Here is a 258,856-nt window from a genome sequence, read left to right as displayed (position 1 = left end):
GTTGGCAGGCATGGTTTATAGCTGTCGTGTGTTGTCAGCTACACAGCAGAAAAGATACGCCCACCATATAAATCCACACTGGCACTTTTTTTGTGATAGCTATGACTATATGTACCAGATCAAAAAAGTTTTCTTATGTTGTGATATTTGAATGTCTACATTCTGGTACGGGAAGCAAGCCAATTACTGGTCAGCTATCTTTTTAACTTAATGAGTCGGCTGTGCTTGAAATTAAAATTCTAACCAGTTTTTTACGTTAACTCTTTAACAAAGGAGTTACACCTACTTTTTTAATGTCTTATTTATTAGCTAAGCCAAATCTTGCTCTGAAGAGATCTACTGTTGCCATTGGTGGTGTTGTTTACAAAGTTCCTTAAGGAAATAAAGTATGCTTCCATTTGAATTTGTTTACTGATGCGCTCTTTACAGTCTTCATATTTATTGATGTCATCGTAAATTAAATATGAAGTTTGTGGAATTTAATAATTTGCCAGTGAGAAACTGCAATATAGCATCCATTTCAGTAAGTTAACAGTAAAACCAGAATTAGGATTCATGGGTTATTTCCACATGCTGTCCCTGAACAGCCATCTTCACCTGGGGCAGAAGTGCAGAAAGTAAATTTTCTCCGAGATGGAAGAGAATAGCAAAGTGAGGGAATTAGCCGTTCCAGAGTCATATAAAGCTCTCTTTACTTCCATTCATTTTATGCTAGGATTATTTAGTTCATTTGGGCTAGGATTACTAGGTTTTACTAGTACTTGGTTTTGTGCTAGGATTACTTAGTTAATTTCTACTACAAGCCCCTTCATCCCTTTCCTTTCCTGACTTGTTACTGTCATTCCAAGATTTCCAGGCTTAGAAAAAAGTTTTAAACTTTTCCATCATCCTTTCCGAGCCATGAAGACATGACACAATAATTTCTTGTAGAAACTGTAATCGCTATTTAATATGCAGGTTTTGGATAACATATCATTAATACACCCATTAGATGAATGAAGAGAGAGCATCTGAAAGTCTGTCTCAGTATTATTGTTATTATTTGAATAGGGGTGATGTAGGTGCCAGAGCGTAGAAAAGCTACTTTTAGCTCTTGTGTGGGTGCGAAATTTTAAAGATTCCAGCATCCCCTCTTATTCTCAAATAAAGAACATTTCAAGGGATGCGTAATGATATGACAAATGATGTTTAGTATAATTGTATCATCATTTTCCTGAAGGCTGCCAATGACTAATCCACTATCTCGGAAATACTTCCAGTATGTATCAGTTAAATTGGGAAGGAAAGCAGCTAGTTTTACCTCCCACCACATTCTTAACTTTTCTCTCTTCTTTTGTTATTTCATAAAGGCATTGCATACAATTTATGATAAAGGAGAAAAGTATGACAGTGTGCAACTCGCAGGGACAGAGATACTACAATTAATTTGTGGTAGAGACTCCAAGTACCAAGGACCTTCAAAAATGTAGATGGTATTGGACAAACTAAGGTGCCAGTACTGATATGTTATTTTGAGTATCTTGCCTTCCTAAAATGACACCTCCATCAAAGTATCACATGACTGGCAAAATTTTGGAAGAAAAAGTCTGTGTTGGCTGCTTTCGGTAAATGTTAAAAACAATGAACAAACAGTTAATAAATAGAAGTTCAAGGCAGAAAAGGGTATGTTCCTAATACTGACATCGTACTGAATGCTTTTATTTTGTTTTCTTTTGGGAATGGAATTGAATACATGAATAAAGGTAGAAGAGTTTTTGTCCCTGGTTCCAACCCTGAACGTTGAAGTCAGTGACTGAATGTTGCTGATTTCTGTGATTAACTGTCAGTCACTGCAAGACGTGCCTAACACCAAAGGTGTAAATAATCTTTTGACTAAGAATGCTTAGTCATGCTTAGTATCAGTAAGTAGCTTAAAAAAGCCTTGGCCGAAGTGAACAAGGTAAAGAACTTTGCAAATTCCTCAAGTGTTGGGTCTTGGAACCCGACCACAAAATTATAATGCCATTGTTTTGTGATTATGTTAAAATATGATTTTATATGTATGATATAAATGTACATCTTGACATAAAAAAATGAATTTTAAAAATAATCATTCACTGGAACAAACTCCCCAGGGACATAGTGGAGTGCCTGTCACTGGTGGTTTTCAAGATATAATTGGACAGGGTACTAGTCTCATCTGGGCTCCTCTTCCCATGAAAGGTTAGACCAGATTATCTCTGGAGCTCTTTTCCAACCTGGGCTGTTCCATGATTCTATGTTATGTATTATAAGATCTATAGTGAGTGTATGTAAAATGTAGACCTGCACTATGAAAATGGACCGGTCTAAACCCTGTTTTGAACATATATAATGTTAAAATGTTGCAGAATTGTCACCTGAAGTATATAGACTGCTGTTTTACATCAAAGATACGCTGAGCATAGAGAAATGAGGAGGAAGAGAGGCAGGGAAGGAGGAGGCTTCAGCTCTCTCATGCTTGAGCTTCCATGCCTAAACAAATCATAGCATAAAGGAGCTGCTTATGACATCCTGCCTCCGTGCCCCAGGTAATTGAAAAAAAGGCCATGGGTTTCCACCTTCTCCTCCTGCTCACGATGACAGTGAGGAAAGCTCTCAAAACAGGACTTAATAATTTTGAATTCGTCTGAAATTTTCTTCTGGGCTCTTGAATAGTTACCTGGCTAATTGGAGTTCAGTGATATCCCAGGCAGCACAAAAGTAGCAAAACTGAAACTGAGATAACTGCTTACATCTGATTCGGCAGACTCTTACCCAGCATTCAGGGACTATCAACTTATTTCCATCAAGAGCGGAAACAGATGGTAGAGTTGTTTATTTCTTTGATAATGCACTTATTACAACAAAGTACAAAAGCCTCCCTTTTTTAAGAGGAGAGGGTTCAAGCAACAGCACAGTGTATTGGTTTGTGGATCCGTGAAAGTGGTCATAGGGCTGGAACACCTCTCATGAAGAAAGGCTGAGAGAGCTGGGTTTTTTGAGCCTGGAGAAGAGAAAGGTCTGAGATGCCTTATTTCAGCCTTTCAATATATAAAAGGGACTTGGAAGAAAGATGGAGAGAGACCTTTACACCAAGGCCTGTAGTGATAGGACAAGGAGCGACAGTTTTAAATGGAAAGAGGGTTGATTTAGATTGGATGTAAGGATGAAAATTTTTACTATGAGGATGGTGAGATATAGGAACAGGTTGCCCAGAGAAGTGGATGCTCCACCATTGGAAGCTTTCAAGGTCAGGCTGGATGGGGCTTTGGGCAACCTGATCTAGTGAAAGATGTCCCTGCCCATGGCAAGAGAGTTGGACTAGATGATCTTTAAAGGTCCCTTCCAACTTAAATCATTCTTTAGTTCTGGAGTTCTGTGATGCTATGACTGTCCAGAAGATCACTCAGTTGCTTTTCTTTCTTTCTCTATTAGTTTTTCAGCTTGTGTTACTCCATCAGACACATACCTCCCTGGAGGACTACCTAGTGAAACCCTTATGTGTATCTGGTTTATATTTCTCAGTGGTTTCACATGTTTGTTTGTTTGTTTATTTTGCATTGTGATCTGTATCTGTGTTTTGTTTGGAGATGGCATGGTTTCAGCCACTTGGTTTCTTAAGGAAGCTCTGTCATTTCTTACAGTTATCACAAAGGAAAGATAACAGTTGCATGTTGCAAGTTCAGCGAGGTTTAATCAAATCCACAGTAAGAATGTGTTCTGGAAGAACTAGGAAACATTTTTTTTGCCTTTCTTCTTTTTCTAGTAACTATCTATTAGTGAAAAAGATAGAAGTTTAGGTGTCCCTTGACAATAGGGATTATGCATTTTTAGCATTTGCATTGGTAGCCACTGGATGTCACTAATGGCTCACAGAAGCACAGAAATCTGTGCACTTTTTCCGAACATTAAAAAAAGCCTTAAAGAGCACAAGGTTTGGAGGAGAAACATTCTCTGTGAAATGGGAGCAAATTTTATCACTGTGTGGTAAGCATAGATCTGGTTGGGATTGCCGAGTTGTGTTGAACTTGATGATTGTAGCAAATAGATCCTCTGTTACAAGACTCCAGGGAACAAAGCCTGCAAAGTTTCTTGCACAGCTCAGTTAAGAGGCATGAGCATAACCAAGCTGGAAGAGAAACTCTGCATGAGAAAATATGTGTGAGCTGTGATGGATATTGCACATAAGTGTGCACTCACCTCCACAGAGTCCATCTAATAACACCACAAAAGAGGAAATAATGGAAAAGATTCAGATGTGCCATTATTGTGTAAACCAGTTAAGAGGAAGTATACACGTCTGAGTATTTTAATAAATGTACTTTAAGATGGTGAAGCATCTTCTGGCCAACATCACCATATAGATGCCACTACTGTTGTGCCTTTTGCATTGCGAGGCTCGAGAAGACAACGTACCAAATGACTTAATGCTGCCATGATTTTTACCTCAAATTAGCAACCACTAGAATACCTGTTAAAAGATGTGCATAGGACTTCCATACTTTTGTTCAAGAGATCCTAGAGAGACATTTCTATTTATGGAGCACACATACCAGATATCAGACATACCACAGCTGCTTCAGATTTGCTGTGAATGTACAGATCAACTGTGCAGCCGCCAGGCAAGGGACAGCTGTTTACTATGGTTCAGGCAGGTGTTTTGGTCAGGTCTACTGGCCTCAGACACATTCCCGTTGCCTGGAATACCATGAATTTCCAGACATACTCTGCTCACGTCTGCTCATGCACCACCAGCCATCTGCCAGGGGCTTCCTGATTTCTAGAAATTCAGAAAAATAGTCAGACTCTGCTTTTTCTCCTAGGATGTAAACGGCAGGAAGGAAAAAAAAGGGTATGCCAATCAAAAAATGAATCTATAAGCAAGCATACAGAGAGCAGAAGTAAAGATACGCTATAAATACAGTGTAACCATTGCAGTCTGGGGACTGGCCCACATGTTAAGGCAAGTTGCCCTTACACATGAACACTCATGTGATCAAATTATTATTTCATTCTTTGTTCTTCTGTTATCTCTGTTTTGAATACTAGTATTTTTTGCTTTGTCCACTATCATTTCCTTCCGTTTCCATTTTAAAGTTTGTCCTTGTTTCTAAGTTGTAGTCATGTTAATGTTTGTGTGCAAATTAAAGCCCAGGCACAACTGAAAGTGATAGTGACAGTGGTATATGCAAAGTGTGAATTTTGCAGTATGGGATACTGGCAGTAGCACCAGCCAGACTATGATGAGGCTCAGTGTACTAATCACCTTGGTATGACTCCTAGGACTTCAGGTGGATTATACCAATATATATATAAAAAACTTGTTTCTTAATATGTACAAAAAGATGTGCTGAGCCATGAGGCAACATCGGTCAATGGGTGCCAAATGTAAGGGAGACATCTGTGGTTTTAAGGGACTGATCATTCATGGACGGCATACCCACAGCTCTCTTTTATCAGTGCTTGGGCCAAGGACAGATGCTTACAAGATGTGCTATCTGTTCTTTTGTGGGACTGCATCCTGGTCAAAGACTTGGGAGAGCTGAAATTTTAATCTCAGCTCTGATATTAAGTTCCTTTTTGATCAGAGGCAATGTGCTTAACCTTTACTTGACTCCATTAATGTACATTTTAAAAAATGACTCTGCACAGCTAGAAATCTAGAGTGATATTATTTTTTTAAAAAATCCTAAACTCTATTTAAGTTTACCCAAACGTTCAGAAAAACCTGTCTTTTATGAGAAAAGCTGTATGTGATTGGAATTAATTTTGCCCCTTCCTACTAGGATGCTGTCAGTCTGCATCGTTTTCTTCTAAGAAGAATTCTTAATCCTCATGCAGATGGGAAGTAACAATAAACACCATCTGCTGCAAATTAGGTTACTCTCTTAGCAACGAGTGAGATCAGACTCCGTCTCAGCCTCCCATTTTCTGTGCTGATGTACGCACTGGTACTTTACCCTGTAACAGAAAAACTGATCAGAAACAAAGCAAAAATGAGAAATGAAAAAACTTTCTTACTCCCCTCCTGATAATATCCTTTCCGTCCCTGCCAAGCCTGCTTTTTATTGCTGTATGCCAAAGAGGCCAAGCTCTGCTCCTCACCCCACCTTCCTCCAGCTCCCAGCTCCTCTCGGGGGAGTGGGAACTGCATCATCAAACACTGGCAACCTCTTGCAACTGCTAGGTGCTGGGAGCCGGCCCAAAAAGTCAATAGGATCATCAGGAGAGGGCTATGTACCAGCTGAGAGGTGATCTAAAGCTGTCTGCTGCTGGCAGAGCTCACAGGGAAGACAGCCAGTGAGGCACTCCACTGCTAGCTGGCCTCCCCCAACAGGACCTGTCCCCTGACCCGCAGCTGCCCCATAGGTGCCATTGGCCTCCCCAGCCAGCCATCTGCCTTCTCCTCCCCAGCTCCACCCCAGAACTCCTCAACGATTACAGCGTGTCAAGTTGTTTAGGACAGCAGGTGTCTGAGCAGACACTTGTTATTAACTTGTCATGGCACCTCTCCATGTAAAGCTCTCCTGCACCGCAACAAGGTCACTTTAAAAGAGAATGGTCTGGTTTTTCCATTATTTTATACGGTGCCTGACTGGTTGGTACTCTGTTGGTAATGTCCACAAGGTCTTGACCAGATTCGGGCAGCTGTTAATTCAAGTAATGTGCGCATCACAGATTCACATGCACACTCAGAAGACAGAATTCTTCAGAAGTCATTTAAAGCATCTTTCTGATGCAGCTATATAAGGAAATGTTATCTGTGCCCTGAAATCACCAAAAATACACTTGTAGACAAAGGACTTGAAGTTGACTCACTGCCAGGGGAAAGGTCTCTCTGCTTTTTATTCAAATATGTGTGAAAAAATAGGCACATCTTGACAGTTTCGAGAACTCCTGATAGAAATGTTGTATGTGTCATTCCTTTTTCATATTTGTCATGCTACAGTTTCCAGTTTATGCACTGGTAGGGGAGCATTGGCATGATTAGTCACTGGAAACCAACCTTTTCAATCTGCTCAGGAAATGTTACTGCCTCTGTATTGAATTTGTTAAATTAACACGTGATGCTCCATAAGTGAGACTCAGCTAATTGCAGTGAGCTGTATAGAGTATGCTTCTAGGATATGTCGCACTCAACTGTGTACACACGTGCTAATCAGCTGATGCTCCTGAGAAGGGTAGGGTTTATGAGCACATGTGCTAAATCATCCACGTGTTCATGTGTTGGTCCTGCAGGTCAAGCACTGTACATCTGATCTATTAATGCTCAGAGGAAATATTCCAGCTTTCCAGACATACAATAGCCTGGTCGGAGCTAGTGAGAAATAATGCCAGCTGCCCAGAAATGATAGGCAAATGTGGAAGATCCTCTTATTCTGCCCAGGCAAAATTTTTGAGTGGAAAGAGATTATATTTGAGACATACGTTTGCCTGAACTACACATAAGGTTGTGAGTCACTGTCATTGTCTAGTACAATTAGAGCTGGAGAAAAAACACAAAGCTATGATTTGCAATCCTCATTCTGTCCTTAGGCTAGCTTTGTCAGATTCTCACTTAGGCTACCAGTTAATTTACACGTGGCAGTAAGCGATTGTGTAAATGGCAAGATGGCAGTAAGTGATGAGCTTATATTTTCTGTTGATTCCACTATTTTCTGCTTGTCCTCTGCCTTGTAAACTTAATGAATGGCTCTTGTCAGGACACTTGTGCAGCCAAGTGCCTTTGTTAAAAAAAAATCTCCCCGACCTCAGCTACAGTATGGGAATATACTATAATTGCAGATGAAATTTTCAGTCAACTAGTTTTATGGTGCTTTTGGTTTAGATATAGTTTATAACACTTCAAAGGGACCACATATTCAACAGTCATGTTTGAGGATTCTTAAGAATCAGATCCCTACAAGGTGGATCACATTTAGCATCTGAAAAGCAAGGCAAGCAAAATCATGTGTCGTTTATTAAAAAAGTAGAATGTATCTGTGCTTTACCAGTGGTGTAATTATGTGCACTAGGTTAAGAAAGCTCTTTTTATTAAAAAGAATTTTTAGCATGCACTCTCCTAGGATATAAGCAAAGAAATTAGCAATAGAAATTACCTATTCGGTCATTAAGTACATCCCTTCACAGCAGGATAATTGCTGCGCAATAAAGAACACAAATAGCTCAGATAAGCTTAAATTTCTCATGGAGAAGACTGAAGGCAAGATAAGACTTTTTTATACAGATTAAAAGGACTTGCCTTGATGAAGTGGTCAGCGTTTGTTATAAAAAGAAAAGAATCATTGTTTGTTATAAAAATAAAAGAATCATTGTGCCAAGAAGACAATATCCAGCCTGACCCAGTTTCTGAAAAGCAAAAACAGTCTTTTCTGCCGTCTTTTGAGTATATGGTTCCTGTGAGATATGGGAAAGATGTGCTATGGAGGCTGATTAGAAACAGGAGTGCTAAATATCATTTGCTGTTAGGAACTTCTCCTGTTTCTCCCTTACTGATTGATCGGAGTGACTGGCTGTTCTCCACTTTCTGAGCAAATAGACGTGGACCTGTTCTGTAAACCTTGCATGAATGGCATTGGATATATGGTGTACTCTGCTGGGGTTCCCCACACCCATGTTAAATGTAAAGGTGGAAGGCAGGGTGCTGGGGTACACACAACATTACTTGTGGCCCTACTTGCTAAACTACCGGAGCTGACTACCCCTGAGTCACTCTGCTGTGGGGGATCCACCAGTACGAGGGAGGCATTTATGTCAGCTGCTCCCAGTGCTCCCACACGTGCTGCTCGCTGGTAATTTTTATTGCAAGTCTCACAATACAGCACTTGTTTCCTTCAGTTCCTATCGCACTTCTCTTTGCCCTAGCCAAACAGCAGAATGGACAACAGCTGTTCTTCAGTAGCTGGATGAATCCTTGAGGGCACATACAGGGGACAAGGCATAGACATCTGATGGACAATTAGAGAAGTTAGGAGCACTTCCCAGCCTGAGGTCAGAGTCTTACACCTCCCAGATATGAGTGCAGCCGAGAGTTGGGCTGATAGGTGTTTTTGAGAGTGCTGCTGGATGGCTTTCTTTAAAGGATTGTGGCACTGGAGAAGCCTCAGAGCGTACTGTGAACTGCATTCTAGCATGTTTGCATCAGTTAAGAAGAGCAAGAGAGGAAAAACAGAGGAAGAAAGATAATGAAGAAGTCAGAGCAGTCTGAACTTACCCAGTAAATCTATATACAGGTGCTGCGAAGATGCCCAAGAATGCCATGTGAAGCATTTGAAGTAAAAGAAACCACAGGAAAATTAACCTGGAAGAGTTACAGGTCATCCAGGAATGCTGAAGAAAGTGGACGGAATTCAAGTGAAGGTGTCTGAGTCATGGGAGAGACTCACAAGAACACTGAGGCTGTAATACTCTTAAGCCTTTCTGAAGCCCACCTCTAAGTTGTTGCCTTTGAAATTCTTGGCAGTTCTGAGTCATCTGGTGCTCTGCGATTACTATGTCCCTTGCTGTTCACAGCTTGATTCCACTTGACCAGGTACCTCTAGATCTATCTCCATTGCCTGATTGGTTTTATATCCATCTGAAGTTTCATAAGCTGTATTTCACATGGCTATAATAAGTGATTTGCAACTGGATATGTTGTCATCCACAACAATGACATTGTTTGGAAAAGAGAGAATAGAGCCTGGGAGAATTTTCAAGGTTGAGGTACATTTTGGGTAGATATAAATAGACTAAAACTATCATCACACCTGCTTCTCTTCTCTAACAGTCCTCCAGATCACAGGCTTTAAGTGTCACACTCAGCAAGGACAGGAGAATACAAAAGAAAGAAAGAAGTACTGCTGGCAGTGTAAAAAATACAAGGTTTAAATTTATTTCTGGCTCACAGGCCCTAAACCATGACAATTTTGGGCAAGTTGTGAGTTCAACCGTGAAAGCACTGTGGGTCACCTTGCTACCAATATAACTCACTGCTATTTTCTCTCATTGTCTTATAAAGCATGGCAGGTGAGGTTTCATTTCTGCTTTACTGTTCCAGCTCTCTGCAGTTCTGCAACATCCCTCTCCTAAATTTTTTTTTTCTAGTCCCCTCTGTAAATTAAAAATGTTTCCAATTCAGCTTTTGGGTTCTTCTGTTTTTTTTAAGAAGATAGCAGTTGCTACAGAAAGTCTGACTGACAGCTCAGCTTGGCCCCACATTCTGTCCTTGGTTTCTAAAAACAAGGAAATTTACTGAATCCCTGAAAGATACTCTGCTAGCTCCCTAGCTAATAGTCAAAAGGACTCGGATGCCTCAAAGCAAATTAATAAGCTGAGATGTCAAAAAAAATCTCTTCTTATCCCAAACAGTGATTGCAACGTCCCCATTAATAAAACAAAAGGCCAAGAGTTAGGCTTACAATTAGATCCAGCTTCAGGCGCAAATACTCCAGTGACTGCTGTCACCATGCACTTACAAGGACCTCGCCATGTGCCACCCTGCCTGGACCTGCATCGCATTAAGCCAGCCCTCTGCAGCAACTGCAGACATGGAGGCTTTAATTCAAGAAAATTGAAGTCCTCTTTCCCTTTGCAGGCAAGGCAGCTTGATGTGCACTGTGGCACAGGATAGTAGTGATGCTGGAGTGACAGATGCGGTGTTGTGGGAGGTGCTGGATTTGCAGCTCCCAGATCTCTTCTGCAGCACCCTGTGCAAAGACTGAGCCCTGCCCTGTAAAAGCACTGGTGAGGCTTGGGAAGCAGGGTATGGCATGGGGTGAAGCACGGGAGGTGAGCAGGTAGAACATGGGAGAGGTGGAAAGGATGAAGACAGCCATGGGATGGGCTTTCAGCCTGTGGGGAAAGGTAGATGTGCTTATTTCAGAACAACTTCGAGCCCTGAATCCAAGTTTGGCAGGTGGCCTGGTTTTATTTCAAGCCAGTCTTTATAGTACACGTTCACTCCTCACCAGAGAAGGGGGAGAATTTTCTTCACAACATCTGAGCTGACAGGACCAGCTGGAAGCAGACAGTGTGGGAAAAAGAAGGGAGACTTTGAATAGGTCTTCAACCAGCCTGGTGGATGGCAACAATTTAATTTGTTCCTTCAGCTCAGAGGCTCTGCAGAGAGCAGTGTCTCATCAGCATCCCAATTTGTCTTTATGACCCTAAGGCAGGAATCTCTGTTCACATTTTTTGCATTGACCCCTCAGATTTTTATTTTTTAATTATTTTTTTTTTTAAGAGAGGGCACAGGAAGTTCCACGTGCTCTAACATTTGCTGTTTGTTATCCTCCATCTCATTCAGATTATGGCTTGCAACTTCTGCAGGCTGGGAAGTCTGCATGATAGTTTCAGTTCACTTGTTAACAGTAATTATTTTTTCCAGCCTCTCTTCTGATGTAAGCTGAATAGCTTGGCCTCTAAGAGATGTAATTAGTGATTCCTGCAGTTTGCTATGGAATGGGGCAATTGCGTCATTAAATTCAAGATAAGTCTTAACTTGGTGTTTCAAGCACTCTTGTAATGTGTTATGCAACAAGGGAATAAATGCTACACAATCCTGTCCTTAAGAACTTTGCCCCAGTTTTTTTCTGCCTCTCCACAGCTTTAATGCAAAGAAAGAAAACACGATTGATTTACCATTGCAGATGAAGGGATTTCAGCTGCCCAGACAGCGTCAGCTGGCATGTAGTTGGCTTGTGTGACATGGGATGAAGCAGCGTAGCTCCCCCTGCTCCCCTCACCCTTTTGGCTATGCAGCAAACAGTATGGACATCATGTGTGCAGCAGCAAAGACGAGGCATGATACTCACTCAAGAGAAACAAAAAAAAAAACGCAGTCCCAACTTGCTTGGAAGAAATTGTATCTGGGGAAGTCAGGTCAATCATTCAAGGGTGTTAAGATTTACGGTTTTCTCTCCGCTTGTTTATTGTCTTCTGTGGAAACCCAGTTAGTGCAATAGCAACCCTTGAAAATTTTTAGCATTTACTATCAGTGGATCTGAAATCTCCTAATGTTATTTAAGCCTCATGACACTCCTGTAAAGTAATCATGATGTTATTAATAGGAATACCCATTCCCTACCTCATAGGGAAACCAAGGCACAGAAACTGTAGTGTTATCTGTGTATGGCTGTGCATAGCATAGGTGGTAGAGTGAAGAACTGATCGCTAGTATCATGCAGCTTTACCAGTTCCCTACCTTCCCATTTTATCCCAGGAACAAACTAATTAAAAAAAAATAATAACCAATCACAGGGAGGGAAAAAGAATTTAGTAATATTGAAATTACTGTTTCAAATATTTACTATTTTCATGTTATTAATTCCTCTTCTTTGCAGATAACTAGGGTTGATTTTAAGGTAACAGTTCTTGAAGTTTATGTACAATCCCCTTAAAAATGTCCCTGCTTTGGGACTGTCCTTTCCTCAAAGTCATATGGCAACCCTGTGACAAGGCAGTTGTACCTGCACACAGAAATCCTAACACTGCCGCGATGATTGATAGGACACTGCCACACTGGAGACAGGAGCACATTTTTAACAAATTGCAGTCCCATCTTAGGGGCAGAACTGCATGACACTCAGAAGAAGTGGCAACTACACCAAAACTCATCACTTTTATTTCTGTCTCCTCTGACCTGCAGGCTAATACATAGCTGGATGGGTGTCTCCAGTATTTCTTATCAAACCGTCAGTTGTTCAAACCATATGTTTGCATAACCAGCAAAACACATATAGTCATTCTTGGACTATTCTTTGAAGTGCACTAACATACTTCCATTTTACAGCCCTAAGAATGTTTTACTAGGGCTAGTGCTTTGTCCCTCTGACGTTATCAGAAAGCAGAGAGAGGTGAAAAGAAATTTTCTCTTCTTTCATTAGGTTGCCTTTTCCCACTTACTTTTGTGTAGTGTATCTCTTGCCTACGTACATATTCTGAGGTTGCCTAATTGTCTCTTTTTCCACCCTCTCTTACCTGTTTTCCAACAGTTTTTGCTCCCTTTTCTCCCCGCTCTGCTATTCCAACTCTTCATTTTAACATTCCAAGAAGAATATGCCAAATATCACAATGGATCCTGTGAATACTGGGCCAGATTTAAAATCCATTTTAACCAAGGGAAATCTGTTAATTTCAGCTATAGACAAAAATAACATAGCAGGAACTGGAGTTTGGCATTTCTGGTGTGTCCTTCCAAAGCACAGATCACACATCGGAATTTGGCAGCTCTGTCCCATATGTTGTTTTTTAACTTTACAGGGATATAGTCCATTAGTAGGGCTTGTGCATGTTTCCCCATTTCTGAATTAGCCAGAATTATTTTAATTTTAACATCCAGACTCTCTCAGGAATGTGTCTTATTACGGCAGTATCAGTATTGCCTTGAAGGTAATATCCATTGCATTTTTGGCTTTCTTGGACAAGCTACGTCTTGCCTAAAACCTGGAATCAATTTTTGAAGATGTCCTTTTACACTCCATTAATTTGTTTATCACATTTCATGTATCAGGCATTTAATTCCTCGTTCTTGCTGTGGCCAATAGGCAAGAGAAACACATCATTCCTCTAAAAATTGCTACCATGGGGACCAAGCCCAGCTTCTTACTATGATTTATGGGATATGCATGACTGTACTCAGGTGGCTGATCCTTTGTTTCTCTTCCCCACCACTGCCTGTCCTATTGATGGATGCACATTCTTGGGATCTGTGATGTGAGAAGGACTGTGTGGTGTATCTTTTACCAGCTTTGGTTCACATGATCCTTCTATTCCATCAAGGTTTGCCAAAGAGAAGAAAACAACAGGTGGAAATCTCTGATTGAGCTGGGAGCAGAGGCTGTCCTAGTGACAGCCATGCGAAGAGCAGCTCCTTTTGCATTCCCAGGAAGCTCAGCTACCAGTAAATGTAAATTAGTTCATTAGCATCCCCATTAGTGTTTGACAGTGTGTGATAAAGCTGCACAGAGCACAATTGGGAAGTCAGTCAACAAGCTGGGAGAAATTCAAGTCACTCTGAATAAGTCTTCCAACAACAGAGCATTGGAGGATACTGCTCCATGGTGTCAACACAAGTTAGTACAACTTTTGCAGGAATGAAAGCGAATGGAGGTCCTACCATGTGTGAAGGAACATGAGGCAAGTATTGCTTGCTTTGGAAAGGTTAGTTGGGGTGCTTTCTTCTTTCTCAATCTCTTCTTTCACCATGTTCCTCAAAGCCACAAACCTCTCATTGATTCCCAACATGAGGCAGTTCCATGGAGAGCACTGATAAAGGCCATGGCCCATCTCTGGCCTTTCCCTCTCTCTTCTTCTTAAGCTAAGGCTTAAGTGAGCAGAGTAGAGTGGTGAGGCATGAATGCAGAGAGATGGTCAGCAGAGCTGGCCCACAGCAGAGCTGGCCCAAGAAGAGTATCACAGGGAATGGAAGCATGACTGCCCTGTTTTGGTGGGTTTTGGTCCTGTGGCTGTTGTAAGTTGTCATTTTTCCCTAGGATCAGACATCACTCAGCACAGGTTTCTATGTTCTTATAAAGTCTTCTGTAAAACGACTGGGTAGGGAGTTTTTGAAAGCACAGCTGTAGGGATTATTCAACCATTCATTGCTAATACAGCACTTTCTTACACCTGTATCTTTTATTGCATTAGCATAATTTTGTTACTACAGTAAGTCACTACCCAGTAATATTTCTTCTATTTTTTGTTCTCTTTTATGTGATGGACTGTGTTGCTGATGGAAAAAGCATGTCTCCTTATCTACAATACATAATCTGTGGATTAGCGATCATTCCTTACAGGCGATATCCTTGACCACCAGACTAGAAAACAGTCTGGACTTCATTCTTTTCCACAGGGAGGGAAAAGTGTATGATTGCCTTATAGTTCCTCTGTTTCCTAGTACCTGCAAGGCTCCTCTTCTTGCATGGGAGGTGGGCAGGAGCATCGCTTTTGCGTGTGCAGGTGGTTCCACCTTGGACAGATGCTCCATGCCCAGGACGTGGCAGTGAAGATGTGCAGAGGTTGCAGATGACGCCAGCCACTGGCTGGACAGAGCCAGCTTGCACAGGCACTTACAGAAGCCACGCGCCGCCCTCTCTAGTCCAGTAATTCCTCACAAAGCCACCAGGAAAAAGAGCTTAAGAAATACCTGAACCCCGTTCTGGTTGTCACCATTTCCCACTCCTCAAAGGCAGAGGGCATCCCCTTCCAGGTCTTTGCACACATAAACCCAAATCCAAAGGGTGGCGTGCCAAAATCCAGAACTCTTTGGTGTCCCTTTAGGAAAATACAGCTGCTAAAAACACCTCCTCCACAATAGCTACAGATTATTTTGTAGAAGTTATTTTACAGTCATCTAGGGAAATAACTTCTCCATTCATTGACTATTCCAATGACTTTGCAGTTTGTGAGAAGCCTAGGCTGTACTGATTTGAATGATTTGTTACAGTATCCTCACCTCTTTACTTTTAATGAAGTGGCTTGAGAAATTTCTGGTAGGTGTGTTATGGCCATTTTTCCCCAGCGTGGCTTAGGCACTATTTTTCCTGCAGTTTCCTTACTCTGATGAGGAGCATAAATCAACAGCTGGATAGTACTGCACTGGGGATACATCCTTCAAAAATGTGAGAAAGAAGCCAATTACTGTAGAAATTATTTTGGAGAGCCAAAGAAAGCTGCGTTCACATGCCAGGCTTAGCTGTCTTGACAAGTCATTAATATTATGTTGGCAAACCCCTTCTTTTTCTTTTTAATCTATATTTTTTAGTTCAGTGTTCCCATTGATTTTACAGAAGACTAATCTTGGACTAATACAACCTGTGTAAAATCAGGGCACAAAGTGACACAGAAGAAACAATAAAAAGGAGAAGAAACATGAAAGAGCATATTGTGGTAGGGACTGGGTTCCTCTCACTGCCTGTAAGTAAGCCTGCCTGACACTTCCCAGCTAAGACTGCTTTCTGTTGACTGTGATTATAGAACTCTTTAGCTGTTTAGGATGAAACTTGCCTTGCTGGGTGTCTGCCACAAATAGACATCCTCATTATTTTTTTTTTTCATTGTTTAATGCCAGCTAAATACTTAATGACAGAAAAGAAACCCTGAGGAAGATTTCCCTGATATTCACCATCTGGAACAGAAAAATCCAGAGTGGCATCCTATGAACAAGGACTGTCTAGAAAAGCCTCCTTAATGGATTATGATATATGTGGCTATTGGCATAAGCAAATAGAAAAGCTGTTTCTTTAACCTAAGTAGCAATGCCCTGGCCTTGGAAACCTCAGCCTCATTTAGTCACCCATCCATTTTAAGAGACCTTTTTTTCTCTGATAGCATGTGAGAACTTCTCAGTTTCATAAGGCAGTGCAGTACATCAAATCTATTTTTCTGAAACTGAGGAGAGCAAAGGTGAGCAGCTTTGCCAGTCACGAGGACGAAAGGCTAAACCTCTATATGTATTTTGACCCTTGCAAGAGACGGCTGTAGTCAATGTTAGGAGCTGCAAATGCAGCAACATATTTGATTGAGGAGGCAGCCAGTCTTTGCATGCTAACTTTACAAGGTGACTGTTTCTTTGTGCTTTGAGACCAGTGCTCTAAAAGTGCTTTCTGACTTCACCTGTTGATGGTTCAGACCCCATCTCTCCTGTGCAGAAAGATGAATTCCATGAAGACTGCCACCCTAGCCTGAGCCTCTCCATCCCTTTCCTCAGCTGTCACCCCCACTTATGCTTAAGTTCATTAAGGCTCCTGCTCACCCTTCAGTTCAGTCATGTCCACTCTTGGTTCATTGTGAAGGATGAATCCTTCCTGCTTCTGTAAATGCTGCCCACATCTCTTAGCTTTGGCTTCCTCCGTGGAAAGCAAATAACAAAAATTCTTGACCCAGGGATCTGTGATTCAAGACCTGCTTTGGCAAAGTGCCTTCAGCTCTGCAACATATGAGAGACCCAGACCTCATTTCCAGTGAGCAGAGAGTAGCTGACGGACCGGTCTGAGGCATGCAACCCAGAAGTAAGCCACAGCCGCTTTAGGGACTGGCCCTCACTTGTCTGAAGTGTTTATGGGTTATAGAAGTGCATAAAGGACATGCTGCTGTAGGAAAAGACGCTCACATCTCAATTTTATTAAAAGCTGAGGAAATTAGCCATGACACAAACAAACTCACTAAAGCACTCATTTTTCTAAGCATGACTTCTGAAGCTGAAGAGATGCTGAGCTTTTCTCTCTTTTTGCATCCTCAAGGAATTCTTCTGCAACAATTGGAAGTCAAAAAACATCAGGTTTGTCCTTGTATGATGTAGAAAACATTTCCTTTTTGAGTTCTGACGTCCTGGTCAAAGTCACATTTTTCATATGACATACAGTGAGGTAACTTTGCTTGTTTACATACCATTGCCAGTTCTACCAAATCAGCTAAGTAAAGCTGAAAAATCAGTCAGTCATAGCTGGATTCAGAATGCTGGTCTATAAATACACCCTGAGCTGAAATTTCTGTTACTGATAGGAGTGGTAAGAGTTGCCAGATCTTGAATAATTCTATAGCTCTTGCCTTCAAATCTTGATTTGCTATTGAACTTTGGGAAATAAAATCTTTGGAATAGATGGCTTAAAAATATCCATCTGTTACTTTGATTATCTGAATTTACATGTCACCTACTTTTGCATTTTCTTAGGTTTTTTTTGTATTATGGGGTGCCTAGAAGCCTCATCAATTTCCAAGCTTCTGATAGCATTGCTTCCAGAAATAGCTGTGGCTTCTTAACGATTTGGGTGAATGGAAGTGAACTGAATGTTGTTTTCATAACAGGGTAGTTGATGAAATTTCCAGACTTCGCAGTACTTCAGAGAGATTGTTCAGCAATTCAGTGATTCAGTAGCAAAGGGGAAGATTAACTTTTCCATCCGATATGACCTGCTCCACCATTCAAAGTCTCATTTCATGATCTTTCACTGCACCCTTTCAAAACACGCTGTACCAGATAGCTTTGGAAAGTAGAGCCAATGCCTTCACACAGACAGTTCCTCTCATTGGATTAAAGATGTGCCTGCCTGATGCTGTGACTAACACTTCCCACCTTATGTTCTGAAATGTAGCATCCTGTTTGGATAATTTCTTGCTTCCTTTTTCTTTCCCCTGTAGTTATGTAAACAGCTTTTGGCCTGTCTCTTACAGTGCTTTTGGCTTGTTGCATTCAGAGCATACCCGTGGCAACAAATACATGTAGCTCATATTTCCTTCTGGTGCCGTCTGCTTTCTACACCGGACACAAAGCCTGGCCTATTAGCAAATTCGTCATTGGGCACGCTCTATTTTTCCTCCATGAGAAGTTGTTGTTCCTCCTAATAGCTAATCTCAATCACATCCATCATGTGACTTGTTTATTTAATGTCTTTCAGTTTATTTATAGCTCATTTGAAATCACCATCAGCTCCTCCCTCATGCCGCAGAAGTGGGTTCACAAAATCACCCTGAGCAGGATGGCTTGCACAGGTGCATATGTTAACCCTGTGTCTAAATATCTGGGCAACGCAAGACCTGAACAAGACTTTTCCTTGGTTAGAATTTGCCTTGGATGGCTCTGCACTGGAAATGCACTTTTTACACTTCCAAATATCATTGCTGTCCGTGTCATCTCTTTGGAGGCTGTACTGATTGCATATTGGAAGTACCTGAGCTGGATGTTGTGTTTACTTCTCTTCATTCAATGTATAAAGGTGCTTTTGGTCAACAGTTTCTGTATATAGCCTTTTTTCCTTAATTCCAGGAGGCTGCCCATACTGAATCAGAACAATGACTCCTCTAACTCGGCACTGTGTCTCTGATACTGGCCAATAGCAGATGCTTAGAAGAAAAAACAAAAAAGGGGCAAATATAAAACAATCTTCCTTCTGTTTCTTGATGCCTCAGCCATTGAAGCATCAACAGCTGGAGTTTTTTTGATCAGGAGGTTTTCTTCACCTCAGAGACTTAACTGGAATGTATGTTAAATAACCCTTGGTCAAATTCTGATTCAATGAATATGCCTAGCATGTTTTCTAAGTCATTCATGTTTTAGTCTCCTCAACACCTGTGGCAAAGAGTTCCATGGTTTAACCACCTGCTAGGGGAAAAAGCACTTCTTTTTGTTTTATTTATATTTGCTGCCCCCTGTTTTGTTTTGGTGCACTTTCATTCTTCCAGTATGAGAAACAGTGAAGATCTATTGGCCTCTTCCAAACCATTATAATTTCATAAACCTTAATCATATTTTTGCTCAGTCATCTCTTTTCCAAGTTAAAATTTCTAGGCTATTTCCATAGCTTTGAATGGACTTACTTCCTTTGTCCGTATCTTTTCTGAAAAATAAAAAGAAAGAAAATGTTTTTCTCTGAAAAAATAGGGTCACACAGTGTTTTTATCTAATTAATGATGGTTTCTATTTGTGATTCCTGTTCTTTTTTCTCCCAATGTTAATAGCTAAATTAGGCCCCATTCACTTTTATGTCTATTTAGAAGTGTTTTTCCTGTATCTGATACAATGATCTTAACTTTACGTTTCATCTGCCATTTTGCCATGCAGCTATTCAGTATTGTGAAATCCCTCAGCCACTTTTTGCAGTTAGCTTTTGAACTGATTTTACTAAATAATTTTCTATCATCACAAAAAGTTTGTCACCTATGCATGCACCTACTTTTCCTATAATCTCTAACTGTTTCACAAGTTCCAGCACATAACTTTTGGGATTCTTGGTGGTAATTTCTCTTCATTATGAAAAGTAGCCATTTGTTCCTACCCTCTTTCCCCTGCGTCATAAGCAGATTTTAATGACAAGAGCTCCTTCTTTTCCATGTCATGATAACTATATTCCTTTAAGATCTTCCTGTGAGAGCTTACTGCAAGCTCAGAAAGGAGAAGCAGAGCAGGGGTGACCTCTGAGAGCTGGGGATTCAGATTACAGCACCAAAGCATCTGGGTCAACTGGAGGGAGCTAGAGCTGCTGAAGGTCATGACAAAACAGCTGGAGAAAATATTAAGGAAACCTAAAATTAGGTCTGGCTGAGAAAAAAAGGTTAGAGAGGCTAAATGATCAGCTTGCACAGCAAGTTAATTCAGATTAAGCCATGCTATGTGAATGCAAAGGATTATACTAAAATCATGTCACAGAAAAAGCATTAGATGGCTTGAGGGAGAGGCTGTATGTCTTATTCCTATTTGACTGTCAGTTTAAATCCAGATCAGGGCTTTGTTGCTCGAGACCTATTGGCATCTCGTGGCCCATCTGAGTGCAGTATGAATCTATTTGCAAGTGCTAGTCATTCAAACGGGGACAACGCAGAATTTCCTGTGGATGCCTGCTCCATCCCTGGGCCAGTTCTCACGACCAAGCCTGTTAGTGTGTACAGATGGCACTTTGTCCTAAAATGCAATATTAGAAACTGTTCCTCTTTGGGTGGCAATTAATTTAGAGGGGGAATAGCTCTTCAGAGAGATAATGGAGGTGGGTATTTAGTTTGTCCCACAATAAATATTGAAGAGTCAGAGCCCAAAGCTGGTTTTCTCCTCAGTTCGTTACAATGAAGGGTGCCAGCAGAGAAGCCAAAGACTGATTCGGTGGGAGGAAAAAGCTCGTTCCCAGCCCACCAGCAAATCCGTTGCCAATGGCCTTGTACTGGTGACTGAAGATACACAATTTTTAGTTGGTGAGATCTTTCACTCAGCCTACTCTATTTTCTCTTTATGCCATGGCTTACTTCTGACCCAGTCAATTTATACATGTTGTGTCATTTTGAGAGAGGTTGAAAACTGGTTTTGGAAAATATTTGGAGTTGCCTTTTCATTCCCCAATCCTGGCTTTTTGGATGTGCTGTGTGCCCAATCCATCTTTGTAAGGCTGCATGGAGCCTGCTGCCACCAAATTGTCCTTATCAGTAATAAAAGTGTGGTATCTAATCAAATGTATTGTTATTCCCCAGACTTCCATTCACTCAAACTGCTGCTTCTGCAGTGTTTATATATATTTCAAAAAGGCAAGGAAACTAAAATACCACTTGATCTATTTGAAGCAAAGTAATAGCTGACAGGGAACTGGAGTTTATTATAAAAATATGTTTTAGTTGCCTGAGACAGGGCTTTAACCACATATCAGAAAATTCCTTCTTTGCGTGTTGTTATGTGACCAACAGAATTACAGAAAAAAGAGCTAGCATTTGTTTGTAGGGTCTTCTCATGTTTCATCACAGACGTACACCTGGTTCATCACTGAAGGAATGTTTTTGCTGCATGGAAAGACAGAGTTCATTACAGTATGTTGCTGTGCTAGTGTTGACTTTTGTAATGCTGTGCGCACAACCGAAAACTCTTCCAGTTTGGATTATTTTAATTTAAATTTCAGATAACAATGAAAGAAGAAGACTTCCATGTCAGAGGGGGGAGAGAGAGAGAGAGAGAGAGAGTTATTAGCTTGAAAAGTTAAACACACAGAGCCATGAATCTCAGCAGTTGTCTCCATTGCCTGTGTCTAAGTTAACAATTTGGACAAGTAGTGAGGTTTTTAAGAGAATTCTGTGATTGTCTCCACTTGGTGGTTTGCTTCACCAAGTGGCATCTGTGGACAGGAACTGGATGTCTTTCAGTGAAAGCAAAATGGGAAGCTCTGCTCCAGCTGTGCACCAAATGGCCTCCCATCATTACTGGGAAACATAAAGGTCTGGAACAGTTATTGGTCCTTGAAACAGCTTTGAACCACACACATGATAGGATCATTGAGTCCAAGATTCCATTGAGTAAAGGTAATTCAAAGTAAACCCTCTCATTTGGGTATAGTGTAGATACAGGAACCTCATCTGATCTGCTCCAATCAGGGCATGAATGAAGTCGGCTGTGGTGCCAATTAGTTTCTGAGGGCTTATAACTTGTCCTCATTTTTCACTGCATTTTTCCTCTTGTCTCAGCTGCGGTTTCATTTCATGAGCACAGCTGTAAGTCTCTTCTGCCTTAGTGGAGTTCTGGGAGCTGTGACCTGCCATGCCACCAGTGTCTCACTGAACATGCATGGAAAGCCACAGGACCGACGAAAGCAGGACAGACGGTGACTGTTTTAGAGCTTCTTCAGCACCTGTGCGTGTTCCTCGGTTTAAAAACCAAACTGGTCAGAGTCTGGCTTCATCCTTGCAACTGCTGACAGGTTCTCAAATGGCAGTACTGCAGTCTGGGGCTTCAGAAATTATTAATCTGAGGGATTGTTTGTTCTTGCTGTCCGGCCCTTTAAGATGGAAATATACTATTTTTCAGAGGAGTAATGCTTTCTGTATCACTTTAGAATTCTGGGGAAGGCGTCATTTTTCACTGAAAGTTTTGGGCATTTTAAGATGAATTTCAGTTGAACTCCATTTTGACTCCTGAGCACTCTGTTGTTGCTAGAGGTCACTCAGAGGAGAGGTCTTTGTAAAGCCACAGGATGTTGTTCAGAAGGACAACAGGAGCAGCAGTTCTGAAAACATTTTTTGGCATGAGGAATAAACCCAAAGTTTTAATGAAAGGAAAGTGAAATCTCTCACATTTCCAGCTGCACAGAGCATAATGGCCCATGTCCAGAGCTCCCTGAGAGAAGCAGCGAGCTTTACTTTGACTCAGTGTGTGCCGCGGTGCTCTCAGCTCTCCTTTTAATCTGAAAGTAAGGTACCCTATGACTAATAAGTTTAGCATTGCAAAACACCTTAATTCCTCCTATGCTGTAAAACATAGACATATGTGGTGGGACAACAGTGCAAGAAGTTTTGTTAAAAAAAAAATAAAAATTGGACAAAAGTGTAGTAGTTTCTTTGTGCATGAATGCTCCAGCAAGAAACTAACTGGAGAGAATTTTCTTTAACAACAACAGTAGTAATAGTAATACTAATGATGATGGCAAAAACTAAGAAATAGATTTTGCATTTATACAAAGGAAAACTTTATCTAGAAATTTGCTTCCAAAAGTGATATTCTTCCAGTCCAGGGACATGCACTTACTATGTTATATGTATATCTAATTAAATCTAGGCAACAATCATCTAGTTTCAGGTATCTCACATTTTTAATAAACTGTACAAGAATAAAATCCATCTGATAATAGCATAAAGATCTTTCAGGGGCAGGCTTTATTAATCTTTATTCCGTTCAATGAACACTTAGTCACATGAAGAACCCTACTTAAATGAATGAGAGAATAGTGTGGAACTTCTATACCTCCATAGATCATTACGCATAACCAGGAACACATTTTACCAATGTTGTCTCTGTCCCTTCTCTAACCAAAGGCGATGGCTGACTAAGACATTTATAAGGCACACATCCAGATTTGTAAACAATGTCCGAAATGAAGATTTTAAAGTCATTTTCTATTGTTTTTGATCCAATTTTGGAGTGTGCATGGTGAACATGCCTGTTAATTTAAACTTTGTGTTGGTTCCAGCTCTAACACGGAATGCATTCTGCTTATCAATAATGAAATGCTTTCCCTTGCATTAGTGGGAAACTGCCATGTAGTATCAGATTTGCATGGTATAATCCCGAGTCTGTATTTTCTCTCTGACTTTAAGCCCCTCAGAGTTCCCTTAATGACTCAAATGGTCAATATACATTATAGGTTCTGCATTCCTTCATTTAAATAAAAAAAAATATTGTCATTGTTATTGTTATTACATACCATGCTTCCTTCTTCAATATGTTTCCTCATTGACAAGAAGAATGGATGAGGCAGGTTTAACAGAAAATTTCTATAGTCCACAGTTATACAATTATTTGCATCTCTGTTCACTCCCTGTTGCCCTTGGTATTTTAGATTCAGGGAAGGTAAATGATTAATCATTATGTTGATTACCAAAAAAACCTCAAAAACATAAAAATCCTTTGATTATTTTTAGCATGTCGTAAATTCTTATATTTTGATATTTTTTTCAGCGGAAGTCAAATTCTGCTCAGTACTAACTGCCAATTTCTTTTTTGATTGTAACCATGCAGTTGTTACACTAGTTGTTTGGGGTTTCTTTTTTTGATTCTGGAGAAGTTTATTTACCTGCCTTTTCCTTCATTGATTTGCCTCTGGCATTTCAGGTACTTATCTCAGCAGAATTATTGACTTAAGCTAAGTCAACCACAACAAATATACACAAGGCTGCATACCCACACAGCTATTTCTGCCTGGCATCATACAGAAATGACAAATACTTTTGCCTACTTATGCCAATCACCTGAATTATTCTCACCAATTTGAAGGCTATCATAATTTTTCCTTTCATCAGGTAACTCTAACAACCTCTCCATTGCTGCAACCACAATTTAAACAAGCACACTCACCCTTCTGTGCTCAGACTCAGTTTGAGTGGGTGCTTCTGCTCAGGTGGAGATGTGGGTGGGTGTAAGACTCAAAGATGATTTTTCTGGTAGTCAGTTCTCCTATGTGAGTCAGATTCTACATGGGCCTTGAGAACACAGATTGAAAGGGCCTCCTCTAAATTGATTCTGTACATTTTCTCTACTTTTCCAGCCTGAGGTTGTAGGCAGGTATCTGCAGTGTCTGAGGATGTCATCACTCCAAATGATGCAAAAGTCAGTAGTTAGGAAGGACATTTGAAAGTCTGTGAACTATTATCTCTAAAGAGAGGATTCAAATTTTGTGGCATCCACTCATCAGCACCTACAAAGGACTGCAAATTAATATTAGATATTAATTTTAAAAACTAGCTCAAAATTTGCCCCGAATATCTGTTCCTTAACCATATTTGTGTGCTTTTTTTTTAAATATCCCTGGCAAGAAAAGGAAATCTGATGAAAATGATGATTTTGCCTTCTTGTTTGACTAGCCCATTACCCGTGTTCAAGCCTGGGGGCTGTTCACCATCCGAATTCTGTTGCTCAAAGCCATCTTGATTTTGTGTTCGAAAAACATTTGCAGATGGAGCAAAGAAGCACTTTTCCTGCAGCGAACACCCTTCTCTCTATGCCACTGTCTTGTTTTCTTCACAGTGATTTTTCCTTTTTTTCAGGGACAGACAACATTTAGTGCTGAGCATTACCGTAATGTTTTCTAATAGCACTTTCCATGATTGAAGAGACCGCTGCTGGATTCCTCACAGGCCTGCTTGGTAGCCTTGCAACAAGCTAAAAAAACCCCCTAAATGTAGGGTAAGGAGAGAAATCTGCAAATTGACATAATTCCCCACATTAATAAATATTTCAAGTCATCCCACTAATGCTGTGATTTTCTAAGAATACCCAGAACCTTTCATTAATGACCTCTGCTAATGCCTTTTACTAGCTAGAGTCGTTCCTCTCAGTCACACTAATAGCAACGTGACAGACAGGCCAGTAATGGCGTCGCGGGGACTGCAGCGGCCACAGCCCAGCCGCGGCCTGGCACTGGGGAAAGCGGGCTGGGGAAGCTGCGCCCTTCGCCTTGCAGTGGCCGGGGGGTTGCCGTCAGCCTGGGATGCCTCTGCCAGGGTCGGTCGGCGAGGGAGCGGTGCCCACGGGAGAACAGGGGTAACCCAAGGAAATGGGAAGGCAGGGCAGCCCATCAGCTGCTCTGAATTGTGTGGGGGACCGAGCTCACCCACCGCTGCTTCAGCAGCCAGGAAACTGTGGGAGAAGGTTGTGAAAGCTTCTTTTTCCCCACCTTAGCTGCTGCACTCAGGAATATCATCTGACATTTATACCCAGTGTTTACCTTTGATGCTAATATTTCTGCAGCAACATTTCCCAACAGTACAAGGAACTAGGAGCAAATGTTACCTATGTAACAAAGGTAGAAAACCATCCAGATTTCGGTAATTATCATGCATTCATAATTTCATTCTCTATATACAGACAAGTGTTCTAAACTCTTCTCGTGGAATATTTCTCATACATTTTTCTGGTATCTGTTGAAAATTAAGTAGAACTCCAGGGAGGAAAACACTGCTGCTCTGTTGGATGCTCTGGGACATGTTCATGTGGAGCAGAGAGGGTGGAAGAGGCTGAGGGCTACAACAGCACCCTGAATAGGTTCGTGCAGGGGGCCCTTTGGGACCCCTTTTACTCTTGAGGAGCTCACGCTGCCACTGGCACAGAACTCGCTGCTGGACCCAGCCTCCTCTGTGCACCTGGGAACACAACTCACCCTCATTTCTTTTGGAAGTGCCCCATTTTCAATAGCAAACTGACCAGGGGAGACTTGGGGACCGGTGCTGACACCAGGACCAACAGGTCCACCAACAAGCACACCTATTATCAGCCATTCCCCAAACTACTGTTCCCTCAAGAGAGGCTCTCAGTTAGGTTGTATGCTGTATTCCCCATGCGTGGCCGTTACAGGAGGGTGCTGGTTATTTACTGTCCTTGAGCTGATCCCAAGCGTAATCATATTAGGTCAGCAGTCTGACGGGGACCAACAGTGATCGCCAAGTCCTTGCTTGCAGCAGAAACGTCTCAGCTGCCTGTGCATGCAGAAGACAAACATGATGCTGCTTCTAACATTTTCCAGTACTATCTCTGTCATGCAGGAAAACATTGACAAACAGCTCCAAGTTATGCAATACAAATGCACCTGGTGTGCACCTCATGCTGTAATGCCTTTCATCCATTCACCATACCAGTATCTTTTCAGACGGATGCCAAACAGTGGTTGCAGGGGTGTTTTTTCAAAGAGGATTCTGGTGTGAACATCTTTTCTTGGTTCTCCAAATGAAAAAACATAGATCTATAGCGCAGCATGATCGATTTCCTTCCCCAGCTTACAGTCCTCCAAATAGCTTAGAAGCAAAGAACTTAAAAAACCTAGTAAACTGAGTTTTTCCTCAAACATGCAGTGTTAAGAGAGAAGCTGAAGGAGCAAAGTTTAGTCAAAAGTAATGCAGTACGACAGGTGCTTTTGACAGAGATGTCAGGAATGCCTAACATCAAACCAAGGTGAAGTCAGCTTTGCCTCTGTGTTGCATCTTAAAGGGAGAAAGAGATTTCTAATAGTAAACTGACTGAAGGACATATTTTTCTGCTTTCTCCATACTGAAAAACTTTGGTGCTTTAACGTGTTTTGGGTATAGGCAGGACAGCAGCCAACTCCAGCAAATGACAAGGAACATTAAGGAAGGGTGAGCAATCAGAAACACGGAGCTCACTCTCTTTACTAGCCTGTGGTTCAAAACAGTGGGCCACATCTGCAGCTGATAAAACTAATTTCATTGTAACCCAAGGACAACAGTGGTCCATTTGCATACAGAATATGCCCAGCACTCCCTCCCAAACATTCTTGAGCAATGCACTAGAGAGTACCACAGACCATCACGTTCATTGCGGCTTTGACTTAATACTTTGTAGTATGCAACATGGACCTCTCAGGCAACAAAAAAGCCAATACAGGACAAATTTTAGAGTTTCAAATGTTCCACTTTCAGTTATATAATCTGACAAAGGTTCTACCTGGAAAACCCACCAAGGTACTAAACGAAAGCAATTTTCTTCTTGATTTTGGGATCAAAAATATTAATGAATTGTTTTTCTTTAAATACTGCCCTTGTTGAAGATTATGTTACCTTGCAGCAGCCTTAATCTGGAGGCTTTATAAAACATTGAGCTGTAGTAGTCCCTCCACTGGGTGAACTCTAAATGTTTAATAAATGTTCATAAACAAACCTCAGCACTTACTCAAGGAACAGAAAAATCATGCTGCTTTCCCAGTTTTACAAACAAGTATGGGATCCTGGATGTGCCAGAGTCAGTGGAAGGACCAGCTCTGGCTGTGAGTCCTGACTGCCTCCACCCCTGCCAGAGGCCAGGTTCCTTACCATTCGTCTTCCTTCATGCTGCTGTGAACCCAGGGGCATTTTGCATCAAAAGAGGGAATCATTTTCACGTGTAGCATTTCACAGAGCAGCGTGCATGATCAGTCCAAATTTGGGTCAGCCTAAACCCATCAACAAACAGTTCTTCACGAATAGGAACATTTCCACTGAAAACTACTGGTATTTTCAAAAAGCTGATCTAATTCCCCTCCAAGTAGATTTAGTGCTTTAGCCCTTGAAAGAGATATTTGCACTCAACCAAGTACAAAAAAGAAAGTTCTTTGCTAGCCACTGCTGAGTAATCCATGCATCTAATTTCTAAAATGATTTATCTTAAATTACACATAGCTGAAGGACTCAGACAGCCGAAAAAATTGTGTTTAAGCTTAAAAACAGAAAGTCAAATTGGGCTGAGACTGAGAAATCAGTTTTCAAAACCCCTCAAAATTAGTCGACCAAAATTGTGCTTGCATGAATTAAATAAGAAAAATAATTTCCTACCGTATAATGGAGTTCCTTGGAGAGTTTCTGATTGGTCAAAATTCATATATTTAGGAAAGGGATTACGTGGAAGTAAACTCTCCTGAAGAGTTCTCAGGCCAAATTTACTCTTGGTAAAATATGATACAACTCTTTTGCATCAAGGATTTACAGTGGAATGCACCTGTGATGCGTTTGGCCCTTTGAATGAAGCTTTGGACCACCGAGGTAATTTTAAGCAAGCTGATTTCCTATGGAATAATGCTGATTCATTCAAGCTGAAACTGCTTGCAGAAAAGTGCCGGTTCTGACAATTTTTTTGTCATCAAAAATATTTAAAAGTGACTGAAAAAAATTTCAACATAACTAATTTTCTGGTTTCAGCCTATTTCCGTGGTGTTTAGAGTGTTTCCCTATGTTGAAATACAATATATCATTCTTTGAGATAATTGTAAACATTGGGTGGAACTATTTCAAACTTTTTGAAACAAAAAAATTTACACAAATCAAGTTTATCTCTTAATTTGCTCAAAAAAACCTCCCCAAATCCCAGGATTTCACCTCTTCATCTATAGAAAAAAAATGATATTTTTTATTTGCTATGTTTTTCCTAAGAAATGTCTGGGTGAATGTATGTACATCTAGTAACTAAGTTAGCCAGAAACAACAGTTTCAAAACACCAACTAATATATTCATTTATATCTTTCTTTTCTTCCCGAAAGAGCCTGATTAAGTTATGAAAGAAACCAATGTCTTAAAGTTCAGCACCATAAGGAAATTACAGATGGTGAATCAAACCCATGAGAGACTCTCTAACAGAAGGGAATGGGCCTGTAGCTTATAAAAACACAATAAAGGTTAAAAATTCCAGTGTGAATTCTATAAGCTGTTCTCAGCCCTCCAGCAAAAATTAGCAACATGGAAGTTTCTGCAGTTGAAAGCTTCAAGAACAGTCTCAATTTCCACTATTAAATATTAGTATCTGTGGTCATACTGTTCGGTAGCTCCAAAAGGCCTCTCACTGATTAAACATGACCCGTTAATAACAAGTTATTTTTAATGTTGACATGCATCCTCATCTTGGCAATCAGATCGGTTTGTGTCATTCAGCCATCTTCTGTTCCAGGTAGCATCAGGTCACTTCCACCCCCTCATGCACATTGGTGCATTAACCCCCGCTTAAGAACTAGTTATCATAGTTTGCATCTGTCTTCTAGAGGGAAACGGCAGCCTGGAGCGTGTTCTTGCGTTGCAGGTTCAGCATCAATCGGTCCTGAGAACACTAGCTCTAAAATACAGACACCTATATGACAGGCATGTATGACAGTCACGTGTGTGTTCCTGCCATGGCCCACAAGGCAGTACTCATTTCTCTTGACTTAAAAACTAATTTTAGTCACAACTGAGCAACTCCACTAGTATCGCAGAGGTAAGAAAGGAAAGGCATGAATTAATTTCCATTTGTAGTTGCCTTCTCACCCTGGCACCTTATGCTACTATATTTTGTATTATGAGTCCATTTGTATACTTGCATTCTCAGCACCTTTAACAAACAGTGACTGCATTCAGCTGTTTGCCTTGTTAGAAACAGCAAGAGGGCAAACAGACAGCACGAGACCATCCCTGCAGGTGGAAAGGACTCCTTCCTGAAGGACCTTGATCCAGCTCCAGTATCCTGTTAAACGTATTGATCAGTGAGCTGCTACCTGAGTTTCAATGCGATCAGATACGATCCTTCCACGGCAGCCTTGTGCCAAGGCTTGATTTGGTTTCCTGAGAGTACAGGTATTTCCCCACCTCCCTGGACTGTCCTCAGCAAGACGGACGATCAGTACTTGCACACTGACAACGCAGTGACAAAATGGCCTCTCGACTCCCTCACTTTCCTTTCCGTAATTTGTTACTGTCCTTGTCTGTTTAGCGATGCATTTTATAGTGGCAGCTGATTCATTCGAGCTTAATAATGCAGCCAAGCTGCCTTCTGGCATTATCCCAGTATAATCACTATAATTCCTTCAGTTTCCAATATAGGTCAAGTTATGCTCGATTCAATAAAATATCATTTTTAAGTAAGCATCATTCATCGTAGGGTGCATTAGTCAGTTTCATTTTGGTAATTGGTCTCTATCATTATTGTTTGGGTTTTTTTCAGATTTTCTTTGCTCTTTAATTCTCTAATCACACAATGGATTATTAAAAAGCTGAATCCCTGTGAAGTAAGATGACCATATACAGCAATTTCTTTGCAGTTCAATTTCCATGCTTTCAGGCTTTAGCATTCATGCTGTCTTGGAGCTGAGCAAAGAAGTGAGGGGTTCCAATTTTCAATTATAGATGGAAAAGGAGCAAGAAAGGGTCTGATTGTAGTCAAATCTGAAATTGAATAGAAGTGGAAATAATTTTAAAAGTACCTGGACTAGCTGAGAAGGTTTAGGGGGTCGAGGGACTGGAAAAATGATATTTTCTTCTGTGGTGTATGATAACTTTTGGAATGTGGCCAACATCACAGATGTTGAAGATGGAGAGAGATAGCTGTAGGTGTATGGGATTATACTTCTCTTATTATTAGATGCGTCTGAGCCCAGACTCCAAAATGACAGACACGCAAGTCAAAGAGATCAGTAATCAACGCATTAAAAAGAAACACTAACAGCTTTTGTTCTTATAAAAGCCTTCATCCTAAAAGGGGCAGCTCTGCCACAGGCAGAGGCTCCTCAGCTGGTGAGGGTCCTAAATGTAAAGACTTCTATTCAGAGGAAGAAGTTTTTCAGAAAGTTCCCAACATCCATAAAACGGATGCATGATAAAAATTGGCTAGAACTTCAGTTTCTTTTGGCACACAATATAAAGTTACAAAAAGAGGTTATATTTTGTATAAAAATTACATTTAATTAAAATAATAAAAACTTAAATTCAGAATTTAAATGAATTTAAATGCTAAGTACTTTATTCTGATATTACTGAAACACTTCAATAATCTGGAAACATTACAAAATATAAATATATTTAGTACATATACTGATAAATGTAATATTCTATGTAGCATAGTATTAATATAAGTGAATGAAAACAAGGCAATCTGAATGACATTATGAAAACAAGACAAACCCAAGCTATTTATGACTGTTCCCTCTTGAACATGTGAAAGAAATTGGCATATTTATATGCAATTTTTAAGGGGGAAATCACATTTTTAGGGGAAATGGTTATATGGATGTTTTTTCAACTAGCTGTGTTTCCAGCAGGCATTTTTAAATAACACTTTGCTCTCTGATGACAGTTGAGAGTTTAGCTTATTCTAAGCAAAGAAATGATTGCTGAAAGTAATTGCGAGTAATTATTACGTATCTTTTATTCTTACTCGTATGTCTGGTGCTCTTTCAGCTCCATAGAGCCAGCAGAAGGAGCGGTGCCTTCCCAGGACAGCAGGTGAAAGATTTTGATCTATGACAACCTTCCTGCTCCTTCCAATAAAATGAACGTTGAGGGGAGGTATCCCTCCTTCTTATGTTCTGCAGGGAAACAACAGTGCATTCTGCCTGTTTTAAAAGTCTCAATCCAAATTGCCATTAATAGGCACAAAAGAAGAAGAAAAAATGAACACATCACAGGTACTCTGCAGCTAAACCTTCACTGTCTTGGGTGCACTGCAGCTGTGGGGCCGAGGTGATCTGAATGACACCAAACCCACCACAAGCACAGATGGAGAATATAGATTAGGCAGTCTTTTATATATGTGTATGTATATATAGGACATCACTGGTATGCTTGGTGAAGCAGACTGATAGTGGTTAGGAGAATATTTTCAGCAGACCAGTTCCATAATTATCTTTTGTAGCTACCTCTTGTCCTGGGCACCATCTCTGGTTAGGTGGAACCCAGTGAGCAGGGAGTGTGCGTGCCTGGGGAGCTCAGAGCCGCGAGCAGTGGTCCCCCCTGACACCAGCACCACTGCTCAGCCTGCCTTTGGCTGTAACGCTTGCCAGGAAGGGAGACATCCTTGCTGTGCCCAGAGGCACATTACATGGTGCAGCAAGACCATGGTCTTCGCTGAGCCAAGGAGGTGCTGGATGGTGTTGGTGACCATCATATACCTGAGACTGGCTCAGTGGAGTACTGGATCCCACCTGGTAGTGGCTGGGTCTGCAGCCCAACTCTCAAGCAGCTTGCTGAGTTGCCGCTCTTAATCTATGGTGGCCAAAATATGGCTGATGGCTGGCTGTAGCTTCACCTCAATTGGCACAGCATGGCAAGGTGAGAGTGACCAGGACCAGACCAGCAGGCAGGGGGGAAGCAGAACTGAATGGTGGGGTGGGAAATGGAGAGCCCAGCTCTGTGGCTGTACGCTGCACCGCTGGCAGAACTGTGCCTGCTGAGAGCAGGGTCTGCTCAGTACAGAGGTGTTTTAGCCAAGCGTGAATTACTGGCCCCTTGGCTCCCAGCATCTCTTCTCCAGATCTGCAGAAGGGACAGGGCTTGTCCGGGTGACCTGGGGGTCTGCAGGGCACTGCTACACTCCGAAGCTGCCTGGTCATCTGAGGGAGGGGAGCGCAGTTCAGCAGGGCTGCTTTCCGAGGAGCAGTGTAACCCTACAGATGTGTAAGGCAAAGTGTACAATAAAGGAACGTATGCTGCCCTGGCTGGGAGGGAGCAAGAAGGGGCTGGCATATCATATCCCCTTCCCACTGACCCCTTCCTCCTCCCTTTACAAGCCAAGGCTGTTTACTGACGTCTTACATGAAAGGAGCAGAGTCCTTCTTCCAAGTCCTACCAATATCTAGGGCAGTAGAAAGAGCTGTCAAGTACAATCGCTCTCCTGAGCCACCACGTCTTCTTGCCTGTATCTGAAAAATAACCCAGCCTGTCAGCATGGCTAGCAAGCCTGCGGATCCGAGCCCTTCCTCCCTTCCCGTGGTGCTCCTGCGGCTCCTGCCTGCCTGCTCTGCATTGCTATCAACAGCTAAGGAGGAAAGGAGTGCGGTGGCAGTGAGGGGGACAAGAAGGAATGGGGACAGAGCAAAGAAGTCATGCAAAGAAATGGGGGTGGATATTTCTGAGCATTAATGATCTCACCCAGCTCCTGCAGGGGTCTCCTCATAGTATTCTGTCCTTTTTTTTATGGGTATTTCTCACAGTTAGGAAAGAAAGGGTAGTTGGTCATATAAGACATGTGGAGGGCTTTGAACTCTCACAATTCTTCACAAGGAGCAAGGATATAGGCTTTTTCTTAGGACAGGACATGTAACATATCTGGGAGTTGATCTCTTTCAGACTGAAGACGCTGTAGTAAACGCAAGTTGTCTCAGCTCAGCCACCTGCTGAGCTCAAGTCTCCTGCTCTAAGAGAGCTCTTGCAATTTTTCAGGTAAGACTTAGGTTAAGAAGGGGCTGCCTGTTTTTACAGTGGATCACCTCTTCCTTTGTGGGTAGGGCAAGGAGACTAAGGTAGGACAAGTCCTGCATTATGCAGCTGTCTCTGTGCTTGATCCTGTCCCTCTGAGCACAGGAACCCCTGAACAGAGCTGCAGACCTTGTCCTTTTGGCTTTGCTGTTGGGAAAGCATCATTCCTGGCAGTAAAAAGACTGCCAGCATCACCAGGCTGGCACAGAATATGGAGGCTGCCTAGGAGCCTTTGGCACCCATTCTCTAGGGCTTGCACATTGTAAACCCAGGGACCTATTGGTTAGCAATTGAAATCCCAGGGCAGACTGCTTCTCTAACTCTTCCCTATGTTACCCAGGTTATAATTTTCACCATACTTGGATGCTCCTTTGATCCTTTTGTTCAGCCAAATAAGCCTAATAAGATTCTGGGTTCATAGGCCAGAAACATTTGTGTTCATTTCTATGGCGTCACTTGAAATCACTGCTCAGATTTTCTCCAGAAGTCATCCTGTCCCCTAAAATCCCAAAAGACTGTCCACGGTATATTGATCATTGCAAAAAAATGGATGAGAAAAATATTTTAAATTAATGAATTGTCAGACTGTCATAGATGATTCATCCTGGTTTAATTCCATTTACTTCAGTGGACTAACATCAGTGATCATTTGGCCCATACCTTTTGGATCTGTGAAGTAAATAGCTATTAAATTCCATATATGAAGCCAGAGCTGTCAGTGTGCCAAATAAAATTAATACATCTCTTGTCTGATTTGACGTTTTTTCCTGGGTTAGTTTAGAAGACACTTTTGCCACACTGAAGACCAATTCAAGATGATGTGATTTCTTACACTGTTTAAGTCTTTGACATGACTTGAGAGATCTACTCTTCTGGAGTTAATAACTGTTTTATGTAAGTGTGCTGTGATTTCCAAGTGCATCCATGTGGAAGGAAAAAAAAAAAAGCAAATTCCTCTCTTATCAGAGACAGCAATTAGGGTTGTGAGCTCCTGAACCAGCAGCCACTAGCTTTTAGTTACCTCAGAGGATGACTGAAATCAGAATATGAGAAGGGGTTGCTGTGCAAGAGGTGATTTTAGAAGTAGTCAGGGCATGATTCAAATAAGTGATGTGGAAACAGAGCTGTCTTAAGGAAAAGAAAGCCTTGAACTTCAGACTTGCCCTAGCATTTTATTTTATGCACTCCAATTCATGGAGGCCCAAGAGACTTCATAATTTCTCCAGTATTGTGTAGTGGAGCTTCTGTAAGGGGCAACAGCTTGTTCTGGACTCAGTCAGAGTCCAGGCAGTGCAGGAGATGAAGGCAGAGGTTTTTTGGCTGTTTCACTGCCATTCGTAATAGTATGCATGAGACTAGTACTCCAAGGTATCAGAAAGTTTGTCTATATATATATATGGTGAAAATGCCTCCTCTGGCAGGGTGACAGGGCACTCCGAAAGGGAAGGAGAAATACCCAGGCTTGCTGGATGCTTTAGCCTGTACCCAACATTTCTTTTGGGTGGACCGTGTGGCCTCAGCACTGTTGCACACTGAGCACACGCCAGCCAGTCCACCCACCCTGAGCAGAGTTCTGCTGAAGCCTGAGGAGCTCCTAGCCACAGCCAGCCACGGGGGCTGCTACACTGGTGCAGTGCTAGTGTTTCTCAGTGCTTAGGGGCAACAAGATCCACCACGTTGCCTTTGTTGTTTCACCAGAGGGAAAGAGGGAAAACTGCTAGCGAGGCACAACAGGTTTTTCTCTTCTGAGGTTTTCTGTCCCTGGTTCTCAGGGGATGCCACCAGCAGACTACAAGGGCCATTCATTATCTCTGTGTGAGACCTCAAGTGAGGTAGTGGGACAAGTCAGATACTCTCCAAACCCTGGGGAAACCTGCTCTAATTCTGCATCATTTCTGGATAACAGCAGGGTGTTTGTTTTTGTATGGAAGAAGCTGCCTCTTTCCACTCTGACCTGTTTATATAAAGGGACAGAATAAACCAGTTTCCAAAGACGCTATTACTACCTAGATTTCTTCAGTGCTGGCTTCTTTTCTCCATTGAAGTCTGCCTTTAATATGCTTTTAAAATCTGCTAACGAGTACATTAATCACAATTCCCAAATATTTTTTTTTTTTTTTTGTAATTCACTGAGTTGACCATTCTGGAAATTGCTGCATTATGCTAAACAATTATTTTAAAGCAAAGATAGATGGAAAAAAAAAAGATTCATTTCCATAAACCTGTCCATTTTTCTTCAGCCTTTCCAGATATTTTTTTTTTCTTTAGACTTCAAAGTAACCAAGGGTAACTAACTGAATCCAAATCAGTTAGTCAGTGAAAAATAATAAATGAGACAAAGTCAGATCTATAACTAAATTGGGAGAAACTGTCTGGTCTCCATCCTGTTCCTAGTCTAGTAACACTTTTTACTAGTGTAATTGGGAGAAAAACAGGTTAATATAGTCATTTAGGCATTCGTGGGGTCAACAGAGAAGTATAAAAATCACTTTGACTGATGGACATCTCCTTGCAAGGGACTGAAATGATTAAACTATTCCGATAGTATAAAGCCAACAGACGTGCACCATAATCCCCTAGGTGCAATAAAGAGTAATAACACTTGGAGCACAGGAATTTTCATATGAAATATTCTAAGACAGAACTGCTGGAAGACTCTTAAGGCAATAATGGCTGTAAATTCATACGTCATTCATTAACAGAGCCAATATATTACATGTAAAGAACCTTGCTGTCACTAAACGTAGAAAAAAATTATTCTTTTCATTCATTTCATCTTTTCACAATTAAAAAAATAACAGGAAAAGGAACTTGGGATTAGTCTTCTAGTTTTGCATTTATTGTTAGCGGTACTCTGTGCTTCGTACAGGCAGCAGTGCAATAATTGAAATGAGGCTGTTTATTCTACCAGCTGCTGACATTCACCCCCTTGCTTCCCCTGCTTCCGAGACTGCACCTGGGCCCCTCTGACAAGTGGTCCCTGGTGCAGCTGTGTGCTGAATAGCTACATCATTTCTTCTTTCACCTTTCCATCTCCTCCTGTCTCCACTGAAATGCCACCATTTGATTATTTTCTGTCCTCATCAGGAATTACACTAAATGCTGTTATTTCTTGTTGATAATGTCTACTTCATCCAAATGTGAAAAGAGAGGTTGTATGGTCCACGTCTTGGTCATCTCTTACCTCTCACACTGCAACTGGCTTCTCTGCAGCTTCCTGTCGTCCAGCTACCTGTTCTGAAGATGGGCTGAGGGAAAAAAAGTCTGTATCATTTATCTTCATATGAATTTATGCATCCTTTTGCCCCTGTTTTTACATTAGATCAAAGCACCTTGGTTCTGAAGTTCTGCATCTCATTATGTTCTAATCAGCAACTATTATTCATCAAAGAGAAATTGGATTTTTTTTCTGGGTAATTCCTGAAGACATCAGTTCAATATTCAGCATCCATGAAAAAGGAAAATAGAAAATAGGAAATTTAAAAAATAATTGGAAATAAAGCCTACCAAGGCCATTAGAGAGATATAGCTACATCCATCTCTGAAAGTTCCTAAGCAGGTGAGAGCTCAAGGCTGGTAGCATGGACAACACTGTCCCTTTAGGTTTTCCTCTAAACTTCTGCTACTAGCCCTCGACAGAGAGAGAATGTAGGCAAGAGACCTTCGATCTGCCCCATCATTATCATTCTTATTTTCTTTCCTTCCCTCTTGCTAGGACCCTGTGTCTTTTGGTCTTCCCCTCCAGCCAGTCACCCTTCCTACCATAAACCTCCCACAGTCTCCACCTCTTTCACAGGAATTCCTGCGTATTCAGTCATCCTGAAAACACACCATGATTAGCCTTATATCTTTAGTGTATGTGTCATAACCTGAACTGAAACATCAACTAATTTTGGAAGGTGTCATCCTTTTCTAACATTTGCAGATTGCTGAGAATGCCATCAGGGATGAAGAATTGTCACTGTATCTCCCAGCTGCATAATGTCATGCCCACATCTCACAGACTTTCTTGTGGCAGCACAGATCAATAGGAAAACAGAAATAGGAGAAAGAAAGAAGAGATGGATGGGTGCACTCTGCATTCAGCATTGATCAAGGGAATGAGTTTTGCTTCTAAGTTAATGCAGAAAAACTTAATACAGCGCTGGAGACATCTGAAATCCTGCCCAGCAGAGCCTTCATGGAAAGGAGGCTCCGTGCTCAGGCCAGAGAGTGATGCTCCCGAATGAGGGCATGCCAGTGTGGCCCATCTCCTGTCCTGTGACAGGACATTCATGTGGCATCTGAGCATAAGCACCCTGACACATACCCATCACCCAGTGACAGCACCAATCTCTTAATTAATGTGATGGGCATACATCCAGTCACTGGGAGCCGACTGTCACTGCTGGAACAACTCGTCCAGCCAGCAGCCGGCTCTCCGCTGTGTCTGGAGCCTTTCCGAAAGAACATGGCAGAGCCTTTGTGAAGGAGAAAGTGGCACAGATGAAGTGGATCTTGTCAGTGTCTCACAGGGTCCAGGCTGTGAGCCTGGCAAGCCTGCATTTCTGCGCTGCTCCCCGTGCCGCGCACAAGGTGGAGGAGGGGAAAAACTGCAAACACAAGCACTGACAAATAGGAGCTCCCTCAACACGATCAGCATACATCTCACAGCCTGATAAGGCTAATAGGGCCAGATATTATTGAATCAGTTAGTTACAGCCCCAGATTATCTGACCTAACCTATTGATTGATCTCACTTAGCACCTGCTAAGAGCACATATCCGCCTGAACAAGCCCCCATTCACTGATACGGCAAATGATAAATACAGGATGTTTATGTGATGAAGGAGTAGACAGACTTTCCTTAAAACATGAGCACATTTTCCACAACGATGTAAGCACAAGTATATGCCCTTATTCCTCAAGAAGTGCAGATACACAGCCAGCTGTTTTGTCAGTAGCCTTTACTTGCCGTTTTCTCTCAGTGGAATCAATGTCTCTTTACTTAAACCACCAGCCACCAGGTGCCCAGTACTGAGCAGATCTGTTTAACAAGCTTTGCAAAATAAACCTTGCAGAATATATATTTGGAAATACATTTCCAAGACAGCTAAATGCTCAGGTTTTTCTTTTAGCTTTCTGTGTGCATTTGTGTATTTCAAGATCAAGGAGATTTATGGGCTTTGAGCTCACTGAACTAGGAGAAAGGCGACAGTGTTAAAGCCAACAACTGATGATTTGACCTCTGCTCATCTTTGTCGAGTCTGCTTGGAAAAGGGAGTTGAAATTAAACAAAGCTGACTTAAAAGTATAAATCCAGCTACATTCATCATACAGTGCATTTAAGGCTGTGAAATGACTGAACATTCAAAAATAACCCTAGTGAGTGTCCTTGGAAAATAATTGTATCAAATTATTAATCTACACTAAATAAATTGGTTTGACTTGTACTGCAGCTGCCTGCAGCAAATGTCTATTTCACTAAGAAGTTCAAGACTCCAGAGAAATGTGATTTACATACTGATCTTTAAGTACTGCTAAGACTAATTGTCTTTGGGAGGGGGTTATAATTCTGGTGGCATGTTTCTGAGGTACCACCTTGCCAGTAAGTGTTGAAGCTGTTGAAAATGTCTGGGATGCAAAAGTGGTTGAGAAGTTTTCCTGGAGAAGACAGAGGTCCGAGAAGTTACCTAGCAGCAGTACCTGAGGATGGGAAGAAATCATGAACTAGATTTTGCCTTCTGTCTGGAAGGCAAGGACATCATGGGTTATGTAGGGAAACAGAGCCCCAGGAAAGGCAAATTTACCCAGGGGTGGAAAAAGAAGAGAGAAGCTACAAGGACTATAGCCACAGCATAGCCATGGCATTTCTTGATGGCCTGGTGGTTATTCAGTCCATCTCTGCAAGAAGGGTAAGCTATTACACAGTACAGCTTGTGGAGGAAGGCTGCGTCTACAGAGCAGCGTGACTTCCCCTTTTTAATGGGTAAGGAACTGTAGTCAGAAAAGAATGTCCCTTCTGTAATTGTAGCAATCCACTAATAAGGATGATCAGGGTGAAAATCAGGCCATGCAATCTTTTCTTAAGAGTAATGACTATAAATCAAAAAAAACCCCACGAGGTATTTTTTATGTCTGTCAAGTCAGTTAAACATAATGCACTGATTCCTCATTGCTGCCCAAATAGATACCAGGCTGTGATATTAATTTGTAATTTCTTTTCTATATCTTGAGCAGGAAATTAAGCAGACTGGGACATAACACATGAAGCACTGTCAGATTTACAGCGGTAGCTGGATTTCTGTGAACATTCTGCTAAAAGAGCATGAAAAAGAGTTGGGTTTTCTTTGTCCCTTTTTTGAGAAGGCAGAGAAGGCTGATACCCTGCTGTCAGAGAAGGTACCTGTTCAAATCCAGGCCAATGTGCTGGTGCCTGATCATTGTAGTGTTCTGGCAGCCAGTCGATGCTCTGACCAAAACACAGTGGTGGTACTCCAGACAAACTACAAGTCAAGTGTCTGACCAGGGACAGAATGAGTACGAAGACTGAAGTGATACCTACAAGCAGTCTCTGCCAATTTAAGAAAAGTAATCCCCGAGCAAAGCCACTAGGAAATGTTCCGAGGTCTGAGGACAGGACTGCTCTGCCACAAAGACCCAGTGAGTAGCGAGTAGCTCCATACCATGGGACAACGCGCTGCAATAAACTGAGATACAAGAAGAAGCGGCTTGTAACTCATATATGTTGGATTTAATGCATAGGTTGGTACTGTCAGGAAGAAGACATGCGATAGCTGGGGCGCTGCTGGCAGCTATGTGCAATGGCGATTTATTCAGTGATTCGCTGTGCGGCGGTGATACGGCACAGATGGGAGAGCGGGGTTCTGGTTTGAGTTAGCTGCAGCTGGTCACCAGCACCGCTTTAATGCCTCTTAGGCCACATCACCTCCATGCAAAAAAAGGTCGGAGCAGGATTCTATCACGTAAGAATGTTTTCACATGTTTTCTTAAGCTAGTGGGGATAGGCTTTTTAAAGAAAATTTTAAGCTTCTCTTGAAAGGTAATCAACCCAGCAAACAACAAGGTTGCCAAACTGTGAAAAAGCAGGGGAGTTTGTTAGGGCATGCCCATCTGAATGAAAGTAACAGGCATTAGCCAAATTACCTAAGCTACATAAAAGCAAAAAGCCAAAGGGAGAATGTAAATCTGACATAAAAGCTGATTTGTATTATTTTTTCATTTTCATAAAATTATTTTCAGCATCACATAGAAGGAACTTCTAAAAATGCATTTCAGTTAATAGTTTTCTCCATCTTGCAGTACCAAGAAATTTGATTTTTATCTTGACAATGCTTTTTGGAAATGTTCCTCTTTCGAATCCTGACTGCATATCTGGAGAAGAACTGGCATGCAATAAACCATTTCTGACAGAGGATCGCAAACATTTCTTCCACATGTCTCTTAAATACCCTATTTCTAACAACATTACAAGTTATTTAGAGACTACAGCTTCTGGAATTGATAGCTTCCAGTGGTGCATCTCAGAACAGAAATTCAGAGCGTGCCGAGCCAGCAGTCGCTGATGTGCCCTGAAAAGCCCACTTGATGGGCCAAATCCTGAGAGCTGGGAAGTGTTTGTATGTTTCATTCACTGCTGCAGATGTTCAATTACCCTCAAGAGCAAAGCCCACTTATTTTGTGATATTTGAATTTTCAGCCTTTGCTTGGAAAAAGAAATTATCTCCTACGGGGTAACAGATGTCAAACACAAGGTATTTTTGAGATTAACAATTATTTTTGTTAATGAAAATAGTCTCTCTGGCTTTCTTCTTCCTTGTCCCCTCACACATTTTCAATATTGCTCCCTTTTATGATCAGATTTTGACTTCTGAAGACTTCTTTTGCAGGAGCTAATCAGGAACTGGTCTCTCTCATGGCTGTTATGATTGAACAGAGTGGGTAAACTCCCTGAATTCAATGGTGACTAACAGCCATCTGCCATGCTCTAGGACTAACATTATTCTGTTTTTGTGGGAAGATGTGATTCCAATTCAGATCCTTCAGCAATTCAAATCACCCTATACAGAAGACACTTTTTCTTTTCAGCCTTTTTTTTTTTCTCCTCTGGAGAGAAGTTGAATCACCTAAAAAACGCCATCGAGGGGGCTGCTTTTGACCAAAACATGAATGAATCTGTCTAGTGTCTGATGAAATGCAACAGTGTCAGCCTAAACTTACTTAGTTAACCTGTATGGCTTTGCAAAGACCGACCATCTCAATAGGACTGTAATTGTCTGACAAGTTACTAGCACAAAAAATAGAGGTAAACTCTGATGAGAAGGTTTATCATAGGTTGTTGATGGATTGGAACCTATTTAGATAACACTAATCAATGCATCTTGTCAATTGCCAGATGGGATTCTGTATATCCTGGTGGCTTCAAAGGGCATTTTGGGAAAAGATGCTAAAAACCATTTCAGCATAGAAAAGGAATGTGGTGGTAGATGACAGGGATAAACAACTTGAGGAACTGATTTTGGGCATTGTGGCTCTTCTACCCACTTATGGGCTATGTTTTCTGTCCCCAAGAAGAGGTATTCATAATGTTAGTTTATCTCTGGGGCTGCTTTTCAATAGCATCTTATTTTATGATACTATTATTCTGAAGTTTAATGATTTATTGATAATATTGATAAGGTAATTATTAACTAATCATTAATTACCCAATATTTATTATCAATTATTAATGTTGGTAATATTTAATGATATTACCACTGTACCTCCGTGTTGGAAAGGTGAATTTACAAGCTGATACACAAAAATAATGAGCAAATTCTGCAGCTGAAGAACCCTCTAGTTTGAGCTGCAGTGGGAAGAACGGGAAGACACTGTCGCAGCCTGTAAAACAAATAGCCAGAATATGGCTCTGCCCATGCACCCAGGCAGGCAGGCAGGCGGGTACCTGACTCGGCAGGTGAAGCATCCTTCTAGGAAGGTCTCAAGAATGTGAACTTGGAAATCTGCAGACCAGTGGTAATAAACCAAGGATAGCCATGGCAAAGCAAATGCTATGCAAGACAGCAAACTAGAGGCCAGCCTGGATGGGATCCTGTTCCCTAGTCACCTCCTTCATGTGTTGCCACAACATGGCTTTCTCTGAAAAGGCTTTTATGTTTTTACTGAGCTAATGAACAAATAGGTTAAGACCTGAAACTGTCGGTTACAGCAAACAGGGTTGTAGATGATAGAAATGTGTTTCAATTTTTCATGTTTCAGTGTGTTATTTGCATAGTAAGGCATAAACGTTCTCACAGACCTAACTGTAAGTTGTAGGTCCTGAGGAGCAAAGTTCGTATCACTAGCTTTGGGCAGCATGCCCTGCAAACTTAATGATCCTATAGTGTGTTTTAACAGAATAACTGGCTAAACAAAGAGCCTCCAGATGCTACCACACTCCCAACCAATGCCAGGGACTTTCTACGTTCTACTCTGACGTTTATCAAAAGCTGAACATGGTTTACACTGTGGGGGGCATGGGCTGTTGCAGAGCATTGGCTTAATGACCACAGCCTTTACCAGTGCTCCCACGAGGCTCTGCCTTACTGGATCAGATCTTACTGTGAAGTGTGTGCATGGGGTCAGCCTTTCAAAAAATGCATTTCGAAACCGCGTGGTTTTCAATGGAAAAATAAGTGTAGCATTAGAGCACTCTGATTTTTAAGAGACAGCACAGTTCCGTGCTTTTGACCTACTGCACACAGCTTCTGCTCCATGCATGCACCAGAAAGGAAGACGGGGCTTTTGCAGACCATTGCAGCATACTCTAAGGACCCGCCATAAATTATTGATGAAGTAGTTAATCTTCCATGCATGCATGAGCAACACACCTTATCTTTCCCTTTGGAGCTTAGGTGAGACTTGTTCATAATACAGCTTTTGCTAAAAATGTACCATGCATGCACAAAACATGGTTTTCAAAGGCTCTGAAGCCAAGCAAATCAAAAGTCTTCGTCACTGAAACACTCAATTTTTTCTGCTAAATTTTAAATTTCAGCCCACAGCTGTTTCAGCGTTAAAAGTGTCAAAAATCACCTCTTCCATTTATATTATGAGAAAAATATATTTTTTCCCTTTCACTTGAAAACAGCAACTTGCTTTTTCCTTTGAGCTTTGAGTTAACATGATATTTAGGCAATGAAAAATATCAATCCAAGAAATAGAGGGTTCAAACACTATGAAGAAGGTGAAAACAAGAAAGCAAAAAGGAGATATCTAGACAAACGTTGTTATTACTGCCCATGTCCCATGTGATGTAAATATCTGATGAGATTAAAAAGAACCCAGACACACACATATTATCAATGTTACTTCCAACAGGAGAATGATAGTGAAGAGGAGAAAAAGTTCACAACTCCCTGCGTGGAGGGAGTGTATTATGCAGGGCAGTACAGTGACAAATCCAGCCCTACAGAGCTGCTTTTTCCTGTGCTATGCAGCCAGGCACATATAGAAGCCTTTATTGTAAAGCGTGGAGAGCAACGATACATGACTGATTGTGGTTGCATGGAATTCTTCCCTGCAAGGCAGGGACATCACATGGTGATGTGCTGAGAAACAGCCGGTTCTGCAATTTCTCCCAGGGATGGGACAGCCCCTCCCCGCCTCTTCCCAGGGGCTTGGGAGGAAACCATACACTGGCTCCAAGTCATCGCTGTTTTCAGTCTTGGTGAAGCCTTTTTTCCCAAGTTTTGCTGTTCATCTGAGGCAGCACGATAATGGAAGAGGGAACTGGTGCCTATTGACCTCATGCTAGATGAACAAAATGACTCTGACTCTACAGACTCCTTATAGGAGGGCGTGGAGATGGAAGACAGTTTGAAATTCAGATTGCAGAACAGGGGATTAGAAAATAATAATTTTGTAACCTGATTAAATATTATTCTATCTCGAGGTATTTGTGCTGCGAAAAGACCAGGCGCACACCAGGGTTTAGACTGACAAACTCTGCGAAATCGATAGGAAGCGAGGAAGCTGAGGTAGGGGACAGAAATGCCAATATTCTGTTGGATCTGGGCCAGGGTTTGACAGTGTAAATACTGTGCAAAGGTGGCACAAGACCCTTCCTCAAAGAGCGCGATGCCTGACTATGAAGGGTAAGTTACTGAGAAGTGAGAAATACTGGACTTCCCACTACAGGCACAAGGCTTCACTTTTCTTATGCCATTAAATATTCAGCCCCACGGTGTTACAGGGAGGTTCAGCAGACCTGCTCAAACCAGCCCACAATGTTGTGGAGTGGCTGGAAGACAACGGACATGTTATGAGCAATCCAGACCAAGTAACTTTGTTGTAATAGCAGGCCGAGCAGGCCAAAGCTGTAACAAGCTGCAGCTGTTGTGAAGGGAATATGCAGGGCCAAGGGAGACAAAGAAACTGTGTACTGGCAGAGAGGTAAGAGAGTTGGACTATTAAGGAACTGTACATGGGAAAGAGATAAAGGAGTTGGGCTGAAAAATAAGAAAATAGAATGTCGACACAGAATGTAGGTGAGGAGCATGGTTACCACGCTGTGACCAATGAGGGAGTGCAGGAGAGTGAATAGACAAGCAGCTTTAGCCTATTAGCAATCTAGAAACAATGTGTGTGCTTTGTGCTAGTGTATAAATAGCTGCGTATCCCTTAATAAAGTGGCAACAACTTGATCACATTGGTCATATAAGTTGTGTCCAAACCTTCCGCGTCAACACAATGTAGCACGTGTGTCTTCAGTGAGAGGTAACCACCTTCAGAAACACATGGAAGAGCTGCACTAGAAAACCCTGGATACATTGCTAGCTATCTTTAAACACTGTAAAGGGAAGCAGTGAGAGGAGGAAAGTTAGAAACCTATGATTTGCCATCTTTCCATGGTTCGGTTTCTCAGGCAGAGCCCCTTAGACCATCCCCAGTCAATTTATGGGAGCTACAGAACCACCAAAGCAGGCAAACGTGAAACTGGAGCAGTCTTCCTCAGCAGCCTAACCCAGAAATGAAGCAAGGTCCAGTCGGGCGCCCAGCAGAGGCCACGCTGATCAGGCAGGATCAGGATCAGGGTGCCTTTGGCTGCAGCAGAAGCAGGATGAGGGTTGAAACTGTGCAAAGTGACAACAAAGGACCATCTGACCACTAGTGCTGACACTGCTCAGCATGCTCTGCTGTGCATGATGTGATCGAAAATGCACCTTCCTCAAAATATTTTATCACTTGGTTGAAAAATAATTAAGGAATTGGCCATTGACAGTTGGCCATTGGGGCTGCAAGGGAAGTGTTAAGGACTTTAATTACCTCTCACACAGGATGAGAAGCTGAAGCCTATCATGCTCTTAATCTTGAAGGTTGGCAGGGTCAGAAGGAGCATACAGAAGTGTGGTGAAAATTTATTAAATTGATTACTGTTTATGAAAAAGTCTTTGTTTTTAATTAGGTATCGTTTAACTTGGACAAGTAGCTCTGGGAGCTCAAGGACAACTTTAATGAGGAGGTAGGGTTTGTCCTGAGTCCCCTGAACAAGCAAGATAGGAGCAGGACCATCCAGGCAATGAACACTGTCTGCAGCCGTGTCATGACGGTAACTCCACTGCGCTCGGGCATCTGGCCAATGTCCCTGGCATGTGTTGGCATGTGTGAACCTTACAAATCACAAGATAGTGCACACCTGCTCTTAGCCTGAAAATAAATGTTTACATACACTAGGTGAGTAAACTATTTTTGTTTTTCACCGAGTATAAAGGTGGGCAAGCTGCGGGACTGGCCCAGAAGCCTCACCTACAGGTGGATGCACCACATAGGAATTTTCCCAGTTACCGAGAGATTCCTGGCACTGGCTGCAATGGTGCTTCCCAGCTGAAGTGTGGGCCTGGATGATGTTAAGGTGGTAATTGGCGATGTATCTTTTCTTGTCTCTGTAGCACTTTGCAGTAATGATTTTATGCTTCGCTCCCATTGCTCTTTTATCATATTGTGCATAATAACAAATACTGTTTCCTTTTATCGTATTGCATGGTATTTTCCTTTATTATATTGTAATATAATAAACTGCATTTATTCTTATATTTGATTTGGAATTCATTTTTGTTTGGCATCCAGTCAATCAGCAAAACAAGAAGGCACCATTGCTATTGCAATAAAACCAGAAAACTTCAAGGAAAAATAACCCCAAACATTTTATCTGTAGGCAAATTAAAAGTGGATCCACAGATTGCCATGGATACAAAAGTCTGTTTACTCTAGTAGTGTTTTCTAGCAGCTAAACACAAGTATAAGTGATTAAGGAGAAAAACCATCTATGTTTACCTTCTTCCATTAGGTTTATATAATTAGTTCTTTAAGCTGCAAACCACCACTGGTGACCTTTTTCTCAACTGTTCATAAAACCCCAGTGGGCTGATGAGACCATTTTTAGAACCACTTGTTCTGTCTCTGCCTCTCCACAATCATTTGGGATCAAATGACTGCTAGCATGTCATACAGGGCAATTTTCACAACCCAGAACCCTCATTTTGGGTTACAGTAATCCAACCGGTAGTTTGTATGGCTGGTCTGAGAGGAACACATGAACAGCTACATCTTAGACCATAAGGCAAGCCAAAACTGTTGGCACACAGCCCTGTGTGGGACCCTCTATGGTCTTGTCTCAGAAAAGTGATCTTATCTTCCCATGCACGCATGAGAGACTAAAGCAGCCTCTCTGCTTGTGGGACAGGCAGAAGAGCAACTTGTCTTTGATTAGACTAGGCTGAAAGAGGTGAAATTCCATCAACAAAAGGTGTATGGCAGGAGACTCCATCTATAAAATGTCACATTGGATTGGTAACTGCAAGCGTCAGTCCTGCCTCTCTCTCAGTGTAGTGGTGTCTTCCCAGAGCTCTTGTGTCCAACATTCTCTTCCAAAAAGGAAAGCTGAAGCTCTGACATCTGGCATGCCATTAGGAAGGAAGGTCCTGGCAGTGTGCCTTGGCCAGCTGTGATGGGAGCCTGTTTCTGGAGCGAAGCACGCAAGTGTGGGGAGAAAATGTTCTTGATGCAACCAGCAGTAGAGAGGGCTGTATGGGTTTCTTCAGACTCTGAGCTGTTCCCATTTTTACCAGGCACCCATTCTGATAAACCTTTTTCTGTCCTGGACTTCAGAGAAGTCCTTCCTGCTGTGGGTTTTATTGAAAATTAGCAAATTTAAAGACATCTGAGTGTCCATGGACACTTTCATAGAACCTGGATGCTGAGGTGAATTCTGTATCACCTGGACAGACACCTCCATTCATCCACAAATCAAGTTTATTTCAATGTTTCTAGTACAAAGAACCTGTCAACATCTTTAAAGTTTTGGGGTTTTTTTTCAGTCTTAAAAATCATTGTGTGAGAAAGTTGTCACAGAGCATGGCTATTTTTTGTTTCATGGGAACAGCATATAAAACAGACAACATTTGAGAAGAATAATCTGTGGGTTTCTACATGCCAATCCAGCAAACAGGACTCACGAAGTTCAAGCTGGTTGCTCATCGTTACCAGCAAGAAAAATTCTGCAACTCCAGTTATGTCTTCCTGTCAGAATATTCTGAAGACACAGGGTGGCATGGATGTGATTAAAGGGATAGCTTGGCATACAGAGCTATGATTTCTGGTGACCAGTGAGGTGAAATGAACTTAGTGTGATGCCCAAGTTACAGGCTACGTTGGCAGAGCTTGCAGTAAAAAATAAAATAAATTTGTACATAAACAGTAATTTTTTAATATAATCAATAAGACACTTAAAAGATTTTTCAAAGTAGAAATACAGCCTAGATCTCACCCCTCAAATTATGCTGAGCTTTTCTGTTTGCTTAAGGATGCACAGGAGATGGATCCTTTTCTCTGGAGCTGGCTGTATGCACTACACAGAACTTGAAAGTTTTAAGGAAGCCATTGCAATTTGAAAATATCTGAATAGAACATAAGATTGGTCTTTTAAATACCTACACGGTCTAGCCTTTATCATATTCCAAGCTGTGGAGTCTTTGAGAATCATCAGAAGGACGTTAATCTTGATTTTTCAAAGACAGAAACATTCAGTATTATAAGATTTGTAAAATCTGTAGCACTAACAAATCTTCAGATCGACCTACACTGAAAGTTTGCATCAAAAAATGCAAATAATATGCCCCCACACCATTGCAATCGAAATTACCGTTTACTTTGAAAGCAGCGCTGTGAAAGGGTAGGCTCGATAGCTGGTATCACTGTCAGCAAGGAGGGAGGCAGGGACTGTCTCCCTAATGAGTGTTTGTACAGTAACCAGCACAGCGGGATGCCAATAGCAATATTAATAAACCTTGATCAGAGATTTCAAACATTCCTGTAACATCAGACAGACCATTCTGACGGCAGCACAATCAGGGGCTTCCGCTGCTCTATGAAATCCTTAGATTACTCCCGGGACACTTCTGAATCACGTTTAACTAACCCAGTCAGGGCACCGCTATTTTCACTTCCCTCATTTTCCTTGTGCCACCATATTGCTTTTAAACCAGCGGCGATTTTGCAGGAACAGTTACTTCACACCACCCTCACCCGAGAAACCCACACACGGCAGGAACTCAGCCCCACAAGCTGCAGGGAGCTCAGCACCGGGTCCAGCGGTGGGACTGAGCCCCACATGCTGCAGGGCGCTCAGCACCGGGTCCAGCGACGGGCAGGGGCACCACGTCACCCCAGGCCCACGCAAAGCCTCCTTGAAACCCGAGCCTTTGCTTCGGGGGCCGCCCCAGCGCTGGAGCTCGGTGTCCCGCTTTGGGGCAGCGACACCCGGGCTCGCACTGCCGTGCCCCTGCTCACGCTCCCCCACCAGCCGCACGCCACCACGGGCTGCGGTGGCCCTGGCCGCGCCGTCGAGGCGCTGATCCACCCGGCCCCTGCCCCGGCGCTTCTCCTCCCTGGGGAGGCTCGGGGCGGGGGGGCTGCAGCGGGAGCCTGTCCCCCCGTGCTCGGGCGCTGCCGGCGGGCTCGCAAGCACCGAGGTCAGCGCTCCAGCCGCTGCCGCGCTCCAGCGCCGCGGGCGGGGGACCGGGACCCCCCTTCCAGCAGCGGCGCGCAGCGCGCCCCCGCCGCAGCCGGCCGCTGTGGTTTTAAATGGGCGGGGCGGCGGCGGGCGGCGGCGGGCGGCGGGGCGGGCGGTGGGCGGCCCGCGCTGCCCATATAACCCCACCTCCCGGGCGCGGGCCGCCGCCGTAATTGGCTGGATGTGGTACTTGGAGATGTTGAGCTGGCTCCTTCCCCCCATGTCCCTGCACACACACAGGGGCGGGTGGTGCGGGCGGGAGCGGGAGGCAGGGTTCAGCCCCGGCGCTGGCGGGGGTCCCCCCGCTGCCTGCCTGCCCGCCGCCGTGCCCGAGCCGCTCCTGCTGCTGGGCTGCTGTCTGCGGCCGCAGGACCCGGCCGAGCCGGCCCGAGGGGAGCGCGGGCGGCTGCTGGCGGCGGCCGAGATGATGGCGGAGGGCGGCGGCGGGCCGGCGCGGAGGAAGGCGCTGTCGCTGCTGGAGGCGGCCCGCTCCCGCTACGAGAGCCTGCAGATCTCCGACGACGTCTTCGGGGAGTCGGGCCAGGACAGCAGCGGGAACCCCTTCTACAGCACCTCGGCCGACTCCCGCTCCGCCGCCTCTTCCCAGGACGAGGAGGACGACGAGGAGGACGAGGGGCCGGGCCCGCGGGGCAGGGCGGCCCGGCGCCGCGCCCCCAGGGCGGCGGCCACCCCGGCGGAGCGGCGGCGGCAGCGGCAGGGCAGCGGCGGCGGCAGCGCCGTCCCGGGCGGCCCCGGCCCTATGGAGGAGGAGGAGGAGGAGGAAGCGGAGAAGGGGGGCTGGACCCGGTCGCTGCGAGACGTCCCACCCCCTCACTTCAAGGATGGCAGCGGTACGCGGCGGGCGGGCTGCCGGGGCAGGGGCGGCGGGGCCGGCCGGCCCCCGGGAGCGGGGGTGCCCGGAGCGCGGCGCCGAGGCCTGGGTCGCGGCGTGGCCGTGCCCAGCGGCGCCAGGGTGGGCAGCCGCTGCGGGCCCGGCTTCGGGCTGGGCTGGCGCCCGGCCCCTGGCCTCGGGGCGGGAGGCACCACCCGCCCGGCGCCCTCCCGGGGCGGCCCTGCTGTCGGGCCGCCGGTGCCCAGGGCCGGGCGCGCCGGGGCGGTGAGCGGAGGGCGAGGGGAGGCCGCGCCTGCTTAGTCACAGGCGTCCCCTCCCCGGCGCCGCAGCCGTGCCCCGAGCGCCCGCGGCTACGGGCATCCCTGCGGGAAGCGGGCAGGCGCGCCCCGGAGCGGGGGGTGCTGCTCGGGCCCCCTCTCTGGCTGAGCTCAGGTGTGGTGGGGGGCTCCTCTTCCCTGCTCACAGGTGGGGAAAGCCGCCTGCACTGTGCTGGAGAGCCCTGGGATTCCCTCTGGCTGCAAGGCTTGCAGTGCAGCTGTCCCGAACCTTAACCCTTCTTGCGCGGCTTTTGGCCAGGGTGAATGCCAAGAGCGGTGAGATGCTGTGATGTGACGTACAGCAGCACTGAGACATCCGTGGACTGGCTTGTGTAGCCAGGTGCACCTCTGGTTTGCCTAGGGAGCCATTACACCGTATCTGTCTGCAGGCCTCCGCAACCAAGTTGACTGTACAGCAGGCAAGGCTTTGCAAAAAAAATTAAAAAAAAATAATTAATAGTTATGAAGAGCTGGGATGTGAAATAAAACACTTGCATCGCAGAACAGGGTGTGATGACTGCTGTCATCCTCAACTGAGCTGACAGCTTGCCTGTCATAAGGTTGCTTGTCTTCACTGTTTTGTTCTGGTTTTTGTTAGTGTTTAATTACTTCGTTTTGCTGTTAAAATGTAAATGTAGAAGAGTGCTGCTACACTTGGTGTAGTGTGCTGAAATCTGTACAGTGGGACAGGCAGAAACCTATCTAAGGAAGCAGCTTGGGATTGAGGGAATAAAGGTGGAGCTAGCACTGGAGCCCAGAGAAAGTTCTGTCATGCCTTTGACAGATGTGCAAATAGAACTTGCATCTATCTCTAGAAATAGCTAGACGCTGTAAAATGTTTAAATATCAAGCTGATGTGCCTCTTTAAAGGACTCTTAAGTTTTATTCATGATTCTTATTCATAAGCATATCTAAGATCAGTTTCTGGATCATAGGCTTCATGATGTGATGCTATTTCGGCATCAATTATCACTTAATTTCTCTGCTGACTTATTTCTTCGTGTCATTACTTTATAGTAATATCCATTTTAATGTCGACAGAGCTGGGATTAGTGTTTTAATTCTGGTTTGGAAAAGAATTAAGTTGATGACCTATTAATTCAGGGAATTCATATTTCTTTTGAAATAAAGGAGTCTCTTTAATGGTTGTCAGTCATAGATGCAGGTGTCTCATGAGGAAGGTATATGGGTATTCTTGTGAATATTTCCCCCTAGTAATAGATGGGGAAGAGGCTGCTGCTGCCCTTTCGTTCTGTTGATCATGATAATAGATGCTGCATGCTGTTCATAGCATGCTGATTTGGCTTGGCGGAGGTTCAGTTGGTATCATGATTTGATATGTGTGAAACGTGTACCCTCTGTGATATTTTTATTTTCATGACTCAAATTCCAAGCTATGGAAACTACTGCACTGTATATAACTAAGCTCTTATAATTCTAGTTTGTAGAATCAACTGGTTTTAGACCATGCATATACTGTACAAGTATACTTGTACAGGCACCATTGTCACTTCATTGGATGCTGTTCTGACCCAAGAGTTTGATCCATACCTGCTAAGTACCTTCACTGAGGTGAAGACAGCTGTCCCTTGCAGTGACAGCACATGTCTCAGTCACTAATGGAGCACAAGCAAGAGATGCAGGGTCAGACACAGAGCACTAACAAAACTGTATTCTCTGTTCCAGTGTCTTGGATGTAGGAATCCTTTCTTCCTAGGTTCTGAGCTTAACATGAAGAGGTTTTCATGAGACTGAGATGAAACTTATCTCTGGTTAGCATCAAAACTTCAGAGTTCAGCCTTTTGCTCAAAATCTCAAGAGAAGAATCCTAGTGGCAAGTACTTGACATCATCTGATGCCAGAAGACAAATGTCCTTGTGGACTGAGTCTCATGAGACGTCAATGCTAGAAATACATTCTTGAGTCAGACTGGGATCAAACCTAGTGTCAGGCGGTTTGGTCTGGGAGACTGCCCCTTTATGAAAAGGAAGGTGAGGAGGAGGAAAAGGTTTAGGTCAGTTAATGAGCTAAAGCTCCCAAAAAGGGAATGAAGAGCCACTTAAACTCTTGTGGTCTTTTTAACTACAAGTAGAAAATACTATGTCTTCCTTTTTTATTTTTTTTTTAGTAGATTACTTAATACTGCCTTTCCCTCCCCAGCCTCAATATTCAACTGATGTCTTCAAGTACTGTATCCATCCCTAACTGAAGCTAACTGATACTTCATCTCAAAAAAACACACTGGAGGCCCAGATATGCTGGGAGCTGCTGGCAGTGTTGGATGGTTCAGTATGTCCTCAATCTGCAGTCAGTCACTGTGTGTGTTTGTGGTGACACCTGCCTTGCATGTACGGCAGGTTCTGACAAACTGGGAAAGATCTGGATTGAATTCTGTGTCAGGAGAGAAGTGACAGGATGGCATCACTATGCAACACTGCTGTTTGTGTCACTGCTTTTTATTTTCTGCCCCATCTTCAGGGATCTCCAGTTACTGTTGTTCTTATTCCGTTTAATAAAAATAGTGGGTGCTTAGATTCCCTGGGGGAAAAAAACCCAGGTTAATAGCTTTAGCTAACTTCCTTTGTGAAAATCCAAAATAGGTGTTAACTTTAACACAGAGGTTAGAACATACGGCTTGCTGGCACTTCGTGTTATTTCCAGTTAAGCTACCCTGCAAAATCATTCTCTTTAGTTGCTGAGAAAAATCCCACCCACATTGTGATGCCCTGATTTTTAAGCTGCTAACTAATGGTGCTGTGTAGTTCTGATTAAAACAGGTTGAGGAAACGAGTGACTGTTGCAAATATCAAAGCAGTAACGCGAGTTCTGAGGTACTGGGATATAAGTAGTGGATGGGAGGTTTTGAAGGCAGTTGCTGAAATGCCTTCCCTTCACAAACCGTGCCTGGCTACAGCAGGTCCATGGGTAGGTCAACATGCATGTTTAAAAGGATGATGGCATCCATGATCAAATGTTGGATCCAGGCATGTTTTGGCATCTCTCTTCTCATGCTCCCCAAACCTCACTGTGAAGGTGAAGCACAACTCATTTGTTGGGAAGTGAACTTACAAATAGATAGGCTTTCTAGGAAAGGGGGTCTGACCTCTGCCCAAACAGTACTTTAATTCTGAAAGGAGGGACAGCTGGGGCTCCTCTGGCTTCCCTTCCTCTGAGGGCAGGACAGAGCTAGCTTTGGAAGTGCAGAAAGAATAGGAGAACACACTGCTGCTAGGGTAGGGAAAGCATAACTGAAATGGAGAGAGAGAGTGAGCAACTATTATTAATTCAGTGACAAGATAGTTACGAGTCATAACTCAATGTAAAGCCTTCATTTCTGGTGGCTCCTGCCTCAGACTTAATTGGTATGCTTTTCTTCCATCAAGAGTGGGGTGGCTCTTTCCCTCGTTAGGTCAGCAATTTGGCCAGGAAATGTTCTGTAACAGAAGCCCTGTTGGTTCTGGTCTTTCTTCATGGAGGATCTTAGAAGGTGCAAATACCCTGGTATCGCTGCAGCTTGATGTTCCTGAACTGGGGTAGCTGGTGTTCCCTTCCTAGAGTTCAGTGCTTCCTGTGCCCATACAGTTTAGTGACCAGAAAATTGGATCTTGGATGTAAGATCACTTCTTATTGTTAGGGATAATGTTTTAGGGTGGCAGCAATAGCAGGGAAGCCTGAACAAAAGTAATGCTGAAGTTCTCAAAGTTACAGACAGTCGGTGCTACTGTTGTCTCTATTTTCTGTGCCCTCCAAACCCTGTTCTTCAGCCTAGACACAAGGACAAGATGTTGAGTGTTCTTTGCTTGAAAGAGCATAGCAGCTCTTAAAGTTGCATTTAGAGAGTGTAACTAGCTTTTTATGGATTTCCAGAGTATTTCTCTGAAACACTAAATGTGCTGTAAGTTACCATCTTTGAAGGTAGAACAGCATGCTCTCAGGGAGAAGTTGCATGACCATGTCTAGCAATCAGGCTCTCCTTGTCACCTTGAAAAGGTTTAAATGAATATTTAAATAGGGTTTTTTGGGTGGTTTTCTTTTTAATGAGAATGTTCTTTTCCAGAAAGATGAGGTTATGGGAAACAGTCATTTCTTCTGTCATGACTGCCACATGAGAGATGGTCTGCACAAGGCAGGGTATGTTATGAGAGATGAAATGAGCCTGCATGTTCCAGCTAAAGTCAAGGAAGCAAGGCACAGCTTTTTACATTCCAGGTTGTGACCACCCTCACAGTAAAAAAGGTTTTTCTTATATTTCATCAGAAGTGTCTGTTTGCATGTCATCTGATAAGACTTCACTCTTGACTGGATTTTTTTCAGTAGTATTGTTTTGTTTGTGAATGTTAAATAAGGAAAATGAGTTAATTCCTTCAAATTCGTATGTAGTGAATCATACAATACAATATATATTGATAAAACATGGAGTTGTTCATTTGACCAGTGTTCTAAATAGTTTTAGCAGAGCTAAACAATGCAGTTAAATAGTCAAAGGAGAGGAAAGTGATAAAGATAAGGGGAGAAAGGCTTTTAGCTGTTATTTGAATGGCTGTAATTGTAACTGGGCAGAAAGTTTTGGAAAGTCTTTGCAGGTTGTAGGGGGAGATCCAATGCACATACTGTTCCCAAGAGTGTGGACAGGCAGGTGTGAAGGCAGCATCCCAGCAGCAAGGACCCTGAGGAAGAGCTCTTGGGTTGGCCTGGGCCATGAGAGAGGGCCATAAACATGCCACCATCTAACAGCAGTGGTGATCTTGGTTCAGGTCCTGAACAGAATCTGAAGGCATTAATCATATTACATTGAGATAAGTACTTAAAGATTCCAGAGGTGGAAGAAAAGCTATGAAAGCTACTGAATTGCTTATGGCAGATTCTGCTTCAGAAATATGTTGGCCGAGTTCACTGACTCTGATCAGTGCCACTGATGTGAGTTGTTCTTTCTTAGTTACGTCATCAAAGAACTTAGCTGCTTTTGACTTGCATAACCATGGAAAATACTGGAGGGTGGGGGAGGGAATGCGTATCTATATAATCTGTTCTTGCATTCCAAGCAGACATTACTTACAATGACAGTATCGCTACACTTCTAAGATAGATAAATACATCACAAATGTGTACACTACTACTTTGCAGAGCCTTTATAGGATGACTTTAAGGTTCGAAGCTTTGCTAAATAAGTGAATTATGCAAAGGCTTAATATCTCATACATATTACGAAATCTAAATGTGCTTTTCAGGTGGTCTTACTGGGTTTAGAGCACACTGTCCTGCTTCCGTCATCACTGCAGTGGCTCAAGTGCATCACATGACAACCTTATTGTTTCTAACATGTAGTGCAACTTGGCTATCTTCTTTCTTCGGTTGCCCATACCTCTGCTATTAAACATGTGTTTGGGGAATAACCTAGTGTTAATAAGCCTCATGGAAAAAGCTGTTCTTTGCTTTTATACAGAGAACCAGTTTTGGTCAGTACTGGGGACACGGAAGTCTGTAAGCACTGCAGATCAAGGTCTTCTCCATAGACGCTATCTAACCTTTTCAGAGAAAAAGCATACTTGCTCCTAGGTCTGTTGCTCCATAAAATTAGTCTTTTCCTCTTGCTTTGATGGGTTATTTAAAAGAAGTAGATTAGCTCCTACAGCTACTCATGTCCTTTTTGTCAACATCACAGAAAGAGTACAGCAGTTTCTATGTCTGCACACCTTTAAGTCAACCTGGAGAGGAAATTAATCTCTCAGCTGAGTCTAATGAGGATGCTAATAGTGGAGTTGACTTGCTGATTCTCTATAGACTTCTAGGTCACAGGAAACTGTCCTGGATGCCATAGACTTAAATTGGAAATTTCTCTTAGGTGTGCTTGTTCATGCAGGTGTTTTGTTTTCCTCCCATGCTCAAGCTTCCCAAATTTTGGAGTAGATGGATTTAGCAGTTTGGAAGTGCAAGGTGCTTCCCAAAGGGAAGGTAGTCATGGATACAGCTAGACATTTTATCTAGAGATCAGTGGAATATAATCCCTAAAATACCTTATTCTTCTGAATACTGCCAGAATTTGGCCATGTTATTAGAAAACAGGACAGATGGATTCAAAAGGAATGCATGGCTAAGACAAATGCATGAGAATACTAGCATTTGACATTACATTTCCTTATGGCAAGGCATCCTTCCTAGGAGCTTATCCAAGCTCCCACTTCATATTCCTTAAAGAACAGGGTGTTAATTGGTCCCTGGTTCCGTCTGAAAATGAATGGACATGTAACTGAATAGGTCTTCTAAAAATGAAACCAGAGCTCCTTGATTGAGGAAGTGCAGGGAAGTAGGCTAGGAAGGCTCCTTAGCTTATTTTGACTTTTTATAAATTACTGCTAGATTATCTCGTGATTTTCTGTAATGACAACTGGTATTAATGGCACATAATAGAAAACATGCTTTCGATTCTGCTTTCTTGGACAGCATGAGGGATTTATATGGCCTGTATTGACAAACTATAATTGCCATTAAGAAGGACAAAGAACAAAACCAAGCAGCTTCTATTCAGCAAGCAACACAAAGCTGTAGCTGCTTAGTTGAAAACTGGGCAAACTGAAGTGTAGTTGATGAGGCACACTGTAAGGATGCAAAAATATGTCAGAGGGATACAGAGGAGAGACAGAAGCAAAGAATATCGTGTATGTCTGTATGGATGGGGGGAATTAGCTGTGCATTGGACAGGAAGATTACCTAACTGAGATAAAAGCAAGTCCATCAGTAGGCACAAATGGAAGTGTTATTTCTAGTGAAGAAAAAGCAGCAGAAAGATTTAAAGCAGCTGCTGCTATAACTAAATCATTTCTGATTACGTATGGCAGAGAGGTGGGTGTGTATGAAAGATGAAACTGGAGCAAAAAATGAGAGTATCTTTCTTTTTTTAAGCTACTTATGAAATTCACTGTTGTGGAAAGTCTGACTATCCAGTGTGTATAGTCATCTCTCCTTTTTTGAAAGGTAGATACTGGCTAACTTCCCAGTGGGTAGCACTTGTAGGTGTGCAGTCTGGGGTCAGCATGTAGCTGTGGGCATGTGGCTGTTCCCATTGATGTCATGGTGCTGTCTGCTGCTGGATGTACCCTGCTAATACATGGCTTGGGCAGTGGTCATCTTGTCAGTTCATGCCCAGAAAAACTACTTTGAAGAGGTTATATGTGTTAAAACTCATCCATGTATGCACTTAATGCTTATGGCTTTTGGGAGGGGGATCTAGTTTTACTTTGCTCCAGTAGAGGGAAAACAGTTCAACTGGACTGCAAGGCAAGAGGTGGCCAGCCTTCCCCAGAGGGCAGTGGGGGAGTTCATAAACCTTCACGTGCTGCGGTGGCCTAGCAAAAACCAAGGACCTTTGGTTTGGGATGAGAGATTCCCAGGATGATCTTGAAAAATGTTAAGATGCTCTTATATTTGCCATGCTGTATATATTGCATTATGGATATTAATACATATGTGCATATACATTCTTATCTGGCCTTTCAAAGGGCTTCTTGCTTGCTGGACTGTGTTCCTGAATGGGATCACTACATGAGAAGACCTCCTAAACCCGAAGACTTTTCCTTATCTCTTAGCCATCATAGTTATTCCACACTTAGAAACTTGTCCTCTTATGTAGTTATTGGTTGGTTTGAGATGAAATAAAATACAGTGTCTGAAGGTTTATACCTGTGAGATCTGCATTAATTTCTTCTTGTCTTTGGCTTTGAGATTAAAAGAACTTAAGCACTAAGACCTGGAGTGCATCTGAGTGATCTGTAGCTATTTGTATGGTGCTAACACTGCTGCAGCCGGTCTCAGCCCCTTCTTTTAACGGTAGGGAAAGGAGGCAGCTTTGAGCATGTCACGAATCTCCCCCATTGAGAAATGAAGAATGATGGATTTTGGAGTAAATGACATCCTGCTTTTTCCACTTGACAGGGTTGTGCTTGGTAAATAAGGAATGACCTTCTCAAAAAAGACCTTTCTTCATCTGCTTCTGTACTACTGGGTAATGACTCACACTTAAACTGACATCAGAGATGGTCTAAAGCAGCTTGTCAAACCTGTGCCCTGTGGGGTCCGGGGCTCCCTGTGGGCTGGGTGTCATGGGGACTCCCCGTGGGGGTCTGTCAGAGCCAGGCTTGGCAGCCAGGGCCTGTCCAACCACCAGAGCCAGGACAGTTGTGGCCGAGGGTGGTGAGGCAACCCTGGTCACCGCACACCTCCTGAGGGACAGGCTGAGGCCAGGTCAGGATGCGGCCCGCAGCTGGGCAGGGCCTGGCAGTCAGCTAGCCAGCCATGGTGGTGCCCCTGGGGCACTGGCAGCAGGTCCTTGACACAAACTCTCTGGCAAAGGCCATGACTTTCTGTAATGTCTTTTCCACAAAAAAAAAAAAGGTGTTGAGAAGGAATTTGGCAGTGCTCAATGGGGCTGCTTTTCGGGCCCACTTCCCAGTGGCTCTTGTCTCTCTTTACCCTGTCCCTACAGCCTGGGCTGTTGGTAGCCAGCCCTCTCGTCAGCCATGGAGAGCCTGACTGCCTCCGGGAGTGACTGGGAGAGGGTGCTGTCATCTTGATACCTTTCTTTCTCTAGTACCTAAAGGAGGCCTGCAAGAAGGCTGGAGAGGTGCTTTTTGCAATGGTGTGTAGCGATGGGACAAAGGGTAATGTCTTTAAACTGTAAGAGGGTAGATTAAGATTGGGCATTAGGAAGAAGTTCTTCACTGTGAGGGTGGTGAGGCGCTGGAACAGGCTGCCCAGAGCAGCTGTGGATGATGCCCCATCCCTGGAAGTGTCCAAAGCCAGGTTGGACAGGGCTTTGAGCAACCTGCTGGAGTTGCCATGGGAGGGTAGTTGGAAGTAGATGGTCTTTAAGGTACCTTCCAACCCGAACCATTCTATGATCCTATTTCATAGGTGCCCTGCAAGTTCTTTTCGGTTCAAATTACTTTGGCTGTTTATTTCGTGTGTATGAAACAAGGTACCAGCTTGTGGTGGTTTTGGTCCCTGGAGTGGTTATGCATAGTAAGGAGCTATCTGAGCCTTGCGGCAGCCAGCCATGGTCCAGGTGTTGCCTGTCAGGCTTATCTCATTGCTTTCTATTCTGAATTGGAAACAAATTCTTGAGGCAGGAACCATCCCTGCATTACTAGCTCTGAGTTTCACGTGCTTTGCATTACACTACTTTTGCAACAAACAATGCAGAGGTTAAAATATATAGGGGGGAGAAGCAGCCAGATGCAGAAACATCTGACTGAATAAATGCCATCTAGTCCCTGTCAGGTATTATCACTAAAATCATCATTATGGCAAATGTCTATTTCTGGTCTCTGTTTGAATTCAATAAAACCTGGCCCAGTATCTCCAAAAACATGTTGCATAAAGATCTGGCAAAAGCTTAAATGTTCTGATGGAAGAATTTTACTTTTTTTTAATTTAATGAGAATTTGAAACCGCCTTCCTAAATGGAGGTGGACTTACTGAATTTGTTTAAGTTTTAGATAACATCAAGTTCAGAGTGACTTTATGTACACTGGAGGACAGCTGAGAATTTGCAAGGTTCTTGACAGCCTGAAATAGCCCAAGGCAGAAAAACAGCATGGTGCAAGAGAAATGCTTAGTGTGAAGGCAGCAGTGACTAACAGCAGAAGTGGAAAATGGAGGGGAAAGGGAAGAACTTGTTTAGGTGGAAAGGGAACTGGAGGTTGAAGCTGAACACCAGACAAATGTGACTCAGTACCGTGTTCTTCTGAAAAGGCAAATATCCTCTGCAGATATTTAAACAGAGTGTACTAGACTTGCAATGAGACTGGCTCACCATTTAGGAGAGACACTCTGGGTCACCAATCCAGGTGAGAAGCAAATAGTCAAATGTGAAGAGAAAGACTGAGAAACAGAAAACCTACTAGTTGGACCACCTTTCAGTACTCTGTTTTTAAGCTAAGTGGCCATATGAATGTGTGGGCTATTACAGGCAAGTGTATTGTCTGCCGTACCTGCTCTGAAAACTGAATATAAGAAATAGCAGGTATACATTGATGGCTAATTAAATCAAACAGAAAAAAAAAAGAAACTCAGTGCAGTGCTACAGAAGACATGAGGTATGTTACTGGAAACCTAAGAACAAGTGGCACTAACCTATTGTAATGGACTGACACGCAGTATGCATGCTGAATGGGGGGGGATAGAGGCCTGGACTAAAGGACTTCCTGAGGTCCCTTCCAGCACTTTTCTCCTCTGTTTTAGATTGGTTAAGATAAACGCTAGGGAAGCTGCTTAGTGGCAAGTTGTGTATTGGAGCGTTATGCAAAAGACTGGCTACTTGCATCTCCTGGGTTGGTTTTGGGAGCAGGGAGAAAGCTGTGTTAGCTTGTGGGGAAGAGCTGTGTGCTTGTAGAAGGCCTCTTAATCCATTAAGGTGAAGCTCCCTGCTTCCCTTTGCCCCATTAAAGTGGCCTAGGCACACCTGACAGTCACTTAGGGTATCCTTCTCACCCTCACTTCTATGATAATGAGTTGTGTGTCCATGAATCTTGTATCTCTACTGAAACAACTCATTCTGAGGCTTCTTCTGTATGTTAAAAATCTTATGCCAGGGATGCCTGATACAATGCTGCCCAAATACTTGTGAGATTAGCAATGCCACACTTTGGAGGCACTTAGTTACTGCATCATCCAGTGGTGCCTAGGGTCATACTTGCCTTTGTCCATGATTCTTTTTGAGGTATGAAGAGCCTCCTTGCAGCTGAATCTCAACACAAATATCTGTAGACCATGAGGATAGATACATGGAGGAAGACCAGTGCAGGTCTGGAATAGGCCCAGCTAAGTCATAGTCCAGGCTATCTCCACTAAAGATAACTAAACCCCATCCTAATGCTACCTAGAAAACCACTGGCTTAGAGGTCTGTTGTGTGTCACTGTTCTGCAGAATAAAGAGACTGTCTCTGATTTGAGCAGATAATTGGAGGAAAAAAACTTCTGTTATTGATCTGTAAGATTTATTTTGGCCAACAAATCCAGCTACTATCTAGTAGGATGATCAGTCCAGCATTGCCCAGTGTCTTGATAATACACTCAGTTCTAGTCAAAAATGAAACAATCTCTTCCCTAAAGTCTCCTACTTTCATCCAGACAACTCCTCTCTCAGTCAAGGATCTGGCTAAAGAGGAGACATTAGTACTCTTACTCATCCCTGTTGCTACCAATTAACAAGTACCTAGCTAGAAAAATAACAGATAAATTCAGTGAGCCTGCAAGTAGTATCTTAGAAGCTTACCCAGTAAAAATGATTCTAAGGTCACCTGTCTGTGATACAAATGCTCTACATTTGTCTTGATGTCCTTGGTTAGTCCTTTCTCCAAAATCTGTTCAGTCTTTGAGGAGTGCTGAGATCAGAGTAACAAGTTTAAAGTTGCCAAGCCTGTTATTTCTCTTTGAAAGTCTTTGTTTTCTCAGCTTAACATGTTACCTTGAACTTGGATTCACATAGATTCTTGTTATGGGACTCCTAGTATACGAGGATTAGAAACGGAAATATAAACCGCAAGATTTGAAGTTTTTGTTGTCTTTGCCACAGGTATTGCAGCTTCTGGTGTTCTGCCCTCAGACTCATGAAACTTATTCCCTTATGAATCCCACTAGTGGCCTTGAAAATGAAGGCAAAATCCTTGCCCTGGCAGCTGAAGCGTGCCTAGGTCATGAGTCTGTGTCCTGAAAATTTCACTTGCCTCGCTTCCTTCTCCTTCCCCTTCATCCCCGTTGTATTTGCTTAAAGAGCATTTTGGGTGTTTCTGGACAAGGCGCAGCTGTTTCTGGTTAAGAGGAGTGGGAGTATAGCCAGAAGTACCCAATCCTACAATCCCACTAGACTGGGGTATATACAAACCGTGCTGAGCTCTATTAAGTGCAAATTATAATCCAAGCACCTACTTTCTTTTTGGGACAGATGGTGGGTGTAAAATATTCAGCTATGGGTATTTTTGAATTGATACTGTCAAAGTGGGTACTGAATATGAAATTGTTCTGGGAATATGAAATGGACTTGACACTGTTCATGTGTTGTTGAGATTGTACCAGTTCTTTTCTTTTTGGCTGTTGGCTATCACTCTCTGAATCAATGAAAAGATACTAAGTGAGCATTAGTTTCTTTGTAAAAGCACCCATTTGTATGCTGAAGCAGAAACATTTGATGGGCAGATACTGCAGTTGAGTGAGTGAAATGTTAAAATACAAACTGTGTCTTTTCAGGTCTTTTGCGGAAAGGTTGACTCAAAAAGGGGTCTGAATATTGACCTGGAGCGGCTTGACATTGAGCAGCGCACTACCAATTGTTCTAATGTCAGCTTTCTTCCTTAAGATAAAAGGGAGATGGGATTCTTTCTTTTTAAGTTGAAATGGGCAGCTAAAGGGAGAATGCTTCAGCAGAATACTTTCATCAGGAAAGGAGCAAGAAACAAGTATAACAAAAGCTGTTCAAAACTACTTTGAAGCTTTCCATTTCTGCTGAATCCTTTTAATCTGTACTATAACCTTTTCCTAACCTGCTCTTCTCTGCTTCAGCATTTAGTTTCTCTAATTGTATTTTGCTTCCTAGAATTCTTTGCTGTCATAAAAATGAATGTTTCTCTAATGTCTTAATATAGATCCTACCGATACTTCACATTTTAACGTCATGTTCTCAGTCATTATGAAACTTCCTTTTTTGATTCTTCTGGGCTCTGCTGGACACCATGTATCCACTGTCCTGTTAAAATTGCAGGTAGTCTCGGGCAGGGGTTCATTGTTCAAATGTTGCTGCTTAGTAAGCCAGGCTTTTTACAATTTTGCTCTGCCCCGTGTGCTCAGGTTTGTTCCTGTGGGAGGAGAAGGTAAAGGTCTTACAGGTATTGAGTTCTCACCTACCTTATGCAAAAATAGCTGGTGGGGGTGACAGCTTTTTGAATTGCCCTTGCTGAAACATGGTTTGCTTGAGTTCAGTCCTTTTTAGACAGCACACTTGTAGTGAGAAGAGCCTGCAGGCTCTAACAGCACCTCCTGCAATGAAAAAGCTAGTTGATTTTGAAAGGCAGGATCACATGAAGCCATAATCTGCCTGTTGTTGCATTCGTGGTGTCACATAAAGATGACAGCTGGTACTTCCAACATACCAAAATGATGGCCAGATGCCCCTGACCATGCTGCTCACCCACACCCGCTACGGTTGATGTTCCAGATCTGCTTGTGTGGGAGATGCAATATGTGAACAACTGTCACACCCGCCACAACATCAAACTTGGCATTAAAAAGGTGGAAGGAATGCAGTGTGCAGCTCAACAAAATTTGTTTCAGATCTAATAGGAGTGGTGCGTATCTATGGGTTTGGTTGCCCATGGTTAATCAACCTTCTGTTTGGATGAAGGTTGCACTTCAGGGGTATCAGCTGCGCCTGCATAGAGTTTTGAGGTTTTTACTTAATTTTTACCATTTTATGGGACTGAGGTGTGAATGCATCTGTGGTCCTGTTGCCTAGTAGAAGAGAGCAGTGGAAGTTTAGAGGCTAATGGACTGAGTAATCGGCCCAATTATTTGTGGCAAGCATTTAAGGAATATTGTCCCTTCTCCTCCCCGACCTTTATTGATGGAGGTAGGGATTTGGTCTCCTATGTCTGGTTCTTCCCTCAATTGCAGAGTGTACCCTGGAGCCCCATATTCCCCAGACATTGGTTCTAGAGGCAGAAATCTGGCCAAAATCGGGTGATGGTCTCTATTAAAGAAAACAAAATGTTACATTTGTTTAGGCAGTTTTGGTCTGGCTGTTGCTTTTCTTTGAGAATAGCTGAACTCTGTTCTTCATACAGGTGGAGCTTGAATGCTTCCTAAAGCAAGGAGACACATACACAGATTTCAAGTATTGCTTTCTGTGACTGTTGCTGTAGACAGCCACTGTAAATTGCCTTGTCTGTAATTTAGAATGTGGAAAAGGAAATAAGCAAGATTTTAAACTTTTTAAATGTTTCTTTTTTATTTATTTAACTTTACTTCTAAAAAGTAAGAAAAGTTAGGGTTTTTTTCTAAGCAGAGTATTTAAGCACCTCTTTTGCTGTGTCTATACTTTTCCCTACTCATTCTTTTCCAGTTATTCCTGTATTTTTTACAGCCTGCATCACTTGACCACAAAGTCATTTGTTTGGAGCAGCCCTGGACTATAAGAAACATGCGTAATGTCGCTTCAGAAGCACTCATTTCAGCGTAGTGTTGCACTGGTACCTAAGAATAATTTGATCACTGTAGCTTAAGATTAAGCATCTGTCTCATGCTTTCTGTTGGACTGGAGCCTAAGATACCCTAAGAAGAGATTACTGTTGTCAGCTAACTCCTAGACTGTAGCCTCAAAAATTTCTTAAGAGATCCCTTTTGATGTTTATTGAAAGCACAACCTGTTTGCTTTGACTATACAAGTAACTTAAATACCTGACATTGTTAAATACCTAAAATTCAATGGCAAGTTCTGGACTGGATTGCTTCCTAAAACATTTTATATACTTACATCTGTTGGAAGTTTGGTATCAGGTCTGATTATAAGTGGTAGAAACTAACATTAAGACCTGTGATGAAAAGGAAAAACCTATGTTCCCCGAAGAACCCACTGGTTTCAATTTGCTTGCCAAGTTTTGAGAAGAGCAACCAGATCTATGGAGCAGTGGTCATAAGGCCCTGGAGGGAGGACAGCAGGGCTGCAGGATAGACTGTAAAGCATTTTTATAGTAAAAAGACATTTTCATCCTTTCCTGCCCCTATGCATATTGCAGTCCCAGTCTTTCTTATAGAATTAATGATTTGCATGGCTGACTGCACAATGAGTGTGCACTCTGGAAACTTCCACTAGAGAACACAAGGCTGTTAAACCACCTTTTGATTTGTGAGTGATGCAAATTAAAATTCAAAGGTGAATGTCGAGGCATGTTAATATAGTACATTATCCTTTGAATCTAGAGAAGCATATAAGCACATAATTAAACAAATGCATATGTGGTACTACTTTAATGCTACAGTATAGCAATATGCTAAAAGCAGAGTGACATGAAAACTGTTATACCAATGCCAAAATACCTCTGATTGATACCACCACTCCTCTGTTCTTACAAGAACAGTTTTCTAAGGGAGCAAAGAAATGACAGCTTTTCAAAGCAAACTGTTTATACTGGTATAAAACCTGTACAGATAGATCAGCTGAATCTTACAGGATTTGAGTGTGTACTCGGCTCTCTGCTAAAGTGAGGGTGAACTGTCTGTTGAGCTGCTTTAGTCCTGAATGCAATTACTGAAAAACTTTAGGGCAGCCTTCTCCAAACATTTTTGGTCATGCACACCTAACAATAGTTGTTTGAGCAGCTACCCCTATCTGTGTATATTTATTTATAAATTATATACATGCACTACTGTATTAATATGCTACATACATTATAAAGCATACACAAAAATAGAAATTAAACCAGGATGACATAAAGATGAAATAAACACTATTTAAGTTTTTTATATTTGTTAACAATCAAATATTTTCTTCCAGCACTGCAATGGTTTGTCTTGTACATTCCCCTGGCAGCCCGTGTTGGAAACCACTGTGCTAAGGCCTGTGAAAGTATCTTGCTATGCAGCTCCTATATGGGCAAGCAGGCAGTGCCGGGCAAGCAGGAACTGTGGTCATTTGTATCCAGCTCTGCTAGACTGCATCAGTCCAGGCCCAGAGATAGAATTTCTGTAAAGTGCCTTGGCTTTTTCTGCCAGGAGTACTACCAGACCCTGATCAAATATTTAGCTATGATGAAAAGCAGTATGTTCACCTGCTTTCTCAGTCTTCTCTTTCCTCCCCAAATAAATAACATTCTAGCTTGCCTGGCAGGCTTGAGGTTTTGATCACACAAGGTTATAAAAACTCCAGGCCCAGCCTTGCTAATGATCTGAAGGTTGCTTTTTTTTCCTCCCACTAAAACATCGATGGAGGTTATAGCGCTTAGGACCTAGTAGAATCTGGCCCTAAGGGAGGAATCTTATCAATTCTTGATGTGGAAGGGAAAATGCTACCTATTCAGGTCCATTCACAGTTAGTGAGGAGGAAAGGAGCTGCATCAGAGATGATGGAAGAAGCTGATGGTGTTGAATGAGACTCAGTAGGTCTCTTTTCTTAATTTTATTTTATGAGGCAGTCAACATAAATAAAGAATGAATGGAGAGAAATGTTGCTTAAATAAGACCTTTGTGAACATAGCAACAAGCAGCTGAGGAAGTGGAAGGGCAATGCAAGAGAGCAAATCCGTCTACAATATAAAACCAGCTTTAGAAGTTAAGTCTGGAAGGCTTAGGAAGCAGGAGGCTCCCTGTGGAGATATATCTTCTTCTGTATTTGCCTTGCTGTTTCCACACACAGAGCCAAGAGAGGTGGGGGGAGGCTTACCAATCAGAACTTGAGGTTCTCGGATAATCCTTTTCCTGGGGGATTCTGTATTCAAAAAGCACTTAAAAAACAAGTTGGAAAATGAAAGAAGGTTTGGAAACAGATGAGCATTCTTGACGCCAGAGCTGCGGTACTTTATCCTGACTGGAGCAGTAGCATAGGTTGATCTTTCCTGGAGAGCAAGTTGACACTGGGCTTTCTGATAAATGAACACTGACTGATGCAGTGGCTCAGTGAGGGCACGAAGAGAGAGATGTCTCAGCTTCCTAGAAGACACAGTGGTAAAGAGGCAGAGATGCTTTGATGTCAATAGCAATAAAAGGCAGAAGAGTTTTGTCATGTGAGAGTAGTGGCTTACTTAAATAACCCTCAAATGTTATTTAAGTGGAGGCTATGAGGCATCTAGAGAATTGAGTTTTTCTTGTGGAAAATATGGTGCTAGATAAACACTGATGTGCTCAACACAGATGTTGGGCACTTGCTTGCCAGCAGGGACTGGCCAAGGCAAGAAAGGGACTCGCAACAGCAGCTCTATGTGAGTTGTTTCACATCTGCTATGAAATTAGATTGATTTTGGTGGGCTGGCTGGGCTCTACAGAAGAATACATTTCTGCCTTTGCTCACTTGCAGAAATATGTATGTCACCTTTTTGGTGTTTTAAGCCCCCAAGAATCTGAATCCACACTTGAAGGTTTTTAACTCGTCTTCCTTTATGCTGAGAATGATTGACGAGGGTGTAGATGTGGCACGCTCATACCTGTGGATTGTAGGAAAAGAGGCAGAGAATACAATTTTCAACACTTTCAAGTAACATTACACTTGTCTTTGAAACAAAAGAGAAAAGTCTTCAGTAGCAGACCTCTTTCACCAGTAATTATGGTGTTTGGTCTGTGCTTACTGGCTAATTAGATATTCCTTGCCAGAAAGAGTTTAATGGAAAAATGGTGTATGAAAGTATGACTTCAGACATCAATACTGTGTTAATTCACATGGGCCAGTGCTTGGGAGCAAGGGAGAGAAGTGGAACAGGAACCAGAGAGGGTCGGGACATCTGAGCAGCCACAGACTGGTCAGGCCCAGATGCAGATCTTTATTCTATGGCTTATGACTGAATACCGTCCAGTTGGACGTGCCCCTAACCGGTGCTGACCCAGCTGACCACCTTTAACACCTGACAGCAAATCCTTGTCTCAAAGCAGGTAACCTTAGAAACAGCAGTTTTAGACTTGAAGAATTCATAAGCCTCGTCTCATCGCTGAAGTGAAATACCAAGAGAACGGGAAAGTTGGAGATATGGCAGCATCTCAGAAACGCAGGAGGAAGGGTGGGCAGAACAGCAGAGAAGTGGAGCCTGGGGAAGCTCAGGGTCAGATAACAGCAAGCAACCAGGGAAGGCTGAGAATGTGCGGAGTGGAGCAAAGGAAAACAGGACATAGGTCCCAGTGCCAGCCTGAGACATGGATAAGCTAGAAGCACAGATGGTGTGATTCACCTAAGAGAGCAGAGCATAGCAGTCATGGAGTAGAACATGCAGGGAGGCTGACTCCTGGTTCCTGAACTCAGGAAATATTTGCTCTTGCTCAATGGGCAGGCACTTTGGAAGGGAAGCACCACTTCAGTCCTTGAGCAGCCGTCAAAATTCACAGTCTTTATTTAAATGGGAACTTTTCCAGTTATTTGCCACTGAGTAAATATATTTATTCATCATATCATGAACTCATAAGCCAGCCTGATATGAAAACAGTAGCTTACATATTTCCCCTTTAAGAAAACTGATCTGTGAGTAGATAAGAGCATGCAGGACAGGGCATGGGGCCAGCCCATGTTTACAGCGCAAAAACATACTGAGAAGCATCCTTATTACTATTAGTTAAAACATTACCTTAAGCATGCTATTGACTCTGCTTATAGCCTCTAATCAGTCACAGGCTGATTATCCTGGCCAGATTTTTGCAGATCGTGGAGGATTTAGCTCTGGCATAGTAATCCGAAGATCTGTTATGAACCCTAATATGAAGACTGCAGCTTCTATAAGAGGAAGAATATAACTAGGAAACGTGAAGCTGCAGTCACTGAGGTCTTGAGCTATAAATGTCCTAATCTGTGGTTACAGAATGGGAAGCTATTATTTCTGTTGTGATAATGCCCAGAAGCCTCTGTTGGAATCCTTAATGTTGAAGTGCTTGGCGCTTTGCAAATGGGACACACTTTGCAGTGGTTACTAATGTGAATTTACCTTGCAGGTGCATCCTGTATAAATTATACCTGCAGATTCAAGGAACTGTTGTTTGGGCCTGGGTTTTATATAGCAGAAATATTTATTTGCTTTGCCTTCCATTCCATTACTTAATATGACCCAGATTTCATCAGCAACAACTTTTTTTTATATTTTATTTTTAGTGAGCACACTATGAAATTCTTTGAAAATCTCTGCTGAATGAAATCTGTGTTGAATCTCTGTTGCTGCTAGGTCCAAAATGAGAAGTACAAGGTACTTTCTCCTTTTTTAAGCTGAGGGTATGTTCTTACAGTGATTAAATCCCATGAGGTCTTTCAGCTTTTATTGGTTCATCTGTTAGCAACCCCCAAGAAGCATGAAGATGATGACCTCCAGGTGTAGCTGTGATCTGGTGTGATGGATGGCTACCAGTAAGCAGCGCCTGTCTAGTCACCTTAAATCTTTTACCTGCCAGATCTCAGACTACAGTATACTAAGACTGTGAGGAGGTGGACTTTGGCTCCAAAGTAACAAAGCGTCTCTCCCGAAAGGCCATGGGGGAAGACATATGATGGTGTTCTTTGCAAACTTAGTTCCCTGGCCCAGTCCCCGCTCTGCTTGCGCCCCGGCAGCGGTGCAGCATGGTGCAGTTGTGAGGGCAATTGGGCATGGAGCTGGGCAGAGGCTGCAGGGTCAGTGCTGTGTTGCTGAGGGATTCCTGAGGGGCTGCTATTGCTGAGGATGAGCGGTGCTGTGTTGCTGAGGATCCTGCTTATGCACTGTTTAGCTCCAAGTTGTGCTTCTGGCTCGCTCTGCAGATACAACTCCCCGAAAGCCTTCCCTGGGGGTACAGAGGTTTGGAAACACATCTGCATCACTCTGGAGTTAACCCAGGTGGTACAAGTAATAAATCCACCTTTTTGCACAGATGACTGCTTTTTTTTTTTTACACTTCATTGTTGAAGGAAGGCTGTGGTTTCTTAAAACTGAGTAGTTGTGGGTTTATAAGTTATTAGGAAGCCTAAGCTGTTGAAGTGCTGTGGAATGTGTCATGTATCCTGCATGTGGCAAGAGGATTAGGGATGTTGTTCGTGGTATATAGAAGTAATTTATTGAACTTTCCAGTCACTTGACTATTTTGAATTCAGATGTTCATACAGCCTGTGGCACTGGTCATTTCCAAGGGCAGGCAGAACAAGGATGGAAAAAGGCAGTCTAACAACAGGGGCAGGCATAAAAGAGGAAAAATCAAACTGTGCACAAAGTGATAGTGTGCTTGTGTAAAGGAGCCCAGGCCCTAGCAAGGATTGCAAATACATGACCCACACTTGCATCTCAGGTGTCCTAAGAAAATGTTTAGACTTTCATCTGCCTCTAAGCCTAATGCACCAACGAGGAATGTGTGGCTTGTAACTGCTTGTCCCAAGGTTTTTGAGGATTTTGGGGAGGAACATGGAGAATATAAAGTAGGGAAATTACAAGTTTAAAAGCAGCTGTGTAAATGCAGATGCATCATGAGCTTCTCTGATAGAGGTGGTGTAACTTTCAAACAAGGGTATCTGTGCCTGAAGTGTTGATATATTTTATTATTACAATCTCTAAAGTGATGAGAGCTCCTTTGCCTCCCAGTCTGGGGTGATCACAGCAGAGAAACTTTTGTCTTACTGGGCAGTTTGTGAAGCTCACCTGAAAGCATATGTGCATGCTTTCCTACAGAGAGCAGTAAAAGTCAAAGGGGGCTGATACAACCCAAAGGAAGGATATTTGGAAAAAGAGCCTGAATATCATCCCATGGAGCACCCGGTACCAACCTTCTTGGGCAGATTCTGTTTTTTGAGCTCTGCTAGCTGGCCTGCAGCAAGAGCACCCTGCTCATCACCCTCTCCCAAGTGGGTGCAGCAGTAGGTGCTTAGTTATGTTCACGGGAAGTAGCATCAAATGTTTCGGGGACTATGTGCTTATCCTAACAACTATTCTCTGCCTTCTTCAGGAAGAGGCGGTAGCTCTTGGGAAGCAATTGTAGAGACCAGTACTGTAGCAATGTTAGCTCATGTGGGATGGAGATGAATCATGAGGAGGTTCTGTACTGAAATGAATGTACTTGTATGAAAAGGTTGTCTCTAATGCTTTACTGAACTGTCTGGATTTCCAGTTGATGTATTCTTTCTTTTTTTTAATAATTTTTGAACAAAGCGGAAAACCATTTCCTCATGAGACTTGCTCAAAACAAAGAGGTTCATTTTTCAGTGGCATATGTGTGTTGCATGTAAATGCAGAAGTTGGTGTGAAGGCTTTCAGCATCTCATTAGTTGGGTCACTTGCTTATTGACTTTTATTTACAAAAGATAAATTAAATGTCATGATGATTTGCCTGGAAAACATACTAGGCTATTTTCCCTTCTTCAAATGCAGAATCCCTCCTTTTGGAGGCAGGTTCCTGTCATCAAATATTGCTATTGCTTGTACAGATGAATTTTTATTTTAAATTGCTGGAAAGGAGCAAGTTGCATGCAGGTCATGGTATTTGTGAACAGTGTGCACTAGAACAGACCAGGGACCCGGGAGAGAAAGATGTGATGGTGGATTGCATCTGCAAGAGTTGCCGGTGCAGCGGGGTGTCCTCCCATGGGTACATCCCAAAGCAGCCTTCTGGGATTTAGTTATCAGGGTCACCTTGCCTAGTAATGGAAGTTGTGCTGACATAAAACTGTCCATGCTGCTTCATAGGGTTATTTCATAAATGTGCACAGCTGTGCCTACAGCCAGATGTGTAACTGCTCTGTGATCTACAAAAAGCTGTATTACTGATGATATATGAAGTCAGAATGTTGATGGTTGTCTCTAACCTGCTAGATATGCTCAGTGTCAGCTGGGCTGCCAGGAACAGCCAATCTGCTCTGATGGTTGAGTGCAGTAAAATGTTAATAGAAAACTGCAGTGGCAAAAGAAAGTGCAGTTGACTATTGCTGTGGAAGCTGCTGCAGCAGGAATTCCTCCAAAGAGGGACAAGTGTATTCAGTCCCACAGCCAGATGAGTAATATGCAAAGGATTATGTAAACTGACACAATATGGTACTGTTCCAGCATTGACTCTGCTGTTTTAAGGTGTTTGGCTTTTTAAAATTATTTTAACCATAAGACCTTGCACCAGTGTTCGGGAGGTTCCTTTGGATTGGGAGGATCTCTTGGATGTTGATAACGGTGATCGGTAGGTTGTAAGATCTCACCACAGAAATGAAGTAAGTATATAATTAAAGGTGTAAACATTATCCGCAGTGGGCTTTTCATTCTTTCTACTTCACTTGTCGCAGCTTGAAGGCTTTGTAGCTTTAAACATGATGGTAAACACAAAGAATTACTCTCTTAATTAAATGGTTTTTTGACTGTGGCTTAAATCTACAAGCTGCACTTCAACAGAAGGCTGCCACAGCGTCGCTCCTGTGCTCATTCCCAGACCAGTGCTGTTGGTGGCAGAGCGTACATTTGGTCAGTGGGAAAGGCATAAGACCTGCCTGCTTGGTCCTCTGAAAATGGCCAGAAATTTAACTATTTTTCATACAGTGTCTTGTCACACATAGTAACCTGCTGAGTGACAGCAGCACGGGGCAGGACGCATGGGCAGGGCGCCTTGGTTATCACCCAGGGCCTCTCGTCACACTGGGTGGGAAGGCTGTCTGGTGTTGGGTGGGAATGGGTGCATTACTCGTCTCTGACCTATGCCAGGTTGATGTGCTAGACCTGACTCTCAAGGGTTTTGCTATAACGCTGAAGAAAATGAGATGAGAATCTGTATCCAATGCAGAGCAGTGAAAAAAGCTGAATTGCAGGAAGTTCCTTAGTTTACTAGATACTTTACTAAATTTTACCATTTAATATAAATTTTACTGTTTGGTTCACTAAATAAGTTCTTTATTTAACTTGTCATAACTCAGCGCTGTCTGGTGTGGAGGCCAGGGACTCTTGACCAGGCAGCAAGGAGTGGATGTGCACTGGGTTTTAGTCCTTTTTAATTTGTCCTTGGATTGCTTTTAGACCCAGCTCTTAATCTCTCTATGGATAGAAGTCAGACTGCAATGTGTGGATCACTTTATTGCTGACACTGTGAGAAAAACAATCCTTTTTAGTGCTGGGGAGGGAAGAGAAAGTACCCTTTCATGGAAAGTGAAACAATTTTTGTGACTACAGTTATGTGCAATCCTGGAGGCATTGTCAAAGGCATGCTTATAGAGGTTGGAAAAGTGCAGTCAAATCACACTTTGCTAAATAGCTCAGAATAAACTTAACGGAAACCAAATGTAGAGCAGAAATGTGTGCAACTGAGTGCCCAGGCAAGGGTGCAAAGTAAGTTTCTGGGGGAAGGGTCCTGTTAAATCCTACCCAGAAGCCTGGACTGCTGAGAGCGCCCTTGTGCTCTAAGAAAAGAACCATCTTTGGAAGAAGGACAATATCTAGTTTCTTCTTTCTCACTTAAGAAAGCCAATATAGTGTCTGTTCGGGAGTTGTTGGGGTTTTTTATTGCATCCTCGTAGGTTGCCTCTGAGCTCCCAGCAACTCCACGGTACAGATCATGTTTTGATCATTTATATATAGAATTCTTGTGTCGGGCAGTCCTAAGGGAAACCAGAATTCATCTGTCAGAATAACAAATGCTAACATCTACTTGCCCTCAAATATTGGTCAGAACCACAGCTGGTATAAATTAGGATGACTCCTTTAATTTAAAGTAGACTTGTCCCTGAAACTTTGGTTGCTTTTTTTAATGAAGGTGAGCGAAATACATGCAGCGTAATATCCTGCATTAAAGACCTGGATACTTGCTGCCCAGTTGCTACAGGAGAGCAGTATCTGAAATAAACTGGAATAAAACTCGGAAGAGAACTGTTACATGCACTTACTTCAAGCTGTCTTGACAGGCTGCTCATAAGGCTGTCAAACTGGCTATGGTTTGAGAGTGGTCTGATGGACATTTCTTCCAGACCATTAAGAATAGGGCCGATATGAAAACTGATTTTCTGGCAAGCCAGATAAGGTCCAGTGCTTCCAAAGCTTTACATGCGGGAACTTTATGTGAAATGGAAGTTCTGAAAAATCTCACTTGGGAAATATTAAAACATCGGTTTTTATTTTGTTGCTGTTTTGTCAGCTCTTAGTATTGGTCTCTACTCATTGAGAAAGATGAATTGTTTAAACTGTCTGTCATATTTTATCAGTTGACACTTTCCACGAAAACATCATGATTTTTTTGATGAATCTATGTTTTCTGACAGAAATCTTCTGTCAGCATTTTTTTTATGTTCTCTGAATAAGACCCCAAAATCATGTTGTGTACTTTTGGAAAGTGTATAATTGCTTACACTTAAGAAGAAGGAATTAATTGTCTTTTCAAACCCTAGTCTTTGAAAGCTGTGCCATATGTCAGAGGAGAAAATACTTGCAAATTGACCAAAAATAACAGGTTCTGCATAGACTTTTCTTAGGTATGTATCTGTGTATAATACACCTAAATGTGCTATCGTCATGCATGACTATAAATTGTTAGATTTTTGCTCAAAGAGGACAATGAAATGGCCTCTAAATTCTTAAACAGATGCTTCTATCACTCCTGTATCTGATTCAGGAGTATTTGGGTCTGCCCAGTTGCCAGTAAAGTTAAATTAATTTCAAAGTCAACCCTGGCTTAGCTTTGCACAAGGTTTGGTTCCAGCCCGTGCAATTTGGATTGGCATACATATGGTAATACCTGGGCCTATTAATGTAATGACATGTTTTATCATGAACCTCAGTTAAACTTTGAATGAGAGCACTAGGTCTTTTGCACAGCAGAGCAAAAGGAGAATTTTCTTCTTCTTACATCTTGCATTTTCTTCTTACACATCTGATTTATCCTGCCCATAATGACAATGCTTTTGACCTCATTAAGATTTGTATGTTATGTGCGAGCACTGATAGATTACAGTAGGCTTTTAAACTTTCCATCTTTTAGTCTGAGTCTGTGAAGGTTGGTAATTGGAACTGGAAAAATGGAAAAGGGTAAATTAACTTATAAAAATGTGCTCAGATTACTTAGTTCTGCAAACCAGTGAAGTAAGGAAAAAGCAGTTAATTCACTTGGAGTTCTTACTTTTTTCTGAATGTGCTGCTCAGTAAGGAAGACTAGAAACACTGGTGGGATCAAAGCAGGGGGAAGAATGACTGGTTGGGACCCAGCGACAGAGAAGACCGGAGATTGCAGGAGGATGCACAGGGGCTGCCAGAGGGATGGTGACATAGAAGTTTCACATGACCTTTTTCTTAAATCTTTCTGTTTTTTCTGTAATGTTTGTATTTGCTGAGAAGTTGAGCGTGCAGCCTGCTCTCTAGCTAGGCGTTGGACCTAGTGAGGCTGCTGCAGTTTGCTCTGAGCTGAGTTGAGCCAAAACAGGCTCTGCAATGTGCGCAGTCTGAGGGCGAGGTGCCAGCCTCCTCTGCACAGTCATATATCCAGTATGGAAACACAAATGGCTTTCCCTGCTTATCTTCTTCATTTATTTTGAATCTATTCTTATAGAATCTATACCTATAGCTCTGGGGGAGATATTCCTTCTGAGTGCAAAACAGAAAATAGAACCAACCTGGTCAAAATAGGATCTAGTCGCAGTAATGACTTGCAAGGTGATTGCTGCTAATTGCACATGCAAATTTTTGCTGGTAGACAAGGCAAGAAGGAAGAAGAGTTTGCGTGTGCATGTTGTGTGATAACAGAGAAAGTTTATGTTCATTTCCATGTTCTGCAAAGTCACTTAAAGCAAGCCCCAAATGCTTGTGCTGGTGCATGTGCTGCCCAGCCAGAGGTTACTCCTTAGAGCCCTGTCCCTGCCACGGGTGTGCAGAGAACACTGGGTCTAGCTGCATGTTTGGGAACTCCTAGAGTGCTTTTGTTCTCTGACTCTAACTTATATTGGAAATCCTGATTGGTTCTTAAAGCAAAAAACCCTATGTAAATAAATACATTCTCCATGCACACGCTTCAGCGCAGAGGAGAGAGATAATTGTGTATTCATTTTGAGAACGGAAGACTAGGCAAATCCAGTATTTTATTTGACTGAGTAAAGCTTTGAAAGGTAAATGGTGCGTGTATGGAACACTGAACTCTTTTCATATCAGTATTTTCTGGGTAAGTGCTATTTAAGTCAATGTAAAAATCTTTAAAGAGCACAAATTCACTATTTAAGTCTTATGCAGTTGGCTTTATATACGGGATATATTTGTGTACTTGGAAAGTCATATTTAAATAATGTATTTTAGACCAGTAATTAACTATGCAAAACCCAATTCATGTTAAAAATTCAGTTTTCTACCTACAGAAATTCAGTATCATTCTTGTTTTATTGCATATCAGTGAATTATGAATCAGTTGTACTCACTGCCAATAAAGGCTGTTTTTTAAGAAAATGAGATTATACAGGGCTTTTCAGAATTATATTTAGTCAACAATTAGGTTGATGTTTGAGTCAGAAAGTGATTCAGTTCACTTTTTTTAGAGCTGTGTGGGTTCTGCATAGCCAATGGGATATAAATCTTGGAATATTTATTTCAGGAAGGAGAGCAAATAGGAGATTCTGTGCAGCTGGTGCAGGACTGCTGGGTAAAAAGGAATTGTCTTATCCAGTATACCTGGCAGTCTTCCATATTCGCTTTTCAAGTTAAACTTGTGCAGCTACTGAAAACTTATTTATACATCAAAGGTACCTTTTTGTGCTTCTTACTGCTCTTGACTTCCTAAAGATGGAGTCCAGCACATACCTATTGTCCATACCCACCTGTCTCAAGACGAATATTTTTCACTTCATAAGACTTAATGCGTTATGAATGCATCTTGTTTGCTGTAGGCAAGATTTAAAAAATTACCCCCACTCCCAGCATCTGCTTCTAAAGGCAAGAGTTTAAAAAATATCTCTATGCTGTACCTGGGAGGTTGCCTGGGCACTGGAGTTCAATAGCTACTTAAGACTTCGTGTATAACTAGGAATACACTCTGTGCAGTGTGTTTTTATAATGAAGCCATATCTACTGTAGAATGTAAAAACTTAAGATTAAGTTGTGGGGAAGAAGAAAGTGATGTACTCTAAGTCATTCGTACAGAATCATTTGTAGAGCGTTTTATGTCAGCTATAACAGTCTAGCGGGTGCTACTAGAATATAAATCTCCTGATCAAAAGAAGAGACTTCTTTGTTAAGAGGCTTTATTATTGCAATAGCAGCTAAGGTTAAGTAAGTATATCTCTTCTAGCCCCATAGTTTTCACTTGATAATGAAAATCTTTTATCGTTTAAGCTGCAATGTTCTGCTCTGTTCTTACCAGAACATGGTCTGTGTGGAGCTCTTTGCTCTGGTCTTGCTGTATAGAGGAATGTGCTTTCAACTGAACTGTTTCACTTCCAGTTTCTCAGTCTCACAAATTAAAATTGGAAAGTAATCTTCAAATATATGTTTATTTCCCCATGACACTTGGGAAAAGAAATACTCACTTTTGCTTGCTTTTTTTGGCATTCTTTGCAGTCTGAAGGTTCACTGGTTCAGTGTCTTGGTGCTGTTTTTACTGTCCTTCTAATTGCCCGAGTGCACCCAAACGTTAAGGCTGAAGTCCAGTCACAGTATTTGTGTAGTTCCTCATAGCACTGTTTCATGCAAAATTTCTGCAAGCTATAGTTGTTGCTGTAACTAAGGATGTGAGCTGAGATACAGGGGTACTGGAGAACGTCACCTGACCAGCATGGTAGTGGATCTTTGCAGAGCCAGATTGTAGAAGGGCAGATCTCGTGCTCAGATTCAGCTGTGAGAGCCGATGCTGAGACCCCCAGCAGCCACGTAGTGCAAGGAAGACTCATTCTTGTTAGGCAGAACTTCAAATGAGCAGCTGTGTGCTGCCTGCTTTTGTTCAGGAAGTTTCCAACAGTCCCAAGGCTGAAGGCTGTTAAACTAAGGTGCAGTATTTATTGGATCCAACTCTGAGTTTGGGGTTATAAGCATGACACTATTTTTGCCCAGGGATGTAGAACTACTCTTAAGCACTGCCCTGTCCACTGGCTTTGTCCATGCTGCTCCTCTCAGGTGTATTGATTTTCACGGCTTCTGTAGGAGAATAGAGAATGTCCCTGGCTCCATAGCCTTTACCTGGTGGCTAAAGCACTGCCATGGGGTGGGAGCATGAAAAGCACTACTTTTAAAATGGATCTTAATCAGCTTATGGAAGGGATCAGAGGAGAAAGGGCTGTATGCATCCCTGGTATTGCAGGCTTGATGTTCCTAATTCGGCTTAATGTAATCTGGTGTCTGACTGGATAACCTTGTTATACTGATACAGTGCTGCCAACCCTTAGAGCTTCCTTCCCCGCCCCCCCCCCCCCCCCCTCCTTCCCCTCTGCTTCTTATGGAATAGTTGAAATGGGCAGAGAAGGTGCAGGAACAGTGAAAAGCTGGAGTAATGACAGCATGGGACTGTAAGGCTTATTACATTTTGGGAGGAAGACCACCAACGTATGCCTTGTAATGCTAAAAATATTTGCTGTGACATAGGACCGCAACACTAGCTACGTGGTGTCTTTGACTTGTTCTGGTAACCTGCTCTCTTGGGGATGTCACAGTGCAGGATAAGGCTCCAATGTGGCGGCAGAGGCACATAGCTCGGTAGTGTGTGGACATGATCTACATGGCTCTATGTGTGGAGCAGAGGCAGATTTGAAAGTCACAGGATTAATGACAATGAACTGGGCAGGAATTTGAGGTGCAAAAGGAAAGGTAGGATTGGGTTCTAGTGCCCAGGAGTCATGTCATCTGGGATGGGGACAGTGTGCAGTCTCTGGAGGGCTTGGACACCTTCCTGCTGGGCTGTTCTGAGGAAGGCACTGCTTTGACACGCGTATGGACAAATCAAAGATTATCCAGAAAAAGGCCAAAACAGCTGCTGAGGGTAAAAGTTACAGATAGTCTGTAGATGGAAAAAATAGATGCATGCTGCTTCACAGACCTGCATGCTACAACCTAATGACTGTGCAGACCAGAGGAAGAGACTGTTCAGAGTGTGTTGTATTCATATCATATAGGAGGAAGACAGAGAGTATAGGGGGGAAGTTTCCTGATGAGATCTGTCAGACAGCAGGTCTGTTTTCAAAGGAATTAACTGACGTGCCATCACTTTGGCCCTGTTTTCCTGCTATAGGAAAGTTAACCTTGCTTTAGATTGCTGGCGTTGGACATACCTTGTGATGATCAGGGATGAGCTTATCTTCCCTCTTGCTTTTGCCCTAGGTCCAACACGAAAAATGCCCCTGACTGCCAGTGCCATGGACTTTTTTCAGCTCTTTGTCCCTGACAATGTACTAAAGAATATGGTGGTCCAAACCAACATGTATGCCAAGAAGTACCAGGAGAGGTTCGGTAGTGATGATGCCTGGATTGACGTCACCCTGACGGAAATGAAGGCCTTCTTAGGCTACATGATATCAACCAGCATCCACCACTGTGAGTCCGTTCTCAGCATCTGGAGCAGCGGCTTCTACAGCAACAAGAGCATTGCACTTATCATGACACAATCACGGTTTGAGAAGATCCTGAAGTACTTCCACATTGTGGCCTTCCGCTCGAGCCAGACAACGCATGGCCTCTACAAAATCCAGCCTTTTCTGGACTCTCTGCAGAATGGCTTTGACTCTGCTTTTAAACCTTCACAAGCCCAGGTAAGAGTTAACCTGTTGGCAGGGAACATCTAACCTATGTGCTCCAGGTTGTCCCACTGTGACGGAAAGTGCAGAGCACAGCTACCTGAAGAAAGAGCTGGGGCTTCACAGTGTGAAGCCACGCTGCGATGCCTCCATGAAACATGAGAGAAAGCAGCACTGTCCTGTACAACTTCTCAGCAATGTCTGACCTGGAGCTCTGCAGTGCAGGTATCTGGCATGTTTCAATAGGAATGATGCTCTCTGAGCTGGGGCTGTCCGCTCTTGTGGTTGAAACAAGCCAGGAGACTTCTCAGTGAGGTTGGCACTGGTAGGTTTTGCTATCCTGATGATGAGAGGTTGCAGGCCGCTCCTGTGAGGGGGAGCGGAGGGAGCAGATCTGGTACAGCTGGGCTGGAGGGAAAACCTTTAGCTGCCTCTGCTACAGCAGTAGGAGCTTGCTGTATGGTCCAGCAGCACAGCTGCCTCCTCATGACTGAGCAAAGGGAAAATAGGCAGGGGGACAGGTGCCTTTGCTTGCTGTGCGGTTGTCAGCTGCCCTCAACAGCACCGCCTGTGCCTTGTGCCAGTCCTGGTTTTTAATGATGGGTGATGCGCCTATGGAAAAATATATTGATGTGTGGATTTGCAACCAAAGTGAACTTGAAATAGTTCTAGACTACCAGGAATAAAAGTAAACAGGTTCCAATGAATTTTCATTTCCAGATACAATTATGGGTAGAGCAGAATGCCATTCTGTAGGGAAACTGCTCTGTAGACTGGGACAGACACTGGAAGCAACTAAATATAGAAACTTATGTAGCTGATGGTTGTCTGACTACAGCTGTACATGTGAACTTTTTTTTAAAGTGCAAAGAAATCTTTTCTTAATATTCATCATGCACTGTTTAAACTTTGTTCCAGTGTAAGTGATCTCCTTTTGGACCTGTTTCTATCAGAAATCGGGAAAGAAAAAAAAAAAAGCATGAAATATGTTACTGCTTGAAATGACTTCTCAATCAACTCTGTGTTTTCAGAGTATAAAGATTTCACCTATACATTTGGAAAGGGTGTTGTGTCCATCGTCCTCTTTTTCTTCCTGTTTCCCCTCTGAAGTATCACATTTTTGCCCACTGCACAAAATTAGTGGAAGTCATAGATGCATCACATCCATTGAAGTGTGCCTACAATACATTGGGAGTGATTACAGGGTTTTTCTATTTTATAGACAACAAAAATCATACCTGTATAATTCAGGACAACACTGCTGTCTAACAAGCTGTTGCGGTAGAAGAGGGAGGAGTGTTCTCCCTAAGCCATGCCAGCAAGGTGCATTTCCATCAGGAGAAAAGAGGCAGTGAGAGACATGGTATTGTTGGGACCGAGCTCTCATTAAGATATGAAATCTAATCCTTATGACCACTGACTTAAATGGGCAGAAGATAAAGGCTTCAGAAATGTGATCACTGTGTCTAATGTAAAATGCTTATAATGGTGTGCTGTGGGACATGCTGTGAGTGCAAATGCATTAAAAGATAAAATTTGATTTGCATGTATATCCCTTCTCCCTGCCCCCCTCCCGAGCAAGGTTTGAGAACTGAACTGGCAAAATCACAGCATCCTGTTTGCAGTGGCAAAACATTTAAACTCCACAAGCAAAGTCTAGGCTTGTGCTGAGCTTGGTAAAGGACATGCTACTTGGAAAAAAAATAAAGAGGGGAAGAAGCAGTGAAAGCCCAGTTCCATTCCTTCTCCCTCCTCTTCTCTGCTTCCTCGTCTGTGTTTGTCAGTGATTTCTATACAGCATGTTTCAGTGGTATTGAGTGGAACAAAAACCATTAAATACAGCTTCAGAAATAACTCCGTGAGAAAGAAAAAGGTTTTGAATCTGTTGTTTAAAATATGCTAGTGTAGTGCTGGTAGCCTACTGGGGGATGTTCCAGGCCTCCTCCTGAAAGGAGCCTTCTGCCTAATGTCCTCCTGGGTGCCATCAGGCAGGGCTGCACACTATGTGTCTCAAGAGACGTGAACCCCATCTGCTCAAAACAGCAGGAAAGACCTCTCCTTGGAAATTGCCTTGAGTGCAGATTAGCAGACTGCAATAATCATCAAACGCAGAATGTCAGGCCCAGTGAGAAATAATAGGAATAATTAAAAATAATGACCCAGTTGCACAGAAACAAGGGAAAAATCAAGGGGAAAGATCCATTCAGATGGGTTTGGGGACGTGCTGCCTCATGAAAATGTTTTGGGAAGAAAGGCCCAAGTTTCTGCTATCAGTGATATCTGGTGCTATTTCTGTGATCAGTGATAAGTTCAAAATGGATTTTTTTGCTTAAGGTACACCTCAAGGTGCATCTTAAACGTGAGATTTGTGGTATTGGGGTGGCTTGTGCCTGAGCAGCGATCTATGCTCAAGCTTTAGGCTAACATTTTGTAAGTGGCATCAAGCAGAGGAATGACTTGCTTGGGCTCCTTGCTGTTGAGTGCAGCAGCGCCGCTGGGGCTTGTAGGTAGACTTCTGACTGACTTTCTTCCTCTGGCAGGTGGACTTACAGAACATGGGTTAGAAAGATGACATATTTAACTCAACCCTATAGACAGAGCAGGCAGTCTGCATCCAGCAGGCAGTGCAACATCTGCTTTCACTGTTACTACTTCTATAGACTTGATCTTTTCTTTTTGGAGAGCTAGAGAATATTCTTCAAATGGAATTTCTGACAGAAGATATTTAGAGGTTTTTTTTCTCATGCGTAACTCCCCCCAAAAATGTGCATGCAACACATGACAACATGCAACACCACAGTTTCTATGAAAGGCAACAGAGGGAGAGAGAGAGAACTATGCCAATATACTGAAACGAAGAAAACAATCTGGTGAATTATAATTATTTTGCTAAATATACTGAGCAAACAAAAGGAAATAATTACTCTCCAGCTTATGAAGGTATTGAAAGCCCAGAACATTATAATTGTGATCAGCATTGCTAGCTTCTATTTCCGAAGTAAAAATAAAATGGTGTTCTGACCTTGATTGGGTAGGAATGACAGGAATATTCTCTGTGTTCTATCCCTCCCAAAGATCTTCTGCATAAATAACTGCTGCCTCTGCCTGAGCAACAAGAGGTGGAGTTTTGGGTCTGTTCCTGGACTCAGTGTTGTCTGTTTGCTGCTTAGCTTTGTAGCTGTGCTACTGTCTACAAGTGGAAGCCTGAAGACAGGGGGGATGCCCTGCCTGAGCTCAGAAGGTACACTGCAACAAATTCAAGGGTACTTACCTGCCAAGGATATAACGCTGAATTCCAGAAACCAGAGGAGCTCAGGAAAATAACATCACTGCTCAAATATCCTTCTGTGCCTGCTGTGTGTTTATATGCTTATCAGCAGGATGCGGCTAGACAGGATTGCTGTCTTTGGCTGCCCCTGACTAGCATGGCAGAGGTCAGGAGCACAACTCCAGGCACTCTCCTCTTCCATTTCCCTCCAAAGTACCTTCTCTTTGGCATCTTGGAACCAAACAGTTCTGTGTCTGCCCAGTGAAATGTCAGCTGGGAACAGTCAGATTAAGTCCATAGCTCAGGCAGGAGTGAACTCCCTGTCAAAAAAGAGAGACCTAACTCCAACCTCTTGCTTCAAGGGCGGGGTGCTAAAGTTTGGCCAGTTAATAGGAGGTTTGTTTGTGTTTTGATCTTGGTGGTATCACAGGGTGCAGCTAAGTGGTTTCAGAATAGTTCTTCCAAACCGACTCACAGCATCAGACAACAGCTTCTCTGACAGTACAGAGGGGCAAAACCAGGCTGATCAACTCATAGCTCTTTTGAGTCCTCATAATTAAATGTTGATTTGATATTGGGCATTTCCAAATTATAAGATGTTGCTCAAGTCACACCTCTATATCTCAGTTTTCCTGTTTTCAGAGTGATTCTGTGTGAGTAAGGGTGCTGATCCTAACCAGGACCGTTCTGTCTTAGGGCTTGTATGAGTGTAATGCAAAGACATAAGTATTCAGAGGATGTTGGCCAACTATAAGACACAGAGCAAGAGAAAGACAAGAGGAGCGGTAAGGATGTTGAATAGCAAGGTAAATTTCTGATGTCCTGTAGCTCTTGGCCAGTTGATCCTCTGGTGAAGCCAGATTTTAGGGAGAGTTTGACAGCGGAAAATGATGAACCTTTATGGCTACTTTTAAGTTACCTCATGGTAATGCAGCGCTGTAAGAGCTGACAGGATTTATTCTTTAACGAGTCAATTGAAGACTGAACAAATGGGCAGAGGAGCATGAAATCATGGTTCCATCGGAGGTGGGAGTTGACCTTTGAATGATAGCAGAGAGGATCAGTAAAACGTGGTTAGGCCAAATAGGACTTTGAATGTGACGGAATCTGTCTGATATATTGGAGAAGAGCAGCTATCAGAGAGAAATGATGTGGCCAGTGTGATGGACTAAGAGTTTTCCAGCAGCAATTGCATGATTGCCTTATGCTGAGGCCAAAAAGAAAACTGTTGCAGTATGACTGTGGGCTTGCATGAAAACTTGACTGGGTGGGTTGTTACTCTAAAATGAGTAACATTTTAGAGCTCTTTACTCAGAAAGCATGGAAAATGCAGGCAGTGCCTGGCTCAGAAGTCCTTGCAAAGAGTTGGTGAAGACTGATGTTCAGATTTACTGGCCAGTGAGGAGGACCAACAGGAGGAGACTGATGTCTGCAGTTACCAAAAAGGGAGAGAGTAAGATGTTATCTTAAGGGAAGGGAGATGCTCTCAGATGCAGCGTAATAAAATTGGAGCCGACAACTAGATATTCAAGCAGAGATGTCAGACACCAGCAGAGAATTTAATTTAGACAGGAGGAGTTTTGGAGCAAAGAAGCAGAAGCACAAGCTACTGTTGCAGAAGCTATGGCTGAATCCGTCCATACAGCTGAAGTTAACCAAGCAACTCTGCAACTGGATGGTACCCAGCAAAAGCCAGAGACAAGGTGAGATGAGGCAGTTTCTGCAGGAGACAGCCTGTGTTGGGAATGACTATAGAGCTAAGAGAAAATGAGCTGTCTCAAGGACATGTTAGTTCACTGTCTAAGTCAACAGAGTCCAGGAAGTCCCAAGTACAAAAACATTAGTGGCTCTGGGCTTTTCCTACAAGCCTGTTTGGGCTGTGGTGAAAGCAGGATGGGTGGAACTGTGGAATGGAAAGAGCTTTGGAAAGAAGCTAAAATGGAGAAGAAAGAAGGGCACTTCTGAGAGTAGCTAGCTGTTTTGTTCAGTGAATGAAAGATGTTGTGAGATGGAGCAATTGCTGGAGTCCTGTTTTGCAGTCTTGCCTCTGCAACACTTGGAGTACAGGTACATATTGAGGGGGAAACAAAGTGAAAGCTTGGCAAGAAGATCTAGCAGGGATGAGGATGGCTATAAAGAAGGGGGGGGGGGGGGGAACCCCCACCAACTAATGGAATAGCTGTGAGTGAAGCAACTACATAAGATGCTTCTTAGACCTGAAAAAAACCTGAGGATTTGAGAGAAGAAAATAAGGACAATTTCTATGAAGAAATCCAAGATGCCTTGCATCAAAGGAAGTCAGAATAGGAAGAAGGGAGGAATTGGGGAGTGAGTCAAAGATGGTGAAGAGGCGGCCAAGAATATGTGTAGGAGTCAATTAAGCCTGAAAGTAGAGTTTTCTCTAGGAAGATGAGAAGCAGGAAAGAATATTCTATGGGGGCAGGAAGCTCACTCCTGGAAAAGCGGGTATTGCAGCGACAGCAAGAATGGGGAATGGGGAAGGAGCGAATACCACTTTGCATGGGGATTTGGCAAAGAGATGGATTACAGGAGGAGCAAAGGGACTGACAATGGAGGAGGGTGAACAAACTAATAGGACTGGCCAGTGACAAAGGGGCTAACTTTTGTCATAAGAAAGCCATGTCAGTGCCAGAAGCAACAGATTGCCCACTTTGAAAATCGGATGGGGATCAGCTGTTCTAGCAGCAGGCAGAGCCCGTACAGTGCCTTGCTTACAAAGTCCTTTACAGTTGTTGAAGCAGTGGTTGCATATGGAGAGGTGACAACACTTGTCTCCCCACCCTCTCTGAAGGAAGCAAGAAGAGCAAGCTCCAGGGTTTTAATTTCAGCCTCCCTGCCTGTCCACGTTCCCTCTTTGCAACAACAGCAGATCTTGCCCTACTCGTTTCCACTTTTGTTCCCACTTCCCAGCAGTGCAGCAGGGACTACAGTGGAGCCATAGTCGTCTTATGGAGAAATGGGAATGATTTAAACATTCTGGATCAGGGAGAGGGGAAGCTCTGGATCCTAGGGGAAGGCAGGGCTGAGCATGGACCAGGAGAAGAGGAAGATGATGAGAGGTTTTCAAAATTCAGATTTGCTTTCTAAATTTAAGGCTGACAGGCCTTGCTGTGTCTTAGAAGGCAGAAAGAGCACAAAGGATAAGCAGGACGTAGGAGAGCTGATGCTGTGCTGCAGAAGAGGGATCTAAGCTAATATCCAAGGGTAAAAAAGTGTCCTGAAGTGATGCTTAATACAACCTTTTCTTTCTGCTGCTCTCCATCCTACAGTGCGGCAGTTGAACCACGCCACTCAGTGGGATCTGGCAGGTAAAGAAGGCCTTTCCAGAAGCTGAGGAATTCTTAATGGTGTATCCAACCCCATCCCAAGGGATGTGGTGCTCCCCTCTGCATGGAGGAGGCAGAAAGGCAAAAGCAAATGAGAGCACATTTAATATTTGCAAAAAGCTGTCAGAATTCCCCGAGATGGAAGTGTGAAATGCCCCAGGTGGCCTTAGGAAAGGAAGAGTGCTGTTTCATGTAGATCTTGAGAGAAGAGGAGGATTTGGCTCCAGCAGGGAAATGGGACAGCTGCAGCTTTAAGAACAAATAGCTTTGTGTACAGCTCTCCTTGCTCGCATCTGCATTTTGGTGTATAATTTGAACATTTCACAAGAGTGCTTTCAGATGGTCCTGTGAATGTTTTATGAGCCGTTAAGAAGTGGAGTGCCTATAAATGAAAGTGTGCAGCCGCCACTATGTGGGGAGGGCATGGGTGCCTATTTTGGGCTGACAGAGTGATGTTCAACAAACATCTTGTATTCAGGAGGCCAGCAGCTGCTCATCACTGGCGCTTAACTGCTTACCCACCACATGTCTCCTATGAGCATCGCTCCCAGGTTTAATGCAGTTTTGTTCTCATTTCCACCACTGGCTGTATGCAGAAGTGCACAAAAGTAGCACGCATGCAGATGTGGAAAGGCTGGTCTGAGGGTGAGAGCCTCTGCATTGTGGATACCTGTGTCTAAGTCTGTCTCCTGGGGTGACAGTCATTTGAAAATAACAGCCTGCTTTAGGTCATAACCCATCTGACATATTTTACACATCTTCAAAAGGTTTTGTAGGCTGCTGGGACTGTTTTCCCCTTGTGTACTTAGGAGGGGAACCTGCAGTGACTTGCTCTGAATTTAGATGCAGATGTCAGAATTTGGTCAGCATTCATCAGCTGAGACCTTTCAGCAGTTTCCAAGTATTTGTGCTCTCACAAGTGACTTGCTAGCCAACTCACACCCCATGCGATCAGGGATGTGTATATTGGGCACAGCTACCTATGAGCTTGTCATGGTTTGACCCTGGCTGGTAATTAAGCACCACACAACCGCTCCCTCACTCCTCCCTCACCCAGAAGCGTGGGGAGGAGAGTTAAAAAGGAATGTAAAACTCAGAAGTTGAGATAAGAACAATTTATTAGTTGAAATAGAATAAAAATGAAAGAACAATAGTCACAATGATGACCATAAGTAATAATGAAAAGAGGGAAGGGAAAGAATAACATCCAGAGGGAAAGGAAGAAAGGAAGACGAGGTGCACAGGGTAACTGCTCACCACCCACTGACTGATGCCCAGCTAGTCCCTGAGCGACAACCTGCCCACCCAGCCAACCCCCCAGGTGTATATACCAGGCATGAAATCCCATGGTATGGAATACCACTCTGGCTAGTTTGGGTCAGCTGCCCTGGATGTGTCCTGGCTTGTGCCCCTCCAGCCTTTTTGCTAGCAAGGCCTGAGGAACTGAAGTGTCTCACATAGCCAAAACACAGCACTGTACTCGCTCCTAAGAAGATAATTAACTCCATCCCAGCTGACACCAGAACAGAGCTGCAAGGTGGTAGTAGTGCTTTTCTATAGGTGGGTTCTGTAGTATAAAACCTAACAACTTTGCTGCAGAATCAGCGGAGACACGTGTAACAAAACAGCTGTAAGGAACAGGAAAACACTTACATCATCTGGATGAGGAATGCAGAAATTTCTTCACTTGCACAGATTTTCATTACTTGCTCCAGTCTGCCTTGTCTTTTTCTATTTCTGCCTCTGGTCATGTATCTTTCTGTTTCCTTTTGTCAAATTTTTCAGCTCCTGAGGCAGGAGAGTCTTCCCTGAAGCTGCTGCCACCACGAAAAATGCTTTCTGTCTCCTCACCACCTCCTGAAGTGGCAGCATTGTGCTGCCTTCTCTCCTTCTTTCCTGTCTGTTTTCCTTTGCTGTGACCAAGGAGTGTACCTTGCAGCATATCGTAGGGGATGTTTACATGGAAAGCATTCTGCCAAACAATGAAGGTGTTGATGACGCTTGGAGAAGCATGCTGCTAACAATCCCCACCACCCCCATCCCCACCTCATTTTGGAGGGATGTTGAACTGTAGCTGAGAGTGAGAAGTGAAAGCCGTGCCTTGCAACATTTGCAAACCACATGTAGATGGAATGTGCTTGGCCAGGCTTCGTTTTTTGTTGGATGATAGCATTGAACAAAAGTGGGTTTGCTCCTTTGTGTGAAGGGATGCACACAAGCACAATGCAAGGATTGTATTTCCTTGGAAGAAGTTAAAGCACCAATTTTTTCAGCGATCATATACTCTTCTGTTTCTTACCTGCACCCCCTCTTTTCTGGCCAACTGCAGGTACTACATGAGCCCCTGATTGATGAGGATCCTGTTTTCATTGCCACATGCACAGAGAGGGAGCTGCGCAAGAGGAAAAAGAGGAAATTCAGTCTCTGGGTTCGGCAGTGCTCATCCACTGGTTTCATCTGCCAGGTGGGTTTTACTACTTCAGATGTCTTGATTCAGTTCCAGTGGGCCCTTAAACGTATTGCAGGACCAAAGGTGACAGTTACTTCTCTTCATTGCCTTGCTGGGAGCTACAATCTGAATGTAGCAGGCCTCTGACTCCCACATACTAGATCTGATGGGCAGTGATGACGAGTTCCTGATGCTCTGTTTGCTGTATGATTTAATCAAGGGTGTCTGTCTCTGATACTGTCTATCTGGCTGCCAGCCCAAAGCTAATTAAATTGAAACGGAGTTAAAAGTCTGTCTGTTTGTACATGCTAAGTTTATCTGTATGTCTAGGTATTGTGACTTCTGTAATTTTTAACGAATCAGCTTCTCTCCCTTAAATATAACACTGCATCTGTGATAGCTAGCGTTGTCCAGTAGACTAAATCAATACGGTATCAAGATGTCCATTTTTCTGTGAGAAATGTATCAACGGGGTTTCCTATTACATCTCTTTTCACACCTCTACTTCTCTACCAAAGAAATAAAATCTGATGTGACTTCAAGGTGAGATATGAGCTTCAGTGGGAGATGTGTTAAAGGGTTTGTTTTTACTGCTGTAAAGCATTAGGGACGACTTTTCAAATTCTCTGATTCCCCAATTGCTGATGTATTTTGAGAGCTCTTGAAAAATCTGGCCATTTATTTTGATACCTAGAGGTGAGGGGGCAGATATTTTCTGGCATTCCTTTTTCCCAAGAGCTTCTGTGAAAATGTGGTGTCCTGCATGTTCCAGAGCAGTGGTTCAGAGGTGCAGGTAGGACGTGCACACTGCCTGCTCAGGCTGAATGTATATCAAAACCACAGGGCAGGAACTGCTGCAGTTGAACATTTGTTCACAGTAAAATTTGATCCGTGAATCACTACAGATGTTTGAGTAGCTATGCAAGAAAAGAGGCTTCACTGCAAACAGCGGTTTGCGTTTTCAGCAATGCTGTTCACTCCAAGAAGAAAATTAGGATCATATATCTTCCATCCAGGTTTTAAAGCAGTTATTTTGTCTGATACAAAATAGATTCACCTTGTGAAGCATCCTTGGAAGTTTCTGCTCTCAAGGCTTTTGGAAAGTCATTTGCTACACAGAGGCAGTGTCCTTAATCTCCAAGGTGAATTCCACCAGCCCCGCACACAGCTTATTACTGAAGTGTAATGGGTACAATGAGCACAAAGTCTGCTGATCTCTCGTGCCGTGCTCCCCCCCGCCAACTGCTGCCAAACTAATATGTCTTCAGACATGCCAGAGGTTTCAGATTCTGAGCTATAATTAGTTGCACCTCCTGTCCTGTCCATTGAGAGAGTAAATTAATGGAATGTCAAATTAAACAGAATAGATGCTCAGTACCACCCTAATCCTCCTGCTCCCTTAATGAAGATACTCATGCTTCACTTGCATCCAGATGACGTCCAGGATCATCTTACCAGATCTTACCAGCTGCCTTCTATTTTCATTCCATGACTTGGCTGCAATTATCATCATGCTAAAATGACTGGGTAAGAGGGACCTTAGGGAAGGGTGAAAAAGAATATACAGGAACATGAACATTTATACTAAAATGGAAAAACCTAGTCTGGGGATGATGGGGATCTTCAACTGTGGTATGCTTGAAATGCTACATTCAGTTATGTGTCACACTTAGGAGGAATCTTGCAGCATCTAAAGCAATTAGTTGGTGGCTGTCTGGTTATTACTATAGAATATATTAGAGGGGCTTTTTTTCCTGTGTTTAACATATAGAGATAATTGATCTAAACAAGAAGGAAATCTTTTCCCCCTTCATATGCACACCTTCCCCTCCATCTCTGCCATCATTAAGGAAAAACGTACTGCCTGATAGTTAAGGGCTGACTGGTCTTTCACCTGTCTGCTGTCCGAAAAACCTTACAGCACCCACTCAGAAATATGTAGAAATTCTGTAATCCTGCCTGGATGAATTCCCTCACTCTTTCCACATGTTGACACTTAAGGTCACTTTATTCAGGATAAAATATGACTATAAACACTCCATAAACCAGGATAATTCAGTTTCAAAAGTCTGAATAACTTATGTCTATAAAAAGGTGAGGCAGCCCAGGCAGAAGAGGGAAGCGAGCAATGTGTCTCTGGTTCTCAGGAGTGGAAGGAACATCAAGAGGTCTGTGATGCTCCTGGCCAAAAGGAAGGTCCTCTAATGAATTATGAGCCTGGTATTAAAAAACATGCATTTGAGGACATCCCAGTTTTCCCAGTGATCTGCTTTTTCAGCAATGAAAAAGGGTTGGTTGGTTTGTTTTCCTAATGTAAAACTGGTATCAGTGTTTTGAAGCCACATGCTGAGCTGCTCTGTGAACAGTTCCTGGCTGGCAGCTCACAGGGCAGTTAACGTTAGGAGTTTTAGCTGTTTGACTCCCCAGATTTCTCTTGCTGCTTGTTCTCATAAACAAAATTGAATCCTGTTTTTTGGGTGTGAGTAAATACTTCTGTTTGATGTCTCATTGTCAGCTTTTTTAAGCAAATGGAGTTTGGTTAAAAATCCAACCCAATAAGCCATTCATGGAACAGAAATGGCACAAAACCTAAATGTTGCTTGTGGATGTAAGAAGGTACATAGGCTTGTTAGTACCTGATACAATGTCTATATATTAGACTACTTTTCTGTCTTCTGTAATTTAGATAATCTGACTCCGCCCTGACAGTTAAATCTGTGTTTTAAGATGGATGCACAATATCAGCTCATATGTCTGCCTCAGAATTTCTCAAGTAAAACACTTTGTTGCAGTGAATATCTTTTCATGGTCAGCTGGCCAAGTGGGAACATGCAGGAAGGACACACATCATTCAAACAAAGTAAATACACATCTACAGCAGCTGGGATCACGAACAGAACCTTTCAGAGGGTTAGAAGGGCTCCAGGAGAGCTGACTTTTTGCCAAAGTAGGTGGCAAAACTGCCTTGATACTCTTGCCTTTTTCACCCATCCTTGATGCTGGACATCAAGGAGGCAGTAGCTGCTGCTGCAGGAGAGGGCTTGGGCTTTCTTGTTTCTTTCTGTCTAATTCAGTGAGAACAGCAAACTCAGCTTGCAGGACCTCAGGTGTCCTCTCTACTCCATCTTCACTAGACACTTTTCAAAGCAGTATTTTAATATCTTGATTGTGGTTAAAATAATCACAGTAGCTTAGAAGTGTTTCTTAGAATATTTGCTGAGTAAGTCAGCCCATTTAAATCAAAACTCTAGTTGTGTCTATTTATTTCTCTTTCTTTCTCAAAAAGCCTGGAACACTTGTAAAAGATGTTCATACATACGATTGGTATGACTCTTCATTTTAGATACAGCAGTAGAGCTCATGAAAAACTGCTGAGAGTTCCCAAATATCTGATCAAGGCTGGTTATTTTGTCCTGGTATGACACTCATGCTCTCTCTTTTCTTTTCTTGTGTGGCTCATAAGGAATGAACGTGGTCATGAGTAACTGTTACTAAGTGATGCATGTTCCTTGCATAGCTCCTCCTCCATAAGAAGGTTTTCTGGTCATTTTTCAGAAGAAGGAAGCCCAGGAAGCTGATGCCATGCACTAAACCCCAGGCAGGATGAGCTTATTCCCATAGTGCCTTGTCCTGAACCACAGGCCCATGGCACAAACATAACCCTAAAGACAGTCCCTGATCCAAAGAGCCATCAATCAACAAAATGGAAGGCAGTAGATGTAGATGGTAGAGGGTCCTGCAAAGGGACGGTCAGGCAGTATTAATCATTATGATAGGTGGTAATGGAATTAGCTCATCAGCCTAATTATTCGCTTAAAAACCCTGTGATATCATGGTGGAGAAGAGATGGTTTTTATGGATGTGTGTATCGTTTTGTATTCCTTGGGATTATATTTGTTCTCTGAGGCTATTCTAGACACTCTTCCCTTCCCACACACCCTCCCCGCCCCCAACTATGAGCTCTGCACTTGCTTTTGTTCACTGGCAGAAAGTTCTTGCAATAAAGCACTTCATTTTCACTAATATCCCTGTGAAATGTGTTGCTCAGATTTATGAAGCTCTTCAGATCCTTGTGCTGGGACTGACTTTGAATTTCCACCTTCCACTGCTTACCCTGAAGAAGTGATGAGTCAGAACAGATTAAGGAAAAGGACTGTGTCTCTGCAGCTTGAGTCTTCCCACACTGAGTGGTCAATGACTTGCACTAGAGCAGCATTCAAAGAGTGCAACCTGGATCAGGGTGGCTGCTGCATGGGAGGGTAAGAAATGGCTCTCTCCCCGTAGAGCAACAGTCTCGGTGAAGGGAGGGATGTCTGAGTCGCCTCAGAGATCAGTGACAGAGCTCTCAGTTGCAGCAAAAACCCCCAAACAATTTATAAACAATACGCTTTCATAGTAAATGCTGTAGTTCATTCTTGATTTCAAATGTAAGTACACTCAGCTGCAACACTTCATAACCCTGTTGGTTTTGCAGAGTAAGAACTTACTTCCAGAATTTAGGGAAACTGAGATGGTGCCCCAAAGAATTTATAATCTCACAACACACCACATAAGTGCATTTGGTCACTGGGAAAGGGAGGGGTAAATAAGCCTGGAGTGAGTTTTGTTTTCAAGGTCAGAGTTGCAGGAGAGTTTGCCATCTGTGCATTTGTTTAATAAAGCTGCTTGGAAATGTTGGTGTTTCAGCCGGTTTTAAGTTCTGTTTAGAGATTAGTTTGAGCCCTTGGGTTTCTTTAACCAGTGCCCTGATAATTTCTCAGTTGCTGGAACAGTTGCATCTGGAATGCACAGATGTAGCGGCTGCTTTGAGGAGGTTCTCAAGGTCAGGCTTTGGCTGGGAGGGGATCCCAGGAAATCTGATCCCCTTCATTTCTCAGTCACTGGCAGCTGGAAAATCCTATCTGCTTTCTTCCTCTGGCTCCCACCAGGCTCTGGCTTCTTAATGCATGCAGTTCTGTACTGTCAGCATCTGAGAACCTCAGATCTCAATTAAAAGTCAATTATCCTCTTGCTCACTGGTATTAAGTGGGAAGGTAGTTTTGCAGATGTGCGATGGGCCAGCCGCATTCATTTCTATGGAGTTTACTGTCTTACCGTGTTTCTAGATGAATGGGGAAAGCAAACATGTAAATGTGGCCTAATGCAGAGATGTCTCCTAGAGTTTACATGCAGTCCTAGTGTCTATTTTTGGGTGGGAATTAAGGTTATTTTTTAGTTCTTGTCTGCAGTGTTCAGAGTTTCTGATGATAAAACTACCAGTGTAGTGGTGTCCTTTCTGCAGCTGTTCTCGCTCAGTGCAGCGCTGCCTGGGGAAGGAGGCTAAAAGCACCAGAGGCTCCTCTCTTCCTCACTTTATAGTTTTGCTATGGCAAGGGAATCTCTGCTTCAGCACCTCCTGCCCCTCTTTCTCCACTGACCTTGGTGTCTACACAGTTGTTGCTGTCACATATTCTCACTCCTCTCTTCTGCTGGCACAGAAGCTTTTTTTCCTCACTTCTTAATATGTTATCCCAGAGGCGCTACCACTGTCACTGATTAGCTTGGCCTTGGCCAGCAGCGGTTCCATCTTGGTGGTGGTTGGCTCCATCGGACATGGGAGAAGCTTCTGACATCTTACAGAAGCCACCCCTGTTTACGGCCCCCCCCCCCCCCCCCCCCCCAACCCTTGCCATGCAATCCCACTACGCAGTTACACAGAGGGAGCCTGGCGAAGCAGCATTGAGAGGCAGCAGCACCAATGTATAGATTAGAGTTGCATTATGGGGGTTGTATCCTTTCTAAGAAAGGTATTGAAGAGCAAAATGAAAGAGCTTTGCAGAGGTTAGCAGTGGTTTCCAATCAGGCAGGAGAAGGGCAACGTGGAAAGAAGCAAATGTGGCCTTGTTTTGACTTCAGTGGTTAGATACCTGGCTTCTCAGGGCAAATACAGGCAGGAATCAGTATACTGAAAAAGTATGGGAAGAACTCAATAGGGAAGGCTAAACTACAAAGGTCTGTCTCCGTTTTCCAGCCCTACTTCCATTTGGTGCTGCAAAGAAGAGGGAACTGGCAGAAGGCTGACACGGTCAAAGCAAAGGGTTAGGCAAGCGATCTCTGGGGCAGAGCACTGTCTGGCTGTCAAGATACATTTAAGTAAGGCCAAAGGAAAGAAGGATGATAGCAGTAATTGGGAGCAGAGCCAGGAAGTTCTTAGGTATTTGGAAGAATAAGAAATTCTTTATCATGGAGGTGATACAGGTAATGAATCTGTGGCTGGCCTGGAAGAAGCTACAGAGAGAGATCTGCATTTGGCAATCCACAGGTTGTTGGTCTGCCATAGAGTTAAGATGTCGTAGTGCCCTCAGTGATAAAAAAGTCACATGGGGGAGGGATATCATGGAAAGGAAAACAAAGAGCTTTATTTTAGGCCATATGGGCTTGCATTGTCAACTTTACCAGCATCTTTCGGCCAGTCTCACAAAGATCTTGTTAGAAACTTTGAAGAACATACACAGGCAAAACAGGCATTTACCGGTGTTTAGCACAAAGATATTGGCTGCATCTGTATGTTAATGCAGATTGAAATCACTCAGAATAGGAGGCAGAAGAAAAAGAGAGGGGGACCAAGGAAAGAGCTTTGTAGAGAACCCCAAGAGCTAGCTGGCAACAGATTGGGAAAGCTGCATGTCCCTTGCATGCTATTTTGAAAGTAGCCTTTAAAGGACTAGGAGGAGAATGAAGAAAGGCTTAGACAAATGAAAAGATCTGGCCTTGGTAGGAGCACCATCAGTGATGCCAACAGCTGCTGAGGAAGAGCTAGACCTAAGAACTGGCTGGAAAGAGGGCATTAAAGAAGGGGGGAATATAAGCTGCAGCAGGTTTAGGGTGAGACTGGAGGTGGATCTCTCAACAGCATTGGTAATGACAGGAGCTAGAGATGAGGTTTAGGATGAGAAGGGAAGACAGAGTGAGGCAGGATCTAGCAAGTGGTGCTAGGATGAGCACTTGGGTATATGACTGTGAAGCCTATAGAAAAATTAAGTTATTTTTTCAATAGCTATTTAGGATCCAAAAAGTATGACAGTACCTTTCTTTGTTCTTTTGCTTTTATAACTGTGTCATCTAAAAACTTGGTTTCTGTTTTGTGGTTGTTTAGGGTCTGCCCTTTGTGAGATATTTTGCACAATGTAGCTCTCAAAATCTTCCTCCTGTTTATTACTACCTCCCCCTTTACTACTTTATTTTTTTCCTTCCAAATGTCATCTGTTTCATTTAAATTTGCACCCTGGGGTGCTTCAATTATGTATGAATGTGGAGTATTTGGGATGTGCTATTCACAGGCACTTTCAGTTTGCCATCTGAGCTTTGAATATGAGCAGAATCACCAATATTTTAGTTTCTAGGACACTCTTCAATGTGCAGTCAAGATGCAGGTTTTGTTCTGAAGAGCTCAGGTTTTTTACTCAGTTTCTAGGGAGACATTATGAACCTTCCATTTTCCATAGAATAATTTGCCACCATAGAGCAAGGAAAAAAAATTCTGTTGGCTTGTAGCATAGACATCTACTTGGAGACCTTCCTTCCTCTGGTAGCACTCTCTTCAGCAGTCTGCCTCTGTAGCCAAACATACTTGGTTTGAGTTTCTGAACAACGGGTGATTGACTTACCTCTCATCTGTCAACACGTGAAATCTCCCACTCAGAAATGTGATGTCTTTTCTGATTGCTTCTGTGCAGGCGAACAGTCCTTCCAGAACAGTTTTCACTCTTGTTGTTGATTTGGAAGAGCTCAGCACAGTCTTCACCCATACCTTGTCGCTCAGGCATTCAGGTATTTTGATTGATACCTACTTCTGCCTTTGTGATGGGAGCAGGCAGAAGCGGTTGTAGGTGGAAGGAAAGATAAGCCAGAGGCTGTGAAGGTCTTTTCTTACTGTCAGACTTCTAAAGGGAAGGGACTGTTAGCAAGCTGCATGGAGACTGAAGGCAGAAGAGAGGAGGGTTTGAGGGATGAGTCAAACAGTGTGAGAAGAGAGAGCTGGTGTTGTGCACCAGGATTAAGGCATGTTGGATTGAAAGTATCTGGTGCAGTAGGGGCTGCAGTAGATAGAGAGATGGTGGAACTGAATGTATTTCTGATAAGAAACAAATAATTGAGGGATGATTAGAGAAAGCTCCATTTCTGTCCCAGCACTGCAGGATAAAGAGCCTCAGCCCGTAGTTGCCTCCCAAGGCATGGTATCTGCTAAGATGGTGTCACATCTGTAGAAGTTATCCCATTTGGTTCTGTAGGTCGAATGGATCAGTAGCCACTAGAAAAAGATACACAGCAGATGTGATGTCTGCAGATATTCAAGAAGCATTGCTTTTTCTGTCACCTGCAGAAGCAGAGGATGTTGCTGTCAACATCTCCATCTGTTGTCCAGCAACAGTTGTCGAGCCTGTACTTCAGGTGACAGTTTACTGTTGGAGCACATGGAAGGGACACAAAGCTTTGAAGCTGTCACAGGGCAACCCAGCAGCTCTGGTGAATGGTTTAACAAGTGTTTTGGGTGGCTCTGCTTCTGACTATGCCTGTGAAGGTCTTGCAGCCAGTTTCTGACAGTTCTGTTCTTTTTCTACAGACTGCTAACTGTTAAATACCACTTCTAACGCATTACAGAATGGGAGGGAATGCTCTGGGCTTCAGTAGGGCAGGATCTTAATGATTTGAGGTAGAATGAAATAAGCTGGATGAGAGGATGTGGAGCAGGAAAATAAAGTCCATATGGGATCCTAGGCACCTGAAAGATATTTGAAGCTATGCCTTTGCCTGTTGTCTGTACCAGCCACTGTTTCACAGCAGCCTTTATGCCTTCTAACATTATGCTGCCATCACCCATCTTCCCAACAGAGCTGAGCATGCTAAAGCTTTGAATGTTGCTTTTCCAAAACAAGAAAAATTGCGCCAAGAACAAAGGCTGTGCTTGGATAGGCAAGGAAATGCCCCAGGAGAAAAAAGGGGGATAAATTTGACATTGGAGGAGGAGGAAAAGTTCAGCAGTGGGTATGGATGTTTGATTAAAGGGCGCTGCGGAGGTGAACAGAGCAAGGGGGGGTGAGAATCACAAGGTGGCCATTACAAAGACCCTCAAAATAAGGGAGGGTGCAAAGGAAGGCTGCCAGGTGCACAGGGAACTCTGCTAACAAAACCTATAGAATATGTAGCATCCCAGCGTGAAAATAGTGGTACCTCAGTGGACAGTTGCATGGTGGGCCTGCTCTTCAAAGTAACTGCTTGCAGACCCAAACCAACCCACAGTGAGGGATCAATTTGCACACCAGCAGTGACCCCAGACTGTCTCATCCCTTGGAAGGTTGGTACTCTACAAGGAACACGAAATGAGCATGGGGCAGGAGAGACTTGGTTGGCTAAGGCTTACCGCAATAGGGGAGGGAAGGTGTGGGACATTTGTATAGACGTAGAGATTCCTGCTTTGTTTTCATCTCAACTGTTAATCCAAGGTCAAAACTAATCTGTCTGCATCTTCTGTCTCCACTGCTTTGTCTGTAGATTTTAAGAGCTTGATGTGTGGTCTCTGTGCTGGCATACTAGTAACCTAATCTTAATTTTGATGCCAATAATCATAAAATGGCTTTACTGTAAATTTGGAACAGTCTGCCCTTTGTAGGCATTTCACTGTTAAGCTGTTCTCTGGAGCCCTGATTAATAACCTAAATGACTTATCTTAATTAGCTAGTCCTCAGCCTTAGCATTGGGGAAAGCACAAATCTGACAGCTTTTAGAAGTGAGTGGAGCATGATCAGGGAGTCTGCAAACATTCCTGCCTTTGTTCTCATTTAGAAACCGTTTCTACCAAAAGAGGGATTTATTTATTTTTTAAAAAAACTTAAATAATGGATATTGAAGACTGCCTTTTAATATATGCTGTGCTTCTTGTTGAAATTAGTGCGCATTTGTCCTTGCGCCAGCTTTGTGCTTTAGCACGTCAATTACTTCAAAATACAAATTAAGTCTCATTTCTCAGAGATTTTATACATAACACACTCCTCTGGGGGCTGTTCCACGGTGCATGAATTGCTAGGGAATATTACGTCAGTATGTCTAGAATACCAGTGCTGGGAGATACGCCATCTAAAATAGGGAGAAGCGGTTTAATCGAATTTTGTTCCTTTCTAAGATCATTGAGATATAAGCTACTGGGAGCACTACTGCAAGTGTGATCATTTTTGTTCTCTGAGCATTGTAATGAATTTTCCTTCATGAAGGAGTGTGGTGGTAAGAGAAACAGATGCATATACAGGAAAGCAATGCTGCGTGTTCTGGATGGTTGAAGTCTCAAGCAAGTTTAACAAAAGCTTGTTGTGGATACATCACTCCAATAAAGAAGGCAAAATTCCTTTTCCCTGCCCCTAAATACTGAGCAGTTTTCAGCTTTTTCCCTGATGGGTAAATTTTTCTGGAATTCCAACAAGATTTGAGTATTCCAGAACCAAAGTCACAAAGACAGGCCTGGGCAAATTTTTCAGAAAATTTGCATTTGTGTGTGCTTCTAAATCTTTGCAAGCTCCGTGGTGTTACAGTACTGTTTGAGTGACTGAGCACAGTGTCTGCTGCTTCTCATTTCTCTTTCCAGCAGGTTATTTCTGCTGACTTTTAGAACAAGATGAAGGTCAGATGCCTAGTTGGTTTTAAGAGGTGTTCAACTGTGGTGGAAGTTATGCTTGTAACATACTGTCAGTGAAATAAAATCGAAGGCTTGTGTACAAAAGGAAGGGTTATGTGTTTTGCCTTCTGCGTGACAATGCAGAAGACTCCTTTTCTAGAGGGATCACTTGTAGGAAGGAAGCAGTAGCTTTACTTCAGTGCTCTTTCAGTTGGTGGGACTGTGTTCTGTTAATTATAGTCACCTTACTAAGGGATAAAAGTTCCTGCACTCTTAACACAAACATGTATGTACACCTACAGATGATGGTGACAGCTCTCTTGAAATGCATGGCGATGTGGACTGCACTGTAGCAAGATAATACGCTAAAGCTACTGCAGCCTGCTACAAATGCGCCAGGCATTTCCCCGTTTGCAGCAGCATGTTCCTGGGTCGGTCTGTTTTGTTGGGTTGTCTCCAATTCATGATCTAAGTAAAGGATCTAAGAATTAGTGCTGTGCCTGGGGAGTTTGATGAGGATGTTCTGACTGGTTGGGTGTGTGTATTGCTGGCTCCTCTCATTTATGGGGGTGCACGCACACTTGCATTGCAGCCTAATGGTTGCTGCCAGCAGAAATAAATCAGAATGTTGCTGCAGTGAAGCTACTGGGCCGTTTCCTTCTGGTCGTCTTGTAGTAGCCTTTCTTGAAACTGAAGTTCCCATGCTCTCCTTTTGCTGGCAGCACTGAAGCCTATGCAGATTCAGTAGGACACGCAATCTCAGTTATGACTAGAGTCTTTTCCTGCCAAGCAAACAATCTTCAAACTGCACAACAGTGACAAGAACCTCAGGAAGCCCTTAAGCTGAGGCAAAGGACGCTGTATTTATCAGTAGCTGTGCCAGCTAACCTGAGGTGGTTTTAAAGCAACAGCCTCTTGAAAGGGACTTGAGATTAATTAGCAGTTTATAAAAGGTATCTGCTGCCTTGATTCTCAGCTTGTCTCCAGTTGAGCTGAGCAGGTATGTTAGCAATTGCATCTGCTCCCGCTGGATTCCTTATAACCTGACTTTCTTACCATTTCTCATTTAAGATTTATGTCCATCTCAAAGAAGGGAGTGGTGCTGACGGGCTGGATGCTTTGAAGAACAAACCGCAGCTTCACAGTATGGTGGCCAAAAGCCTTTGTCAGAACGCTTCTGGGAAGAACTACATCATCTTCACTGGCCCAAGCATTACCAGCCTGAATCTCTTTGAAGAATTTGAGAAGCAAGGTCTGTATTGGGTGACTCACTGGGTTTTAATGATGACCTAGGGGCCTTCTGTCACTGAATTTAAAAAAAAAACTCCCAAAAGGCTACACTGATATTTCAGTTCCTTGTATAGATAAGTTGGTCATCTCTAAGAAAAGTTCTTATTCATTAAAAGGTACTATACGGAGAGGACTTTCTAAGTTGCTCTTTAAATCTTCCTCTTTAAATCTTCTTAAAGTTCAAAATAAGGATGTAAAAGCATCATAAATAAGGTCATTTAAAGCCCTTGCTTGTGTTCTTTGCCTTAGAAATGTGAGGACTACTCTCCTATATGGCCTGGGGACTTACCAAGGGATTTCCTAGCTGCCTGTGGTTTTTCTGTTCCTGTTATGAAAGACCAGAAAGGGGATGATTCCTTAAAAGTGTGCCTTGGAAGTCCTTGCAGGTTTAATATCTGTTAAAGATAAGACTTCTCTAGATGACTTTTTATGACATTGCAAAAGCCCTAGCACAGTTTCAGGGGTTTTCGCTGGTATCAACGTGCCTTGGCAGGACAGTTCTTACTTTTGAAAGCATAATCAACTCTACATTAGCAAAAGCACTCCTGCCAGCAGAATGTCTGTCAGTATGGCTCTCCCAGCCAGTTTCTTGCTAGTGCAGAGGGTAATCCCAGGTCGTCCTCTCTCTCAAACTCCCCCTCACGTTGGGTGTGGAAAAGCCACGTGTTACGTTGCTTTCAGAAATGCTGGAGGCTTGTGACTCCCCGTAACTTACAGGCTCCTGCACTCCTGACAGCCAGTTTTAAGTCATCTCAATGTAACTCTTGGCTCATCCTTCAGTCAGCCTGGCCTTTCAGAGTCGGGGTGGTGCACAGAATGGATCCTTCCCATTAATAAGGCTGGAGGCTGCCACTGTGTGTCACGTATGGGGAGGCTATAGGGCCGTTTCCCTTTTCAGCACACCACCGATGACTGAGTTTTGCTTTTGGCATGTTTTCTGGCATTGCAGAAAATTAAACCCGCTTAGAGCTTTATATTGATGAAACTTGACCCAAAGCAGGGGGAAAACCTGGGAATTGAGACAATGTGTTGATTCTCATTTAAAATGAGAATGCCAGTGAGCTGTAGCTGAGTGCTTCAGACTGCGCTGGCACTGAGGGCTGTCTCTGTTGAGCTCCGTGCAGGACTTTGCTCCTGCATTATTCCAGGTAAGCTGGAAGCTCACAGAGCACAGTGCAATAGCAGCATATTCTCACAAAAGAGTCACGGTTTCCCAAACACTGCGAATAACCAAATGGGAAAGAAGTCAAGCATATTTATAGTGCACTGGAATTTTTCCTCTGAGCAGACTGGTCTTTAGTGAATTCACAGCTGATTATAAGCATTACATTTTTAAGACTTCCAAAGCAATGAGGAAAATGTGGGTTCAAAAAAAAATGTAGAGAACTCACATGTATTTGAGTTAAAAAAAAAAAAGTAGAGAACAGTACCTGAGGTGTGTTAGGTTTAAATGTGTCCACTGACAGACAAAAGCTTGACTGCTGAGTCATACCCTTTATGCTCTACTAGGGAAGGATAAAGACAATATGGCATGACACAGCTGGTCCGTAACCCTGGTGAAAAAAATGCATGGCTACTAAACCAGTTGAGTGTTTATTGCTTAAAGATAATTCAGATTGTTCACAGGGGTGAATTATTCATGGGCTTTACACTGAAGAGATCATTTAAATTAAGAGTTTCTAGCAGGTAGCAAATTCGCTAATGTCTTTTTAAAGCATGTAATTTTGACTTACTATCTGATCAAATATGCTAATGCTATACTGAGATTTCAGTTTGTTTCGTGATTTGTTATTTGGCTTCATGAGACATTTTATGATATTTGACAGCTGCTTCCAGAATTAAATTTCAGATCTGGTACATGCTGTCAGCTTCCTAGGGGTGAAGCTGTGGGGTGGGTGGGTGGGGTGGACACTAAGATAGCAGGTTTATTGGCTTTGCAAAATAGTGTGCCATCCTGTATAGAGAAGATCATGGGGAGAATGTGAAAATATTTCTGTTTAGTAAGGTCATGGCATTGTCTGCATTTGCCATGAGTTACTAGGGGCTAGCTTAAAGGTTTTTCAGGGGGATGTTGAACTGGAAGGACTGTGAGAGACTGGCAGAGGTAAGATTCTAGAGGTGTCAAGCAGTGGTGAAGTCAGTAGGAGCCCGGGAGGAGGTGGTGTTTACTGACTCTACTGCAAAGCAGCTAATGTATTGCCAGCACCTGCTGGGATCCTACTGCATCAGCAGTACATTTGGGGAGAGGCAGGCAGAGGAGCCTGAACTCGGCAGAGACATCTCTCCTAATGTATCACACAATCACCCTCAGCAATGACCTTAATGCTTTTTGTGGTATGTGGCTTAGCCAGCTAAATCCAAACAGGCCCACACCATGACCAAGAAGTTTCATGAGAGCCTGCTGAAAAGCATCTATACTTTGATGCTTATGACAGTTCAAGACCCGTTCTTAAACTGATGAATTTATTTTTCTTGTTCAAGACAACTGAGTTTCTGAGCTAGAGCAGGATCAGTGGTAGAAAGATCCCACTGAGAACTGAAAATAAAAAATTGGTACTGATCTTAACTGCTTTACATTGGTTGGGGGGGGGGGGGGTGGCTGGTGTGTGACTATCAACAGAGAAGTGGGGAAGATTTCAATAAGCTGATGTTTAGAAACTAAACATTTTGGGAACCTAAACTGGCATTTAAGGGAACTAAAGAGATTTCTGGAAAATCTAGAAAGAGGCACCCAGTAAAAATGTATTATTTCCTTTCAAAATTCTTGATGAAAAGCACCTGGGGTCTTGGTAGCCAGCGAGTTGGGCATGAGTCAGCACCATGCCCTGGCTGAGCAAAGGTGGTCAGCACTATCCCGGGCGGCGTTAACAGGAGTGTAGCCTGAGGGAGGTGATTGTTGCCTCCTACTCAGTGCAGTTTTGGGCAGCATGCCCCCCAGTACAAGAAGGGCATTGCTAAACGGGAGTAAGTTCATCAGAGGGCCACCAACCTGAACAGAGCTGGACCACATGCTTCGCTATGGTGAGGCAGCTGTGCTTGTTCAGCCTGAGAAGAGAAGGCTTCGGGGGGAGGACCCAACAGTAGCCTTATGCTACCCTAAGGAGGTTATTGAGAGAATGGAGCTGGCTTTTCATAGTGGTGCATCGTGGAAGGATGAAAAACAACAGACACAAGCTGAAACAAAAGAAGTAGTTCAGACTAGAGGTAAGGTTTTTCCTGAGGGCAGTGGAGCAGGATGCCCAGACAGGTTGTGCAGTCTCTGTCCTTGGAGGTTTTCAAGCCCAAACAAGATAAAGCCCTGAGCAGTGCTGTCTGATCTCAGTGCTGACCCTGCTCTGAGCAGGGGATGGATGGGACTAGAGACCTCCCAAGTTGCCTTCCAACCTGAATTATCCTTTAATCCATAGGACCCCGTGATCCTATGAAGATCCTTAACAGTCATTTGCTTTTCCTAACCCAAACCCACACATGCATCACTGCAAAACCGACAGTGTTTATTGAAAGCCTGCTGTGTAGCGCTTTCACTGTATCACAGTAGATATGTGACTAGTAATATAAAGGGATGCCGGCAAACATAATTCTAAGATCTATGAAGATACCAGGAGCTGAGAAAACTTCAGAAAATAACACAGGGCACTTTGATCTTCTGCAAAATCAAAACCCTGAATAGACCTCTTTTTTTTATTTTTCAGGGGACATGCAAAGCATTTCTTTCTCTGGCCTCTGAATAAAGGTGGAAACCCTGCACTGAAATGCCCCAAATTCTCTGTTCTGCGAGCAGACAGCTGTCATTATTTGCTGTGACATTCATTCATATTGCACATCCCTTTGTCCCCCTCTAAGCATTAGTGTTATCCGTTGCAGAGGACAGAATCTCCTAAAGCCCTTTGTCCCACGCTTCCCTTAAACGTATGATCCCTGAAGGTCTCTTTTGCCCTTTGTGAACCAGCAGGAGCAGCTGGCTCTGCCCCACAGAGTGGCTGGGGTTGGCAAAGCTGCAGGAGTTGCCAGCCTGGGTGACCATGGCACTCCCACAAGCTTTGCAGGATCCTGCAGCTCCAGCACATGGACTAAAGCAAGCTCTCAGCTCCTTCCCACAACAGGCCCCCCAGCTGCTCTAGCTCTGATTTGACCCAGCATTGCGTGCAAGGATAAATGATTGCAGAATGTGTATTTTTACCTGAACTAGCTTGAGCCTGGCTGCCTTTGCAAATGATACTAATGAAGGTTGTGGTGAAACAGGCTTCAGCACGAGCTCTCCAGGGCCTGGAGACCCTGGGAATAAATCTTGGGTGACTACATCACATTTCCTCCTCTTCGCTAAGCTAGCTTAGGTATATGCATTTATCTTGCAGTTACAGTTTAAGATGACCAGGGGAGGACGGCCTGTCTCCACTGACTCCCGTGTATGTGGCAAACACTTGTGATTCTGATTTAATTATACACAAAAACTTCATTGAGCCAGATGGGCATAATTTTTATTGCTTCTATTGCTATAGTAACTGGGCGGTTTTAAAAAACTCTACAGATTAAAGGTGTCATCCATGATGAGAGATGCTAGTAAATCTGCAGAAGTGCTGCACTTTTCTAGGCTACGTCGCAGGAAGGTTACACAGCGTGTTCCTGAGAGAAGAAATGGTTCCCATTATTCTGTGTAAGGAATGAAACATCTGCTGGAAGCTTTCTGCAGGCTTACTGCCTGAGCTGAAGAAAAGGCTGCAATTAATTATTATGGGAACTCAGAGATGGCTGTTGCTATTTTGAAGCTCTAGCAGAATAATGTAGTTATTAGCTTGGTTTTACACCGTTGCAGTCTCCTGGAGAGAGTATCACCCTTCAGTGAGTCATAAACTTTTGGCAGCTAAGGAAATTCTTCTCAGGCTTGTTTGTTATCAGGGCAGAAAGATCTTAATATTGGCTAGAAGAAAGAAGAAAGCTTTCTAAAAGTTTCCTACGTTAATGTCAGTTTGCAGGTACATGACTTGTGTACCTCTTAGCAAGACAAGAAATTAAAAAAAAATAAATAAAGCCTTCCACTGGAGGTGCAGTTCCTCCTATATTGTTTGTAAGCCTGTTGCCACCAGGCTTTTCTTGTTGTCTTTTGTGGAAGGAACTTACAGATTTCCAGGGACTGATTTACTTGTTAGGAATAATCAATGGAGCGCAGGTTTCCACTTTTAGAATGAAGTTGCCCTGTTGCTGTGTTGGTTGACTTTCTTCTGACATGAGTGCCTTACATTTCTGATGGAAGAGCCTTCGCTCCTTGTAGACCTGCCCACAGCAACCGAACCAATTCATGAGTATTACCAATTATTATATTAGTGTTCCTATAGTATCTGGGAGCTGTCGAGGGAATGCTCAGCACGCCGGGCACTATATGAACCATGGACAAAGGCTGCACCTGCACTCAGGGGTTAGGTCATTCCAGACAGAGGCAGAAAGGCCACATAAATGGAAGCCCAGGAACAGAGGAAACGTGCTCAGGGGAAGCCAGGCGCTGTAGTTCTGACTTAGCATTTCCCCTGTAAGAGTAGCCAGTTATCCAACTTGCAAAATTCAGCACAATGAAAACTTTGATCAAGCAGACTTAGCTGACAGATGAGCTTTAAACTACTACAAGCCTCTGCTGCCATATGAAAGATGTGCGCAGACGTCACCTGCTTCCATGCCCGTTGTTTTTTTTCCACTGAGGTGGGTTAATAGAAAACCTAGGGACGCTGAGGAAATTTCCATCCAAGTTTTCCTTGGATTCAATTAATTTGATCAAGAAGATCTGCTTCTCTTGGAGTAATAGAAACAAACTGTTATTATTTCACAGCCTTATGACATATTCAAGCATTGTTATTAATGTTGTTTCCAAATCTTGTTTGTGGCTGCATTGAGATGTGTTTTGTGGTGTTCGATTTTAGTCACTGCTTCTTTCACATCTCAAAAGGCCAAGAGGCTGTGAGCAGCAGAATGTCACCTGTGGAGCGTCTGATGTCTGTGCAGGACAAGATCAGTGCTTACTCAGCTGGGGCACTCTTTGCTTTATCTCCTTACTCTAAATGCAGTTTTCATTGAACTTGTATTTCCATCTTCTCCATTCTTCTGGCACATGCATTTTTATAAATCAACCAGTGATTTCAGTGGTTCTTAATTGCTTAAGCAGCATTTCCTTAATAAGCCAGATGATGCATATGCAAAGAGTAGTCAGCTAAAAATGAAGAACTGGGCAGCACAGTGAAGTAGTAGATTAAGCCAGTTTGTCAGCTATGTATATTGTGATTAAAAGTGTGTTGGGAGTCAAGTAGGAGAATTTATTTCAGTTAACATCTAAGATGCTATGGCTTTCCCTATCTCCCTGCTCCCTCCACAATTTATTCTCTTACTTAAACATCAAAGACTATCTTGGATCGTAAATTCTGATTTTTTTTCCATAATGCATATCACCACTGGGGCTTTTTTCAGTCCAATTTTAAACGTGTTGTGAAGACTATTGCACAGATTATAGATGTTATTGTGGGGAAGATACCCTGAATTCTTCTCCTTGTCATTTCATCATGCCTGTGCAGGAGGTGTCAATACATTTCATCAGACTTTCTGCACTTGCCTCAGTTTCCAGAGACACGTACAACACAAATCTTTAGTATTACAGGAGAAAGCCAGTTGGCTAACAGATCTGTTGGACTAAAAAGTTCTAGGACACGCTTTTTCTCTGGTCAGGTCATTTAGACTTACTCCACTGCTCTTGCTTTTTGGGTTCATGCAATGGTTTGCTGATAAGAAGTGGTTTTGTTCACATGCAGAGATTTACTGCTGTGGGTTGCTGAGCACGAGGAAGAGTGACTGCACAGGCCTACCTCCGTCCATGCTGAACAACCCTGAAACTCCCCAGTCCAGAGGACAGTACAGAATAAGAATGAAGGGAAATATGTCCTTGATCTGCTGGTACAATAAAGGGCACTTTCGTTTTTTGACCAACGCCTATTCACCGGTTCAACAAGGTAAGCAATATTCCTACTGCTCTTCTCAAAACTTCACATGCTTTTTGTGACAAGGCAAAGTGAGTCACTGAGTTTGATAATAAGCCTAGACGAAGAGCTTGATCATCATAACATCCCAGATAAACGGTAGCAGTCATGATTATTTCCCTTCTGCGTCTTGCTACAGCTATTCTTTTTCCCGAAAGGTTAAAAACCTACTGCTAATGTAGCCTCCTTTGCCTGAGCTGGTGGAGGCAGTATCCTTTTAGACATAAAGATTGTATCTTTGCTGATGGTCAGAGAAGGGAAGATGTTTGTTTCATAGCACTATACTAGCCCCATTTGCAAAGCATCTTGTAGGATTGCTACTACAGAAAAAATAATAAATGTCATAATGTACTTAGATCTCTGAGCATATCCTACAATTGATTTATTTTATCCAGTAAAAACTTAGTCATAAACAAATGTCTTTTTGCCAGAAGTAAATATGATTAAGACTTCCTGTTGTATGTTGAATTGATTTTAGCAGTTGATGAAAAGACACCAAAACAGATAACTTGGATAGTTCAAATAATTGCAAAGGGTTTCTTGATACTGAAATGTTGGGGGGGTTTTGTAAGTATACAGATGGTTTTAAGAAGGTTTGGAAACTTCTGTAAGATGCAATATGATACCAGCTTTTGAAATCTGTCTTTGAGTGAAAATATTGTTTCAGTTTCTTTTCATTTTTATTATTCAGGTTTATGTATAACTGCCTAAGACAAATAAGAATAACATAAACCTTTAAATGTAAAGCCACCAAATCGAAGGCATCTTGTATACTCATGTTCTGAATCCTGAGTGACTGAATACTGAGTGTGTACAGGCTACAGAAGCAAAGTTAAGGCCCTGAGCTACTGTATGGTATGCTGAGAAGTTGACTTAGTGTGTTGGTCAGTGCCTTGCCAGAGGACTCATTACCTTAGCAAAGCATGGCTGACGCCAAGGAATTCTGCTGGGCACCCCTGCGGAGGACTTGGTGACTCAAATGGACTGTTGTCTCAGCACAGATGCTGAAAATATATACATGAAGGAAATAATACGGTTTGGGGACCCTGCTGAAGTGCAGTGTTGATCCTCACGAGGGGCTTTCACCATTAGGATTTGTGCTGTTTCTCTTGTGCGCTTTGCTGTCTGGAGATTATTCAGCTGCACTAACCTGACAAGAGTTATCACTGCGTGTCACCTGGTTTTCACAGGCTAGCACAGAGCATTTGGTTATAATTCATAAATATTACTAGAAAAATACTCTGTTTGTAAACATCAGTGTTAACCGCCTTATTAAAAGAGGGAGCAAAAGCAGACTCTGCGCTGGCAGCATCCTTTAGAAGCAGCACATGGGAGTGCGAGCTGTTGTGCTTGTGACTGACCTTGGGTCTGTTTTGGCAAAGATGGGATTGTAGGTTGTGTGTGTGAGGTAGTTTAACATCCACTGGTTCGGACTTGCACGTGTGATGGGCAAGACCTACCCGGCACATTGCTCACCAAATGCTGGCTGGGACAGTTGACATAGTTCACAGTGAATCAGAGCAGAAAACAAAGGCTGGCTTTTTAAAGAGTGGTGCTGGGAGGAAGAGAGTCTCTAGTGCAGAGCTGGGAACAGATGGAGACTCGGTAGGAAGGCAGGAGACCAGATTGCCTGCCTCTAATTTGGCATCTCTCAAGTCAGTGCAGCAAAGCTAGTTTAAACCAACTTGGAGCCCGACCACCGAAGTCTCCTCTAAGGCGTGTAAATATAGAGGAGGAGGAAGAAGAGGAATCCATGCTCCTTGAGGCAAACCTGTAGCACAGACCTGCTGAGCACGTGTGTTCGACGGGAGAGGAAGTAAGGACAAAAGGAAATAAAACCTACGCAGGGTAGTTGGACAGAGACTGATGCCAGTGGGATCGCCGGCCACATGGTGCGTGTTTGCGCTTGGTTGAGTGTAAATGTTGGCAGGGGTGGAGGAGGCCCTGAAGAGAACCTTAAAAACAGAAGGCAAGAGATGGTCAAAACAAAATTTAGGATGAAAAAAGAGGTGGGTGTAGCTAATAATGAGCTATTTATTGCAATTTAAAGGCAAGTCGAGAAGGTAAATCTTGCCTGTACTTGGAATGGAAATCCCAACCAAGCCAGAGGCACCAGGAGGGCAGTACACTTGTCAGAGCTGATCTATGAATACTATTCTTAGATGCAGCAGGTTATTTCTTATGGATGTTTTGAACCAATGTGTCATAATACATCATCTCAGATGTAAAGGATGAGTCCTCTTCCTTTAGTCTTGCAAAAATTATTCTGCTTACTCTTACTATCAAGTATGAAGCTTCTGCCTAGAACAAACTTCAGTGGGGTTTTTAATTTCTGTTAAGCTTTAACTTAAGTTTAATTTTTCCTTGTGCCTGTATTACAGAAAAACTGAGATGCCAAAAGAGATTGAGACCCCCAGAGACTAAAGTAACCTTTATTCTGAAGCAGATGAAGTATGTGCTGGCCCAGACCTCCCCGTCTGTGGGACAAGGCTGCATTTTTGTTTTTTCCACTCTAGATCTGGTGCCCAGTTTTTCCCAGCATCTCCGTTACTGTATTCTAGAAATAACTACAATGTTTTCTGTGTTTCATATGAAGCAGAATGGAGCAGGCAGCAACCTCACTTGCTGCACAGCAGGGTGACTAGAATGACATCTTTAGCAAAAGCTTGTTGAACCCAAGATGAATTAGCTTTTTTTCAAGAAGAGCTTTCACAGCTGCTCTTCACCAACCAGCTCTACTTAAAAGCTAAACAGATAATAGCTAAGGATAGAAAACAAAGCTCAGGACACATACACAAGGACTAAAGAGCTGCAAATGTCATGCTGACATCTCACAAGTGACTTGTGAGAAGTGGAAGATGGTGTGGTGGCATTGCAATTGCATGAAGCAGTTGTGTAAGACCCTGTGTGGCTCTTAGCTCAGGAGAAGCTGGAGTGAGGAATCTGGTGACTATCTAGTTTCCTGAAATTCCTGAATCCTGAGAAAAAGCTTGCAAGACCTCATTCAGGGACTTGTGTTCAAGTATGGTGAGAGTGAGGATGGGACCAGAGGACTCCAATGGGAAGACCTTGAACATTAGACCTTGTAGAATGCTGAGTGCCTGCAGTTCTCATTAAAACTGTAACCAATCTAAGTCCTGATAAAAGACCATATAGCACCCGGTACATGCAGTGCACCCTCTGTTACGTTATGCCATCTCAGTGTTTGCCAGGGTGGGTGCAAGTGGTAGTATTACTGAGCCTCTGTTTTTTATGAACATGGTTCTAGCTCCTAAAATCACAGGCTGACTGAGAATAAGTGCTTTGAGGAAGCAACATATGTACACCTTTGTCTTTCTGCTTGTTTCGTTTGGGGCAGTATTTTCCAGGCTTCGCTTGATGAGCTTACAGCTTAAAAACTTTAAATTAAAAATAAAAAAAAGATTAAAAAAAAAAACAACCCCAAACCCGTAAGCTGATGCCTGTCTGCGGTAGCAGCCGGGAGCCCGGCAGCCTGCACCCCATCCAGCACGCTGGCAAAGGCAGGCTGCGGCTGCAGCGCAGGTGGTGTGTTCCCTGGAGGGATGGGAACACGGCGCTGCTGGGGGAGGACCAGGAGGGGAAATATCTCATCAGATGCGCGGGTGAGTCAGCTGGCTTGGGACCGCTTGCCACGGAGACCTGCAGCTAGGAGCAACCAAGCTCCGGCGGTTGTCTTCCCTGGAGAGGTGGCCTGTGGCTATGAAACGAACCGAGGAAAGGCTATAAAAGTAATGTGCCTATGAAGCTATTTATATTCTCAAAACAGAAACGTTACATGGAACATAATAAAAAAGTGAGAGGGTGTATATGGTACCCCTATAGCTGCCACGGCAATGCATTTGTTTAAGAATTGTGAATACGAAGCAAATTACAAAGGAAATATAAATCATCCAAACTAAGAGAGGGAGAGGAAAGCGAAGAGGCAAGCAAGAGGAGAAAGGAGAGGGGGTTTTGTAAAACACTGGCACCAGGAACATACTTAACCTTTCCTGACCTGCCTAGATGGGATGGCAAGTGACTCTGCAGCACTGATGGCTCATGCTGGTGGTATATCCTCCCTTTTACCTCACACTGGCCAGATTTTTGTAGGACTCCATAAAAGGACCAAAAAAAGCAGCATAATAAATATGTGAATGTAACAAAGGATTTATTTATTAGATTGTGGGGTTTTGTCCTCTCTTTGGGGTAATTTTACGCCCAGCTTGGTGGGGCAGAGGTGAAAGGAGAGGGTGTTGAACAATTTAGAGGTGATATCATTTTGGATTCTTGAAAAATCAGACTTTAAAGACACCAAATAAATTGCTGCATGGCTCAGCTGTAACATGACATTTAGTATGTGTCATAAGTCTTGCTTCAAAATAGAGTGTGCCAGCTAGGACAGCACAGGGGGCTTGACAGAGATAATGGATGGAGTGAGACTTCCAGCTGAAGGAATGGAATGGTGAAGTCTGTAATGAAAACGTGAGGAGCATTTTAGGGATGATTGTAAAAGAGTTGATAGAAGGAAAGCAATGTGAGTTTGAAGGCTTGAGAAATGAGAAAACCCAGGATTGCACCTGTACTGAAACAATGCTGCGAAGGGATGCAACCAAGCCTGTGCTTCTCTAGACCTGGAGAAATAGTGTTGTGCCTGGGAAAGAGAAGGGGTGTCTGCCACAGACATGGAGCAGGAGGTGGTCTGTACCCTGGAAAGGTGACCTTCACACTCTGTGGGGACATAAAGTCTCCAAGTTAGGGAACATACTCCTGTACTGTAAGTTTATTTTACTCATTCTTCCCTCCTAGAAGGAGCTTCCCATAGACAGGGAAAACACTGAGGACAGGAGAAATAAGTCAAAGAAGAGCTGGAGGAGTTTCTTGGAAGAGCGTTTGACTCATAAATACACCTTAGTGGTGGAGAAGGCCAGGTCAAAGATGCACCATGTGAGGGAACAGGGCCTGTTGGTGGAGTAACCTGCTCTAGGCACCACATCTTTGTCTAAGCGCAGCGGCTGGCAGGTAGCTGTAGGGGCCCAGGACTCGTCGCCTTGCCACAGGTCTGTGCAATGGGCAGGATAATCCTCCCTGTGATGAGCTGAATTGCCTAGTCAGCTGACCAGGCAGCGCAGGAAGCATTGCTCACAGGCAGAGTAACGTGTGCTTAGCTCCACCGAGCAACCTAAGCGTATGTCTGAGCTCTGGCTCCCCACAGCAGCGAATCGGGCTGCTTCTCATTTCAGTTACTGTGGTTGTGGCTCCTTCAACTCACCCATCAGCATCACCTCTTACGTGGACTGAGTTTAGCCCCTTGGCTCCTTCTTACTGTATTTTCTTTTGTCAGTTAGCACCCAGTGGAGTGGAGATAATGTCGTTCTTGGGCCCCAGGGCTGGAGATAAGCAAAGGATTTATCAAATGACTCATCTGGGTCCTTCAGAACTCAAAGCACAAAATAGCAAGTCACAGCTCTGGAGGTGACCACAACTAATTGTGACCCAACAGAAGAGGGACTAATACTGTCTGTAGGGGGCTGCTGTGGGACTATGGCAATGTGTGTTTTTTTCCTGAGCATATGTTAAAAGTGTTTGTGTCTAACATCTTTTGATTTCCAACTGAAAACTGATCCCTTTTCTTCCCCTTTCACTCACTCGGTGTGCTTCCAATGGAAAAAAGAATTCAAATTAGCATCTCTGTTACAGATAACTTTCCAGTTTTAGGGCAGAAACTGTCAATAAGGTTTATTTGACAATAAACTGTATAAGAAACCATATCTTTTAATTGCTAGACCTGTGATACGGATTTAAAATGGTTATGTTTCTAATTGATGCAGGAGTTATAATCAAGAGAAAAAGCGGAGAAATTCCATGCCCGTTGGCAGTTGAAGCCTTTGCTGCTCACCTTAGCTATATCTGCAAATATGACGACAAATACAGCAAGTAAGAATATGTGCATGTGTGTGTTTTTATGTCTTTCACTCCTTTTCTGTTGCTGCAATGTTTGAGCTGCAGCTGGGGGTTTGATTCTGCTTTCATGGAATTAATCTCTGACAAAACTCCGGTCAGAAGCTGGCTCTGCCCAAGGGCAAGAGCTGCATTGCTAGTGTTGTTTTGGCTCTATCTACCCATCCACTAGTCAAAAAAAAATTGGAGACTTACATTCTTAGCATCTTGTAAATGACTTTTAAGAAGTGCTATGAGCCAGCAGGCTGATGATTTTTGCCACATCAAATTGAAAGCTAAATAGAGAATTCAATCAGGGTCTACCAGCCCTACAAGTGTCTCTGGCTACCTCAGCTCTCCACCGCTATCAGCAGATGGTGTTTAGGTGATTATCTGGTGATAATTTGTGTCACCTGGAGCCAGAAGAAAAGGATGTTCAGTTGTGGCTGTAAAGGTGATCTAGATGATCTGGGAAAGCAGAATGCAGATGTTTTGGCTTCTAGATTTGGGCTCCTCAGTGTTAGCTCTTAATGTAGCAGGGAGAAACAGAGATGAGTAAGAATAGCAGTGGTGAAGCTTGGCTGTGGGAATAGCGATGAGGTGCAGAAGATTTCAAGAGCTAAAAATTGAGGAGAGTGAAAAAGCAGCAGGGGTTTTCCAAACCAGTTCTGGGCAAGGCAGCAAGAATTCAGCAGAGGAGATAAGAGGAGAGGAGGTGGTTGCTGGAGACCGATGCTGTGATCGGATCTCTGGAAATCAATACAAAAAAGAGGTGAATTAGTAGATTTAAATGGTTAATGAAAAAATGAAGGTAGGAAAGTGGGAAATCTTATGACCAAAGAGTGAATATTCTGGCAGTCCTAGAATTAGTCAGAACCTAAATATAAGGATGTCAGTCTTTTCTAGTTCTGCCTTATGGAGAGGTGTTCCACATACCAGCACTGCATGCTCCGGCTCTACCCCCACATCCTCCCACCTACTGTTGACAGCAGCAGCAATCACTCTTTGCTAGCAATAGAGATAAACAAGAGGAGAAGCACCAGTAGTCTTCCCTACACTGTAATGTAATGTGCCTGAGGCTTTTTTTCTTCTTAGTATCAAATTAAAGGGATTCAGACCCACAGCTCCCATCACATGGGTGTTTGTCACGGTAAGGTCGAGGAGTCCGTATCTGTACTTTTGCTTACACGGAGTGGTGCAGAGGTGAGTGTTGCTGAGGTTTGGCTTCTGAGAGCGAGGAAGTCTGTTTGTTTAAAGACCACTAGATATTTCCAAAATTGTGCAACTTAACTGTAAATGACTGTCAAATACATTGTACAAAATTTCTTTAGATGATACTTGCACTAGGTGTTAAGTCCTGGGCCTGGTTCCCCTTTGGGACTGCAGAGTTGTGGGGGTTATTTCTTGCATCCCAGCTGCAAGTGTTTGGCTGAACGGTGTTTTTCCCTCCCCTTCTCTCTTGGCTTTTTAGGTATTTCATTTCCCACAAACCAAACAAGACCTGGCAACAAGTATTCTGGTTTGCCATCAGCATCGCTATAAACAATGCCTACATCCTCTACAAAATGTCGGAGGCCTACCATGTGTCAAGGTATAGCCGCGCACAGTTTGGTGAGAGACTTGTAAAGGAGCTTCTGGGCTTGGAAGACACCTCACCGTCCCATTGATGCATTGTTCTTGGTGGCACAGGCAGGGGGTGGAGGGTAAGCAGAAGAAGATACCACACCTGGAACGGCAAAGCAAGGAACTTGTGACACCACCAGTGCTGTCATCCAAAAATGCCAAGGGATGCCACTAGAGAGGTGGAAACTTTGTTCCTAGTAGCAGCTGGATGTAAACATGTCCCGCAGAAAGTGCCACTGGAAAAGCTGAAACAAAATTGCGTATGTGAATGCCCTGTGGGAATCTGTACACCAGAAACAGACTTATATTAGTCGTCATCTCAGTACTATTTGTTGAACAGGGTCATCTTGTAAAGTTCCTCTTGGGCTAAGAGCTTGTCATAAGCTGACACAGCTCAGCAGTCCTAGGCGGGTATTACAGAAAACTCTGTACCTTACTTGGAGTTACTCAATTCTGGGACAAGCAACGTGAGTCTGCACCATGGGCTGTGGCTGGGAGTGCCTGCCATCCTGTACGGCATCGCTGCTGTCCTCCCGGTGTGCTAAATGAAGCAGTTCAGATACACAAACACTGAAGCAAATGTATTGACAAACAAAACCTTCACAGGCACGCAGCCAGGGATCGAGGACCAGTTCAGACTTTTTCTTTCTGTCCTTTTTTTTTTTCTTTTTCTTTCTTTGTTTTTATTAATGTAAGGCAATTTGATTTCAGTTAGTACACAGCAAAATTAGGAGAAACCAAATATGCTAGTGAATTTAAAATGGAAATACATTACATTGATTTTCTTTTTTAACGAGGATGAAACATTTTATACACAAACAAACAGTGAGTAATACTGTGAGTATTAACAGTGAGTAAACCAGTAAGTATACTGCCTCACATCTTAACTGCCACGGTTGGTGTATAGGTGAGAAGTCAGAATATAACAATTCTAGTTTTTTCTTGATTTCAACTGTATCTTAAATGTTGCTTAAAAATCTAGTGTAATGGACTGTTAAGTTTTTAGGAACAACAGTATCTTTCTTTTCTTTTTGTAACTGTCAAGACTTTTTTGGCACACGGTTGGCAGGAAAAAAATAAGTCACTAATAGCAGTGTGTTTCCCATTATCACTGCAGGGTGTTCGGTAGGAATTCTTCTTGTTGGAATTCAGGGCTTGTCACAGTAGTTGTAGTTAAGCAGATTACATGTTTAGCAAAATAACATAGCGTTGTGTTTTACAAAAGGAAAGAAGTCCAGTTGCAACCAGACCTTAAACCTCACTAAAATAGAGCAAGCCCAAAGCGTTCTGTTCTGAGTAACACTGTAGAGGACAAGCATTGTCATGAATTGGTGTCCAAGGCTGAAATGCCACATTTTGGTGCTCGTGGAATCTGAAGGCTGCTGAAGCTTTGGAAAACAGTGCTGAGAGAGAGAGGAGTCTGATTGAAATGGGAAGAATTGATGCTGAGGTGAAATACTGCCCTGTCCTCTACACATTATTGATTTCAGCCCACAACTCAATCAGCAAAAAACTCTGTATTCTAAAGGTTAGCAGTGATGGACACAAAGAGAATTGCATTAACTTACAGGGCAGAAACATGTTGCTCAGAGGACCAGCTGGTTTTAGGTCCCCGAGCCTGAAAACTTTTACCAAAGAGTGACTTGGGTTGATTCAAGAGGGATGGAGTGAGTGGGTGAGTTACTTCTTTATCAGTGTAAACTTCACCAGGTTCTGGTGTATCTATCTGGCGAGAGACGGTAGAAGGGTAGGTAGCTAACATGAATTTGAGGACTCCCCAAGTTTCATCATTATGTGATGTGCAAACGCATAGCATGTAAATTGTAACAGAAGAAGGATCCAGCAGGGGTTAGTAAATTACTGACTAGCCCAAGGAGCATCCTCGCACTGACATCTTTCTATTTCCACCAAAGTCTTATTTTTTTGGAGTAGACTTAGAGGCAGATCTCACCTGGTTGCAGGGAGAGCAAGGGGTGGTGACCTCCATGGTGGTTCTGCTTGCAATACAGCCTGGCTGCTGTCCCACCCGTCCTGCTCTGCCTGCCAGCTGCACGATGTACAGCAGTGGGCTTCCCAAGCATCCCTTGTCACTTCTCAGTCCACAAGGTCTCCACCCAGGAAATGTGGGAGAAAGGACAAAGCCTTGTGCACCGAGGCCTCCTAGCCTCAAAAGGAAGGGAGGAGGTTTGTGCCACTCCAGTCCTTGGCAATGCAAAGCTGTGTAGGAGCCCAAAAATGAGGTCAAAACTTCTTGGCCCTGCAGAGAACTGAGACCACCCCTCTTCAGATGGAGTGTGTGTGGTAGCTGGTTCTTGTTAGTCTTGTAAGTATTCAAAGGGGAGAGGAGCTAGTGTGAGTCAGGAAAAACAAATGCTCAGCAATATAAGCCCACAGTGTCCTTTTATTTGAGAATTCCACAGGGGTACCTAAAGGCAAATGGTGTTCTCGTTGCTCCCTGTCTCAGGCAATGCCAGCCTCTATTGCAACAGGAAGAGCAGCTACAAGTTCATGATGTCCTGTAAATTTATGCGGCAGTCAAAATTGAGGCAGCAAGGAAACGTCTAGGCTGGAACTTTGCTGATGGGACAGCTCGAATGAACAGTAGCTCCTGGGAGCCCGGGTTCCTGGCAGTCCCCTGCAATGTCAGAGCACTGGCAAGGTGCGCAGGCCCTGAGCAGAGACGGGGAGGTTTGCAGGACTGCCTGGGACTCACCTGGCACGTCTGAGGAGCAAGCACAGCGCTCTCCAGCTCTGTCAGAGCACCCTGAGATAGATCTGGAGCCCTTGGCCAATTGTTACGTTACTCTACGTATGCTTAAAGGCTTAGATCTAGGCCATCCCATACAGAAAATGCCTTTTCTTTTTTCAGGTGACAGTCCAAGAACTTGGAATGTTTAATTTTCCACTGATATATGCTGTTAATGATATAGATTACTTGAGCTAAAATGATGAGGTCCTAGCTTTTTGCCTCAGGGACTGGGTCCTGAGTAGTTTTCCCTAGAATTGGTGTTGATGGGGGATTACGCAGTGGCTGACTATTACAGGGAAGATGCTTTAGTCTCCTACTTGTAGAGGAGAAAAATGAAGAGAAAATTATAGCTTTGCAATTAATTTCATTTTCTTAGCCTTAACCATCCCTCATCATTTTGAACTGGTGCCCTAAACATGCACAAACATTCCATAAATAAGCAAAAATATTTATATATATTTATATGTACGAAATGCCTGAATTTTGGCTCTTGAAGCCAACAAGCAAAAGCCACCAAAGCATAGTCTATATCCACAGATGACTATTCCACCTCACCTTCTCCATTTATTGGCTGGGAGGGGATAGGGTTGGGGAAAGTTAAGATTTCTCCTTGTTGGAAAAGCATCTTGCACTTTCTCTATGTTAGTACAAATGAGGCAAAGTAACTAAGGAAGAAACTGAATCGTTTTTAAAAAGGCAAAAGTTTTTTAACTGCAGCTCAGCTTCTGTAGCGTTTCCTTTACTGCAGACTGGCTTACTCAGATTTGGTTCCCCACCTGCTTGTAACATTAAAACTTCTCCCTAGTTAAAGGGGGGGAAAAAAAGAGGGGGTTAATCTCAAAGTAGTGCAAGGATGCTAGTTTTAGTGTGCATGTGTGTGTTAATTGTGCAATGGCTTGTGAAATGATAGCAAGTTTGGGTTGTTTGGGGTGGGGTGTAGCCTTGAGACAATCTGGTAAGAGATCCTAAAGCTTAGCAGTAGCTAAGATGCAGTGGAAGTGCTCATGTCACAGAGGACCGTCTCTAAATTTTTCCAGGGATAAAAAAAGTTTGAAGCTGAAGTAGACAAGGGAGCAGCAGGGCACCTTTCTTTTCTGCTGAATTGAGTTTTCATTCACATGTACTTCTGAAAACTGAAAATTACTTACTTATGGTATGCAAACATTTTTTCAAAGAACTGAGACCATCAGTAAGACATATTGACCACCTTCTATGCACAATACTTCTTTCAAGAAATACCTGCTATGCCACAATCCTTTCTTGGAAAACACTTCCCAGTGTGTAATGTAACACTGACTGCGAAGTGGTTTCCACTGCTGTTATCTCCGTTGAAAAACGCTTCAAGGGCTTGCAGAAACTCTGCCACTTTTTTACTTCAGCCCGTTTGTGCACTTGATACTAGTGCGCAATGTAAAGGAATCTCATCTCCCTTTTCCATTTCTGTTCTCTAGCCCCAGCCCTTCTGCATTTACAAGGTGGTCCGGGAATCCCCACTTAGAGCAGTCTCAGTGTCCCTAATAGGTACAACTTTATTTTTTCTCTAGGAACTGTCTGAAGAAAACAATTTAGCTGCTTCCAGACTTACATTAAGGACGACAACTCAAAACAGCATTCCCATTCTTTACCTCCAGCTACACTTCTGTGGCTTTATTTTTATGTCTGTCTTTATTGGCTGAAGAGGTTTGTTTCCTTCTAACATTCATTTAGTAGTGTGTCTTGAGCTGGTGAATAGTGAAAGAGGCCTCCAGCATCTCCATTCTCAGTCTTACATGTCTTAGTTCCCTAGTCCTGGAACTGATTTTAGTAATGAGCAGGGAATTACGCTGCAGTGATAATTCTGCGCATCTGTGCTACCTTCCACACAAGGATTGCAAAGTGCTATAACAACCTCAGCACTCATGAGACATCATTAGCTTCTCAAACACGAGCTTACCCTTCCCTGATCAGACACTGAGGCACAGCACAGGTAAGGGGGTGATGAAACTATAGTGGAGTTCACACTCCTGCTGAGTAAAGTCCATGTTCTGCATTTTCAGTGACTTGGTTCTTGTTCAAATGCTCTTTTCCAAATTAGAAACAAGAGCATGTGGAACATCACTCAACCCTAAAGTAAGGACCGTGGGGCTTTGTCAGCACAGAGTCCTTACACCATATAGGCCAGTATGAGTCAAAACCAAGTTGGCACTGAAGGTAAGAGAGAACTGAACAAAACATAGCAGCCCAGCCTGCCTTGAGGAGCTTAGAGGAGATAAATGAAGAATCTGAAGCCCTGCTATAGTCCCGTAATCAATGTGAAATGCAGACAAACAGTTACTAAGACTGACTTGAGAAAAGTCACTGAGGTTTAAATGGAATATGAAGTCTTCCATCCATCTCTGTTGTGGAGTTTGCCTTGGCGCTTTCTTGTTGCTATGACTGATGTAAGATCAGTTGTTTGTAAAAAAAGAGCTCATCTCAATCTGGTTGAGAAAACCATTCAAGTGTCAAAGGACTGTTAGCAACATTTTACAAAGGCGAGGAACTCCTGAGCTCAAAACATGTATATATTTGGCCTGTCATTAACTAGGATATCTTGCACAGATAGATCACGTCATTGTCTGCCCAAATGCAAGCCTGTCACCAGTGCTGCTTGACATATATTCCTTCTTGTAACTGTTCTTCCCTAACCTACCTTTGTTTCCAGAAGCATTATGAACTGGAACTGGAAAAGCCCCTGCGTCATCATCTCACTGCTGGGGAGCAGTTGAGAATGTCTGTGCTTTGTATAAAAAGATTCTCTTCCTCTTTTTTTTGAGAGACAGCTCTGTGTCTTCAGAAATCTAGCCCTGGAGAAGTTTCCTGCCCTACGCTTTCCTTTGCTTCCCTTGTTCCATGCATTTAGCGCACATCCAAATCATCCCACAGGTTCTTGATCAGTCTTGGAAGAGGTGACAACACAGAGTTGGCCTTTCAGCTTACCTTTATCCTATGATTTTGCTGGTCCTTTCTGCTATTTTGCAGCTCTCCAATGAAACAGGGTATTGTTTCTGAAGCCCATACTGATTGCAATCACTGTGAAGGTGTTGCCTGTTTGCCGCAGTAGTGCTGTCCTGTCAGGTTCGGAGGGACCCAAACCAGGGATCAGCATCACCACGCTCACTGTTCTGCTCCCATTGGAATGGCTGTGACATTCCTCAGCTCGAGCTTGCTGTCAAAGAGGGGCCTTTGACATGGTCTGGGGAGTTCTTTGGTGTGTTTGGGGGATTATTTTTGTTTGTTTGTTTGTTTTTGAACTCTTCCACACTGATGGGTCTGGTGAACAGGTGTTAGGTATCACAAAAAGGCCTTAAGTGGTGAATCCCTTTTGTATCGCTCTTCTGAAGTAATAATTGCTTGCATTAGATGTCAAGGTGGTCCACATGATGTGTAGTGCAAAAATCTTACCCATGAAAACATCACTCTGCAAAAGTGCTCGTTTGATTTAACTGCAACATCCCTCGAATGCATGGGGGACCTGGATGGAGAACCTAGTGGGAAAGGACTGTAATGCCATGTTTTAGGCCCGATTGGGTAAACAAAGAGGGGAGAGACGAGGGCAATTTGGGATCCAGGCTCTTTGGGTCAAGCTAGTCTTGTATGTTTTGCTAGGGAAGGGAAAATGCCAGGCCCATACAGTTTGCTCCCAGCCCTGGCGACTCAATCTCTAAAATAAAGCAGCTGGCAAATGCTTTCACTCTTCAAGTATTCACAGTGAGATTTGGATTTCAAAGAGAGCATTTTGTCCCAATTTCACTAGTTACCAAAAAAAACCCCACCATTTTTGCACCAAAAAGCAAGGCCAAATACACTAGGTTCATCTGTCCAGAACCCCAACCCACTTGGTGTCAAACTGACTTTGTGGTCTTGTTCTCCGGTTAATCTGTGTATGCAAAACATGAGTGCTGAACGACTCGCACCTCTCTATGAAACAGTTACTCATTTGATGGAAAAAAAATTGCAGGTCTCTTGGACTTACTTTTGCCACCGGGATTTTTGTAATAGTTATAAGCCAAATTTTTGCCTGGCATTTCAGTACTGAAATTAAAAATAACTTGACCCCCGCGGTCTGGGGTGAGATTAGAGATAGCAAAACTCACGTTTATGCCAGAGATTAATCTGATCCGTGTAGGTGAGGCTAATCGGCTCAGTCTGACACAAGGAGGAGTTTAAGGAGAACAGCAGGTTTGAGGAGGCAGAGGGGAGCTCAGAGGTTGGGCATGCAGAGGGAGAGGAGCCAGGTGCTCCCTTCCAACTTTCATCTTTCCAGCATGTGGACACCCCCATCCCCTGATGCCTTTGTATTAAAAAGGCTGACGTTTAATACAACCAGTCCACATAGCTGCTTTAGCAACATAACCCCTGCTTTAGCTGCATGGCTGGCCTCACTCCATGCCTTTCCTTATGCTCTACGCGTTCAGTAGTCGCCAACCTTGGAGTCAAAGCACTGCTGCCTGTCCGCACGGCGGGGGAGCGACAGTCAGGGGAAGCGCCACAGTAGAAACGGGAATTATGGGAATTCTCAAGAAGGAATCTCCCCCTCTACGTCTCATTTTCATTTCAGTATGTGCAACATGCATTCCATCAAATGCAGTGACGGTTCCAAACACGAAGATGGGCTTTAGCTGGCTCAGTACTTTCAAGACGACTCCATCGGGCTGTGCTCACAGCATCAGCGACTGCAGTTCTGTTGCAAAGTTCCATATTCTTTAGAATTAAAAAAAAATTTCCATTGAAAGTGTAAATTCCAGAGGTAAAGCATACACTGCAATTGCTTTTTTTTTTTTTTTTTTTTAACTTCTCAGAGCAATTTTGTAACAGCCAAGTCTTTCAAGAAACGCAGGTGTGTGACCCTCTTTGTGGCAAGAGATACACAACTGTGTTTCTGCATGGGATAGGGAACTACTTTTGTGACACCGGTTTTGTTCTACACAAAGGCACGCTTGCAATAAATTTTTACAAGTTTTGTACACCATGAGCTAAATTCTGAGTTCCAAAAAATGTGAAGTGTGGCAACAATAACAAAATGGATTTATAGTATCACTCTGATATCTTGTCATGTGATTTTATTTCTTCAACAAAGTTTGTTTACAATCAACAACTTTGAAATACAGTCAGATATATTACCGATTGCTTTTCTGTCTCGTTCTTTTCTGGAATAAGCGGGGAAGATGTTTGGTAGTCCCCTGGGTGTGTAGCTGAAAGGATATGGAGGAAATACTGCTAGAGAAATTACAGGTGCTCACTGTAATACCATTAGAGGCAAAAGCCTGACATCTTAATCTAGCCATTGAGCACAAAGGCATTTTCTTTAGGAAGAACTGAGTTTATAAAAAGTGTTTCAACATGGTCAACACAGTTATAGGAAGGGGGACTGCTCCCCTCCCTTGCCCTCCCAACACCCAAAGTGATGCTTCCCAGCCACCTCAGGGCAGTGTGGGGTGGACACAGGCAGCTGCAAAGGGTTCCAGCCCTGTGTCCTTAATGCTCTGACCCTTCCTGGCAAGGTTCGTCTGTACCACCAGCGGTACCCACCAAACCCTGCGCGCCAAGTAAACAGCATTTGCAGGCAAAACCAGACATGCGTCATCTGTGGGCAACCGCTGTTTCGCAGCTCCGAGTCAACAACGACTACGACCTGGTTTAAACCTTGATCCACAAAGGGAGCAGAAACCTTGCAAAAGAACACGTAAGTGGGGTTACAGTGGGTCTTTGCCAACAACCACAATGAAGATGCTCCACACACCTTGCGGCCACAGGGCCACCTCCGAGGACCAGGCTGCAGAGCATCCTCCAGGTAGGTGCTCGTGTGGCTCAACACTGACCTCGTGCTGTGATCTGCCAAGTGGCTGCCGTGTCTAATGTGCTCAGGATCTTTCTTCACAGTAACTTGTGTTTTCCACAGGAAGAAATTGAGTTGGCATCTTAGCTGTCCAAAGAAAAAACATTCAGATTTTCAGGGAAAATCAAACATTAACAGAAGCAACCAGCGGTGAGCCCCTTGACCTATTTAATATCTCTATGGACCCAGTCTCTAAGGGGGTGACTTTTTCTTGGAGGGCAGGAGCCACTGGCATGTTTGACAAAGCCAAGCTCTCAAAAATCTTTTCAACATACAGGTGGCTGAATTGACAACCCTTAATGTGCTGGTCTGAAAGGCAGCCTGGACCTTTCACACAACTTGCTCCTCCAACAAACAGGTTCCTTTTCTCCCTTGCCTTGTATTTTTTGCACCACAATGGTCACTGCCGAGTAACTGGGGAGGAACCCACAGGTTTCTACTTTGAGACATCACGTGCAAGATGAAGGAATTAACTGCACCATGCGTGCCTGCAGCATGCAGTGGGGGCTGGAAACATGCAGGTGCATCATCAGCATGATGGATTGGCACAAACACAGCCCGACGGGTGGCAGGGCTCCCCGAGGTGCAAACAGCCATGCACAGCATGGCACCTGCACCCACAGGTGGTTCCGTACATCGCTCCATAGGCATGCAGCGGCAGGAGGGACCTAAGGAGACTGATGATGAGCCCTTGCAGTGAGACCAGCCACGCACCAGTCAGGATGCTCAGCTGTGTGATAAACCGAATGAGAATTTCTCTGAGTTCACTGTCACGGTCGGGGGGCCACCCCCAGCAGCACATCGCTTTGCTCTCTGCTCCCTGGACGTGCCACGAGCAGAGCTAATGCTGTGTGTAATCAGGCTGTATGATCAGAGTTGCGAGAAGCAATGTGATTCATCTTTAACACACTAATTGAATAAAACAAGGGATTTAATTTGTGAAATTATGAAATCCAGGATCTGATCAACACAGAGACATACACACACACGCATAACCTCAGCGCTGTCATTTAAAACAATGCCAGCCTTTCAGATCAGGCCAGGCCTGCAGTAACTCAATCTCCCATGAAATTATTCTCCAGAAAATTTGCAACTAATAATTCTAACAACGTAGTCTTTCTTAAGCAAGCCAAACTTAACGATCCGTTTTGCAGTGCTTTCTAATATCCTCTTCCACTTGCCCCTCCGTCCCCAGAGAGGAGCAGAGAGGAAAGTACCAGGTCAGAGATGCGGAGGAGGAGGAGGAGGAGGACACCCGCAGCCATCGCTAAGTCAAAGCACAGGCACTCTTAAAGCACCTTCATCCAAGACTCAAAAAAGTGCTTTACATGCAGTAACGAACGGCATCTCATTAGATCCCAGCAAAGCAAAGCCACCTCAACACTCTCCAGAAAGTCTCCCCACACTCCAGTTTCCTTAGATGACAGCACAGGTCAGATGCGCAGCCAGCCACTGTTCTGTCTGGGAACGAGAGTTTAGGAAAACAAAAGGCAGAAGCTGATGAGAACCGAGGAGCCAGAGACCTTCCCTCTTCTGCTGTTCCCACTTCCCCAGGCGAGGGCTTGGACCCGATTCCCCCCAGCAACACCTGCACCAGGGATACTAGCACAGGATTTGGGTACTTTATCAGCTTGATTTTTTTTTTGGTTTTTTTTTCAGAAGCTGTTTTCCATTACAGGTTTTGCCTGTGAACCTGCAGTCCTCCCCTCATCCAAGAAGCAAGAGCAGCAGCAAAGCAGGTTCTCAGGCTCACGGGGAATTCGCGATCCACAAACCTGGATGAGAATAACCTCCCCCAGCAGCCAGGCTCGCCCACCGCAGCGCAGCCCGGACCCCGCACTGGCCCGGGGGCAGCGGGTACCAACCACGACGTGACCATGACAAGATGCAACAAGCCAAAACATGCTCTTTCTTCTGTGACTCAGGGCTGGATTGCAATCTTAAAATAAGGGTTAGCTATCCCTTCTGCCAGATCCAGACACGCCAGGAACAAGGCGGGATTTAAGATCGCAGCACTGTCTCGTGCCCTTTGGGGAAAGAGCAAAGCAAACCACTTCAATCTCTCCTGGACAGACACAAAATTTAAAAACAAGCAGCCAGGTACAATGATGCCAAATAATAATCTACAAAAATGGAAGGTTGTGAGGGGAAGGGGGGGATGGGAGAGATTTCTTTAATTTGCTGTGAATAAGATTAGCATCTGCAGCCAGCCACACCAGAATGAATTGCAAATCACTCCCAGGAACCGGAAAAGTTCATTGCCTGTTAGTCTATCTGTATCCCAAAGCCTTTTAACATTTAAGCTAAAGACACATATATGAATTAATGTACATGTGTATCTCTTGAACATTTGAAAAATGAAAAAGCTGGTCTCCAAATATAAGCAACTCTATCTCCACCCAGCCACAGCAGAAAGTCCCCATACAACACTCACAAAGAAAAAAAATGTAATTCAGTACCTGTCAGCTTTCCTGCAGTTCGTGTATCCTGTCCTTCTTCTTGTCGTCTCTCCAATTCATCTTTTTTTCAGTCCTCCCCATTACTGTCCCCAATAACCCACCACCACCTGGTACAGAGCTGCTTCTGTTTGTGTTCAGATAATCACTCTTTTTTTTTGTTCCCATCCCACGATTAATACAGAGCGAGTAGAGCACTCCTCTGTTCAGAAAAACTCTGCCACTGCGGAGTTCCACCGTTTCTATCTTTTCAGACACCAGACAACATCAAGTATTCACTAACGTGAGCACAGCTGATGGCCCGTGCAGCCTGCAGCCAGGCCGAGCAATGGGTGCTGTTACATCCTGCAGGTAAGGTTTGGGGAGATACCGGCACTCTTCATGTAAGAAAAAATTGTCACTGCAGCCAGGAGCTTGGGGTGTGTGACCCCAGACTAGAGGAGCTCTGATGTGTCTGAAAGGTACTTCAGTAAGACTCAGACCAGCTGCTGAGCATCTGTATTCCTTACAGGGGTCTTAGCCAATGCAATAAACAGACATTAGATGGTTTTAAACAAATCATCCATAGTCAACAGCACCCTTGCTGGGGATGACAGCAGCCAATTTCAAGGCTTGTGCGCTACAGTGATTTCAGAAGCTGCTTTTACATTGCATAAAATATATCTGCCTTCTGCCTGGCCTGGGGCGGGTGCACACACCCCAAGTGCAGGCACTCGAGTGGATTCCGTGGGTGCCAGTAACAGCTTTCTGTTGCTCACGCAATAAGCAAAAGAGGTTCCTGAGCTTTTGTTCCCACAGGCCACCACAAACAATTTGTTTCCTAGGATTTTTCTAGTAACATCACCAAATTTCAGCGGAAACATGTACAGAGGCAGGGTGGATCAGCAGACCGGTTGTAAATCACACCTCATGAGCAGCTTGCAAGGCACTGGGATGAACGTTTCTCCCATTACTTCCCAGAAGAGCAGCCTGCAGGCGTGATGGCCGGGCACCCTCTGAGCCAGGGGGACCAGGTACCTGACAAAACCGGGCTGCAAGGAGCTTCCCGCTGCAGCCTGACTCAGTGGCGCTGGAAATCCCGTCCCCATGCCGTGTAGGTGAGCACCCAACCTCACGCCTGTGCGTCAGGTTTAACCACCAGCTACACCAGTCCCTGCTCCCCCTCCACGTGCTCGCCCTACCTGCTGTCTCCCTGCTCGCCACCGGCTCTGCTTTCACAATCGCTTTGACGCTACCCAAAAGGGATAAAACTAGAACAGAAAGAGAGAAGGAAAGGTTTGCCTCTTACTGTTTCTTTCGGAGCAACGGAGAGTTATTTATAACACGGTTAGGTTCCTCGTTGCACGGCAGCAGCGCCCTTTCCCAGCGGACAGAGCCTCGCAGCAGCCTGCAGGATTTTTTTGCCTGAGGTAGCTTAACCCAGTTTCTCATGTGGTTAATGAAGATCAGCACTGGATGATGAGACTTGCTGTTGCTGCTCTTCTTCGGGACTCTACGCAAAGGCTGAAGCACCCGGTAACCCATGAGCAGCTCTCTCTTCTCAAGACAGATTTACTTTAAAATGGGTGGCTGCCAAGTTATCTTCCCCTGTCGAAAACACAGCGTAACACCTCAGCTGGAGCCTGGGGGATTTACAGTCCACTTCAAAAGTTGCTGTTCCCTCCTGCCAGCACCTCAGGGCTGTGTGACAGAGGTGCCCAGCACCCGGCACACCCCTCCCTAGGCAGGGGACCTAAATCCTGCATCGCCCATCGATGCTGCAGGGCAGTGAAGGGGGTTGTGTGCTGCCTCCCACCCCTCCCCCACTGTTAGATGCTCTGGGATGCTTTCACCCCTGGAAGGACAACCTGGGGGCATCCTCTCAGTCTGGACCAACACAACCGCCCCATAGTCCTCAGGGCTGAGAAGTGTCCCCCGCAGAGGGACAGCCTTCAGAGGTACCGGGGCCAGCATCACCCAGGCCAGCCCTTATCCACACGGGTGCAGGTCAGCACAGCACGGCACGCATCCAGCAGGAGCAACTCTGGCCGAACAGCACTTGGGCATCCCAAAAAAGTGGCAAGAACAGCAGATTTGTAGGTCTCTGAGCTGTTCAGAGCGGTGGAGAGAAAACAGAGCAGGAGGATTTTAGGAAAGGTGATAAAGGGTCACTATCATGGGTTGTTCTGCACCTTTGGCACCTTCACACAGGCCTTTGAGTTTCAGCAGGTGCTCCCTGGGTGGACCCCGGCTTCCTGAGTAGAGCTATGGCCACCAAAGAGCTTCGTTGCAATTTTGCAGCAGCGGTTGGAAAAAGGCGCGGGATTTGTGCTTGGCATGACTGCCAAAAGTTAATTAAAACAACAGAAACAAACTCAAGAGAGGGCTCTGCATATGACAGGGTTCATCAGGCAAATCAGGTAGAGCTTGTGCTTATCACACGTACCAGACCAACTCCCCGCAGCGAGCTTTCTCTGCCTTCCCACCTCCCCAGGGCTAATTTAAGAGCTGTTCTTCGCAGCCCATAATAACAGTGAGGGGAAAAAAAAAATCAAATTCTCTTCTGCTAAAAGGAGGAAACTGGAACACGGGCACCAGCAGGAAAGTTGTGTTCCAGGGCAGCCAGCTGAAGAGAACAGAGCTGCCAGTGGGATGCAGGGCTCAAGCCCTCCCCACGACAGATGCCGGGCTCAGCCGCTGGGAAAGGGAAGGCTGCGTCCCACAGGTAAAGAAGCAGGGGCTGCCATGTATAGGGGAACACAGAAACAGCCATACTGTACAGAGCAGCAGACAATCGTTCTCTCTGCGGATACTTTACGCTCAGACAGCCCCTTTTGTACACCACCCCCCCCCCCAGTTTTTTCCTGTGAGGGGCAAGAGTGGTAAGCCCCTTGCCCTGAAAGGCAGTCCCTGCTGAAACAGAAAACACCATCTCACTAACAGAGCTCTTCCCACACAACAACCCCACCTCAACAAAATGCTTAAAACATGTTTGTGGCTACTCTTGCTCCAGCCTTTGCAGGTGCAAGGAATGAGGCTGACGTGGCTGCCACCTCCAGCACAAATATTCAGGCACAGCCAGCATGGAGTGAGCAGGCTCGAATGTCACGTTCAGCTTTTCCTTTCAATGGTAAAGTGAATGTTTGGGGGTTGGGGTTTTTTTTGGGTGGTTGGTTTGGTGTTTGGGTTTTTTTGTTGTTTGGTTGGTTGGGTTGGGTTTGGGTTTTTTGTGTGGTTTGGGGTAGGGGGTGAGGTTTTTGTTTGTTCTTTTTTTCCTCAGTCTTTTCGGAAAGTCACTCCCAGATCCTTGCTTCAAGAGCATCGCTCACTCCTGCCAGGTTCCATTCTGCTCCACACGGGCTGGACGTGTCTTCAGCCTCATTGCCAGAAGTTGTTTTCATCCATATGAAATGGATCTCAAAAGTATCGTACTGGTGCTAAGAAAAACAGGGGGGCTGGTTCCCACCAATGGATCCCACAGCACGGGAGTTCCCAGCTGCAAAAGCCACTTGGCCTTTTTGTCATCATTTCTCAAGCAACGGAGCCCAGGGTGCCCCGTCTTGGACCAGGACCCCCATCGTGCCAACTGAGGATATTCAGAAGCTCACACAAGCCCTTCTCCAAGCACTGCTAATAAAGGTCCAAATTCAGATGCAGCACCAAGGACCTTGCATCCAGGCTAACTGAAAATCCTATGGCGCGTTTTCAGGAGTCTGTAAAAACTTCTTTTCTTCAGAAGCTTTCAAAGGCTGTCCTTGGGGACTGCGATAGAGAGACACCAGAATATCAGAGATGCCATCTTCTACCTAAGAGGCTATTGATAATGCTGATTCTTATGGGTTTATATCTGTAGCAGATTTGGATTTAAAGGAAATTCTTAAAAATGGCACGTAGACTTTGATCCCTGAAGGTGCTAGACTTCTGCTATTCACAATAAAGTAAAAAAAATAATTTCCCGATCTCTTCTCATTTTTTCATAAGTGAAAGTCTGAAATTTAAAACTTTGTGCAGCCGTTTGCCATTGTAATATCAAAATCAACCAAAAACCTTTTTGCATGTTATGCAAGAGGTTAAGGAGGCCACTTTGTAAGTAAGCTGTAGCAAAAAGAACAGGTAGTTTGAAATGACAGCTGGAGATGGGATTCTCCACCTAGCATATTAAATATCAGCTGCCTGGTCATTGCTCCTGGGTGTGCTCAGTCGGCAGCGCCGCCTCGCGCACTCCTGGCGATGCCGGGGTGCTCACCCAGCCTGCTGCTCTCCGAGATGCTCTGTGCATCGCACGCTTGTCCGGCCTCAGGTATCAGCTACCAGGGGCACTTCAGCTGGAAACTGTTAGCCAACATGGACCAAGGGACAAGATAACCCGGTAGCCAAGTGCCTAAGAGACGATCAAAGGAATGAGATTAACACCGAGTAATATTTCCTCCACCTGCCCTCCAAGCTCCCCTCAATCTCTGACTTAGAGACTTCCTACATTTCACATGTTTTCACGTTTTACAGCCCTTTTTTTCACTAAAAGGGATTTCACATCCATGGAGTATTTTTTAACAGTGTTAAGTACTTTTGTCTTAAACTTGGCACCTGAAAACCTCCTTTTTTGCCTTCTCACTCGTTGTTTGTGAAGAACAACCAAGAGTTAACTCCCTATCCATATTCTCCTTACTGTTCATGATTTAACCTCTTCTTGTACCGTCACTGTGCCTTTCCAGCTCAAAGCAGATGGAGCAAGACAATTCCTACTCCTTGCTGATAAAGGACTTCAAATTACAGGGGAAGAAAGTGGGCCACAGCATGTGCTCCATGCTGCTCAGCTTGTAGTTGAGTTATGTCTGCTTCCCTTACTCCACTTTCCCTGTGTGTCTCAAGACTTTCCAGCATGCTGCGTGAACACTCTGATCTATTCCAGCATATAACCCTGTCCTGAGAAATCAGAACCACAGCAGGTCAGGGATCCCATGTGGACAACCAATTTTTGGGGTGTTCCCTGAGCAAATCAACAGACCGTCAAGCGTATCAGTTCAGATCAGCAGCCTGCACCGCCCGTGGACGTGTGGCAACGTTTTGTTTATTGTTTTCATAAAAAAACCCCAAATCCTGTCTTATAACCTGCAAGTGACATATCAAATAATCAAACCCATTGATTTATCTCGGTATGCTGGGTTTGCTGGATGCCAGGGAGGATGCACCACCCCTCGGAGCACTGCCTAAGAGCTGGCTGGCTGTATTACTGTCCTGGTTTAACCCCGGCCGGGGGCCCAGCCCCACGCAGCCACTCGCTCACTCCCCCTCACCCAGAGGGATGGGGAGAAGAATCAGAAAAGAATGTGAAACTCAAGGGGGAGATCAGAACAATTTAATAGGTAAAGCAAAACCCACACACGCAAGCAAAGCAAAGCAAGGGATTCATTCACCACTTCCCATGGGCAGGCTGGTGCTTGGCCATCCCCGGGGAAGCCGGGCTCCATCACGCATAACGCTTACTCATAAAGACGAACACCATAATGCCAAATGTCCCCCCTTTGTTCTTCTTCCCCCAGCTTATATACTCAGCATGACGTCCCATGGTATGGAATACCTCTTTGGCTAGCTTGGGTCACCTGTCCTGGCTGTGTCCCTTCCCCATTTCAAGTGCCCCTCCAGCCCTCTCCCTGGCAGGGCCCAGGAAACCCAGAAGTCCTTGATTTAGCATCAACATCACCCAGCAACAGCTAAAAACATCAGCATCCTGTCAACATTGTTCTCACATCAGAGCCAAAACACAGCACTGCACCAACTGCTAAGAAGAAAATTAACTCCATCCCAGCTGAAACCAGGACAAATACAAAGCCCAAAGTACGACGTGAACGGTAAGCGCCAGTGGGAATCTTACACCAGGAACAGCCCTAAGGGCCCCATCCATTGTTTCACTGGAGTTGGGAAGAGGACCTTCACCCCTCACCATCCCTCTGCCTGGAGAGCTGCTCACAGAGCGGCTGGAGCAAAGGGTGGTCTGAGAAAAAATCCTGCTTCTCAGCCAGGTTAAGAGGCACAGTCCGTAAGGGCAAAAGTTGAGACGACAGAATCTCTGTATCGGCAGCTCTGATATGAAGAAGCATGTTTTGAGGAACGAAACTTAACAGAGCCAACGGCTGGGAGTCGGAGCTGGACGTTCAGTCTGGAACCACTTAATAAAATGAAAGCTTACATTGGAATAGCTGACACGAAGAGGATTAGATCAGCTGAAGATTTCCAAATTCTCAAACTCATACGTTTCCCGAGATGTTTAACTGCCTAAATTTTACTTTTAAAAACACTGTCCTAAACGCTTCTGCACATTGTATCCAGTCTGAACGCTCTCGTCAGAGGTCACATCCAGACAGAAGCTGAGGGCTTGGCCCAGGCAGCGCTGGTGAAGATGTTGCAGCTTGTGCTGTGAGCACAGGACAGCCAGATCCTGTTTTACCTGAAACTATGAATTTACTGACTTCAACGTACATTCTAAGCTGCAGCTCTGCAGCTGCTTCTCCACTGTCCTCTCACTCGGTGCCTCTTTCTCTTCGATTTCACTTTTTTTTTGCCCCCCCCTTCCATCTTTTCTACCTAGACATCAAGATATGAGTAAGTGTGCCATCTTCTTTTGTAGCTCCTACCATGACAGAAGCCCTGACCCTCACCAGCGACCTGAAGATGCCACCCTCTCTCAAATAACTTGTTCAACAAGGAAAGTAAAAGCAAAGGCTTCGTATGTGCCTGGAACCAGCCGGCAGAGCCCAACATCAGCACCGTCTGCACCGCACCAAGCACAGCCTGCGCGCGAGCTGGAGCGCTTTCCTTCCCAAGGTTGTCTAAACCGAAGCGTTACGTCCCTTCCAAGTAGGAAGGTCCCCATCAAACATTAGCTTGATATTGAAACCAAGATCTTGATGCAGCTTCAAAATTTTTTCTCTGTCTCACTCCTCCTTCCTCCTCTTTTGCCACTACAGGTGTTGCTGGCTTGAGACTCAGATAGCAGGAAGGCTGTTTTGGTATAAGTATTTATAATAATAATTACTTTTATTTTTACTACAGGAAACTGGAAAAGCAGAACAGAACACCCCTTAGCTCAGGCTCTCTCATGAAAACAAGGTTTGATTTTACAGTCTAGTTAAGCCAAGCTTGAACGGCTTTTGGCTACCGAAAACAACTTTTTCCATATATTTTTTTTTTTTTTCCTCCCAGCCTTCCTTACGCCCCACACTGGCTCACCCCCAGGCATTCCTAATGCTCCTTTCAACGGCTGCTAGCTCACAGATCAGCCCAGGGCAGTGACAACACTACCCAAAGTCTCACGCCGAGGAGCAGAGAACAGCAATACCTTACGCAGGCACTGGGTCCCACCGCTCCCCAGGCGGGGCAAGCTGCTTTTGTGTTTCGCTGATGCTGGAAGGGTGGGGAAGTTCCACATCTTCCCCCCTCGCTTGCCCCTGGTTATGACCCCTTCGTGCCAACTCCAGCTCTCTAGAGCCTTCTGGAGGCCAACTCAACTCTCCCAAGATAGACAGAAAAAACTAAGAAAAACCAAGTTAACCTTGTTTTATTCACTTACTTGTCCCATGGAAGGGCACCACGGCTAGCACACAGGAGGGGAGGCAGGACCAGCATCCCTCTCCCCCTCAGCAGCAACCGGCTGGCTCAGCTGAGCATGGAGCTGCTACCTGGGAATCCACCTCACGCTCACTTCAAAACCAACTTGCTGGACAGGAGGAAAGGTGGCACCAAAGCCAAGAGAAAAGTGTTCTGCAGAAGCGGCGCTCACCACGCAACCAGCAGACAACTAACTTGGTGGTAATTTTCTAACCCTCTTTTTACCACGATGGCCAGGTCACCAGAAGGCGAGGGTTATTTGACACAAGTATGGCAGAAAACGTATCTATTTGCTACTTCCAGACCCTTTTTAATTAAAAAAAAAAAAAAACCACCCACCAAACCCCCCCCCCCCCCAAAAAAATCTTTGATTAAAAACATCTGCTGCGTAGAAATAGAGACTTGAAATCCAACAGGTCGCTCTTCCTGCACACAGAGCAACAACACGCTGCTGTGCTGCAAGAAATCAAGTCAAATCAAAAGGGTATTTTGCACCCATTCAGACAGCCTCTTGGAGGGCTGTACAGAGAGAACATCTGTGGACCGACGTTATTCCCAGTTTTTAAGCCTGATTACTAGCAAATCTTAATATAGCTACTGGATGTGAAGTTGTAAATAAAGTGTGTGGTCTAACAAAAGATGGAACCCTGACATTTGTGCTCATTCTGCAATCACAGCTTATTATACTAGACTATTTTTTCAGCGGTTTCTGTTAATTTGAAATCATTCTGTACAGGAACAAGCCTCTTGCTAGAGTGTTCTATAACAAGTTATTGCTATGAAATCATTCATTGTATGTCAGGTGGAAGGAGGACCCAGGTGCTGGATGCATGCCTGCAACTGAGGACCACACAAATTTTATAGACCATCTATGTTTAATATGCATCTAAGTAAGGCAAAGTAGACACTGGTATTTGTATACAAAAATATAACATTTTGAAATAATTAAGGTTGTGCAGTAACACCCCAGACAGAAACTGGACAATGCTCCATAGGACCCATGTTAAACAAGACCCCAGCCCTTACCTCAAGCGGATCACAGCCTTTTAATCTCTCCTAATATTCACCCTCCTTTCCAAACGCACGCAGGCATCTTCTTGAAAATTCAAGATTTAAAATATGTTTGTTAGTCCACAAAGAGGAAAGACTAACTATTCCCTTACAAAGAGGTTAAAATATATCTGGTTTTATGCAGTGACAGGCAAGCAGAGTAAAACCAGGCACAGAAACTGGCTAAAAAGCATGGCCTGAAAATTAATGACTCTGAATAAGAACATTTTTTTCCATATATATACACTTGGGTATAAGGCAATGGAAACAATGGAGTTCTGGTCAGAAGTAGCGCAAAATTTGCTGGATGGTTCATTCCAGCAGAACACACTTAGACTAAGAAGTTTACTGAGAACAGTTACGCGCAGAAGACGTAAGAGACTCTAGACAGAGACATAGGAGAGAATTCTACATTTAGCATTAGATTACATTAAAGGCCACTGCCAGAAGCCTGTTGCAATTGTCTTTTAGTATCTCCGAGCAGCTCACAGGTGTCAAAGGGCATTTAAGGCAGAGAATCCTCACCCGAGTTCTCAGACATAATCTGCAAATGCAAGGCTGTTTCTTTTGCTCATTGCAGTTTGACAGGGCCTTTTGATTTTCAGCAACCATAAATATTAAATTTAGATCTATTTCCTTCATTCAACTTAGACTTTTTTGAAAGGTGCCAACTAGTCGCTGATTTCTGGCACGGAGGGCAAGTAAGTCTGTACCCAAAAACTCTCCTTTCCTGCAGCCTGACAGGTAAAAACCTTCCTGTCAGTACAATTAAAAGAGTGGAATTGTTTAAACCTTTCCTATAAATGCCTCTGCAGGCTGTGCCAGCTGATCGAGTCCTTGGGGCTAACTAGCACAGCTGAGTTTCTCAGACCAGGACCAGAGATCCTAGCCCTGGATGCAACAAAGTTAAGAAAGAACGATGTGCCCAGAGAACTGACTTGAAGCTGGACAAAGCATCACAGATGAGATTATTTTTTTTTATTTATTTCATTCTCCAGCTTCCCATTTACCCTCCCAGAGCAAATCATACAGTCCCCTAACCCACGTGGCTTGCAGCCCAGCTCTGCCAAGGTGATGCTGTGATGGAGCACCATGCCCTGACTGCAGCCCCACGTTAACTCTGACAGCAGTAGGAGAACCTCACACTTCCACAGCTGTCCATCACCTACCAGAGGGTTTGTTCCCTCCCCAGCTGTGCTAGTGCAAGTTCATTTGCGAGCTCTGTAAACTACACTTGTGACACGTTTGTGTCCCCCCACTAAAAAGCCTTTCATTTAAAAAGTGTCCTTTTTTGTTTTAAACATGAAGTATCCAATCATTGATGAATCTGATCTACCTTCAGGTGCACCACAAATATCTTGAGTTACTACCCTACACAACAGAGAGCAAGCAGAAAGACCACAGGAGCAGATGAGGAGAGGTACCCCAACCCGCTGTGAGAGCTGCTGCTGCGGCCACCCTGCAGGCTGCAGGAGGTCCTGCCATGCCTGGCACGGAGACGTCCCTGGCAGCAAAGAGAGGGACCAGTGGAAGTCTTGAGAAGATAAGGCCAAATGGGGCAGGACGGCCAGTGCCTTAACAATATATTTTCAGGCGACTACAGTCACTCCTCAATGTGAAGCACCCTGAACTCCCTGCTCAAGGTAAAGCAGCTTCTGTGATAAGACAATTTCCTCAACGCTATCATATTGGTTTAAATACAAACACATTCTCTTTTCATAAATGCAAATATAAACCCACATATACACACTTTAAGAACAGGAATGACCAAGTGAACCAAAGCATTTGGAAACTACTTCAATCTACAAGCTCCAGGCAGACTTCCTGGGTTTACTCAGTTATATTAACCATCACACATTTATCTATAAAGCATTCTTCTTTATTTAAGTTAAACAATTTTTCAAGGATGGTTTCCATCTATAAAATGAACAAAGTACAAGCTCTGTACAGCAGACTTTTCAAACCAACTGAAAAAACAGTTTCCAAACTATGTTTTGAAAATCTGCAAAACAAACATTATCACCATTCTTGCTCTGAAGACAGTAAGAAGAGTTCTCAGGAGACTCCATCGCAATTTGCTTCAAGGGCTCTTAACTTACCTTTCAAATGGGCAAATTTCTTCAACATTAAAAACCCCTAAAATCACAGTAAGTAACTTTGGCACACTGTCATGTAAACATAACGAAAGGATACCACTTCTTGTCCGTTCTCTCAAAGAAAAGTGACATACAGCTCCTATATTAAAACCCCTATGCACAGCATCCATGGGGAATTAGTGAAAACATTCCTATTTTATGATAGCAGTTGAGATTAGATTTAAGAGGTGGAATACAGATTTTTTTACTAGCAATTCTGATTTAGATATAAGTGGCAGGTCAATATTCAGAGTTGCAACTGCTGATTTCAGTTAGTACTACCCTTGCTATGATTGTAGTTGCAAATGGAAACACCTCCACGGTAGAAGCTAAGTGGTTGGGGTTGCTGGTTTTTTTTCTTTTCAAGTCTGTTTTTCAAAACCTCAAACAATTTATTTGCTACTGAGCCCATGTTTCAGCATTTATTTTTCCAGAACATGAAGAAAACTACTGCTATGTTTATGAATCATGTTCTTCAAGTTCTCAGCTAGGTTAAAAGGCTACAGATAGGGAGAAACTAAAAGCTGAAAAACAGTTTATCCACCGTATAGCCTCTAAAACAGGCAAGTTCTGGAGAAAGTGGATTGTGAAGAAGCAAGAAGTATTATTCATTAAACAAAAAGATGATGGATGGAAGAAGCTGGATTTAACGTCCCCATCCAAAAAGGTACACAGGTACTTGCAAGTCAACTTCAGACACACAAGGTATTTATGGGCACAGACTAGCACAGTTAAAGCCACCTTGCCCAGGAAAGTACCACCCCTGCACCTCCTGTATAGGTGCAGCCAAAGAAAATGGGGGGTGGGGTCAGGAATAAGTTGGGAACTACTCTACTTCCAGGAACAAAGAAAGAGGGGAACTGTACCAGCATACTACAGTACAGCAGATGTTTTTTATCTCCTTATATCAACCATTATATTTCTCTGAGATCCATCACCTTACTAAAACCACTTCCTGGCACCACACGTCTTCATGAATTTTTGTCAGTGCTGACTTGCTTACTAGTACTTATTTACCTTTGCTTCTCAGTTTAAAAGCTCATTGAAGCATTTGCTTTTAATAAAAAAAAGGATATAGTCTATGCAAACATAAGAAAGGACAGGTCAAAGTTGGGGTTAACTTTGACATTATTTTAATATAAAAATGACATCAGCTGGACTGAAGCTGCAAAAAACGCACAGGTTCTATGGTTAAAAACACATAGGATCTGCTGGTATCCAGGCTGATTCCCAGAGCCAAGCCTGAATCCATTCAAAAAGCTCCATTTACAGAAACAAAACAGAAGAAAATTCCCCAGTAGTAGGTCTATAAATTAAGCAAGTGCAATTCAGAGATATTACATAGCTGCTCATCATTGCAAATTAAAATTCAGATCTTGTGCTGTCAACAGTGACGTTACTATTCTATCTTATTTCTACAACTCAAAAGGGGAGCTTGAGAGAAAGAAATTTCTCATTAGGGCCCAGAATAAAACTGTGCTGAACCCACATGGCTGCATGATAGATCTGCACTGTTTATATAATTTTTTTTTAACAAAGGAAGAAGTATTGTAAAGACAAAGTACTACAGAAATGATCAACACAAATATCAAGTACAAGTTTAACGTTATCCAGAGCACATGTAATGAATTTCCAAGTAGGAATAAACAATCCGAGCAATCATCTGTGCCGATGCATTGGCTTATTTTGCTATTTTCTTTCTCCTCCTGAGTTTCGTGATCTCCAGTGAGGGCGAAGTGTTAAGAAGTAGATCCAGTTTGCAAAGCAAAAGCATCCAGTGTTAGCACGGACATCACACTCAGCAGCACAAAATCTGCACCTTCATAAAGTTTCACTCTCATAGCATTCCAATCTGATTTCTGGTTATACGTATGTCAATCACTTTGTTGATAATTATAGGATGATGAAAACTGATATAAATCATTGGGAACTGACAATATATATACTTTTTTATATTTATATTTAGAGTCCATCATAGAAAAGTTCATATTCAAATTACCAAGTACACACAGGAGAAAAAAAACCCCTTCAAAATGACACTTCTGTTTCTGGAAACGACAAACCATGATTTCTATGCAAATGGAGTTTTAAAATGACCTTTTCCTAGTAATTTTCCCCACCCTCCCTCCCACACCCTGTTCCCCACAGGTGTTTCTTCAGATCCTTTTTTAAAATCATACATCAGTTGTTCCTAGAGTTAATTATCTGCTGTGCACGTACATAACTGAAGACAGAAAGGAATCATTGAAGTCTTCACACCAAGAAGGAATTCTGCTGCAGTCATATCCAGTGACATCTTTGCAGTGCTCCAAGTCCCCTGGATCCCTGGTGTCTGCTTCAGCACTCTCCTACTTTCAGATAAAGGTGGAATACTGAGGTATATAAGTTCCGTGGAAAGTTTTAAGAAATACATCAGTAATTCAATCAAAACTTTGCCCAACGTCTATGAATCAAAACAGCGTTTTGCTCGTAAGTCCTTCTCTACTGCTGCAGATTAAGTGTGAATTTCCACTGTTGTGACAAAGAAGGACTGCAGATCTCAACGGTGAGACCACCATTTTTGGCATTTCGGCTGTCTAGACAGAGGTTGCTGCCAACGTGCCTCAGTTTAGAATTGCTTTCAATTTGTTCCCATTTCTGGAAGAGAAAATACAGTTATTGAGTTATTGAGTGGAAAAAGCAGGAAAAAGATGAGTCCTACATCCTGTCCTTTGAAGTCTTCATAAGCTTCCCTGGCTCATGCTTGGGAAAGCTGTGAAAACTGCAACAACAGTATGTAGTTTAGATGAACCTTGGAAAAGGGTAAGTTATGGCAAGCCTTGCCAAAACAACTGTTCACTCAGCTAATACACTGCAATAGATGCAGAAAACACCAAATCATTTTCCTGTACTTTCACATGTCTCAAATATAGTCAACACCACATTCCCTGTGTGAAACCTTTGGCCTGAAGGGAAAAATAAAAATCAGAGCCACATAACACTGCGGCTCTGAACATAGAGAAGTAAGAAGCACAATCACCAAAGACAACTTTACAGAAATCTGTTAAGACACCCTTCAGTTTTACAGAAGAAAACCAATCTAGAGTAAACCCCAAATACAGGCTGTTAAAAAAAAAAGTTTTCTGTTGCATTTCTAACATACTGTGCTTTTAAACCTTATTAAGAAAATCTTGCTTCCTTAGTTTTCTTTTCTGAAAAGTGGCAAGAATATTCTTCCTTTATCAAGTAATAGCATTTCAGTTTTCTGACTGCAAAAACTGAGATACAGAAGCAAAGCAGGCAGACAATCAGAACTGATGACTTAGCAGAAAGAGATGAATTGTTACACAACCAGATCAAAAAGATGGTATGACTCTGCAAATGCGATTTTCCTCAGGCATGGGAAATAGATGAAGTTACAATGCCGCATTAATAAAAATAAAGGAGTCTAGTGCTGTTATAAACAGCTCATAGCTGAAAAGAAGAAAGGAAAGCCAAACCACACTGAGACACAGACTACATACCCTTCAAACTTCACTGAACGATAGCTTTCAAAAATACACTGTAGAATATATATTCTATTTCAGAAAATGGACATGGCAGTTTGAAGACTGTTACCCATCAGTGCTGTTGGGTGAAACCTTTATATAAGGCCACCGTTGGGATAAAACCTCTACGTGTCCATAAAAAGATTGTCACTGGCCTACGAAAAGCACAGTACACAAGCTTATTCTGGCTGCTCTGCCAAGGTGTCAACTCATCCCAACTTCACACACACAGCAGTGAGACAGAGAGGAGTAGAATGGACAGAAGATATGATTACCAGTGCGTGTTCTTGCATTCTCATTCACAACCCTTGTTTTCTCCACTGTCTGCAGAGTGTCTTCACGACATACTAACCTGTCTGCTGTCATTTTCCCTACAGCCCTGAAGTTTTATTAGTGAACCAGGTGCTCTGTCCACAACAGTAAGGCACAAATCCATATGTTTCACTGACTTGTCCTTTGTTAAGGCCCATTCCTAGAAAAAGAAAGAAAGAAAAAAAAAAAGTGTACCAAATTGTCTATACTAACATTTACACATAAGGTGCTTGTGCTATCTCTGCATATATAGCACAGGTTAAAATCCTGTAAATAGCATGAGCGTTAAATAGTATGAGCATTAGAACGATGTATTGCTTCCCATAGAGCAGGAGAGGGAAAAAAGGTGGGTTTCAAGCACAGTAATTCCAGTTGCTTCACTGTCCCCAGGTCTGCTCAGGGCTGGCCTGGTGGTTTGCTCCCTCTCCTGGGTTTACAGCAGTACAACAGCCAAGCACACACCACGGATTTAAAATACTTGCCCAAATATTTGTCCAGCTATATTTGTATCCATATCTCTCTCTGCATAACACCCCCCCCCCCCCATCATCTTTGTAGGGGAGATTTGTATATACATAATTATATATATATATGAAACCCCTACCAGCTTGGTCTGCAGCATCACCGGCCATCCTACCCACACACCAGAAGCATGTGTACCACACTGAGCAAACAGTTCTTAATCGGATAGAGACCACCAGAAGGCAATACACAAGAGGGCCACACCAAAGGGCAGAGGGAGAACGTCACTTCCTATCCAAGGCACGATGTACAACAGAATTTCTCTCAAATGCATTTAAATACACAACTCGGAGCAAAGAAAAGCTATTCTGTATGTACTGTTGCCCAGCTTGGTTGATCACAGCATCCTCCTGTGCAGGGCCTGCTGATCAGACTCTCTCCATGCCTTTCTCCCCAGTGTTTGGTCTCGGGGTTCCAGACTGGTCTTCACATGTCAAATTATCCTTTGAGGAAAGAAGCTGATCTATCAACAGAAGACATGCTAATTACCCAAATCATGCTCACTGCTACTTAAAAGTGGCACGATTAGCTTTTCTCCAGCAACTAAAGAGGATTCAGTGTTGTATAATACAAAACCCTAGATACACAGGGCCAAGCCTGGCTACATATAAATGTTATTTTGCAAGCAATCAGCATTTCAGCAAAGAATTAAATGACTAGTCCCATTCCATATTTTTTACTAATTTTCTGATACCATAACTGATTTTTTGGCTTGCGTAACCACTTTTAAACTCAGCAGATTTAACAACGATTAAATTCCTTTGAGAACAGATGCTCAGGAAACAATCAGAACCTCTAACCAATGTCACAAGTAACTGCCACTGTACAGGTAGCAAGCAGTTAGAAGGGTACCCCATTATGTAAGCACCAAAATAATGACAACTATGCAAAATAAAGCAAAGCTAGGAGAACTCTGTGTGTCCCTTTTTCTTCCAAACCCGGAAGCTAAAAACTTTTCCTTTTGTTCTCAACATGTTAATCTCGGATGACGGCAAAATTACTTGTCTTCTCAGTTCTGTTAAATTCATAAGATATCAACAAGAATCATTAACAGCCACTTTTAACTTAAGGAATTAAGCAAATTATTTTTCAGAGCTTATCAGGAATCACAAATGCCCCTGAAATAGATGGCTCCCTTATAAGATGTATACTGATTAATGACAGTTGAAAATACTATCAGGAAGTGGTAGAACTTATGTTTGAGAACCCTGCAAGAAAAGAAAATCAGAGCCTCAAAAATACTGTTTTATACATCTTCACTCTTCCATCAAAAGGCTGAAAGTGCCCCAGACACGACAGAAATCATGCAAGAAACTAACACATTTAAAAGCCAAAGATACTGCTCTGCAAAAGCTCCAAGCTCTGCTCCTGGAGACATCTACGTGATGGTCCTTCATGGTACAAAACACAGCGTAGAGAAGCCTTCCTCCAGCAATCAGGAGCTATGATTAGCTATAATGGAGATTAGATTCAGCAAATTCCACTACATCAGAAAAGAAAAATTGCAAGAAGCGTATGCGCTCAGGGCACAGGCTGGAAACAGGATAGCTCTAGGTAAAAATTTGAAAGTCAGGACATTTGGAAAAACCTGTGTCATAAATCACAAATATAAAATTAGTAGACCACCACTAACCTGAGAACTTCCCCTTGTGCCTAAGCGCATTCAGCTTTACATTTAGTTCTTTACCATAACCCTACATATTTGTACATAATTGTCAAACATCACAGTTTCTTCAGCCCTTTAGGAGGCGTGCATCTGCCTTTTTAATCACCAAATTCTACCAACCTGTTGGGGGAGGGCAATTCCCATTTTCACTTACATCTTGCATTTTAAGTTGTGTTGAGCATAAGCCAGAGCAGCCTCTTCAAATTACAGGAGGAGGTCTCCACAGTCTTTAATATCTGAGTGCTCTTAATCCCAGCCCTGCTCCCCAAACGCTCTCGACAAGAACAGGTACAACACCGCATAGTACAGATCTAAAGGCTGGTTTATTCCCTATCCTCTTCTCCCATGCTGTTCATTCCCTCCAATCCAGTACGAATTCTCTTTTAACATACAACCTGGTTTTGACCCATTCTGTCCCTTAACCTGTCTGAACGTCCTCTCACAGGGACGTGTTCAGAGCAAGTGTATATTGGTTTGTCAAGGTCAACTTCAGAGAAGAAACTGTACATAAAGGGGGGTCAGGTTCAGGGGAGGGGAGTCTGAAAGAAGAAAACAACTGTGTTTCTACAGAGAACACACAACATCACCAGAAACTCGAAGAGTTCTGCACCAATTCTGATACATTCATCCTTTCTCCTAAAAAAACCCCAAACCACTGTGGTGTTCTGAAAAGATGAGTGTACTTTCATAAAGGTAAAAGAAAAAGCTTCCCCAGATATATCCTCTTTAATGATGGGGAAGAGGCATATCTCAGATATATGATGGCAATGCGTTCAAATCAACACAACGTATCTTCCAGGAAATAACTTCTTTCAGGATTCATCTGATTTTAGGGGTTTCCCCTTTAATTTAAATCATTTAATTTAAATACTGATATTCACTCCATAGTAAATTACAAAAAAATTGTAATTGGTCAGCCTTCTATTTTAACAGATGTACTTGAAGTATTAATCTTACCTTTTACTTATGATCAGCTTGATTACAAAAAGAATTAACGACAAAAGCAGCACACAAAACAGTGAGCACAAATGTATTTCATGAACGGTAACCAAGTCACAACTGCATAAATAGTCTTTGAAATAATTAGTACTCTCATTTACAAATTTGACACATTTGCAATTAGTTTAAGAGTAGGATTAGAAAGGATTTGTTGAAACACTCCCTTTTACTGTGGGTGAACGAGATATGACATTTAGGCACCTCTGTTTTCTAGAAGAGCCAAATGGGGATCTAAGACAGATTTCTTTTTTATGCCCTGCTACAGCAAATTGGAAATGACTAATAGGGCACCACAGTAAAGCATTCTTCTATTTTGCTGACCTTAGGCCATATGCTTAACACAACCCAAATCTTCTCTTAAGCAAAAATCCCCCCTAAAAAAAGCAAACACCAATACGCTGAAAAAAGCTTTATATACAAGCATAAAACTCCTGGGAAAGAAATTATTGGCCTCTAGTGTAAAAGCAAGTATTTATAAAGGCAAAGGAAAGGGATAATCTGATGCACACTTAATGAATCTCTGGGCTCAGGTTCTAATCCTGAAAATGCAAAATTATATTTTAAGAAGTTATTTAGCTAATCTGTTATAACAAGTGATCTGCTGATTTGGGTTCATCTTCCTATCACCAGCACATAGTACCTGCTTGAGTTGAAAAGTTTCATTTTCTTTTTTTTTTTTTTTTTAAAGATCGCATATTGTGAGGGGAAAAAAAAAATGAATGGCATACAGACCTGGTTTCCCCCGGCGTTATGACATTCATAAACTCCAACAACACCATCTGCAAAATGGCCCAAAGTGTCAAGGCAATTGGTACCCTGCTGCAAAGCCCCAAAAGCTATATCTTGATGATCAGGTACCCTAAAATAAAACCAGAAATATCTGCTTAATTCAGTTTCTTTAATTATTTTTTCAACTCCTTGTCTTCACTCAGAATATTTTTAAGATGACAGGTTAAAGATGAGTGATTATTACTATCTGGAAATCTCAATCATCTTCTGAGGAGGGAAGGCAACTACCTGATCATGAACCGATCAAACATGAATAAAGTTGCAAGCTTAGGACAGAATACAAAGAGACTTAGACCAGAGAATGAGGATGAACATAGAAACTCAGCACAAAAAGCAAGCTGAAGATGACTTAACATCATCATGTAAGGTCACTCAAGCTATCAGTTAAGGTCATCAAGCCCTCTTTTTTTTTTCCCCAGCCAAGCTAGTTTGTGGCAAAAATATGACATTCTATATTCTTCCCAGACTATTTTTACTGAAGTGTTAGAAAAGGGGTTAAGAATTAAAGAAGCAACCCAAACCAATCAATGTTTTGCTAATATCTGTTTTCTAATGGTTGCACATGAAGTGCACTCATTTAGGATGGAAATATCTAGGCAAAGCCATTCAACAAAGTTCAGTTGTGGAGTAGAGTCTGTGAGTTCATGTCAAGCAGTAAAGCAAGGGCGTATTTGCTCCTTTTAAGATTTCAGATGTACTATACTATGTAGTTTATATACTATATACATATATATGTGTGTGTGTATATACACTATATACAAATATACTATACTATGAGTATAGTTATTCAGGCCAGCAGAATGAGCACAAGAGATGACACAGAGTAAGACAACGTTACACTTAAGGAATGCTTATGGCAGCACATTTTCCAGGACAGCTCGCAAGACACTTTTCCTAACAAATTAAACAAAAGTAACTTACTTCCTCAGCATCATCCTGGTTTACGAGACACTTCAGTAAGCGTGGCTGTGTACATGGTTCACTAGGGCTGTAATGGCTGGTGCTTTTGCATTCCAAGCCTGTATGCCACTAGCAGTTACCTGACTCCACCGACATGAAGTGCCCCCAGGAAAAAACAACAAGTATTCTTATAAACCACACACAGCATCTTGCCGTTACACTACCAGCGTTAGGCTGACAGCAGACAAAATAGTTTATAGACTCAGATCTGACTGATGCACTTACTAATGGGTTACTGAACATGAAACATTTTATTCTTTCAAAAGTGCTCCTCCTCAAGGATTTTTCATGAGTTAGGATTAATTCATGTTACAGAAATTGTTAGCAGCGTGACCCCTCATTCCCCTCTTCTCATCTCCCCCCTGCTCTGCTGAGTTAATGGTTATGCAGTGACAGAGAACACGCGGCAGGAAGAGCAGAAAACAGCTAGAGTCTGCCAAGCATCCCCGGCCCTCTTGCCTGCTGACTCCCATTACTGAGAACGTCTCCTCGCTCAGCCGGGTCTGCGCTTAGGCAAAGGCAAAAGCTTTAAAGGGATGGCAACAGGATACAGAACAGTGCACTCCTGAGCAAACGGCTCCTGTAGGAGACTAACTTCAGGCACTGCTCTCTAACACACCTGTTAGTGCAACCGTAGTTGCAGTAAGTAGAAAAAGCACCTTACTAGGGAAAAACGGCTCTTTAGGAATGGAACTAAGAAAAATCAAAAGCAAAAAAGCCCACGTGAGGCATTACTTTCACAAATAAATTAAAAACCAACCACCCTCGACAACCAAGGAAGGAGAAACTGATGATTTCTGGGGAAAGGGGCGGGGGGAGCAGGGGGAAGAGAGAGCATTCCATACTATCTCTGATTCAGCCAAAACTTACCGTAACTCAGGATAAACATTTTCAAGATACCACTTGAAGGGTTTGCAGCTAAGTCTCTTTCTGAGTTCCGTTCGGCTTTGAATACTAGAGGGGGAAAAAAGGAGCAGTTTTCAAAGTCAGGCTGCTGTCTTTATGTACATTAAAGAATAGAGAACACTCAAGAACAGTAGAACTGTATCTTAAGGAGATAATACATGACAGCTAGCACTGCTTTCACCTCAGAAGGTGCTGTCTCCTGAAGAGTAAACGAACAGGGCACAGAAGTACTTGTGACTTACTTGCCATAAGGTACATTCCTGGCTGAAGGCACTGCTGCATAATAGAAATTTTTATACTCATCCATCCAGACTTCTGCTGCCCTGCGTGTATTTCTAGGGACAATCATATGAAACACATAGGTTATATTTTCTTCAGCTGTAATTAAATCATGTCATTTATCTTTGGGTTCATTTTAATTCTTCCTAGTACTACATATTCAGCTGCCTCAAGCCAGGCAGAAGATTCCCTATTAAAGACCCAAGTAATAGAAAAACCATTAGAGTGTAACATAACTGAAATCAATGCATTCAGAATTAAATTTATGTCTTTTCCACACTCATCACTGCTTCAGGTTTTCATGCAGAATATACATCTTGGAGTTCTTTCTGCAAACTTAATGGAAGAAGTTGGTAAGTGGTGGTTTGGTTTTTGGTTTTTTCCTTTTTATAAGAATAACTTGACAGAAAGCAAATTCAGTGAGTGTTCACCTGGATAAGCAAGCTAATTGAAAACTTAAACTCAACAACTGGCAATATTCAATAATTTCTAAAACCAGATGTGCTAACACGGGCAAGACATTTTCAGTCTTCATCCTATTCCTACCACCAGAGCACTCAAAGTTCCAAAAAGATATAATCTGTCATGACCAAGCAAGTCTGCTGTAGCCGAGGTAACAGAGGAGAACCAGTAATTAGAAAATATTTTTAATGCTTTAAAATTCAAGAGAGATTAATTACTGCAATAAATGTGAAAAACAGTAATCCAAGTTCTTTACTTCTAATCAAACACATCTCTAACTAAAATTCCTGTATTTATGTAACTAGTGTCTTTAAATCTCCTTTTGGGTTGCAAAGGGTAATGCCTTTTTCCATTCCCTGGCTTCCATATAAAACTCATTTACTTCCATTGTTCATAACTTTATACTTAGAAGATTAAGCATTATTTCACTTGCAACTGCCATGCTCTGAAGCTTATTTTACATTTGGCAGTAAGTTCATCTAAAGCAACTGGAGTAAACTCAGTCAGCCAATAACTTCTTTAATATGATTTTCCAATCCAAAAGACAAAAAATAGTCAGTGAGCTCTTCTTGCGGGTTGCTAAGAAGGAAGGACATGGGGAAGAAAAGAAAGGTCACACAAAAGACTTCAATCAATTTTTTGAGGACTGTTTTTTTCCTTGCAAAGCTTCCTTTAATTTTTTTGTGAGCAAAATCCTATTCAATCCAGATTAGAGAGCTATTTCAGTTTACCTTCACTCGCAGTCTCTCAGGCCTGTGTGAGCATCACCCAGTCACTCAGCACCTGCCCCTGTTGCTTGCTCAGCAATCGGCTTGGCTGCCCACAGGCCAAACGGATTTTGGTGGTGGGAGAGGAATTGTTCAGTTTGCCAGGGTTTAACAACTCCAAAGACACATTCAAAGCCAGAACACATGCCTGCGTCACACGTCCCCATACCTGGGGACAAACAGCTCAGGCTTAGTGTGCCACGAATACAGGAACTGCGTAGATCCTGAGAAGTGCCTAAACTAGTGAGAGCCCAAAGGCGGCAGGGTACCAAGGAACACAGCACAGGGAGCACCCAGCACTGCTGGGTTAGGTTAATAAGTGGTAGGTTAATACAACCTAGCACCGAGCAATCAGAGGTAGCTTTGTATGGAGCAGACTGGGGTCTGCAAGGTTTATGAGCTCATCTGAAGTGGTGCAGAAGTGTCCACTGGCCTAAATCCTGCCAGACGCAAGCTGTATCTGCCCACACCACAAAGCCAGGATGTGGGCTTCCTCCTTGTGAAACAGGACTCCCAGCCTCTCGTCCAGAATCACCAGTTTTGGCCACCAAAAGGCAGCGCATACTGACTAGTCCACTAAAAATAGGATGCTTACTAAACGCATCCAGAATAAACTGACCACAGTCAAGGGACAGATGATGGTTTAAGCTAACAAGTCCCAACTGCAGGACCAACACAGACTCCATGCGCCGAGTTCCTTGGCACCATGGTCCTACACATACCTGATAATACCTGTATTACAAGGGTATCCCATTACCTTAGGTTTCTCATTCTCTCATCACTAAAATTGATTTTAAGGCATTCTGTTGCATTGGTTTGACACCCAAGAAAGCTGAAAGGAAACCTTCAAATATGGAGCAAACTGTCAACCCTGCTTTTAAGTGATATACAACTTTTCTACGTCAATTCAAAAATAATCCCAATAAAACAAGGAATTTTAACAGCATTTCAGAATTTGAAACAGCTGGACAGCTAAGGACACAGGTAATAGAACACCTGCAGAGAAATACAGATCTGAAAAGGGGTGTAAGCTTCCAAGACACTGATTTGCAAGCTTCAGCTGTCCTCACCATTCAGGTACATGTGGGAGCTCTTTTCAAACTCATTTGGAACACAACAACTGGAAAACACAATGAGACTTCAGAAAACCCCGTCATAGTAATTGTCAGGACATTCAAGTGATCAAATCACAATGATTTGACTCCATAACAAAATCTAAAAGCTTTAATCCCAGTATGAACGCAGAGTCTTCAACCCTTGCTAACATGATGCATTTCTGCTGTCTGCTGTATCCTTGCACGCATACAGCCACACCTTCTTCCTACTTTTCATGAGGTATCTTTAAATACCTCCTCATATCACAAGGAAAGCAGCATCTTGGCAACAGCCCAAAGATGGAAAAGCTACAGAGGAGCAGGAATACTGCACAATTTATGTGCTACTAACCATGCTCCTTGTTACGACACTGTCATTTTAAAACCTACTGTGAAACTTAAACATTTACATCCTAAGCCTATGTAACACAGTTTAATTGGTAGATATTTCTACCCTCTGGATGCACACTATAAATCCTGGAATAGAGATGTGATGTATTAAGCGAGGATAATTCATTGCTAGATTTTGTTTTCCCCTAGGTATATTATTCATTTTTCACTGCGGCATAAAATACAGATCTCAAAGAACAGGGGGCCAGAAAAATCCCTGCTATAACTACTGGAAGAAATAGGACAGTGACTTTATTGTAGCAGACTTTTAAATTCATTAGAATCATCTTGGTGGCATAACCAGCATGGAAGTGAAGAATTACACCCTAAGGAGGTTCCTCAGTTTAGGTGAAAAATGAGTCCAAATACACCAGCAGCTTAGAACGTTCTTATGAATTTAAATGTGTCCATGATTACTGTGTTTCTTCACATTAAACAGTTTGGGCTCCGTACCCCTTCAAGGATAAACAAAATTTTAATTTCTAGCTTTTAACCCACAGAATCTTCAGCTGAGACTTGTACTTCCTCAGTCCTCTGTGCATCAGTCCAATTCTCTAAACCAGAACCTACAGTGATTTTTCAGCTACAACTGAGAGCGCCTTGGTCAAAACAGCCAACATATGCTCACACAATACATTTCATCCACATTAAACTCTGTGAACCTGAATCAGAATTGCTATTCTCATTCTATAGAGGAGAAACTGAGGAAATAGCTCGGTATTTCAGCTACTACTGTACACTATCAATTACAATCAAAGCAAAATTAACAGGCATATTAATCTAAACCCTTAATACTGAATTTTCTTAGCTCTGTAGAAAAATAATTTTTAAACACTAGAAAGGAAAATATGGCATAGAATGAAGCTGCCAACAGACTGGCACCAATGCCAGGATCAGTCTACATGATCATTTGCATATCACATACTGATCATTTATTGACAAAAAGCAAGGAAAACATACCCGTAACAGTGTATTCTGGCTTTTAGTGAATGATGAAACTGTTTCTATAAAATGAAGATTTACGAGACAGTTCTGAATCTTCTTTAAAGCCAAATAAACAAAGTTCTCATAACTGATAGAATACCAAGCTAAGCATTTCCTTCTTTTCCAGCTCAGGCTGTGCCTAATAGAAGTTTTCCCTTTTTTAACTCTCAGGCTCTTCTCTCGTTTGTGTAGTTGCCTTAAAGTCTTTAACTTCCTTTTAATTAGTATTTTCCCAAGCTAGGTAATATTGCAAGTATTTCTAAAGATCCTTAAAATGAAATTGCTGCCATCTGCTGATCATCTGAAGAAATTCAAAACATTGCTATTTAGCCGAAGACTGAACAGCTACCTTGCAAACACAGTACCACTCCCACCGGGAAACGTGTAAGGATGCTGTTTGCGGAATACGTGACCCACTCTGCTGCAAGGGATGATTTCTAGGCTCCCACCACATTGCCAAACTCTGAATGAGATCTCTGAAAAACATGAAAGACCAATATCACAAAGTACTGTAATTTCGTAGTATACTATTTACAGAGAAGGCTTTCGGTGATTAATGCCGAGGAGATCAATAAGATAGTTTTCTGAGAAATTCTAAGATAAACAAAGGCATATCTGAGCATTTCTTATTCTCCAAGCTCAGGAGAAATAATCATATTAACCTGGAAGCAAACCTGTATGTCTTCTCTTACCTGAGGTTACCAGCATTCCCCAAATTCATAAACCACGCTGTGATTTGTCAAAGTTAGGTCTATATGTGCTATTACTGTGCTTTATCTAAAGGGTAAGCAACAGCAGATACACTTAACAGATAAATTAATGATCTAGGTTATAACACATTTTTTTTCAGCTAAAGATGGAATAACACTGTGGACAAAAATCAAGGCATGATAAAACAATAGATGCAAGCTGCTGATTTATTATAGCAGACAACAAAACACTCCCAAATACTGGCCATGGAAGAAGCCATATCAAGTCAATCTTGATTTGAAGACAGACTGAATAAAGATGCAACTTCTGTAAACTGAAGTTTGTGGACAGTACACTTCTAAGCCAATCTAGTGAGCTAACCCAACTAGGGGGGACAAGAAGGTCTAGAAATATTTACACACCTTTCTCAGCTTAGACCTTTCATAGCAGAAGTCACCTAGTGCTGACTGAGAATTTTCCCTCATTCATTTCAAATAAGCACAGTAAGACAGGTGCTGCCAGGAGTGCTCTTCCCGTTTTGATGATGACCCCTTTAGTCCAGCACCTGCAATGAGTTACTGAGCGCCACCCTTACTTTCAAGCCTCTTCATAATCATTCAGTATCTTTCCACAGATTAAAAAGAAAATAAATAAGCTGCTCCAAGGTTAGCATCTACCTTTTATGACGTGCAGTAAGTGCCACTCCTTCCCCCAGAAGGCTTCTTCCCACACACAAAAATAAGTCATAAAAATAGCATTACTTAAAAAATTAAATTGGGGTGGGGTGAGGGGGTGTGTGTGATGGACCCCAACCAAAACCAAACTAAACAACCCCAAATAAACAAGAAACCATACCAAAAGAACACCAAACAAAAAAACCCAAAGGTTAGAGAGCATGTCATTTTGATGGTCTATCCAGGAGGAAGAGAAAAGAAATGCTGTGATTTCAGCTTTGACAGTGCAAGTTAACCGTGTTTCTGCTGAGTGCTCTTTGCTTTTACAAGGTTATTTTCCTATTTGTTCTCCTTCAGTGATAAATTCCATTGCAACAGGGCCAATTAGGCATATTCATGAATCCTAGACAGTCAACAGCCCAATCTATAGGCAGATCATCCTCCAAAAATATTAATGGCAATATTGTCTTTGCCAGTAACTTAGGTCTTGATTTTCCAGTCGACTTAACATGGGACAACAAACAAAAGTGATTTTTAAGTCAACTGAACATGACATTCTCCCTGTACATTTTTCATGGCACTGACTTCAGTCTTACACCTCTTATTTTGAGCTTATAATGAAAAAAAAATTGAGAATCACAGTAAATGACTGGTCACTGCTATTAAACAGGTTAGTAACAAAAGCACTTCTGTGTTTCTACCACAGTAAATTACACACAGATGACTTCAGGCTTTCCCATATATAGCTCAAATCTGGTCCCATACTGCTCAAATTGTTGAAGCACAAGAGCAATAGTCTTCTTGTACCACTCTGAAACATTATTTATGTAGCTTTGCTATGAAGATCATACAGATACTAGCCCAGCATGAGGGGATGCTGCACTCAGTACGGACAGCCTGGTGAAAGACAACTGGGAGATCTGATCAAAGATAAAGGCTCTTGCATTAGGCAGGCAAATGCAAACTAAATGCTTGAAAACTCGTATTAGATTTATTTAAGTGTTAGGAAATACATGCCTCATGAGGTAAAGTGAGATTCTGGTTAAAAATAAAGGCCAATGTAGTATGGCTAAAGCTCTTTTTTAAAAAAAAAATAATTCATTTGAAGGTTTAATCCATTTTAATGGTTTAATCCATCTATTGAATGTATGCAGGCATTGAAAAAGTATTTTTGTTTTAGAAGTAATTTAGAAATATTGTGTCAACTTTTTTCATTATTCACAGCTGCCTTAGTGTGTACATCAACTTAATTCTCCCTCCATAAATTCCCAGAAATGTAAAACTACATGTATACTTCCCAGCACCTTAGATTCTGAAGAATCTTAAAAAAAAAAAAAAAAAAAGTGGAAATGATGAAAAATAGCTCTATGGGAAAGAACATAGGACTACTGAATAGGAAGAAGCAAACTAATACTTATTTGCACCAACATGGCTTCTAAAGCCTGCACGGAATTTTAAAGAAAAGGGAATGTACAGCAACAAAAACAAACAAAAAACCTCACTCCAAGAACATCCTTAAGGCATCTTTTTTGTTATACCTGAACAGTGTGAGACATAATGTTACTATTTTTTTACAATTTCAATGGACACAGTTCTTCATTAAAAAGGCATGAACAGCATGTTGAACTTTCTTGCATGAGATTATTTTACACCTCTCGATAACAGATTTGCCCTTTTTATTGTAGTGTGCCATCAATATAGAAGACGGGGAATGTCTTACTCCCTGATTTTAGCAAAATTAAGACAAATCTAGGTTTTCAAATTTGACCCAAACCTTTCAACGGCCTATCCAGTTCTTCAGCACACTCCAATCCTCCCATGCTTATCAAAAAGCATGGTAAAGATTCTAAGAATTAGAGTTTATGAATTCAAGACAAGACTGAGCAAACCTTGTTCCATGTTTTGTACAGCAAGCTCATGTTATCCGTGACATTTAGCAACAATCTGAAAATGCACTGCATCTTCACGGTAAGAGCTGCCTCTTTGCATATGTAGGCAAAACACTGCAGGCCCATCTTGAAATTTGTAAAGTTGAGTCTATACTAATATGTGAACAAAATCTCACGTAACAGCTGCTCTGTACATGCTTGAAGCAAAAATGCTAGGTTTCATAAAGGATAAATATAATGTATACAACTATTTTGCAAGTCCATCTAACAGGTTATCTGCATGTAACATCATCCACTGATCCAGAGAAATGCTCGAGAGCAAAGAGGCCTGACGAGCGTGCATGTTGAATTTTAAACTGCACATCACAGATTTCTGATATCTGGTGCACGTGCCATTTACTGCCCATTAAATCATATGCCATATGACTTCTACTTGTCTGCAGGTAGTCTGGCAGCTATGAACAAATCATGACCTGTTGGATGTACTGACAGACCTTGCCTGTTCAGGGAGCAGAGAAAAGGCACCCCAAAGTCTCCACCTCCTCCTTCCCATGGAGGAGGGGGAACAGAATGCAGCAGGAGCAACATAAACAGCTTTTCGTCTGCAGTCTTCTCACCTTGAGTGAGGAGCTGTTTCTTGTGCCCTTTCTTGCTATCAAGACCTCAATTATCAAAGCATAAAAGCAGCTGCTAAGTTTTCAGAAAAAAATTGGTCGCTCAAGTACATGCTTGCAGCTAATCAAATACTTAAGTGCTCTAGTGGCAAAAGAGGTTTTCAGAGCAAATGCAAGTATTGCTATAGTAAATCTATACAACGAATTTCCAGGACATTAAAAAATGAAAAATTACGATATTTATATGAATACAATTCAGCAATTTACAGCCAAAATAGTGAGAAAGCAGAAACACAGAAAGGAATTGTTCAAAATACCAAAGAGGTTTCTTTGAGTATTGCATGGGAAGGTCAGAGACTGGACTGTAAGAATGCCTCTTCAAGCCTTCAAGTTTCTTACAGGACTGGTAAATACTTGGTTACCATGTCTCCATCCTTAGTGCGCTGTATACAGCAGACATTTCCTTGTAGGCCAAGCATATGCTCAAATGCATATTTCAATAACTCAAAATACTTATGGGTTTTCACAAGTCCAAGGTATTTTAGGATTTTCAGCTAGCATGTGCAGTAGTAGAGAAGTTTCTATCCCTAGAGCTGGTCCCAAAACACACTACTTAGGGTAGAGATGCATCTCAGATATTCTAAAAAACTAAATAAATGACAGACTGCAAGTCTTCAGAAGTTGTAGAGTTCTGCTCCTCCCAAATCTTTCTTTGTTTTAATACAAGTACACCAGTCTTAACTGGAAAAAAAAACTTTGTACAATATGGTAATGCCAAAGAGAGCCAAAAAATACCTACCAAAGCCAGATCTAACCACCAGGTCAAAAGAGAAATGGCTAAAGCACAAGTTCTCTCAGCCCCTCCTCCTTCTTCCCTAAATCCCACTCAAACACCTGAAAATGAGTAATTACAGCAAAAATGCCTTCTCACCAATAATTATCTCATAGGGCTAAAGTAGGGGTATAAAGTTCAAAAACTCACTAAGTATAGATGCCGTATTATTGATGTTAAGAAACAGATTACTCTTCAGTCAGCTAAGATAACTGATTTCTTAAGGTATATGTAAGAGTATTAAACTCATGAACTCCTGTGCTCTACTTTTCATGATTACATTTTAGCAACATCTTAACACATGTCTTTTATTGCCAGCATTTAAACAATTTAATCAGTAACTTTAGATGAGGATGTGACTTTCAAACAAGACAGCATTTCTGAAAGTAATTGCCTATCTATATCCTGTCATTTTTTTATCAGCCAACTTCCATTACAAAAAAATATCACTGCTTAATGAAATACTTTTATTCTCTCCTAACTAGCATATAATTCCTACCTTGTTTTAATTCCTTCATTGTAATAAACCTTTTGGATTTTGCCAACAATGCAATGAAATTTTAACGCTGGTTTTAACCCTCTTTGCAGAAAATCAGGAAGACCATGACTGACAGCAAAGGCAATGATGAAACCTGCTTTCTTTCAAGACTGATCCGAAGGTAAGTAATATACATACCTAAGTTTTCTCCACCCCAAACATCCATCATCATGTCATACTTCCCTAGTTCTTCAAAATAGGATTTGTCCATCACAAATAACCCACCAGCTATCATGGGTGTCCTAAACAGAGGAGAAAAATGAAATTAAATACAGAACCATGAAGTGGGAGGTAAGTATTATTTGCACCTCAAGGTTAATACCTCCTTGAAAAAATCTGCAATGCTTTCGAATGCAACTTATTTTGCAGCTATCACTTCAAATGCTGTCTCCATACATTTCTATGACATATATAGTGCTGTGACCACCCTCTAAAGCAGTTGCCAAATCTCCAGCTGGCCTACATGTTCCTTAAAGGGTGGCAATCTGTGCCAGCAAGAAAACATTAAAACCGATTTATTTTTATCCCTCAAAACATACCAACTTTAAACAAAGTGACATCTACATTTTGTTAAGGGTAAAGCATCTACTGGTGTGCTTTAAAGTATTCTTTTAAATACTATTAATTTCTGAGAGTCTCATAATGTGTCCTGATCACTATATGCTACATAAACACAAATGAAATCTCAATTCTAATGAAAGCTATAGCAAAGATGCCCTTTCAGACTCAGAAAAGATGATTTCTAAGTTGTTTAGTTGCAAATTACAATCTATTAAAGGGAGAAGTGGTGGTACAGACATACTTTATGGGAGCAACTGGATTTCCTTGCCGTGCTCTTCTTTGCTCTGGTGTCATGTAATCCCACTTGAACACCAGGTTCCAATCAAAGCCTTCAAGAAGAAGATATTAGAGTAGGATGTTAAAAAAAGGCTGTGATCATCATTCAACTTGTAGTAACTGAAATCACTGGGAACTAATTTAAATTAAAAATGTAAACTTGTTCAAACTTCTGGGTAAAAAACAAAGTAGGAGTCCAGATGACAGGTAAAGAAGTTGACAAGATGGTAAAAAAAACCCTGAAATACAAAATAACTTTTATTTCTTTTGTTGTCATCTATTACTCCAGGAAACCCAGTCAAGAACTGACAAAGCAAAAGCCTTCTATATGAATCCAGCATCTTGTATCCTTACATTAAATAAAACATTATATGAAGATCTTCCAGCCATTACAAATGCTCCCAACGGTCCTTTCAGTACAATTGCATTTCAGTTCTTATCAAAAAATCACATATTTATGTTTACACAGGCTTTATGCAGTACACTCACTACTCTGTCAACAGGAGCTATCATAAAGGTCACAACAGGTTAGCTGTAATAAAATAGGCTGCCACTTACTTTATTAACATTCATTTAGCTTCCTGCTTTCCCACTGCATGCTTCTAAGTGCATCACTTTTTAAACTTAAGGCAAGCACTAGAGCACCAACATCTTACTTCCCATATACATAATGTACATAAATGTGCATACACACAGCAACAGCTGGTCTGGTCCTTTCTTGAATTAAAGACAGAAGAACATAAAGATCACTAGAATAGACAAGACCAGTAGGTCACCTACAGCAGTTTTCTACCTGACAATCATTTGAATTACCGCCTTTAGGCAATGATACACAGCTGCTAAGACAAACTTCCTACAGGAAACACTTTCATTACAGTTTTTGAGCATGAACGTCTATTAAAAAAACTACACAAGGTCCATAACCCTCTCCCAGTACACCTAAGCAAATCCTCCTTGTACAGCCTGCCTGCTGCCAAACACATTTAGATCCTATGAGGTCATGTAATGAATGATTTCCAGACTTCTGGTCCACAGATGTCAATAGTTTTCTTCCTCCAGCATAAAGATAAAGCAACTGCTTTGTGGGGAAATGGGGAAAAAGCTAAGGTAAACGGACATCCGTAAATGTGCGTAGTAATGATTGATGCAGAAAGTTAAAAACGAAACAGTTTTCGTTTTAACTCACAAGTTATTTATCTCACACACCCACTACAGAAATTATCCTGAACAGTCTTTACAGCATGCATGCCAACTCTTTCTCTCCATGTTTGAGTATTTCATGAAGTGTTGCACTGTAAAAATGAAAGACTGTCTAACTACTCCCAAACTCCAAGTAGCAACACAGTGAAATGGCTACAATCTATAGTACTGCAAAGCCTCCAGCATGAAAAATAAAATGAGCTCCAATATTTCCATGCAGTTAAAAAGTCGCATTTCATCACACATAGCCAGCAAAATTACTAGCATCTGGGAGAACTTGAAAAGCCCTACTGTTCCCCGGCAGAAGCGATAGAGTTACATACACTGCAGTGAACACAAGGGGTCTCTTTTGGAACGCAACACACTGCTACAAAAGACGAACAAGTGCATAAATTGTTTACCCATAAAAACTGGTTTTCCATCTCCATTTTCACTGACTCTGGGAAAAATCTGCACTCAGTGAGATAATATCAGTAACTCTGTAAAAGGAGTATTTTTAAATACAAGTGCATATCCAATATGAAATTCTATGCAGTGTAAACTGCATCATAGGCATACTCTAAATTATTAGATCTCAGTTAACTACAGTTTATTCCAGTAATTAAAGTGTTTGTCAGGGCCCCTTAAGCACTTCTGCACCCCCCACCCCCCACCCCCCCCCCGCAAAAAAAAAAAAAACCAAACCCCACCATTTGTAACCTGAAGTGCTTGGATTTAGTATTGGCCAAACTTGGGAATTGTTTCAGCCCTGTCCACTTTAAAAAGTTTGTAGCCCTTGCTAAATTGCTTGTCTTGGGTTACTAAATCCTTTCAAAACACACCAAGCACAAATGCTGTCCCAGCTGTCTCAGCCACACAGATATTGTATCTAACATTGAAAGCATAGTTTTGGTTTCCATGTTTAGACTTGGCCCCAGTGAAAATGTCCCGTGATGCCAAATGCTGTAGTGCCTCTAACATGGTAATCTGTCCTCTGGGAACTGAGAAGAAATATATTATTCATGTTTCAACAGATCTCCAAATAGCTTTAAACATTGGTATGTGCAAAATTCCTATTATTATTAAAAAAAGACAGCTTCTCACTCAATCCAGAAGTACAGAGGCTTCATGCACTTCAAAGATAGTAATAAAGAAATACCTATTTCTATTGTGCACAGGGGGAGAAAATTAGCATTAAAAAGTAAAAAAAAAAAAATATAAAAAATTGGGAAACGTAATTCCAAAGATGAAGCATGAAAAGCAGTAATAAGCGAAAAGATCTCTCAATCTTTTCCCACTTCACTTGGGAAGAATTAAAGAGCATGAACCCTGCAGGAACCAATCAAGGGTTTCAATGAAAGAATTTCTCCTCCTACTGCAGACAACAATAAAAGCCACATAATGGTATGGGGATTTTCATACTTGAGATATAATGAACAGATTGGGTAAAAGCCTTAAGGTTTTAATAAAGCTGGCACACAGATAATAGCACAGAACCATACATTAGCATACTGTGAATATACGCCCTGTAGGTGTTATTTCGAAACATTAATTGAAAGGATATAGAACCTCTCACCTCCAGATCACTGACAAACTTGAAGCAAATAAAAGCAATATTTGCATAATGTTGTATTTTAGTTTACCCGAACAATGCTTGGTGGCCAGTTAAAGACTAGTAACTGAAAAGACAGACTTGAAATTGTTTTTTCCTTCCTCACTCAAGAAAGTCCATTCAGAAAAAGCTGGAACACTGTGGGAACAGCACTGAGTAATTTCTATATCATGGCTCATATGTTTGTGCAGACATTTCAGTTTCCAGGGTTATAGGAACAACTATTAAAAAAGGGGGGGAAGGGGGCACAGAGAACAGCTCTTTTAAATGTTAGATTCTTGCTAACAGCGAAAGTTTTAAAAATTCGTAATGAGTAAGAATTCTAGTGTGTGGTTGCCCTCCCCCTCTGGTAAAGGAGAAGGGAGGATTTTTATTTTTATTGAGGGCTTCACAAGTCTTTTTGCTGTTTGCTGCCAACAGTTTACACCAGCTAGATATAGTGAGACTGTAGTACTTCTAAACTCAATTTAACAGCAAATTTTGTAACAGAAAAGGTATAAACACAACAACTTTTCATGGTCACATGTTACTCGTCACAATTACAGATCATGGCTAACAAAAACATTTATTTTTTAAAGACATTCCAAAGCTTTCTGCTTATTAAGTAGTGTAATTTTTTAAGCAAACCAGCATCTTGAAAAAAACTCATAGGCACTGCATTGCTGATGGGCTTCTAAGCTAGCAATTAAAGTCTGTCTTATCTATAAAGAGAATCATAAGCTCTGGCCATAAGCCGCTTCTGACATTTACACAATCCTACAAACATTGGAGTGAGTCTTGCATATTGGTGAAAGGCAGCATAAACTTAAAAGAATTAGTATAATAAAGATTAACTGTTTTAAAGCAGAGGACAATAAGGCCAATTCAAATCCAAGCCTAAGAAACAAGTGACCTACAGAACTTAAAACCAGAATGAAAGAAGAACAGTATGTTAACTGCCCAATTCCACAATTGCAGTGATTATGAGCTTTGATTCTTGATACTTTTGGTTTTTTAAAATCTGTATTCCAGTACAGGTACATACCGCCTTTTAAATCAGCTGACGCCCCAACGTACTGGAAGTTGTCCATATTAATTACATCAATAATAGGAGACACAACTCTGGTCTTGTCCTAGAATAAATATTAGAAAGTAATATTGAAATAATGAGATCAATATATAAAGATTCAGGCAGGATGAGATGTTGAACAGTTCAGAGGGATTTCATTAGCACATCTCCCCCAGCTCTCCCCCTACTCCAACGTGTGGCTCTGAACAGCCAGTGCTGTGAACAGCATTGCTCAGCACTGCTTCAGAAAGCAAAAAACCACATGATACAGCTGGGAATCCTCTTTCTATTCTAGGCTACTTATATTCAAGCAATCCCCCTCTTCTGACTGGCTCTTGAAGGCGGCAGCAAACTTGCAGTTCTAAAGACAGTTGAGCAAACAACGCTTCCATCCTTACTTTTAAACCCAGCTCAAAGAAAAGAAGCATCCAGGTAATTCCTATTTTCCACGGCAAATCTCTAGCCACACAAGGGTACTAGTGTCTTATTTCAACCTTTAAGGAACACTTAGGCCTTTCTGCAATCAGAAAAGTCTTAGGTTAATGCTAACCCATTTCACACTAGAAGAATCACGCTTCACAATCAGATAGAAAAGAGATTCTAACACCACTTCAAACTAATGAATGCTATTAATCTCTAGCAGCCAGGATTCCAGTGGTACAGATACCACATTCCTCTGTCCAGCCACAGTCTCATATACTGCTCTGAGCAATCTTAATTACTTTAGCTGATGTTTTTATCAAAATAGTTTATGAAAAAAACCATAAATCTTTCCAACAACCCCACACACATCAGCCAGTAGGATCACAAGATATCAGTAACAAAAAAAAAAAAAAAAAAAGACTAATCTAATATTAGAAATGCAGTATCACTGTTAAGCCAGTTTATGTCCATGGCTTGGGGGGGGGCAGGGCGCGCGGGGAGTTACATTTACACAGTGAAGTGTAACTTCTATGGTAGCTTGATGGAACATTTTGCTTGAGTTCAAAATAATAGTTTGAGTTCCACAATTTAACACCATGCAGAGAGCACAGATAACTTCAGAAGATTTTATCACCAAATCTGTGAATATAAGAAAAATGTATTTTGAAAGAACAGGAGGTAGCTTGGTAACTGTTACAGACAAACTGTTCTCATCGTTTAGAAAGAATTTATCAACCTAAATCCTTAAAATGGAGATGTTTATTTCATAAGTATGCCTTCAAACAACAATACATATATTCTATATAGTGATTCAGCAATACACCCCCCTTGATAATTAGTATTATACAGAACAAGTTGGAACCAAACTAGTACAAGAATAGCTTGAGCTCATAACAAGAGACTTAAAAGCAACTCTTAGTCAAATGCTTTGCTTGGTCCAATAAAGGCATTAAACACCCATTTTCATTTACTGAATTGTAACTATTCAATCTGTGCTGATTTTAATAAGCCTGATTTTAATAAGCCCTAATTACACAGTTGGCATTTACTAGGGTCATTTTGCCTGAGTGAGCAAAAGGCCACTAACTTCTGTCTCAGCCAAAAGGAGAATCCAAGCGAACCCAAGGGAATCCAAGCTGAAGACTAAGCTAAAAACTGAAGACTCACTGACTTCTACGTTCCTTTTAAGTATCACTGCAGCTATACCACCCAGGCCAAATACCTGCTTTTATGAGGGATGTAATATAACATCTAATCAGGTCTGCTACTATGTAGCAAGTAGCTTGGTGTAAAGCAAAACAAGAAAAGACCAACCACACATCAGTCACATCTTTAGCTGCTGTTTCTGGTAGCTGTCGTGCCAAGTCCATGCTTACAGCAGCAAGCATACAGTCTTGCTAACTGTGTTGTACTTGGAATTATGATTTACTGCACCTTCATAGCAAACATTAAAGCACTTCAGGTGCACCCATGACCTTATTTTAGGCATTCTATAAATAGCGATAGAATTAGGAAACTCCTTTATTTAAAGGCTGATGGGACAGAAGACATCCAGCTTATCTGCTTATTCACAATACACCCAGAAGCATGAAATAGAAAAATGAAACCACCTTTCCTTAGCTGAAACTGAGACAGTTTATACATCTATGTCCACTTCTCAACAACTTTTCTGACAACAATCTGCATTCTCTTAATGTTTCTACACAGCACAGTTAACCTGGTGGTAAAAGTTGCTCAAGCTATCAGGTATTGCATTAGTCAGAGCTTCAATTAGGCTTCAACTTTTCTCCACTGTGCTGAGTAAGCAGGTACCACACCATCTCTACGCATTTGGTTTTCCCCAGGCTAAATTTTACTGCTGGCCTGATTAGTTTTATCAGTATCAGTGCAACACCACGCTAAAACCACTTGCTACACTTAACTTGTTATTTAAACAACTTACAGCTGTTTCTCCAACAAACAAATACCCAGATTGTGAGCATCCAGTTTGATGTACAACCCCCACTTTGTTGGCTTGGAAAGATGCTGCTCCTTCCAGGATTTGAAATTATAGATTTGCTCAGCAGCAAAGCAGACAAGAGATTCATGTTCTTAAAGTGATGCTTTGCAGGGCACTACAAAGTTGTTGATGCAGAGGCTGCAAAAAGAACTTGCGGGTCTCCAAAGTCCAGGGAGTTCATCCACTTAAAAACACTACGAAGCAGCTGCTCCCTTTAAATTACCCTAAAGCACGATAGATACTTTATCCATAGCGTGATTTAAGCAGAAATCTTTCTGAAGGGTTGACACCATAACTTATAATGGAACACACAATTGGAAAACCATGTGCTTTTTGGTGAGGATAATGGAAAGAAATAGCTTGTGAATACTGCAGATCTCTAGTGCCTGGAAATCTGAAGCAGACTATTTCATCTTAATATTTCATAAGGAAGTTATGTATGCTCTAGAGAATTAGACTATTATATATTATTCTCTTAAACCATCAGAAATTACCCTCAAGATTCTACATACATTGCCTCCCCCCCCTCCAAAAAAACAAATCTCAAGACACTTCAAAGATTAAGCTTCACGACACACTGAAGAGAAAATACAAATATTTTCCTTTTAGCACTGTGCCACTCAAAAGTTGACTCGTTCAAGGTCACAAAAATCTGAGACAGATATGAAAAAGGAATCCGTATCTCATTTCTTAATCTTAGTTCTTTCTTTCTTTTAGAGATCTTCCTTGTTTAAAAATACCTTCCTAAAAGCGATGTAAGATTTACAGCTATGCTAAGAAAACAGGTTAGCTCAGTTCTGCACCAGAAACTTTCAATTTTTATTTTTCTCTGCTAACTGATGTATTATAAGAATAGAATGTCAAAGTGATTAGAAATTTGAAATGGAAAAAGCCAAGTAGACAAGTATTCATGAAATAGCTAGTAGTTATCAGTCTTTAAGACCGTGTATACTTATTACTATGTTCACATTTTGGGGAAATCAAAAGGTTAATCTCCACTGTCTCCTCCTTCAATCTCCCCGAAAGGCACACAGAAAAAAAATCTAGAGGGCATAAAAGGGAGCCTTAGGTAGCCAGGAGGGAGCAAAGGGGAAGAAGACACACTAGCTCCAGGTTACACTAGTGTCTGTACGCGTTCTGTACTCCAAAATATTCATCTTTTATGTACATTGCTTCTGCTTTAAGCCTTTGCTCAAATTGCTGAAGAAAAATCCCTAGCAGTGTCAGACCCCTCTAAGAATGCTAAAGCAGCACAGTAATAGACAAAGATACTCTAATCCAGAAACCATCTCAAAGAAGAAAACTGTGGGATGGATCATCCTTCAATTGAAGAGGAGAGCTTGATGTCTCAGCTGCTCCTAACACAAGCAAGACGTCAGAGACAGCTTTCTAAACTGGTTACAGCACATGGGATAGAGTATTGTAGAACTGATCCAATTCAGAATGTTTCTTGGAAGCTATAAATTTTTAAATTCTAACACACACAACTAATCCTCCAAAACTGACAGAATGAAATGCTGGTGGGCAATTCTGGAACAAAAAGGGGGAAAAAAAATCCGACCCCCTGCTTTGCAGCAGATACAGAATAGATGTAACAGTACATCAGAAAATACTGTATTAATGCATAATAGCCCTGACCTGAAAAAGTTACCTTTGAGGCCAGAGCAGAAATGAGTTCACGTCTATTCAGCTTCTTGTCACAGAGACTATCAAGAAAATGCTGCCAATTAACATCAAGTAACATACTGTGTGCACTGTGAGCAAACTCAATCGATTTAAAATAACAAAGAACTATCATACACTATATGTAAACACTATCCATACCTTAATTATTTGAACAAGCAGAAAGCTTAGAAGCTACTTTATGAATACACATGCCTGTTGGTTGGGAATCTTCCCACATGAAAATAAACTGGAAATACACATCAATTATTTAACAGTACATCAAGTTTTTAAGAATGGAAAACTGTATTCATACAGCTGCAAACTATTCAATGGCACACACGATTAGTGCGTATCACGGTGACAATTGTGGGGAGCACATTTCGAATTCATGAGCTGCTAAATAGTAGCTGCTGCACAAAGCAAAATATGCACCAGTTCCTCCCACCAAATACACTGCATGTGATGCTGGATCGTCACAAAATTGTCAGCAATTTAGTAAGAGGTTTACATTCCATTATGATTAAAAAGTAACGTTCATATTCCGTATCAGTTTCAGAAATTTAAATGCCCTGAAAAAAGTCATAGACAAGAAAAACTGTAAATGGCAAAATACCTGCCTTACTAAAAGCAGAGTTTTGTTGACCAAAGCTACCATTTCTCTTCTAATTTCATGAATAGGTAGATGTTTCAAACCATTTACACTAAAAGGTCTGAAAGCAGTTCCCATGTCCCAGAATCTATTCATGCTTTAGCCACAAGCATTCTCCACTTCCTTTTGAGATATACTTAACGTCTTCAAGGTTATTCTCCTAGTTAATCATTGTAGAAAAATTCTGCCAATCCTTCTAAGCCTGCAACACTTTAAACGGGCATAAAAAAAAACCAGAAGGAAGTGCTATGTCAGTCATGCTCAAAGGCTCTGTAGGCTCTAGGTACATTAATAGTGTCCAGGTTTAGGCTGATTACAATTATTTCTACTCCAGGACGGGATTTTAATGGCCGATACGCTTAGGCAATTTACAGCATTTCTGGACTACACAGTAAATACAATGGGCCGAGGCCAACTGTATGAGAGGTTCAACAAGGCTCAGTGCCAGGTCCTGCACTTGGGCCACAGCAACCCCAGGCAGCGCTACAGGCTGGGGCAGAGCGGCTGGGAAGCTGCCTGGTGGGAAAGGGCCTGGGGGGTGCTGGTTGATGGACATCTGAACAGGAGCCAGCAGTGGGCCCAGGTGGCCAAGGTGGCCAACAGCACCCTGGCTTGTAGCAGACACAGCGTGGCCAGCAGGACCAGGGCAGTGCCCGTCCCCCTGCGCTGGGCACCGGTGAGGCCGCCCCTGGACCCCTGTGTTCAGCTTTGGGCCCCTCACTGCAGGGGGACGTGGAGGGGCTGGAGCGTGTCCAGAGCCGGGCAGGGGGCTGGGGCAGGGGCTGGGGCACCAGCCTTGTGAGGGGCGGCTGAGGGACCTGGGGGGTTGGCCTGGAGAGGAGGGGGCTCAGGGGGGACCTGATCGCTCTCCGCAGCCACCTGACAGGGGCCGTAGGCAGCGGGGGTCGGTCTCTTCTCCCGGATAACGAGCGACAGGACGAGAGGGAACGGCCTCACGTTGCGCCGGGGGAGGTTTAGACTGGATATTAGGCAAAATTTCTTCACCAAAAGCTTTGTCAAGCATTGGAGCAGGCTGCCCAGGGAAGTGGTTGAGTCCCCATCCCTGAGGGTATTTAAAATATGTGTAGACATGGTGCTGAGGGACATGGTTTAGTGATGGACTTGGAAGTACTGGGTTAACAGTTGGACCTGATGATCTTAAACGTCCTTTCCAGCCAAAATGATTCTACGATTCTAAAAGGTATCACAGAACTAAACAGAATAATGAAAAAAAATCAGTCATGAGTTGATAGCTTCTCCACTGGCATTTTGAATATATGGGGTTTACTCCCACCGCTGCCCCCCTCCCCCTTTTGGGAGGAGATGCAAAGAAAAGCATAGGGAGGATAAGCAAAGAACTGGGCATTAACAAGACAGAGCAGCTTAACAAAACCATTTTGACCAGAAGCATTTTAAAAGAAAGCCTTTCCAGAAAAGGGAGTTTAACCGAAAGGGAATGCAATTAAGAAAGATGAAAAACCCTGCTGTCTTGAGTGTTTCCCAGTGCTTTTTGGGATCACACTTGATTCACATTCCAATTCCACCGAGTTCCTCCAGAGCAAGTTAACAAGTATAACAAACCCCTGGAGAAAATATTATACTTTCACTCTCAATCCTCTCAATTGCTTTTCCAGGACACAGACTAAACATCATTTTCATCGAAGCTGAGAGCCCATAGTCCCTGCTAATTTCTGCAGGAATTTTGTTTCACAGCTTAACCTCTCTCCTATTATCACACTGAATCTTAATGAGGCATAAATACTCAGGTAAACTGAATTACATTGATATGATACTGGTTGAGGAGAATGATAGTTTGCCCTAAAGATTTTCAACACTTACTGAGGATGTCTCTAAAGAACCAAAGAAGCATATATTTGAATTGCTTGTAAAAATAATAATAAATATTCAGATTTTATGTAGTTGTGTTCAGATTAAATGAACAAAAAGCATGTTTTAATCACAGAACACTCCGATCATCTCCATCTCATTTCAGAGAAAAAGCTTCCTTAGAAAAATGCATAAAATTAATGTAGTATAAAACAGATGGCTTTAAAATTTAAAGGCTACTCCTTTGGGAAATTACTTTAGAACTCTCTACTAACCTCAGCTACTCTTTCCAAAAGTGGTTCCAGCCAGTGCTCATTGCATTCACAGTGACTATCCAGAAAGGTCAGCACTTTTGCTTGTGCTGCATCTGCCCCTCTGACACGGGAGCGCATCAAGCCTGAAAAAGTAAAGATAAAAAGTTTTAAGTACTTACCAAGGAAGACAATCAACAGTAGTGAGAAACTGTTGCATTCCAAGTTAGCCATGAATTAAATTACTCTACAGGACAAACACACAAGTTCCATTAGCAAAATGAGATGCTAGTTAACAAGTCAGTGAAACGACCTTATATCAAACAGCCTGCAAGCTTCCAACCTACTGCACTCTGGTCTACAGGTTTCAATCTGATTTAAGTTGAAGAATTAAAACATCTTTTTTTTAAAAAAGTGATATGCAAGTACAGCTGGATCTGCATTACAGCAAGTGTTATATATACTGATAAAGTTACTCAAGACCAGTCCTGAAAACACACTTTTCCTATAGTTTCACAATGGGCTTGATGAAAGCACCATCATTAACTTATCCTTCCCACCTTTTTGCCAACTCCTGATCTCACGACAGTCTGTCCATTCTTCTATCAGCTTCTTCCAGAAATAACCATGCTTCATTAATTCACATCTGAGAGCCTTCCCCCAACCCCCTTCAATTGTCTTTCCCCTGTGTTTCTTGCAATTCTTTTATTTTGTAGGTTTTTCTTTTAATCTTATTTTAATTTTTTTCTTTAGGAAGAAACTTCTGGTAAAGCCAAAAGATTCTTCTCTACACCTCAATTACACAGATCCTCTCACTGTGTTCCTCTCCTTCCTTTTTAATATTTGTTCATTGAACGACCTCACCATTCCTTAAAGTCCCAAAGTCCCTTGCTATATATACATACATACCCCAGAACATCCCATAACATACTTCAATACAGAAAAATAGCAAGCTTCCACCCATTCCTTTGCAAATTTCCTCCCTACTTTTCTTTACTACTATTCAAAATTCATTGATTTCATTGTCACTCAAGACCAAAGCCAAGTAATTACTTTTTTCATTTTTCTTTCTGTATTGTCTCCCACCAAATCTGGTGTTTTTGTTTTAATTTGTATGTGTCTGAGATAACAGCATCAGCCTACACTTGAAAATTAAAAGCAAAGTGAGTATCAAACTCAAGCATAGCAAGCCAGCAATCAAATTTTACAGTATTTTAATTTAAAAAATTATCACCTGATTGCACATATGGATGCCTAGGCAAAATTTCATGAACAGTACAGTAGATCCCATGGGTAATAAACTTAGTCTCACAAAAATACCAAGTAAACTAGTACTGTGCCTTCCATCTGCAAATAGTTGTTCTTTTCTGACATAGCAAAAGATTTGTCAAATCGTATTTCATTTTCAGATATAAATATTAACTTTGTACTACATTTACAGATTTGTACTTAAAAATATGCATCAGTGTATATATAATTACTAAAAAATAAAAATAGTGTTAATTCATTCTTTTTTCCATTATTATTATTATCTCCATCTTTAAGTGCTGTACTGATGAGAAAAATGATATTAACTTATTCAGAACCCTGCAACCACAGCAAGTTATAAAAGGCCTGTTTTCCTAACAAGCCTTTGTTCACAAGTATATTCCAAACAAAAATATTTAAATACTAAGGACCCGTCAGTTTGCAGTAACTTTAATTACAGGACAACACAGGTTTTGTGCATGTCATTTCCAGTTTCTGGCAATCTAATGATTCTAGCTGCTCCTCAGGCCAGACTAGCAGCCTCGAAGATACAGTGCTTATAAAAACAAACAAGTACATATCTGCTAATTCAGTCAACTATTTCAACTGTCAACTCTCAGTTACCATTTCAAAGAGCTGGAGAATAACAGTTGCCTATATCTAATACTTTAAGATCCATAGCCAGGAAACAGCTGACTGAAGGTCTCAGTGATATGAGACCGTAATTTACAAAGCAACAAAGAAGAACACAAAAGTGTAAGACAAGTCTGTTACATGGCACACTGGCTTCAGCAAAACTGGCATAACCAGCCCGCCTGGCTGCTCAAACCTTCTCAAGCCTGCCAAAACAAACTGTTTGCTGGCTGTCCATCAACTAGATCCTTAACATGATCCCTAGTAAGGGATGGGGGGGGGGGGGGGGAAGAAAGGGGGGGCACTATTTTTTAAAAGCTGGATCATTTCAAACATTCATACAGTTTACAGTGAGACCTTACGCACAATGGCAGCAGCTTAACTAACAATTCAGTACAGTAACAGAAAGAGAGGCTGAGGGTAAAATGCAATTTCTCAAGTCAGCTTTCACTGTGAAAGCCAGCAATGGGCAATTGTGCACACAGCAATACAGAATTAATCACAGTTACTGTTTTCACTTGCACAAGTACATTTGGTTTTATTCCTTCCACTAATAAATTGATTTATAAAGCGAAAATCCCCCCTCCAATACAGAACGTATAGCAGAATGTTCCTTCAAATGGCTTGATGAATGTTAACAGATAAGGCAGCAACAGTGGAATTTTTATCTTCCTTCCCCCAGATTACGCCTACCTTCTCGGCGATCATTTCGAAGAACCCGCACTTTTTCAATTTTTCCCAAGAGAGCACCATCCTCAGCTTTAAAAAGAATTAAAAAATAAGTTAATAAATAAATCAAGTGATGAGAACCAGTTTGACATGCAACACTGTATACCTTAAGAGAGGCTGCCTTCAAACAAATACTTTATTTCTGGTGAGATAAGTAATCAATTTTTTTAAGAATATCTCTTATATTTAACTATTTATGACCATAAACATTTTCTACTATGAAGCTAAGTTACCAGCTAAGAAATTACTACCCTCATGTTATTTAAAGCCATTTTAATTTTACGCCCTTGAAATATTTTTATTTAATGATATTCACTTCGCTTACTTCAGACAGATTCTACACCGCATAAGAAAAAAAAAAAAGGGATTAAATAAACTCTTTTCTTTGCATATAAGAAACCTCACATTTTAACCAACATGAAGGCTTAAACCTTTCTTAAACTAGCTGTAAACTAGCAATGCAAGTATGGACATTAGCATCCTTTAAGAAATGTTACTCAGAGGTCCATTTCAGTTGTTCAAGTTTGTGTCATAATACCCTTGCACTTATAAAACCTTGACGTATTTTAGATTCAGTAAGAATTTTTTTGAAGAGAATGATTGAGACCAGCATTCATTTAAAGCAGTACTACAAAAATTTGATGCAAGCACCATGGGCTTTATTTTTACATCAGACAACATCCTATGCAAAGGTTGTTTTCAACTATACACTCTGCTCCTTCAGCTAACAGGAATTAATAAAATATACCTGAAGTAGTTATCAGAACCCTTCACACTTCCACAGTGACAGATATGGAAGAATTAAGCCCTGGTTTTGGATCAGTCTCTGCAAACTCCTAATCACGTGACACATCCTCAAACAAGTCACCTGCTAGCATCTACAGAAAGTCTTACCAGTAGAAACAAAATAAAGCTAGGACCCTGTAAAAGTACTTACAATCATTACTATAATCATCCACCAGTATGATTTCCTTAATAAGATGCGATGGGCTTTTTTTAAGGACACTGAAACAGATAGTAAAAAATGTTCAATACTAAGCAGTCTTAATTTTCCATAATAATGTCATAAAAGCAGTTACTTTGTTAAGCCACAGTAGAATCTAGCACAGGATGCCATCTTCAACAACAGCTATTGGCTTATTCTTCCAGAAAGCATCTTCTGGAAAAGGCACATGTAGAATTCTGCCCCCCGTCCAAAATTCCAGCCTCCCAAAATCAGTCCCTCAGACAACTTGCAACACAGAAGTTTTGCAGATGTCTTTAGGTCAAATATCCCCTGACAACCCATCTTCCCTGACTTTTTCTTGAAACCAGTTTTACAGCCAACCTTCAAACATCATCTGGTAATCAGTTCCATACTTTCACGCATTTGTAGTTAAAGGGAGCAATTTTGTTTAACATCACTATTTCAGAATGTAAGAACTGGAGGCATCAATGAGATTAAGACTCATCTTTCCCTCTGCAAATTCTTCCAAAAATCATAACAGATTGTTACTTTTCTTCCTTATCATAAGCCATTATCTGACACAAATAAATGGTCTTTAGGGAAAAATCAAGGTCTCGGGTATACCTGACGACAGTTCGTAGCAAAGCAGATCTTGCCTCATTATGAAAGGTGATCACCACGCTAGTGGCTGGCAAATCTATCCGCCATTGTTTCCGCTGACACCTGAAAGACACAATGCCCCGTATTTGAACATAGCATTTACATCCCAGGTTTAGCCGATGGTCTCCATCGTGAAGCGGTTATCTATAAAACTCACGTACACACTACATCTACCTAGAAAGAATGAAATACTTCATTTTCAGGTGAGATTTCAATCAATTCCTCTTTTGCCACTCTTGGTAGTTGTCTTAGTATGCAACAGACTAAGAAAGAACTCAGTGTCAGATATAAGCAGGCTCAGAAAAGTCACCGGACTATCACCACTGTAGTACACCATACACACCTCTCATGCAACCCGGTATGAAACCAGAGTGCTTATTTTACATTAAAAGCGTTCAATAAATCTTGGGTAAATGAGAATATTTTCCAAAGAAAGTGCACAGGTTCACAGGCTGCCATATGCCTCTTCTTTAGAGTGGCATGTGTCCACTTCTCCCTTTATTTTTAAAGCTCCTGCAACACCCTGGTCTTGCTCACAGATAAAAACCAGATTTCTGTTCTAATGTGGAAAGTTGTAAGGATTGTAACATTAAGAATTCGAAAAACAAAGCTAGCTGTGACTATGCTGTACCAACTAGACACAGAACCACATACTTCCAAACCATAAAAATAATCAAATATTCTATCTATGTCAAATCATTTTTCATCACATCTAGTAGCCTGAAATTAATACAATAAGCAAAAAAGCAAATCCCAAAATGCTTCCTGCAGGACTACATCAAGTTAAGCTGTTGAAATCCACCGACAATAAACCTAAAAAGACACTGCTCTCATTGGACTGAAACTAGCAGTGCTAGAAAACACTGAAGGCATTACAGTATGACAGGTCACATTCATGCTGGAACATACACACATCATGTATGTCTTCACATATCCTTTATTTAATATTAGGGGTAGAGTTTTAAACAAGCCTTGTTGTCTTCAGAGGGGATAAAGCTAGCTAGCGTACACCTGTAGCAAATTCAGCAAGCAATCCTCTGCTCGGTATTAACCAAACAAGCTTTTAAGGGAAGGGAGGCAATTTACATTGCTACCTAAACTTTTAAAACTAGGCTGCTGACTACATAAAAGGCCTCTCCACAGCCGATTAGACACCTGCAACATGCACCATAAGCCACAGAACCTTCAGCTTCTTGGAATCAGAGAAGAGGCACCGCACTTCTTGCCCTTGTCCGCCAAAACCCCAGGGACCTGCAACGCTTTGAACGCAACACACCCACAGCGTCACACATCAGTTGGAGCCCTCACTTGCTCCGATGCTAAACAAAGCCCATGCCAACCCTAGGATCGCTGTGTCAGATCAGCAAGGCCTTGCCCAACTTCGTTTCTTACACTGTGAGCGTACGAGATGGCTTCATCGCTAGTGCCCAGCGCTGAAGCAATAAATCAGACCTGTATGTGTCCTGGAAAGTAAAGAATTAAGACCTTCTCTATTGTGAACTTCTGGCTATTCATCCAGACCGCTACAAAACATTCAGGTATTATATGCCAAAGCCTATGGTGCCTAAAAAAAAATAAAAAATATTCTTTTTTCTGTTAACTTTCAAATTGCCTACAGAGAACAAGCCTGCTGTGCATGCAATTATCACACGAAGCACTCGCATTAGAGTAATTAAAGTCACCTTAAACTTATACTGATCTCTGCAGAAGGAGAGCACTTGAGCCAGAGTACATCTTAGGGTGGAATTACTCAAGGCAATGAAGCCTCTCAATTTTAAGAAAACTCAAGAGAAGAGCACTAACCTGTATTTCTGTAGGAGAAATTAAGATTTTCAGACTTCCACATAAAATTGGAGGAATGTTTCACTGAGTGTTTCTGCTCTCAGCTTTTCAAAAATCCCTGCTTTAACTTGACTTGGTAGCGGTCCTCCTCCTATTCTGCTGTGTCAGTAGTGCCACAGTTAAAACTCAAACCAAAGAAACAATGTCATTGCTTTTAGCATGGAGATTAGACTTTCTTTACTCAAGTTACAGCACTTATTTTACATACAGAACGAGGAATTACATTTGCATAAAATAGAATTTGAAACAAGAGCTTCTAGACCTTCCATGCTTATTGTAGGTCATTAAAATCAGTTAAAACATGAGAACTACATTCTTTCCCCCAGAAATCTGAGTCATTGGACTAGTTCATGTCATTAACAAGTTTTCTGAAACTTCTGTGGTTTGTTGGAACTGGTTTTTGACAGAAATATTCACTTCAACCAGTGCAGGGAGAACATTCCCCTCGACAGATATCTGGGTACCAAAGAGACAGGAAAGTTTGTTTCTTCTCTACTTAAGAAAAAACCTTGTGTGAGGTCAGAAACTTCTAATAGTTGCTGAATGAGAAAGTAAACACAGCTCAGTCCAGCTAAAGTACTTAACAGTAATTCTCAAGAATCAAGCCAACACATCAGGCAAGAGGCGTGATCAGAAAACACTGGTCCAAACTAAGCATGGTGGACACTGGCTCACAAAAACCATCAAGTATTTCACCCTTCATCCCACTTGGGAGACTGTTTTACACTGACAGGGGGACCACTCTAAGTTTCCTATTACAGCTCTGACACTTGCCTTCTGGATCTCCAAAATCAACCACGACAGGAATAGCACTCAGTCACACGTTGTAAACAGACTGCAACAGAAGGAAACCCAGAGGTTTCTCAAAGCTGCTGGAAGTGGCAGTCGTGAGCATCAGCTGCAGTAAGAATCTTCATTCCCACTCAGACCTCCTCTCTGCTTCCTTTCTTATGTTGTATCTGCCTGTTTCTCACTTCTCCCTTTTGCTTAAAATAAAGGCAAGCAACTTAAACAGGAGAATCAAAGTGTTTCTTACTACTGCTGGCAGGCTTTCACAAAAAGCAAATAGAAAACTTTTGTCTTAACCTGACACTTGTAAAAGTTTTAGTCTTTTCTGCATCAGAAAATGTAGTATTGAAAGAGATGCATAACTACAAACACATTTACATATCTAATGTAGGATTCTGATAAATTGCTTCTAAACAGACTAGACAATTTCAGCAATTAAACGTATTATTATGTAAAGTCAAACAGCCTCTTAGACACATCAGCACAATTAATAAAAAGTTGCTTAAGCAGAAACAAGTATTTCCTCATCCAGGTTTCTTTCCCTAAAAAAAAAAAAAAAAAAGATAAGATTGTACTAGCTCCATAAGAGATCTTAACCTAAACCCAGTTGCCTCCGGTTTTATTGAAAATAACATGCTTTCAAGTGTCACGTGCTCAAATCTGTAACATATTCTTCTTCCTATGACTACTGCTCTTTCTCTTTCCATTGGACAATTGCCAAACATATTTTACACCACTTTTTCAGCTTCTGCAGTGAACGCCCTTGCCAAAAAGGAAGGAAAATTAATGGTAGCATGGCAAGGGAAGCATCGTGGACAATTTGCAGGAATGGTTGCTTTGGTTTGGGAAAGGTCAGGTTGGCTGGGTTTTTTTCCTTTAAAGAGATGGCCACTTACAGACTGAATGAACTTAGATCTGCTCCATCTAAGAGAGATGAGAAAGATGGAAAGGCAAAGTCTAAGTAATAATCAAAACAGATACAGCCTTTCCTCAGAAGCATGTCTCTCTCTCTTCACTGCAGGGTTCTTTTCCAGCTCCATTTAGTTAAAAAAAACCAAGCAGGTCAGCATATAATCACAACACTGACAGTTGAAACAAACATAGCCACTGTAATACAGTTTGTCTCCTGTCATCTCTCTCAGTTAAGTTCTTCCCAAAAGACAGCATTTGCCTGTTAGACCCCCCCTCAGAAGTTATTTAATATCTAGAAAAAAAAAATCCAGATTCAGCATATCTGAATCACAGAAGCTTCTAGAAGTTGGTGGCTGAGCTTTTATCTTGTGGGAAAAGAACATCTGGTCTGAAAAGTTAGAATGTATTTCTTGTGAAAAAGAAGTTACATGATGAAGAAAATTCAAAAGCCATTTTACTCCTCATTATACCATGGGCACTGAGCTTTTCACCGCTTTCATGGCAACAAGTGAAACACCAGATTCTTCCTACTTTTCTGTTCAATTAATAGCAAATTATACAAGACTTGCTTTAGTCTATATACAGATCATCTGCTTAAAGGCACCTAAAACCATGCCATTATACGAGGGATTTAAAAATGACAGTAAGTGTCTGAGTTTTTATACAGATCTCCTTCGCTATGTCATTCTTGATTAAAGAGCTTTATGGACTAAAAACAGGCACTTTTCTCTCTCCCTCTGGTGTCTCCTCAGGCTTGTTCCACCTATAAAGCTGTGAATTCATCCTTACTGCAGAATTAGGCAAATTAGCTATACACAGTTAGCTAATTTTATGCTTTGAGGCTATCTTGCCTAGTTTTTCAGTTGAACCTACTTTTGTTATTTTTAAGTTATGGAAGTCATAATGAGCAATTGTTGGGGTTTTTTTTTTTTCATATTAATCACTTCTACTTAAACAAGATTAGTGCAAGTCATTCAAAGCCTTTAAGTGAAAGTCTTTCTTACCCACAAGAAAATAGTATTTTTCCTTACTTTGAAGTATACTATTTCCTGAATCTGTACAAGCAGCTGACATAGCAGAAGTTCTTAAGTGTCTGAAGTGTAACTCTGTCTTATGTTCACCAGGGTGTGCATAAATGGATTCCTTACATCTGGAGTTGACAATCATCACATACTTAGAATCTCAGAGCAACTGAGATCAAAAGGGGCCCCTGAAAAACTTTTAGTCCGAACTCGCTGCTCAAAGCAGGGCCAGCTACAGCAGGCTATGCATCAGGCTTTGACTATCCCTAAGCCTGGGGACTTCACACCCTCTCTGGGCAACCTGCTCTACTGATCATTCTCCCAGTGAGAGACTTTCAAACGTAAAAACCAAGAAAAGCCATCAGATAAACAGGAACAAAAAGAGACTGAAATGCAGCACCAGTTTGGATATAGAATACACACCGATGGAAGTCATGGAAACAGAAAAACTTGAATAAGATGCACTGTTCTTTAACTCGCTGCTCAAGGATCACACCAGAGTTTACTGTTCCTGCCATTTCAAAAGCTGGAGAGCTCCTGCTTTAGAAAAACCACCTGCTGCTCAAAAGCCATAAATACAGAAAGGTGAATCCAAGTCAAATATGGCTCAGTTTGGCACTTACTGATCATGCCTCGTGTCAGGAATGCTTCGGTCCATTCGCAGTTTGTCACTCTCTACCTGATTGAACTTATTGCGGGCATATGGGTCCTGACCAGATCGCACCATGGTAGCGCCAACATAAGCATCTTGATCAAAGTCTTGCCACCGAACTTTTCCTACAATAGAAAAACAGGAAAATGCCCAGTTTAGCCTTTGCAATTTAACAAACAGCATTCTGCAATCCAGACACAACTGATTAAATAGCTTGGTTTTCAATTTTGCAACAAATTAAACCTCCACAGTATTGTTAACAGTGTAATATCAGTAACTTTCGCATATTAAATTCCTCTAGAACATCTTGTGAATTAATATGAAATTGAACAAGTCTCACTTTATGCGACTAACCACCATCTTGTCCTTTTTCTCTGTTGGTTTCTTAACCCCAACTACCAAAATTTCCATTTTTAAAAAAACATCTCCACATATTAACAGGCAGTAATACGGCAGATGATCTGGCTATAAAGTTACCCAGGAAACATTTGCCTTTTATGATCCAGTCCAGACTCCAAAGACATCGTAATTTAATTTACTGTCTCATTATGTAATTAAAATCACAGTCAGTTGTAATCAAGCCATTTGAGGAAAAGGCCTCTTAGAAGTACAAGACAACATTATTCTCAAAACCCAGCATTTCACCGGGAATGAAATTTCAGGACTTTCACTATCTTCAGGCATAAACCAACGGTATGATACTTATACTAAAGGTCTTAAAACTATCAGTTCTTACCTCTGGTTCAACATTTGCTTTTTCGCCTATTGACAATCAAACCTATGCTACCTACAGCAAATTTATACCACCTTTAATTCAAAATCAGAGCTCACATTCTAATGCAATACAGACATTCTTGTTTTAACATGGATGTGTATGAGAAATCTGCAACCATATTGTGGTGAACACAGCTTGCCTTTGGCATATAGAAGAGACTTACAAAGCAAAAGATGTCTTTTGGGGTCACTTTCCATTAAGTTCAGTAAGTAGCAGGTTGCAAGGGCATCATTCAAGCTCAGCTTTTAAATAAATAATATACCTCAGGCATATCCTAAACTAAGCTGATACACATGCATAGAGGGAATACTACTCCAATAGCCATTGACAGGAGTTAGAGGTTGCTCAGATGTTTCAGGGTTTGCCTTTGCTCCACCTCTTGACCTGCACAGCATGGAAACTAAGGCAGGTGTCCTTCACAGCTTTCTACCTGTAAGCCATGCCCCAGCTATGGTGCGTTAACTCCTGTTAGAAGACTCTGATATTGAAAGAACAATTTCCATAATTAAACAAAGTAATTGTTAAGCAACAACAAAAAAAAGTTGTTTAACCAGACAAATACCACCTACTATTACAAAGTCTCTATGATCTCAGGATCATCTGAGAAGCACATCTACAAAAGCAACTTGGACCCAAGGCATGACTTGGTTATCAGATGGTAGTGGAGGTTTTAAGGCAAAAATGTCAGAGTTGGAGGGAAGGTGGTTTTGGGTTGATTGGTTTATTTTTAAGGAACTGCCAACATCCAAGTGAAGTCACGGAGTAAATGTGCTCATACTTTTAGATTACTCTGTCATGAGCTAGCCAGTTACATACTAAGCAACTATTTTTACATCTGAATTATCATCCTCAGGAAGTTAACATGCACAGACACACACGCAGAAGAAAATGAAGAGTTAAACAAAACCAGACTGCAAAGCATTTATTAAAAGCTTGGTGAAGCAGCCCAGAGGGGAAACTATAGGAAAACAACCGGAGGGAGAACTACAGATTTTCAAATTCCAGTTACTGAAAGAACTGTAGAAAGGAAACTTTCCAGCTGTTTTTGGTAGCCCACAGACTGCCAAGAGTTTTTCTTAGCCTTTCAAATTCTTTCTTCAAAATATTTCCAAAAATCTTACTTTGAAAACAGGTTCACACATCAGCCAGCTACTACACTACAAACAACCTAATACAGAATTACCAAAAATTACACCAAACCTCACTGTCAACACAACTACATACAATGCAAGAGTGGCATGATTCAAGGAAGTGGAAGAAACAACTAAGATCACAAGACCATCTCCCCATACAACTCTCTCCCTTTGCACTTCCCAAAGCTTTTGCGACCTCCTTGGCAACTAAACTATACTATCTGCCTTGCTTTTAATTTATGACGTAACTTCAGTCTGGAACATATGTTAAGTATTTCCTGAAATACAGGACATGTCATGTCATGTCACTGCTTTTCCGGTCTAAAAATAAAGATTTTAGTGCATTTTACAAAATATAACCTACACCTAAAATGTACTTATACAGAACTTTCAACTTCCAGACACTCCAGCTTCCAACAGTTTTTAATGCTATGCCTGCTTCAGGACTGCCTCCCCCATCCACTCTTCCAGTGGAACGAGTAGCTAAAGCACAAGAGGTCATGAGGGAATGACACCAGTGATAAGGGTGACACCATCACAAGCCGCCTTCTTAAACAGGCTGTGTTTTTCAGGAACAACACGCTATGCAGGCTGCCCACATGGTTAGAAGGGCTAACCGCTCAAGTTAACTGCTGGAAAATGAAAGGTTGATCCAAAGCAAAGTATACTGTCCAACCTTACTTTTGCTGAAAGGTTTGCTTTTCTGACAATTCATCATCAACTACATTTTGAAGTTAGAAGTGGTTTAACAAACTTTTCCTGTTAATAGGTACTGTTTCGTTGTATGCTTCCCGGGGCACCCAAATAGAAGCATGTTTGGTTTCGTTTCTCCTGGGCAGTTCAGCTGGCTCTGTAGTTTCCTGAGTTTCAATGACTTTGACAGGTGGCACAAGTACCAGAAAATGCAGCTACATAATTTAAAACTTAAACACGTTTGTAACTTCAAATTCAAGCAAATCTGTGTTTACCCATACCAAGACCTAACATGACAATGAATCTTTCAAACTCAACAGTAAGTGAACTGCAGTTTGCTACCAGATTCAAATATAGAAGAGAGAATAAAAATACATAAATACATCGCCAAACCTGCTAAGAACCTGGAACCAGGGTATGCTGCAGCATTAAACTTGGTTTTGCTACGACATGCTTATTTTACAGACTGTTTTAAGTCTGAGAAGCTGAGTAGAAACAAGAAAAAGGTGAAATGCAGTGACGTTGCTTCTTTCTGACCCTGGCATTTCCCAACTCTGAAGTCTTCGAGAAGACAATCAACAAGAATAGTGCAATTCACTGCAATTACTTTTAATAAGCTCATTGATTTTAAGTAAGAAGCACATTTTGATTTTTTTGCTCTGTAATAAGTAGCTGTATTTAAAAAATAGTGCTAGACGGTACATTTTATTCCATTTCAGTTTCAATCCAAGTCAAGTTTGATATAAATCATTTAAAATGTATCATTTACCATTTTCCAAGACTTTAAAACCAGGGAATGCAACACTAGTCCAGAAAACAGAGTAAATTTGAGAAGAAAGGTGACCACTTCATAGAGCTTAATTTACCGAAAAGAAGTGACAGCCCACAGAATATAAGAACAAGTTAATTTGGCTTCAGGAGCCAAAGAAAAGGCAAAGCATGGCTCTGCCTCCAGCAGAAAGCCCTGTCAACCATGTGCAGTATGAATCAGATCTACTAGGGAAAGTCAGGTAACAGTAAGAGCAGCTCCAAATAAGATAGAAGAGAAAAATCATAGCAGAAAAAGCTGCATGCAACCAAGCGGCAGGCAACAAAGAGTAGGAATAGATGGATACAAAATCCCATGAATAGCTTACGCTCCCCCTCTTACTGACTCAATAGAGCTTAAAAGCAATAGGCTACTTCATAGAAATATGATTATTTTGATTGACAGGCATAAAGAGATTCCAGATCTTCATTAAAAAAAAAAAAAAGCTCTTTGAGTAACTGCTGAAACTCCTACCATTCAAGAGAACTGGTTATCCGGTTTTGCTTTAGTTATCCATGCAGACAATTCAGGGTTGGTCTTTCTAACTACTATCAGCTATCATCAGTATATTCACAAAACAAGAAATAGATTTTTGCAGCATATGAAGAGTCACCAAATTACAAAGGATAGATACACTCTGATGTACAGAGGTAAAAAAGCCCAACAGTTTAATCATTACATAAAACTGTTTTAAAGATAACAAACAATTCCTTAATTCCGAGAAATTCTGAAAGACACTATGCTGCGTAATGCTGAAACCTAAACTACAGGTCTCTTAACCTCAGTGGAAAAGCAAGCATGTTTTAAACAAAAGCCCTCCTAAAATTTTATCGCTTTGCTTTAAAACAGCTCAAAGAATCTGTAGAAACATGAATTCCAAGCTTCATTGCCATAAGGATTCAAAAGTTTGCCTACACGAATTGAAAATAATCAAAGTAGTGATTTAAGAGAACATAATTCTGTCTGATCAAAATTGACATTTGATTCGAGACTCTCGTACTACTTTGCAGTAATGATTCTCCTGCCTGTTAAATCAAGCCATAAGAGATTACTAATCAACAGATGAAATGAAAAAAGCCCTGACCTGTTCTACTTTATTCTTAATTTTACTTCTAGCTTCAACCCTTCCAGCTTCTGATACCTCTCCCTTTCAACCTGTGACACTTCCCACTTCTTTTAATAGTCAAATGGCTACTTAAGGTCACTGGGAAAGGAAGGTCTTAGAGGAAATCTATAAGGTTTGGCCCAGAATATATAAAAATTCAAAGCAGGGAAATAAGAATAGTAGCTGGAAGGTACAAAGTTGGCCAACGTATAACCCCACCAACAATATTTGCAGAAAGTTCTGTTCAGGGAAAAAAAAAAAATACTTGAAAAGATCTGCCAGCAACCCAGTTAAATAAGCCAGACTCTTCAACTTTTTATGATTTATTTCCCAATTCATACACAAAGTAAAGATATGTCTTGTTCCCCTCTCCAGAAAGCAGCCAAGACAAAGTAGGCCAACGGCTACAGGAAAAAAAAGCCATGAATGTCAAACAGCTTATATTGTACCAGGAGCCTAAGATTGTAAACCAAAAAAATCATACCTCACATATTATTGGGGGTAGAAGTTTCCAGGTGCTTAAAGGAAAGTTTACCTTGGTTAGATCTTTCTTCAAGACCCCATAGTATTTCAAACGTCTAGCTAAGAAATTTGTAAGGCAAACATTAGGATTAATAGAAGAGTAAAATGTGTTGTGAACCTATCTGATCAGAAGTTGTCCTCCTATGGCAAACTTTTTCAATACAGTGTAAAATATTCAAATCCATTTTACTATTTCTGTATTGCTTAGTACATCAATTCAGCTATATATTTAAAATCATTGATGTGAAACAGTTAAGCAGCAAAAGAAGTTTAAGGAAGCAGTCACACAAAATGAAAATTCCTGAACACTTAATTTTCCTAGCTCATCCTCAAGGCATAAGACCATTTCACTCAATAAAACAAAAATCACATTGCTCTATTACTTGCCAGCATGTGACAAATACAGAGCAAGTATGAGAAAAATAGAAGTACATCATCAGCACTGTCAGGAAAATCTGCCACATCAAAAGCTAGACAGACTAAAAAAGTATGAACCTTGGCTGAATCTCCAGTCGGAAGCACAGTCCCAAGGTGACTTGTCTGTTGCCTGCCAGCATTATCCATTGAAAGAAATTAACTACTGCACCAGAGGCTTTTACAGCACCTCAAACCTACTGCAGGACAACAGACACACCAGCAGAGTCACGTTCTCTTTGGTTTTAAACCCAAAGGAGTAGTGAAGCAGGTAAGATTTAAGTAAGCTGAAGCTTTAAGAATAGAGAAGTACATATTGCTAAAGTAATCCTAGCACTTCCAAACTACAAAGAATTATTAGAATCAGAACGACTGCTGTGTTTTACAGTTTTCAAGGATAAATGTCTTATGGCTATGGATCTTTCATAACAAATGTTACTGCAATACCTGGAGGTAGAGTCTCCACACTTTGTGCTTTGTCCTCCCCATCACTGCCACGCACGTCTTTCCTTTTGGGGTCGATATCATTTGGGTCCTCCTGAAAAAAGTACATAATCTTTAAAATAATCTCCTTAATTGATTTGTGTTTTCAGAGCAAACACCAATAACTAAGTTTCACAGATTTTAAACTCATGAAGTGGTGCAAGAGAGCTAACTTCAGATTTTTAAGAGACAGGATCATAATTTCCTCCATTACTTAAAAAAAAACAGACCAAAAGTTTAAGACAGGCTTTTACATTTAATTTATGCAGCAATTTTTATTTGGGGAAAAGAGAAACGTTTAAGAAGGAAATGTATTAGGAAAGATGGAATAGTTTTGTTTTGGTTTTATTTGGCAATATTCAAGTTCGCAATGAAGGCAAAAAAAAATTAAACTAAACCTGAAGAAATCCCTACTCTAGCAAGAAACAGCCCAAATAGGAGAGTTATCTGAAAAAGAGAAGTCAGGTTATCTAGCAGTTATATCTGGAGTGGCAGCCTTACTATTGGAAAAAAAATTCCAAAATACGTTCAAGTTGCTATTTTCATGTGTTCATTTCAGAGGAGCTTATTCTGGGCTTCACAGGCTACTACTGTGCTGGATTTGTGATTCCAGTAACATTGACAATGCCAATGCTTTTTTATTATTGTTAATCATTTTCAGAGAAAATGAGTTTTCTAAACACTAAACCATTTAAAATGAAATGCTACAAATGTATGTTTTTCATAGTATCATGTATTGAGCATACCAGAAAGAAGGAATTTCTCCTCGTTCTTCTACTACATTTCACCATGTTGGCCCAGTTGCCCAACGCGTTTACCTTGTAGATGTCATTAACTTTGCTTAAAGAAAGATTCAACAAAAAACCCACCCCAAAAACACCCACCCACAAAAAAAACCACACACAGCAAACCCACACTCCCAAAAATATGCAACACATTTGAAGAAAATTATTAGCGCTCACGCTGGTGAGGGAAATTACCCCTCACTGTGTGCTGAATCCCACCAACACATTGAAACAGAAGCTTGCATGTTTCTAGAAAGTTGCATTTTACCAGTTACTTGGCTTTGTGCACCATTTTAAAGATAGCAACTATGGAAACATTTAGTAAGTGCAAGTATCAACTGTAGCTGGAAGAAAAACCTTCCCAATAAGAATGTCGTTTCACAAAAATCCATGAAGCTCTTCGCTATCCCAAATTAATGTAACAACTCTAAAAAATACTGAAGTTGAAAAATAAATGCAAAACATCTACTAAGCAATCAAATTGCAGAGATTTTTCCTGAAATTAAACAATAATTACCAAGTGCTTCCTTATTCTCTTCCTCCTCTCCCCTTCAAGTCTTTAGGGAAAAACTCTGCCTTCCCATCAGTCCTTCTACCTGAGCACGTTCCACTAAGCATATTTACCAAGTTTTGCTGTTGTGTTTTGTGGTTTATTTATTTTTAATTAACTACCAAAGACAAAGTTGGATTTAGAGATCTTATAGCTAAATGCCATTTTGAATAATCAATTTGTCTTCCAGGGAACTGCTTGGGTACAGCCTTCAGACACTGAGAGGTGAGCCAAGGTACCAGGATGACAGTTCCCACTGCAGACTGCTGGATCTTCAGCTTGCCTCCTAGGACTCGCTATAAATAATATAGGGATGGGAGAGTACAGGATATTAACCTTGAACCTTTGTGCCCTAGATTAGAGCTTTGTAGTATTTTTCTTCTCCAGAACATGTCTACTTTAATTATTTTTGAAATAGACTACTCTGCTAAAGGTGATGTTCTGTTGTAAGCATTCATTTTCACCCAATAAAGCATTGGGAAAGTACATGTGGGAAACCCGTGGCTTTTAGGGCCAGACAGCATGTTATGTCCTTTACACAGAGCTCAAGTGCAAAAAGGAGAAGAAAGCAGACATTAAAGCCATAGACAGAAATACAACCAGTTTCTTTACATCTCTGACTAGATTGCTTCAACATGTTAATATGCTGCAATACACAAATGAATCATATGGTCAAATGACATTCCTATGTTGTCATCATCACAGGACAGAGTTGCTTTTTCAGCTTGCTTGGAATGAAACAAAATCCCAACTTTTAATGCGATCTTAAAAAGTCACTTGCGTACGATGAGTAATCTTCTTGGTAGAAGATAACAATTCTTGCACTGATAAAAGGCGTTCATACAAAAAGCTAAGCCTAAGGCAAGATTGAAAGCAACTGAGACAGTTTAAGAAGCACAGCTCTTTAATCATGAGAGCACAAGAGGGAGATTTAATGAACAGAAATTAAAAGAAAAAGCTAATGCCTTTTTCTATATTAAAATACTATCAACACTATTAGTATTTAATACTTTTAAATACGATTTTCCTGACATACTAAAAAAGCTGGCTATATCTAGTTACAACCTAAATACGGAAATGCTATAAATACATCTGGAAAAGTATTTTGAGCTTATTAAAAAACTAAGAAGGTAGCTAGCCAGCTAGCAGAGACACTAACTAAACATTAGATGCATGTGGAACACCACTAGAGTAATATATTTGTGGTCATTATTCATGCAGTTATTTTCTCAGGCCAAGACACATATGGCAACGTCAAAGTAAGTACATGCCAGCTATAATGCACATGTTGCTGGGATTTGGCACGCATTAATTTTATACACCATGTCACTATTTCCCATTAATTCCTGATTCAGTACCAGATGACACAAAGACACAGAGCCACAACCTTTCGACTCCATTCAGTGGGAAATCTTACAAAAGTATTTGTAGTCATATTTTAGATACCAAATAAACCTAAATTTAGTGTAATTTTAATATTAAATCATTTAAATATCTATTTAAAAGCTCAGAAGTTAAGGTGAGGTGTATTTATTTACCAATTTGTTAAAATATTCCTTGCAAACCATAACCACAATTCATTAAGGCTAAATTGAATATATTTGGGGTTGGCTTTTTTAAGGATTTTTTGATTAATCACTGAAGTGAAATTGCTTTTCCCTTCATGATACAGTAAACTCTCTATGCCTCAGAAAGCCTACATCAGTTTCCAAACCTTGCTATTACCACTTTTCTTTTCCTGCTCAACTTGCCCACTCATTAGGACTACCCTGTAGATTGAATTTGAGATATGACAAAGATACAATAAGAAACTCCAGGTTAGAGAACCAGACTCAAAAGAATTGTTTCATGATGTGATTAGTTACACATTTGTAGCTGCTCTGACTGGTGTGAGGAAAGGGAGGATGAAGTAGTACAAATGTAAAGCAAGATTCAAACACATTTTTACAGCATTTCTACACATCTACAAGACACCATCATATTCAACAAGAAATGCAAGACTAGTGTCATTTGAGTTTAGAAAGCTGTAATTATACACAGATATGCGTTACTGGATAATTTCATTGCTATCACTTAGATCTTCCAGACCACTTACCCTTCTGGTTTGGGTATATTTATATGCATTGAACACTACAGTCCCTACAATCATTGCAAAGCAATCAGCGTTTTGCGAATTTTTTTTTTTTTTTTGTGCAAGGTAGAATAACCTTGCACAAAAAAAACCCCACACAAACCACACAAAACCAAAAAAAAAAAAAAAAGTGTTATGTAGGAGAAATACCCAGGGACTTGGATCAGTTAAGTATCTCTTAAAACCACTACCGTTTTTCCTATTTCTACCTTCCAATATTTTTTTTATTTTAAGGTTCAAATATCACAGATTTGACACTAACTGCTATTTATTCAATCTCATTATAGCAGAGATTTCCATCCTACCCTGGCTTCCTATCACAAAAGAACAACCTCTCAATGTGTAACATCACTAGGTATGTTAAGATATCACACACCTTACAAGTGACAAGTCGACGTGGACTTCAGCAAAGCTCTTATGGTTGGAAACAACTTAAGTGGGAGGTAAGTGTGCCTCTAATGCCAGCCATCCCTCTCACAGACAACCCAGATACTGAACAACATGTGACATTCAGGTACAGGAGATTGTTGGGAGCTATGACTGCACCACAGGCTACCTGGAAAGCTCTTTAGTGGCTCTTCCACAGAAAGGGCAGCAAGGCAGATGAAAACATCTCGCAGGCTAATACACAGCACTACCCAAGGGCTTAAGCCATCCAGCTATCCTAGACACACATCAAACCAGCTGCTTTGCTCATCACCACATACCAGCACAACTTTTCAAAAGAAGTTCATGCAGAATACACAGGAGGAAGTCACACAGAAGAAAACAAAGTTCTACTTGCACTGGTAGCATACACTCAGATAAAATAATTGAGAAAACTGGCTTCACGGGCCAATACATGTTAAGGCTTAATATCTGTTTTGATACTTGCTTTGCAGTTGGCCCTTGGCCAACATCTTAAGACAGATTTTCTTCTGCTGATGATTTTCTAACAGGAAACTGAATACTGGCAGCATCTTCAGCGAGCATCATTTGATCCAGCTGGCCTAATGCAAGGCTTCACTGCATCATGCGGTACAGATCAGTCAAATCAATTGATGATTTTGGAAGGGGTGCTCTCGCTGCAGACTACACTCCTCTTGGCACTTCATATACTTCTGTTCTGATCACGTACTTGGGGCCAGACACACAGAAGCGCTTTGATACCATGTAAAGCAGCACTTGGCGTTGCAACAGTTTAACGCCTGCTTTAATTCAGATCCCCAAACCAAGCATGAAGGCTCCTTACAGAGCTTAGCTACCTAAGAAAAGGACTCAAAGCCAAGCAGTCAGACAGCTGCCTAAGCCACAGACACAGTCAAAGCCCAATCATCTTTGCTACTGCTAGCACTTAGTATCTGCCTCTTTCCCCACCCCCAGTTCAGTTTACAGTCTTTTAATTAGACATCACATTAGATGCCTATAAGAACAGACAAGCAGCTGAAACACTAGCTCCTCCTAACCCAGGAGGACCTTCAGCAGAGGACAGAGTTCAGTGTGTTGGATTGCTTTCTGACCCACCTCACCTGCTGTCTTCCAAGAGGTCTTCAGAAACACGACTTCAAGTCTCTCTTGCTGTAGTAAATGAATCCAGCTTTCGCGCATGCCGGGGAAGCGCTTTGGCAATTTAATGTAATTACATTACGGGGCACCCATGTCTACCCTTGTCAACAAAAGTGTTTTGTACAAAACAGATAAAGCTGCTCTGCAAACGCCTGGAATGCTGCTTCTTACAGGCAGGAAATATCCCATAAGCAAATGCTGACTTCCTTTGATTGCCAACTTGCTTAGCATTAGTAACAGACATTTCCAAGTATACCAAGAAGCAAAGCATAAATATACAGAAAAAACACTGAATATATATTTATACTTTACAATGTTTGATTCCCACTGTTACACATGATGTCAGAAATTAGTACAGCAGCAATCATTTAATTTTCATTCTTACTCCTTTACTCAGTGTAAGTAAATTGGTGCCAAAATACTCAGAGCAAAAATAGAAGCTTCCAGCGGGGAGAAACAAACATACACACCCCTCATGCATACAAGGCGGCAATTTTAAAAACTCTCTCTCAAAAAAAAAAAAAGGGAGAAGTGATGAAGATTATACTTTGATGACTCCACATACAGGAAATATGTTTAGATTCACACTCAGTGAATAAACCCAAAACACTTTGAAAATGCCAATTACTATAAGCTGTAGTCTCCAGACAAGATCAAATGCCTTAGTGTCCTACCTTCTCTGTACATTTTAACTTTTACTTAGGGCAAAGTACATGTTTTAGAGTTTACAAATGCTATTTCAAGTACCAAAACAACTATAAAACCTGACATTTTATAAACTCGCGATGGATTAGACAAAAATAACGTTTTCTCTGAAGTTCCTGGTATACATGTATACATATTCTCTGAGGAAGGTCTGATCCAGTTTTGCAGCAGAAGACTTATTTGTACACCAAATGGGATCAACTGGTTCTGGTTCAACTTCATTTAAGATTTCTGGGCAAAATGAACTTATTCAACTGACAAGAGCCATCGAGCAACAGAAACACCCAGACAGGGCTATTCAGGCAGAAATAAGCATAAGGTAGTAAGAAGATTTGCATTTCAGTATATTTTAGGGAACTAATTGAAATTTGAAAATAACATAGGAGTAACAGCATGACTTATCCCCCAAAAGCCTACACTGGCTTAACATATGCTGGGTTAACTGATTAGCCTACAAATGCCATGCAGTTTTAGATTGTATTTTACAACAAATTATAAAATCTTCTGTAAGCATCTAACATCACATAACATGATCCTAAAGGTATAAAAACCCCACAACTCACAGCTCTGTGAGAATTCAGGTATCCAGCTCCAGGTGACCTCGAACAAACCACGTTCCCTGCTGCCTAGATTTCATCCACTTTAGTAAGAAGTGCGTAAACTAGGGGGTCAATTTTATCACCTACCAAGCAAGCAGAAAACTGAACATTACTTACCTTACAAAATTGGCAAGCTAGTATACCAACAGAAAGGGGAAACAAAAACCCCACAAACCCAAGATAACAACACACCCTTCATTTTCTTCAGCTGTACAGTGAAAAAAAGCAGTTAGAGCTGAAGTGGTCGTCAAACTGAGAGAACAGTCAAGACAGTGCAGTAACACACACCCACACTCAGATAAAGTGTACATGGGTAAAAATGCATTTTCTTGCCAGAGACTACTTCTAACATCAGCTATCTCAAGTCTCCCATACCTAAAGAAGTCCTACCAACCAAGCAAAAGTCTCTGTAGAGGCTGCCATAGACAGGAGGAGCACCAGCACCCACTGTGAAGTGCCCAAGGACCAGAAAGCAAAACAGAATCTTGCCCCAACACACGGGACACTGTCACCTCTCCACAGAAATGGCAGAAGCAAAAGGAAAGTCTCATACACCAGGAAGAACACAAATGCAACAGAAACACTGCAAAGGAGCCCTTTTTGCTGTTTTTTTTTTTTTTCTAAGACTACTCAATCCTCATGGCTCATGAAGCTGCCTAAATGTATAAGGGTAGATCACAGGTGACGGGGAAGATTAAAAACGTTTAAGGGTACAGGGACTGATGGAAGGGTACGCTCTCAAGTGCACCAGTAACTTTGAAAGCTAGGAATAACCATCTCCAAGGATGGCAGCAGGGAGTCAGAAACAGTATCCAGAACTTCCTGTTAAATTTATCATGTCTTAAACAAAACAAAAAAAATCTCACTTGTCTGCACTACCCGCCAAAGAGTACGGAAATAAAACTATCACAAAACATTTGCAATGATTATTTAAATTCAAGATAATGCCTAAGTCTACTAACGCTCAGTTTTAGTTCCCAAAAGGAAAGATTAATGGAGACCAAATAATATATTTATTTCAATAGTTAATTCATGGGTTTATTTAAATAACATTTAAAGCAGCTTTCTATTCTGAAATTGTCAGTGCAGACACAGTTCCATGATTTACACAGTAAATGCACACTCAGCAGTGGTGATGTTTACATTGCTCTTTTAGTCGTGCCAGATTAGCAAACAAAAAATCCAAGAATAAATCAATCATAAAGGAGCTGAGTGATCTGACCTGTTATACATATGCCAGGAAAAAACTTCAGCAGCAAGAGTCAGGAAGACATCACATAACTTTACCATTTGCAACTTGTTAGAAGCATCTTGTTGGTATGTCCACCTCCAGGGAGCATTTTGTCATCATATTTCACGGGTTAAAAAGTGTTTTAAGTTACATAGGCAGCAGCATTAGTTCTAGCATGCCTATCTCATACCTATTGCTTTTCCCACACTTAATAGTATTTGCAAAGAATATTTTAAATTTGTTTGATTGTTTTCATTCATCAGTTTCTGGAATGGAACAAGGCCGAAAAAGTGATGACAGGTCCCAGAGAAGTAATGCATGTCTTGATGCACAAACAGTATCTGCCCACTGTGCTTCTTTCAGAGTCTGTACTTCTTGTTTGAGAAGTACTGTACATAATTCATTTTCTCGCTGCGTGCTCTTCAAGGTGTGAAGTCTGAAGATTCAGGTAGCTTAACACAAGCACATAGGCCCTAATTCAGATCCAAGAGAGACAGTGGGCATGTTAGTCATTCAAAAAAATTAACAAGATTAGACTAAACCCCTGTTCAACAATCCTGGTTGATTTTACTCACAGCAGATGAAAGGTCCCACAGAACACCTAGATCAGCAAGGGGAGGAAACCAGAAGGACCATGTAGTTTTTAACTGCTGCGACAGTTTGCAAAGCAAGCGTGCAGCTGGTACTGCTTACCCTGACAAGTCAGCTGCTTGAAAGGCCAGCTGCTGGCTCAGAGGGGCTGTTCCCTCCTCACCACATCTCCATCTCAAGCTGCTGGACTGTCCCCACTTCTCCCCTTACAGACACTGGTGTGGGGATCTGATTCATTCAGCTGACCTGACAGTGAGGTGCAGGGGGTCGGGATGTATGAATTTATTATTTCACTGGTTGGGCTTTTTTTAAACCACAAGATCAACCACTAAAATATCAATTCTCTCAGGTATTTGATGCAAGGGAAGCAGCAGCCAGGGTAGCAGGGAAAAAGAGTGCTGAAAGGGGTGTTCCTATTACAAGTAGAGGATTACAAGTTTAGTTACAACATTAAACCAACCATCACTCAAAACCACTACATATTTTTCTGCTTGAAAGAAGGCAATTACTCCCAACAAATGCTCAGGCATGATTTAATGCCATCTCTTGTTAATTCTACAATATCAGAAGTGTCTGATGAATCAGCCTGCATTTCAAAGCCCTGTCCCTAATCCTCTTTGAATTCAACTCATCACTGCTTGCTTTTAGCTCCAAGACTGACTCTCTAAAGAAAAAAAAAAAAAAAAAAAAAGCTTTTCCACAGCAGAAGGCAGGGGGGAAAGGCACAGAAAGCAAAGGGTGTGGGACTTCGTTTTAATATTTACACACATGAAAAAGTCTTATAAATTCTGCAAGTCCAGGAAACTGTAGTTAAACAATTGAAAGAAAAGCAAAGGATTGAATAAATAAGTAGAACACAAAATGTATGCATCTAATAACTTAAGTATAGTGAAGTATTCCAATAACCCAGATATTTCCACATCTTGCGTCTATGTATTTCTGAAGGAAGCAGTAGGCAATCCTTCAGCTGCAATACAAGAACTAGCTGGGGCAGAAGGGAAGAACGGAAAAAACAAAACCAAAAAACAATCTCCCATGCCTTCACACATATCTTGAAGCACTGTGAACAGAAAGGGAAAACAATTAGCACTAAACCGTTTTCAGCTTGATTTCATTTTATAAATACTTAAATCTGCAAATGTAACTGAGCTCAAAAGGATATACATTTATCAGAAATGCAAGTGTATGTAAAAGCAAAACTGCTGTGGCAGTCACATCCACAGTTTAAGTAAAGGGAACAAGGTGACTATTATAATAAAAACAATACAGAAATAAGATCCAAGAGAGCTATCTTGAATGAAGAAGAAAAAGAAAAACAAGATGCAATTAACAGGTTGAGTGTTTTGCTGGACCAGATCTGCAGGGTTAGGACACGATGAAGGAACACAACACCACACCATTTTCTCAGCCCTAACAGAAGGTTATTGCAGGCACATAAGGAAACTGAAGACAGGTTGAGACAAGGGAATGAAAGTTGCTGTGTCTTGGATCTTTTCTGTAGCATGCAAAAGCATCACTTTGTTCTCTAAGAAAACAATAGGAAAACAAAAAGCAAGACTGATTTAACATCTTAACCTTTTCATAAAGGGGAAAAGGTTAATCTTCAGATTCAGAAGATGAGCCACTGCAAAAAAAGGGAACTATTTCCTTCTACCTCTTTCAAGGAGGACATCTTTGAACACAGATGGAACAAGTCCCAGAAGTCTGAAAAATTACTTGGTAACTCATTTAATTAAATAACCTTATGACAAGCTTGCATTTGACAGATGACTTCTGCCTTCAATAACTCTGCATATTTTCCCTTTCGTTCCAACATGAGGATTTATGGACAAGTCTCTGCAGCTCTGGGCACATGACAGTACACATAGCATCAAAATTTAGCAGCAGTGTTCAACCGCAGATACTTATTTTTAAAAAATCAAAATGGAAAACACTGTCCAAAGCAAGTGTAAAGTTTTATTACAGTCCAAAAATTCTGACAGTAAGTGATATCTACTAATGCATTCAAACATTAAAGGTTTCACAGTACGAAATTCACACAGGTAATTGCCAATAACATCTTTCAGTTTTGCCAGACCTAGACAGCATCATTCATTCAAAATACTCTGGACTACTAAATGAAGCTCAATCCCATAATGAAATGAATGCCTATCACAAACTAGAGAAGTATGAAAGGCAGACCCCTGCATCAGGAAGAAGAAATGCTCATCACTGCAGAGATAAGGGGCATCTGTACTTGCTTTAAATTCTTTCTGCCAAACTTTAGAACTAAGATTTGTATCTGAAATAGGCAATGCAGACCTTTGTCTCTCTGCTCCACACAGTACAAAACCATACAACATTACACCTTTGAAAGACACCGTTCTGCAACAAGGTACTAACTGGGGGTGGGAAAAAAAAAGCTTGCTTGCCTCTTTTTTTTTTTTTTTTTTGGTGTGTGTGTGTCTACTGAAGTTAACACCCAAACTAAAACTACCACAGGAAACCAGTGTCAGAGCACTCTACTAGTACAATTTCAACCCCACGCAGACCCACAGCTTCAAGGCAGGAAATCAGGCGTTTCACCTTGCTGCTAATGCATTCTGCTCCCAGCACACAGCACCGCTCTTCCTCCGAACCGCGCTTCGTTAGCTTGTCTGTGCTTTCTGAGAACGTACAGTCCTTCAAGTTGGAATCCCAGTCGTTCAGTCCAAAGCAAAAGGAGACAGTGAGGCACAGAAAGGAGCAGCGGCTTTATGCAGCTAGATTTCATATCAAGTGTCTAAAAAGAGCCCTTCAGATACAATTTTTGTCCTTCAAGGTTTCCATTGTGCATATCCATGAGACCTTGGAGAACATGCAAGACAAGGCTGACAATATACAAACCTGCATATAGGAAAACAAGTTTTTCAGGACTGAGGGGAAGATATTTAAAAAGGACTGGGCAATTTACTGAAGCATCCCAGGAATTCTGCACACTTGGGAGCAGCAAGCTGGAAGGCAATTTCACACTATACAGACACACTGGAGTTAATCTCATTCTAAAAAGAGGTGGGAAACCTCCTCCTGGATGTCAAGGCCTAGAAAGAAGAGGACAGGGGCTAAAATCTGCTGAAGTTATGATCTATTCATCGGCAATCCCTCAGAGGAGAGGTCGCCAACTGTGCGCCCTTCAAGGAGATCTCACATAACCTCCACAAAGAGCCCTTATCATAGAAACTGAGCTAAGAGGGGGAAAGCCAGAACTAAAGGCTGATCCAAGCATGACGGCTAAGCCAGGTGCAGCGCAGCAAGCTTTTGTGCTTCTTTCAAATCCACCAATAAGGAAAACTAGTGGAATTAACAACTCTAGAGACTCCGACAGGAAAGATGACTCCCAACTCCGATTCCACTTTAAAGCTGCTTAACTCAAACTGTTAGAAACTTCTCAAAATCAGAATTTAAACTGTTCTGCAGGGTTTTATGAGCTACCGTTTTCTAGAATTCATTAGCTCAAAGAAGGTTTTTTACTACCAGCTTGGAAACTGAATATTAGCCTTAATGTTGGAAAATGCCAAAAGATGAGGTAAATGCCATCATCTATTTTGGAAGTCATGAATGGTATATAAAAGATAAGAGCAAAACGTCACTCCTATCATCTACTGTTTCCACAATCCGTATCACCCCGCTATTTTCAACAGTGAGCACTCTGCCTCCTCTCACTAGATACACCCACATACTGGCATTTAAGTCAGAAGTCATTGCAAAATAAGCAAGAAAAAAAATGTTTTTGAGGAGAAAGACTCCTTAAATCCTTGTGCATGCATACATATATATGCACACACATAAATACATACATACATGCAAACACACACACAGAGGTACTCTTTCACTTTAGCAGCCAGAAGTGAACTCAAATTGCAGATCGAGTTTGTGGTAGAAAAATGGGGACAGGCACAGGGTGGGAGACCAAGTGTACTTTACTTTCAGAAGTGGAACAGAAATCCTAATAAGCAATTTGAGCTACCACTAGAAGATGGGGAAGAGAACGTAGTTGCTTTCTGGCAGTGAAAACAGTTGATATCCTGATCACAGCACAACAGTAAATAACAAAATTATGAGATACATTACCCAAAAGAAGAAAAAAACCGAAGAAAAAGTAAAAACATTTCAGAAAAACTAAGGAAAAAAAATAAAAGGTAGTAATATCACTATCTCGAACCCAAGCCACAGCAGCATTCTCAAATTTAGCTTCTAGAAGGGTGGGTTCAGCTTCCTGAAAAATACATTGTTACAAGGATTAGAGAAGTCCTTAAAGATGAGAAAGTAAGGACTACCCTACACTCAGGAAAGACAGTGTTTGTCTATGCAATAGAAGGCAGCTCCAAATAAAAAAAAAAATAAAAAAAAAAAAATCAGCTCCAGTAAGAATATGGTTATCAGATTGATGCTCATACTGACCAGCAGGCTTCATAGATCAAGATAGATCACTGCAGCGCTACAAATATTTTAATTACTTTATGTGAACATACTAACTCATTCATATGTTGGTGGTCAATCAAGCAAGACAGTCAGGTAGCACAGTAAGCATCTAACACTAAAGTATTTTTTTTTAAATAGCACTACTTGTGATCATAAAGAATTTGATAAGATAATACTTCTCACTTCTCATTTTTCATTTCATTTTCTGTTAACAGTCAAAACAGTAGCAGAACTGACAGAATGAAATAGCTGATGTGGTAGGAAAGGAATGAGGATTATTTTAGTATTGGCTAGTCCACAAAATAGAATTTGAGACAGCGACATTTTCTTTTCTTGCACCGTCTTTGTATTGGGTCTGGCTGAGCCCTGTGGAAGCCCTCGTAGTGCTGTGCTTGTACTGGTAGCTAGAAAGGTGGTGATAACACAGCAGTGCTCTGGCTGCTGCTGAGCAGTGATCGCTCAGGATGGAGGCTCTCTCCAACCTTCACCTGCCCCACCACCCAGTAGCCTGGGGGTGGGCAAGATCTTGGGAGAGGACAGAGCCAGGGCAGCTGACCCAAAGTGACCAAAGGGATATTCCAGACCATATGACACCTGCTCAGATAGAAAAGCTAAGAGAAAGCAGGAGGAAAGGCTGGGGGGGGGGGGGCGGCACTTATTATTTACATTTGTCTTCCAGAGCAACCTCTATGTGTCCTGAATCCCTGTTTCCTGGGAAGTAGCTAAACATCACCTGCTGATGGGAAGTAGAGAATAACACCTTTTGTTTTCTTTTGCTTCTGCATGTGTGACTTGCTATTGCTTCATTAAACTGCCTTTATCTTTCGACCCACAAGGGTTTTCTTCCATCTTACTTTCTCCCCCATCTGTTCTGCTGAGGAGAGGAGTGATAGAGCGGCTTGGTGGGCACCTGGTGTCCAGCCAAGGCCAACCCACCACAGCCTGAAAACACAGGTTTCATTCATGCCCTCGCATACACTGCAGATGCAGTCCTCTGTTTTGCACAGCAGTAACATCACTTCACACCTGAAATCTGACTTTACTCTCTTCCAGTTGTTACCCAACTAGATCATCATCTCTACAGGACAGCAACTTTCTTCCTAGCTAAAAAGGTGATACCTGTCTTTAAATCGGTCTCACATGCCATTATGAGGTGCCACTGTGGTGACTAAATTTATCAGAGACGTCTCATCACATACAAATTTTCAACACTGGACTGTGCAATCAGATTGCTACAGCACTATTTTCCACTTTTACTGATTGTAAAGACTGTTTAATCTCTCTTTTATACAGAGTCCCATTTTATGCAGAGCTTTAAAGCGGGCTCATCCTTTACAAACACGTAAAACAGCTGTCCAGCCACAACAGTTAAAACAACAGCGGGATGAAGGGAACAAGTAGTAATGTGAGATACCACATGCAGATATCAAGACAGTGGCATCACTGGCTTTTTAAACTACCTTTTCCATTGTTGTTCTTCCGAATCATCCGTAAGTCCTCACCACAATGAGGCATTAGAAGTGTCAAGTTCCATCAGCCAGCCCTTTCACTTCAAGGCTGAATGGTATTTCTGAGAGCAACAGTTTATAGCTGTAGACATCCAGTATGCCAGACAGCCTGAAAGCTAGATGCTCTAAGGCAAAGCAAAAGAATTACACCCAAACCAAAACAACTTTTCTGGATATTTCTTAAGTCCTAGAAGTCTTTGTTTCACCTAAAAGATTTAGAAGAGAGCATAAGAAACAAGTTGTTCAAACTTGGAGGAATTCAAACTACACGAGTCAGAAGTTTTTGGATACTGTCTTATCTTCCTAATGACTTGTTTTGAATAAGTGGATAAATAAATCATGTATAGCCAACTAGTCACACTGTCCAAAAGTTAGAGCCAGCAGATTTTTACAAACTCAGACACTGCTCTGATTTCTTACCCTATTTTGTTTGTATTTTGGAAAAAAAAGCACCAGAATATTGAGCCACGGCATACAAGTGAAACTGAGCTTTAGAGAGGTAGTACTTAGCACAGCCAGACCCCTTCGTTACACAGACTAATAATTCAAAAGCTGTTTCTGGACTAATAAGTAAATATGATCCGTCAAAATTCCTTAAATTCTGACTCACATAGCCAGATTAATAGATAAGTTGCAGCCCAAAGGCAGCTTTGCCATAATTTCTAAGACTTCAGTAAGACTAGATAACAGAACTATGCAAGCAGCAGCATTTATAAGCTAAGACCATGAGAAATGAGGCTTTGTAATCTTAACCCACAAGAAGTTATAAATATTTCAATTCACATTACACCTGCTCTTTCCGGGAAGTCACAATCTGATCTGTCCTCAACTACTACGTTGTCTAGTTTCAAAGAACTCAAAGATGAAAAATTAAAGTTTATTTTGAATTGAACAACAGATCCAAAAGCTGGAGGAGGAAGAAGAATAAAGAAGGAAGGAAGGGAGACAGTCCATCAAAACAGTTTTGTGGGTTGGGAGGAAAGCAAAAAAACAAAAAAAAAACCCCCACACACCACTGACACACACAGATACAAAAGAAACCACCCGCTACTAGAGAAAATGAAGAAAAACTTCAAAACCACCAAGCAACAATTCAAAGCAAGTATTTCTTTGACATTTAATTCTCAGTACTGGGATACATATGTTTCAGATAACAGCAACTTTAAAAGGTTTATTATTAAAAACACAGAACACTTAAAAACTCATTTATTTTGCACTCTCAGGAAAACACAGATAAAGCCAGAGACATAGATTAGGTCACCTGCTCTTAAAGTGTGTGCTGTTCTGTTGATGGATATTACTCACATGTGGAGATTACTGTTGGAAAAAACAAAATGCTAAAGAAAATTCTGAAAGATAAACCCCCCCAGATTTACACAAGCACTAAAAGCTACACTCACAAATAATCTAAAAGAGGAAAGGAGGGTGAGACACACGTTAACTTCTCCAGCTACTGAATACTACTTTCCAGAAGCCAAACACATGGCACTTTTTGCCAGCCCCAAGCACTATTTCTTGGTGACTCCAGCCTTCTTCCTTTCTTTCCTTTTCACTCGTGCACTCACACTTCTTTCTTCTAAGAGGATGAATCAGTCCTTAAAACCAGAGTTGAATTCTTTGATGCTCAAACTGATCAGGCACCACTGAATCAAGCTGCAACACAAGCAGGAGCAAGTTACAGCTGTGGTTTCTTACACTGCTCTTGAAAGCCACCAGATCTACTTCCTCAACCCAACAATCAAAACCTGTTCTGATCCTGTATTTCACAAGGCTGTCCCTTTCCCTTTCTCTAAACATTTTTGACTGCCAGCATTGTAAAATGGCCTTGCTTACTGCCAGCATTAGCTGCACCTTAAAAACCTATATATTATAACATGGGATGGTCATACTTTGTTCTAAAGCAGTGCTACACACCTTTTCCATATTTTCTGCTACTGCTTCAAAGCCCTATGCCCAGTGACCACCAATTTTACAATTTCTCACACTTGTGACTCCTTCACCATCAGCACTTATGGCAGAACACTCAAAAAACAATTATCAGCTACATATCCAGTGCTAGCCATTTGTTGCAATGGCACTTATAAATAATGGCATTTATAAATAATGCCGAGATTATATAAAGGTAGTTTCCAAACATTCTTACACAAGGAGAAAAGACCACGATAAAAGCAACTGAGCAAGAGTTTCCCTTCATAAGCACAAGAAAGTAAAAAGGTGGTTTGGAATACTTGTTGCATATAATTATTACTGGGTTTATTCCTGTATCAGCTGCTTTCATTACTACCAAGGGAATTCTCTTTTTTTGGCCAGAGTTATGAGAACAATACCTGGTCCATTGCTAAAGATCATAGGTGATTTGTCAGACATAAGCAGGAACTTAGATTTTTAAAATCATATTTCAGTAGGTGAAAAACAATACAATATTGAATATTTGTTCAAATTCATGACCTACAATGGGAGCAATAGGTTTTCTGTTAAGGAACACCTTTATAAGTAAACTGGTTTTTAATTAGGCTATTAGTTTAAATGCTTTTCAGATACAATAGTAAAAACATCTTATTAAATGCATGACTACGAACAACAGCTTTGAGAATAATCTTTGTTCACTGCTTGGTTACAGTAAGCCTGAAGCAGTTCACAGTGACAAGTTTATTGATTAGTTTTGGACACAGGAAGATCTTGCATTTATGATATCAACATACTCGAGGCAAAAAGACTTGCACAGAAAATCCTACACTGTAGTTTACACTTGACTTTAATGGAAGATATTGATTCTCTCAAGCATCAGTTTATTCCACTGACTACAAACCACTGCTGCTAGCATCACACACAAGAGAAACAACGCAATTCAATTTTTAGATTTTTCAAATATCCTCCTGTGTTGTTTTCCAGAAGTGTTTTAATTAATGGTAAAATTGTATTTACAGAATAATGAGATACCCTTGACACCACTGCAAGTCAAAAGGCTTAAAAAATCTGCTCTGCTAAGATACAAAGTTTTATAACAATTATTCAAGACTCGCTACTGGATAGAGTATTTCAAAATAGTTTGCTGGCAACCACACTTTAAACCTTGTGAAAAGCAAGCAGCACCTTGCATTTCTTAGTGTCACTTTACACAGAGCTGAACTATGCCTGTATCTTCTCACTTTCAAGTTGAAGTAGTACAGTTTTTTCTCTCCTGTTTAGATTTCTTAGCCCAATTTTCCTACATGTTAATGATTTTCACTACCATCTTGCACTCCGCTAGGTTTCTGGATTAAAAAGGTTATTATTTTTTTATCCACTTTCTATATAGAGAGTGATTTAAAATAAAAGAGATTGCTCCCATAACAGTTTTTATTTTGTATGCTTATTCTTCCTTACCCCAAAGGAAAATACACAGTACCTCTCAAACAGTTTACATACTCGATGGCACTTCTCAAGGATAATTTGGGGAAAATCCTACCACCACCGCTGAAAACAACAACCTCACTGAAGATATCAAGGATATCAAGGAGGGTGAGCATATGGGGCAGGTGATCTGGAGAACATGAATCTATCAGCCCTCAAATGTGACACCACAAGAGGGCTCTGCTCAGAACAAAAGATAATGCTTCTCACTTTTAACCAGGTTAATCCTTTGTACCTACTTGGATCAGTCCAGGTTAGATTCCAGGAAACTCTGTAATAAGAGCAGAGATAAAAGAATTTGAAGAAAAATGCAGAACCTGCAGAACTCACAGAAGCAGATTCAAGAGATTTTTCAGAAGAAAGAGGCCCATCTGGAAATCTCTAGAGGGGGGAGAAGGGGGGCGGGGGGAAGATAATATAACATAATATACTATTTACTTGTAAAACCTGAACACGCATCTAAGGACCAAAAAAAAAGAAAAAAAAAAAGCTGCATACTCAGGTTTGATTACAGAAAAGAAAAGCATCTTGGGATTATTTCTACCACAAACTCTTCCTTGGAAGACACAGAGACCCTAAGGAATAGTTCTCCAAAATGAAAAGAAACCTAGAGCTCCGCACCCAACTAAATCAAGAACACACAAAGCTGCTTTGAAGTCCAAAATTAATCTTAATCATTAATATCTACAAACTATATAACAGCATGAATAATACATATTCCAAATCAGAAAAAGTATTTGTTCTCTTAATAAAATAATTCTTTTGAAGAGGAAATGAAATAAAATACTGATTATTTTTACTTAACTTTGAGTTGTCACATTTTCATCCCCTTAAAAGAGGAAAAGATGACAATAGATTTTCTTGGAGATCTTTAAGAGCTGCAGGGCTCTGAACTCTCTAGAAATTATACTGAAATCTTGTAACTTTGATGAAAATAACATCTTTATTGCCAGTCAAACACTAAAAGCATGAATTTCTGTAGCTAGGGTAAAAAAAAACCAAACAGTGTAGGAAGCAGAAAATACACCAAGTGTCAGGGAACCCAAATGATCGCGCTGCTGGAAGAACAATACCACCTTCCTCCTCCACACTACTGAGAAACTGGAAATGCCTGGCTTTCAATAAAGGACTAGATTAAAATTATTTTTTTCCTGCTTTTGCACCAGATTTTTGCAGTTTGCATTCTTAATCCACTTCTGCATCGGTTCAGCACACAGAAGGATGTTACACACGCACACTGGCAATGTTTAGTTACAGCTGAAAAGCAGTTCTAAAACCCTTATTTCTAATGAGCTTTGGATATCTAGTTCTGAATATAGATAATAGCAAACCTGGTTTTGTCATACACACAATGCCACCAAAAGATTAGCCTGGTCAAATAGTGATTGACTCAACTTTTAAGAGCTAAGGACAGACATGAGATAAAGGAGCAGAGCTAGCAGACACAGACGAGCACACCTGTCCAGGAGCTCTTCATCAGGGCTCTGCAGAATAGAGAATGAATGAGAGTTCTGCTTTGATGGATAGAGCTCTTCTAGTAGCAACTCAAAACTATTAAATAATACTTTCAACCGGAGTTACTCATGCCTCACATCTAGATACTTATTAATCTCTTAATAAATGACAATAGAGCACAGCACCACTTTTCAGCTTTCAGTTTCATCTTCCACTGAAGGTGTGCTCAGTCATCTCCAAGCAACCATTACGTTACACTTTGGAATCCAACCTGCACAGCTACATTAGCTATGACCCAGGTAAAAGCTGCGAAGCCCGAGAGCGTGCAAGAAGTGACACATGTGCGAACCCAGACACTCAGAAAGTCTGTTCTGCTAGACCACTTACACCAGTCAGTCCTCTTCATGTGGCAGGGCTAGCACACACTACAGCAAAAACATTAAACTGTATATGGATAACATATTGAGAGGACATGGTCCAGACAAAGTAGCAGGCTTGAATCATCAAAAGGAGAATCTGGTCATGAGGACAGCCCTCTTGATGGCTCAGAGAGCTTAGAAGTAAAGGAATTTGTGCCCCGTGAAGTTTTGCTCTTTCTCCCTAGCCATTGGAAGAACTACTAAATCTCATCTATTAAGCCGATCCAGAAGATGAATGTGCAAGACATTTTTAAAAGTACATAAGTAAATGCAATGCAATTCGCTTCTAGTATATTCATTTGCATTTTAGTGATTCCTAGTAACCCAAAGGAGGGATGTATTTTCTCAACAGAATGTTATCTTCTGGGCAAAAATTGCCCCGAATTTAATTTAAAACATAAAAAGCTTTCATGCACACAAGAACAATGGAAACTGAACAGGTGGGCAAAAGCCAAACCACAGTATGTGTTTAACACTTACAAAAAGTATTAACCTTTGAAATACGTCAGTTGTCCCATTTATTTTCCAGGTGCTTACCTGCTTACAGGTAAAGTTTCAAACAGGTCTTTCTTCCTTTTAAGAGCAGTAAATAGTGAACTTTTGTAACAAAACAAGAATCTGCTGGAAACCAACAAGGCGTCCATCATAAAATTTCTACTTAAAAGTAAAAACAGCCTCTACATCAGAAGCCTACCCTTCCAGAAGCTCACACAGGCTATGAGAAATCATTCTTCATTGTCCTACAGCACCTTACACAGCAACATTGACTAATATGACAAAAAAGATACTCTGCTTTTTTCCACTGGCCCCTCACAGTATTTTGATAAAGCCAAATACCACAGCAGATGCATAAAAAGTCCCCAGCCAACAAAAAAAATTAGATGAACAGATTTTTTTGTTGCACAACCAGCAAACTATGGAAACCTATTCCTGTCTTCGGAAATAGAGTTAGAAGGGAGAGAACAGAAAATGAAATAGCTGTTCTGGCAATCAATACTTCTCTTATCCTAGAAAAACATACTGCATGTCATCCACCATAAGAAATGTATTAATAAAAGAAATGAAAAGTCTAGAATCCTCAGGCTGCCAAGTTTCACTGCAGCACAAGAAAACCAAGCTTGGCTTCCTCTTACTCCTACTCATGATCTTATAAAGTTCTTGTATTAGTCTTCCAATGACTCTCATCCAAACAAAATATTCATCTTTTAAATGATTTTTAACGAAGTTACTACTGGTAACATTTATATAGATGTAAACAAAAAGGAGTGCTTTATCAAAATAAGACAGGGAAAATGCAAGAAAAGCTAACTCTGCAGTTTCTGTGTGAATGCTTATCTGTGGGTTGAGAACACTGCCCTTCTGAATAATACTCTGTTTATTAGAAGTACGCTAGATATACTTCTTGGTCTACCAATTAAGGCATTGCTTGCTAAGACAATTCTGCTATACAGATGATTGAAGAATAACTTGGCAAATCTGTCAGAGTTATCTTGTTTACTACATAAAAATATAACCTAGTAACATGCCTTTATTTTGAGGAAGGTGACTGTAAATAAAAAGATTTTCACTATATTTTTTTTAAACCCTTGGAGAAGTGCATACTGTAGACATTGCTCCAACTACCTGAAAGATAAAGCTAATAGAATATTACAGAATTGTCAGATATGCAGCAGTTAGCTTCTCCATGAAGTTTATACATTTTAGTCTATCTACTTTCTCAGCACTGCATCAAGGATTTAAGTATTTCTTCATAAAATGTTCCCAACATTGAAGTCTGCAGACACACACTTCAATATTACATTCAGAATTTTCCCTTTCTTGGAGAGGAAAAAAAAAAAAAAAAAAAGAAGAAGAAGAACTGATACTCCTGACAATTCTCCGCAAGAGAATTTTGAGACTTCAGAACAAAGGCACGACAGCCACATACTACAACGTGATTCGTGCACTTCCTATGTATTAACTGAAGGGCGAGAGCTGAATTAAACTGTTAGGCCAATCTGCCAGCACAAACAAGAACTTGAGTAAACCGTAGTTTTCCTGTTCATTCAAAAGGCTGTGTTTTAGGCAGAATTCACTTCGGTGCCTCCACAATGACCTGCAGAAGCACTATCCCTGGAGTTCACTGCTCGCTGCCTGGCCGCAGGCCATCCCCTGCCGAAGCTGGCAGTGCCTGCCTGCTCAGAGCTGCCAGCTCAGCCCCACGCTCTGCCAGGAAGCCTTGACTCTAGATTTATACAAGCCCATGGGAGCGAGCAACTGATAACCAATTATTCCTTAAAAACAACTTTAAAAGCAACAAGCAGTGGGCTACATTGCTCTTCTGCAGCCATATTTTCTACCGTTAATTTACTGCAGTCATGAGGAGCCTCAGTTTTAGCTCCACTGCTACCCTTACCCTGCTCAAATCATTTATGTGCAGCTCTGATGACATTTAACGGTTTCAAAAACTAAAGTGCCTGGACATGCCTGCCCCACTTGTGTTTGCTGTCCACCTAGTCCCCCTCTTGTGAGGCTATTCATGACTAATACAACTTTAGCCTGATCTCTGATCAGCGCATCAGTCGTATCAGCAATAGATAATTTGTTAGAAGATACACTCCTTCATTGCAATTAATGCAACTGGATAAACATGCCTCAAAACCAAGCAACCCTTCACTTCCCTAGTAATGGCCTACATTGCATGGCCTACAGGCTTGCTTGTTGGGATGCAGGACATTAAAAATATCTAACTAAATAGCATAAAAAGCAGAAGACAGACTAACAGCCAACCTTGCCATCCATCTCACACAGTACAGCATGGGTTCTTCCACAGGGTTGTGGCTCTACCGCAAATAAGCAGTGAAATACCACGGCAAAAGATGTAGTACTAGATTTTTCTGAACTCTTAACAGATTCTAGGACTTCTAAGGACATAAATGGGCTCTCACTCCTCTGAAGACTTAAATACATAGCTGCTTCGCTAGTTTTCTTTTTAGATTCACAGGCAGCCTTATTTTCATTTTTAACAGGGAAACCCTTCCAGAATGAGTGTGTGATAATAAAGGCAAGCCCATGTGTCAAGCATGAAAAACTATTATTTTGGAAACAGACAGACATGTGCAATTTAATTTGATTTCACTTAGCAAGTGCTAAAAGCCAAACAATGTGACACTAATTAGTTCATGCTGACAAAATTAATCTCCCAATTATTCCAAGGGTGACTTTTGTGAAGCTAACCTTTCCTAATAAAGGCAAAACTTTTATGTTTATACAAAAATACTTGATCAAAACTCTACAGAATTAAGATTCTGCAAATCTAGAGAAAGGTACTGAAAGATAAAATTTGCATTACAGTATTTTATTTACTACTTTAATAGCTGTACAGCACTTTTAGAAGACAAGTTACTGCTTCACGCGACTATTAGTTCTCTGCAATAACTAATGATTTGGGGAGGCAGGAAGGAAGCTTAGTTTTCAGATACCTTGATTACAAGAAAGGCTACAGCTTTAAAAGACAGAGCACTATGCTACAAATATATATATATGCAATACTTTCAAGGAAAGAACTCAAGATAACCAGTCAAGATAACAGGCAGGTTCCCAGAGAAGAGAAAGACAAAATTCAAAAGTCAGTTAATTTCTTCAACATTACACACATGGAGACAAAAATGAGTTAAACAGAGGTCAATTAAGACAGCTCCTCTTTCATCTTAAACAAGCAATCTCTCCCAAACCCCTACCTTCCTTCCCTCCCCACCAACAGTTTATCTGTACAAATCTAAGAGTCCTAATCAAACTTTTTTTGACTGTGATTCAGTGGTAAGTTTGGAGCCTGAAAAGATTAACTATTTGGCTTACTGTATCATAGAAAAAAACCATATCAAATTAGATGAAATTTAATAAAGAAGCCTAAGGAATAAAGCTTTACAGATTTGCTGCAGCTGGGCTCTTGAGGACAAATCATCATTCAGGAAGGAAGTATAAGTAAAGGTAGAACTGTAACAATTATTCCACTTTAAAACTAAAACGCAATACTGAAAACAACTGGGGCAGTGGAGGAGAGGGGAGAAATCAAAGCAACGTTTATAGTTATACAAACACACATAAGAAGTCAGTGAATGATGCTCATCAGTGCCAAAAACAGTAAAATACATAAACCTTGATAGATGGGGGGGGGGGGGGGGGGGGGGAAGAGGTGGATGGACACCTCTCTTGTACCCTGAATATTAGGCCTATTTAGTCTAAGTTTGAGACAAAAGTTTTATACAAGGGCACTCCAAACCGTACTCTGCAAGCAGACTGGAAGTAATTTATCATGTCAAAGCAGATCCTTTGCATAAAACTCCTTTCAGAGATGCATGTTGTTAAAACTCTGTCATCATTAATTGGGACAGGGATTTTGACCACTTAAGATCCACCTAATTGCTGAATCAATATTAAAGATTAGTACTATGACATTTCTAATAACTTTCAGTTCTGCAGAGTTGCTTTAGGGAAAATCTGATCTCTCTGTGGGGTGCCTTCAGAGTAATTCAAAATCATCATGACTGAGGAACACAAGAAAATCAGACAATGCCATGGATTCTTAGAAGGCACAATCTCAGTATAAATACTTTGTAGGTTAACCATGGATACTTAAAAGCACACATGTAAGTCAGATATAAGTCTCCACTCCAGAAATGCTGAGCAGCAGTTTCAGAAACTGTTTTAACTCCAGAAAGATGTTTAAAGCATCCAGCATCTAAAAAGGTACAAATATCTCTCGAATAATAATCGTGCTTCTACAAAGGAACTCTAGAGAGCCGTTGGAATATTACAGTCCTTGCCATAGGTTTCAGTGCAAATCAAAAATACACTCCCAAAGCATAACTTCTTTCCTCCTGCAGGCACAAGCGAAAAAAGTGGCAAGTGAAAGGGTATTTCCTTCTCTACATCCATTTCAAGAAACATCCTTGCAAGAAGCTAACTAGAATTCCCAGAGAGACACCAGCTATACCTAGCCCTCCTGAGTCTTCAAAAGTAACCATGCTTCTTTCCCATTTCAGCTAAGGAAGGAAGCTTTGTCTTGATTTATCAGTCTTGCTCTGAACAAATGTTTTCATAACCAGGAATCCAAAGTACTGCAGATTTCACAGCTTCAAAAGATACAAACTTCAAAGATATCTTTAACCTAACAACTTTCAATAAAAAAAAAAAAATCAGCAAGAAGTGAGATACAATATTTTTCCAAGCAAAGTCTTGCTCAACTGAAAATTTTTTTGTTGAACCAAAAAAGGATTGGTTGCAAGATGCCTCTCTGCCCTCAGTTTTCCTTAAGTTTTTAAAATGAAAGAACAAAGTAAAACATCAAGTTCTGTTGGTCTCAGATTTGTCAATGGCAGAAAGCATAGGTGAAATAAAGAACAAAACTCTTAAAAATAGTGCCTTCATATTAAGGAACAGAAAACATTTTTCTTTACTGAACTGTAAAGGAAGAAGTCATTTCTCCCCTCACTGAACTGATGAGCTGTTTGCATCTTTTCCCCTAATTATCTGATAACCTGAACTGTTAAGCTTTGTGTTAAACATCCAGGGTCTGCTTAGCCTGGAACACTATTTATAGTTACATAGATACATTAGGAAAAGGCTCATATTTCTCACACATTTAATTTGTGAAGATTTTTTTTCCATCCAGATAATGCAATGCTCTTTAGAAGTCACATCTTTCATTATTCAGCTTGCCTAAGTTTACTTCAGAAACATCATTTTGCACTGACAGCCTTAAAAAAACCCGTAACTTATTTAGAGCATCGTGGAAGTGGCATCCACACTAGTACAAAGACAAGCATATTCATACAAAGTTGTGATCAGAAAGACCTGCATATAATTTGTGGGAAATAAAGTATGAAAGTGTAACAACATAAATATTAAGCACTACAGGCATTTGCATTTTTATCTTTAATAATCTTCAACAGGTATATCATTTCTGTGGCAGTTTTCAAGTACTCAGACAAATTAAGGACAGACAAAAGATGATGTAATAACTGAATTATAGCCAAAGGGTCACATATAAAGAAAAAGATATTTCAATTTCTGCTGATTTTTCATATTCATTTGCACTGTCGACCATTTTCCTCTGCCTATTATTATTCTCAAAAAACTTCAAATAACTCCAGAAATTTATTTCTTACAGACCTTATTCTTCAAAGAAATTTAGAAGGTACAGAACAAGCCTTTAGCAACAAGCCTTTAAATAGGTGAGCATATCTCTGCCTATTTTAGAGTAATTTTCAGCCAGGGCTACTGCCTAGATAATATAGTATTTCCTCTAAACTTCTTTCTAAAATAGCAGCAGAGCGCCAGGAACAGAAGTATCACCTCAAGCGAAGGCAGAGAGTCTCAGGGCATCTCTCAAATTTCTTTATGAGCATCAGACATTATATTTGTCCTTTCCTAAGGATAAAACTTTGAGAAGTTAATAAGAAAGCAAATTTACAGTGAAGCATCCCTGTTCAAGTCCCAATATTCTTGCTCAAAACTTTCCCAAACACTACAGAAATATGAACTTCAGTATTCAGAAGGTGTTATTAGTCACCTGGGAAACTACAATCTACAGAAGTCTGTAGCTGCAAAACAGTTGTAAAAACAAGTGACAGTGTTAGATTAGACACCTTTTTCCAGTACCCCTGAAAAAAATACTCACCTCTACTGTTCAGATGCAGTAAAAGCTCAGATGGACGCTACACCTGCTACCAGAGCCTAGAGAAACTGGGGTGACTGGGCAGCCTTCTGGAGGCCCAGCAGGCAGAAGGTGACAGTAAAACCCATTTTCTTCCCAGAACAACTGTCCAGGATCAGAACCACTAAGCCTTCGTTTAGGACTGTGACTACTAACAGACTCTTCAAAAACATTAAGAACTGTGAAAGATCCACTGGAGCTGGGGAGGCAGTTATCAGGGAACTGACTGAACACTGACACTTTTACACCCAATATGCTAAGCAACAGCGTAACCCATCAGTCAGGGGGAGCGAGGTCTATATACATCTATAAGGCTTCTTTCCTGCAGTAAAAGAACAGAGATTAAGTGACTGAGGAGATGAGTTAAGGTGCCACAGCAGACAAAGTAGAATAAGGCGGTTGGAATATCAACTGAAAGGCAAATTGCAGTACACGGCACCAACTGTAACCTCCCAGTTAAAAATCACCAAATTCAGAGGTCCCAAACAAAACCAGCCAAAAAGGCTCAGCTACATTTCCACTCCTGACTATCAGGTCCTAACTCTTCACTGACAATCAAGTTTCAAAAGCTCATCACTCAAGGGAGATTAGTGCAGAGGGGAAAAAGCAGCATTTTACTTCAGCAACAAATCAAATTGTAATCATCAAAACCATTTTGAGAAAGTGGCAGATCTGTGCCTGACTGGCTCTACTGTTTGTTAGCTGGAGACAAAGAAGGGCAGTTCTGAAACTGCAGAAACAAGATATAACTTCGCATGCATAACTAATCTGCCTAGTACAACCTTAGACCAAGAAAGTGTTATTGATACAGTTTTACAAGCAAGCCATTAAGGAATATGGAAGCATTCATACTTGCAGCAAGATACTTTCTATGTCTAATGCAGGCTCTTTAAAAGCTGCTTTGAAAATTACCACTGACAAGTTCTGGGGAGTTATAGCAAAGCTTCAGAGGGCACAGTAGCACTGCTCATCTCCTCGGCAATGTGCACACAATAATGCTGATAGCAGGGGTTGGGAGGCTATTTATAATACAAATACTAAAAAAAAAAAAGTTTTAGAACAGACCTACAGATTTTTATATAGTCATCAGAGAGGCATGCAGCAAGCTGCATCTCTAAATCAATTTTGAGAATAATCAATACTTCTCTTAACACACCAGGCAGGCTAGATAAGTAAAGTTTTATTTTCACAATTGCTTGTGAATGAGCCTTAGAGCAAAACAATAAAAAAGCAAAAGCCAAGATCTGTTTCAGTACCAAGAATAATTTTTCTGTGGTCACTCTGCCATGAAATCACTGCAATCTCTCCATTTTCCGAGTCAACTAAATAAGTATTGTCGCAAGAAGTGCCAAGAATATTTTGTTTTATCTAAAATTATAACCCTGTAAGTGAAGAAGCATTTCAAGTCTGTAAGACTATACAGGATACTGTTTTATAAACTGTTTAAGAAATACTATGGGATACTGAATTTGTACTTCTTAAAAAAAAATATTAGTATGGTAATTCATCACATTGCACATACAAAATGATGACTGCATTTTGATAAAACCTTTTAGTTTAGGAGAATGAAAAGATGCATCTTAAGCAGTTTATATCTTCACTCTAGAAAACGTGTGCCAGCTTAGCAAAGAGAAAATCATAGGAGTGCACTAACAAAAGCAGTATCAACTTTTATCCTCTACTCCTCCAGAGACTCACTTCAGATATGCAAGTTAGTTATGCCAACTGGCATACCAAAAAGCAAGTCTTATACTGTAAATGCTGAAAAACATCAATATAACTTCCTCCTCTTCTAGATCTCTGGAAGATAGCATTTTATTGTGGGAAGCAGCTACCAATGGAAATTGCAGGAAACTGATTTAGCATTTGAGGCTATGTTACTTATCTAACTCACAACTAGGTATCTCCTACCTAGCTGCTCCATATTCCAGCTTTGCACAGCACAAATTCATAGCCTGCTTTGTGAAATGTAACTGAACTTCCCATACTTGAATTCAGTTAGTTAAGTACTCTACAGAAAATATCGATCTGTAGCAAAAAAAAAAAAGTAAATCTATAGTTTCAAGAGCGGTGGTAGGAAAGGTAGGAAAGGCTTGCCCACTATTCTAGGATGGCAGGGAACAAACAATAGCACTCTCAAACAAATGGAAGGAAACACTATTACGTAGCCACATAATTCTCAAAGAGTGTGCTCTAGATCCCACTGCTGGAAATTAAGATCCACTTGCCCTGGCACAACCCTTTGCTTCTATGGACTTCAGCAGAAGTGCAGAAGTGGCCAATAGGTATAAAAAGAACTGCTGTAAGGAAAGATGTGCCCAATAAGTACCATCATTTCAAGGCAGCTAATTGTACTGTAGTTCAGGGCAGCCAATGACACTGCAGTTCAGACTGCTTTCATTTTTGCTTAGACCGCCTCCAAGTGATATTTTTATGCATTAAAAATATAGGTTGGAAGACAACAACTATAACTAGAACAGGAATTTGCACTTTCAAAAGCAGGTTTTTGTCAGCAAAAATCTAAAGCACTGTAATTAGTCAACATTTAATTACCCCTGACATGCAAGAAATGAAGATGTAATCAAGAATGATTAGAAAAATTGCAACTTCAAGTTGTGTAGCTTAATGCTAGCAGTACCTTATAGAAATCTTAGAGTTCTAATTTCATAGAAATTAGCACAACAACTTAGTGCTAGGAGTTTCTGAAGACTCAAACATCAAATAATAAAACCAAAACTTCTCTCTTCATGTAAATTTGTAATGCTTATGTATACTCTGACGGCTGACAGAAAACCAGACGCACACAGAAAAACCATCACTGACAACCTGCAGGGCCTACACTCAGGGAACGTGTTAATCACTGAGTTTCCATTTTAATTTCTTTCTGATTTGACCCCAGAAGCATTTTTGTTTTCAACAAATGGAGCAGTTTAGAGTTACTGAACACACATGAGTTCAGACTGGACTCACATTCTCAACTATGCCCTTTAATCCTTGTCAGGGACCAAATAAAAACACATTTCCTGGGACCTGAATAAACTTATGTCATACCATTTCCTTTCTAACACAATATGAAGTAACACTATTTTGGGAGATGCAGTGACATTATAAATTAAGACAGATTTCCAGCATGGTCAACATTAAACACTGGACTTGAATGCCTATATTGTCATAGCACAGAAGCAACTAAGCCCAACCAGCAACACTGTTATGGCACCAATTTTTTTGCTGACAAAGAACATTGGCAGTTTCCTGGCTACCTGCACCCCATTTGAACTTCAAAAGGAGATATGCCAAACCTGACCCTGTCAAGTACAAATCAGCATCACAACAGTTTCTAAACTTCTAAAGTGCTCCCTGTCCTCCTGCTTCACTTACCTGAGACATACATGGCTGTTGTCTACCTGGACTTTAGTAAAGCTTTTGACACTGTTTGCTACAGCATTCCACTGGAGAAACTGGCTGCTCATGACTTGGGCAGGCGTACACTGGAAAGGCTGGATAAAAAAAACCAGCTGGATGGCTGAGCCCAAAGAGTGGTAGCAAATGGAGTTACATCCAGCTGGCAGCCAGTCACAAGTGGTACTCCCCAGGGCTCAGCACTGGGGCCAGTTCAGCTGATAAAGACATTAAATAATCTGGACAAGGAGATCAAGTGCACCCTCAGTAAGTTTGCAGACAACACCAAGCTGGGGGGGAAGTGATGGTCTCCTTGAGGGCGGGAGAGCCCTACAGAGGGATCCGGGCAGGCTGGGCTGAGGCCAATTGTATGAGGTTCAACAAGAAGTGCCAGGTCCTGCACCTGGGTCACAACAGCCCCACAGAACCCTACAGGCTTGGGGAAAGGTGTCTGGGAAGCTGCCCGGTGGGAAAAGACCTGGGGGTGCTGGTCAACGGATGGCTGAACAGGAGCCAGCAGTGTGCCCAGGTGGCCAAGGCGGCCAACAGCATCCTGGCTTGTAGCAGACACAGCGTGGCCAGCAGGACCAGGGCAGTGCCCGTCCCCCTGCGCTGGGCACCGGTGAGGCCGCCCCTGGACCCCTGTGTTCAGCTTTGGGCCCCTCACTGCAGGGGGACGTGGAGGGGCTGGAGGGTGTCCAGAGCCAGGCAGGGGGCTGGGGCAGGGGCTGGGGCACCAGCCTTGTGAGGGGCGGCTGAGGGACCTGGGGGGGTTGGCCTGGAGAGGAGGGGGCTCAGGGGGGGCCTGATCGCTCTCCGCAGCCACCTGACAGGGGCCGTAGGCAGCGGGGGTCGGTCTCTTCTCCCGGATAACGAGCGACAGGACGAGAGGGAACGGCCTCACGTTGCGCCAGGGGAGGTTTAGACTGGATATTAGGCAAAATTTCTTCACCAAAAGCTTTGTCAAGCATTGGAGCAGGCTGCCCAGGGAAGTGGTTGAGTCCCCATCCCTGAGGGTATTTAAAATGCGTAGATGTGGCGCCTAGAGATATGGTTTATATACAGACTTGGCAGTGCTAGGCTAACAGTTGGACTTTGTGATCTTAAAGGTCTTTTCAAACCTAAAGGATTCTATGATTCTATAAATTAACCATTCAGTAAGCAGACTGCAGGTAGCTGAAAACAATAACAGTGAAGCACCAGATGTGGCTCACACCAGCTGCACTTACAATAGTAATATAGCATGCCAAAGAGGTACTCCTTGGTGCAAGTTCTCATTGTGTCTATATCTGGAGTTCTGCAGCATTTAAGGCACAACCCAAGCATGCTCAAAGCACCCCCCCTCCTGATGAAACCACAGCTGAAGTCCTACCCCTGGACTCTACCCATATTTCCCTACTCTTAACAAAGATGCAAGATCCTCTGACAGTTTGTTCTCCCAGGCAAGTACAGTGCACTCCAAGGACTGACAGCTAATGCAGATTTCCTGACAGGATAAATGCAAAGTGAATATGAAGTCCTAGAACCACAATGGAATGTAGCAGGCAGTCTCTCTCCACCACACAGATCAGCTACAGCGATGCACCCAGCCAGTTTCTTGTATCAGTACTACCTACATACCAATACCAAAATACCCCATCTGTGTATGGAGCAAACACCACAGCAAATATTTTGGAAGCAAGCTGAGGTAACATTAGGTGAAGTTTTAGAAGTGAATTAACATTTAGGCTTATTTACATTTCCTAAAAAGTGATGATAAAGAACAGGTGTTTTGTCTACCCACTGTCACTTTAAAGGCACAAGATCAAAAATAACATGCTTAAATTCATTCTACGATCTACCTTCTTTTCACCAAGACCCATCTGCTCCTTCAGCTCTGTAGTGCCCACTCCCTGTCCTCTGCCAACTCTTTTCTCCTAAAGCAGAACAACTATTCCTACTGTGCTGTGTTGATGATACCCCTTTGGTATATGTCCTTTCATATTTCCTTCTTCTGCCCTTCAACCCAAACTGTGTTTTTTGAGCTTCTTTCCCGCTCCCATCCCCATCTCTGCTTTCCTCACCATTTGCTTCACAGGTTGCAGAATAGCTGGGTCTAGCAAAGACTCTTTTACTAGCCCAGTAATACTGCCCACTAAATTATCTGTTCTTGCTAAGTACTGATACACAGTAATTGAGATCACAAACCTGTTAATGTTAATCAGCTGATTAAAAGAAGGTTCCTGCAAAAGCTCGGAGCAGTCAGCTCACACAGAGCTAGACTGCTTTTAGTTAGACTGAAGTCACGAGGTAAACAGAAAATTGTTTCCTCGTCACTATTGCTTTGCTTCCAAATGATGCCTTGTCTTATCAGACTTTATGGACAAAAATAAAGGGCAGTGGCTCAAAACCCTTAGAAAACCACATAAGTGCTAGTGACATGCTGTAAGGCAACGAAATTTTAACAGCATGGCAAGGCAGACATGGTCACCTACCACATTCTCTTGCTGTTGTCTAACACCACAGTTAATTAGATGACAAGCCTCACACACATGCTTACTGAGCCTCTAGCAAGACTTACAACTATTTTATATCAACAGTGCTATCCTGTGCACTTTTATTTCCTCAAAATCTAAGGGTGAACATATCTGTTTAGGTTTTTCACACTTTTTTCCCCCCAGACAGACACACTTACTGCTCTGATTACCAATGCTGTTTCACTCGGGAACCCACATCTTTTAATGCATGTGCCAATACCATCTGTGATAAAAATGTACAAAGTTGTCAGAAATTCAAGGTCATGCTATTAATGATACAGAAGCCCCCTATCCCCAGTCATAGTTCCCATGTTTAAGACAAGCTCGCACACTTTACTGCACCGTAAATGTGCATATAAACTGCACCGGAACTGTTGACTACTCTCTTGCTTTACTACCTTTCACATTTTTAAGTTACATCATGAGTTTCTAGTCACTTAACAGCTGGACAAGCAGAACACTGAAAAACAACTGAGTTTTACAGTACTCTTATATGACAGAAGGAAGGGAGGAGGTAGAAAAGTCAGGAGTGAAGTTGAGTCTAGGGAGGGAGGGGTGAGGGAAAGTGGGTTTAGTTTTTGTTCTAACTTCTCACCACCCTACTCTATTAATGGCAATAAATGCATTTCCTTGAGTCTCTTTTGCCAATGGCAGTAATTGCTGAGTGATCTTCCTGTCATTATCTCAACCCATAAGCTTTTGATTGTATTTTCTCCCCCTGCCCTGTTGAGGATGGGGTGACAGAGCAGCTCAGTCAGCACCTCGTGGCCAGCCAAGGTTAACCCACCACACTGAGCACAGCTGGAGGAGCAGCTACAGTCATTCGCTTGACTTGAAAATAAATAGCGCTCAAATATCCTAGTTGCTTCCAAAATCTCCTTTCTACCCTCTTCTGCTATGTATCTTTTCTACAATACTCTCACACAAGTGAAGTCTCTTATCACCGACTAGAGTCAAATCTTCCTGCCAGTGTATGCCACATACCAAAAACCTTGTAATCCACCCTAATACGGTGGAGAACAGCAAAATACATCCAACTTGCCTCAGAGAGCCAAGGCTGACAGTACTCAGTCATTCATAAGCACAGGAAGAGCTGGTCTAACCTCCACTGCAATATGGGCATGCTGTTGTGTTACCAAGGTGCTAGCTCAGTCTGCTGCAGCAGTGCTGTGGGCTTGCACTCTACTATAGTTGTGGATTCACCCCACGGTCCTTTCGGCAATAAAATCTCACAGAAAGCACAGCCAAACTTGCAAGCAACCGCAATTATTTTGACTTATTTCCATCTAGAACAGCCTTTCTCAATGGCACTCACTAAGACATTTGCAGCTATGAGGAAGAGGGAGTTCATATCCCAGCATAGATATGAGAATGGAAAATTGTCACCTTACTAGAAAAAGGATCTTCACAGCCAGCAGGAGCTAAGAAAACAACAAAATGCTTTTTATAGGCTGTGCATATTACCGTACAATACAGCAAAACCAAAGAAGAAAGGGTATTTGTATGCCTAGCTGTGAAGCATTCTTCACTACTTGCCTTTTTAGATTCAAGGCAAAAGAGCTTCCAACATAATACAAAAATCACAGTATTTGTGCAGTTGTTCATAGGTTTGCTCTTTGGAGACTAACCAGACAAACTGAAACATGAGGTACAATACGCTACCCATCACACCGCCTACCCCCAAAGCAGGGAGGAAATGGAAATACAGATGGCCCAGAAGGAAAGTCATTGTTCTTGTAGAGGTACAGAAATTCAGTATAAGTTGCATAGATTCAGCCCTTGAATTTCGAAATTCATTACTTGGATTTAGTAAAATAATAATACTATTGTGCTAGTAAGAATATCTGCAACCACGCAGCCTCTTCCACCCTGCAAAGAAGGGAACTTCATAGATGCTTGTAAAGACATACTCTGTCATGCACAGCCATCTGAGCAAGACACACTAGGAAAATTATATAGTCCCATCCCAGACTTCCCTTTGAATTCAGTAACACCATTCTCCTGACTCTCTCTTCTCCTTATGTTCTCCCTCCTCCACAGGAAAAAGCCACAAGCTTTAGAGCTAAAAATCTGATAAAAAGAAATCAATCTACCTCAATTAAGAGAGGAAGGAGGTGTGGGGGAATAACAATACCAGGGGCTAGACATGGGCACTCAAACATTCAGAGAAATGCTTATACTGGCTTCACTGAAGTACAACAAATGTATACCTTACAGTCAACAAATAAGATTTTAAAATCCAGAAGCCACTCTCAACTACTCATAATAACCAAGTAATGTTTCAACTTCTGAATCTAGCCATTGACATATAGCTTCAGCATCAGAGGCTAAATTTGAGGGGGTTTCTGCATTGAGGTAACTTCTACCCATACATCTGTGTTGATAATCTGCACCAACAGAGCATATTTCACTGCAGCTCACATATTGTACTCTCGTCACCAGTACCTGCTATGGACAAATCTCAGATGTGAAAAGCAGAAATGTTAAGTTTTCTATCCCTCCCAGTAAATACAAACTCCTGTGTCTGAAAACCAGTTCTTCAACTCAAGCAACTGAAAATGTCACAAAGGCAAGGGAAGCTTCAAGGGAAAATATTGAGGGTTATATCTGTTTTATGGAATGAATATATTAGAATAAGCAGAACAAAGATGGTTGATTTTGTATGCAATGAGAACAAAGAAATAGCTGCATCACCACTCTTCAAAAACAAATTCCCAAGCCTTTGGAGATCTGCCATACCACACAAACACAGACTCCAAGACTGCTACCAGAGCAGATTTCTTTGGAAAAAGAAAACCTACAATGACAACAAATTGAGGTCTGGCAGAAAGTGTTTTTCAAGATGTCCTTGTGAAGCCATCTTTAAGTTAACCTTCATTCAAAATGTTTGATAGAATTTCATATCCAAGTTCATTTTGAATCATCAAATTGCCTGACGTGGTAAACTGAAGTTTTGCCATCCACCCTCCCACCACCCAACACACATACTCCCACTCTGAAGAACTGCTTTTGTTCTAAGATGATTATATTCCTCAGGCTCCGGTTACCATCAGCGCAGCAGTGTGTCACACATTCCCTCCAGCAGGAAAACCACCATGTTATATTTCTTTGTTTCTGAACTTACCCCTTTTACACTAATTTGAGGATTCTCTAAGGCAGAGGGTAAAAATATTATTCTTGTTTTATGACAGTGTTTTACATAATTTCCTCCCCAAAAGGGTGCTGGTCTGTACTGGTGGCCAAAAAACCTCAACAGGTAAGGACTCTATTTTCTTTTAATTCAGTGCCTACATGTACGACTTGCATCAGAGAAGCACTACTGTAAAATACATAACCCAGTATAATCCTACTGGCAGCCAAATTCTTTAAAACCTGGAACAACAAAATAGCATATTTTGTAGAAAGATACTCAGAAAAAACTATTTGCCAGGACCAGAACTACATGGCTACTTATTTGCAGCTATCAAGTATTGGCCGGAAAGGAGAAAAACAGAAAAATCAGAGGGACAATACAGTTACCAGATGCAAAGAAAGCCAGTCAGCACAGTAGGAGAACCTACTCAGTGATCTTTAAAAATGAAATCAAAGATTCCTTCCTGGGGCAGAGCTGACTACACTCTTTGGCAGAGCAGTGAAACTAATCTCCTGAATATAGAGCTCATTTTTTTCAGTATCATCTTGCAAATGAACATCAATTTTAACTTGTAAGTTTGGTAGCCTCTGTACTACTTCTGTATAAAGATTCAAAGAAAGTCTACTAAACCTTACTTGAATTTCAAGCATTGGTCACACACCAAGTTTGGTGTTTTTTATTATTACAACTATTGTATGCGGAAGATGCTCTTCAGACTCTGCAGAAGAAAAGTTTTGTTATAAAGGACAACATATTTCTTCAAGGACTGCCGGGAGCTATTTGGTCTCCCAAAGCTTATCACTTTCTGTAACTCTCTAGGAGGAAAGTAATTGCATGTATTAAAGATTGCATTCCTATCAGTTAACAATATACAAGGGGGGGGGCGGGGGGGAGGCGCAGGGGGCAACAGACAGCTATCAAATTGTTATTTAAGCATTCTTATGCATTACTCATGAGTATATGGCCATATTACCAAACGATGACATAGTTCAGTAACAGTGCATCTCTTCCTACAGACAAAAATAAAGTACAAATGACCTGTCCACGTGGATTTTCCTGTACTTCATCAGTCCTTTATAAAGGAAATTATTACAATGTCCTTATCGCTGTGACATTTCAAGTCAACATTTCTGTGGTTTGGAAAACATGTTCAACTACAATTGTCTAGTAACCCGAGATCTAGAAAATAAAGTGTTGGTCTGCAGCCTTATGTAGAAAACTGAAGGCTCCAACATCCCTGTTGCTTCAAACTGTAGCACAGAGAAAATGGTCATGTGAAAGAGGGAATCGGAGGCATTTTGCCATTGTCAAAAAGAAAAAAGATCCAACACAGTTAAGAAGTCTTAAAGATTGTAAACAGTACAATGGCAAAAATATCACAAGCAGATTAAATTAGCTTTTATTTATAAGACACAATACTTTCCACTTGCACTCAATGCAGACAGTTTATAAAGTAAAATATCAAGCTTACATTAAATGGTAAAAATATTTTGGAAAAAACAGTGCTTGTTATTTCTCACTGCAATAGTAGAAATCTCCATTCCAACTTCTTTTACAGCAACATGACAAGACAGGTTTTGTTTTAAGTAACAAAGGTGGATGGACAGGGATGCTGAACATGCAACACATTCAGAATTAGTGCGTATCTAAGGTGGCAGCTACAAAACAGAGCCTTGGCATACAAATGTTATGAAATATACAGCTTCTCTCTATGAACAGCCCAAGCCTACCACTGCAGCAGATTTTGAAAACCACATCGTAAAATAGCAAATTAGTTAAAATTTGTAGATACCCAACCACAGGAAAAAAGTTGGCAATTTCACCTCCCTTTCACAATCGCAGACCTCCTCTCAAAACACCTTCTGATCAATTCTGAAATAAGCTGAAGTCGTGCAACATTAAGATAGGCATTGACATTTCTAGTGCCAGTGCCACTTACCAACAGGAGCGATCGCCCAAGAAGAAAGGAAGACTGAAAAACAAGTTCAGCGCCAACTGTTTGTACCATGGAGAGGCACTGAATGCAGTGGGAGCCAGCATCCCATGCTTGCCAGAACCTAACTCACTACCTACCAAAAGGTTACTGTGAATTCCCAAACACCAATAAAGGAGGGGGGGGGAAAAGCAGCTTCATTTTAGCTTTCAGACATGTATTCTAGCTTTAAAGATAACCTAAACCCTGTATTTCAATGGTTAGTCACACTGATTGTTACCGAGTAAACTGACGGTTTCTTAGAAGATTTTCAGTACCCTAGTTTTGCCACAGCTGTGGGTTCTCCTACCCAGCTCAATCATTCCAGCTATTTTTGAAGCGTGGTTTGCGGCAACACAAAACTCTTGATTTTTATAGATTGCTGTGACTTAAAAGTTTTTGAAACGTACGCACCAAAAGTGGGCAAACTCCAAATCACCTGTCATCCTAGGATGAAGCACCATGACTGTTTCATATCCTTTTTCTTAGTTTTGTATGCCCCTATACCACGTATTTAGTTTCTCTATATATACACCATACTTTATAGCTGCCAAAAAAAAGACACTGTAGTATCACAACTGATGTGGTTTCCATTTCTAGAAGTCTCCTTCTCTGCTAATGCAAACTGGAAGGCAGCTGACAGTCTATGAAAAAAAACAATTTTCATGATTGAAATCCAAACGTGACTGAAAAATAAATAAATCAGTAGAGTTGTCAAGAAGCAACCAAATGAAGTAGAGGGATACAGTAGCCCAAACAACAAAACATACATGAAGAGAACAGCTTTCCACTCATATTTGCTCCTAATGGGAAATAATTGGTTTTGTCTACAAGTAAATTTGGTGAACAGGTATACTGAACAGCTCAATCTAAAAATGCATCATTAATGCTCAGCACAGAGATTATTTATTGTTTTCTAAACCTCAAAGCTAAGTGAATTTAATAGGATAACTAAAATTATACATTGTTGCCATTAGTATAAAATGCTGCCTCTGCTACCTGGTCTCTGCCTGAAAGTCAAATCCAGCTGAACTGAAGGAAATCTGGGGAGAATGCCACGCTCCAGATATGTTCTTTGGTTGATGCTCATTTGTACTGACGCTAAGATTAGTAAAACCCACACTTGTTCTTAGGGCTTGTGATGATTTTCTGAGATAAGGCTATGCTTCCTTAGTGTGCCTTTCTTAATTTTTTGACCTACAGCTTACCTCTGCTGTGTTTCTTCCTTTTCTTATACAGGATGCTTTGTTGGTGACTGATGAAAAATACGTACAGCAGACACTATACCTTTTAAAACAAAGTAGCAGCCTATATAATTACCTCTCCTTTTTCTGCTGCAGAACACAAGTAAAATGTGCGTTGGTGCATGCCAGCTACTATGAAAATTATTAGATTATTGCAGCTCTTCTTCCTCCACAAAAACACTGGCTTTGGGCATCAGAAATGGAAAGAGTCAGTTCCTAGTTTAAGGTACTAAAACAGAAATATTGAGCTCTTTTTTTATTATTTTACCAGTATGCAGTTATTTAATGCTTAAATCCAGGATCACAGAAGTTTTAGTTAATGGAAAATAACCAAGTAACCATCTAAGCTCCTGGTTAGACAGCAGATTTCCCAGGAAGTATTTACCATACATTCTTTATTCCACGGCAGGAATACCATCATGTCAATACCAGTAGCTTTTCATACTTGCAGGGAAAAGAGAACATGCAATTTATTTACACAGTTGTTTTTTTTCAACTAAGATGAAGAGTGCAGCCACTAGAGATTCAAATACAAACCCAAGGGTGCAGCACAGAACTAACACAACTTCTGCTGTACATCTTCAACCCTCAAGGGACTAAAAGGGCAGTGTATGTTACAAGTTGCCTGTATTACTGGAATGGGTGTAAGAGGTAGAACTGCGCCTCCAGAAAAAACAGGCAGAATCAAGTTAACAGTTGAAAAACTACATGGTGCCACACGTAAGATAGATTATACTGTGATAAGTAAACATAAAAACTGAATATTAATATCGTGGTAGAGACTAATTACTCCCACTATAAAACACTAAAAGGCATCTGCATCTTTACTAGACATGAGCCAGTAATTACCGTTTTCTTCAACGGCAAACAAGGCTACTCTTAGCTAGAGTATTTAGGGAATTAATCTTAAAGTTAACATGGACAAATTAATACCACATGCTTCAGCACGCTAGCACTCAAAGGAACAGTAATAACACAGCCCATACCATGTTATCCACCTATTCAAGCAGTACAATTGGAGTAATTCCCATCTCAACAGTAGTTCTATCAATACTAACATCATTGCAATAACTGGCAAGCACTGCTGTTTACTGGCAAAACTGGGATAAGCTTTGTTTTTCTGGCAAAACCCAGAATTCAGGAGAAGAGGAAAGAAGAGATCGACTACTTGATCATTGAACTATGGGCAAAAAATAGCATTCAGGCATGCAATAACCACTGTAACTTCCGAAACCAGAAGAAAAGCCAGTACTAGCACTTCCTATCATTTCACTGACATTTTCTTCACTATTTGTATAATGGCAAAAGGCCATTCAAATACAAGGGGGAAAAAATTACTACAAAATTACTGTCTTAAACTAATAAGCCTGAAAGAGAAGACTAAACCATGTCACAAGAAAGCAAACATGCTGACATCCCAGCTGCTACAGCCCACTGCCAGTAAGAGCATGAGAACAGTCTAAATGAAAACACTGCGCAGTTGCCAGAAGAACAGTTATACTGACATACTTCCAAAAAAACTCTCCCATTGGAGACTCTTCTTCCTTCAGCTGACAAAAGAGCCAGCTAAACAAATTCAGACCAGAAAACAGCTATCTGCAAGCACTAGCTGTTCCCAAAAAGCTAGAAAAAAATCTTTTTAATTATTCTGATAAGACACTTATATGAAAGTACATTTTCTGGGATCATTTAATGCTCCCTCTCTATCGCCTCCATCCAGGAAAAGGAACACGTTATTTTAACCTACAGAAGACAAAAGCAAATGTCTTCAAGTCATTTGAAACTGCAGATAGCAATCTGCGTCACTGCAAAGTTCACACTTCTTGGCAAAAAGCAGAAAGTCAGATTTGTTCAAATATCGTACAAGAAACAGCAGCAAACAAAGTATCAGTATCTACAAAAAGGTCACAAAAAAAAAAAACCCAAAACAAAAAAACTGCCAAGACCGGTTTTACATTTACCCTCACTTGTATAATAAAGCAGAATCTCCACTTAAAAGCCTGTCTTACCCAAGAAATTTATGTTTTAAAAAAATCCACCATGTGCCATGATGTTCTGACAAAGTATTATGACAGTACAAGAGGAAACTGACACAAACATATAGCTAAGGGGAATTACGATTAAACTCAAACTAAGATGGTATATAACACTCAAACAGAAAAGCATAAATAATCCAAGAAAAGTGCAGACACTTACTGGTTGCTCTGCACACATAAACAAGTGCTTAGGGTCTTTTTTGCCATAATTTCAGTGCTCCTATGGGTTATTTTAATAGAAATTGCCATCTTAAGTACAGGGTTCCTCCTTAAGTTCCACTAGTCACATCTTTTAAAAAAGGAAGATAACATCTTGAAAGACAAGTACATACACCCACTAACATCCAACACATTGCTTATTCATCATTATGAACTGGCTTTCATCACAAACTGGGTACACGAAAACCGATGTTTCTTAACATAGTTTTAGAAGTCTTCACAAGACTTTACCACATCACTTGCACAGCAGTCCCATCCTGTCCCCCCCCAAAAAAAAAAATCTTCAAAGCAATTTACAACTGAAAACCAGTAAGTTCACTTATCGTACGGTATTCAAAGGAAGTAACATCCAAAGTACTCCTATACCCCAAGACTCAGTGAACAACATCCCTAAACTGTTTTAATACACTTCTTGGAACACCAAGGACATTTCTGTAATTTAAAAAAAAAAAGTGGTAGAAGGCGACCTTACATCAATTTTCTTGCATGCTTCTCCAGATCCATCACTGGAAACTTCTCAGTAACTGGGAAAACGACATAATGAGATAACAGCCACAATCACAGTTAATCTGAACAAATGCCATTATATTTCCAAACCATTGCCTGCATGTGAGCTGCAGCCACTCTTGGAAATAAACATTAGAATACCACAATTCTAAACAAAACTGTACATGTGTGAACTGGAGATTTCAGAAGCGGTCAACATCAGCTGCACTAAGATTACACACTAGATGTGGTTCAAATAGCTTAACTGCTGTGTCAAATTCAGACCCACATTCTAGTAAGTTTAGCACCATGAGGTCCACCACACTTCAATGCTGAAGGCTGAAAAGCTTGAGCTATCCTTTCCATATGATGTATAACTTGAGACATTATCATTTCTTAAAGTCCATTCAGTTACTGACTTTTAATCCATAAAAGCCAGTTGTCTAATAGAGCTTGCCGAGATTCATGTAGACAAAAAGGTTTGTTTATCAGCAAAAGGCCACACTAAGAGATGACCACATGAGAATTTCTACCGTAAGACCACAGCTAACATTTACACGGAGATACCTAAATCCTTCTAGGAAGAAGCCCTTTTCTAAGTTCGTGGTGTAAAAGTAACCTGTTAAGACCATTCAGCCTTTTGCACAATAGAACTGGGACTCTAGACAGTGCTACAATGCAAATAGTCAAAAGCATCCTTAACAGAATATTTTCACCAGACTTTCCAATACTGTCAGACAGTGTTTACAATGGCCAAGTTTATCAAGAAAAGGATTATTTATACACAAACAACCTAGCAAGTATAGTACTTGAAATGGTAAAAAAAATTTTTATATATGCTTAAGAAAAAAACCACACAAACCACAGCACTACTTTGGCATATCACTAAAATAAGACACAATCATGGCCAAATTTGAAACATTTGCAACCTTAAGGAATAATGGCAATTTAAAAAAAAATATTCTGAAAAGTCACACTCCAAGACCACCTATGTGTATAAAGCCAGTTTTTACCCAAGTTTCTGGCTCTTGGGTTTGCAAGCACACAAGAGAGAACATTAAATGACTACAGGCTGATCTTACCATCTTGATGTTCTAACTATTGTTCCCAGGATATAAGAAGTATTATTCCTAGACCACTATGATCTGTATTAGTTATCTCAGTAGGTAACTGAAATAGATTTTTTAGCAAATAGCTTTTGCTGTGTATAAAGCCAGGTACTTTAGGTCTAGGCTGAAGTGAACATCAAGAATAATTTCTTGCTTATTTTTGCTAGAGAATATTAGGAAAGTATTGTGCATAACTGAACAACTGCACCTTAATGAGGCATACTGCATCCTCATCAAGTGTGTCACAAACCTGACAATCACTGCAGACAAGTTCTTCAAGAATTCTTTCTCCTCTGATCAGTGTAAGTTTTGTCCTAACATACTTCTAATTCTTGTGATACCTCAGTGGTGGTACCAACAATCTTCTGCTGAGTTCAATCTTCCCACTAAGAATCTACCAGGCTAAACAACATTGGCACTTAGATTTCTATAATAATTTTTTTTAAAAAAAAAAAAAAAAAAAAAAAGGACTTTTCCTCCAAAAGTGTTCAGCCACACTTTCAGCAAAGTCTCTCCTCCTTTGCTTTTTTGCACATTAAATATGAAACCTAAGGATGCAAAGAAGTGCTGCTGTTTGCTAGGCCACTGCCCACTACGTGTAGTTTAAGTATTTCTTTCAGGCTCCAAATGCCTTTTTATTTAACTATCAAGATCTGCAAGTTCTTAAGAAGTGCTTATTAAAAGAAAGCACACTTCGCAAATGGGGTGGGGGCATTGTCATTGATAGACATTATTAGTTTAAGAGGTATTAAGAATGGTCCTTAAAAGCGCACAAGTGACAGAGTAAAGCTCCAGTTCTCTCACTGAGTCCTTATGGCACTTGCTACAATTACTGTTCACCATCAGCACCTACAGAGAACACCAAAAGAAAGCTAGATGCTGTGCCAGTGGAATGAAAAGGAACATTTCCCTAATTACAGCTTCAAAAAGTATTCACTAACTGAGTGTCTATGGGTAATAACTATTCCACATGGTAGAACAGTCGGTTCACCATTTGCTGAGGCTAAATGACACGGTACATCTTCATGTCAGTAGCTGTTGGCAACGCAACACGTGTTGTGAGAGCACAAGTCAGAGGTCTAACAAACACGCACTATTTGCTCCAAATAGATAACACAAGAGAAAATGAGCAAGGTTGCTGTTGATGGATGGTCTGCTGTGGTAACTAGTGTGTTCCACTGCAGCAGAAGACACGCCACCACCCTTCACAAGAACTGATTATGCTGTCTGGACAACATACACTAACCCAATTTTGTGAAACACTCCAGCAGATATATACTGTAATCCAACTGCCCCCACATTTTTGGCAGGTCCACCTACCACAGTAGTGGTTTTGTGAAAGGAACACACTTCCCAATGGTAGAACAACCACCTGTAAGTATGCAGGCTGGCCCACCATTAGTCAGTAGCAGTTTTCTACCAAATGAAGTAATTTATGAGAAGGAAAAGGAACTCTTCCTTACCAAGACCTTGGTAACCAAAGAAAACCTACAAGTTTTTTTCTTCTTGCTTCTCTTAAGTGACATGGAAAAGCCAAGCTATGTAAAGACCTTAACCTTTCATCTCACTAAAGCATATATCCATATAGACATTCATATATTTATTGACCATCCTTAAACAGACAAGCCAGCTAGAACAAATTTATTTTAGTAACCAAAAATAATTTCAGCTGTGCTGATTATTTCCAGGGTGGCTAAACATTTGGAACTTCATACAAGGAGAAAACATTTTCTCCTCATCAAGTCATAGCTCTTTGAGAATTTGTACACAATAGCATTAACTCTGTGCCAGTTCTTTGTATAATCTTTCCTTGGGTAGAGCCTTTTTGTTTCAAGCAGATCCGTTACTCAGTAGACAAGTCTATTGCACTTTGCTAATGCCTAATAAACTCAGCATATTCTCTCATTATTCTTTGCTTTCCTTAAAAAAAGCAGCCAGGTTTTATGATAAATAATTTTACAACTTCAGAAAAGTTAACAACTGAACCTGCAACCTTTCCAATAGGCTCTTTTTTTTTTTTTCCATAAGAGACCACAGTTATAAAGACAAAAAATCTAAATTATTGCCTTTGATGTGCACTAAATAGCAGATTTGGGGGATATATGGAATGCTCTAAAATATAGACTTTCTGTTCTTTTACTATCTCATTCCTTTCCCATTTGAATTTCATAAGCTGAGCTCAAAACCAACATCTGCCTGGATAGTCCCTTTACACAGATGTGCTTTGTCAGATGGTGGAGCTATTTGAACTAGCATATTTTAACTTGTTTAAATGACAATAAAGATACCCTGGGCAATTAACAAAACCAGCATATAAAAAAGGGATAGTGGGAAAATAAACAGTTTAGACAGAGGAGAAGGCAACTGGGGGGGGAAAAAAAAAAAGTGCTGATAGTAATTTGCACAGGCTACACTGGAAGGCTATCATATGAACAAGTTCCTTTGTTTCTCAGAAGAAAAACAACTTTAACATGTAAGTTGATATACACCAAGGGAAAAAAAAAAAAGCCTACCTTAAAGCCATACTGGAAGTTTAAAACATGCTATATTTGAACAGGGGACGTAGGGATGTATCAGTCACAGTTTTTAGAAAAAAAACAGATGCTGATTTTTTCCACTTTCTCAATCATTAATGCCTGCCACATGACACAATAAATAGTCCAGGACAGCTTGATTCATGCTAACATTACTTGGCAAACGAACACTCAGAGAACGACAGGCAAGCACGTATGTGGTACGCATCAGTAACACACAGGTTTTATAAAATAATTCATTCTGCACATAATGGAGAAAAACCACACCACACATTTAAATACCTTCACTTTCACTTCCGCTTCACAGGAGCGGTCTACCATATGAAGCTTTCTATGAAAGAGCCTTATGGAACCAGAGAGACCATGAAATGGTTCAACTTCTATTGTATCTAGAACATCTTACGCTATGTCTTTAAATTCAAACACGCATAAACCAAACATTTTGATGTGGACATTTCACTTCCCCCCGCCCCCCAATCTTCCCTCCTCAATCCATCCTTTACCCTTTTGAAAGCTTACATGAAAGGGAAAAGCAGGAGAAAAGATGAGCATCTACTAATTTAAAAGTAAACAGCATTAAAGGATGCAGCCAGGTTTTAAAATTTATATGGCTTAAGACACCACTACTTTGCATTACACAATGGCAATAAAACAACCTGCTTAGTGTTTCCTTCTGTAACACCCACTCTGATACTCCGTTTCCACACTATCCCAATATATTCGGGCAATGACATTCAGCCCCACATTCTTGCAAAAAAAAAAAAAACCAAAAAAAAACGTAAGTGTCTCACTGCTTCCTGCAGATTCATTATTAAAATTCAGCTGTATTGCCAACATATAAGCAATACACAGCTTCTTCACCAAGTCCTAATAAAAATCACATTTATTAACAAGTCATCAATAGCCAGGGAGTTGAAAAACTGTACAACACCTGGCTGTACACTGCTACAGCTAAACTACTGCTGAGAGTAGGTTATTTAAGAACAGATTCAAGTGGACCAAGTCAACTTAAACAGAAGCACAAGTTAATATTTACCAACTGCATTTACTTCATCTGGGCAGTTCACATTCATCACCCGAGTTTCACAGGATCAACCCTGTCCCAATGTTTTCTTTTCAAACAGACCTGACTTAACCAGAAGTACTGTATTTTAAATTTATATGCAGCTACCAAAAAGTCAACGAAAAACATTTTCTAGACTATCTGCTGGAACTAATATTTTTAAACAGTTTCTAGGCATGCAACAAAGTGACACCCAGTACCAATATAAAGGTGTCTTTTCTATTCTGTAGCAGAGTACTGTTGTGAGCCGCTTTCTAGCCGACAATACCACATTTCTCATTCGATCTACCACCATCTTAACAAAACAGTATCAGTTATACACAAGCACTTGGATACCACACAACACTGGAAATGGAAAAGGACCAAGAGAAAGAGGAAATCTAAGGAAAGTGTGGAATTATCACGTCATTTTGAAGGCCAAGATTGAGGTTCTCTAATATACGTTTAAATGGTTTGTATTTTTTTCCCCAGATTGGTCTAAAGACCAAGTGATGACAATTTCATTATGGTAATCGCCACTGAGAAGGATCTTTAATATTATTTTACTTTATATGAAGTACTATTGTGTCTTTTCTAAATTAGAAAAAAAGTGCTATTATATCACTCTTCATGTTGTACTTTTGGAAGGATCTAGAACACATGGAAAGAATGACCGACACTTATTTGTAATACACCTTGAAACACCAAGATGGACAAGACAAGAACAAGTAAGGTACGTGGCACACTTCATTAGTGCACTAAATTTTTAAACTACATCTATCAAAGGACATCACTACGATTTATAAACTTTGTACACAGAGATCACAGTAAGCAGCAAACCACAGCAGCAATGGAATAACAGGGAGAAGCACAGCAAACTACTACAATACCCACATGAAAGGGAAAAACTAAGAGAAAAGCTGGTTAACCAACCTGTTTTGTATGAAACTACTAAAAGTCACTCTTGTTTCCCCAACTCCTTCTGCCACCACTACAGCCCTGCTCTACTTCTCCATTTATGAAGCAAAACAGCTATCAGTAATCCAAGAGCAATAGCATCTGTACCAGAGCCAGAGTCATCAGCTTCTAACCTGGCAGGTTGCAGGGGACAACACAACAATCTTGCAGCTAAGAATTAATTTCTCACTGACACTCCATCAACTGGAGAAAAACCCCACTGAAGCATTTCAAATATCAGGGGAGAAAAAGGGAAGAGCCCAACGCAACCACAGACTGCACAAAATTTGCATCTGTCTTTTCATTACACTCAATGTTAAATTTTATGAAGTAATCCACAAAAATAAGTGACTGAATTGCCAAGACAGTCATTTTGTCCAGTGACATGTTAAATTAAGAAAACATACATGTACAACAAACTTCAGAGACTCATTTTTACGTTCTAGTCAGAGAAGGATAGCTTCACTGAAGTGCCTGGGCATTTCACTTCTTCCCCATTTATTACAGACTAGTATAGATGAAAAATATCCATTAGCAGAAACTTAACCTGTTTTACAGAAGAACATCTTTTTCTATCTCCTTGTACCCTGTAGAAAGTGAATGCCACAGAAAGGACACAATTTGACTTTTGTAACCTTTGATATCTTCACTTGTCTAAAGATCAAAATATCAGAAATCATGTCCAATGTCATATTATATAAGGGACTGAAGTTACATTTGAAAATTATGCAGCAAACTAAAATTAGCATTCAGCAATTAAAACTGGCAATGCCTTCCTCAAACGAAAGAAAACAGAATTGGAAAGGTTACTTTTAACCCCCTTCCAAAAAAAAAAAAGCTCTGCTGCCTTCAAGAACCTTGAGAGAGACAGTCAAAAAGTTAATACTCCGCAGTTTCATTCTCTGACAAAATCAGGTTAATGCATCTAAAGTTTAAACACATTTCCTTTTTCCTCCACTTAAATCTTAAGAAAAAACCTCAGGTACACTAAATCTGTAGTATATCTAGCACTCTTGCTCTACTATGTACATTGTTCTCTATAATGGCAATAAAAGCCTCATTTAACAGTAACTGAAATAGTTCAGGGGTTCCAAAAATGAGAAAATAAAGAGGAAAGGAAAAGTTTGCATATGCTGAAAGGAGTTAAAGTTTTATCCTTGTAGAACAAGAACTTAAAGCTTCTTTTTCCTCCTGCTTTCCCCAAAGGATCAAGTCACTTTCAACTAGTGACGTACTCAAGGCAAAGCATCACCTTTTTACCTTTGCATTTATTTCATATCAGCTAGTTCCATGGTACAGCCACCCATCAAAAGTCTGCTCCAAAATAAAATTTCAAAATAAAACCACCACCCAGCACAAAACCAAAACATAGAAAGGAAAAATAAACTAGGTACAGGGTAATAACCAGTTCTACAGGGGAAGCCTGCCTCCCTGTGGCTGAACTAACCATAAATTCCATTTCTCCAATTCGTTCCATTACACCCAGTAAATCTGATGAGCCAACAGTTACAAGCTTCTAGTTCAAGGCAGGCTGGGGTTTGGGTTTGTTTGGGTTTTGGAGTTTGGGGTTTTTTGGCTGGCTGGAATTAATGAAAAAATAAAGATATTTCTAATTTTAAGAAACACTGGCAAAAGTTAGCCATCTCTCCTTACTGAAAGATTGCTTTTAGCCTCCTCCTCTAGATAGCAAAGGTGGGGTGGGATGGGAGAGAGGTCCAACTTAAAAAACAACCGACACTCTTTACACGGCAACAAAAGCAAAAGCTTGTCAGCACTCTTGTCACCTAAATCCAGAAGGCTCCAAACCTTGGCTCAGCTGCAGCTTAACCTAACAGGCCTCTCTTGGTGCCTTAGCTTTCAGCAGTAAATCCCCTTTCTGCCTACAGGTCTCCTTCAGGGTATGCCTAGGAGGATTTCACTCTTGGCAGCAGCCAGGAAGCTTTTGGTGCTTTCAACAAGATGCAGACATTCCTCTGTCCTGTCTGAAGGGCTCAATTACATGGGGCTACTTTCTTAATGCCTAGCACAGTAAGTTCTTTAGAAAACAGCTGGGGGTTTTGGCTGTTTTGTTTGTTTGGGGGGGGGGGGGGGCATGGGGTCCCCTCAATCCAGTCACTCTATTGTGCAAGAGCTTAGTGGTTAAAGAAATCAAAACCTGTGTGACAAATACTCAAATTCACAGCAGCCTTAGGAGGGGATCACATCATCAAGATGACTTTGGCTTCAGAGAGTATGAGCAGCTTTCTAACCATCTTACAGAAGCTGCTCCATTTTGTGCAAGTCTAAGGCACAGAGCATAAGCCACTTCTGCTACGGGTTAGGAAATTCATCCACAATAGGAAGGGAAGTTCCAGTCTCTGCTCCAAAGGCTTTTTAATATAAAACATATTAAGTGAACACAAAAGTAGCCCACATTTTTCTCAATCTCACAACTGTTGGGCTTGCAGCTTGCTTTCTTCTGTGTCACAGCCTCTGTTTGGGGAACTGTTTCTCTAACCTTTAAACAAGTGAATCAGACTCACTCTTTCCAATCTACAATCCAGTGATCTGGCTGGAAAAGGAGTGAACTGAAGCCATGGCATTCTCATGCTTACTATCATTTTAATTGGAGATTCACTGGAGGGGAGAAGAAAAAAAAAACCAAACAAAAAACAACAAACCACATTTCTGCCCCCTCCAAGAACATGTTGAGTGAAAGGCTTCGACTCTACCCTTTTCTTCCTTTCAAGAAAAAAGGAAAGGGTTGTCACACCCTAAATTCCAGACATAAAAGACATTATTTCTTTCTACTCTAGTTTTTATGTCTAGGTCCAGAATGAGAAGCATTGCACCTTCCTTTTTTATTATTATTATTTACATATTTAACAATGAAACAGCTTCTACTTTGTGTGCTTTAGACCCTTCCATGCTTGCTTCCCTCCCACCAAGCCACAGCACAGGGGCCAAAAACTTAGGCAAGGCTGTACCGCACACTGCAACAGCCAAACAGCTTTGCAGATCTTACTAGAAAGGTTGTAAATGGAGAACCAAAATAATTAGAAGCTGACATTAATCCTGACACTATCCTAATAAGAAAAAAAAAGAAAATCACTCTTTTCTCACACTCAAGTGCAATCCTGGCAAAGGGCAAACAACTTCAAACTCTCCTGAAGAGAAAAGAAATTGGTGATGTTCATCGCATCACAGGACTGGTGACTGTGCCAGACAAGTCCAGTATGTCTGGGTAACACACTATATCTGCGTACGGAAAAAAAAACCCCTCATCATCCTTGTGGAAAAAAACATCCTGTTTGTATAACCAGATCTGTAATTAACATGCAAATTGCTTACACAAATGAAGTACTATCCCCTCCCGGCTTTTGTAATTTTATAGACTGAACACGGCAGAGACTTCAATTTATTAAAAGTGATGTTCTTCTGCAAGCAACTGTTTCCATTATATTGAAATAGTGGGCAAGTAATAGGACTACATGAAGTCATACACACCAAGAAATTTACTACAGCAGGGTTTCTGTTTGTAAGTTTAAGACAGTTTGTGTTTTTGTTTTATGCCAGGGTCTGACACTAAGTTAATAAGCCTTTTATTGAGATTCAAAAGCCATTACATTACACACATCTTCCCCTACTTACATTTGCTAACCTACACTGAGGCCCAGGATTAAATTTTACGCTTCACTGACAGAAAATAGAATCCTAAATCACCAATCCACACATAATTGTTAATTTCCCCACTTGTTTCTTGTGGTCACAGTACCTACTTTCTTCCTTACCACAACCTACTTTAAACTTTCACATTTGTAAACCTAGCACTGAGCTTCAGCTCAGGCCTATGAAATGTCTCTTTTTCTTCAGATTATCTTCACTAAACTGTCCCAATTACCCAGACCAGTAAAGTTTACTAGATTTTGGGCAGAGTGATAATGAATTACACTACCAAAGCAAGTATTAGTATCACAGATCTCTTAAAACCATAATAAAACCTCCTACTAATATCAATAATAAACAGCAGCAGGTTCTAGCGATAAAGTACCAGACTCTTACTTAGAAAAACTGGTTTCTTTTCTATTTCATTCTCACCTAGTCTTCTGGGTGACCTTGGGCAAATCACTATCCCCACACTGCAGGTTCCCCAGCAGTAAAAATGAATTGAACAGACTTGCAAATCCGTCTGGTAACATCAAATGAAACACAACGCAAGAGTTAAAAATATACTTCCCTATCTGCAGATATATTTTCCTTGATAGCTCCTCTTTATCCCATTATACAGCAGCAGCCTAAGATTGCTTTTACTTTCCAAATACACTCCGGCAGTTCTTCAAGAAAGGCTTTAGGCTATTGCCTTACTTTTTATCACATGCTTGATCTATTTCTCCTATTGTATCTACTTTGAAGGACTCAGAACTTGTATTTAGCAATACACACTTAACACTTACTTTATTATATCAAAAGTTGCTGTTGAACGCATTCCTAAGCTATGGAGAGAAAATAAAACAGGACACATCAGAAGAGAGAGCCAATTATCAGCGAGCAGCGACTTATTCTCTAGACACTTTCTCACACAAGTAATCACGCAAGTATTTGCTTCCACGACCTGCCACAGGAACCAATCGGCAGATTTTTACCAGGAATACATGCACCGATGAACTGAACCGCAGCCGAGCAACATAAAGACCCCTCTTATACAGTGCTAGACTTTAAAAATGCTACTTTTCATTTAACAGGAGACTGCCATTTATTAGCAAATAACGCTGCTGAACTGCAGTGCACCGCTCACTTGCCCTCTTCGCATTTCTGGGTTTGTGTGAGATTTTTTTGAAAAACTGACGCAGTGATGAGATGCTTTTTCACTTTTCCTGTTCCAAAATATAAGGCTTAAACCATTTCCAAAAGCTCTTGGCTTTACTAGTCTTTGGGAGTAAAAAAGGCCATACACAAAAAAAACCTTAATTTTTTCTAGAGTTAGTGGATAAAGTTGCTGCCTCCCACATCATGCCACAAAAGCCTGTTTTGCTTGATACAGACTATGACATGCTTCCAGCTATTCTCACGATCAAGGAATTACCACAACACATGGGAAAATTTCCTTAACAAGTTGACAGAGGGAATAATGAAAAAAAAAAAAAAAAAAATCACTCCAGCACTGTCAACAGACAACTTCTTGAACATTAGTAACCGAGCCATTTAAAAAAAAAAAAAAAAAAGAAGAGCCAGACCTTCCACACCACAGGCACGAAATGTGACAAATCCGGCTATTCCCTGAAATACTGCAAAACCGATCGGAAAACGGCAGCTTTTCGGTGCAGCGCTAAGGAAAGAAGAAATCGCTGTACATGGGGAGAAAAGGCATTTGCGGCTGGGATCCTCGGTTCTCTCCAGGGGGAACCGGAGCCCAGGGGACCCCGGTGCCGGCGGGGAAGGAAGGGGCCGACGTTACCTGCCCGGAGCGGAGAGGGGCCGAGGCGGGGCCCCCCCGGCCCGTAGCGCGGCCCCGGCCCCCCCGGCCGCCCGCCCCGCTCTCCCCTCCCACACCGACTTCCCCCGGCCCGGGACGTGGCCAGCCGCAGTTGGACGGGGAGCGACGTGACGGGGTTGAAACCGGTCTGAAGTCCACAAAGAAGCCATCTGCCTCCGGGAAACGGGCTGGGGAGCGGCGGGGGCGGAAAGCCCAGGGGAACTTGCGCCCCGCCTGAAAGCGAGCGGCCCCCCCGCCCCGCGGGGCTGAGCGGATCCCCCCGCCCCGAGCCGCGCCGCCTCCAGCCCGGCCCCGGCCGCCCCGCTCCCCCCGCCGGAGCTCCGGGATGGGCTCTCACCTTCCTCCCGCCGCCGCCGGCCAGCGCGGCGCTGCCGCCCGAGTACATGTAGTAGGCGATGCCCAGCACCCAGAGGAAGGCGAAGCAGAGCAGCAGCCGAGACCTGCGCCGCATCCTCCCTCCCGCGCCGCCACCAGGAAACGGCCAGCAGCAGCCGCCGCCTCCGCTCCTGCCGCCGCCGCCGCCGCGCAGGGTCAGGGGGCAGAGGGCGAACGCCCGCCCCCCGACCAATCCCGCGCCGCACGGCCCCGCGGGGGGCGGGGCGGGACGGGGCGGGGCTACCGGCGTCGCCATGGTTGCAGCACGCCGGGCCGCCGCGCCGCCGCCTCCTCGCTCAGGGGCCGGGGCCGCGCGTACCCCGCGGCGGCAGCACCGGAACGGCCCCGCTCGTCCCCCCCGCCCCCAGCCGGCCGGGCCTGGCCCGGCCCCTCCCCGCCGGCGGCCGCGGGTCTGAGGGGCGCACGCTGCCAACAGCCGGGCGGCGCGGGGAACCGTCCCCCCTCCCTGCGGCGGCGGGACCGCCCCGGCTGCGCCTTCCTCGGGTGGCCGGGCGGGGAGAGCGGCCGGCGGGTGCCGGAACGCGGCTTCGGAGCCGCCGCGGGGGCCTGACCCCCGCCCTCCCCAGGCCGAGCGCGGCGGAGTGCCCGTGCCCGCGCCCCGTGGCTCGGCCGGCGGGGCTGGGGCCTGAGGGGGGCGACCCGGCCGGCCGGGTTTGCCGGCGGCGGCACCCGCGGCCGGGGCGGCTCGGGGCGGCGGAGCGCAGCGCTGCCGTGCTGGTCGCTCCGCTCTGGGATGTCGCTCCCACCCGCGCTGGCCGATTGGAGACTCCCAGGTCCACGGAAGGCCCAGGCTGGCCACCTCATGCCGTGTCTCTGCCGCTCTCCCCGCTGTTCCCACCGAACGGCGGGGAACGACGAGCGTGCTGTATGAAGGTGGTGTCCTGGAAGTCACTTGAGGCTGGTGGTGACACGGGTCTTCATTAAACCTCAAAGGTGAGAAAGCAAAGTCACGCTGGGTGATGTCCAGTGTCCTCTGTGTGACAGGTGCCTGCATCTCATTTGGTAAGTCTCTGCCTTACGTTATTTGAGAGATCTTTCCATGGCCTTATGGGAGACACCAAGGTCCTGACAAGCCCACCGTCCCACCAAGGCCACACACCTGCTCCCCCTGCGCTTCTGGGGTCACCGCATTACAGCAGTGCCCGAGCTGGAAGCGTGGTCTCCCCTATGCTGGCCTAAAGGGAGCTCTGGGGGACTGCCTGGATCATCCCGGGAGGCTAACCCACACGGGGCCTCACTCTTAGAGGCTGGTCTGTTGGTGTGGGGTCATCGCCTGGTAAAATTACCTTTCTTTCTGCTCACCCATTTCCACCCTTAAACACCTCAGGACAGACGCTACACTGCTGCTGGCTCTCACTGTGGTTCACTGACTTGTGTGTGTGCAGCTCATGCTGCTGTTTTTCCACACCACTGAGTTTTCTGTTGTTCGGCATTTGCTGCTCTCTTATCCCACTGTGAAACATGAAGAAATGAGAACACAAAACTAAGAAAGGAAGAGACACATTCCCTAACAATTAAAAAGCACCTCTATTTCAGAGCCATGGTACCCACACAAAACAGAACATTCCTGGTTTTTAAAGGTTTTCTCTGTCCTCTCACCATGTTTTATCAATACACTTACTGCCACCCATTCCGCCTGTACCCCGCATCTCTGTCATCCTATCTATACTGACGTCAGACTTCTGCCAGTCCAGCCACGCCAGTGGCTATGCAGCCTCTGTGGAATAGTCCTCACCAAGCCATGCCAGGATGTGGCAGGGCTCTGGCAGCAATTCTGTTGCATGAGCAGGCAAAGATCCAGCAGCCAAAAGAAATGGCATCAAAAACTCACCTGCTCACCAGCACAGTCACTCTGCTGACACTCTTGTCAAGAAGATGATTCATGTCAATGCTGGCACTGTCTGGGCAGAAGTTGACTGGCATGCAAAGATTTCAGTGGATGACTGCGTATCTGCCCACCTGCCAGAGCCCTGATGGAGCAACAGGATGGGTGAAAAGACAAAGGAAGAAATCCCAAGTAACTGTTCATTCAGGGAGTGTAAAATAAAGAGAGATCTCTCTTCAGAGCAAATGACTTTCAATACACTCAGCGACTCTTGGTTTTGGAAGGAGTTGGAGAGAGACACCCAATTTGTGCAAAATACAAGTTTTGGAATCAAATAACTGGCATCCATTGAAGTGAGGTACTCTGGAGAGTATGGGCTGCCAGGAGACACGCAGATGTTCTGGATGAGAGTTTTTGATTTATCCCGAGTATGTTTGATGCAAGTGAGAACAGTTCCTGCAAAAGCACTGATTGTGCTTGCATGTAAAAAGAAACACACACACCACCCCAAAGGCTAGATTTTAATGAGTAAGATTTTCTATATAGTTCAGAGCACTGTCAGTAGCCCAAGATTGTGAACATTCTGACAAACTCCTGCCGCTTAAGCTCTACGATCAGCTGGACATGAGGTGAAGAAACAGCTCCCTTGCTGCTGGGGGATTCCCTCAGCAGGCAGATCTGCTGAGGGAGAGGGTGCTGTGCATGACATCCTTCCCCGCAGAAAATATCATATATTTATATATGTGAAGTGCCCAATTCTGGAGCCATAATCCCATCTCACCTTACAAAATCTTCAGTCCACTTACTCTTTAAACACCTTGCAAAGCCTACAGAATCTTTTCTTGCCCTTTTCACAATCTAAAAGATCTTGGGACAGTCTTCAAAGGTCTCCATGCAGCCCCAGGTATGTTCACTGATTTTAGCAATGTGCTTACATAGATTTTTCCCTTTCCAGCAAAATTAGCCAGCCATGCATGTACAGAAAATCTTTCTGTAGCTGCACACTTCATAAGCTTACTGAAATAACCCACTGCACATGCTCAATCACAGTTTTCAAAGGTTTATAACTCAGTCAAATCAAAACAATTTCTTCTTGAACAAGTAAATACATGTCTATTTCAAGGAAGGCTACTTCCACGTCAGAGTTCATTTTTCAGCCTTCTGCTGATAAATTTACAGAAATGCTCAAAAAAATAGGCTGTAAGAACCTATTTAGCTTGAGAAATGTGCTTTTTTTTTTTTTCTTTTTTTCCATTCTGCTGATATTCTGAACTGGCTGAACCAGTTTTGTTCAAATCTTTCTAAAATACTCGCACTTGGACAAAGTCCCAATCTGGCAGATTTCATCCTGAATCATTTATATTTCACAGACCACAGAAAACACAGAGGTTTAGAATGGAAAATGTTACATGGCTTTAACTCTAGGAAAAGCTGCCTGTTCCATTACAATTCATTCACATGCACATACCTCTCTGCCTCAAAAGTCCTAACGTGTTTAGTCAGCAAAGCAAAACTGAAAAAAAAAAAGGCACTTCAATCAAAGCAAAGAATTCAAGAAAAATTTAAGATATTTTTTAATGATTTTTCCAGTGCATTTCAAAAGAAAATATTAGCATATTTTAAGAGCAGCATTGCTGGAATGATTCACAGAATATAACTGCTTCTTTATCAACCACAGCCCTTAAAACAAAAGAGAGAAGTTAAGCATGCGAGAGTACAAATAGGAAATTTGCAGAAGGAATCATCAAAACTGTGCCTTTGATCTGTCATGCAGACACCTAGATTCAATGGGCCAAATTCTGATCTAATTACCTAGGGTGTAAACCAGAGGGAATTTCACTGAATTTATTTGAGAGCAGGTATAAAACCAGATACAACCACAACCAGAGTCTAATTCAGAGTGTTAGTGTTCATATGATCTTCTTGTATCTAAAGACCACAAAAGTTGCTCATCATTTTCTGGACTTAAATGACGTAGTCAGAGGTGAGCGAATCCTCCGACAGTGCAAATGGAAAACAGTTCTCACCTTGAGGAATAAGTGAGTCAATCCCTTACTCATGCAAGCAATCTTGTCCTTGCAAAGAGAGGAAGGAGGATTTTCATATCAGGTCTAAAACACAGAAAGTAAGTTTTAAAAGCTATGAAAGGCCAAAAATCCCATCATGATGTCTGAACCTCTTTGACACACAGAAGCTAATGTGTTGCTGATCCAGTTCAGATTACGTTCTTTTAAACCTATGCAGTTATGTCAGAAAGTGTGTCATTCTTCCTCTCTCATGAGAAAGGTTACTCATTAGCCTAATGTAAGATGTTTCATAACACAGAAATCACACATTAACCTGAAATTTAAAATATATCTGTGGAGGATATAGGTCTATTAATGCCTTGAGAACTTGAGCTGAGTACTCAGGCCAAGCCGAGTTTGTGTTTGTAGTGCAAGAATTGTGTTTGTAGTGAAAGATCCTGATCCTGCAAACGTTTATGCAAATGTTTAACTTCATTCAGTGTGTATTCCCACTGGAGTCAGTCAGACTACTCAGACGTTTAAAATTATATGCTCATGGCTGAGTACTTGCAGGATTAAAGGTTAAGTGCAGCTAGCAGGTCTGAAAATCTATGTGGGTGTTTTGCAATTCCTCACTGCACAGTGGTAACAATGAGAAACAAACTACCTCCTCAGCTAAAGACTTGGGAGTCAACATGTCCTTTCCCATCTGTTTAGATGCCAAGAACTATGTTTGTTTAATTTTTCAGCACAGTTTCTGATGCTACCCAGAGTAGGCAGACGTGCTGGCAATAGCATTGAGAAGTGGCTCACTTCCAGAAAATCTTGTTACCCTCCAAGAATGTTTTTTGAGCTGTTAAAACCCCACATAGCAAATATTGTATCACGTACATTTTACCTTGAAAACAGCATGTCACCCTGCCTGACCACAGGGTTTACCATGCAAGGTCCAATTACATTCAGGCTTTTTAGAACTAAACCTCTCTTATCCTAAACTTCGATATCGAGAAGGTAGCATCTTCTCTTTTAAAGCATAAAGCAATGGTTATTTCCTCTGATAGCAGGTTTTTAATGCTGTTTCTCCATTAGAGATTGATCAACACATTACCTCATGCAATGCAGATACTGTAAATGCTGCATTTTCTCACAGAGTTTTGAGTATCAGCTTAAGCCCTCATGCTTCCAAGGCAAATGATCCAAATCTGGAAGCCCTTCCTCTCTATTAAATAAAGTTTAAGGTTCAACATTCCTTGGAGCTGTTCAGTTCTACAAAGAGAGGAAACAGATTCTTTTCCTTTGGGTGGTGAAGACAGGGAAAGAATAACTCAGCCTCTGGTAGGCCTCCCGCTAAAGATGGCAGAAGCCAGTACAAACTGCAGTCCCATTGCCAACTATTCTTCCTGAGCTGAGTCACTTAACATGTTGGGCTGAACTTCAGCAGCACAAAACAAACCTCTTGTGGCATTCTGTAGGCTGATGATCGGATATCAAAATGTGATACAGCTCCAAAGCATCTCCCATAGGAGAGTGGTGACAGATGAAAAAGAGAGTCGGCCGTGGAGGGAGACTTGCTGAAACAGTGACCTCACCTTTGGTGGAGGTAATTTGATCGCCCTTCATTGCATTTATCTGAATTCTGGGGTCATGCTGGATTCTTCATGGCTGCCCAAAGTGTAAAGACCGATGATCTATGGTCTGAGACAGGGCAGGAAATTCCATCCTTTCCTCTTGAGCAGGACTACGCTGCAGTGGTGTGCAGCTGTAGTACTGTAAGTCATTTGAGGCTAGGGGTAAACACTGTGTGCTAATGCATAATACAAAAGTCTATTTTTGAGCAACAAAGAAAAATGTGAACACATCACACAATGGTGCTGTAATCTCAACCGATACTTTGTCTATTCAAACTCATAATCCAGATCAGTAAGGCTACAGCCAAGTAATTTGAGGCTATCTATCTATGATACAGCTTTGCTGCAATGAAGTATAGAAAATGCAGCTAAATTACCCTACAATAAGATTCCTGGGGATGAAGAAAAATGTTTCCCCCAGTCAGTGTTCTACCTGAAGCAGGTTTTCCTTATCTCTTTAAATAAAGTCTTTCCTAGGTAATTGCACCATCATCAGCTCACCACGGGGAATGTGAGAGAATAAGGGGAAAAGAAAGAAAAAAATGTGAAGAGGACTGAAGGAGGTGTGGTAGGAGGGGAGGGCAGAGTACAAGGAAGCAACATAGGCCTTTCCCTTCCAAAGTTACTGCACCCTGTTCAGACTCTCCCTGCAGCGTCTGAATTGAAACGACTGAAGTGATTGAGATCACCAGCTCCCCAGGATGTCAGACCTTGGCTTCTTACACAGACAGCAGGGAGAATCTGACGCTTAGTGAGTGCTCAACCTAGTCTGTGTATCATTCAGAGCGACGGAGAGAGAAAACTGCTTGCTATACAATATTTTAGCTTCAGCTGGATAGTGGAAAGCATCTCCTTACTTCTTCCCCACTTCGCTTATGGTAGGAGCTAAAGTGCTTTCAGTCTGAGGCATGGAAAGCAGGTCTCCAGTTTTCTGGAGAAGCATCCTAATCACTGACAATGACAAGTTACTTCCAGAGGTGCCATTGTGGACAGGCTGAACACAGCTCAGATGTCTTTGATTAATCTTTTTATGTTTAAATATCTTTCTCCATGTTGGCTCCCACTCAGATGCACAGAGTGGAGCCCATGCCTCCGAAGCAGTATGCTGCCCATAGCAACCTACTCCCATAGTTCCTGCTGGATACAGTTTGGTCTGACAAAGTGAGCAGTGCTGTACATCCCCAGAGACTCCTCTGCACCAGGTGAAGGACACCACTCCCCACACACCTGCCCTAGCACCGTGTCTGCTTTGTGCATTACAACTGTGGCTGAACAAACAAACCCCAGTGATAGATTCTTATCAACGCGATAGATGGTACTCCCAGATATTTTACGAATATTTTGCGCTGTGCAATTAAAAGTAGTCTTTTCACACAGATCATGTCATCAGTAAATATGCTGCTTTATCGTGTTCATTTGCGCATTTGCCAGTTTGCAAAGTTTGGTGTTTGGATCCCACAATCATGGTAACAAATTGCACAGCGCTTTTGTATCATTTTCAAGAGCATATTTCATCTAAGAGGGAAAAAAGATCCTCACAGCTATTTCAGTTCACATACCCTCTAGAAGTCATATATTGATTTCTCCCAAATTTAGTTTTTCAGTACTTTGGAGCAGACAGTGAATAGGCTCACTTACCACAGGGGTTGGAAATTGACCTTGTTTGTAGCCTTCACAACCCTTTTGGCCTCAAACCTTTATCATCATCAGTGGAAATCATGAAAGATGTTCTTTCTGGAAACAGGGCCAAAACCAGCAAACCTGGAGAAATTAGTTTTACACTGTTCCTCTTCCAACAGAGGTAACCAGATCCACCCTCTGTGTAACACAACTGAACCACAATGAACCTGGCCCTGGTGCCTATCATACAAACAAAATAAATTGAAAGAGAAACTGGAACTGCCCTGCAGAGACCACGTATCTTCCATCCCCTTTGTTCTTTCAAGAGTTTCAGGTAGAGGAACAAGTGGTTTCTTCCAAGAAGTCAAACAGCAAATAAAAGAACTTTCTGCCCTAGTTCAGTAAGCTGAAGATCTGTGGGTTTGTTAACTGAGGTTAAGATCCTTTTTCCTTTCTCATCCTACCAGAGTATCTCTCAGTCTTTTCTCTAGCTTTCAAAACTGTTTCTGAACGGAGAGAGACATGCACCTTGTGGAGATACACTCAAATAATGATTTTCCTTTTATTGGTAAATTAGATTATTCCAGCACATACAGGTGTAAACAAAGCCTTCCCTACTGAAATAACATTTTTGGCCTCAGGAATTCCCCAGCAAGATCATTCCTTCCCTAAGTCCCACAGAGAGATAGTTTGGCTGTCATCTCACATGCACTGGTTTAAATTGGAAGTAAATCTGTAGAAGGCCACGTCACTACAACAGGCTAAAACTGATGTAAGTCGAGAAAAAGTCAAATTTCCCATATAGTTCCTTCTCTTGCTGAAAAGTAGTAACATAACTGGAGAAAAAGAGGTATTTGCACAGAGTACTGCACTTCTGTGTATACTTTGCACAGAACAGTCCTAAAAACTGGCACTGCTTAGTGCATGGAAGTGCTCACAGGGCCCCTGTCAGCTCCAAAGGCCTGTGTGCAGGGACGGGGGTGGCAAGGGAGGAAAGGGTAAGGAAGGCATGGGAAGAGGAAGAGGAAGAGGAAAAAGAGGGCAGAATCAGAAAAGAGAGAAGAACCTCTGCTTGGTCACATACAGGCATATACTGGTTGTGCCAGGAAGCCCAGCATGAAGGACCGGCCTTTGCACTTTAGCCTCTCACATATCACTTGTTAAGGAGGGAAAAACCCCACATTTTAGGAAATGTTCCCTGCTGTGATGCTGTGAATAGAAAACTCTTGTGTTGCTGAACAAGAAAAACACTGTTTCTGGTATCACATCTTTGTAAGAGGCACTTCTGTGTCCTTACTTTTCTTTTGTAGTCTGAGTAACCCCCTCTAGATGGATGTCCCAGGACAATCTTACAGGAACAAACATCCTTGGCAGTACCGCACAGTATAAAACATTTACGAGATATTCTCTGTGTGTTCTTGTTACAGAAGAGCTCACTAAATACTTGCCTAGGGACACAGATGTACCCGCAGAGGTACAGCGTGACAATGGCGAGACAAATGTGCATACGCTATATTGACCTTGGCGGTTGTACACCATGTGGAGTACCAGAGAAATCCTAGCAGTCCATGAGCAGAAATCCTGCTTTTAGCCAGCACAGCCTGGCAGTGCCTCACCTAAACCATTATTTATCTGAGTCATCTGCCCTTTCAGGATCCTGCATGCTACGTGCCCTGGAGCAGCTGAGCCCTAGAGCCCTTGCTGGCAGAGCACAAGGCGAGTGGCAGCTGGAAGCTATAGTCACCGCTGTTAGCCAGGCACACACCTACACACTGTACAGAAACCTTGTACTTAAGAAATATCGCCTTGTGCTCCCGCACTTACCCAGGGCTCTGTCAAGCCACTGGTACAGGATTTCAACCAGAACAGCCACCCTGTGCTTGGGTGTCATGGCTTTCCCTGCTTTCTGATGGGACCCTGCTAGAGGCTGGCTGCAGTGGGAAGCCTCGACTGCTGCAGGTTCATTGTTAGCTTTTAGATTTATCTTTCCTGCTTTTATTTCAGTTTATCAGCTTCACAGACTTTCTCTTTCTTCCTGGCAGGCAGACTTCCTTTAAATTCGACAAAGGGGCGTGCATTTTCTTGCTGCAATTAATCACATGTTTTCTGGCACGTGATTAAATAACAATAATTAACCCCCCAGCTGGAGTTTCCTTGGGTTAGATCATGATGCTCTGTGCTGGCTTTCCATAGTGTCTGCTTGCTTTCTACACTGCTTTCTTGGCTAGGTTACCTTCAGGCATACCATGTGCTTGAGTAACAGTAATAAACAGAAAAAATGAGGTGGTTCATAAGACTATTATTTTAGTTAGATTTTCTTTTCTAAAAGCCAAAAAAACATCAGCAGGCCCAATACACCCAGGAGAGCTGTTTTTTCCCTCTGCTCACTAAAACATTGAGTTGCATAGCTGTATCAAAGAATTTGATGGGACACCAAATTAGTTCAGGATCCCACAGGTACTTTAGCTGCTGAATTTGATCAGCCATGAGTTCATATCATCACTTATGAAGAGAGAGAGAGGAAAGACAGGGAGTTCGTGTTTGAAGGACCTGAACAGAATCAGATCTCGAGTGCTTTGTCAGGGTCAGTCTGCACATGTCATTTTTTAGTTCTTGAAAAATTGTACTGTGCTGCCCCACAGGAAAAAAGACTTGAAATAAAGGGCCTCCAAGAGTCAGAAGAGGCCTTGACAGGATTCCCACACCCCACCCCTCCAGGCAAAGAAGCAGTGTCCTGGTGGGAACTTGGAGCAGTGGCTGATACATGTCTGAGAGGAGACAATGCCCTTCTGACATCCCGAGAAATACACAACCAAAGGGCTCGCACCTACAAACACAACAGAGGTCTGCATTTGTGAATTACCAGGTGGAGAAGTGTCTCCTCCCAGGAAGAATAAAGCCTTCAGAGGGGAACCTTTTCAATGTGGGAAACCCTGCCCGAGCTGTGCTTTTATTCTGCACGCCCCATGGTGGGTGACGTTACCTAGAGCTGAGAAAAGTGTGAATAAATAAATCAGCTGAGCCAAGGCCTCTTTATGGTGTGTAACCAGTTACCCCCTTCCCATGTAAATCTCCCTGCCACGATTTCCCTCTGCTTCCCTGAGAAAAGCCCAGAAGCATTCAGACTGATCCTGCCACGAGCAGGCTTTCCATGCATCTGCTGGGGGAGCTGACAGCCTCAGGCAGGTGGTAACAGCACGCAGAGCTCCCAGTCTCCACCAGAGAGAACTGGCCAAGCTGTTCAGTCCCCTGAAGCCACTAATAGCTGTCTGTGAAATGACCTGGTCTCAGGCCACTCATAGGGGATCAGAGCCCACAGCACAGGTTATGATCAACGTTTGCACTTGCAATAGGTACCTGTGTTGCGGGTTGTTGCGGGGACCACAACCAAGCAACTACACTGCTCTCAGTCCTACTGGGCTGAGATACAGCCCAGCAAGGAAGCCTCAGTGCAGCCAACACGGATCCTGTACCTGCTGTATGGAAAATAAAGGGAACATCAGTACAGAGGTTGTTGATCCAGAGCCATTCAGAACCATTACATTTGCTAAAACAAGCCAAACAGAAAGAACAGATACAATTGGAATTCACTGTGTTTTCAGCTCATTGTTCCCATTGGATCTGCAGGCAGGAAAACAACCCCACATAGAAAAAAAATGGCTTCAAGTGAAGGCAGGATGAATGCCTTCTGGAAGAAAAAAGATGTATTTTGTCAATTGATTACACAGATGGGAAAATCATACAAGCAGTGGCAAGGTTGACAGCAATTTGGGAGAACTGGCAACATCCTAAAGGCTAAGAAAAGTATCCTCTTCATCCAATGCTTCTTGACATTTCCTCAGAGAGCAAGTTCACAAATTGTGCATTTCTGAGTTCAGACAAAACTTCTCAGGCTTGTCAAGAGTATAGATGCTCAAGTGCCAACCAACCCAGGGCTGTAAGACTTCTGTAGGTGTTGCCATTTCTTTTTTTTTTTTTTTTTTTTTGTTAGAGATGGCTCTTGTAACATCTTGACTCCTGAGCAAGACGAATTCTGTCACTGTGCCAATTCTTAGCACTAGGCAATGCAGGGCAAAGATAAGGCTTCAGATGTGTCCCACTTATATGTCAAAATACTGCAACATTGACAAGTATTTTAGTGCTGTACATTCCCTGAATACTAAACTGCTTTGTGGTACTATCTCGTGCTATACACTTCAGTTTACCAGCATCCTCTTTCATTTGCAGTTAGGCTGGTAGAGGAAGAAAACTCCTTGCAAAAATTAGGATTGTGTTTTTCCAATCTTTACTCAAGTATGTAGCACATGTGAACTATTCACACAAACTGGGATTAGAAATCCTACTGCTAAGATATATTCACACCTTTTTCATTCTAAAGTGTTCTTTATCAGAGTTTAACTCACTATTTATCTTCGCAAGGTTTAAAAAGAATGTTTTATTACCTAGCTCAGTATCTTCTTGCCATCCTCAGAGATGATGGAGTGGAGAGTGCACTTATAAAATTTGCGGATGACACCAAGGTGGGAGTGGAGGGAAACACTTCAGAGGATGGGATCAGAATTCAAAATCATTTCAATACATTGGAAAAATAGTCTAAAACTATCAAGACAGAATTTAGTAACAACGCATCCAAAGCACTACATGAAGAAATTAAAGATCAAATGCACAAATACAAAATGAGGAATCACAGAAGAGGTGGAAGGATTGAAAAAAAAAGATGTGAGAGCTACAGTATGACTCAAAGCAAATATGAGCAAAGCAGGTAAATCTCCTGAAAGGCAAATCTCATACTGAGATGTATTATTACAGGAGTGTGATATGCAACAGGAAATTATCAGGTCTACAAGGTACCAGTGAAAACCCAGCTGGCGTACTGGGTCTACTTCTGGGTGGCTTTTTAAAAGACCAAGGAGTCATTTAGAGAATGTGGCCTATCAGAAACAGCTCAGATAATTCAGCTGGTCACTCTAGAAATTCCAGAGGTAGATTTGATATTAGTTTTCCAGTATGTGAAAGACTGTCCAAGAAAGGACAACAGTCATTTATTCCCTTTGTCCTGTTTTCAGGAAAGAATCCATTAGATCCTGCAGAATGGCACTTAGATATTGAAGGAAAATCCAAGGCTGGCTAATAATCCTTAGCTAAGCTTGGGACTCTATGATAGCAGAGGATTTTAGGAATAGATCTGGCAGTGCTACAGGTATATTTGATCCCACTTTGAGCAGGGAAATTATCTCAGTGGTTTCATATAACTTCTCTACATTCTCAATCCTATTTCATCAACAGCTCCATCCAGTTCCTTTTTGTTTGCAACAGCACCAAGTTGAAGCTGAGCTGCAGGTGCTTTTCAGTTGCTTCAGCACTTTGGCAGTTACAAATTCAGGATCAGACACCTTTCCTTTCTGATATTTTTGTTGGACAAGCAGGAACCATTCTGTTCAAACTCTGCTCCCTGCTCGCACAGGTTTTCCAGTAGTGAGAGTCCCGAGGGGGTTGCATTTCCCCTTCTCTCCCCAGCTCACTGTGTATGTTCCCAGCTATGTGACATGGGTAGACTCGAGTGGTCACACATACCCACTTTCCAGTGCCTCCTAGATGTTGTTCTGATGTGGGAATCTACTCATAATATTTTCTAGGTCACCCTGAATTTTTTGTCCTCACTGCAGCTGAAAGCAAAGAAGGTTTATTCGGGGTTCAGATGTCCATGAAGACACTCGGGCTCCAATCTCTACCCCAGGATCAACCCCGCTGAAGGCAAAGCCTGAGCTCTGGGATGCTGCAGCCCCCCAGCTTGATCCATAGGCTGCTGTGCAGGTGCTGTGTGAGCCCTGAACTGCTGTCAGTCCTGCATCCCTGCCCACTGGGGCCCAGAAAATGAGACATCCACAGCATTGTCCCATTTACCCCCTGCATACTGCTTCACAAGGAGCCCCATAAAACAAAGGTCTCTGCCAAAGCCTGAAAGCCCAGTATCCCTCGCAAATCCTCCCTCTCCCACTGCACTGCAGACCTGCAACAGCTTTATGATCCAGGGACCTGCAAGAAAGAATCAGACTCTCTTCTCCATGCAGGTTTGTGTCAGAGCACAAGGGAATGCCTGTGCAGCAAGAAAACGAAGTTACCACCACCACCACCTCACCTGATCCCTGTCGTAGTGGCAGGCAATACCATGGGCAATGTGTTGTCTGGGTCTGTGCTCTGTTGTGTGCTGCAGACTGTGGTGCAGTATCAACGTGTGTGTGAGATAACTTCAAATTAAAAGAAACGATTTAACTGCAGGAGGATGGAGCACCACGCAGGCTGATTTGCCCTGCTTCACGGTGGCTCTTACAAATGATTTTGTTCACAGCCTGAAAACCTCAGCAATGCAATTAGCGCAGAGAGTAAAGCTGAACAGCAACCTCAGGATTAAGACCTGTGCAGGTAAACAGACTTGAGATCTCCCTTGAATCACCCTTCAGTGCTTTCATTATGGTTGCAGAATATCCTCCTCCAGCTCCAACAGACAACCAAACCTGTGTGAAGAGGTACTAAAGCAAAATGTAGAAGCTTTCATGCAAGTAGTTCTTTTCTTGGAAAGTATAAAAAAGATACAATTGCTTGTATTTTCAGAAGACTTTTTTGATTCAAAAAATATTTTAAGTCAGAGTAAAGGAAGGCTGCTGGTGGAACTTTAACTTGCTCATAACAAGCTGTTGGACTTCTGTTACATCAGTGTGCACCAAGAAATATCACTGCATGGCTGCACTCAGGTGAGTCCTAGCCACCACAGAAAAGCTCAGGAAAACTTCTGAAGAAGGAGATTCACACGTGCACCCAAAATACAGGGGCTCACATGCACGCCATTGAGCCACCACCAGACCTGCCCAGTTCTTCTCCTGCCTCTCACCAGTCCTGCATTGCAGAAAGTGAAAAATCAAAATTTGTCTCCCCAACTTTCTGGCATCAGCCTTTTCACAGTAACATTGATTTTTTTCTTTTTTCTCTTGCACTTTCTCAGCCATCCAATTCTACATCTACCTCACCCTCCTGCCAGATTCTGATCCCTTCTGTCACTCAGACAGGCCCTTTGGTCTGCAGAGCATCCCCCTGGGTTCACTGGCTTACTCACACTGAACAGCAGGATGTTGTACATAAATACAGTGAAGTCTGGTTCTACTTGCTTTTTACTTCCCTTCACAGCCTATGTTTTCCCATCCCATGACCTCAACATGTTATTTTAAACATTTTTTACATACTTCAGTGTCTTCCTTTTTCTCTTTCCTTTCACAGCTCTTAATTTTTCTATTTTTTTTCTTCTCATTCCCCAATTCCTCCTCCCAAATCCCTCTAAGAAAAATGAACACCCAGTAACATTCTCTTCTTTTTTTCCATCTCTCCTACTTTCCTTCTCTTCCGGTCCTTTTCTCTAATTCTATCCTTTCTTCCACTTATTTTCCTTACTACAGCCAGGGATATGTTTCCTCAGCCATTTACTAATGTATTTACTTATATATTTATTGCGCTGGCTATTTTCCTCACAGAAGCCCTCATATTTTTCACATTTCCCATCAGCTCCCAGTTTTGGCTCCTATCCCCTGCAGCTGGGTAAGTTTCTGTACTCCACCCCTCCAGCTATGGGTACACTACAAGCCAAAGTACCAGTTGCAGCTTGATAGAGCACCTAGTTTTATATTACCTCAGTATTAAAAACGGTAGGACTACAGCTATGCAGGGTTTAGTGTGGATTGCAAAGTCTGTCCAAGATCTTAATAAATACATGGGGACTTTGCTGTGGCTCCACTCCATGCTGCAACAGCTACACGAGGCCCAAGCGAGCTGTAAGCACATCTTGCACAGTCAAGTAGCTGTACAAGGCAGAGCAGGGAGCTCACAATCTCCACGATCAGGGCATGGCAGCCTTTAGCCACCTGTAGGTTACCCCATCCCATGTTGCTTCAGAACACTGAGTAATGCAGAAACTCTGCTGGAGTCCAAAGGAGGGTGTTCCCAGGTCTTTCCCAGGAGAAATGGTCCTGTCTAGAAATGGCATAGGAGAGAGCTTCCCCCCTTTTTTTACACACCCCTTTCCCACAACTCATGACACCCCGGCACATCTCTGCCCAGAGTTTGCCAAATGCCCAGGAATATAGCCTTTTGGCTGCTCCCAGCAGAGCTCACAAGGAAATGGTGTTCCCCTGGAAGAGTGAGACCTGTGTAGCCCCTCGGTGAGCAACATTTAGGGGTCCAAGCAGGGAAGAAGGTACTGCAGGTTAACTTTTTGGTTGCGTAACACCTCATACCGCCAAGTGCTCTGATTGTGTGCTATTCACGTCCAGGAGAATTTTGCTTTTGTGTTCAAAGGAATAAAAGAAGCCTTGTGGCATTGGCTTCTGATAAGATATAGCACTTTTTCAGCATGCAAGAAGAGGGATAAAAGAAATAAGAGAGAGAAAATAAAAGAAAAAGCAGACCTGTGTGATTTAGGAATGAGGTACTGGAATTCCCACTGCAGCTGATTTAAGTCTCCGTTTCTCAACAAGACCAGGTCCCCAAAGGTGTTTGAATGTACAGCTAGCAACCAAGACAAAGGGCTTGGTGCCGAAAGCACCCGTGAGAAACCCTTTGATGGTAAGCCCTGAAGATAAGGGAGTGGAAGCCAGACTCACCAGAGCACAACACGCCGGTTTAACCTGGCTGAGAGTCAGGCTCTGTGTGCTTTTCCTACACAGTGTACAAAACTAAGCTCATTGTCAATGCTCAATAAATAAATAGCAATAACAAAATCTGAAGAATAACCAAAAGGATACACAGAAATTACTCCTGTGTGGAATTCCCTTAGATATGGCATGTTCTCTTGAGTACAGGGAAATACACTTCCACTGGAAGCTTATGGTAAAGTAACTGTTACTTTTCACCAGCTATTCCAGGGTGATAAAAACAATAATCTGAGACTGCGGTAGGTCAAATAGTGTATAAATTATCAGGTAGATTATATCACAGGTCCATAAACCAAAAGGATGGTGTTCTGGGAATAATGACTGAAGTTTAATTTAGATATCTGAATTCTTCTCTTAATGTACGGTCCAACCTTCGCATCTTGATGACCTGCCAGACTTGTCTATGGTGCATCATTTGTTATTTGTGAGAGAGGACTGGGGAAAATAAAAAGCCTGGATGAGTGCAGAAGGCACAAAAGTGTGTGCTGATGGAACAATATCTGTCTCAGAAATTGTCCTTTCTTCTCATGTTGTTCAAAACCGCTGCAGTGAAACCAGGGATTTCTAGTCACAGGATACTGATGTGGGAGATTTTTCTGCGGATCTGTACTATTCTTTTGAGAATGAGTGCAAGGCAAAAAAGAGTAAGATGCAGCAATAAAATGCTGTGCAGTGGGTAGCAGATAAATAATTCAGGGCTATGGACAAGCAGATGAACACCAGCTGGTTCCAGCTAGTGTAAACTGCATCTCATATTGCAAATCAGTGTCTAGGATTGGAAGCTCCTTGCTGTCAATAGGCATCTCAGCTATTTGCGTTCGGGCACTTCAGGCAAACATTTAAGAGCCACTGCCTGACCTAGTGCAATCAGAAGCATCGCCACACTGGAGCAAGCAACCAGCCATCCCTCTAGCTCAGCTTCTGGTGTCCAGCTGTGACTAAAGCAGCACAAATCACAAGACATCGCGGAAAATTCATCCAGGCAGCTGAGCTCTGCCCTGAGCTAGCAGGACCTCGAGCCCCTTGGTATCTACCTTGAAGGGTGGTACTGATGACTTGCAAATGTAATGGACTCAGGCTTGCTCCTGCCGTAGATGAGGGTGATTTCCCACAGAATTCATTTGGGAGCAGGATAAAACCAAAGGATCATATTATCCCTGCTGTGATGATAAGAAAATATTATGTAATTATTATTAATACTATAGCTAGACAAGAATCATGCTGTCATACAAGTACATGGGGAAAAAGTCTCTGAATCAAACACATTTAAATCAGATTTAAGGCATATCATCAAGTGCCAGAAGAAAACCCATAAGGAAGGAATGGAGAAATGAAGAGAAGGATTAGAAATTATAAGATACTTGTGTTCTCGGCACAAGTAGCACAGTTTTGTTCTTTAGAAGATACAATTTGGAAATACTGATCCATATTATTAGCATCTAATAAATATTTACTCAGAACAGTTGACTCTGCAGTTCACAACTGAAGTGAGATTTGCAGAGGATGAGGTTGTATTTTAATGAATGAGTTAGAGAAGTTTATTCTGTGTATAGGAGAGAGCAAAAAGAAACTGCAAAAGCCATCTGCTGAGATGGAAAATCACTTATTACCCAGCCTTGTTTTCCATCACTCTATAGGGAGGAATGTTTACCCCCTACATCTTACAATGCAGATCTCCTTTAAGTGATTTCTGACCTGTTCAACTTGCTCGCATAAAAGCCACTGGCTACAACATATTGCTTGGTCTGGACCAGATGACATGAATCTCAAAAAGCGAGTTCCACATCACCAGGTGTCAACAGCCTCTTGGCCAACATCTGGCAGAGGGAGTCAACCTGGGATCTTCTGTATGAAAACCACTAGCTTTTTCCAAAAAACCCAGGCACCAGTGGAGAGGGTCTCTTACAAAACCCACTCATCAGAGGTGCGTCCTTCCACTTGTGGGGTTTGCCATGACTGGAAAGCAGGGCATACCCAACTTGTGGCATGGATTCATCCTTCCAGGCCAAGAGGACTGTGTAGGAGAAACACAGAGCTGAAAGAAAGTTGGATCTAGGGCTTGTGATCCTTGGATTTCAGGGTGGTGTGCAGCTGGGGGTGAGGGAGAATGAAAACAGCTCCAGGTTCAGGTAAAAGTGAATCAGAACAAATTAGAGGTTTTGTGGAACAAATAACAGCCCACCCAAAATTAATTTTCTTGAAATATTTTAATTGAAATGAAATAGTTTGTTTCCATCTCAAATTATGTTGAATAACAACATATGATGATGATGATAATAATAATTCATTCTTCCCAGGATTTCCCCAAACAAAACATTCAACTTTAAAACCATGAACACAAACTATTTTAAAATTTTTGATTTGACAATTGTATTGAAGTTCATGAATGCCATGGTTCTTTTCCACATATTCCATGATTTCCTGAGTGAGAATTTAGTGTTTCTCAAAGAACTGCATCTTTTCATATTTGCGACCACTCTTAACCTCTGTGCATTGCATAGAGGCTTGCAACACATACTTAGTGTTGGCTGAAAAGATGGTTGCCAAATGTCCCCGTCCTGACCTGTGATGAGCAGTTACCGACTTCTGAGGGGGCGGCATTCAAACAGCACTCTCAAACAAACATTTAATTTATCAGTACTTAAAATATGACACAGGTCCCCTGCTGTGATGTTCTAGATATATAGTTTCCAACAGCAAAACTGACATTCTTTTTTACCACCCTTCTAACACTCTGCAGCGCTTTCTTCTGCCTGAATTGCCTGGGTTTGACCCTTATAAAAAGCAACATGGCAGTAATAAACACTGTATTCTCAGTGTCATTCTATCTCAAAAAACCAAACACGAGCTTGTCAGCTGTACATTAGTATTGATATACATCTATATTTCAGCCATTTCTGCACTTTCTTTCTTTCAGAACCAAATTTGAGGACTTTTCTATGCTTCCAAGTCACTATTTCTCCACTGGGGTTCATCAAAGCGCTGACGGTCTGCCACACAGTAGTTGTAAAATATTCTAATCCAGAGGTTTAAGTACTGCTTACAAACTGAAACCTGCAAAAAGAAGCAAAAAAAGTAAACTTTTCTCGTTAAACAGTACCTGGTTTTTCTTAAAATTTGCTGCAGCTGAAAACAACGTGGGCAGAATGTGGGTTTGTTCATGGTGTTGCCTTCAGCCGGAGGAACGCGCGGCAGGAGTGTGAAGCGATGGAGCTGAGCATGACCCAGCACCAGTATCTGTGGGCTTCTGCCTCTCGCCCCCCTGCAGAAGCCACCAGACGCCTCCGCTGCCACGGACTCAGGGGGTTTCACAGGGAAGTCTTCACCGAGTTTTCAGGAAGTAGTTTACCACCATGCCTCACACCTGCCTCGGGTTGTCAGGTGCTCCAAGCATCCTTAAACTTGGTATCTCGCCAGCCACCTGGGGCATGGAAGATAGGTTTCATCAGTCGTGTTCAGGGCTTGCTGATACGGGGACATTCAGGAGAATTAAATTGATTTATCTTTGGAAGTGGATTAGGTGCTGACACATAATCAGCAGCAGATTAAACACTCTCGTTCAGAAATAGAGAGCCCTTAATTCAGTTTATCTTCATTCACTCTGGAAGTGAATTAGGGCTGTGACTGATGCGTGGGGAAGGCAGTCTGGGGCACAGCACCCGCTGTGCTGCCCTAGCTGTCCCCCAGCTACTGGTGGGGAGAAAGGTGGGAGAAAGCGAGTCTCCGCTCCTTCCTCGCTGCCATAGCTCACAGCCTACATTTTGGGGCACTGGGTCCTGAGTAGGGTGGTTTGGGGTCTCAGCGGTCCCCCCAGCACGGCACACCGTGCTCGGGTCTGGTTGATGAGTCCCCAGACTTTCCTCCCTTCTCCATCTTTTTTAGAAATTTCAAGAACTGAGATTCTGACAAGGTCAAAGAAAAGTCCAACTACCAGATTAGTCTGATGCTGAGAATGAAATACAGATTTGGCATGAAGGCACTAAGGTTTTTGAAAGTTTGCCAGTAAAAAACTGGTACCAAAATAGGGCTGCAAAACCTGCAACCTGTTTAGGCACCAGCTAACACTGCTGCGTGAGTCCTCCTGGTCACCTTTAACTGTGCCTGTCTCCCAGGAATGATGAGCATTTGTTATTAAAACCCAGGCTGTTGTGTTTCATTTACTTCATGCTACGTAGAGAAAAACAAGACAAGCGGGAGGGAGCTGGCTCTCTTCATCAGGCCCGGCTATAGCGCACACATGGCTTTCTCCTGAGTGGAGGCAGGCAGGGATGCAGGAGGGGAGATGCCCCTTGGGACCTACCCTGTCACCCATAACAGCATGCTCTTCAGCTTGAGAAACCTCAGCACTCTGCACTAAAGCAGTTTTTCTTTTCCGTCTGAAATTCTGTGTCCTGCCTCTTTAGCCCAGCCGATGCAAAAGAAGTGTCAAAGTGTTGGGTCGTGCGGAAAGAGTCTTACAGTCTGGCACACGCTGTCTCACAAAACAGCATTTTGCTTTCATTTAAGGTCCCCATATCAGGTCTGTCTTGCCCCAGCCAAAAAGCAGCTGCTCCGCTTTCAGACGCCTGCCTGTGCTCCCAGTGCATGAGCAGCTCACCACCCTGCCTGGCCTTTTCCAGATGCTCACAGCAGTGCATTACGCTAAATAATGGCAACTTTAAAAAAAAAATTGGAATCTCTTCAGAATTGAATTGACCTTAAATATAGGTTCTGTTTCTAAAATCTCTTCCTCAGCAAAAGTGGATGTCTGGGAGAACGGGTAATGGAATATAGAGGATTGCTGCCTCTCACTGTGCTTGGCAATTACCAAAAATTGTTACTGTTTGACGGCAACTTCTGTGTGATTGTACACCCTGAGCAGTGACGGTGTTGAGCCTATTCTGTGCTTTCTACTAACATGCCATTAGTTAACTGGTAATACTCCATGCTCTTTCACTGCAGCTCACCCACGCAAAACAGCAGTTGAGTGCAGATCCAGTTAAAAGTATTTTACAGTCTGGGAATTCACAGTTTATTACTAGGCAAATTTTTATTTGTACAGGTCCCATCCTCAGTCACGCATGGAAATACCACCCATAACCATTTGCAGAATATTACTGTGACATGAATTTGCGTGTTTGCTAACAGTAAAATTACTCGCAGGAAGGTGGAGAATGAACAGGTGACTTAGGACCATGCGCTAGACACTCAGGCTGTGACAGTCATGCTGGCAATATTTGCTCATTTGGGGTGATCTTACTGCTTTTATATTCTGAAGCTGTCTCTCACCTGAGTGCAACCTTTGTATGGCTCCTATTATGCACATGCACTCACATACACTAACACACACACCCTTTTCCATGGATGAATTCAGGAGTTCTCATATACAACCTATTTGTTTGATTTGGTAAATCTGAAAATAATAAATTTATGTCTGAAGTGCGGTAAGACACATAATAGTATACCAGCCTATTAGACAATACTCGATACTCTGTCTAAATGTATATAGAATGCTTAGACAGAAAAATGTAGACATATATATGCATAGAGACAGACAGGAAAATGTGTATATACACATATGTACATACACATATAGACTATTTCAAAACTTAAAAGGAGATTTAGTCACACAGCCTCTTGATGCTAACTGATACTGTATGTCTATCTGCATACACACATGTGTACATGCTGCTGGTACTGTAAAAACCATCTGCGCTTGCACCGCATAGCAATTTTAGTCACATTTCCCATGGAAATAATGATTTATGAACTCATTCTCCTTCTGCCTGCTTGCTCTCCTTGCAATCCCAAACATTCTTAGCAGCTCCAAGCCTACCTGGAGACAGCTAATTTCTTACCGAATCAATGAAAATATCATCCAGACAGAGAAGAAAGCCTTGATCTGTATCGTGACTGAGGTAGGCTATAATATGAACTTTCCCTCACTTTAAGACAAAGAATCTGCAAGAGACAGCAAATTTGAAAGTCTAGTAACCCCAGGAAAATTTAAATGGGAACTTTAATTCAACCACCAGACCCAGGCTGATGGGAAGGGTGGCTTCATTAGTTCCAGTGTTCATGGCACTACTTTATTTCTCTTGATCTGAAGAAGGGCGTTCCTCTGCCCATTTCCAGATCAGACTTTCAGCAAATAAACTCATTCTGTACAATTTTACTTCTACCCAGCATTTTCCTGTTTTTTAAGGGGCTGAATGACTCATTCCCAGAGATATGATTTAATATTTCAGGTGAGCGATGTGTCAGAAGGAATTAGACCAGGACTTGACTGATGGGGGAAAAGGGTACAAGTATAATGATGATTTTTGGGTCTGGCAGCTGCAGAGGAATTAAACGTTAAAAGAATTTCCAAGTCTGTTTTTTCTTGTTCCAAATCCTGAACCTTATTCCCCTCCCAAAGACATTGGGCAGGTTGAAAATGCTGCACACCTTAGCAAAATTTGCCCACCACGAATGGAAAGGGCAGTTTAAAGCCCACACAAAATAGTGGGAGAAGTCTCAGCTGAACCAGAGATTTATGCATCCTAGAGGTTGTTCCAGATGACGATGGGAAAACGGTGGTTTCACGTTACCAGGCCCTTTTTGGACTCCTGACCAAAACCCGTGCCAAGCTGGGACAGCAAAGTATGAATTGGCTCCTGCACAGCAGTTTCCACACCCTGTGCTCCTGGAGATGCAGAGGCAGGAGCCCAGGGACTTAATATAACAAGTGGCTCTAATTGTGGATCTCTAAACTCACTAACAGTTAAGATACCTGGGCTTCCTAAGACCCCTCCTGGTGAAGGAAATCATGCACTTCCACACTGCATAAAGATACTCATGTTGTGGGTTTTGCGTGTGATGGCGAGATAGAGCTCATTGGGATTCAAGTCACCTCATTCCCATTAATCATGTTAATAATTGAAAACATATGTTCAGCTTCAAAGCACAGCAAGAGAGTTAGGCAACCCTACATGGAAGTGCTTTGTTACCCAATTCTAATGATACTCATTAACATACCCTTGCCAACCCCAGACAGAAAATCCTCCCAACAAAACCAGGTGCAGTATTTGCTCTTAACTTCTTGTATTCCAGCCTGACAAAGCCCTTCCCTGGACACTTGTTTCACGTCCAAAACTGCTTTTCAGTTAAGTCTGACCCTTCTCCCGCAGTGCGGGCACAGTG

The 258,856-nt window shown here is 41.9% G+C and overlaps 2 protein-coding genes and 1 long non-coding RNA gene across 3 annotated transcripts; 1 reads left to right on the top strand and 2 right to left on the bottom strand.

The window, feature by feature from the left end:
• The first annotated feature begins 49,779 nt into the window (after window positions 1–49,779).
• Window positions 49,780–123,663, top strand: PGBD5 (piggyBac transposable element derived 5). The gene is made up of 7 exons (XM_037391070.1): window positions 49,780–50,539; window positions 79,787–80,214; window positions 89,144–89,278; window positions 100,980–101,160; window positions 107,987–108,184; window positions 114,040–114,145; window positions 115,620–123,663. Exons 1-7 carry the CDS (start codon window positions 49,870–49,872, stop codon window positions 115,813–115,815), a joined length of 1,914 nt encoding a protein of 637 aa, XP_037246967.1. The 5' UTR covers window positions 49,780–49,869; the 3' UTR covers window positions 115,816–123,663.
• LOC119149623 lies at window positions 119,994–127,387 on the bottom strand. Its single transcript, XR_005104786.1, has 3 exons — window positions 125,706–127,387; window positions 124,361–124,464; window positions 119,994–124,209 (listed from the first exon to the last, which is right to left on the bottom strand). It is a non-coding gene; the product is annotated as an uncharacterized LOC119149623 (long non-coding RNA).
• Window positions 127,388–137,324: 9,937 nt separating this feature from the next.
• GALNT2 (polypeptide N-acetylgalactosaminyltransferase 2) lies at window positions 137,325–236,057 on the bottom strand. The gene is made up of 16 exons (XM_037391071.1): window positions 235,859–236,057; window positions 183,317–183,407; window positions 177,391–177,544; window positions 172,167–172,265; window positions 171,534–171,601; window positions 170,561–170,626; window positions 168,011–168,132; window positions 161,149–161,236; window positions 157,299–157,386; window positions 156,635–156,738; window positions 151,609–151,735; window positions 147,526–147,618; window positions 147,248–147,331; window positions 145,361–145,487; window positions 141,482–141,601; window positions 137,325–140,239 (listed from the first exon to the last, which is right to left on the bottom strand). The coding sequence occupies exons 1-16, from the start codon at window positions 235,970–235,972 to the stop codon at window positions 140,084–140,086; spliced, it is 1,701 nt and encodes a 566-aa protein (XP_037246968.1). The 5' UTR covers window positions 235,973–236,057; the 3' UTR covers window positions 137,325–140,083.
• Window positions 236,058–258,856: the final 22,799 nt, after the last annotated feature.

The sequence above is a fragment of the Falco rusticolus genome, chromosome 6, assembly GCF_015220075.1.
Source record: "Falco rusticolus isolate bFalRus1 chromosome 6, bFalRus1.pri, whole genome shotgun sequence".
In the NCBI taxonomy this organism is placed as follows: domain Eukaryota; kingdom Metazoa; phylum Chordata; class Aves; order Falconiformes; family Falconidae; genus Falco; species Falco rusticolus.
This window is presented reverse-complemented; position numbering and strand designations above follow the sequence as displayed.

Excerpts from the sequence above, each read along its gene's own strand:
- GALNT2 (XM_037391071.1), bottom strand. The coding sequence starts at position 235,972 with ATGCGGCGCAGGTCTCGGCTGCTGCTCTGCTTCGCCTTCCTCTGGGTG. Across the intron at positions 172,266-177,390 it reads CCTGACACGAGGCATGATCA|GTGTCAGCGGAAACAATGGC; the intron begins GTAAGTGCCAAA and ends TGTGTCTTTCAG. Across the intron at positions 156,739-157,298 it reads AATCCAGTTGCTCCCATAAA|GACACCCATGATAGCTGGTG; the intron begins GTATGTCTGTAC and ends TCCTCTGTTTAG.
- PGBD5 (XM_037391070.1), top strand. The coding sequence starts at position 49,870 with ATGTGGTACTTGGAGATGTTGAGCTGGCTCCTTCCCCCCATGTCCCTG. Across the intron at positions 50,540-79,786 it reads TCACTTCAAGGATGGCAGCG|GTCCAACACGAAAAATGCCC; the intron begins GTACGCGGCGGG and ends CTTTTGCCCTAG. Across the intron at positions 114,146-115,619 it reads TATGACGACAAATACAGCAA|GTATTTCATTTCCCACAAAC; the intron begins GTAAGAATATGT and ends TTGGCTTTTTAG.